Raw genomic sequence first — 288,358 nt, forward strand, 5'->3', positions numbered from 1 at the left:
GGTAGTGGGGCAGATCCTAGGTCTGGGAGCAGCAGCTGTGGAAGTGGGGCAGATCCCAGGTTTGGGAGCAGCAGGTGTGGAAGTGGGGCAGATCCCAGGTCTGGGAGCAGCAGCTGTGGTAGTGGGGCAGATCCCAGGTCTGGGAGCAGCAGCTGTGGAAGTGGGGCAGATCCCAGGTCTGGGAGCAGCAGCTGTGGTAGTGGGGCAGATCCTAGGTCTGGGAGCAGCAGCTGTGGAAGTGGGGCAGATCCCAGGTTTGGGAGCAGCAGGTGTGGAAGTGGGGCAGATCCCAGGTCTGGGAGCAGCAGGTGTGGAAGTGGGGCAGATCCCAGGTCTGGGAGCAGCAGGTGTGGAAGTGGGGCAGATCCCAGGTTTGGGAGCAGCAGCTGTGGTAGTGGGGCAGATCCTAGGTCTGGGAGCAGCAGCTGTGGTAGTGGGGCAGATCCTAGGTCTGGGAGCAGCAGCTGTGGTAGTGGGGCAGATCCTAGGTCTGGGAGCAGCAGCTGTGGAAGTGGGGCAGATCCCAGGTCTGGGAGCAGCAGGTGTGGAAGTGGGGCAGATCCCAGGTCTGGGAGCAGCAGGTGTGGAAGTGGGGCAGATCCCAGGTCTGGGAGCAGCAGCTGTGGTAGTGGGGCAGATCCTAGGTCTGGGAGCAGCAGCTGTGGTAGTGGGGCAGATCCTAGGTCTGGGAGCAGCAGGTGTGGAAGTGGGGCAGATCCCAGTCTGGGAGCAGCAGGTGTGGAAGTGGGGCAGATCCCAGGTCTGGGAGCAGCAGGTGTGGAAGTGGGGCAGATCCCAGGTCTGGGAGCAGCAGCTGTGGTAGTGGGGCAGATCCCAGGTCTGGGAGCAGCAGCTGTGGTAGTGGGGCAGATCCCAGGTCTGGGAGCAGCAGCTGTGGTAGTGGGGCAGGTCCCAGTCGCATGATGGCGGTCAGGTGGGCCCTGGGAGCCGCCCAACGTCTCCCGAGCAGGTGGCGTGGTCCCCGCTCCTGGCGGGCCTGTGTTGGTTGCTGTGAACTGTTGCCTGGTACCTTCCTTAGCAGCTTCCTCTATAACGTTAAATAAACCGTAAACTGTAATGTATTTGGTGTACAAGTAAGAAAGTATAGGGAGAAAATAACAGTTTAAGACGCAAAGAAATCGAGTGTGGGAAGAGTGAACGAAGGGGAGTAAATCACCAGGGAAACTGAACTGTTTTCGTGGGTAAGACATGGCATGACGGAGGAGGGAGACGAGGTTAGCGTTGGGTCAGGTTAGTACCAGAGCGGAGCACTGACAACTGGCAGTGCTGTTTGCCACGCCCGGAGGGCATGACGCTCACGTCTGTCACAAACCCTGGGTATACCCTCCCTCGCCCCTCTCACACTAGGATGATACGAGTGTGTCCGACTCGGGTCCCATGTGAGGGTAAGGAGGTAGCCGTATGCCTTACATGGACGATCGTGTCTTGCATCTCAGCAGGGTGTCTGGCGGGGAGGGAAGGAGACTTAGCTTTGTGAAGATAGGCCCCGGTGAGCCGTGCTAGGGGCGTGCTCGGGGCGTCCTTTGACCCAGCGAGCGGGGCGGGCCGTGCCCCGCCCCCCGCGAGCAGTGCAACGTCCTGACCCGCCTCGCTTGACGAAGGTGGTGGGTGAGGACTCCCGCACTTCCGGTCCCCAGTGCAGCTGGTCGGCAATGCAGCCGCTGTCATCGTCTTTCGAGGACGTGTGTCACCAGCTGAAGTGGAGTTGTAACGCCAGAGAGGAGGCAGAGCCGCTACTCAGCATTGTGCTGGGCGGCTACAGCGTCCTGCTTGTTCTAAAATGGACTGAAAGAGCATTTTGCATGACTCTTCCTTTCCCCATCAGTTCCGTAAGCTGTCCCTGTGTGGGCATACCGTCTGCCTCCGTTCCTACGGGTGTAAACATGGATTGATGTCTCCCTGATACGTCCCTCACACCTCGTGAACTAGTGTGTGTTTTAGTCATCATTAGCAGGCGCGTTACGGCGCATGCCACATTACCTCGACCGCTGTCAGTAGACCGTTAATGTAAGAACGTGACTGGCCTTTCCTTAGCCTACAGGGCAGTGGTCGTGGGTCACGGTGCACTTGGCAGTCCTCCGGCTTGGTAGGGTCATTTAATGTCTTGATGAAGGAGTTGTGGTGCAGCCATGGGTCGTGGGCTCCCATGATACTCATGGCTGATCACCAACGCTTTTAAGTAACTGTTATTGTGTATTGTGTGTGTGTTAGTGCGCGCTCTCTCTCTCTCTCTCTCTCTCTCTCTCTCTCTCTCTCTCTCTCTCTCTCTCTCTCTCTCTCTCTCTCTCTCTCTACACACACACACACACACACACACACACACACACATATATATATATATATATATATATATATATATATATATATATATATATATATATATATATATATATATAAAACATGCAACGAGCGTTCATGAACGCTCGTTGCATGTTTTGGACAATCACATGTTTACCAAATGGCGTCCTAGCTTCGTCTCTTCGATGTTTATCAACTGAATTATATTTCTCTCTTGTGTCTCCCCTGATGATGTGATTGTTACACGAAAGTGCACTTAGGAACTGTGTTTCATTTTCCCCGTGGACTCATAGGAATATTCTTTCTTTCTTTTAAACTATTCGCCATTTCCCGCGTTAGCGAGGTAGCGTTAAGAACAGAGGACTGGGCCTTTTTTGGAATATCCTCACCTGGCCCCCTCTGTTCCTTCTTTTGGGGAAAAAAAAAAAAAACGAGAGGGGGAGGATTTCCAGCCCCTCGCTCCATCCCCTTTTAGTCGCCTTCTACGACACGCAGGGAATACATGTGAAGTATTCTTGATCCCCTATCCCCAGGGATATATATATATATATATATATATATATATATATATATATATATATATATATATATATATATATATATATATATATTTCTTTCTTTCATACTATTCGCCATTTCCCACGTCAGCGAGGTAGCGTTAAGAACAGAGGACTGGGCCTTTGAGGGAATATCCTCATCTGGCCCCCTTCTCTGTTCCTTCTTTGAGAAAAAAAGAGAAAAAAAAAAAGAGGGGAGGATTTCCAGCCCCCCGCTCCCTTCCCTTTTAGTCGCCTTCTACGACACGCAGAGAATACGTGGGAAGTATTCTTTCTCCCCTATCCCCAGGGATAATATATATATATATATATATATATATATATATATATATATATATATATATAAGGGAGCGGGGGGCTGGAAATCCTCCCCTCTCACTTTTTTTTTTTTTTTTTTTTTTTTTTCCAAAAGAGGGAACAGAGAAGGGGCCCAGGTGAGGATATTCCCTCAAGGGCCCAGTCCTCTGTTCTCAACGCTACCTCGCTAATGCGGGAAATGGCGAATAGTATGAAAGAAAGAAAGATATATATATATATATATATTTATATATATATATATATATATATATATATATATATATATATATATATATATATAATAAATGGTGCGTGTGTATGTGTGTGTGTGTGTGTGTGTGTGTGTGTGAGCGCGCGTAATCAAGATGAGAAGAAAGGAGAGATACTATGGGGTATGTCTGAGGGAAGGATCCTGGATGGTCTGATGAAAAACTGGAGAAAGTGAAGTGTTGTAGATATCTGGGAGTGGATTTGGCACCGGATGGAACCATGGAAGCGGAAGTGAGTCACAGGGTGGGGGAGGGGGCCGGAAGCGTTAAAGAATGTGTAGAAGGCGAGAACATTATCTCGGAGAGCAAAAATGGGTATGTTTGAAGGAATAGTGGTTCCAACACTTATATGGTTGCGAGGCGTGAGCTATAGATAGGGTTGTGCGGAGGAGGGTGGATGTGCTGGATATGAGATGTTTGAGGACAATATGTGGTGTGAGGTTGTTTGATCGAGTAAGTAATGAAAGGGTAAGAGAGATTTGTGGTAATAAAAAGAGTGTGGTTGAGAGAGCGGGAGAGGGTGTTTTGAAATGGTTTGATCACATGGAGAGAATGAGTGAGGAAAGACTGACAAAGAGGATATATGTGTCAAAGGTGGAGGGAACGAGAAGTGGTAGACTAAATTGGAGGTGGAAGGATGGAGTGAAAAAGATTTTGAGCGATCGGGGCCAGAACATGCAGGAGGGTGAAAGGCGTACAAGGAGTAGAGTGAATTGGAACGATGTGGTATACCATAGTTGACGTGCTGTCAATGGATTGAACCAGGGCATGTGAAGCGTCTGGGGTAAACCATGGAAAGTTTTGTGGGGCCAAGATATGTATATGTATGTATATGGGCGTTTATGTGTATATATGTGTGTATGGGCCATTCTTCGTGTGTTTCCTGGCGCTACTTTGCTGACGCGGGAAACGGCGATCAAGTAGTATGATATATATATATCATGGAAGCGGATGGAAACATGGAAGCGGAAGTGGATCATAGGGTGGGGGAGGGGGCGAAAATTCTGGAAGCCTTGAAGAATGTGTGGAAGTCGAGAACATTATCTCGGAAAGCAAAAATGGGTATGTTTGAAGGAATAGTGGTTCCAACAATGTTGTATGGTTGCGAGGCGTGGACTATGGATAGAGTTGTGCGCAGGAGGATGGATGTGCTGGAAATGAGATGTTTGAGGACAATGTGTGGTGTGAGGTGGTTTGATCGAGTAAGTAACATAAGGGTAAGAGAGATGTGTGGAAATAAAAAGAGCGTGGTTGAGAGAGCAGAAGAGGGTGTTTTGAAATGGTTTGGTCACATGGAGAGAATGAGTGAGGAAATATTGACCAAGAGGATATATGTGTCGGAGGTGGAGGGAACGAGGAGAAGAGGGAGACCAAATTGGAGGTGGAAAGATGGAGTGAAAAAGATTTTGTGTGATCGGGGCCTGAACATGCAGGAGGGTGAAAGGAGGGCAAGGAATAGAGTGAATTGGAGCGATGTGGTATACCGGGGTTGACGTGCTGTCAGTGGATTGAATCAAGGCATGTGAAGCGTCTGGGGTAAACCATGGAAAGCTGTGTAGGTATGTATATTTGCGTGTGTGGACGTATGTATATACATGTGTATGGGGGTGGGTTGGGCCATTTCTTTCGTCTGTTTCCTTGCGCTACCTCGCAAACGCGGGAGACAGCGACAAAGCAAAAAAAAAAAAAAAAAAACTTTCACTGCTTCTAACAACTTGCCTCCCACACCATATATTCTTAATACCTTCCACAGAGCATCTCTATCAACTCTATCATATGCCTTCTCCAGATCCATAAATGCTACATACAAATCCATTTGCTTTTCTAAGTATTTCTCACATACATTCTTCAAAGCAAACACCTGATCCACACATCCTCTGCCACTTCTGAAACCACACTGCTCTTCCCCAATCTGATGCTCTGTACATGCCTTCACCCTCTCAATCAATACCCTCCCATATAATTTCCCAGGAATACTCAACAAACTTATACCTCTGTAATTTGAGCACTCACTCTTATCCCATTCGCCTTTGTACAATGGCACTATGCACGCATTCCGCCAATCCTCAGGCACCTCACCATGAGTCATATATACATTACATAACCTTACCAACCAGTCAACAATACAGTCACCCCCTTTTTTAATAAATTCCACTGCAATACCATCCAAACCTGCTGCCTTGCCGGCTTTCATCTTCCGCAAAGCTTTCACTACCTCTACTCTGTTTACCAAATCATTTTCCCTAACCCTCTCACTTTGCACACCACCTCGACCAAAACACCCTATATCTGCCACTCTATCATCAAACACATTCAACAAACCTTCAAAATACTCACTCCATCTCCTTCTCACATCACCACTACTTGTTATCACCTCCCCATTTGCGCCCTTCACTGAAGTTCCCATTTGCTCCCTTGTCTTACGCACTTTATTTACCTCCTTCCAGAACATCTTTTTATTCTCCCTAAAACTTAATGATACTCTCTCACCCCAACTCTCATGTGTACGTGTAGGAAGAGAGGAAAGTGATTGGTTCTCAGTGAATGTAGGTTTGCGGCAGGGGTGTATGATGTCTCCATGGTTGTTTAATTTGTTTATGGATGGGGTTGTTAGGGAGGTGAATGCAAGAGTTTTGGAAAGAGGGGCAAGTATGAAGTCTGTTGTGGATGAGAGAGCTTGGGAAGTGAGTCAGTTGTTGTTCGCTGATGATACAGCGCTGGTGGCTGATTCATGTGAGAAACTGCAGAAGCTGGTGACTGAGTTTGGTAAAGTGTGTGAAAGAAGAAAGTTAAGAGTAAATGTGAATAAGAGCAAGGTTATTAGGTACAGTAGGGTTGAGGGTCAAGTCAGTTGGGAGGTAAGTTTGAATGGAGAAAAACTGGAGGAAGTAAAGTGTTTTAGATATCTGGGAGTGGATCTGGCAGCGGATGGAACCATGGAAGCGGAAGTGAATCATAGGGTGGGGGAGGGGACGAAAATCCTGGGAGCCTTGAAGAATGTGTGGAAGTCGAGAACATTATCTCGGAAAGCAAAAATGGGTATGTTTGAAGGAATAGTGGTTCCAACAATGTTGTATGGTTGCGAGGCGTGGGCTATGGATAGAGTTGTGCGCAGGAGGGTGGATGTGCTGGAAATGAGATGTTTGAGGACAATGTGTGGTGTGAGGTGGTTTGATCGAGTAAGTAACTTAAGGGTAAGAGAGATGTGTGGAAATAAAAAGAGCGTGGTTGAGAGAGCAGAAGAGGGTGTTTTGAAATGGTTTGAGCACATGGAGAGAATGAGTGAGGAAAGATTGACCAAGAGGATATATGTGTCGGAGGTGGAGGGAACGAGGAGAAGTGGGAGACCAAATTGGAGGTGGAAAGAAGGAGTGAAAAAGATTTTGTGTGATCGGGGCCTGAACATGCAGGAGGGTGAAAGGAGGGCAAGGAATAGAGTGAATTGGATCGATGTGGTATACCAGGGTTGACGTGCTGTCAGTGGATTGAATCAGGGCATGTGAAGCGTCTGGGGTAAACCATGGAAAGTTGTGTGGGGCCTGGATGTGGAAAGGGAGCTGTGGTTTCGGGCATTATTGCATGACAGCTAGAGACTGAGTGTGAACGAATGGGGCCTTTGTTGTCTTTTCCTAATGCTACCTCGCACACATGAGGGGGGAGGGGGATGGTATTCCATGTGTGGCGAGGTGGCGATGGGAATGAATAAAGGCAGACAGTGTGAATTGTGTGCATGGGTATATATATATGTGTCTGTGTGTGTATATATATGTGTACACTGAGATTTATAGGTATGTATATTTGCGTGTGTGGACGTGTATGTATATACATTGTGTATGGGGGTGGGTTGGGCCATATCTTTCGTCTGTTTCCTTGCGCTACCTCGCAAACGCGGGAGACAGCGACAAAGCAAAATAAGAGTAATATATATATATATATATATACACGACTAAAGTGCATATGAACGTGCGCCTTCATAGAACATACAAACCTCCAACAGCCAGGATCGACCCCGGGACCCCTGTGCCACAGGCGGGAATGCTACTGCTAGGCTATGGGCCTGGCTATTAGGTAATAACTATTCATATACCTCCGCGTTGTACATTTAGGTTCGGTAAAATGTTATCTGCTGGCTATGTGCGCCTGTTAGGAAATAACCGGTGTAAAGCCCGTCGCTCACCAATGTGAGACGAAGGGTGTTCGAGCACATAGTATTCGAATAGTTACATACAATTAACCAGGCCCATAGCCTAGCGGTTAGCATTCCTGCCTCTTGCACGGGAGTCCCGGGTTCGATCCTGGCTGTTGGAGGTTTGTATGTTCTATGATATATATATATATATTAGAGAAAGAAGGTGGAGGCACTACAAAGCGGCCATCACCACACAGCCTGTGACAGTCGTGAACTCTGCTGCCAACATGTTCGTCAGTAAGATGGCAGCCAGCAAGATTAGGACTGTACCATGACTAGGTGACGCAGAGACATTTCATCGCATATCTGTGACATTGTTTATCGTCCAGGCAAAGGACATGTAACTACAGACCTCGTCTGATACGTATGTACCTCGCCCTCTGCCGGCAGTACCCTGTAGATCCCTCACAGTGAACCGTGTCACTCAAAGGTCTCTGGGTCTCCTCCACAGGTGCCCACGCTGTACGTTGGAGAAATCTGCCATGCTCTGTGGACGAAGTCAAGAAATTTATTATTTTCTACCCTACAATCTTAGAGTTGAGGTAGAGAACCTAGTGTCTCCAAGCCTTGTAAACTTGAGAAGTTGAACAATTTAAACATCCAATATCTTTAACGACAGGAAATAATCGTTGCTTGTTCACTGTTTGGATGAGTATTGTACCTTCCTTGTTAAATCTTCACGCCTGTATTTTTTTGTTTTAGTGCTATCGTCTGTATGTACCAAAGGCTCTACACACTTACATTCGGGGGGGTATTTATTTATTTTTATTACACTTTGTCGCTGTCTCCCGCGTTAGCGAGGTAGCGCAAGGAAACAGACGAAATAATGGCTCAACCCCACCCACATACACATGTATATACATACACATTCGGAGAGAGGATCATTATATTCATGTCAGTGGAACTCGGGCACTTCTTTCACAAACAAGTTTTGCCTAGAAACCCTAGGATAACGTGTGAGTAGAGCTATAATATGGGATCGTTTGGAAGGCTGCATTATTGGCAGTGAAGTCAAGATATGGGACATCTTCGGTGTGAGATGTAGTTCTCGCCGACGCTCTTGGCTCAAATTGATCACTTACCCACTGTCATTTATATCCCTGTACATGAAAAGCTCTCTGCTTACCAAGGCAAATGTAAAAATCCTCAGTATGCACATGTTATAAGCTACCAGATGGTAAGCGACACTATGTCCAACTTATCCTAGCCAACACAGCGAAACAAAAGTACTGAGGCACCGGGCGAGCAGCTAGCTTGGTCACACTGATATTGGTGAAGACCTTACTTGTGGGTCGCTAGTGATGGCGTGAACTTATGAAGGTCCCTCCTGCCCATGACGTGTCTAGATGACTAACTAAACATGGCTCGAATTTTGGGCATCATTATCGTGGTGGTGGTTTAAGGCTCCCGCCATCCTATGTGAACGACATAGTTCATGTACAGGTTAGAATAATGATGTCTAAGGATGTAGTACATCCTGTGTTGATTAATTCATTGTGTTAGAATTTGTTTTAGTTCCTCGTGTTAGAATTTGTCATGGTTCATTTTACAAGTTGGAAGACTTAAACGTATTGTGTTATATGCATGTTACGGTGTTATAGGTCGACCTCGTCTTTCTTTTACCTGTTGTGTTGTATTAAGACGCCCACGAGGGTTGTGTTACAATATGAAGGTAATGAATGCAGCATTGAGTGGTGAAGCAATCATGGAAAAGAAATCATTTAAATATTCCGATGCCTTTGTTTTGTCAAAATGAAATGCGTTTTTAATATTGAAAAAAGAAATTAGTTTTACATTTGGACGAAATACTAAGGTCTTCCAAGATTTTGTTTGGATGACTTGAATTATCTATAACGTATTTACACAGAGGTGATCTTTTACTTTATTTTTTTTTTTTATATCCAACTTGGTTTCCAAAATACAAATATTGGTAATTTGACTGAATTTTGGATCGTTTGAATTTGGTCGGATATCCGTTACTTTGACGTATGAGGTCCAGTGATTCGGTGGCAATCCATTGCACAGTTCTTCTTTTCAACCATAACTTCTTAAATGGCAACAAATCATCCAGAGTGGATAAATAATTGGTCTTAAGTTTAAGCCTATTATGCTTCACCACTGTCGTTGCAATCCATGCCTTCAGACCAGTCCCGCTCGCTGGCTGTACAAACCTCTCCATCTTTGTACTGCTTCATAGATCGACCCTGAGCAGTGCTCTGTTTATTGATTTGAAGTTTGGCGACCTTGGTGATGAATAATATCAACTGTCATAAGTTCGCAGAGGAAAATGCCGATAACATCCGACTGACGAACCTCAATGTTCAGGTACAGTTATCAAGATCACAATAGATTCAAATGTAGCACACCCGAGCTGGTTCAAGTTCACAATAATTTCAGATGTGGCACACCCGAGGTGGTTCCACTTTATCAGTTGTTGGAAACCACATACATTCGTTCAGAATTACACAAGCCATACACAAAAGCATTCGCAGTTGACTTCACATTTGTATCAAAACACCAAGCATGATACATTTATTCTCGAAGAAACTACTACCCTTGGTACATAATGGTTCCAGTTGTTCATAGTAATCATCCTGCTGTAGTGGACACTGGCAGAACTCTAGGAACGAGTTTTGGGCAGAAGATGATCAACCCAAAACTGTTTAGGCCGTCCTTGGATAGGTCTGAGCGTGAGTTGAATATCAACCAGTTTGTTAGTTACAGATGAACACACACACACCGTCGCTGTGCCGTATCTCAACTTCGGATTAAATGACTTAAGTCACGCTTCTGTCACATCAGTTACAGAGCTATGATTGTCCTTTGGTAACGATCGGTTTCATCTCAAGTTTGGGGAGTTGGCTACGATCCTTGAGATGGAGAGAGAGAGAGAGAGGGGGGGGGGGAGCCCCGTGCGCTGGAAGCAGTGAAACTGATCCGGATCATCTTCATGGGGTGAGGGGTAACCTTACCTGTGACATGGACCCCATGCGGGTAGGGAAGAGAGACGTGTCTCCCCAGTGTAGTGTTATGGACACATCAGCCAGTGGTCGATTCAAGTCATCCTCATCATCAACACAGCAACAGATTCCAGAGCTTATCTGTTTTAGGGGATGGATTCCCCTGTGATATATGTGACAGCGTCATCACACACAGATGTGGCAGTGTTACGACATCAGATATGTATCCGTTGTTAAGACATGTCACAGCAGATGATTTTGCTACAGTCGACCTTTTGTCACAGATCAGGCAGGGAAGTTTTCTGGCTCCCGCACCAGGACATGCACGAGTCTGCCCCCACCACCGTACCTGATGAATCGTTCAGTGGTGTTCACCTAACGTTTGACCTTTGACACTAGGGTTTATTGTGGTTGTCAAGGTCGCAGCCATCACCTCCCCGTTAGACAGTGGTGGGTAACAGGGTACACAGTGGACATCTGTCCCTCTGGCCGAAACTCATTCTCTGTGGTGCTGATTGCCCAGAAACATAGCCTGACTCTCCTTCAGTATCATGTCTTCCACTCTCAGGGCGGGAACTTTAGCTCTCCCCAGCGACTGAGTTAAACGATCAAGCGTCAGTGTTTCCAAAGAGATATTGACGTTTTCGTAACCTGTTCGAAGAACATTGTGTACGAACTGTTGACATGCGTAAAAAAAAAAAAGAAAAAAAAAACGAGATTTACATTGTCTTTCCCGCTCACTGTGACTTAATCACAGTGCTCCTCTGGCAACAACATTTCTCGTCAAGACCAGTGCTCGTGAGAGCTGAACTTCGTAACCTTTGTAGGTAACACTGACTGTCAGACCTGATATTGTATGCCATCGAGGAGGTCATTATTGTGACTAAGAATGACGTGAGAGAGGAACAATAAATGTTTTTATGATTATTTCCATGAATTACACTTCTAACTGATGAAACGACCTTGTAAGTTAGCGTTACTGACCATTGTGCATGGCCGAGCTGCTGGGGATCAAAGCCGTATAGGATCGAATCCAGCCCACAGTGCACCCAGTCGTCCATCCTTCCCGAGGGGCTGGTCGATCGAATGCATACCTGGCATAGGCTAAGATCCCTTAACCCCAGTTCTCATTTCCATTACTTGTGGTTAGGCACGCCCCTCCTCTATCCCACCCTGGCAACGCCAACTTGTGGTCAGGCACGCCCCTCCTCTATCCCACCCTGGCAACGCCACCTTGTGGTCAGGCACGCCCCTCCTCTATCCCACCCTGGCAACGCCACCTTGTGGTCAGGCACGCCCCTCCTCTATCCCACCCTGGCAACGCCACCTTGTGGTCAGGCACGCCCCTCCTCTATCCCACCCTGGCAACGCCACCTTGTGGTCAGGCACGCCCCTCCTCTATCCCACCCTGGCAACGCCAACTTGTGGTCAGGCACGCCCCTCCTCTATCCCACCCTGGCAACGCCAACTTGTGGTCAGGCACGCCCCTCCTCTATCCCACCCTGGCAACGCCAACTTGTGGTCAGGCACGCCCCTCCTCTATCCCACCCTGGCAACGCCACCTTGTGGTCAGGCACGCCCCTCCTCTATCCCACCCTGGCAACGCCACCTTGTGGTCAGGCACGCCCCTCCTCTATCCCACCCTGGCAACGCCAACTCTGGGACATTGGCCGAGCTCAAGGGTTATCCCTGCTCGGCTTCTGTGTTGACTTTCCCTGGGATGGGTACAGCTTCTATGGTCAGGACGCTTCGTGTTGTCCTGGACGCATAGCAGAGGTTATCTCGGCCTGGATGGAGGCCTACATGCCATCTTCTAAATCTTTTTCTCAGTCGTGGTTTGATGATGGCTGGTGCTCCGATGCCTGTCGCATGAGGGAGGGTGCCTGCCGGACCATGACACTCTTCCCCTCCACACAAACCCACGCGGCTTACATTTCTTCTTGGAATCATTGCAGAGCTGTTTATCCCAAGAGACAAACACACTCAAGTAACATGAAAGTTTGCTGACGTTTTACGGGCAAATCTTTGGGTCCTTAACCAGAAGCATCTCTAACAACAACTGTAGCTCAAACTTTCCTCCTCTCTTCCGACCTGACCAATCTCCTGCTAACTCTCCAACTGATGAAGCCATTCTTTCTGGCCCCTTGTGTTCCCTCTTAACTCATCTTTGGATGATCCACAATGTAATCCTCCGCCCTCATCTCCTCCCTCTGAGCCTCTACCATCTCCTATATTCTCCTGGCGCAGGGTCTTCCAGGTACTGTACCAGCTCCAGGTGGATGAGACGTATGGCTCAGATGGCACACCTCCTCATGTTCGAAGGGAGTGTGCCTCTAAGCCAGCACCAATCCTTGCTCGTCCATTTCGCCTATGTATAAATACTCAGACTTTCCCTCCCGCTTGGAGGCACGCCTTGGTGCAGCCCATCCCTATGAAAGGAGACCTAACCTAACCATCCACTTCTGTTGTCTCCAAAGCCTTGGAAACTCTCCTAAACTCTCACTTTCTCATAGACATAGAATCCCATTCCCTTCTTTCAGATCACCAGTGTGGATTTCGTAGTGCTACGTGTACATGAGGTCTCTCCTGTGTGGGGGTGTTCCTCAGGGTTCTGTCCTATTACCTGCTCTCTTTCTTCTTAGTAAATGATCTAATCCTATTCAGTCTTATGCTGATGATTCCCCTTCCATATTTCAACACATTTTTCCTCCTCTTCTTCCTCTAAAATACGTTTTCTTTCTCCAGCTGATCATATTTCCTTTCTCATTTCGGAGCTGTGCAGTATTTGGGATTTAGGAACCCGTAACTTTGTATATTAATGGTGTTAAAACCCAGTTTCTCACCATATTATCTTTCTAATTATCAATCGTTTCCCTCTTCAGTTTCAAAACAGTACAATTCAACCCCGTAATAATATAAATATCTTGGTTATAACCTCCACTCTAGCTTGGGAACCCCACATAATTAACATCACAACGTCTGCTTCCCAAAAGCTGGCAGTGTTGTACAGGTGTTGTGATTGTTCTTGCGAGCAGCTGTTTCATGTCAGCAGGGGTGTTATTATCCCGAGTATGAAGTACTGTTCTCGCATCTGGCTTGGGTGGATTGCTCATCCTCCACTACCTCTCTAGTTACTAAGAGTGGAATCAAAAGTCTTCCGTCTCATTAATACTCCAGGCATCACCTCACTTCAACCTCTCTCTCTCTCTCTCTCTCTCTCTCTCTCTCTCTCTCTCTCTCTCTCTTACGAGCATTACATTGGTCATTGTTCTCGTAAGTTGTTTGCCTGTGTCTACAGCCACAAGGTTGTGGACCCGCGGCCCGCCTGTGGTTTCTGCTTCCCAATTTGTGTGTGGAGCATCGGCCACTCGAGGACTGGCTCTTACGATGCCTCCTCCTCTGTCCCTCGAGCAGCTAAGCTGTGTCATTCCCTTCCTTTCCTCGTCTCCCTCCTCATCATGTAACCTTTCATACCGTAAAGAGTCAGGTCCACCTGCGGAGCCCTGACGAATTTATACTTTATTTCGCTGTAACTTTTGTCTTTCACATTAGGCCTAGCTGGAGCTTAACCACATCCTGAGTACACGCGACTAATGGACTTGGTAAAATCAGTATTGCTGTATTTGGCTCATCAGAATTGGCATTCCTGTGAATCTCCTTGCTTGAAAAGTTTCTTTGACGAGTCGATCAATCCAGTCATAATGTGGAAATATTGGAAAATAATTCACTCGGTGACATAGTGCTCACTTAACGAAATATTAATTGTGTTGAAAAAATAAGTTGTTTGCTGTCTACTTCGATATCCCGGTGATAAATAACTTAGCCTAGCTTATGCCAACTAAAAATCAGACAGGACACATCCTTCGTGGAGTTTGATAGATTATAAGGGTATGCAGTTGCTTAAATTTGGTTCTATAGAAATATATTTTCAAGCACAAATTCAAGAGTTCTGAACAAGTTCAAATTTATAGTTTAGATAGGTGAGTCATGGCACATAACTTTTTAAAAAAGGTTTGAGCTAATTTTTTCCTATTTTTGTGCCAAATTTTTTATATTGTGGTGGGATATTATACAACTCAAGAACCTGTTAGTATCTTTGGTTTACTTGCGTACGAGAATGATACTTTTGGAATGTTATCCTGCAATACACGACCTTCTCCACGATCATTCTTTGTTTTTCTCTTAGGACTTCATTCACGCTTATTTTTCCTTCAAAATCCTATATTTTGTTGTCCCAATTTTTTCATTCTGTTCATTTTGTTATGCCCATTTACTTTTTTCCCATATTTTGAGATAAATGCAGCTATTTCTTGAATGTCATAAAACTTTGTTGTGTTGGTGTATGGAAGGCCATCTTTCCATTTTTCCTCCTTGAATTCATCAGTCTTGTTCCAGGTTATTTAATGGAAAAGAAAGTTAATAATTTCATTCGTTGACGTCATTCATTGCTTTATTTATCTTCTTTTATGTCAAAAAGTAAAATGACGTTACTTCTAAAATGTGTTAATGTGATAGACCTGTTAAATGGGAGAGAGGTAGAATGAGATAGATAAATAAATTCGATGTATTCGATTTGCACCTTTTAATAGATGTTAGAAAATTAATCTGAAGTCATTCCCTTAAAACATTTTCATTCATTTACAAGGAACAGCCGTTATTGCGCCTTTGAATTCCCTCTTGTATAATTTTCTACAAGAATTAGACAAGGTAGGTGAAATGACTTTATGAACCGCCATTGAAATACAGCCTCTGGATAAAGTGTTCTCGAAACACTTAGAGGCGATACTTGTCCATCCATGTAAACGGGTCTCGTGAATGACCTCTTCTAATACTCCCACTCAAGTCTTGCTATCGTCATCTGCTCTAAGACTATTTTTCTGGAGCTCTAATCATATGGTATTTTTAAGGGATCTGAAACTAATTAAAGGACTATAATTATTTTTTGAAGCTTTTGTTTGGACGTTGAACCCTTCTGCGCCACCTATCGGCCATTTGTTGCATATGTTTTCATGGCAGTTATTGGCTGATATCGAGCCCTCCAACTAACATGGCCGCATGAATTAGTGATAGTGAGGAATTTGTGGACAGAAAGACAGATTTTTACAGTGTGTGACCATTCAAAAGTGACAGTTTTATGTACGCTGGACACTCTGATATGCAGCGAATGAAAGGACAAGGAACCTCAGGTTGGTTTATATGTGATTCTGGCAATGGAAGTGCTCAGCTTTGATGGTTGTGTTTTGAGTTATGTGATTGTTGAGGTTCAAGCTGCTGTTTTTGTGCCTTTTAGTAAAATCTGTGCTTCTTGTGAGGTTCCGAAGAGCAAGAAAGTGAGGTGAAGGGCGATGAAGGGAGCGGTGTAAGAGATGGGGAAAGTGAAACCCGCGTAGGTAATGGAGAATTGGCCAAGGCCGGGAGGAATGAAGGCAGGCCATTCACCTTCTGCCCCAGATGTAGTGTGTATACTGGGGACACCAAACACTGACAACCACCTCACAAGTCCTGGGGTGTCCAACTTTGTCTTGTGTATTACAGGCAGCACACCAGCACCAGACGTTTGTACAAAATTGTACTCAACACCAGTTAGCAAAACTTTTCCTTATGACCTGCACTTGAAGTTTGTTGACAAGTTTTACAATGTTATTTATACATGTCTGTTTATGATTTTACGCCCTACCAAGCTGCTAGGCTAAATATATATGTGTATTTTATGATTACTGAATAGAAACTTTTTATGAGAAGGTATGAGAGATAGAGAACACACATTATTCTGTGTGAAAGAACACACATTAGCCCATGGTACATATTAAAAAGATTATTGAATGTTGCTTTGACTCTCTTTGTTGTCCATGTGAGTGTTGGCCAACACACACAGCAAGTTGTCAAGACGTACTGACTGGGGAGCTGTTGGTTAACAGATCTGCCATATACAAAGAATATTCAGAATAACATGTTTATTAACCTGAATCCATTGGTAGAGACAGAATTTAAGGCTCCCCTTTTCTTAGCTTAGTCATGTTAAGTCGTATGAGTAATTGTACGTCATAAGGAACTACATAAAGTGTTTTATACTAAGTCTTGTTGATGAATTTTGAAATCTTCAAGTATCCAGGGCTTTTAAAGCATCAGGAAATGTACTTAGGTAATGTAAAACGATTAGGAAATATGAAAATCATCCATTAGTGTAACATTCCAGTTTAGGGGCACCACGGAAATAAATTATTTATTAAGAAGTGCACATGAATGGACTTTTTATACTTACTGCAACTGATTTAGACTGGGGAGCATTGTACTTCTGGTGATGATGAATTCAATACAATGGAGAGAACTATTGTGATCAGAGTAAATGTAATGCAGAAGTAAGTGAAACACCACTGGAAGTTAAAGGAACCTATGAAGACCATACATAACTCCATATAGGGGCCAAGATTAACCTTCGTTTTCTGTACCAGTCAAAATATGACAAAAATGTTGTCATCTTCCCTTTTGCCGCAGTGGTTACAATTGATGGGAGAAAGTACATGCTTATAGAAGAAAGTGAAGTAACCAGAAAGTGAAGGCAAACAGTAATACAACATTCATGTATTCTTAAGGTAACGCTAAAAATGAGCTCAGTTTAGCTTGCTACAAGGATGGCTTTAAAGTAAACTTTCTCCCTGGATGCTGCCATGCCATCTAATGGCGTTTGGCGCTGCCAAAAGGGCTTTCCTTGCTAGTAGTGTTTTAGTTACAGTTATCCCATGTTTTCCCTGATAATCTTAACCCTCCGTACTGTCACATTTATTTTTCAGGGTAAAAGCTAATGCTTCAAAGTACACTCCCCAAGTCTACATCACTTTTAGTAAATTTAAGTTTATTGATATCCATTTCCTACATAAATGATTTTTCAGTGCCCTGAAATTGGAATTCGACCCATCTGAACCAATAAAATCTTGTCTATCTTTCTCAAGAGGAAACCATTATTTATTTTTAGTGTCTTTTAGAAATGGTATATATGTACCTGTAACTTAGAGCATTTGAGAAGTAACTTACTGAATTGTAAGAAAAACCTATCTATAGACTTGATATTTGTAAGAAGTGATTTAGTGTGATATATCAAGAAGTTAGCATGACAGTAGATGATTTTGATCAGATTAGATGGTACTTTAGAACCGATAGAAATCATAGGTCAGAGGGCACACAGCACTCATAAACAATGCCTCATAAGGTTGAGTTATATATCATTTTATTTAGAAAATTATATCAAAAGCATTAACAACTTAAAGAAGACATTTTCTGTAATATCTCAAAATTTACCTCTTCATTTTGTGGAAAAATATTGTAGTTACCTCATTAAAGTTTATGTGTAAAAGAAGGTGAAACACTCGGAGAAATCATCAGTTCCTACCTGAGATTTATCTTGATTTTTAATATTATAGTGATAATTTAGAAAATTATATCAAAAGCATTAACAGCTTAAAGAAGACATTTTCTGTAATATCTCAAAATTTACCTCTTCATTTTGTGGAAAAATATTGTAGTTACCTCAAAGTTTATGTGTAAAAGGTGAAACACTCGGAGAAATCATCAGTTCCTTCCTGAGATTTATCTTGATTTTTAATATTGCTTTATGACGAAAGTTTACCAAAATTATTTGCATTAACTGGAATGGCTTTGTTTTGAAGCAGACACACACACAGTACCTAAATCTTCAAGAAAATTGTCATAAACAAACACGACCATAACAATCACTTTTTTAAATGACATTGAAAATATAGTAAATTTTAAATACTGGAGGAAGTTAGCTGTTTTCCTAGGTTTCACTTTATAAAAGTGTTTATTACCTAATCCTCTCATATTCCATGGTCATCATTGCCTTCATTGCTTTTGCTTATTATTATAGGATTATGGTAGGCCTTTCGCTTTGGAAGTCGTAATATCCAAGGGTCACTGTGTACATGACTTGTAAATATTGAAAAAGGAAAATGTCTCATTGAGTTTGTTATGATATGCTGGTGCATAATTTTAGATATGATGATACACACTTCAGAATGATGAGACATTGTGTATGTGAGCTAAGCACACTTTATGTTGCACTTGTGCAAGGCATATGATCTCAGTATTCCAGGTGTATATTCAGACATAGCAGAAAATATGGAATTTTTGTAATTATTTTTCCTCAAACAAATGTGATTTCACATTGTTTTCATAAGTAGTTTGTATTATCTTGTTATTTACAAAGCTTTGGAGATTGTTCACATAATTTAAGGGCACAGATCTATAGGCATCGTTGATGCTACATATTCTGATTTATCAAAAAATTTAGGCTGTAGTGTTTGGAAACGGTGGATGAAATGCTAGTACAAACATTAATGGCTGCATATATGCATCCTAGTAGCAGTGAAGACAAAACATTTTACTGGGGCGTACACATTCAGCTGCAGTTAAAGGGTAAATGACATTACATTTAATCAATTCCTTTCTAAATCTTAGGAGTCTATTAATATGCTTATCTTACACATTCGCTAGTTACTTCTGTGATGCTCTTTAACTGCATATTTACATTAGTGAAATGTCATCATTTTGGTTTCCTTTGCTTATACATTGATTGCAGCCTTATGTGTGAAAAGGAAGACTTTTGATTGTTTGCAGCTGAAAGCTGATGAAATAATGAATTTATTTCCTTGTAAATCATTTTTGGGATGTACAAGGAAGTAATGCCAAAAAATGCTTTGTTTATTAACTCTTATAAGAATAATCAAGTCTCATAATGCACGTAGAATGTTAATGCGAAGTGTTTGTGGAAATAGACCAAAAAAATTAATATTTCTTGAATACAAATGAAAATTAGGTAAATGTGGATATGGTTTTCATAGCATCTGTTGAATTTTACAAATTGTTTTTATTGTTTTACTTTATTTAGTGTGCTCAGTGTGGATACTACACACAGCCTTTTTTTTTTTTTCTTTTTTTTCGTACACTGGTGGTAATGCAAATAGGGATTTCCACTTTCACAATGCCACATAATGTATTGGGATATGAATTGTTGTGTTAACATTGGCCTTTTGCCAGCCACCATGTGTTGCCATGAATGTACATGAGGGCAGTTTTTTATTGCTTATTGAGTCTTTTTAGTGTTATGTTTGGGGAATCTGTGAGTAGAGGTTGCTGAAATGTTTGGGGAATCTGTGAGTAGAGGTTGCTGAAGTGTGAGGCAGGGGTAGATTTTTTGTTTCTGTTAGGGAGTTGGTGATTAATTACAGAGTGGTTTGAATGGGAGGTGTCTTGTGCTTTTGCATAGAATTGAATGCTGATCATGCTGAAGGGGGGCTGTTTTGGGAGGATTTTTGTTTCATCGTGTGGTTGTGGAATGTTAATGGTGGCAGGGAGTCAGTAACTTTTCTGAGTGCTCTGTTTTTTGTGTGGTTTGCAGCTTTGTTAGATTTGCTTTTGAGAGGGTGGAAGAACAGGCAGGTGAAGGATGATTTAGAGTGGAACAGATAAATTGTTTATTGAGGATTCTAAGGGATTCTTTTTCTTCTCCAAATTTGGTGTCAGTTAGTTCTAAGGGCATTTAGTTTGTCTCACCTTTATGAGTATGAAAGACTAGGCAGATGAAAGATAGTGTATGAAAGACTAGGCAGATGAAAGATAGTTTAGAGTGGAGCAGATGAATTGTTTGTAGAGGATGGTGAGGGATTCTTTTTTTTTGCCCATATCTGGTGCTAGATCTTATTTTTAAGGGCATTGACTTTGTGTGTTGCTTTTGTGGTGATCTAATTGGTGTGGAGAGTTAATGTCATGTGTGAGTTTTATGTGATGCTTAGAATGCATGGTGTTTTGTTCAGTTGGAGTGATTGTCCTTTCAAGGCGATTAAAGGATGTGAGCTGGATTTGTATGTGCCTAGGGTTAAAACAGTGATTAAAGACTTTGATTGAACATCTGAGTGGAGATGCAAGCAATCTGTTCTATGTGATCCATTGTTTCAATTGTACAGCGTTTGCTACTGTGGTGTCAAGGTTTTGTGATTGTGAGGTCTGCGTGAGAAGACCTTCATGTTATGGTTTACTTGAGATGATGGCAGGTTATTTTATGAAGAGACTGAAGTGGGCTGGAGGAAACTGCTCCCAGTGGAACTTTATTGTAGAATTTAACAGCTTTGTTGAATAATTGAATTTCAGACTGTTTTCCAGGTGTTCATTATCCACCAAAAATTGAATCATTAGTTTGACTTTTTTGTTACTTTTTCAATATCAGGAGAGGCGTTTTGTAGATCAAGGCACTGAAATTCCACGAAGTCCATACTGGGTAGAGAAAATTGATTTACATAAAAAATTCAGAAACTATGTGAAAGATTGTTCTCCCATAAATGGCACATATTGAGCCAGCTAAGTGAGGAAACCGCTAACATTTTCTGTTATCAGAAGAAAGATTGAATACCAAAATACATTATATGATTAAACCATCTTCATAACAATTGAGGGGTGCTTTTTGAACACATGAAAAATTTCTGAGGAAAGAGAAAAGCTGTTATTGTGGTATGGTTTCCAATTTGTAACTACAGTTTTGGTGTGAATTATGATAATGACAATACAAAATATAGTATTATGTACATTATGTAGTACTTATATGTAAATCTTCATAAGAATTTGGCTAATATCCAAAATCTGAAATCTAACATCCATAGCAACATATCAAATCTTTCACATCATTGAAATGTGTTCTGAATGTATGATGTTATGACCTTAGACATTCTCATTCTTAAGCTATGTGTGTACAAGAACTGTTGTAGCTGACAGCAGTGAGTCAAGTGTTTCCACCTTCTCATCATATACTTGTACTTCTGAAGCATCATAATCATCAGTGTTCTCAAACTCACTCCCACGTTTAGATACTCCTGAGATAGTTTTTAAAGCTGCATCAGTTGAAGTCCCTTCCTTCTTGCCACTCATGATTACTGTAGAATTGAATATAAAGCTAAGTAAGTGCATAGTAGATTTCATGATGTCACATTCAAAACATGAGCAATATCTTTTATATGAGGATGTATGAGGGGATATATTCAAATGTTTTTTGGTGTATATTACCTCTAGCAAGATCTGGAACAGGGGTTATGAGTGATTGAAGTCTTCTTGGTTATGGTTTTTTTTTTTTTTTTTTTTTTTTTTTTTTTTTTTTTTTTAGGTCATTGTGTGGATACTGAAGACAAGTGATATAAGGCTTTACATATGTATATATCCCTGAGGTTGGGAGGAAAGAATTCTATTTCCATATTCCCCATGTGTCATAGAAGGCAACTAAAGGAGACAGGAGCAGGGGCTGGAAATCCTTTCCTTCTTGTATTTCAATTTATAAAAGAGTAAACAGGAGTCAAGCAAGGAGTGCTCAGATTAGAGTGTCTGAATGTGTGGGGATCCAACCAAGCTGAGAAGAAAAGAGAGATAGTATGTTTGAGGGAGAAAAACTGGAAGTTCTGGCTCTAAGTGAAATGAAGCTCAAAGGTAAAGGGAAGAGTGGTTTGAAAATGTCTTGGGAGTAAAGACAGGGGTTGGTGAGAGGACAAGAGCTGAGGAATGAGTAGTTTTACTCCTGAAGTAGGAGTTTATGGAGTATGTGATAGAGTGAAAGGAAGTAAAATCTAGATTGAGGTGGGTAAAAATGAAAGTAGATGGTGATAGATGGGTGATTATTGGTACTTAGGCACCTGGTCATGAGAGGCAAGTGTTTTGGGAGCAGCTGAGTGAGTCTGTCAGCAGTTTTGGTGCACAAGACCAGGTATTAGTGATAGGTGATTTGAATGTGAAGGTGAGTAAGGTGGCAGTCGAGGGCATTATTTGGGGCACATTGGTTATTCAGCATTGTAAATGGAAATGGTGAAGAGCTTGTGGATTTTTTTTGCTGAAAAAGACTTGTGATTGGGAATACCTGGTTTAAAAAGAGAGATGTATGCAAGCATACATATATGAGTAGGAGTGATGGTCAAAGGTGGTCAAAGGGCATTATTAGATTACATATTAATTGATAGGTGTGTAAAAGAGAGACTTTTGGATATTAATGTGCTGAAAAGTGCAGCTGGTGGGATGTCAGATTACTATCTTATGGAGGCATAGGTGAAGATTTGTAGAGGTTTTCAAGAAAAAGGAGATAATGTTGGGGAGAAGAGATTGATGAGAGTAAGTGAGCTTGGAAAGGAGGCTTGGGTGAAGAACTACCGGGAGCGATTGTGTACAAAATGCCAAAAGTTGAGAGCAAAGTTAGGGGAGTGGTTGAGGAATGGGATGTATTTAAGAAAGCAGTAATGGCATGTGCAAGAGATGCATGTGGCATGAGAAAGGTGGGAGGTGGGCAGATTAGAAAGGGTAGTGAATGGTGGAATGAAGAAGTAAAGTTGCTAGTGAACGAGAAAAGAGAGGCGCTTGGACAGTACTTACAAGGGAGGAGCACAAGTGATTGGGAGATGTGTAAAAGAAAGTGGCAGGAGGTCTAGAGGAAGGTACAAGGGTTGAAAAAGAGGGCTAATGAAAGTTGGGGTGAGAGAGTAGCATTAAATTTTAGGGAGAATAAAAAGATGTTTTGGAAGGAGGTAAATAATATGTGAAAGAGCATTGTTGAAGGGGGCAAGAGGGGGAAGTAATAAAAGGTAGTGTGATGAAGTGAGGAGGAGTTGGAGTGAGTATTTTGAAGGATTGTTGAATGTGCTTGATGATAGAGTGGCAGATGTAGGGCGTTTTGGTCAAGGTGCTGTGTACAGTGAGAGAGGCAGGAGAGTGGTTTGTTGAAGAGAGAAGAGGTGGTGAAAGACTTGCAGAAAATGAAATCCGGCAAGGCAGCGGGAGTAGATGGCATTGCAGTTGGATTTATTAAGAAAGGGGGTGATTATGTTGTTGATTAGTTGATAAGGATATTCACTGTATGAATGGATCATGGTGAAGTGCCTGAGGATTGGCAGAGTGCATGTATATTGCCTTTGTATAAAGGCAAAGGAGATAAAGATAAGTTTCAAAGTGACAGAGGGATAAGTTTGTTGAGTATACCTGGAAAATTGTACGGGAGGATTTTGATTGAGAAGGAGAAGGAATGTGTATAGATTCAGATTGGGAGGAGTAGTGTGGTTTCAGAAGTAGTAGAAGATGTGTGGATCAGGTGTTTACTTTGAAGAATGTGTGTGAGAAATACTTCGAAAAATAGATGATTGTGTATGTGGCATTTATGGATCTGGAGAAAAACAGATGGTTGTGTGTATGGCATTTATGGATCTGGAGGAGGCATATGATAAGGTTGATAGAGATGCTCTGTGGAAGATCGTAAGAATATTTGGTGTGGTTGGTAAGCTGCTAGAAGCAGTGACAAGTTTTTATCAATGGTGTAAGGTATGTGTATGAGTAGGAAGAGAGGAGAATGATTGGGTCCCAGTGAAGGTCAGTCTGTGGCATGGGTGTCATGTCACCATGGTTGTTTAATCTGTTTATTGACAGAGTGGTTAGGGAGGTAAATGCAAGTTATAGAGAGAGGGGCAAGTATGCAGTCTGTTGGAGATGAGAGGGTGTGGGAAGTGAGTCAGTTGCTGTTCACCAATGATGCAGCATTGTTGGCTGATTCAAGTGAGAAACTGTAAAAGTTGGTGACTAAGTTTGGAAAATCGTGTGAAAGGAAAAAGTTGAAAGTAAATGTGAATGAGAGCAAGGTTATTAGGTTCAGCAGTGTTGAGGGTAAAGTTGGTTTGGATATAAATTTGAATAGAGAAAAATTGTAGGAAGTCAAGTGTTATAGATATCTGGGAGTGGACTTGGCAGTGAATGGAACCATGGAAGTGGAAGCGAGTCATGGGGTGGGGGAGGGGGAGAAAGTTCTTGGAGTGATGGTAAATGTGTGTTAAAAGAGACTGTTATTTCATAGAGGAAAAATGGGTTTGTTTGAAGGAATAGTAGTTCTATCTCTCTATATATCTATCTATCCGTCTACCTATATCTTTGATGCCTGTTCCAACTGGAACACCCTCGAGTGGGTGGCCATAGCAATAGAGTCTCCATAACTTGTGAACTCCAGTGCTGCTTCTTATCCTTTATTGCCTCACCCTTAACAAGTCACTGGCAGAGGACAACTCTACTGCAGTAGTTCCAGCAATATATGGTTTCAAGGCATGGTCTATAGACAGGGTTGTGTGGGGGAGAGTGGATGTGCTGGAAATGAAATGTTTGAGGACAGTGGTGGTATGAGGTGGTTTGATCTAGTAAGTAATGAAAGGTTAAGAGAGAATTGTGGTGATAAAAAGAGTGTGGTTGAGAGAGCAGAAGAGGTTGTGTTGAAATGTTTTGGACACTAGTCTGTGATAATTATGAAGGTGAAATCGCACTTCAGGAGTTCATAGAATTTTATTTAAGGTAATTTTTCTATACTTGTGGCACAAACATGTTTTATGGAGACTACCTTTCATCAGGTGCCAATAATTGATAAACTTATTTAAATCCCAACATTACAGCAGAAGTGATATCTAGTGTCTACCATCGTAGACAACACATAGGCCTGACTGACAGTAACGGTTAAAGTGAGAGTGTGGATGCCGTTTGGTTAAAGGGGGTTGCATTGCAGGGGTTTGCCTAGGTAGGTAGATGCATCTTGGACAAATTTTCTTATGTTTTCGTCTCTTAATTCTTTCATAATGATTTGGTTGATAATAGGATGGGCTTTAAAGTTGCATGGGGACATATTAAAGTTCTAAGTATTTGCAATTAAGATAGATTCAGTGATGTTACTGGTAGCATAATCAGCAGAAGGGTATGAAATAACTACATTTTTAAGGTCTTAAGGGTGATCATTTTCATGACAGTGTTTTTTTTTTTTTTTTTCTTTTTTTTTATACTTTGTCGCTGTCTCCCGCGTTTGCGAGGTAGCGCAAGGAAACAGTGTTTATAGATTGCATTTTTGTGGTCATCCCTGCGTGCTGAGTGAAAGTGCCAATAACACCTTTCAGTTTCAGTTTTTCTAGTCTGGCCAATATATATATATATATATATATATATATATATATATATATATATATATATATATATATATATGCATCTTTACATGCCTTACATTTGACTTGATGGCATGAACACTCCCAGCTATTGGACTTTTAATTAAGGACTTAGTGATAGTGTTATTGTACTGGAAGGCAACATTAAAAGCAATGTTTTTTTAGTTAACCTTTCTCACATTAGCTAAGTTGTGAGAATATGGCAACACTAAACATTTAGACCCATCATCATTGTCACATTTCCAGTAAACCCTGTTCACAAACTACTTAAAATAACGTAGCTGCCTAAAGATACGTCTTATATGACCACAGGCTCATGGGATCACATATCTGTAGTGCTCTTAAAGACATAGACATAACTACAGACCTTTTTACAGAAGAATCATGTACTGAAAAATAGTTGATATATCTCTGAGAGTTGGTAGGCTTCCTGTAGATCTTAAAGGACAAATAAGGACAGTTAGCCTTCTTTTTCCAATTCAGTCCTGAATTTGATGGTGTGGTGGATGTTGTGTAATTCATTAAAGAAAACATCACTGTCTTGGGAAGATGGCCACAAGGACCACACATCATCAGCATATCTAAACCAGACTTTTGGATGATTATTAATTGAAGTTAGAATTTGTCTCAAAGTATTCCTTGAATAAGTTTCTGAGAATAGGACTAGGTGGATTTCCTGTGGCAAGACCAAATTTATGTCTACAGTCATTACCTTCATCATCTTGGGAAACGTTATTGGACACACAAAGCTCTGCTAAGATGGTGAAAGTTTTTATGGGCAGGGGCACGGCGAGACTGAAATCAAGCAATTTCCTCCTTAGGTATGTGATGGTTTCATCAATGGGAACTTTAGTGAAAAGGGAATTCACATAAAAACTAATGAGTTTATGATTAAGCTAATTAATGTTCCTCACTTTGTTTACAAAATATAAGCTATTAGTAACATGTGATGTAGAGATTTTTCCTTCAACATTGCTAAGGTGTTTTGCTGACCATATAGGTTATTTTTGAATAGAGGAGATAATTGGTCCTTGGGGACATCCATCATTATGAGTTTTTGGAAGACTGCATACATAAGGGGCAAAAGAGTCTTTGTAGCTAGTGATATCTAGTGCCGCTTCTTGGGCTTACATATGTACGTAGACTATAAAAACCTAATAAAATCTGCAGACAGGTACCAGATCACAATACTTTGTGAAACAGGCTATCACCTGTGCCTTCATCGTTAAATGCCTAACCCCTCAAAGAATTGAACTTGCACCCATTTATTGCCTCATTTTGATATCTGACATTGTTGTAAACATGTGACAGTTTCCATAGCTGGTGAAGTCTAGTGCCTCTTCTCAGGGTTACGTACATAGACACCAAAAACCTGATAAAAAATATTGCAGGCGGGTACCAGATCACAACTCGTTGTGAAATAGGCTATCAGCAGTGCCTTTATCATTAGATCCCACCCCCTCAAGGAATTGAACTTGCACCCTTTCATTGCCTCATTTTTATGTCTTACATTGCAGTATAGAAATTAGTCCTTAGGTAATTTTGAATAAAGATATATGGAAGTCGAAGATGTAAGAAGGTGATCAGAGGGGGGCTCAGGACCCAAAGAGGAAGTACATTTGAGGCATCTGTGTGGAACTAATCAACTTTATTGATCAGAGAAAGGAGTTGCATAACTTATGATGGGGTTACATTCCAAGAATCCAATCGTAAGTTGAAAATATTGTGTTGAAAGTACATTTAATTCTGTACATCTAACCTACCAAACATCTTGGTGTATCCTAGCCTGCCTGAAACATTCTTTGAACTCTTGTATTAGCCTACAGTTGGACAAAATCATCTTACACAAAGCCTGTTTTATAATAGAATATTGAATATCTTGTAATTTATTGAATACTGTACTGAAAATATAAACAGTGGTTGTATGGGTACTCATCATTAACATAGACAGCTGAGAGCACACTGGGCCTGAAGAATGTTTGAAGTATATAACACTAAAATTAATTGCTAGATGATGAGGATGCTACAACGACTAGATCATCAATTTCTCTCTTCTGATGAGGCACGAGAATAGCTGGTGGAATACACTGGGGCATTGACACTTTTTGATGGTTTAGATTTCTTCAGGAAGACTGTACAGTTTGTTTCTTCTTTTCATTATATATTTCTCTATAACAAGCAAGAGCATTTTGTATCTGCCTGTCAATTCTTGCAAATCTCTTGCAGTTGACATCCATTTTTTGTAACATCCGTATGCCTCTGCTGATAGTAGCAAACACCTCCGCCAGTTTCTTTGCTGTGAACTTTCTTGGTCTCTCAGGTATAAGTTCATACTGGGCAGTTATCTATAATTTCATCTCACGAGTAATTGCCTTCCTCTTCTCACTAGAGGCAGGAGACACAGATGGGCATTTTCTGAATATGATGGGATGGAAAACACAAAATCCAAATAAGTTGGCAACACAGTACTCTGTAGAGTAACGGTTGTTTTACACTTGTGATTGCGTGGCTGACTGGAAGGTGTGGCTTGCTGCCACAGTGTAGCATCACAAGAGAGTACAATGCTGCACATCACTAGCCCGAGAAAAGATAAATATTCAAAATTTGGAATATGGATTCTACTGAATGCGTATCACTTTCACCCCATAAAGTAATAAAATCATGTCTAACCATTGTAAGTCAGGGAGCATCTATATTCATCACATGTAGGAAGGCCAGTGCCATAGAAGATTATGTAAGATCTGCATTGAAAAACTCAGAACATGGGTACCCTTGATGGCCAGTGGAGGAGGAGGATCAAAAGAGAGCTATAGTTCAACAGGAATTGTCATAAAGCTAAGAGCTCAGGGATGTAACATGGAGGATACAGAAAAGAGACTTCAGTCAGTCTGCATATAATTGGCACATGATAAGGAAAGAGTACTGCAAATTATTGAGGGAGACACAGTGCGTTTGAAAATGAAATGACACTTTGGACTAAGCAAAAGAATCCAAAACTTTTCCGTAAGTTCTTCAGGAACAAACTCAGTCAAAGAGTAGATAATCAGGCTAAGGGACTTGGAGAGAAGAACTCTTGAAGATGTTAAGGAAATATATGAGTGGTTGAGTGATAAATTTGCATGTATTTTCACTGTATAGGACAGTAAAGCTCTAGTATTCCCAAGGTGGGAGAGGGGTGAAGTCTTGGAAGGTATAGTAATTAATTAAAATGACTTCGTTGGGCTATTAAAACAGTTTGACCTCTACAAAGCCCATGGGTGTGACAAAGTCTTCCCTGAGCTATATGCTGAAATAATGTGTTGAGGCATTTGCAAGACCACTGGAAACGTTGTTCAGTAAGTCACTTAAGAAAGTGTAGTTCCAAAGATGTGGCAGAGAAAGTGTAGTTCCAAAGATGTGGCAGAAGGGAATTGTCATGCCTATATTTAGAATTGGTGATATAAAATCATGCTGAACTACATGCTGTTTTTTCTCTAACAAGTGTGGTGTATAAAACTGGAATGGATGACTAGAATCTTCATAACTGTGAGGCAACATGGTTTCAGGGAAAGAAGGTCATGCGAAACTAACTTTCTAGACTTTTGTAACAGGGTGAGGTCCATCTTAGATCAAAGAGAGTGATGGTTAGATTGTGTTTAAGGACTGTCGGAAAACTTTTGAATCTGTTCCACATTGAAGGTTGATTAAAAACCTAGAGCTGGTGGCAGGAATAAGGGATGGGCTTCTTCAGTGTATAGATTGCTGTAGGGTAAGGGAGCAAGGACACCAGTAAGTTGGCTAGGGTCACAAGTGGCATGCTACAGGGCTCACTCTTAAGCCCTTTACTATTCATGTATGTATATGACTTGCCTAAAGGACAATTCACTGTATTCCTTGCATGCCTTTAACCCTCCTGCATGTTCAGACCCTGATTGCTCAAAATCTTTTTCACTCCATCTTTCCTCCTCCAATTTGGTCTCCCACTTCTCGTTCCCTCCACCTCTGACACATATATCCTCTTGGTCAATCTTTCCTCACTCATTCTCTCCATGTGACCAAACCATTTCAAAACACCCTCTTCTGCTTTCTCAACCACACTCTTTTTATTACCACACCTCTCTTACCCTTTCATTACTTACTCGATCAAACCACCTCACACCACATATTGTCCTCAAACATCTCATTTCCAGCACATCCACCCTCCGCACAACTCTATCTATAGCCCATGCCTTGCAACCATATAACATTGTTGGAACCACTATTCCTTCAAACATACCCATTTTTGCTTTCCAAGACAACGTTCTCGACTTCCACACATTTTTCAATGCTCCCAGAACTTTCACCCCCTCCCCCACCCTATGATTCACTTCCACTTCCATAGTTCCATCCGCTGCCAAATCCACTCCCAGATATCTAAAACACTGCTGAAGCTGGTGACTGAGTTTGGTAAAGTTTGTGAAAGAAGAAAGCTGAAAGTAAATGTGAATAAGAGCAAGGTTATTAGGTACAGTAGGGATGAGGGAGAAGTCAATTGGGAGGTAAGTTTGAGTGGAGAAAAACTGGAGGAAGTGAAGTGTTTTAGATATCTGGGAGTAGATTTAAAAGCGGATAGAACAATCAAAGTGGAAATGAGTCATAGGGTTGGGGAGGGGGCAAAAGTTCTGGGAGCATTGAAAAATGTGTGGAAGGCGGGAACATTATCCCGGAAAGCAAAAATGGGTATGTTTGAAGGAATAGTTGATACAATAATGTTTAATGGTTGTGAGGCGTGGGCTATAGATAGAGTCGTGCGAAGGAAGATGGATGTGTTGGAAATGAGATGTTTGAAGACGATATGAGGTGTGAGGTGGGTTGATTGAGTAAGTGATGAAAGGGTAAGAGAGGTGTGGTAATAAAAAGAGTGTGGTTGAGAAAGCAGAAGAGGGTGTTTTGAAATGATTTGGTCACATGGAGAGAATGAGTGAGGAAAGATTGACCAAGAGGATATATGTGTCAGAGGTGGAGGGAACGAGAAGTGGGAGACCAAATTGGAGGTGGAAAGATGGAGTGAAAAAGATTTTGAGCAATCAGGGTCTGAACATGCAGGAGGGTTAAAGGCGTGCAAGGAATAGAGTGGATTGGAATGATGTGGCATACTGGGGTTGACGCTCTGTCAGTGGATTGAACCAGGGCATGTGAAGTGCTGAGGTAAACCATGGAAGGTTTGTGTTACCTGGATGTGGAAAGGGAGCTGTGGTTTCAGTGCATTATACATGACAGCTAGAGACCGAGTGTGAACGAATGTGGCCATTCTTGTCTTTTCCTAGCACTACCTCGCACGCATGCGGTGGGAGGGGGTTGTCATTTCATGTGTGGCGGGGTGGTGACGGGAATGAATAAAGGCAGCAGGTATGAATTACGTACATATGTATATATGTATATGTCTGTGTATGTTTATATATGTATACGTTGAAATGTATAGGTATGTATATGTGCATGTGTGGATGTGTTTATATATATATATATACATGTGTATATGTGTATGTGAATAAGAGCAAGGTTATTAGGTACAGTAGGGTTGAGGGTCAAGTCATTTGGGAGGTGAGTTTGAATGGAGAAAAACTGGAGGAAGTGAAGTGTTTTAGATATCTGGGAGTGGATCTGGCAGCGGATGGAACCATGGAAGCGGAAGTGGATCATAGGGTGGGGGAGGGGGTGAAAATTCTGGGAGCCTTGAAGAATGTGTGGAAGTCGAGAACATTATCTCGGAAAGCAAAAATGGGTATGTTTGAAGGAATAGTGGTTCCAACAATGTTGTATGGTTGCGAGGCGTGGGCTATGGATAGAGTTGTGCGCAGGAGGATGGATGTGCTGGAAATGAGATGTTTGAGGACAATGTGTGGTGTGAGGTGGTTTGATCGAGTGAGTAACGTAAGGGTAAGAGAGATGTGTGGAAATAAAAAGAGCGTGGTTGAGAGAGCAGAAGAGGGTGTTTTGAAGTGGTTTGGGCACATGGAGAGAATGAGTGAGGAAAGATTGACCAAGAGGATATATGTGTCGGAGGTGGAGGGAACGAGGAGAAGAGGGAGACCAAATTGGAGGTGGAAAGATGGAGTGAAAAAGATTTTGTGTGATCGGGGCCTGAACATGCAGGAGGGTGAAAGGAGGGCAAGGAATAGAGTGAATTGGAGCGATGTGGTATACCGGGGTTGACGTGCTGTCAGTGGATTGAATCAAGGCATGTGAAGCGTCTGGGGTAAACCATGGAAAGCTGTGTAGGTATGTATATTTGCGTGTGTGGACGTATGTAATATACATGTGTATGGGGGGGGTTGGGCCATTTCTTTCGTCTGTTTCCTTGCGCTACCTCGCAAACGCGGGAGACAGCGACAAAGTATAATAAAAATAAAAAAAAAATACATGTGTATGTGGGTGGGTTGGGCTATTCTTTCGTCTGTTTCCTTGCGCTACCTCACTATCAAGGGAGACAGCAACACAGTATAATAAAGAAATAATAATGTAATGAAAACTTCTGATAAGGTGCAGAAATATGTGATGATGAGGGTTTAAGTAGCTGCTAGAGTGGGATAGGAAGGATTGAGGGGTCACTGGGAGGTAGAGGGAAGTGCACTGGTCTTGTTTACATTACCCTCTGATTATTTGATTCTGCAGCTGTTGCCATACCTTACATAATGCAAATTAAGTTTAATGGATAGTTTATGACAATCCTTGATACCCTGTCATAAGTTGAAACATCATAAGTCAAGCAGAAGAATCCTTTGTTATAATGGGGTTTACATTTCTAAGAAAGATTCAGAATCTAACCCACATCAGTGAACTAGCTTGAAGTAACTTACCAATCATATGATTTAAATCATATTTTAATGAAAATATGGGGAACTGTACTGGTAAAGGTTATGATAAGGACTTATGTAGCTACCGATGTGGGATAAGGAGTGAGAGTTACAAGGAGGTAGAGGAAGATGGACTAGGCTTGGCTTCATTCTCTCAAGATGATCCACTCCAGCAGATGTTGCCAATTATGCAGATAATGCAGATGAAATTTGATGGATACTAAACAAAATAGGTGATAAGGGCTTGAGGTGCTGATGTATTATGATGGGATAGAGTGAGGGTTACTGGGAAGTTGAGGTAGTTGCACTAAGTTTGCCTTTGTCACCCCATGAATTGTGTGATTCAGCACCTGTTGTCATATCACAGCTAATGCAGACATAATTTGATGTACTTTTGCCAAAGGATTGGTGATGAAGACTTGAGATGCGGCTCGAGCAAGTTCTGGTGGAGTGATTTTATCTTATGCTCTGAATTATCTGATTCAGCAACTTTTGCCAAATTACAGGTAATGCAGGCTGTGCATATCCCTTCCAAACCCTGATATTTTCTGGATGAATCTCTGGCAAGAGCTTGCTTTTCCTTTACTCCCTCAGCATTACTTTACCACCCCAGGTACCCCAAAAATTCCTGGGTATGGAATGCTTCTGTTCACTTAATGCTTGGGTTTCTTTGGGAAAATATATTTGATATACAGTATTGCAATTTCATCTATTACAATTTCTTGTGGAAGACAATCCTTGCAATAAATGAGAATGAAGTTTTATCAGATAAGTAGGAGCCAAGTGGGGCTCAAAATTTGTAACGTAATAATGGAAGCTTTGCAAAAGTCTTAATTTCAGGTAGGTCCCCTGAATGTCTTTAGTACTGTAAAAAATATTGCTGGAACATTAAAGAGAATAAGTGGTGTTTTCAATACAGGGACAAGGTAAGTGCCAGTTGCTTGACAAAGTGGCATTGTATGCATCATAATATCCCTTGAGAGATGTTGAGATATTTGGGTTTCAGAATTTTGCTCGTGGAATTTGTGAAGTATGACCACCAAAACCAAAACGTGATTTTATGAAAATTCAGTCATATAGAAATGGGGTTAGTTTTGAAGGAAAAATATAAAAGTGAAAAATTTTGCCAAAATTTAGAATTTTTTGTCATGTATCTTCACATGCATTTCATTCAGTGTTTGCAAGTGTATATCATATTTGCTCATGCTGATTGTTTGATATCAGCATACAGTTGATGTGCTTTATTTTGAATATTGTGCTGTGATCAAGTTTTTGCTGCTGTCTCATTCAGCACTGTAGTTTTTCACCCGTGTTCAAAATGTCTGGGAAGAAGCCGATACTTGCAGGTGGTAGTAGTAGTGCTAAAAGTGCCCATAAAGGAAATGTTTGGTGTAAAACTTGATATGTTTTGGAGGTTTGATATAGGTGAAATGCAGAAAAAATAGGCTTGCTAAGTCAATAGTGGGTATGTGATGAGAGAAAAAGACGGCAGATGCTCTTGCAGCTACACTACTAACTGTGCATTGTACTATCATAGAAGTGATGTGATGTTGAATATAGAATTAATGTGTGGGTCAAAGATCAAACCCTATGTAATATGGTGATGAATATTGTGATAATTCAGAAGGCAAAATTTTTGTATAGGGATTTGCAAAGTGAGCAAGATTGATGCTTTGAAGCCAAATCTTTTCTATATATTGAAGGCTGGTTTGAAAGATTTATAAGAAGGCATGATTTGCACAGCACTAAGATGTCCTGTGTTAATACAAATCAGCTTTTGAGTATTGTGACAGGCTGAAAAAATTCTTGCTGAAGGTGGTTGTATACCAGAGCTGGTGTTGCACATGAAAGCAGGTGTTCATTTTAGAAGAAATAGCATTGTTTTGGAAGTGTATTCCTGCTAGAATAATTGATTCCTGTGATTTGGATTCATCACAAAGCTTGAAAGCCTCAAAAGATCATATGCTGATTTTGGCAAGCAGTGCTGTATGTTATTTGAAGGTAAAGCCCTTGATAATGTACCATTATTGATATTCAAGGGCTGTAAAGTGCTGTGCAAACCTTCAAGCCTAGCATGCCTGTCATTTCGCAGTCAAGTATGAAGGCATTTTCCAAGACTGGTTCACTTTTTTTCCCCAAATTTTGAATGGTATTCAATTCAGGGCATTGCTCATCATTGGTGATGCACCTAGCCACTTAGTCAGTTTGTATGTCCAATAATGTGAGAATGGAGTACATCCCCCCAAAAACAAACATGACTGCTTTGCTCCAGCCAGTGGCTTAAGGAATGATCACCATCTTCAAGGTTTACTACCAAAGGAAAACTTCACTAGTTCATGGAAACTGTTGATGGGGTGGAGGGATAAACCATCACTTAGGACTTCTGGAAAGGCGATAACATTATAGATACAGTGGACAACATTAACAAGTTATACTAGGAAATCAATCCACCCATATGAAAAGTGTATGGGGAAAATATATAGCCAGAGTGTATTCACTGCTTTAAAAGCTTTTCCAAAACTGAAAATAAAGTCAGTGAGATATTGTCATACTTTCAGTTGAATGATGTAGGATTTGAAGATGTTACACAATACTGATGTTAGATTGCTAGAATTTCATTTCCATGGAGAAGATATGTCAAATAAGGATCTGTTGATGCTGGAACAAGCGAGCTGCTGGAGATGAATAGGAAAGTATAGAAGCTTCACTCATCCTATATCACTTGATTGCACTGGATGTATCTCAAGTCTTTTCTTATATAGACAAAGCTTTGCAAATCTTGGATGATGACCCCAAGCACTGTACTTAGTTGAAGATTTTGAAGAGCATTAATGGTGATACTGTATAAAGCAGACGATATTGGACACATTTTATGTCACCAGACCTTTACCTTTGCTAGTACAGCATAAAGCAGATGGTGATGACTCACAGGCTCTGGCAGATGTTTTGCCCTTCCCTCTCCCCCCCACTTGCCCCAATTCCACCATCTGATGTGTACTACACCTCACACACCGATCAGCGTTGTTTCTGGTAAGTGGAATTCACAACTTTTATATATGAATAATGAAATATGTGGAAATGAAAAGAGTATGGTTGAGAGAACAGAAGAGGGTGTGTGTTGAAATGGTTTGGACATATCGAGAGAATGAGTGAGGAAAGATTGACAAAGAGGGTATATGTGTCAGAGGTAGAGGGAAAAAGAAGCAGGAGACCAAATTGGAGGTGGAATGATGGAGTAAAAAAGGAATAGAGTGATTTGGAACAATGTGGTATACTGGGGTTGACGTGCTGTCAGTGGACTGAACCAGGGCATGTGACGCGTCTTGGGTAAACCTTGGAAAGGTCTGTGGGGCCTGGATGTGGATAGGGAGCCATGGTTTTGGTGCATTACTCATGACAGCTGGACTGAGTGTGAACGAATGGGGCCTTTTTCTCTGTATTCCTGGCACTACCTTGCTGAAGCAGGGGATAAAGATGCTGTTTTTCCTGTGGGACGGGGTAACGACAGGAATGGATGAAGGCAAGCAAGTATGAACATGTACGTGTGTATGTATGAAATGTCTGTATATGTGTATATATATGTTATGTGTATGTGCATATGTGGGCGTTTATGCACTCATATGAGTGGATGGGCCATTCTTCATCTGTTTCCTGGCGCTACCTTGCTGACGTAGGAAACTGATTATGTATGATGAATAAATAAATAATAAAATGTAATGAATTTTCTCTTAAATTTGTGTTTAAAGAAGGTTTATACCATTCATAAGTCTGATTTTATTGTCTTAATAGTGACTTTTTTCCGTGGGAACTTGGGAATAAACCTCCAGTGAAATACAGTGGTCCCTTGTTTACCATGGCATTACCAACCACAGTTTTCAGTGTACACACTTCAAGTGATGTATATTACTTTACCAACCAAGATGTAAAGTCTGGAGTGTCTGGTATTTTTCCTTCCCATCGGATGAATGTTGTGGCAGCTGCAGGCTGCTTCTAGCCCAGCCAGGTGGGATCCAGCCCAGTGATGGTACGACGATGTGCACAGTGATGCACTAGTGAGGTAACCATGTCACTCAGGGCCTCATTGCCTGTATCCTGCCTGCATTTTTCTTCTTAGCGTGGCTCTTGCTGTATAAAGAACTTCAAAAGTGATCTTGATGCTGTACAACTTTTCATAACAATAACTTTTTTGCTGCATTTTGCTTTTCATGGTCTCTTGGTTGTAAAACTAGAGATGTTTTTGAAGTATAAAATGCCCATTGTTCATGATAGGGCAGAAAGTTTGTATACTTGGAGTAGTCTTCTGGAGCTATCTACCCTTACAAGCTGCAGCCTGGTGGCCTATGTAGCTTACACAACTAGGCTGCTTTGGTACACTTTTGAATGCTTGACCAGGGTCCCTTATGGTTGTTAAGGGACCTTTGTACATAGTTACTTTGGATTTTTTTTTTATAGGTAGCTTTCCAAAAATTGCATTCCTTCTGTAATGTAGGGGTGGTTGTGCACTTCTTTATCATCCCTTGGGATAAGGGAGAAAGAATACTTCCTATGTATTTCCTTTGTGTTATATGTGGCCAGTTATTCTCCTTTGCCAGACTCTGCACTCACCTGTAACTTTCCCACCATCATCCTTATAGAACTTTGGTCCAGAATGCATAATCACTTTTCATAATTTCAAGTTCTTCACCATTCAGACTAATATTATCCCATAACACCACTGAGTTTGGTAAAGTGTGTGAAAGAAGAAAGTTAAGAGTAAATGTGAATAAGAGCAAGGTAATTAGGTACAGTAGGGTTGAGGGTCAAGTCTATTGGGAGGTAAGTTTGAATGGAGAAAAACTGGAGGAAGTAAAGTGTTTTAGATATCTGGGAGTGGATCTGGCAGCGGATGGAACCATGGAAGCGGAAGTGGATCATAGGGTGGGGGAGGGGGCGAAAATCCTGGGAGCCTTGAAGAATGTGTGGAAGTCGAGAACATTATCTCGGAAAGCAAAAATGGGTATGTTTGAAGGAATAGTGGTTCCAACAATGTTGTATGGTTGCGAGGCTTGGGCTATGGATAGAGTTGTGCGCAGGAGGATGGACGTGCTGGAAATGAGATGTTTGAGGACAATGTGTAGTGTGAGGTGGTTTGATCGAGTAAGTAACGTAAGGGTAAGAGAGATGTGTGGAAATAAAAAGAGCGTGGTTGAGAGAGCAGAAGAGGGTGTTTTGAAATGGTTTGGGCACATGGAGAGAATGAGTGAGGAAAGATTGACCAAGAGGATATATGTGTCGGAGGTGGAAGGAACGAGGAGAAGTGGGAGACCAAATTGGAGGTGGAAAGATGGAGTGAAAAAGATTTTGTGTGATCGGGGCCTGAACATGCAGGAGGGTGAAAGGAGGGCAAGGAATAGAGTGAATTGGATCGATGTGGTATACCGGGGTTGACGTGCTGTCAGTGGATTGAATCAGGGCATGTGAAGCGTCTGGGGTAAACCATGGAAAGCTGTGTAGGTATGTATATTTGCGTGTGTGGACGTATGTATATACATGTGTATGGGGGTGGGTTGGGCCATTTCTTTCGTCTGTTTCCTTGCGCTACCTCGCAAACGCGAGAGACAGCGACAAAGCAAAAAAAAAAAAAATAAAAATAAAAACCACTGTCAACAACTATTCTAAGTTTTACTTGCATTTACTCTCAGCATCCTATTGCATACACCATCATAGTGGGCCAACATTCTCTCCATCTTGAGTGAATCACCTTAGATGCCATTATTGTCCACATACATCTATGGTAGGCTCCTTTACATTTCACCCTGATCAGGCAGAACTATACACCATTGTAACTATCATTTCACTTCATGCTGTGTATGATTAAGTGAAACACCAGTGTCACTATCATTTTGCATATTGCCCCATGTGCTTAGGCAATACACCACTCAATCAAGTATTACACCATTGTCATTATCATCTCACCTAATACTTTCTACATAAGAATGTTAAACCATGATGACGGTCACACATCCTTGATGGACTTCCACTTTATTTCATACCACCACACACATAGGGCTACATGTACTTCTCTTATAGTAGCTCATAACTAATGCAGAAGTCTTCCATGTACTCCATATAGAATGATAGTTTGCCAAAGTGTTTTCCTGTTCACTGGATCATGTAATTCTCCATTATCGACAAATGCTGCATAAGCTTTTTACTTTTTCTTCAGAACTCTTTCCACTACTTTCCACTACCTTTGAACATGCAAAATGGTAGTCAGCACAACTTTCCCAAAACTCATTCTTCGTCTGTAAGTGATCACTAATACCTTTCAGCATAAGTTACATCTACTATACATCTTGTTAGCTGTACCAAGAAGACTTATTCTCCTGTAAGTCACTTCTGCCATACATCTTTCAAGCTATACTAAGAAGACTTATTCTCCTGTAAGTCACTTCTGCCATACATCTTGCAAGCTGTACTTCTACATCCTTACACTGAAACAGTTATAAACTTATGCATGAAGTGGGGGACACGTACTGCTGCTCCTCTCAGAGGAGTTATAGTGGGTAGCAGGCAACTACCGACCATGGGGTACTACTGCGTAGGTTTCAGGAAGAACAATGATGGTAGCACAGTCTGCTGGCTCTGTTGTGTTTTTTACATTTTCTAAGCCCAGATCACCATTATCCAAATGTGGGTTTTGACATGCAACTCCATTCTCTCACTTTCTTCATCTCATACATAGCATTTGACAACACATAATCCAGTGTCGCTTTATTCTCTTTCCATATTTTTTCTTTGATTACTTACCTGAAAATTAAGATAGCAAAACATCTAGAAAATACTCCAATGCCAAATCAAAATGGCACCACCAGTCAAGAAGGGCTGGGCAGTTCCCAGGGCCCACTTGACTGCCATCCTGTGATTGGGACCCATCCCACTTACATAGCCAGAGCTCAGAGACCAAGCTCTTTAACTATTCATCTCTGTACAATTTGTCATCTGAAATTAAACCCACCTTCCCCAGATCTCTGTCAAACCCAACTGTAGAGTTTGTGCCTGCTATAGCACAAAAACATCTATTGCTTACCTCATTGATCTTAAGTTGCCTAACTTGAAGCCATCAGGCTCAAAATTTCTCTACCTATCATTACCTTCCATTTGTGTTTTGTTAAAACTCCAATTCCCATTGCCTCTTAACTATGGACAACTCTATTATTTGCCTTACTGCCAACCACAATCTGAATCCTCTGTCTCAAGGATTTCAGTGTATACCACAAGGATTGGTTAAGTTTTAACTGGGATATTCCTGGTGCAACTGTCTTTTCCTCCCGTAATGATCTAGAACAAATAATTACATGCCCTACATGAATTCCTGACTGTCACAACCACTCCTCCAGCACACTTAACCTCTTCCTTACCTCTGAATCCTCCCAGTATTCCTGCTTCTTTTTTTGATGTAATTGGGTATATCTGCCCTCTATCCCTTCTAAATGCCAACTCTGGTTTGTTAAGAGAGCTCATAGGTCATTGTTTTTTTTTTTTTTTTTTTTTTTTTTTTTTTTTTTTTTTTTTTTTTTTTTACTGCTTCACTGACTGGGATGCCTGCAGCTGAACTGACCACATAGAAATTATCCTGGCCGGGTTGGAGACTTGCTTCCCTTCCATCCAGTCTTCCTCCCAGAAGTACATGGTATGATCACTCCTGCCTTACTACCTGTTGCATCGGGGACTCAGGGTGTTGGATCATGAAACTTTCTCTTCACCTTAAACTCATTTTGCTTTCAACTCAACTTGGAGTAATTGCAAAATTTTTCTCTAAAGTGACACACACTTTCTTGAAGTGGAAGAGAAATTATTTGACTTTTTTGCTGAAAAGTCTGTTTGGGTATTCATGAAAAGTATTTGTAATAACTTATGTAATTCAGCCTTTCTACTTTTCACCTTAGCTGATTGATGTGTCGCTAATTCTCCAAATGATGAAGTTTCTCATTTAGTACCTGATTTTCCTCTGACTCAGCTTTGGGTGGTTTTGTACCTAGTCCTCCTCCTTTCTCTCCTCCCACTGAACTTATGTCTCTTCCTATGTTTTGCTCTTACTGGTCTTTAGTGTTCTTTTTCAGTTCCAAATAGGCAAGGCTAATGGCTCAGGTGGCATACCATTCTGTATCTTGAGGGAGTATGCTTCCAAGCTAGCTTTGATGCTTTCTTGCTTATTCCTCTTCTTTCTTTTCTCCTGGAAGTCTTCACCTCCACATCCTGGGCTGAGTCCAGGCTGCTGGATTGGGTCATTAGTCACCCAAGGTATTGGAAGCCATAGCATAGCATAGGAGAGTTTACCCCACCACAGCCTATTAGGTCTGGTACATTTTGTAGGTGCTTGTCCATTGCACTCTTAAACTTCTTTGCTGTGCATCTCATGCTATTTCTGATGATAATAGGTAAGGTATTAAAGAGCCCTGGGCCCTGGATATTTAATGTGTTCTCTCTTTATGTGCATATTGCTCCTTTGGATTTCAGGGGTAGTATTTTAGTTTTCCATGCCATATGTGCTGGTAGGATGGTATTTCTTAATGTAAGTTGGTAACCATACCTTCTAGGATTTTTCAGGTATTGATGATGATAAACCTCTCCCATCTGCACTCCCAGGAGTATAACCACATTGATTTCAGTTGTTCCCAGTAATTTAATTTCTCTACCACATTAATGTGGACTGTGAGAGATCCATGGACACTTGCTAAATCTGCAATTTCACCTGCCTTGTAGGATGGTTTTAGATGCAACAATATTCAATTTGTGAAAGAATTAAGTGCCTTGAATGATATCATCGTTGCTCTTTCTTCCCATGTCTTGAAGGTCTGCCAGATCCAGCCTGCCATCCCTCTGCCTGAGACAACTGTTGTAATCTCTTTTATTTGACTTGCCTCTAGGTCTCCTCTCAAGGATTCTGGTGGAAATTGTGTCATGGCTCTCGATATCTTCAAAGCATTTGACAACGCGTGGGACAACAAATTGCTTTCTAAACTTCCATCCTTTGGTTTTCTTGCTTCTCTAGCCATTCTGTTGCTATGGCTGTTGATGGAGCAATTTCTCTTCATATCCTTTCAACACTGATGTTCCACAGGGTTCTGTCCTACCTCCCACTATCTTTCTTCTCTCCATAAATGGTCTCTCATTAACTTCTATTCACTCTTACGCTCTTGATTCCACTTTACTCACACCACTTGTTCTTCCCAACCCAACCCTGTCATTGTGATAACTCAGTCTCTCTCTCACTCTTTACATATTTATCCTCTCATTTCAGACCTGTACATCATCTCAGATTGAGTGAGTCGTAACCTGGATGAATTCAGTTGTGTTAAGATTGAATTTTTCCCTGCATCTCTGAGTATATTTCTTCATCCCTTTAATTTTCAAAACACCACAGTTCAGCTGTTTAACTTAGATATGTTGGAATAGCCATACCCTCCACTCAGTCCTGGACACTCTACATGATCAACATCATGTAGTCTGCATTCTAAAAGCTAGGGTGCTGTATGGGTGTGGTCTTTATATTTTCTATGATACTTACTGGAGCTTTATTTGCTGTATCATAGATTGTTAAGGCATCTTCCGATGGCAAGAGTGGGATTAGAAGCCTTTTTTGTCAATAACTTTTTTAGACATCTCCTCTCTGCAGTCTTCCCTGTCAGTCTCCTGTCATGTTGCTGCCCTCTCTGTGTTCTTCAATTACTATTTAGACCTTAACTGTCTTGAGTTGTCTGCATGTGTCCCTCAAGGCTTTGACTCACAGTACAAGTCTCTTAGCTGCTTCCCATAATTTCTGTGTAAGCTGTGCATGCCCTCGGACTGAGTGAACTTTATGAACTGTTTGTGATAGTGATGAGAAAGTCAAGGAAATTTCCTGAGTGGAACATTAATCATTACTTCTAAGACCTTGTATTCCCAAAGTTCAGTTATTACGGAAAGAATGTTGAGCATATGGATTGATCACCAAACTCTTGAAATTGTTGCTGTCAGTATGTATTGACTTGGCAGCAGAAGGAGAGACAAAGACATTTCAAGCAAGTCTTGGTTGGTATAGGAATTTTAAGAAACATCACAATTACCGTAACATCAAAATGACTGGTGGGGCTGGTTCTGCTGATGTTGTTGGTGCCAAAAATTTTCCAGAAACCCTCAAGACCATAATTGAGAGAGGCATTCTTCTAAGTCTGTTTTTAACGTGAATAAGACCGAATTATTTTGAAATGGAATGTGTACGTTTCCTGTGAAGAGAGGACTGCACCAGGATTCAGAGTTTGTAATTTTATGTTTTTGTTAATAGACATCATTGAACTGTAGTATGTTATAATTGTATAATCTGGTATGTGTATAATATAGTTTTATCAATGGTATATCATTGGTATAATATTCGGTTCTATCTTCAATGTCACAAAACCCCCTAACCTCCATTGCATGAATTATTTGATTTACGTGACCATTTTTAAGAACTTAACTGTTGTTTAGATTGAAAGGTTTCTGTGTTTATGTGTTATGCATAACTGTTGTGTAAATCGAGAGGTCTCTGTATTTCTGTATTTTGCGGAGAGAGTTTTACACTTATGTTCTGTCTCTTAACCTTGTGTATATGTACCATTTCTTTTTAATGCTATGTATGTATACACACACACTCCAGCCTAATCCAGGTACCCTTTTATTGACCGGCCCTAAGGAGTGGATGAACACTTGGGTTGGGTGTTGGCTGACTGCCATACCTAGGGTTCGAACCCATGTGTGTCTGACCCTAGGCTGGCCTTTGATGACTCAGGGTATTGCCAACCATGAAATGGTTGATTATTGGTGCCTATGCACCTGGTCATGAGAAGAAAGATCATGAAAGGTGTTTTGGAAGCAGCTGAGTGAGTGTGTTAGCAGCTTTGATGCATGAGACCAGGTTATAGTGATGGGTGATTTGAATGCAAAGGTGAGTAATGTGGCAGTTAAGGGTATAATTGGTGTACATGGGGTGTTCAGTGTTGTAAATGGAAATGGTGGAGAGCTTTTGAATTTGTGTGCTGAAAAAGGACTGGTGATTGGGAATACCAGTGTTGTAAATGGAAATGGTGGAGAGCTTCTGGATTTGTGTGCTGAAAAAGGACTGGTGACTGGGAATACCAGTGTTGTAAATGGAAATGGTGGAGAGCTTCTGGATTTGTGTGCTGAAAAAGGACTGGTGATTGGGAATACCTGTGAGTAGGAGAGATGGTCAAAAGGCATTATTGGATTACATGTTAATTGATAGGCGTGTAAAAGGGAGACTTTTGGATATTGATGTCCTGAGAGGGGCAGCTGGAGGGATGTCTGATCACTATCTTGTGGAGGTGGTGAAGATTTGTTGAGTTTTCCAGAAGAGAGAATATTGGGAGAAGAGAGTGGTGAGAGTAAGTGGGCTTGGAAAAGAGACATGAATGAAGAAGTACCAGGAGATATTGAGTGTAGACTGGCAAAAGGGGAGAGCAAATGATGTGAGGGGAGTGGATGAGGAATGTAATATATTTAGGGAAGCAGTGATGGCTTGCACAAAAAATGCATATGGCATTAAGGAGGTGGGCAGATTAAAAAGGGTAGTAAGTAGTGGGATGAAGAGGTAAGGTTGTTCGTGAAAGAGAAAAAAGAGGCGTTTGGACAATACTTGCAGGGAAGTAGTACAAATGACTGGGAGATTTATAAAAGAAAGCAGCAGGAGGTCAAGAGAAAGGTGCAAGAGGTGAAAAAGAGGGCAAGAGTTGGGGTGAGAGAGTATCATTTAATTTAAGGGAGAATAAAAAATGTTTTGACAGGAAGTAAATAACGTGCATAGAACAAGAGGACAAATGGGAACATTGGTGAAGAGAGCAAGTGGGGAGGTAGTAAGAGGTAGTGATGAAGTGAGGAGATGGAGTTAGTATTTTGAAGGTTTGTTGAATATGTTTGATGATAGAGTGGCAGATATAGGGTGTTTTGGTCAAGGAGGTGTGCAAAGTGAGAGGGTCTGAGAGAATGTTTTGGTAAGGTGAGTAGAGGCAGTGAAAGCATTACGGAAGATGAAATCCAGAAAGGTGGTGGGTTTAGATTGGTATTGTGGTGGAATTTATTAAAAAAGGGGGTGACTGTATTTTTGATTGGTTGGTAAGGATATTCATTGCATGTATGGATCATGGTGAAGTACCTGAGGAATGGAAGAATGCATGCACAGTGCCATTGTACAGAGGCAAAGGGGATAAAGGTGAGTGTTCAAACTACAGAGGCATAAGTTTGTTGAGTATTCCTGGGAAATTATATGGGTGGGTATTGATTGAGAGGGTGAAGGCATGTACAGAGCATCAGATTGGGGAAGAGCGGTGTGGTTTCAGAAGTGGTAAAGGATGTGTGGATCAGGTGTTTGCATTGAAGAATGTATGTGAGAAATTCTTAGAAAAAAAAAATGGATTTGCATGTATCCTTCATGGATCTGGAGAAGACACATGATAGGGTTGATAGGGATGCGTTGTGGAAAGTATTAAGAATATATGGTGTGGGAGGTAAGTTATTAGAAGCAGTGAAAAGTTTTTACCAAGGATGTAAGGCATATGTGCAAGTAGGAAGAGAGGAAAGTGATTGGTTCCCAGTGAATGTCGGTTTGCAGCAGGGGTTTGTGATATTCCCACGGTTTTTTAATTTCGTTATATGTGGGGAGGTTAGGGATATAAATGCAAGAGTTCTGGAAAGAGGGGTGGGTATGCACTCTGTTGTGGATGAGAGGGCCTGGGAAGCGAGACAATTGTTGTTTGCCAGTGGCACAGCTCTAGTGGCTGATTCGGGTGAGAAACTGCAGAGATTGCTGACTGTGTTTGGAAAAGTGTGTGAAAGGAGAAAGTTGAGAGTAAATGTGAATAAGAGTAAGGTTGTTAGGTTTAGTAGGGTTGAGGAACAAGTGAATTGGACTGTAAGTTTGGACGGAGAAAAACTGAAGGAAGTGAGGTGTTTTAGATATCTAGGAGTGGACTTAGCAGCAGATGGAACCATGGAAGCGGAAGTGAGTCACAGGGTGGGGGAGGGGGCAAAGGTTCTGACTGTGATGAATGTGTGAAAGGAGAGAGCATTATCTTGAGGGCAAAAATGGGTATGTTTGAAGGAATAGTAGTTCCAACAATGTTGTATGGTTGCAGGGCATGCTTTGTAGATAGGGTTATATGGAGGAGGGTGGATGTGTTGGAAATGAAATGTTTAAGGACAATATGTGGTGTGAGGTGGTTTGATCAAGTAAGTATTGAAAGGGTAAGAGAGCTGTGTGGTAATAAGAAGAGTGGGGTTGAGAGAGCAGAAGAGGGTGTATTGAAATGGTTTTGTCACATGGAGAGAATGAGTGAGGAAAGATTGACAAAGAGGGTATATTATCAGAGGTGGAGGGAACGAGGAGAAGTGGGAGACCAAATTGGAGGTGGAAGGGGTGAAAAAGATTCTGAGCGATCGGGGCCTGAACATACAGGAGGGTGAAAGGCGTGCAAGGAATAGATTGAATTGGAACGATGTGGTATACCAGGGTGGACTTGCTGTCAATTGATTGAACCAGGGTATATGAAGTGTCTGGGGTAAACCATGGAAAGTTTTATGGGGCCTGGATATGGAAAGGGAGCTGTGGTTTCAGTGCATTACACATGATAGCTAGAGACTGAGTGTAAACGAATGTGGCCTTCATCCATGGGAAATGGATGAAAGCAGCAAGTATGAATATGTACATGTGTGTATATGTCTGTGTAAGTATATGTATGTATACATTGAAATGTATAGGTTGGTATATGGGTGTGTATGGATATACATGTATATGTGGGTGGGTTGGGCATTCTTTGTATTGTTCCCTTGCGCTACCTCACTAACATGGGAGACAGTGACAAAGTATAATAATAAATGAATATATTCTATTCTATTATACCTAGTCGCTGTGTCCTGCGTTAGTGAGGTAGCACAAGGAAACAGATGAAAGAATGACCCAGCCCACCCACGTACACATGTAAATACATAAATGCCCACATGCACATATGCATACACAGATATATACACATTCATACTTGCTGCCTTCACCCATTCCCATTGCCACCCCGCCACACATGAAATAGCACACCCCTTCCTCCAACACATGTGCAGAATCATGCTTGGAAAAGACAACAGTGGCCACATTCGCTCACATTTAGTCTCTAGCCATTATGTGTAATGCACTGAAACCACAGCTCCCTTTCCACATCCAGGCCCCACAGAACTTTCCACATGCCCTGGTTCAATCCAGTGATAGCACGTCGACCCCGGTATACCACATCGTTCCAATTCACTCTATTCCTTGCATGCTTTTCACCCTCCTGTATGTTTAGGCCCAAATCTCTTAAAATCTATTTTACTCCATCCTTCCACCTCCAATTTGGTCTCCCACTTCTTGCTTCTTCCACCTCTGACACTTATATCTTCTTTGCCAATCGTTTTTCACTCGTTCTCTCCATGTGATCAAACCATTTCAATATCCCCTCTTCTGGTCTCTCAACCACACTCTTTTTATTACCACACATCTCTCTTACTAGAGGGGACGGGAGCGGGGGGCCAGAAATCCTCCCCTCCTTGTATTAACTTTCTAAAATGGGAAACAGAAGAAGGAGTCACGCGGGGAGTGCTCATCCTCCTCGAAGGCTCAGAGTGGGGTGCCTAAATGTGTGTGGATGTAACCAAGATGTGAAAAAAGGAGAGATAGGTAGTATGTTTGAGGAAAGGAACCTGGATGTTTTGGCTCTGAGTGAAACGAAGCTCAAGGGTAAAGGGGAAGAGTGGTTTGGGAATGTCTGGGGAGTAAAGTCAGGGGTTAGTGAGAGGACAAGAGCAAGGGAAGGAGTAGCAATGCTCCTGAAACAGGAGTTGTGGGAGTATGTGATAGAATGTAAGAAAGTAAATTCTTGATTAATATGGGTAAAATTGAAAGTTGATGGAGAGAGGTGGGTGATTATTGGTGCATATGCACCTGGGCATGAGAAGAAAGATCATGAGAGGCAAGTGTTTTGGGAGCAGCTGAATGAGTGTGTTAGTGGTTTTGATGCACGAGACCGGGTTATAGTGATGGGTGATTTGAATGCAAAGGTGAGTAATGTGGCAGTTGAGGGAATAATTGGTATACATGGGGTGTTCAGTGTTGTAAATGGAAATGGTGAAGAGCTTGTAGATTTATGTGCTGAAAAAGGACTGATGATTGGGAATACCTGGTTTAAAAAGCGAGATATACATAAGTATACTTATGTAAGTAGGAGAGATGGCCAGAGAGCGTTATTGGATTACGTGTTAATTGACAGGCGTGCGAAAGAGAGACTTTTGGATGTTAATGTGCTGAGAGGTGCAACTGGAGGGATGTCTGATCATTATCTTGTGGAGGCAAAGGTGAAGATTTGTATGGGTTTTCAGAAAAGAAGAGTGAATGTTGGGGTGAAGAGGGTGGTGAGAGTAAGTGAGCTTGGGAAGGAGACCTGTGTGAGGAAGTACCAGGAGAGACTGAGTACAGAATGGAAAAAGGTGAGAACAGTGGAAGTAAGGGGAGTGGGGGAGGAATGGGATGTATTTAGGGAATCAGTGATGGATTGCGCAAAAGATGCTTGTGGCATGAGAAGAGTGGGAGGTGGGTTGATTAGAAAGGGTAGTGAGTGGTGGGATGAAGAAGTAAGAGTATTAGTGAAAGAGAAGAGAGAGGCATTTGGACAATTTTTGCAGGGAAAAAATGCAATTGAGTGGGAGATGTATAAAAGAAAGAGACAGGAGGTCAAGAGAAAGGTGCAAGAGGTGAAAAAAAGGGCAAATGAGAGTTGGGGTGAGAGAGTATCATTAAATTTTAGGGAGAATAAAAAGATGTTCTGGAAGGGGGTAAATAAAGTGCGTAAGACAAGGGAGCAAATGGGAACTTCAGTGAAGGGCGCAAATGGGGAGGTGATGTGAGAAGGAGATGGAGTGAGTATTTTGAAGGTTTGTTGAATGTGTTTGATGATAGAGTGGCAGATATAGGGTGTTTTGGTCGAGGTGGTGTGCAAAGTGAGAGGGTTAGGGAAAATGATTTGGTAAACAGAGAAGAGGTAGTGAAAGCTTTGCGGAAGATGAAAGCCGGCAAGGCAGCAGGTTTGGATGGTATTGCAGTGGAATTTATTAAAAAAGGGGGTGACTGTATTGTTGACTGGTTGGTAAGGTTATTTAATGTATGTATGACTCATGGTGAGGTGCCTGAGGATTGGCGGAATGCGTGCATAGTGCCATTGTACAAAGGCAAAGGGGATAAGAGTGAGTGCTCAAATTACAGAGGTATAAGTTTGTTGAGTATTCCTGGTAAATTATATGGGAGGGTATTGATTGAGAGGGTGAAGGCATGTACAGAGCATCAGATTGGGGAAGAGCAGTGTGGTTTCAGAAGTGGTAGAGGATGTGTGGATCAGGTGTTGCTTTGAAAAATGTATGTGAGAAATACTTAGAAAAGCAAATGGATTTGTATGTAGCATATATGGATCTGGAGAAGGCATATGATAGAGTTGATAGAGATGCTCTGTGGAAGGTATTAAGAATATATGGTGTGGGAGGCAAGTTGTTAGAAGCAGTGAAAAGTTTTTATCGAGGATGTAAGGCATGTGTACGTGTAGGAAGAGAGGAAAGTGATTGGTTCTCAGTGAATGTAGGTTTGCGGCAGGGGTGTGTGATGTCTCCATGGTTGTTTAATTTGTTTATGGATGGGGTTGTTAGGGAGGTAAATGCAAGAGTTTTGGAAAGAGGGGCAAGTATGAAGTCTGTTGGGGATGAGAGAGCTTGGGAAGTGAGTCAGTTGTTGTTTGCTGATGATACAGTGCTGGTGGCTGATTCATGTGAGAAACTGCAGAAGCTGGTGACTGAGTTTGGTAAAGTGTGTGGAAGAAGAAAGTTAAGAGTAAATGTGAATAAGAGCAAGGTTATTAGGTACAGTAGGGGTGAGGGTCAAGTCAATTGGGAGGTGAGTTTGAATGGAGAAAAACTGGAGGAAGTGAAGTGTTTTAGATATCTGGGAGTGGATCTGGCAGCGGATGGAACCATGGAAGCGGAAGTGGATCATAGGGTGGGGGAGGGGGCGAAAATTCTGGGGGCCTTGAAGAATGTGTGGAAGTCGAGAACATTATCTCGGAAAGCAAAAATGGGTATGTTTGAAGGAATAGTGGTTCCAACAATGTTGTATGGTTGCGAGGCGTGGACTATGGATAGAGTTGTGCGCAGGAGGATGGATGTGCTGGAAATGAGATGTTTGAGGACAATGTGTGGTGTGAGGTGGTTTGATCGAGTGAGTAACGTAAGGGTAAGAGAGATGTGTGGAAATAAAAAGAGCGTGGTTGAGAGAGCAGAAGAGGGTGTTTTGAAGTGGTTTGGGCACATGGAGAGAATGAGTGAGGAAAGATTGACCAAGAGGATATATGTGTCGGAGGTGGAGGGAACGAGGAGAAGAGGGAGACCAAATTGGAGGTGGAAAGATGGAGTGAAAAAGATTTTGTGTGATCGGGGCCTGGACATGCAGGAGGGTGAAAGGAGGGCAAGGAAGAGTGAATTGGAGCGATGTGGTATACCGGGGTTGACGTGCTGTCAGTGGATTGAATCAGGGCATGTGAAGCGTCTGGGGTAAACCATGGAAAGCTGTGTAGGTGTGTATATTTGCGTGTGTGGACGTATGTATATACATGTGTATGGGGGGGGTTGGGCCATTTCTTTCGTCTGTTTCCTTGCGCTACCTCGCAAACGCGGGAGACAGCGACAAAGTATAATAAAAAATAAAAAAAATATATTTCTCTTACCCTTTTATTACTTAATCAAACCACCTCTCACTACATATTGTCCTTAAAACATTTCATTTTCAACACATCCACCCTCCTTTGCACAACCCTATATACAGCCCATGCCTCGCAACCATATAACATTGTTGGAACCACTATTCCTTCAAACATGCCATTTTTGCTCTCCGAGATAATGTTCTGACCTTCCACACATTCTTCAAAGCTCCCAGAACCTTTGCCCCCACCCCCCACCCTGTGACTCACTTCTGCTTCCATGGTTCCATCCGCTGCTGAATCCATTCCCTGATATCTAAAACGCTTCACTTCCTACAGTTTTTCTCCATTCAAACTTACCTCCCAATTGACTTGTCCCTCAACCTTACTGTACATAATAACCTTGCTCTATCCACATTTACTCTCAGCCTTCTTCTTTCACCCACTTTACCAAACTCAGTCACCAGCTTCTGCAGTTTCTCACCCGAATCAGCCACTAGCGCTGTATCATCAGCAAACAACTACTGACTCACTTCCCAAGCCCTCTCATCCACAACAGACTGCATACTCGCCCCTTTCTCCAAAACTTTTGCATTCACCTCCCTAACAACCCCATCCATAAACGCACCCCTGCTGCAAACCGACATTCACTGAGAACCAATCACTTTCCTCTCTTCCTACTCATACACATGCCTTACATCCTTGATAAAAACTTTTCACTGCTTCTAACAACTTACCTCCCACACCATATACTTTTAATACCTTCCAAAGAGAATCTCTATCAACTCTTTCATATGCCTTCTCCAGATCCATAAATGCTACATACAAATCAATTTGTTTTTCTAAGTACTTCTCACATACATTCTTCAAAGCAAACACCTGATCCACACATCCTCTACCACTTTTGAAATCACACTGCTTTTCCCCAATCTGATGCTCTGTACATGCCTTCACCCTCTCAATCACTATCCTCCCATATAATTACCCAGGAATACTCAACAAACTTATACCTCTGTAATTTGAACACTTGTCTTTATCCCCTTTGCCTTTGTACAATGGCACTATGCATGCATTCTGCCAATCCTCAGGCACTTCACCAAGATTCATACATACATTCAATATCCTCACCAACCAGTCTACAACACGGTCACCCTCTATTTTAGTAAATTCCACTGCAATACCATCCAAACCTCCCGCCTTGCCGGCTTTCATCTTCTGCAAAGCTTTAACTACCTCTTCTCTGTTTACCAAATCATTCTCCCTGACCCTCTCATTTTGCACACCACCTTGACCAAAACGCCCTATATCTGCCATTCTATCATCAAACACATTCAACACACCTTCAAAATACTCACTCCATCTCCTTCTCTCATCACCACTACTTGTTGTTACCTCTCCATTATCCCCCTTCTCCAACGTTCCCATTTGTTCTCTTCACTTACACACTTTATTTACCTCCTTCCAAAACACCTTTTTATTCTCCCTAATATTTAATGACACACTCTCACCCCAACTCTCATTTGCCCTCTTTTTCACCTCTTGCAGCTTTCTCTTGACATCCTCCCTCTTTCTTTTATGCATCTCTTAGTCATTTGCACTATATCCCTGCAAAAATTGACCAAATGCCTCTCTCTTCACTTTCACTAACAATCTTACTTCTTCATCCCAACATTCACAACCCTTTCTAATTTGCCCACCTCCCACCTTTCTCATGCCTCAAGCATCTTTTGCACAAGCCATCACTGCTTTCCTATTCCTCCCCCACTCCCTTTATGTCCTTTGCTTTTCCCAAGCTCACTTACTCTCACCACTCTTTTCACCCCAACCTTCTTCTTTTTTGAAAAGCTCTACAAATCTTCACCTTTGCCTCCTCAAGATAATGATCAGACATCCCTCTAGTTGCATCTCTCAGTGCATTAACATCCAAAAGTCTCTCTCACGGTCCTATCAATTAACATGTAAATCCAATAACACTCTCTGGCTGTCTCTCCTACTTACATTCGTATACTTATGTATATAATTCTTTTTAAACCAGGTATTCCTAATCACCATGTCCTTTTTCAGCACACAAATCTACATGCTCTTCACCATTTCCATTTACAACACTAAACACCCATGTACACCAATTATACCCTCAACTGCTACATTACTTACCTTTGCATTCAAATCACCCATTACTATAACATGGTCTTGTGCATCAAAACTGCTAACACACTCACTCAGCTGCTCCCAAAACACTTGCCTCTCATGATCTTTCTTCTCATGCCCAGGTGCATAGGCACCAATAATCACACTTTTCTCTCCATCGACTTTCAGTTTTACTCATATCAATCTAGAGTTTACTTTCTTACAATCGATCACATACTCCCACAACTCCTGTTTCAGGAGTAGTGCTTCTCCTTCTTTTGCTCTTGTCCTCTCACCCACCCCTGACTTTACTCCCAAAACATTCCAAAACCACTTTTCCCCTTTTTCCTTGAGCTTCATTTCACTCAGAGCCAAGACATCCAGGTTCCTGTCCTCAAACATACTCTCCTTTTCTCTCATCTTGGTTACATCCACACACATTTAGACACCCCAATCTGAGCCTTCAAGGAGGATGAGCAACTAAAAGGGAAGGGAGCAGGGGAGCTGGAAATCCTTCCCTCTCGTTTTTTAATTTCCAAAAGAAGGAACAACAAAGGGGGCCAAGTGAGGATGTTCCCTCAAAGTCTCAGTCTTCTGTTTTTAACGCTACCTCACTAATGCGGGAAATGGCGAATAGTATGAAAAAAAGAATATGTGTACATATATTTATTTTATTTTTATTGTACTTTGTTGCTGTCTCCTGCATTAGCGAGGTAGCGCAAGGAAACAGACGAGAGAATGGCCTAACCCACCCACATACACATGTATATACACCGACTTCCACACACGCACATATACATACCTATACATCTCAACGTATACATATATATACACACACAGACATCTACATATATACACGTGTACATAATTCACACTGTCTGCCCTAATTCATTCCTGCTGCCACCTCACCACACATGAAATGAAAACCCCTTCCCCCCCACATGTTGCGTGAGGTAGCGCTAGGAAAAGACAACAAAGGCCACATTCATTCACACTCAGTCTCAAGCTGTCATGTATAATGCACGGAAACCACAGCTCCCTTTCCATATCCAGGCCCCACAAAACTTTCCAGATGCTTCACATGCCCTGGTTCAATCCATTGACAGCATGTCGACTCTGGTATACCACATCGTTCCAATTCACTCTATTCCTTGCATGCCTTTCACCCTCCTGTATGTTCAGGCCCTGATCACAAAATCTTTTTCACTCCATCTTTCCACCTCCAATTTGGTCTCCCACTTCTCCTTTTTCCCTCCACCTCTGACACATATATCCTCTTTGTCAATCTCTCTTTACTCATTCTCTCCATGTGACCAAACCCTTTCAAAGCACCCTCTTCTGCTCTCACAACCACACTGTTTTTATTACCACACATCTCTTTTACCCTTTCATTACTTACTCGATCGAACCACCTCGCACCACATATTATCCTCAAACATCTCATTTTCAGCACATCCACCCTCCTCCGCAGAACTCTATCTATAGCCCATGCGTTGCAACCATATAACATTGTTGGAACCACTATTCCTTCAGACATACCCATTTTTGCTTTTCCACTCATTTTTCAATGCTCCCAGAACTTTCGCCCCCTCCCCCTTCCTATGACTCACTTCGGCTTCCATGGTTCCATCCGCTGCGAAATCCACTCCCAGATATCTAAAACACTTCACTTCCTCCAGTTTTTCTCCATTCAAACTTACCTCCCAGTTGACTTGTCCCTCAACCCTGCTGTACCTAATATCCTTGCTCTTATTCACATTTACTCTCAGCTTTCTTCTTTCACACACTTTACCAAACTCCGTCACCAACTTCTGCAGTTTCTCACCTGAATCAGCCACCAGCGCTGTATCATCAGCGAACAGCAACTGACTCACTTCCCAAGCTCTCTCATCCACAAGAGACTGCATACTTGCCTGTCTTTCCAAAACTCTTGCATTCACCTCCCTAACAACCCCATCCATAAACAAATTAAACAACCATGGAGGCATCACGCACCCCTGCCGCAAACCAACATTTACTGAGAACCAATCACTTTCTTCCTACATGTACACATGCCTTACATCCTTGATAAAAACTTTTCATTGCTTCTAACAACTTACCTCCCACACCTTCCACAGAGCATCTCTATCAGCTCTATCATATGCCTTCTCCAGATCCATAAATGCTACATAAAAATCCATTTGCTTTTCTAAGTATTTCTCGCATACATTTTTCACAGCAAACACCTGATCCACACATCCTCTACCACTTCTGAAACCACACTGCTCTTTCCCAATCAGATGCTCTGTACATGCCTTCACCCTCTCAATCAATACCCTCCTATATAATTTCGCAGGAATACTCAATAAACTTATACCTCTGTGATTTGAGCACTCATCTTTATCCCCTTTGCCTTTTTCTTCCTATTCCATGATTTTTATTTTCTAATTTATATTTCTTTAACAGTCGTATGTACGGATGGTCATAAGTCACATAGGTCATGAGTAGGGGATCAATTGTATACATTTTCTTTAGAATGCACCTATTTTCAGTTCTTTCTTCAGCTATATTGTATAGATTTTTCTTTAGAATTCACCCATCAATCAGTTTCACCTGGCTAAAGTATTGGCCATATTAGGGGTTCATTATGCATTGTATGATGGCGTTTTGTTAGATTTTTTCAAGATCTGCATTGTGGTCAGAATTGATATAGTTCTCATAATTTTCACATCATGTTAACCTCATCATATAAGGAAATTGTTGTTTCCCTATTGTAGTATAATTTCAAATGATTTGCTACATAATAAACATGTTGCAGTTTCAATTTCTGTGCCCTCTTCTGTGTACATTTATTCTGATTCCACTTTTAAGGAGGAGTCATATATATTGTACATGTGTTTTGAGAGGTCTTGAGTGGGATGTTGTGTGTAGTTCAAATTGTTCATCATATGAGAGTGAAATTATTCCAAAAACATCCTTTGTTGTTAGAATATCAGAATCCCCATTGCTTTTTAAACTGTAAATAAACCTTTGTGTTTTGATTTGCTGTTTTAGAATCAAACTTTGATGCAGATACTTTATATGTGTTGACTTCAATAAAGACCAGTGATTGAAAAGTTTATTCGTAGATTAATTTGTCATTATCTTCTGGCAAATAATGCAAATTTCAGGCTCAAACTATACTGAAGATTATGACGATATCTGTCTTCAGTTGTTTTGACAATTAGTTTTACATGATTTTTGAAATTTTGCATGGAATACTTTTAATTTTCTTAATTGAAAATCTGCTGAACACAAAGTGATTATATTCACTGTTTGGATAGGGTTAATTCTGAGAATTTGCAGTTCAGTATCCGATCTTGAGTAGTAATGTTCAGAATTGTAGTTTGATGGGCCACATCTTTTTACAGTTGTCATGGTACTGTACACATGCCTTTGGAAGTTCACTCCAGTGCACTAACATCCTTAGTAATGATAAGATTATGAAGAACTTTGTACGGATGTGGATGCTCATTTTTAAAAAGGCTGATATGAGGTATTGCCATCCATATATTATTTGTTGTGAAACATTTGGTAGATGTGGTTGGTAGGAACATTAGGTGGTAGTAGTAGTCGTCAGTAGGAACACTGCACTAGAGTTTTCCTCTGCCAGTGGCCTGTTAAGGGTGAGGCACTAAAGGCTAAGAAGTGACACTGGAGTTCTCTAGTTGTGGAGATTCTATTGCTGTGGCCACCTGAGTTTGGAAGAGGCATTAGAGATACAGGAAGATAGATAGATACATCCATCCCCTGCTTTATGTGGGATCACTGTTTGCGATGTCACTATTCTAGGAGGTACCTACTCATCAATCCCTCATCTTATGTGGTCAAAGTTCACTACTATGCAGGTGTGTTTGGTAGAAAGTGTGCCAAAACTTCAATGAGGGTTTTTAAGTGAAGTAAGGATGGGTCCTGGGTGGAGCAATGAGGGTTTTTAAGTGAAGTAAGGATGGGTCCTGGGTGGAGGATGCTAAGTTCCTGCCAGCAGGTCAGTGTCACAGTTACCACTTTTGTGTGCAGATCTATTCTACTTTTGCGATTTGGATATACCTGCTATTATGATTTTGCTGCAGCCTGCTACATCTTTATTTGTTAATTTGATATCCAAATATCCAGCAACATCATATTTTACCCCAGAAAAGATCAAATCCCATCAGGCTCATATCAGGCTTTGTAAAATGCTATCTGCCAGTTCTGTGAGCCTGATGGGATTTGACTGGTTTACACCCAATTGCCCACTGTTGTGAGACAAAGGTTAGTTGATTACTCCGTATTTGAATGGTCATTACCCTATTAGGGGTGACCATGGCCTAGCTGTAGTGCTCCCACCTACCATGCATAAGGTCCCGGGTTTGAGCCTGGCTGTTGGAGGAAGTGAAGTGTTTTAGATATCTGGGAGTGGACTTAGCAGTAAATGGAACAATGGAAGTGATTCACACAGTGAGGAGGAGACAAAGGTTCTGGAATGATGAAGAAAGTGTGGAAAGGGAGAACATTATCTCGGAGAGCAAAAATGGGTATGTTTAAAGGAATAGTAGTTCCAAAAATATTATATGGTTGCGAGGCATGGGCTATAGATAGGGCTGTATGGAGAAGGGTGGATGTTATGGAAATGGAATGTTTGAGGACAATATATGGTGTGAGGTGGTTTGATCAAGTAAGTAATGAAAGGGTTAGTGAGATGTGTAGAAGTAAGAAGAATGTGGTTGAGAGAGCAGAAGAGGATGTGTTGAAATGGTTTGGACATATGGAGAGAATGAGTGAGGAAAGGTTGATGGTTTGGACATATGGAGAGAATGAGTGAGGAAAGGTTGATGAAGAGGTAAGAGGTGGAGGGTACAAGGAGAAGTGGGAGACTAAATTGGAGGGGAAAGGATGGAGTGATAAAGATTTTGAGTGATGAGGGCCTGAACAGAAAGTGGGTGAAAGGCGTGCAAGGAATAGGGTGAATTCGAATGATGTGGTATACTGGGGTCGACATACTGTCAGTGGGCTGAACCAGGGTGTGTGAAGTGTCTGGTGTAAACCATGGAAAGGTCTGTGATTCCTGAATGTGGATTGGGAGCTGTGTTTTCAGTTCATTACACATGACAGCTAGAGACTGAGTGTGGATGAATGTGGCCATTCTTCATCTGTTTCCTGGTGCTACCCCGCTGAAGGAGGGAAGGATGCTATTTCCTGCTTGGCGGGGTAGCGACAGGAATGGATGAAGGTAAGCAAGTATGGATATGCACATGTGTATATATGTGTATGTCTGTGTATGTATATGTATGTATATGTTGATATGTATATGTATATATGTATATGTCTGTGTATATGAGTGGATGGGCCATTCTTCATCTGTTTCCTGGTGCTACCTAGCTGACGCGGGAAACAGTGATAAAGAATAATCAATAAATGTTTATTTATATTATTTATTTATTATTCTTAATCACTGTTTCCCTGAGGTAGCACCAGGAAACAGACGAAGAAAGGCCCATCCACTCATGTACACATATATGTGCATAAACCCCCTTAAATGCACATATACATATCAACATATACATACATATACATACACATACACAGACATATATATATACACATGTACATATTCATACTTGCTTGCCTTCATCCATTCCTATCGCTACCCCACCCCGTGGGAAGCAGCATCGTATTCCCTGTGTGTTGTAGAAGGTGACTAAAAGTGGAAGGAGAGGGGGCTGGAAATTCTCCCCTCCTATTTTTAATTTTCCAAAAGAAGGAACAGAGAAAGGGGGCGAAGTGAGGATATTCCCTTTAAGGCTCAGTCCTCTGTTCTTAATGCTGCCTTGCTAATGCGAGAAATGGTGAGTATGTATGAAATTTTTTTTTTCTTTTAAAGGCTCTAGTCAAGGACAAAGGTCCACATCAAGGCCAGGCCTTACTTAAAACATAAAGGGAATTATGGAAGGGAAAAAGAAAAGACAGAAAAATACTTATGAATTTTGGAGGAAGTGAAAAAACCTGTCTTTTAAAATGTGCCTGGTAGTGTAGTGTTCTCCATCATTCTTGGTTCTCATCTCACAAAGTCCCAGTATGGCTTAGTTTTTTCTTTCATAATTTCTATTAATTCTTCTTTTCCACACATTGTTGACATATTGATTAGATCTACCTTAATAGCATTTCTTTATCATAATTCAGATCCTTGTCTATATCTGCCAATTCATCATCTGATCAATCATCCTGTTTTGAGGTTCAGTGTGCATTTCATGAGTGTGGCGTATCCTCTGTTGGATTACTGGGCTTAACATAGTTTGTTGGGAATTCTAATTATTGCTCTTTAGTTGTTTATTGTCCCCTTGTAATCCCCAGGCAGACAATCAAGTCGGATTAAGCAGCTACACCTCTGCAGTGTTACATTGCCCCCTTTCTTGGTAGGCAAAAATTTGATATTTACATGGTAGTTGATAGATAGTAGACTGATAGATCATTAACATCATAAGAAACACAGACAGCATGAATAGGTTTAAAGTTTGTATGATAATACAGAATGTTCAAGAGATAGAGCCCCCACAAGAGGAAAAAAAGTACTGATAGGTAATTACACACATAAAGAATTTTTTTCGTCTTTCATTCATCCTGATCTGTTGTTTCCCATGTTAGTGAGGTAGTGCCAGGAAGAGATGAAGACCAGCCACATTTGCTTATCCAGAACTAGGCCCCACAAACCTATTCGTGGTTTCCCATCCAATTTACATTTACTAGCATAGACCAGTGATAGCATGTCACTCCCTGTATACCATATCGTTCCAGTTAACTTAATCCTGTACACACCTTTCGGCATCCTGCGTTTTTAGGTCTGACTAAAGATATTTTTCACTTCATTCTTCCTTCTCCAATTTCATCACCCCCACCCCACCCTCTCCTTTTCCCCATCACTTCTGACACAAGTATCCTCTTTGTCAACTTCTTGCTCATTCTTTCCCTATGTCCAAACCATTTCAGCACCCTCTTCAGCACTCTCACCCTGACTGTTCTTATTACCACACCTCTGTCTTACCCTTTCATTACTCAGTCAAATCACCTCACACCACCACATATTGTTCCCAAACATTTTATTTTCAACACCTTTACCCTAATCCGCTTATCTCTATCTATAACCCTTGCCTCACATCTGTACGACATCATTGGGACTATTTTGCTCCATGTATGTCCATTTTCACACTCCCAGATAGTGATTTTTATCTCCACACTTTCCTCAGCTTTACAAGAACTGTCCCCTCATCTTATCACCGTATGTCTTACTTTTGCTTCCATGGTTCCATTCACTAACAAGTAAATTGGAATGATGTGGTAAACGGATTGATTGTATTTTCAGTGGACTGAACTAGGGCATGTGAAGCAGCCAGGGAAAACCATGGAAATGTCTGTAGGGCCTGGTTGTGGATAGGGATCAATGGTTTCATTGCATTCCACATGACAGCTAGGGATGGATGTGAGTGATTGTGGCCTTCGTCAGTTCCTGGAACAAGCTTGTTAAGAAACACAAAGACAAATAATGGTGATTTTTTTAGTTTTTTGTTTTTGAGTTTTTCATATTGTACTGCATTCTGGTGTGGACTCGAATTAGAGAATGTACAAACACCATTCATGCATAATAAGATCCACAAGGAGGAGAGAAGATGGGGAAATGAAAGAGGAACCACCAGAGAACAAATATATGATGTTATAGGAGATTGTTAATAAGCAAGATCAGAGGTGAACACAACTAGATGAGGAGTTAAAGAAACTGAATAATCAGTTCAAGAATCATGGAGGATCTGGTGTGACTCAAATAAGAGAATGTACCAACACCAGTCATGCATAATAAGATCCACAAGGAGGAGACAAGAGGGAGAAACTAGAGAGGAACCACCAGAGAACAAATATATGATGTTATAGGAGATTGTTAATAAGCAAGATCAGCAGTGAACACAACTAGGTGAGGAGTTAAACTGAATAATCAATTCTAGAATCATGGAGGATGTCTTTACATCAGAGAGCAACTTAAGATCTTGAGAAATTTTGTCATTGGGTATGAAGAAAAATTCACTTTCGTGGAGGGGATTCAGGAGGTACATAGTTATGATCAGAGGAAGAAGGTTTATTCATTGAAAAGCAAATAAGATCTGATAGACAGTTCATTCTAAGGCTAAGACAAAAACAAAACAGACTTTCTTGACAATAGTAGGCTGAAATGTGCAGATGGAACAGTCTGAGCTGTTGTTAAGTTAGAGGAAAGGAGAGAAACACATACAGAAAATGTTGACAGTAGTAGGCAGAGGGGCACTGTGGGAGCAATATCAGCAGCTGATCAACAGACAGAGCACGAAGATGAATGTACAGAAGATTGGTGTTGTGGAATGTGTAGAAGATTGGTGTTGTGAAACATGAATTAATGGTTAAAGGTAAAGTAGCAGGAATCCATGGACTGTGTAAGGAAAAGTGCACCTGGCATCTTTGGAGTTGTGGTAACAAAGCTTACTATAGAGAGAAAGTTTCATTTGTTCTTCCCAGAAGGATACATGATGAGAAGGAAGGAAAGAGAAGGCAAAGGAGGGGGAGTATTGGAAGAAGTGAGGGAATTTAAGTATCTGGGTGCTGTCTTGGGTAAGTGTGAAAGTAAGGAAGGAGAGATAAGGGAGAGAGCAGTATAGGGTAGAAGAGTAATTGGGTCCCTCAATAGAATGATGAAAGGTAGAGTTGCAAGTATGAAAGTGAAGAAAGGATATTAAGGGCTATCATAGTCCTCCCAACTCTGACCTGTGCAGCCAAAACATGGACGTGGAATGAGGCACAGAGGTCAAGAATCCAGGCCGTGGAAATGAGCTTTTTGAGAAGAGCATGTGGTGTGACTAGATGGCATGAAGAAAAATGGAAGGGTGTATGAGAAAAGTGGTATGGCACGGAATGCAAAGGGAATGAATTGTGGGGTGGTAGAATGGGTGAAACATAAATCTTTGAGGTGGTTTGGGCATATGGAAAGAAAGCAAAATTGGGAGTTTACAAAGAGTGTATGATAGTACAATTAATGGTGATGGTGTGAGTGGAAGACCACCTGTGATATGGGCAAATAGGATGGAGGAATGCTGGAGGGAGAGAAACAGGAAGAATGCATGGAATGGTGTATGCGAGGGAGGCACGTAAGGACAGGGATAAATGAGACTCTTCTGTCATGGTTACCCCTGGATAGGAGCTCCCAGAGGGAATGGGCATCAGATGTATAGATAGATAGATGATCAAAGGAGCATTTTTCAAGAAACATTGGAGGATGGGCCATGCATAATGTCAAGAGTTAGTTTAGGGGAGTGCATACTTGTGTTAACAGTATATAATCCATTAAAGAATTTTAACAATCTAGAACAATCATATGATGAGAATAATGACAGGGCAGTCAGGATGGTACATGAAGCAGTAGAACATTCACTTTCCAGATATGTAAAGAACTGACAAAGAGAGATTTCAGTGATAAAGGAATAAACTTGGGAAATTTATATTCTCTTGGGGACAGAAAGTAATAAAGTTTTTAATGATTATAGGTAAATTTCCTTTAAAGGTTGAACCTTTTTAATCTGGCAGCCTTTGGACCTGGTCATCACCGGAACCACAGAAAATGCTGGAAAACAGAAATTGACCCCCTAAGGGAACCCCTTATATAAACATATTCCCAACTCCTAGTCTTACCCCTCAATCCACATACATATTGCTGTGTTATCAGAGGTAGAGCAAAGCTTGAAATAGGAAATAACATTTATTTATTTATTATACTTTGTCGCTGTCTCCCGTGTTAGCGAGGTAGTGCAAGGAAACAGACGAAAGAATGGCCCAACCCACCCACATACACATGTATATACATACGCGTCCACACATACACATATACATACCTATACATCTCAACGTATACATATATATACACACACAGACATATACATATATACACATATACATAATTCATACTGTCTGCCCTTATTTATTCCCGTCGCCACCCCACCACACATGAAATGACAGCCCCCGCATGTGCGGGAGGTAGCACTAGGAAAAGACACCAAAGGCCACATTCGTTCACACTCAGTCTCTAGCTGTCATGCATAATGCACCGAAACCACAGCTCCCTTTCCACATCCAGGCCCCACAGAACTTTCCATGGTTTACCCTAGACGCTTCACATGCCCTGGTTCAATCCATTGACAGCACATCGCCCCGGTATAACACATCGTTCCAATTCACTCTATTCCTTGCACGCCTTTCACCCTCCTGCACGTTCAGGCCCCAGTCAGTCAAAATCTTTTTCACTCCATCTTTCCACCTCCAATTTGGTCTCCCACTTCTCGTTCCCTCCACCTCTGACACATATATCCTTTTTGTCAATCTTTCCTCACTCATTTTCTCCATGCCACCAAACCATTTCAAAACACCCTCTTCTGCTCTCTCAACCACACTCATTTTATTACCACACATCTCTCTTACCCTTTCATTACTTACTCGATCAAACCACCTCACACCACATATTGTCCTCAAACATCTCATTTCCAACACATCCACCCTCCTCCGCACAACTCTATCAATAGCCCACGCCTTGCAACCATATAACATTGTTGGAACCACTATTCCTTCAAACATACCCATTTTTGCTTTCCAAGATAATGTTCTCGCCTTCCACACATTTTTCAATGCTCCCAGAACTTTCACTCCCTCCCCCACCCTATGACTCACTTCCGCTTCCATGGTTCCATCCGCTGCCAAATCCACTCCCAGATATCTAAAACACTTCACTTCCTCCAGTTTTTCTCCATTCAAATGTACTTCCCTATTGACTTCTCCCTCAACTCTACTGTACATAATAATCTTGCTCTTATTCACATTTACTCTTAGCTTTCTTCTTTCACACACTTTACCAAACTCAGTCACCAGTTTCTGGAGTTTCTCACCCGAATCAGCCACTAGCGCTGTATCATCAGCGAACAACAACTGACTCACTTTCCAAGCTCTCTCATCCACAAGAGACTGCATACTTGCCCCTCTCTCCAAAACTCTTGCATTCACCTCCCTAACACCCCCATCCATAAACAAGTTAAACAACCATGGAGACATCAAGCACCCCTGCCACTGACCGACATTCACTGAGAACCAATGACTTTCCTCTCTTTCTGCTCATACACATGCCTTGCGTCCTCAATAAAAACTTTTCACTGCTTCTGACAACTTGCCTCCCACACCGTATATTCTTAATACCTTCCATAGAGCATCTCTATCAAGAAATAATACAATAATACAACCATCAAATCTTTCAAACTAGGGTTTTATTGTTACATCAATTTACATCAGAAGTATCCCCAGATGGAGACTCCTCAGCATCTTGGGTAAAAGTTTTTTTGTGGCACACAGTGCCAATACGGGGCAGATTCCTTAGCATCATCCACTTGTTCTGGGGCTAAATTTTCTACTGCCACTAAAAGCAAATTCATCCCCATACTTTGTTCCAGCTCAGCGACGAGTATTTAATGTAACACATGACCATAGGTAGGTAGTTGGCTTTGGTTGACTCTTGTTACTATTGTTGTTTTATTGTTATTGTCAAGGCATTCAGCCCATGCTGCGTCAGTTCCAGCTAGGCAGCTGGCTTGTCCGCTCTCTCTTGCCCTGTACATGTTGCTTTGGTTGTTTGGTAGAGAATTGGAGTTTTTATTGATTCTTTTAATGTGACCTTACACTACTAGCTTCCGTGTCTATACTGCGTTTTTCTCCGCACACACTATGTACTGAAAATCCATGTCTCCACTTGGCCTGTAAACATTCTCGCGAATATTCACAGGCATAGTCTAGCTTTAGTTCTCAATGAGAAACTTTGGCCTGCTCGATAAGCATCTCCCCAGAAATGCTTACACCTTCATTACATTGGAGCTTAAACCACTTTATAAGTGTACTGTCTAGTTCTCTACTCTTGGCACCTTTCAAAGTTTTCTGAAACTTTAAACTTTTCTGGCTTTCATTTTTAGCGAAAAAAATGAACAAGAAATTAACAGGACTGTTAATTAGCTCAGCTGCCTTGTAAACAGATTGTAGCGCTTTAGTGCTACTAATAGAACCACCCAGGTGGCAGATCCACAGACTAATGACAGCAGATTCAAAACATGCTGGACCATGGGAGTTACCGGACTACAGAGTGCTGGATCAGAAAGGTACAACCTGTAACATGTCAATGAGCACACTAGGATGAGAGAGACTGATCCCCCATCATTGCTAAATCTTATATTCACTTATACTAGCATGGGTATTGAGAATACTGTACATGATTGACCAAATGGAAAAAGTGATCATGTGATGCTCAAGTTTGACAATATGGTCAACAAGGACATTAAAAGAGTAGAGGTTAGGCAAGACATAAAGAGGAGATATAGTTGTGGAAACTAAACAGACTTAAACTTTTTTTATGGTAACATAGATTGAGAAATAGAAATCAAAATCATCAGCCAGGAACCAGGACTTTGTGCTGAGAGGCTGAGAAAGCTTACAGTGATGAAGTAGGTGCATGGGTATCTCAGCCTCAAATATAGAGGGAATGGTAAGAAAGAGGAAATAACGATGTATTAGAAAAAAATCACATGATGCAAAGGTGCTTTGAGGACTTTAGCCTGCCAACATTTACAGGGTACAAGAGGGCAAGGAATGAGTATACCAGGATAAAGAAGGAAGGATAAAGAAACTTTGAAAATAACATTATGGACTAAGCAGGAGAAAATTCAGAACTTTTCCATAATTTCAGCTGTTAAAGAGCAGCTAATCAGGCTAAGGGATTGAGAGGGAAGAATCATTTAAGATGATGTAAGGAACTGAATAACAGATTCAAAGTTGTTTTCACAGTGGATGACTCAATAGCCCCAATTGCAGTGAGATAGAATGGTGAGGAGGTTTTAGAAAATATTAACAGAATACTAAAAGGTCTTGACCCACACAAGGCCCTTTTTCTTGTGGAAATTTCACCGTATGTGCTCATGATATGTGCTGATATGCTAGGTGAATCTCTTGAGACACTTCAGGTTGTCAGTGGAGAGAGTCAAAGTCCCAAAGGAATGGAAAAGGGCAGCATCATATATATCAGTAAGAAAGGAGACCTAGAACAGATACTGAACTACAGATTGGTATCTTTGACAAATGTGCTGAGTAAGGTTCTAAAAAAAGATAAGAACAAAGCAAATGGATAAGTTCTTTCAGAGGAGAAATTACAGAAGTGGGAGACAGTTTGGTATTAGGGAATGGGGGGCATGTGTAACAAACCTCTTACAGTCCTACAAGGGAGTGAGCTCAAAGACAAAAGGGAAGGTTGGATGGATGGTTTGTATCTGGACAGCCAGAAAGCATTTGACAATGTGGAGATGTGTGCTGAAAAGTTACTGGTGATTGGGAATACCGTATTTGGATAGAGGGACAGTCAAAAGTAGGAATGGGTAGGGGGGTTAATGATAAGCAGGCTTTTTTGGATTATGTAGTTATTGATGAACCTGCTGGAGAGAGAGTTTTGGATGAGACTGAGCTGAGGTGGATAGCTGGCGGGATATGTGACCACTCCTGGTGCAGGCGAGGGTGAAAAGTCGTAGAGGCCATAGGAAAAGAGGAAATGGTATGGGTAGGAAAGGAGTTGTGAAAGTGAGTGAGCTAAGAAGAGAGGCTTGTGTGAGGGGATACCAGGAGAGATTGGGTAAAAAATTGCAAAAGGTGAAAGTAAACATATGTAGGGTATGGGTGAGGATTGGGAAGTATTTAGGGAAGCTGTGCTTACATATGAGAGATTCGTGTGGCATGAGGTAAGTGAGTTGTGGGCTTGTGAGAAACAGTAATGGATTGGAGGAAGAGAATGAGAAGCTGTTTCTGAAAGAAAAAAATAGTTGATTGGTCATTATATGCAGGAAAGGAGTGCAAGCACTTGGGAGATGTACAAGAGAAAAGTGGTAGGAGGTCAAGAGGAAGGCACAGGGAACGTATTTAGGGTATGGGTAAGGAATAGGAAACATTTAGGGAAGCAGTCCTTGCATGTAGTGAGTTTCATGTGGCATGAGGTTAATAGGTTGTGGGCTTGTGAGAAACAGAAATGGATGGTGGGATGAGGAAGTTAAGCTGTTTGTGAAAGAAAAGAAAAAAAGTTGAATGGGCATTATATACAGGAAAGGAGTGCAAGTGACTGGGAGATGTGCTTTAGAAAAGTGGTAGCAGGTCAAGAAGATGATGCAGGGAATGAAAAAGAGGGCAAATGAGAGTTAAGGTGAGAGGCTATCAGCAAATTTCAAGGAGAATAAGAAAATATTTTGAAAGGAGGTATATAGTCAAAGGAGAACAAGTGAACAAATGGGAGCATTGGTGATGGGAACAGATGGGGAAATAGTATCTGACAGAGGTGAAGAAGAGATGGATCGAATATTTTGAAGTGCTGTTAAATGTGTTTGATGTTAAGGCGGTAGATGTGGGTTGTTTGGGACATGGAGCTATTGAAACTAAGAGAGTCATAGCAAGTGGTTTGGTAAAAAGAGCAGGGGATGTGAATGCCTTGTGTAAGATGAAGTGTGGTAAAATGGTTGGAATGAATGGAAGTGCAGTTGCAGCACTCAAGGAAGTGGGTGACAATGTTATTTATTTGTTAGTTTGGATATTCAGTGCATGTATGACTCAGGTCTAGGTGCCTGAGGATTGGTAGAATGATAATAATAGATAGAAAAAAAAAAAGAACTACCCAAGCAAGGCAACTTGCTCTCCCATGGTTAAGGTGAATAAAGTTGCTCTACTTGTATGACTAATACCAGAAAATGTGGTGACTAGGGCTTGAGGTGGTGATGGGGTTGGATGTGAAGGAGCAAGGATTACTGGGAGAGAGGGGGACGAGGGTTGCCTGCATCACCCCTCTGAATTATCTGAGTTAGTAGCTATTGCCTGATCTCAGGCTATACAGACTTTACATAACCCTTTTTATCCCTGGTATTTTCTGGAGAAACACTAGTAAAGGCTAAAGCTTAAAATGTACTTCAGCATCCCCACCCAGTATGAAGCATCATCAAATCTCAAGAAACCTTCAGTAGAGTAGTCTGTTCTTCTTTGATAATGAAAATGCTGGCTTGCATTTCTTTTCCAGAATAAGCTAGTTTCATCCTATTTAGGTGTGTAACTTTATTCCAATTATGTCAGAATATGCAAGAAACTTTTTACTGGAGATAAATGTGGGGAGAAAGAGTGTTTGATCACAATAGGTTTCAATTTCAAGCTGAGTGATGAAATACATTGTTTGGTAGGTAGGATATGAATCAAATACTCTTTTGCCAGGACATCGATATAAAAGGACTCATGAATACAAAAATACCTGAAATCATCAGAACATGATTTCATTATTATGGGGAAAGTGGAAAGATTTTTTTTGTTTTACATTAAAAGATATGAAGGTAAAGATTATTCTTTTTCAAATGTGTCACAAGCACAAACCCTTTTGCATTATTATTAGAACCTCTACCTTAATTCTTAACTGTCTCGAGTGCATAACAGCAAATCAAACCATTGCATATTTGTGATAGTGGTTTTGTATTTATTTATTGTCCCACATCACCCCACAGTTGCACAAAGAAAAATTATGTGCAGTTGTTGTCAAATTTCTTCCACAAGTATGAGTTCATGTGTGGGCCTTCCCTTTCCTGTTTAAACTCCTTAAATTCACTTTTTAAGTCACATTTCTTAACTTCTCGTGCAATTGTTCTTCAGTTTGCTAGCAGACTGATATTTATCTTTAGTCTTCCGCCTCATTATGTAGGTCATTTAACATCCTGTGTATTTTCTGCAGGGTCAACACGAATAAATGACCTTCAGTCAACAGCTTGTGCTTATGATGGTGGTTTTAGGGATACTGAGGCAAGCAGAATTTTTTTTTGTCCCTTCTTGTGACTGATGAGACCCCTATGGGGTGCTGATAGTTTGATGTCAGCCAAAGATTTAAACAAAAGCAGAAAGATTTAACACATCAGTTGGTGTAAGCTGCTGCTCTCCAACAATACATTAGTTAATATGGACAGACATTTAAGGGCTATGACATTTCATTTGAAAAATTATTACATTTAAAGGTTGTATGGTTAAGCATTCATGGAGAATGAAAAGGCACTGAAAATTTTTGGACTTATGAATGTTTCCTATGATTCTGACTAGTACTCACTGATCAGTAGTTAGAACAAAATACAAATTTATATAATTCAGATCCTTTGCATCCCTTTCACTGAGAGAGGGTTTATCATTCTTTTTACCTGATGACATTGGGATATGACTACCTGCTGTCACCAACTGTCAGTGTTGATATTAACATTCAAACATTCTTTATTGCTGAATGCCTGCTTCCCATATTTATGACTTTTACTTCATCACTTCCATCCAGAAAGTTTTGATGTACTGTAGTGGAAAAAAAGAAAAATGAATAATCTCACGTAGATGGAAGCCTAATCTTAGGTATAAGCCTAATGGATGTTATTACTACATGTTGAATGCTGACGTGTTTGTGCATTGAACAGTCAAGAGTTGTTTCTTCAGCTTGACATATATATCTGGATAGTCAGTGACTTGCTTTCCCATATACAGTATACATAACATGGACATACCTAGTCCTTTGTCACTCGTCAGTTTATGTTTTTGAGTTAGTGCTAAGAGATGTGTACGTATAGTTCTCTTGTGGAAGCTTTTTTGAACAGATTTATGGCTTCATAAAAGTAACTTTATGATTATTCTTAAACGTAGATATTGACCGTCTTTTTTTTTTTCCCTTTTCAGTGCCAAATGGGCCCAAAGATCAGGTAACTTGAATGACATGCTTTGAGGTGAATCATCAACTTCATCAGGGTAATGTACATGATGCCTTCTTGGCAAGATAGTTACTTTAGAATTGATTTTTCATGTTATTCATCATTGTTTGTTTAACACTACATTAGATATGAAATATGTAGTGCATAGTTTTGATATTTTTTAGACTTGAAATAATTGTTTGGTTATAGCTGTTGGTACTTAATTTGCTTTTAATATTAATTCCTTTTAAATGTTCACTTTTGTAAGTCAAAAACGTAAAATATCAAACCATGCATTTCCATAATGAACAGCCTAACTTTGGCGCAGAATTACTCGTCATTCCAGAGCTACACAAGTCCCATGACATCATCGATGGCCGCGGCTGCAGCTGCCTCTGACCCATATATGTCCTCTTACTACATGACCTCTACCCCATATCAGGTGGGTTTCTTTTCAATGTTCAGCCTTTCTTTCTTTTGATATTTGCATAGTAAATGCAAAAGCTGAGGGTTTAGACGGAGTGACAGGTGGCATGGTGAAGAGTTCAAATGAAACTTGCAACTGTAGTTGGAAAGTGTGTATGGCAGCATGAAAAATTATCTGATCACTTGTTTGTTCAATATGGCTAGGAAGTTCTACACTCATAGTCCAATCTGTTGAATTTTCTGTTGTGTCATACAAGCTTTTAAACTTGTTTTTACTGTTAGTATTTACAGTTTTGTCAGTACAGCCCATACATTGATACCAAAATAGTACTTCACACCTTCTTAACAATCTTCCTGTTGAGCTTCTTGTTCCCCTGTCTCTAAATCTCATTGAAAATTAAATGTTTGCTTTGGTATTGGTTTAGAAACTTGAAGGTTGTGATCAAATCTCACTTCATTCTTCTGAGCTCGTATGCTCCCTTGCCCTAGTTGAAAGTGAATATATTTCTGGTGCATTCCTAGGTTAGGCCATCACTAATCAATGGATATGGTGCCTATACTTTGCTTCAGCTGTCCCACATGCCAAAGATACTTGAAGGATGTCCTCCAAAAAGAGGAAGATGGGTAAATTTTTTTTTTTCCATGAGTTAATAGTAGAATTTAGGAATGATTGTGAAGCATCAGCACCTGTAAACAGTAGGGTGAAGGTTTTGAAGAGTGAGGCAGGCTTGATTATTACAATGACGGTAGTTATTTAAGGGGGGGAAGCAGTAATAACTGGTAGAGTAGACAACTTAAAAATATTGGTGGTGACTGGAGACTAAAGTAGAGGGTAGAGATTTCCCTTAGTATGCAAGGAAAGCATGTCAGCCTAAACTAAGCTTACAAGCTAGAGAGGTACCAACCTGAATGAGTTAAGTGTACACAGTGATGAAGTACAGGATGACCCTTGTATCCTTTGGGCTGAAGGTTCTCTTGTAAGTCATCAAGATCAAGAGTACTGTACTTAAGGTAGTAGGTGGAAGAATTTATGCTTTTCTGGTGCCAAAATAGGAGATATTCTTGGGAAGTCTGATGACATTGTTTTGAACAATTTTAGGGAAACACCATTCATTGCTGAGGTAAGAAAACAGTGTTGTGAGGGTAGATCATGGGAAATTATTGGCAGGGACCTGTATTTCATTAAGCACAGAGAGAGCCTTAGGGAACCAGATATATCAGAAGTTTTTCCTAGATACTACATAGATTTATATGATCTTGGCAGACTATTGGGTGTAAACAGTCAAGTCTCTTTGTAGGGAGGATGAAAGTGTGTTTTGTATCAATTTGATAAGAATATTAGGATTTGTTGGATAAGGATAGACTATGTAGAATCCCTGCTCAGGAGAAGACTGCTGTAGGGAATTAGGGGAGAAGAGGATCTGACAACATTGTCTTGCTTAGCAGGGTCTGATTGGGTCAGACAGATCATTGACTAGGTTCAGGTAAATGTTATGTTCCATCCCTCTGCACTCAGGTCAATTGGTGGGGGTCAGGAAACATAACCAAGATTCCTCACCCCACTGCACACACACACACACACACACACACACACACACACACACACTTGTAAACTGGGCACAGACAGTTGATTCCATAGGCCCAGATAAATTGTAAAGTTAGTATAATGCCATTGTCGACATTCATTAGATTATTTTTTGCTTAGATACACACATAAGGGAAGAAAGAATTCTACTATTGTGTTCCCTGTATGTCATAGAAGGGGGTGGGAGCTGGGGCGTAGGACCTTAACTTCTTGTATTTTCGTTTCTAAAAGACAGAACAGAGGAAGGAGCCAAGCAGAAAGTGCTCATCTTCCTCGAAAGCTCCTTAAGCTAGGGTGTCTAAATGTGTGTGGATGTAACCAAGATGAAAAGAGAAGAGAGATAGGTACTGTGTTTGAGGAAATAAACTTGGTTGTTTTGCCCATGAGTGAAACAGCTCAAGGGTAAAGGGGATGAATGGTTAGGAGTAAAAGGCACGGGTTGATGAGAGGATAAGAGAGCAGGAGCACAAGTCCTGAAGCAGGAGTTGTGGAAGTGTGTGAAAGAGTGTCAGGACTGAAGTGGGTAAAAATGAAAGTGGATGGTGAGAGATGAGTGATTATTAGTGCTTTTGCACCTGATCATGAGAAGAAAGATCCTGAGAAGCAAGTGTTTTGAGAGTAGCTGAGTTAGTGTATCAACAGTTTTGATGTAATAGACCAAGTATTAGTGATGGATGATTTGAATGGGTAGATAGTAGTGTGAGAGTTGATGGTGTAATTGGGGGCATTGGGTATTCATTGATACGAATGGATATGGTGAACAGCTAGTGGAGTTGTGTGCTAAAAAAGAAAGGGTGATTGGGAATACCTGTTTTAAAAAGAGGGATGAACACAAGTATATGTCTTTGAGCAAGAGGGATGGTCACAGGACATTATTGGAGTGCATATTCATTGATAGACATGTTTAAGAGAGACTTTTGGATGTAGATGTTCTGAGAGGGGTACTGGTGGAATGTCTGATCACTATCTTGTTGAAGCAAGGATGAAGATTTTTAGAGGTTTTTGGGAAAGAGGAAACAGTGTTGGGGAGAAGAGAATGGTGAGAGTGAGTGAGCTTGGAAAAGAGGCTTGTATGAAGAAATACCAAGAGAGATTGAAAATAGAATGGCAAAAGGTGAGAGCAAGTGAAGCATTGGGAGTGGGTGAGGAACAGGAAGTATTTAGAGATGCAAGAGATGCATATAGCTTGCATAAGATGGGGTGGGGAGAGTATAAGGGGTTGTGAACAGTTGGATGAAGTAAAGTTACTAGTGAAAGAGAGACGTTTGGGCGATACTTTCAGGAAAGGAGTGCAAATGATTGGGGAATGTATAAGAAGAAGCAGCAGGAGGTGAAGAATGTGCAGGGGTTGAAAAAGAAGGCTATTGAGAGTTGGGGTGAGTAATTTTAAACTTCAAGAAAATTAAGAACATCTTTTGGTAGGAGAATAAGAAAAAATTAAAATGTTTTGGAAGGAAGTTAATACATGAAAAACAAGAGAACAAATAGGAACATTGGTGAAGGGGAAAAAAGGGGAAGTGGTAGTAGGCTGTGATAAAGTGAGGAGATAGCAGGAGTATTTTGAAAGACTGTTGAATGTGTTTGATGTTAGGGTTGCGGATGTAAGGTGTTTGGGCCAGGATGGTATGCAAAATGACAGTGTCCTGGAGAGTGGTTCGGTGAAGAGAGAGAAGATGGTAAAAGCCATATGTAAGATGAAATGTGGTAAGGAGGCTAGATTGGATGGTATTACAGTTGAATCTGTGAAGAAAGAGGGTTACTTTGTTGTTGATTGGTTGCTATAGATTTTCAAAGTATGTATGTGTCATGGTGAGGTGCCAGAGGATTGGCAGATTTTTTTTTTTCCCCAGTCAAAGACTAAAGTCCACATCAAGGCCAGGCCTTAATTGAAATATAGAAAGAATTATGAAACAAAAAGAAAAGACAAGTGAAAGTATTTAAAATTTTTGGAGGAAGTGAAAGACCTGTCTTTTGAAATGTGCCAGGTCATAGTTATTGGGAAAGACTTCAACTTGTAAGGAAAGAAGCAGGTATCTAAATGGCCCACCCTTGAGTTGCTGATGTGGTGGGATAGTTTGACTTGAAACCAAAGAACAGTCAAGTAGTGTCCATTATGATGGATCGATTTGTGGTCAAGAAAAAGCATGGTACTGATGAGCATTCATCCCAGATCCAGTCAGTAGAAAGTGAGGATGGAGGAAATAGGAGTAGTCAACAGGCAGACTGTTTTAAGGAACAGGTCATCAAAAGGGGAAAGGTATGGGCGATACAAATGAGCATTGAAAATTTCAGGAAATGTGAATGGAGGAATTTTTCTTTGTATCTCGAGGTACAAATTCTTTCTTTGATTTGTCAGAAGGTGTTGTGCTCTAGTTTCAAATGTGGAAATTTAGAACATTTCAGAGCTACACATCCCAACTTTGATAAGATGTACCTGCCTGGGAGTAACTTGAGGAAGAATAGAATTGAGCAACTTACTGTACAGATAGTAAGACAGAAAAACTAATTCACAGATTGTCCTTTGCTTCTGAAAATTTGACAGAGGCATCATTAGAAATTGTATGGATCTTGGCTAAGCATAAAAAGGCCTTTATTGATGCAGAGGTAGTTAAAGAGTGTTCTTTGGCCAATTTCAAGCCTGGATTAATGGGAAGGGTAGACATCAGGAAATGGTATCCAGTCTAAAAATTCTGCCCACTCATAATGACAAATCATGAAAAGTGTATGATGGATGTGTGTATGACTCTCAAAGCAGTGGGTTCCTTGATAGAGTAAGGAAGGGCAGAGGTGTAAATATGAAGGTAAAGAAAGGATTAAGGGACAGCATAGTCCTGATCCTAAACTGTGCAACCAGAACATCAACATGGGATGAGTCACAGAGGTCAAGAATCCAGGCTGTGGAAATGAGTTATTTGAGAGGAGCATGTGGTGTGACCAGATGAATAAAGTATTGATGGGGTGTATGAGAGATCTGATGTGGCAGGGAATGAATTGTGGAATGATAGAGTGGGTGAAATGTAATACTTCAAGTTTGTTTGGGCATGTGGAAAGAATTCAAGGCCAGGAGTTTACAAGGAGAGTGTATGATAGTACAATTAAAGGGGTTAATGTCTGAGGAAGACTGCCTGTGACATGGGGAAATAGGGTGGAAAAGTACTGGAGGAAGAGAATTAGGGGAAGAATGCATGGAATGATGTATTCAAGGGAGGCTTATAAGGTCAGGGATAAGTGGAAACTCTTTTGCTGTGGTCGTCTTCTCGATGGGAATTTCCAGAGGTAATGGGCATCAGAAATATAGATAGATAGATAGGTAGACAGAGCTAGATTTTCACACATACTAGCATGGCTATTGTGAATATTATATATGATACACTGCTTGCAAAATATGATCATACTCTGCCTAAGTTTGAGTATATGATAAATGATAGAAGTTAAAAGAGCAGAGATAAGACAAGACCAAAAGATGAATTAAAATTGTGGAAACAATTCAACACTCAACATATCCATGGTAGTATAAGTTGAGAAATTGATTTCAATAGCCAGGAGCCTGGACATTGGGGTAAAAAATATCTGAAATTAACAATGTAGGGGTAGGCACATGGGTACTTGTAGTCTAAATACAGGGGAAAGTTTCAGAAAGTACCACATGCTTTGATAATATTTCAGGTGTTCATCGAAGACTTAGAAGCAAGGAAAGTTATCATTGTTCCCCTCTAGCTTACTTGATTCAGACAGTACATAACATTTTAATTTATTAGCTTCTTTGTGCTTATACTCTCTCCCATGTAATTTGGGCACTGGAAGAAAGTTATTATCATGTTTTTCCATATCAAAGAAACTTGTTTGGTTCTATTTTTCATCCTCTCTTCAAGAAAACATTATGCTATGTGCCCATTCAAATATCTTCTAAATCTTTTGGACTTCCCAAAGGATTTCTAAATCTTTTGGGATTCTGTAGGGATTTCCTTGGAAATTATTTTTACCCTTCTTGGAGGAGAAACTAGTTGTGGTGTATGCTAGAGCTCCTTATGTTTAGGAGTTAGCATCTTCTTTAGCCTTCCTCAAAAATGCCTATGGTCCTGAAGTTTTCTCCTCCAAAAGAGTTGTTTTCAGTACACCTTTAATTGCTAAAAAAGGTATTCTGGGAGATCCCAACTTATGAACATCTGACTGAAAAACACCCGAACTTACAAACATGCTCCAAAGAGTACATCTGAATTCCTAGTCCAGCATACAAATGATCATCCATACTTACAAACCGCAGAATTTGAATGTGATTTTTATTACATTAATTGTTGCCATATATGACATTTTGTTAACAATACTTATTTCATCAGGAATGGGTGAAGGCGAGCAAGTATGAACAGTTACATGTGTACATATGTATATGTATATATATGTATGTATGTTTATGTGCATATATATGTGTATGTGAGTGATCTCTTTTTCTTTGTCTGTTTTGTGGTGCTACCACACTAACATGGGAAATGGCAATCAGTTGTGAAAAAATTCATAAGTATATATAGAGTAGGGAAGACAGTTGGGGGCATTATTGAATTATATTCGATCGTAATAGATAGGCATGCAAAAGGAAGACTTGAGTGTGAATGTGCTGAGAAGGGCAGCTGTTGGGATATCTGATCATTACTTGTTGGAAACAAGTATGTAGACTTGTAGAGGTTTTGGAAAACAGGAAACAGTATGGGTGAGAAGAAGGTGGTGAAAGTAGGTGAGCTTGGGAAAAAGTGACTTGTGTGAAGCAGTACCAGGAGAGAGTGGCAAAAGATGAGAATAAATGAAACAAGGAGTGGAGTGATGTTGTTTACGGGGGGTGAAGTGCTGTCAGCGTACAGAACCAGGGCGTATAAAGCAGCTGTAGTAAACCATGAAAGGATCTGTGGGGCATGGTTTTTAGATATGGGGTTGTAGTTAGCTAGAGGAAGGATGTGAGCAAATAAGGCCTGATTTTGACTGTTCTTGGCACCATATTGCCAATGCAGGAAGTGGCAAACAAGTATGGAAGAAAAAATTCAGAATGCAGCAGTATTACAGTGTTGCTTGCAGGTGTAGGTATTTACTTTTATTATGATTAATAGCAAATCATCATTTCTCAATATTATCCGACTTACAGGGTCCATTTGTAAGCTGGGGACTCCCAGTTTATACCTTTGTTTTTGTCATGTGCACTGAATTTTTTTAGCCATCTGCTTTCATATGGATATGCTCTCAGTGCTTGCAGATTATTGCAGAAGAGAAAAAATTTTCTTTTTATGATGATGCATGCTATTAGTTTTTCCTACCCTCCTTTAAGAACCATTTCCATTTTCATTTTGGTAGTTTCCATGAATTGGTGATATGGTCAATGAAATATAAGGGCTTTAACATAAGGGAGCCAAATTGAAGGTGTTACTGGCTAGGGTGTGGTTACTGATTGGCATAGTGCAAAACCTGTCGTTGATTAGAGGCTTTGGCAACAAATTGGTTTAGAAGTGTGGCAAAGCTGTGATTGATCACCAAGTTATTGAGGTCAGGAAGGAAACCTAACCCAGTATTCCCAAGAAATATCTCAGTGCTTGCAGGGCACTGCTGTGGAGAGAATACAATTTCTTCCTTCAAAACCTACTTTATCAGTATCACTCATCTTATGGTAATGATATTATGAGTCTCCTTTTCATAGTAGGCCAATGGAACTTTTGATCATCAGTTTAAATTTTTCATAGAAATAAAAGTACTGTATTTTGTTTTTTCCTGTCCCACTGATGGCTCTCTCTTTTTCCTGGGTTCCATATCACTTTTGAGTTTAAGGTTAAAGTCTGCTTATTCATTGGACTGGTTTCCTTTTCTTTGATGAACGAGTTAGGGCTTTTTTTTAGAGTATCTGTAAGTTGTTTTCTCCTCCCCCTGAGGGAGCATCTTGCTCATTCCAGTCTGGGTCTCTTGTGTTTTTTCTTATTGGTTGTGTCTGTTTCATGTATGTTTTGACATTCAGATGGAATTCCTATTGTATCAAACACATTTCTTCAATTAGGTCTTCCATTTTATCCTCTTGCTGTTAAAACTGAAATGTTTATTTGTATTTATTTATTACACTTAACCGCTGTCTCCCGTGTTAGTAAGATAGAGCAAGGAAACAGATGAGAATAACCCAACCCACCCACATACACATGTATATACATAAATGCCCACACATGCACATATACATACATATACATTTCAACATATACATACACAGACATATACATTTATACACATGCATATATCCATACTTGCTGCCTTCATCCATTTCCGTTGCCACCTCGAGGCAGCGGCAGGAACAGAGAAAAAAAAAGGCCACTTTCATTCACACTCAATCTCTAGCTGTCATATGTAATGCCCTGAAAACACAGCTCCCTTTCCACATGCAGGCCCTACAGACCTTTCCATAGTTTACCCCAGACTTTTCATATTCCCTGGTTCAATCCATTGACTGCACGTCCACCCCAGTATACCAAATCGTTCCAATTCAATCTGTTCCTTGCACACCTTTCACCCTCCTTTATGCTCAGGCCCCAATCTCTCAAAATCTTTTTCACTCCATCCTCCCACTTCCAGTTTGGTCTCCCGCTTCTCCTTCCCTTCACCTCTGACACATATATCCTCTTTGTCAATCTTTCCTCTCTCATTCTCTCCAGGTGTCCAAACCATTTCAACACACCCTCTTCTGCTCTCTCAGCCACACTTTTTATTGCCACACATATCTCTTACCCTGTCATTACTTAATCAAACCACCTCACACCACATTTTGTCCTCAAACATTTCATTTCCAACACATCCACCCTCCTCCACACAACCCTATCTATAGCCCATGACTCGCAACCACCGTATGACGTTGGAACCACTAATCCTTCAAACATACCCATTTTTGCTCCGAGATAATGTTCTCACCTTCCACACATTCTTCAATGCTCCCAGAACATTCACTTCCTCCCCCACCCTGTGACTCTCTTCTGCTTCCATGGTTCCATCCGCTGCTAAATCCAATCTTAGATATCTAAAACACTTCACTTCCTCCAGTTTTTCTCCATTCAAACTCTCCTCCAATTGATGTGTCCTTCAACTCTACTGAACCTATTGACCTTACTCACCTCCCAAGTGACTTGTCCTTCAACTCTACTAAACCTAATGGCCTTACTCTTATTCACATCTACTCTCAACTTTCTGCTTTCACACTTTTTACCAAACTCAGTCACCAACTTCTGCAGTTTCTCACCCGAATCAGCCACCAGCGCTGCATCATCAGCGAACAACAACTGACTCACTTCCTAAGCCCTCTCATCCATAACAGACTGCATACTTGTCTCTGTCTCCAAAACTCTTGCATTCACTTCCCTAACCACCCCATCCTTAAACAAATTAATCAGCCATGGAGACATCATGCACCCCTTCCCTAAATCAGCATTCACTGGGAACCAATCACTTTCCTCTCTTCCTACTCATACACATGCCTTACATCCTCGATAAAAACTTTCCACTGCTACTAGCAACTTACCACCTCCCACACCATATACTCTTACAACTTTCCACAAAGCATCTCTATCCACCCTGTCATATGCCTTCCCCAGATCCATAAATTCTACATACAAATCCATCTGTTTTTCTAAGTATTTCTCATACATTTTCCAAAGCAAACACCTGATCCACACATTCTCTACCGCTTGTGAAACCATACTGCTCTTCCCTAATCTGATGCTCTGTACATGCCTTTATCCTTTCAGTTGTTACCCTCCCATACAATTTCCCAGGAATACTCAACAAACTTATGCCTCTGTGATTTGAGCACTCACATTTATCCCCTTTGCCTTTGTACAATGGCATTATGCATGCATTCTGCCAATCTTCAGGCACTTTACCATGATCCATACATACAGGAATATCCTTACCAACCAATCAACAACACAGTCACTGCCTTTTTTAATGAATTCCACTGCAATACCATCCAAACCTGCCGCCTTGCTGGCTTTAATCTTCTGCAAAGCTTTCACTACCTCTTCTCTGTTCACCAAGCCATTCTCCCTAACCCTCTCATTTCACACACCACCCCGACCAAAACACCCTATATCTACCGCTCTATCATCAAACACATTCAACAAACCTTCAAAATACTCACTCCATCTCCTTTTCACTTCATCACTACTTGTTATTACCTCCCCATTTGCCCCCTTCGCCGATGTTCCCATTTGTCCTGTTGTCTTACACACTTTGTTTCCCTCCTTCCAAAGCTTCTTTTTATTCTCCCTAAAATTTAATGACACTCTCTCACCCCAACTCTCATTTGCCCTCTTTTTCACCTCTTGCACCTTTCTCTTGACCTCCTGTCATTTACTCTTATATATCTCCCAGTCATTTGCACTACTTCCTTGCAAAAATCGACCAAATGCTTCTCTCTTCTCTTTCACTAACTATTGTGCTTCTTTATCCCACCATTCACTACCCTTTCTAATCTGCCCACCTCCCACCTTTCTCATGCCACATGCATCTTTTTCGCAAGCCATCACTGCTTCCCTAAATGCATCCCATTCCTCCCCCACTCCCCTTATGTCATTTGCTCTCACCTTTTTCCATTCTGCACTCAATCCCTCCGGGTACTTCCTCACACAAGTATCCTTACCAAGCTCACTTACTCTCACCACTTTCTTCACCCCAACATTCTCTCTTCTTTTCTGAAAACCTCTGCAAATCTTCACCTTTGCCTCCACAAGATAGTGATCAGACATCCCTCCAGCTGCCCCTCTCAGCACATTAACATCCAAAAGTCTCTCTTTCACACGCCTATCAATTAACACGTAATCCAGTAACACCCTCTGGCCGTCTCTCCTACTCACATGTGTACACTTGTGTATATATCTCTTTTTAAACCAAGTATTCCCAATCACCAGTACTTTTTTTCAGAACACAAATCCACAAGCTCTTCACCATTTCCACTTACAACACTGAACATTCTATGTACACCAATTATACCCTCAACTGCCACATTACTCACCTTTGCATTCAAATCACCCATCACTATAATCTGGTCTCGTGCATCAAAGCTGTTAACACACTCACTCAGCTGCTTCCAAAACACTTGCCTCTACTGATCTTTCTTCTCATGACTAGGTGCATAGGAACCAATAATCACTCATCTCTCTCCATCCACTTTCAGTTTTACCCATATCAATCTAGAGTTTACTTTCTTACACTCTAACACATGTTCCCACAGCTCTTGCTTCAGGAGGAGTGCCACTCCTTCCTTTGCTCTTGTCCTCTCAGTAACCCCTGACTTTACTCCCAAGACATTTCCAAACCATTCCTCCCCTTTACCCTTGAGCTTCATTTCACTCAGAGCCAAAACATCTAGGTTCCTTTCCTCAACATACTACCTATCTCCTTTTTTCTAATCTTGGTTACACCCACACGCATTTAGACATCCCAGTCTGAGCCTTTGAGGAGGATGAGCTCTCCCTGCATGACTCCTGTTTCCCTTTTTAGAATTTTGAATACAGGGAGGGGGTTCTAGCCCCTGCTCCTGCCCCCTTAAGTTGCCTTTTATGACACATGGGGAATACGTGGGAAGTATTGTTTCTTTGGGGGAAACTGAAATGTACTTTGCGTTAATGATTTAGCATCCATGCTTGTTTTTATTTCTAGTAAGTTAAGATCCGTTGGACCAGAGACATCAAACAGGTTTTGTGGGTCTGGTTTTATGGGAACACATAACCACATTTACATTTTTTCAAGCATATGTTGCATGTATGGTTTGGAATGTTTATGCATCATAATTAAGTCTCTTGATGGGAAAATTTATTTTGTGAAAATTTTTCTACTTGTGTATCTTTATTATTGTACAAAATTGATAGTCTTAGACTGTTTGATTTTTTTATTTTCTTTCGTTTAAATATTACAGTACCTTGATTTTTCATTTTGATATTTCTATATGATTCTAGTTTTGGTGGTTTAGTTACATCTTAAATTAGATTTAATGAAATACTAATTAAAGTAGTGATAGATATGGTTTTGATGGGCACTAGAAACCACACCATAGGCATATTTCTTCTTCCAGCATTGGCTGCTTTTTATTTCATGTTCTTACTAGAATTGATACGGGACATACTGTTCATATTGGAACTGGAACTAGTGTAACCCTTAACCTCAGATTCTACTTTTGGGAGAGAGAGAGAGAGAGTGATATTAGTATTATCTTTGATTTTTTTTTGTCATTTCTCTCCATTTTCCATTCTCATTTTAATCATAACTTTTTCCCCCCATGTTCACTGTATATTTGGTGAGACTGTTCTCATTTCTCCTTTTCACAGAGCGACATTGCCTAATGTAAATATGTATTACCTACTTTACTTACTGATCCTTCAGGAAATGCTTTGAGTGTGATGTATAGTGTGAGTGGTAACTAGCCTTTTGTTAGATGACTGAAAATGCATGATTTTTTTAGCTGTTATTTTTAGATTTTCATGTAGATACTTAAAGGTATGAAAATGGATGGTAGCTGAAATATTTGTAGAAGATTATGCATGTTTCATCCTGATTTGAATGTGGGAACACTGCTGGCAATTTAGAATGAATAAGACATGAAAATTAAACCAGTTTTTGCTGTTGTTCTTGTATTATATTTTATTTCGTCTGAAATTGCACTGTATAATGTGACATTTTTTTCAGGCATTCGGAGTTGGTGACGGAACTTGGAGCAATGGGGGTGACCACATGCAAACTTTTCTTGGAGGCTATGGGGGACAGATGGGATATGACTCACACAGTGCCATTGATGGCATGTTTGGTAGTGGCAGTTTCGGTGGATTCAACCCTCCAGGCTTCAACTACGGTTTCCACGGAAATGGTGACTACAATGCATGGGGAGGTTCAGATGTTCGGGGAGGAAATAAGCCATATGATGACTACTATCAGCGGGATAACTTGTACACTGATGATCGTGTAAAGGCTCTAGATCAGGGTGTACAAGGACTTACTATAACTGATCCTAAGACTGGTCAAGACTTACCCAGAGAAGGTGGATCAGGAATTGGTAAAAATGCAGCAACAAATGGAAGTAGTGGAGTTGAAGTTAAGCCCAATGGGGGAAGCAGCCCAGGAGGGGAGACATCTGTTGGTCTGGGTCAGACCAAAAAAGGTATGTCATGGGCCAGCATTGCATCTCAGCCAGCCAAGCCTCAGCCAAAGGGGCGACGTGACAAAACCACCATGTCTTCAATTGTGCCTGGTCGCCATATGGATATTGGGACATGGGAGGGTAAAAATGGTGGTGGACCGAAACCTGTGGCTCCTCCCCCAGTACCACGTCCAGCATGGGAGGCTCCACGGGGAGGGTCACGCTCCACTTCCTCCACTTCATACTCTACACCACCACCACGTACCCCACCCCAGGTGCCTCCTCCGCAGCAAGTGCAGCAATCAGGACAGCAGCAGCAGAGTGGACAGCAACAAGAGCAGCCACAGCTGCAGCCTTTACAAACATCCCCACCTCAGCACCAGCAGAGCCCGCACCAGCAGCATGCACATCAGCAGAATGTGCACCAGCAGCACCTCCATCAGCAGCATCAACATCAGCAGCAACAGCAACACCAGCATCAGCATCAGCAGCTCCAGCAACAACTGCCACCATCACCTCAACAGCAACAGCAGACTTCTCCACAGCCCTTGCTTCCAAGTGGGGTCATGCATGCAACCATGGAACTGCCCCCTTCCTCCCAGAGTGGACCCCCTATGTCAGTATCTCAACGTGCTCCCTTGCCTCATGTTCCGGGGCAGCTACCTGCTGAGTTGCAACCAGATGACCCAATCCTTGAAGGTCTTCGTATGCGTAATGATTACAACCCAAAGGACTTTGACCTTAATCCGAAAAATGCACGTTTTTTTGTGATTAAATCTTACTCAGAGGATGATATTCACCGTTCTATCAAGTATGAGATATGGTGCTCCACTGAACATGGTAACAAGCGTCTAGACTCTGCTTTTCGTGAGCGAGAGGGGAAGGGACCTGTATACCTTTTCTTCTCAGTGAATGGATCTGGTCATTTTTGTGGTTTAGCTCAGATGATCTCCATAGTGGACTACAATTCATCTTCTTCTGTGTGGGCTCAAGATAAGTGGAAAGGACAGTTTCGCGTCAAGTGGATTTATGTCAAGGATGTTCCAAATAACCAACTTCGCCATATTCGGTTGGAAAACAACGAGAACAAACCTGTGACAAATTCTCGCGACACACAGGAAGTTCCCTATGAGAAAGGCAAACAGGTAAGTAGCAAAGATTTATTTTCATTATTGGCTCAGTATACATTTAATTGTTTATGGTATCCTTGCTTGATCTTGTATCAGATTGTTGCCTTTTTGGGTAATACTGAAATTACTTTGCAGCACAACAGGAATTTTTAAAGTGATTTTGGTTAATTTTTTATGCTTAAAAGTATTTTGTCATAAAATTTTGCTTTTGGTGGACACAGTTGAGTTCCCATCTCTTAGAGGACATGTATTTTTGTACACTTAGTAATCAAATGATGTGATAGTGATTGTTGTATGAGTAATTAACTCCCAGATATATTTCATACATGCTGTATTTTAAAAGAGGACTTAGTAGGTTGAAAGTAAGGCATTTTATTTACTACATTTATAAGATCTAGGTTAAATCTCAGGGCTAGGCAGAGTTAGAAGGATGTCAATTACCTGATATAGGTGGCATCTTAGATTACTCATTTTTGGGTCCCAGGTTAGCTAACCCTTTACAGTGAGGAGTGATGCTACTGTGTGATAGTGCTAGAGGTTGTAAACTAATGTCAGCAAAGTTTACTTTTGTTAGATTTAATTGTTAACTTCTATGAATTTGAAAGCTCTTTTAGAGTGGAAAGAAATTTGAAAATTTGAGTGGTGCCATGTTATGGTAGAAGGTTATGACATATCAGAAGTTTTAGAAATAGTAGGGTCATAGCATTTTGTGATATGAGGACCGAGGTACTTGTGTATTATTTATTTATTGTACTTAGTCGCTGTCTCCCACATTAGCAAGGTAGCGCAAGAAAACACATGAAAGAATGGCCCAACCTACCCACATGCACATTTATATACATAAACGCCCACACATGCATATATACGTACCTATACAAATCAACTTATACATACATATACATACACAGACATAAACATATATACACATGTACATCTTCATACTTGCTGCTTTCATCCATTCCCATTGCCACCCCACCACACATGAAAAACAGCACACACACACACACACACACACACACACACACACACACACACACACACACACACACACACACACACACACACACACACACACACACACACACACACACACACTCACACACACACACACACACACACACACACACACACACACACACACACACACACACACACACACACATACACACACACACACCCAGACCCGAGTGCACGTGTGAGATAGCACTAGGAAAAGACAAGAAAGGCCACGTTTGTTAACACTTAGTCTCTAGCTGTCATGTGTAATGCACTGAAACAACAGCTCTCTTTCACATCCAGGCCCCCACAAAACTTTCTATGGTTCATCCCAGATGCTTCACATGCCTTGGTTCAATCCATTGACAGCACGACCCCCCTGGTATACCACATCATTCCAATTCACTCTATTCCTTGCATGCCTTTCACCCTTCTGTATGTTCAGGCCCTGATCACTCAAAATCTTTTTCACTCCATCCTTCCACCTGCACTTTGGTCTCCCACTTCTCCTTCTTCCAGCCACCTCTGAACATATATCCTCTTTGTCAATCTTTCCTTTCTTTCCTCTCCATGTGACCAAATCATTTCAATTCACCCCCTTCTCCCCTCTCAACCACACTCTTTTTATTACCACACATCTCTCTTACCCTTTCATTACTTACTCAGTCAAACCACCTCGCACCACATATTGTCCTCAAGCATTTCATTTCCAACACATCCACCCTCCTCTGCACAATGCTGTCTATAGCCCATGCCTCACAACCATATGACATTGTTGGAACCACTATTCCTTCAAACATACCCATTTTTGCTCCAAGATAATGTTCTCGCATTCCACACATTCTTTAATGCTCCTAGAACCTTCGCCCCCTCCCCCACCCTGTGACTCTCTTCCGCTTCTATGGTTCCATCCGCTGCTAAATCCACTCCCAGGTATCTATAACACTTCACTTCCTCCAGTTTTTTCCATTCAAACTTACCTCCCAATTGATTTTTCCCTCAACCCTACTGCACCTAATTACCTTGCTCTTATTCACGACTCTCTGCTTTCTTCTTTCACACACTTAACCAAACTCAGTCACCAAGTTTTGCAGTTTCTCACTTAATCAGCCACCAGTGCTGGATCATCAGCTAACAATACTCGATACTTCCCAAGCCCTCTCATCCACAACAGACTGCATACTTGCCCCTCTCTCCAAAACTCTTGCATTCACCTCCCTAACAACCCCATCTATAAACAAATTAAACATTCATGGAGACATCACGCATCCCTGCCACAAACCAACATTCATTGGGAACCAATCACTTTCCTCTCTTCCTACTCGTATACATGCCTTACATCCTCGATAAAAAAAATTTTCTACATCTAGCAACTTACTCCCACACCATATAATCTTGATACTTTCCACAAAATATCTCTATCTACTCTATCATATGCATTCCCCAGATCCATAAGTGCTATATACAGATCCATCTGTTTTTGTAAGTATTTTTCACACATTCTTCAAAGCAAACACCTGATCCACACATCCTCTACCACTGCTGAAACCACACTGCTCCTCCCCAATCTGATGCTCCATACATGCCTTTACCCTCTCATACTGCCAATGCACCTGGTCATGAGAAGAAAGATCATGAGAGGCAAGTGTTTTGGGAGCAGCTGAGTGAGTGTGTTAGCAGCTTTGATGCATGAGACCGGGTTATAGTGATGGGTGATTTCAATACAAAGGTGAGTGATGTTGCAGTTGAGGGTATAATTGGTGTACATGGCGTGTTCAGTGTTGTAAATGGAAATGGTGAAGAGCTTGTAGATTTGTGCGCTGAAAAAGGACTGGTGATTGGGAATATGTGGTTTTAAAAGAGATATATATATAAGTATACTTATGTAAGTAGGAGAGATAGCCAGAGAGTGTTATTGGATTACTTGTTAATTGATAGGCGCGTGAAAGAGGGACTTTTGAATGTTAATGTGCTGAAAGGGTTAACTGGAGGGATATGTCTGATCATTATGTTGTGGAAGCAAAGGTGAAGATTTGTAGAGTTTTTCAGAAAAGAAGAGAGAATGTTGGGATGAAGAGGGGTGAGAGTAGGTGAGCTTGGACAGGAGACTTGTGTGAGGAAGTACCAGGAGAGATTGATTGCAGAGTGGCAAAAGGTGAGAGCAAATGGTGTCAGGGGAGTGGGTGAGGAATAGGATGTATTTAGGAAAGCAGTGATGGCTTGTGCAAAAGATGCTTGTGGCATGAGAAAGTGGGAGATGGGCAGATTAGAAAGGGTTGTGAGTGGTGGGATGAAGAAGCAAGATTGTTAGTGAAAGAGAAGAGAGAGGCATTTGGACAGTTTTTGCAGGGAAAGAGTGCAAATGACTGGGAGATGTATAAAAGAGAGGCAAGAGGTCAAGAGAAAGATGCAAGAGGTGAAAAAGAGGCCAAATGAGAGTTAGGGTGAGAGAGTATCATTAAATTTTAGGAAGAATAAAAAGATATTTTGGAAGAAGTTAAATGAAATGTATAAGACAAGAGAACAAATGGGAACATTGGTGAAGGGGGCTAATGGGGAGGTAATAACAAGTAGTGGTGAAGTGAGGAGATGGAGTGAGTATTTTGAAGGTTTGTTGAATGTGTTTGATGATGGAGTGGGAGATATAGGGTGTATTTGTCGAGTTAGCGTGCGAAGTGAGAGGGTAAGGGAGAATTGTTTTGTAAGCAGAGAAGAGGTAGTGAAAGCTTTGCGGAAGATGAAAGCCGGCAAGGCAGCGGGTTTGGATGGTATTACAGTGGAATTTATAAAAAAAAAAAAAAAAAAAGTGGTGACTGTGTTGTTGCCTGGTTAGTGAGAATATTCAATGTAAGTGGGTGACTGTGTTGTTACCTGGTTAGTGAGAATATTCAATGTATTTATGGTTCATGGTGAAGTGACTAAGGGTTGGCAGATTGCATGCATAGTGCCATTGCATAAAGGCAAAGGGGATAAAGGTGAGTGTTCAAATTACTGAGGTATGTTTGTTGAGTATTCCTGGGAAATTATGTGGGAGGGTATTGATTGAGAGGGTGAAAGCTTGGACAGAGCATCAGATTGGGGAGAGCAGCGTGGTTTCAGCAGCGGAGAATGTGTGGATCAGGTGTATGCTTTGAAGAATGTATGTGAGAAATACGTAGAAAAACAGATGGATTTGTATGTAGCATTTATGGATCTGGAGAAGGCATATGATAGAGTTGGTACAGATGCTGTGTGGAACATAATAAGAGTATATGGTGTGAGAGGTAAGTTGCTAGAAGTATTCAAAAGATTTTATCAAGGATGTAACGTATGTGTACGAGTAGGAGGAGAGGAAAGTCATTGGTTCCCAGTGGATGTTGGTTTGCGGCAGGGGTGCGTGATGTCTCCATCATTGTTTAATTTGTTTATGGATGGGGTTGTTAGGGAGGTGAATGCAAGAGTTTTGGAGAGAAGGGCAAGTATGCAGTCTGTTGTGATGGAGAGAGCTTGGGAAGTGAGTCAGTTGTTGCTCACTGATGATACAGCGCTGGTGGCTGATTCAGGTGAGAAACTGCATAAGTTGGTGACTGAGTTTGGTAAAGTATGTGAAAGAAGAAAGCTGAGAGGAAATGTGAATAAGAGCAAGGTAATTAGGTTCTGTAGGGTTGAGGAAAAAGTCAGGTGGGAGGTAAGTTTGAATGGGGAAAAACTGGAGGAGGTGAAGTGTTTTATATATCTGGGAGTGGATTTAACAGCAGATGGAACCATGGAAGCGGAAGTGAGTCACAGGGTGGGGGAGCGGGCGAAGGTTCTGGGAGTGTTGAAGAATGTATGGAAGGCGAGAACATTATCTCGGAGAACAAAAATGGGTATGTTTGAAGGAATAGTGGTTCCACCAACGTTATATGGTTGCAAGGCGTGGGCTCTAGATACGGTTGTGCGGAGGAGGGTGGATGTGTTGGAAATGAGATGTTTGAGGACAATATGTGGTGTGAGATGTTTTGATCAAGTAATGAAAGGGTAAGAGAGATGTGTGGTGATGGTAATGAAAAGAGTGTGGTTGAGAGAGCAGAAGAGGGTGTATTGAAATGGTTTGGTGACAAAGAGAGAATGAGTGAGGAAAGATTGACTAAAAGGATATAGTATCAAAGGTGGAGGGAATGAGAAGTGGGAGACCAATTTAGAGTTGGAAAGATGGAGTGAAAAAGATTTTGAGCGATCAGGGCCTGAACATACAGGAGGGTGAAAGACGTGCAAGGAGTAGAGTGAATTGGAACAGTGTGATATACCGGGGTTGATGTGTTGTCAGTGGATTGAACCAGGGCATGTGAAGTAACTGGGGTAAACCATGGAAAGTTTTGTGGGGCCTGGATGTGGAAAGGGAGCTGTGGTTTCGGTGCATTGCACATGACAGCTAGAGACTGAGTGTGAACGGATGTGGCTTTTTTTGTCTTTTTCTAGAGCTACTTCGCTCGCACGTGGGGGAAGCGGGTGCCATTTCATGTGTGGGAGGGTGGTGATGGGAATGGATGAAGGCAGCAAGTATGAATATGTACATGTGTATATATGTATATGTCTGTGTATGTATATGTATGTATACGTTGAAATGTATAGGTATGTATATGTGCGTATGTGGACGTGTATGTATATACATGTGTATATGGGTGGGTTGGGCTATCCTTTCATCTGTTTCCTTGCGCTACCTTGCAAACGCAGGAGACAGCAACAAAGTATGATGAATATGAATAATAATAATAATATGTTTTGGAAGGAGGTGAGTAAAGTGCTTAAGATGAGAACAAATGGGAACTTCGGAGAAGGGCACAAACGGAGAGGTAGTGACTAGCACTGGTGAAGTGAGAAGGAGATGGAGTGAAGGCCTTGAAAGTTTGTTGAATGTGTTTCATGATAGATTGGTAGATATAGGGTGTTTTGGTTGGGGTGGTGTGTGAAGTGAGAGGGTTATGGAGAATGGTTTGGTGAACAGAGAAGAGGTAGTGAACGCTTTGTGGAAGATGAAAGCCAGCAAGGCGGTGGGTTTGGATGGTATTGCAGTTGAATTTATAAAAAAAAAAAGGGGGTGACTGTGTTGTTGACTGGTTGGTAAGGATATTCAATGTATGTATGGATCATGATAAAGTGCCTTAAGATTGGCGGAATGCATGCATAGGGCCATTCAAAGGCAAAGGGGATAAAGGTGAGTGTTCGAATTACAGAGGCATAAATTTGAGTATTCCTGGGAAATTATATGGGATTGTATTGATTGAGAGGGTGAAGGCATGGACAGAGCATCAAATTGGGGAAGAGCTGTGTGGTTTCAGAAGTGGTAGAGGATGTGTGGATCAAGTGTTTGCTTTGAAGAATGTATGTGAGAAATACTTAGAAAAACAGATGGATTTGTATGTAGCATTTATGGATCTGGAGAAGGCATATGATAGAATTGATAGAGATGCTCTGTGGAAGGTATTAAGAATGTATGATGTGGGAGGCAAGTTGTTAGAAGCAGTGAAAAGTTTTTATCGAGGACACATGAAGAGAGTGAGTGAGAAAGGTTGACAAAGGATATATGTGGAGGTGGAGGGAAGAAGGAAAAGTGGGAGACCAAATTGGAGGTGGAAGGATGGAATGAAAAAGATTTTGAGTGATCAGGGCCTGAACATACAGGAGGGTGAAAAGCGTACAAGGAATGGAGTTGATTATTGTAAAAATGTGGTATACCGTGGTTGACGTGCTGTCAGTGGATTGAACCAGGGCATGTGAAGCATCTTGGGTACACCATGGAAAGGTCTGTAGGGCATGGATGTGGAAAGGGAGCTGTGGTTTTGATGCCTTACACATGACAGCTAGAGAGTGAGTGTGAACGAATGTGGCCTTTTTTGTATGTTCTTGGTGCTGCCTTGCAGGAGTGGGGGGGATGCTATTTTGTGTGTGGCGGGGTGGTGACGGGAATGGATGAAGGCAGCAAGTATGAATATGTACATGTGTATGTATGTATATATCTGTGTATATATATGTATATGTGGAAATGTATATGTATGTATATGTGCGTTTGTGGTCGTTTATGTATATACATGTGTATGTGGGTGGGTTTGGCCATTCATCATCCATTTCCTTGTGCTATCTCATTAATGCGGTCGACAGTGGTTATGTATAACAAGTAAATGAAAAATATATATATTCAGGGAAGCAGTGATGGCTTGTGCAAAAGATGCTTGCGGCATGAGAAGCGAGGGAGGTGGGTTGATTAGAAAGGGTAGAGTGGTGGGATGAAGAAGTAAGATTATTAGTGAAAGAGAAGAGAGAGGCATTTGGAAGATTTTTGCAAGGAAAAAATGCAAATGACTGGGAGATGTATAAAAGAAAGAGGCAGGAGGTCAAGAGAAAGGTGCAAGAGGTGAAAAAGAGGGCAAATGAGAGTTGGGGTGAGAGAGTATCATTAAATTTTAGGGAGAATAAAAAGATGTTTTGGAAGGAGGTAAATAAAGTGCGTAAGACAAGGGAGCAAATGGGAACTTCAGTGAAGGGGGCTAATGGGGAGGTGATAACAAGTAGTGGTGATGTGAGGAGGAGATGGAGTGAGTATTTTGAAGGTTTGTTGAATGTGTTTGATGATAGAGTGGCAGATATTGGGTGTTTTGGTCGAGGTGGTGTGCAGGGTGAGAGGGTTAGGGAGAATGATTTGGTAAACAGAGAATAGGTAGTAAAAGCTTTGTGGAAGATGAAAGCCAGCAAGGCGGAGTGTTTGGATGGTATTGCAGTGGAATTTATTAAAAAAGGGGGTGACTGTACTGTTGACTCGTTGGTAAGGTTATTTAATGTATGTATCAAGAGAGGCAAGTGTTTTGGGAGCAGCTGAATGAGTGTGTTAGTGGTTTTGATGCACGAGACCGGGTCATAGTGATGGGTGATTTGAATGCAAAGGTGAGTAATGTGGCAGTTGAGGGAATAATTGGTATACATGGGGTGTTCAGTGTTGTAAATGGAAATGGTGAAGAGCTTGTAGATTTATGTGCTGAAAAAGGACTGATGATTGGGAATACCTGGTTTAAAAAGCGAGATATACATAAGTATACTTATGTAAGTAGGAGAGATGGCCAGAGAGTGTTATTGGATTACGTGTTAATTGACAGGTGTGCGAAAGAGAGACTTTTGGATGTTAATGTGCTGAGAGGTGCAACTGGAGGGATGTCTGATCATTATCTTGTGGAGGCTAAGGTGAAGATTTGTATGGGTTTTCAGAAAAGAAGAGTGAATGTTGGGGTGAAGAGGGTGGTGAGAGTAAGTGAGCTTGAGAAGGAGACCTGTGTGAGGAAGTACCAAGAGAGACTGAGTACAGAATGGAAAAAGGTGAGAACAATGGAAGTAAGGGGAGTGGGGGAGGAATGGGATGTATTTAGGGAATCAGTGATGGATTGCGCAAAAGATGCTTGTGGCATGAGAAGAGTGGGAGGTGGGTTGATTAGAAAGGGTAGTGAGTGGTGGGATGAAGAAGTAAGAGTATTAGTGAAAGAGAAGAGAGAGGCATTTGGACGATTTTTGCAGGGAAAAAATGAAATTGAGTGGGAGATGTATAAAAGAAAGAGACAGGAGGTCAAGAGAAAGGTGCAAGAGGTGAGAAAAAGGGCAAATGAGAGTTGGGGTGAGAGAGTATCATTAAATTTTAGGGAGAATAAAAAGATGTTCTCGAAGGAGGTAAATAAAGTGCGTAAGACAAGGGAGCAAATGGGAACTTCAGTGAAGGGCGCAAATGGGGAGGTGATGTGAGAAGGAGATGGAGTGAGTATTTTGAAGGTTTGTTGAATGTGTTTGATGATAGAGTGGCAGATATAGGGTGTTTTGGTCGAGGTGGTGTGCAAAGTGAGAGGGTTAGGGAAAATGATTTGGTAAACAGAGAGGAGGTAGTGAAAGCTTTGCGGAAGATGAAAGCCGGCAAGGCAGCAGGTTTGGATGGTATTGCAGTGGAATTTATTAAAAAAGGGGGTGACTGTATTGTTGACTGGTTGGTAAGGTTATTTAATGTATGTTTGACTCATGGTGAGGTGCCTGAGGATTGGCGGAATGCGTGCATAGTGCCATTGTACAAAGGCAAAGGGGATAAGAGTGAGTGCTCAAATTACAGAGGTATAAGTTTGTTGAGTATTCCTGGTAAATTATATGGGAGGGTATTGATTGAGAGGGTGAAGGCATGTACAGAGCATCAGATTGGGGAAGAGCAGTGTGGTTTCAGAAGTGGTAGAGGATGTGTGGATCAGGTGTTTGCTTTGAAGAATGTATGTGAGAAATACTTAGAAAAGCAAATGGATTTGTATGTAACATTTATGGATCTGGAGAATGCATATGATAGAGTTGATAGAGATGCCCTGTGGCAGGGCAGGGGTGTGTGATGTCTCCATGGTTGTTTAATTTGTTTATGGATGGGGTTGTTAGGGAGGTGAATGCAAGAGTTTTGAAAAGAGGGGCAAGTATGAAGTCTGTTGGGGATGAGAGAGCTTGGGAAGTGAGTCAGTTGTTGTTCGCTGATGATACAGCGCTGGTGGCTGATTCATGTGAGAAACTGCAGAAGCTGGTGACTGAGTTTGGAAAAGTGTGTGGAAGAAGAAAGTTAAGAGTAAATGTGAATAAGAGCAAGGTTATTAGGTACAGTAGGGTTGAGGGTCAAGTCAATTGGGAGGTGAGTTTGAATGGAGAGAAACTGGAGGAAGTGAAGTGTTTTAGATATCTGGGAGTGGATCTGGCAGCGGATGGAACCATGGAAGCGGAAGTGGATCATAGGGTGGGGGAGGGTGCGAAAATCCTGGGGGCCTTGAAAAATGTGTGGAAGTCGAGAACATTATCTCGGAAAGCAAAAATGGGTATGTTTGAAGGAATAGTGGTTCCAACAATGTTGTATGGTTGCGAGGTGTGGGCTATGGATAGAGTTGTGCGCAGGAGGATGGATGTGCTGGAAATGAGATGTTTGAGGACAGTGTGTGGTGTGAGGTGGTTTGATCGAGTGAGTAACGTAAGGGTAAGAGAGATGTGTGGAAATAAAAAGTGCGAGTTTGAGAGAGCAGAAGAGGGTGTTTTGAAGTGGTTTGGGCACATGGAGAGGATGAGTGAGGAAAGATTGACCAAGAGGATATATGTGTCGGAGGTGGAGGGAACAAGGAGAAGAGGGAGACCAAATTGGAGGTGGAAAGATGGAGTGAAAAAGATTTTGTGTGATCGGGGCCTGAACATGCAGGAGGGTGAAAGGAGGGCAAGGAATAGAGTGAATTGGAGCAATGTGGTATACCGGGGTTGACGTGCTGTCAGTGGATTGAATCAAGGCATGTGAAGCGTCTGGGGTAAACCATGGAAAGCTGTGTAGGTATGTATATTTGCGTGTGTGGACGTATGTATATACATGTGTATGGGGGGGGGGTTGGGCCATTTCTTTCGTCTGTTTCCTTGCGCTACCTCGCAAACACGGGAGACAGCGACAAAGTATAATAAAAAAAGAATGACTCATGGTGAGGTGCCTGAGGATTGGCGGAATGATTGCTTAGTGCCATTGTACAAAGGCAAAGGGGATAAAAGTAAGTTCTCAAATTACAGAGGTATAAGTTTGTTTAGTATTCCTGGTAAATTATATGGGAGGGTATTGATTGAGAGGGTGAAGGCATGTACAGAGCATCAGATTGGGGAAGAGTAGTGTGGTTTCAGAAGTGGTAGAGGATGTGTGGATCAGGTGTTTGCTTTGAAGAATGTATGTGAGAAATAATTAGAAAAGCAAATGGATTTGTATGTAACATTTATGGATCTGGAGAATGCATATGATAGAGTTGATAGAGATGCCCTGTGGAAGGTATTAAGAATATATGGTGTGGGAGGCAAGTTGTTAGAAGCGTGAAAAGTTTTTATCGAGGATGTAAGGCGTGTGTACGTGTAGGAAGAGAGGAAAGTGATTGGTTCTCAGTGAATGTAGGTTTGCGGCAGGCGTGTGTGATGTCTCCATGGTTGTTTAATTTGTTTATGGATGGGGTTGTTAGGGAGGTAAATGCAAGAGTTTTGGAAAGAGGGGCAATTATGCAGTCTTTTGTGGATGAGAGAGCTTGGGAAGCGAGTCAGTTATTGTTTGCTGATGATACAGCGCTGGTGGCTGATTCATGTAAGAAACTGCCGAAGCTGGTGACTGAGTTTGGTAAAGTGTGTGTAAGAAGAAAGTTGAGAGTAAATGTGAATAAGAGCAAGGTTATTAGGTACAGTAGGGTTGAGGGTCAAGTCAATTGGGAGGTAAGTTTGAATGGAGAAAAACTGGTGGAAGTAAAGTGTTTTAGATATCTGGGAGTGGATCTGGCAGCGTATGGAACCATGGAAGCGGAAGTGAGTCATAGTGTGGGGGAGGGGGCGAAAATTCTAGGAACCTTGAAGAAAGTTTGGAAGTCGAGAACATTATCTCGGAAAGCAAAAATGGGTATGTTTGAAGGAATAGTGGTTCCAACAATGTTGTATGGTTGCGAGGCGTAGGCAATGGATAGAGTTGTGCGCAGGAGGGTGGATGTGCTGGAAATGAGATGTTTGAGGACAATATGTGGTGTGAGGTGGTTTGATCGATTAAGTAATGTAAGGGTAAGAGAGATGTGTGGTAATAAAAGGAGTTGTGGTTGAGAGAGCAGAAGAGGGTGTTTTGAAATGGTTTGGTCATATGGAGAGAATGATTAAGGAAAGATTAACCAAGAGGATATATGTGTCAGAGGTGGAGGGAACGAGAAGTGGGAGACCAAATTGGAGGTGGAAAGATGGAGTGAAAAAGATTTTGAGTGATTGGGGCCTGAACTTGCAGGAGGGTGAAAGGCGTGCAAGGAATAGAGTTAATTGGAACGATGTGGTATACCGGGGTCGACGTGCTGTCAATGGATTGAACCAGGGCATGTGAAGCGTCTGGGGTAAACCATGGAAAGTTCTGTGGGGCCTGGATGTGGAAAGGGAGCTGTGGTTTCGGTGCATTATTACATGACAGCTAGAGACTGAGTGTGAACGAATGTGGCCTTTGTTGTCTTTCCCTAGCGCTATCTCGCACACATGGGGGTGAGGGGGTTGTTATTACATGTGTGGCGAGGTGAATAAATAAAGGCAGACAGTATGAATTATGTACATGTGTATATATGTATATGTCTGTGTGTGTATATATATATGTATACATTGAGATGTATAGGTATGTATATTTGTGTGTGTGGACGTATATGTATATACATGTGTATGTGTTGGGCCATTCTTACGTCTGTTTTCTTGCGCTACTTCGCTAACACGGGAGACAGCGACAAAGCAAAAATAAATACGATAATAATGTATGACATGGTGAGGTGCCTGAGGATTGGCAGGATGATTGCATAGTGCCATTGTACAAAGGCAAAGGGGATAAAAGTGAGTGCTCAAATTACCGAGGTATAAGTTTGTTGAGTATTCCTGGGAAGTTAATGGGATGGTATTGATTGAGAGGGTGAAGGCATGTACAGAGCATCAGATTGGGGAAGAGGAGTGAGGTTTCAGAAGTGGTAGAGGAAGTGTGGATCACGTGTTTTGCTTTGAAGAATGTATGTGAGAAATACTTAGAGAAGCAAATGGATTTGCAAGTAGCATTTATGGATCTGGATCTGGAGAAGGCATATGATAGAGTTGATAGAGATGCTCTGTGGAAGGTATTAAGAATATATGGTGTGGGAGGGAAGTTATTAGAAGCAGTGAAAAGTTTTTATCAAGGACCAGAAAAAGTGGTGAAAAAGGGTTTGAAAAGGATAATGTGGAGGGGGAGGGAAAAGGAAAAAAGGGGGGGAGACCAAATTGGAGGTAAAAAGGATGGGGGGAAAAAATTTTGGGGAAACGGGGCCCTGAACATACAGGAGGGTAAAAAGCTTTAAAAGGAATGGAGTTGATTATTGAAAAAAAGGGGTATACCGGGGTTGACTCTGTCAGTGGATTGAACCCAGGGCATGTGAAGCATTTTGGGGTACCCCAGGGAAAAAGGTTTCGTGGGGCAGGGTTTGGGGAAAGGGACTGTGGTTTTGATGCCTTACACATGACACTAAGAGTGGGTGTGAACAAATTGGCCTTTTTTGTATTTCTTGGGTGCTGCCTTGCAGAGTGGGGGGGATGCTATTTTGTGTGGGGGCGGGGGTGAGGGGAAATGGAGGGAAAGGCAGAAAATATGAAATGTACATGTGTAGGGATGTATATATCGGTGTAAAATATATGTATATTGGAAATGTATATTTATTATATGTGCTTTGTGGCGTTTTATGTATATACATGTGTATGTGGGGGGGTTTTGGCCCCATTCATCATCCATTTCCTTGTGCTATCTCATTAATGGGGTCGACAGTGGTTATGTATAAAAAGAAAATGAAAAAAAATATAAAATTCGGGGAAGGTGATGGCTTGTGCAAAAGATGCTTGCGGCATGAAAGCGGGGGGGTGGGTTGATTAAAAGGGTAGAGTGGGGGGATGAAGAATAAATTTTTTAGTGAAAGAGAAGAGAGAGGCATTTGGAAGATTTTTGAAAGGGAAAAAAAATGCAAATGACGGGGAGATGAAATAAAAGAAAGGGGCAGGAGGTCAAGAGAAAGGTGCAAGAGGTGAAAAAAAAGGGCAAATGAGATTTTGGGGTTTGGAGAGAGTATCTTTAAAATTTTTTAGGGAGAATAAAAAGATGTTTTGGAAGGAGGAAAAATAAAGTGCGTAAGACAAGGGAGCAAATGGGAACTTCAGTAAGGGGGGCTAATGGGGGGGTGATAACAAGTATTGGTGATGTGAGGAGGGATGGAGGAGAAATTTTAAAAGGTTTGTTGAATTTTGTTTTTTTTTTTGGGGAAAAAAAAGGGGGAAAAAAGGGGGAAAGATTTGGGTTTTTTTGGTCGAGGTGGTGTGCGGGGTGAGGGGGTTGGGGGAGAATGTTTTGGGTAAACAAAAATTTGGTGGGTAAAAGCTTTGTGGAAGATGAAAGCCAGCAAGGCGGAGTTTTTTGGATGGTATTGCAGGGGAAAAATTTATTAAAAAAGGGGGTGACTGAAACTGTTGTGGGTTGGGAAAGGGTTATTTAATGTATGTATCAAAAAGGGGCAAGTTTTTTTGGGGAGCAGTTTAATGAGTGTGTTAGTGGTTTTGATTCCACGGCCCGGGTCAAGGATGGGGGGATTTAAATTTCAAATTGAGTAATGTGGCAGTTGAGGGAAAAATTTTTGGTATACATGGGGTTTTTCATGTTGTAAATGGAAATGGTGAAGGCTTGTAGATTTATGTGCTAAAAAGGCGAATGATTGGGAAAATTGGGGGGGGGTTTTTTTTTTCCTTTTTTTAAAAAAACAGAATACTTTAAAATAAATTGTAAGTAGGAAAATGCCAGGAGTTTTTTATTGGATTACGTGTTAAAATTTACAGGGGTGCGAAAAAGAGACTTTTGGATGTTAATGTGGGTGAAGGGGCAAATGGAGGGGTGTTGATCATTATCTTTTTGGAGGCTAAGGTGAAGATTTGAAAAAGGGTTTTTAGAAAAGAAAAAGTGGGAAAGTTGGGGTGAAAGGGTGGGGAAGAAATGACTTGAAAGGAGACCTGTGTGAGGGAAATTAAACCCGGGGAGACTGAGTACAGAATGGAAAAAGGGGAGAACAATGGAAGTAAGGGGAGTTTGGGGGGGGAATGGGGTGAATTTTGGGAAACCCGTGATGGTTGCGCAAAAGATTTCTTGTGGCATGAGAAGGTGGGAGGTGGGTTGATTTGAAAGGGGGAGTGGGGTGGTGGGATGAAAAAAGTAAGAAATTAAATGAAAGAGAAGAGAAGGCATTTGGACGAAATTTTTTCAGGAAAAAATGAAATTGGGGTTTGGGGGTGGGTTTAAAAAAAAAGAGACAGGGGGTCAAGGAAAGGTGCAAGAGGTGAAAAAAAGGGCAAATGAGAGTTGGGGTGAAGAGTATCATTAAATTTTAGGGAGAATAAAAAGATGTTCTCGAAGGAGGTAAATAAAGTGCGTAAGACAAGGGAGCAAATGGGAACTTCAGTGAAGGGGCCAAAAGGGGAGGTGATGTGAGAAGGGATGGGGTGAGTATTTTTAAGTTTGTTAATGTGTTTGGATAGGGGAGATATTGGGTGTTTTGGTCGGGTGGTGTGCAAAATGAGAGGGTTGGGAAAAAAGATTTGGTAAAAAGGAGGGGTATGAAAACTTTGCGGAAGAGAAAGCCGGCAAGGGAGCGGTTTGGATGGTATTCAGTGGAATTTATTAAAAAGGGGGGACTGTTTGTTGACTGGTTTGGGAAGGTTTTTTTAAAAGTTGTTGACTCATGGGGAGGTGCCTGAGGATTGGCGGAATGCGTGCATAGTGCCCTTGTACAAAAGGGAAAAGGGGAAAAATGATGCTCAAAATTTCGAGGTATAAAATTTTTTGAGTTTCCTGGTAAATTTATGGGAGGGGTTGTTGAGAGGGTGAAGGCATGTACAGAGCATCAATTTGGGGGAAAAGAGGTTTGGGTTTTTGAAGTGGTAGAGGATGTGTGGTCATGTTTGCTTTGAAGAATGTAAGTGAGAAAAAATTGAAAAGCAAATGGATTTTTATGTAACATTTATGGATCTGGAGAAGCATATGATAGAGTTGATAGAGATCCTGTGGCAGGGAGGGGTGTTTGTGTGTTCCAGGTTTTTTTTAATTTGTTTATGGATGGGGGTTGTTGGGAGGTAATCAAAAGTTTTGGAAAAAAGGGCAAAAAATGAATCGTGGGGTGAAGAGCTTGGGAGTGAGTCTTGTTGTTCGCTGATGATACAGCCGGGGGCTGATTCATGTGAGAAACTGCGAAGTGGGGACTGATTTGGAAAAAAAATTTTGGAAAAGAAAGTTAAAAGAAATGTGAATAAGAGCAAGGTTATTAGGTCGTAGGGGTTTAGGGGCAATCAATTGGGAGGTGAGTTTGAATGGAGAGAAACTGGAGGAAGTGAAGTGTTTTTGATATCTGGAGTGGACTGGAGCGGGTGGAACCCTGGAAGCGGAAGTGGATCATAGGGTGGGGGAGGGGCGAAAATCTGGGGGCCTTTAAAAATGTGTGGAAGTCGAGCATTTCTCGGGAAAAAAAAAATGGGTATGTTTGAAGGAATATGGTTCCCAATGTTTTATGGTTGCAGGGGTGGCATGGAAGAGTTGTGGGGAGGTGGGTTCTGGAAAGAGTGTTTGAGGAAATTGTGGTGTGAGGGGGTTTTTATCGAGTGAGTAAGTAAGGGTAAGGAGATGTGTGGAAATAAAAAGGGGTTTGAGAGAGCAGAAGAGGTGTTTTGAAGTGGTTTTGGGCACAGGAGGGGGTGAGTGAGGAAAGATTGACCAAAAGGATATATGGTCGGGGGGTGGAGGAACAAGGAGAAGAGGGGGACCAAAATTTGGGGGTGGAAAGAGGAGTGAAAAAAATTTTGGGTGTTGGGGCCCAACTGCAGGAGGGTGAAAGGAGGGCAAGGAAAAGGGGAAATTTGGGGTGTTTGGATACGGGGTTTACGTGCTGTCAGTGGGTTGAATCAAGGATGTGAAGCGTCTGGGGTAAACCCTGGAAAAGCTGTGAGGAGTAATTTGCGTTGTGGACGTTGTATATACATGTGTTGGGGGGGGGGTTGGGGCCCTTTCTTTTGTCTGTTTCCTGCCTACCTCGCAAAAACCCGGGGGACAGCGACAAAGTATAAAAAAAAAAAATGATCATGGTGAGGTGCCTGAGGGTTTGGGGGAATGGTGCTAGTGCCCCTTGACAAAGGAAAAAGGGATAAAAGTAAATTTCTCAAATTACAGAGGTATAAATTTGTTTAGTATTCCTGGGAAGTTAATGGGATGGTATTGATTGAGAGGGTTTGAAGGCATGTACAGAGCATCAGATTGGGGAAGAGGAGTGAGGTTTCAGAAGTGGTAGAGGAAGTGTGGATCACGTGTTTTGCTTTGAAGAATGTATGTGAGAAATACTTGAGAAAGCAAATGGATTTGCAAGTAGCATTTATGGATCTGGATCTGGAGAAGGCATATGATAGAGTTGATAGAGATGCTCTGTGGAAGGTATTAAGAATATATGGTGTGGGAGGGAAGTTATTAGAAGCAGTGAAAAGTTTTTATCAAGGATGTAAGGCATGTGTGTGATTAGGAAGAGAGGAAAGTGATGGTTCTCAATGAATGTCGGTTTGCGGCAGCAGTGCATGATGTCTCCATGGTTGTTTAATTTGTTTATGGATGGGGTTGTTAGGGAGGTGAATGCAAGAGTTTTAGAGAGAAGGGCACATATGCAGTCTGTTGTGGATGAGAGGGCTTGTGAAGGGAGTCAGTTGTTGTTCGCTGATGATACAGTGCTGTTGGCTGATTCGTGTGAGAAACTGCAGAAGCTGGTGACTGAGTTTGGTAAAGTGTGTGAAAGAAGAAGGCTGAGAGTAAATGTGAATAAGAGTAAGGTACAGTAGGGTTGAGGGACATGTCAATTGGGAGGTAAGTTTGAGTGGAGAAAACTGGAGGAAGTGAAGTGTTTTAGATATCTGGGAAGTGGATTTGGCAGCTGATGGAACTATTGAAGCGGAAGTGTGTCATAGGGTGGGGGAGGGGGCAAAAGTTCTGGGAGCGTTGAAAAATGTTTGGAAGGTGAGAATTTTATCTCTGAAGGCAAAAATGGGTATGTTTGAAGGGATGTTGGTTCCAACAATGTTATGTGGTTGTTAGGCATGGGCTATAGATAGAGTTGTGTGGAGGAGGGTGGATGTGCTGGAAATGAGATGTTTGAGGACAATATGTGGTGTGAGGTGGTTTGATCAAGTAAGTGATGAAAGGTTAAGAGAGATGTGTGGTGATAAAAAGAGTGTGGTTTAAAGAGCAGAAGAGTGTATTTTGAAATGGTTTGGTCACATGGAGAGAATGAGTGAGGAAAGATTGACCAAGAGGATATATGTGTCAGAGGTAGAGGGAACGAGAAGAAGTGGGAGACCCAATTGGAGGTGGAAAGATGGAGTGAAAAAGATTTTGAGTGATCGGGGCCTGAACATGCAGGAGGGTAAAAGGCGTGCAATTAACAGATTGAATTGGAATGATGTGATATACCGGGGTCAACGTGCTGTCAATGGATTGAACCAGGGCATGTGAAGCGTCTGGGGTAAACCATGTAAAGTTTTGTGTTGCCTGGATGTGGAAAGGGAGCTGTGGTTTCTGTGCATTATACATGACAGCTAGAGATTGAGCATGAATGAATATGGCCTTTGTTGTCTTTTTCTAGTGCTACCTCGCACACACGTGGGGGAAGGGGGGTTGTCATTTCTTGTGTGGCGGGGTAACGACGGGAATGAATAAGGGCAGACAGTATGAATTATGTACACATGTATATATGTATATGTCTGTGTATTTATATATATGTATACGTTGAGATGTATATGTGCTTGTGTGGACGTCTATGTATATACATGTGTATGTGGGTGGGTTTTGCCATTCTTTTGTCTGTTTCCTTGTGCTACCTTGCTAACGCGGGAAACAGACTCAAAGTATAATGAAAATAATACTTAGTCACTGTCTCCTGTGTTAGAGCGGTAGCACAAGGAAACAGATGTAAGAATGACCCAATCTACCCACATGCACATGGATATACATAAACGCACATATACATACCTATACATTTCAACATATACACACACAGACATATACATATATACACATGTACAAATTTTAACTTGCTGACTTCATCCATTCTCGTCGTCACCCCGCCACACATGAAACAGAACCCCCTCCCCCACTTGTGTGCGAGTTAGCCCTAGGAAAAGACAAAAAAAGCCACATAAGTTCACACTCAGTCTCTATCTGTCATGTGTAATGCACCGAAACCACAGCTCCTTTCCACATCTAGGCCCCACAAAACTTTCCATGGTTTACCCTATATGCTTTACATACCCTGGTTCAATCCATCAACAGCACGTCGACTGCTGTATACCTCATCTTTCCAATTCACTATTCCTTGAACACCTTTCACCCTCCTGTATGGTCAGGTCCCGATTTCTCAAAATCTTTTTCACTCCATCCTTCCACCTCCAATTTCGTCTCCCACTTCTCCTCGTTCCTTCCACCTCTGACACATATATCCTTTGTCACTCTTTCCTCTCTCATTCTCTCCATGTTACCAAAGCATCTCAATACACCCTCTTCTGCTCTCTCAACCACACTTTTAATAACCACACATCTCTCTTGCCCTTTCATTATTTACTTGATCATACCACCTTTTTTTTTTTTTTTTTTTTTTTTTTTTTTTTTTTTTTATACTTTGTCGCTGTCTCCCGCGTTTGCGAGGTAGCGCAAGGAAACAGACGAAAGAAATGGCCCAACCCCCCCCCCATACACATGTACATACACACGTCCACACACGCAAATATACATACCTACACAGCTTTCCATGGTTTACCCCAGACGCTTCACATGCCTTGATTCAATCCACTGACAGCACGTCAACCCCTGTATACCACATCACTCCAATTCACTCTATTCCTTGCCCTCCTTTCACCCTCCTGCATGTTCAGGCCCCGATCACACAAAATCTTTTTCACTCCATCTTTCCACCTCCAATTTGGTCTCCCTCTTCTCCTCGTTCCCTCCACCTCCGACACATATATCCTCTTGGTCAATCTTTCCTCACTCATTCTCTCCATGTGCCCAAACCATTTCAAAACACCCTCTTCTGCTCTCTCAACCATGCTCTTTTTATTTCCACACATCTCTCTTACCCTTACGTTACTTACTCGATCAAACCACCTCACACCACACATTGTCCTCAAACATCTCATTTCCAGCACATCCATCCTCCTGCGCACAACTCTATCCATAGCCCACGCCTCGCAACCATACAACATTGTTGGAACCACTATTCCTTCAAACATACCCATTTTTGCTTTCCGAGATAATGTTCTCGACTTCCACACATTTTTCAAGGCTCCCAAAATTTTCGCCCCCTCCCCCACCCTATGATCCACTTCCGCTTCCATGGTTCCATCCGCTGACAGATCCACTCCCAGATATCTAAAACACTTCACTTCCTCCAGTTTTTCTCCATTCAAACTCACCTCCCAATTGACTTGACCCTCAACCCTACTGTACCTAATAACCTTGCTCTTATTCACATTTACTCTTAACTTTCTTCTTCCACACACTTTACCAAACTCAGTCACCAGCTTCTGCAGTTTCTCACATGAATCAGCCACCAGCGCTGTATCATCAGCGAACAACAACTGACTCACTTCCCAAGCTCTCTCATCCCCAACAGACTTCATACTTGCCCCTCTTTCCAGGACTCTTGCATTTACCTCCCTAACAACCCCATCCATAAACAAATTAAACAACCATGGAGACATCACACACCCCTGCCGCAAACCGACATTCACTGAGAACCAATCACTTTCCTCTCTTCCTACACGTACACATGCCTTACATCCTCGATAAAAACTTTTCACTGCTTCTAACAACTTGCCTCCCACACCATATATTCTTAATACCTTCCACAGAGCATCTCTATCAACTCTATCATATGCCTTCTCCAGATCCATAAATGCTACATACAAATCCATTTGCTTTTCTAAGTATTTCTCACATACATTCTTCAAAGCAAACACCTGATCCACACATCCTCTACCACTTCTGAAACCGCACTGCTCTTCCCCAATCTGATGCTCTGTACATGCCTTCACCCTCTCAATCAATACCCTCCCATATAATTTACCAGGAATACTCAACAAACTTATACCTCTGTAATTTGAGCACTCACTCTTATCCCCTGACTCCACATATTGTCCTCAAATATTTAATTTCCAACACATCCACCCTCCTCCACACAACCTTATCTATATAGCTCATGTCTCACAACCACATAACATTGTTAGAACCACTATTCCTTCAAACATATCCATTTTTATTCTCTGAGGTAATGTTCTTGCCTTCCACACATTCTTCAATGCTCCCAAAACCTTTGCCCCCTCCCCCACCCTGTGACTCACTTCTGCTTCCATGGTTCTATCTGCTGCTAAATTCACTCCCAGATATCTAAAACACTTCACTTCCAGTTTTTCTCCATTAAAACTTACTTCCCAATTAACTTTTCCCTCAACCCCACTGAACCTATTAACCTTGCACTTATTCACATTTACTCTCAGCTTTCTTCTTTCACATGCTTTTCCAAACTCAGTCACCAACCTCTGCAGTTTCTCACCCAAAGCAGCGAACAGCAACTGACTCACTTCCCAGGCCCTCTCATCCACAACAGACTGCATACTTGCCCCTCTCTCCAAAACTCTTGCATTCATCTCCCTAACAAACCCATCCATAAACAAATTAAACAACCATGGAGACATCACGCACCCTTGCCGCAAACCTACATTCACTGGAAGCCAATCACTTTCTCTCTTCCTACTCGCACACATGCTTGATAAAAACTTTTCACTGCTTCTAGCAACTTACCTCTCACACCATATACTCTTAATACCCTCTGCAAAGCATCTCTGTCAACTCTATCATATTCCTTCTCCAGATCCATAAATGCTTCATAGAAATCCATCTGTTTTTCAAAGTATTTCTCACATACATTCTTCAAAGCAAACACCTGATCCTCACATCCTCTACCACTTCTGAAACCACACTGCTCTTCCCCAGTTTGGTATGATATGATATATGCAGGTAAATTTTGTGAGACTTTTTTTATGGACCCCATGGCCTTTACCTTATGCTACTCTGCTGCAGGCATATAAGGTGATCCAGAGGTTGTTTTGAGGCTTACAAATTAGGTTGTGTCTTCTTTTTAGAAGTATTTTTGTCAGAAACATTTGTGATTTCTCAGGGTTTTCATCATTTAGATATGTTATCTTGTATGATGGACAGAGCTCCACAAAATTATTACATAATGTAAGGTCATAGATCTTATACAGGCATCCTTGGCTTATATATACCAATCAGTATATGAAAAGATTAAGGTTGTAGTGTCTAGAAACAATACATGGGATGCAGCCTGCTGCAGGCATTAATGTCATTTCCTTGATAATGAAGGAAATTGCAAACACATATGAAAGAACAGATGTATGTGATTGTATCCTGTGTATTCCCTGAGTGTTGTAGATGCAACTGAAGAGGATAGGAGCTGGGGGGCTGGAGACCCCCCCTCTTATTGTATTTGTAATTTATAAAAGAACAGAAGAAGGAGCTAAGCAAGGAGTGCTCACCCTACTTGAAAAAGAACTTTAGCTTGTCTGAATGTGTGTGGAAGTAACCGTTATGAGAAGGGAGAAATAGTATGTTTGAGAAGAGGAACCTGAATGTTCTAGCTTTGAGTGAAAGAAAGCTAATGGGAGAAGGGGAAGAATGGCACCATACTCACTAACACTCGTTAGTAAGACCAGTCTGTAGTTCAGTGCTTGTTACCTGCCTCCTTTCATATATATGGGTTTAACGTTTGCCCTTTTCAATTCCCTTAGAACTTTGCCTTTCTTTTGTGCCCTCTTGAACAGTGATCCAGGTAGTTTATCTGTGGTATCTTTTATCAATGGTACCTTTAGCACATGTGGTGAAATTTCATCAGGATTATGAGAGCTGTATAGGCCAAGTCCTTTTGTTGATATCTATTATAGTTTCTCTGATTTCCAAAATCTCCTCCCCATTTCATGTCAGTGTTGTTGGGGTTATATAGTCTTCCACTGTGAAAATACATTTGAACTTTTGAACGCATGTATCCTTACCTCATTCTCTACAATTTTCCCTTTGTATTTTTAAGTCTGATTAGCTGCTCCTTAACTGACAACTGATGCTTTATGAATTTATGGAATAATTTTGGACTTTCACCTGCCTGTCTACAGTATTCTTTTCAGAGTTTCTTATTCCTTTTTACTTATCCTACTATACTCATTCTATGCTCACTTATACCTTCCAAATCCTAGCAGGCTGGAATGATATCTTTATCTTCACCACTGCTCCTTTACCGTATGATACTTTATTAAATTTTGCCTCTTCCTGTCATACTGTTCCCTCAGTAATTAAGGCTTAAGGTACCCATGCCTCTACTCCTTCATTGTGAATTTCAGAAAGCCTCTCATCACAAAGCCTCCTGGCTGCTGAACTCCATTTTCCAGTGTACTTTACTATAGAAATAATTGAGGTTTGTGTAGCTTCCACATTCATATCTCATCTCTATGACCTGTCTCACATGAGCTCTTTTTTAATGGCCTCCTTTACCACATATCTTGAGGGTTACTTGATTACTTCTTCCAGCTCATGTATTACATAAACAAAGGCAGACGTGTTTGTGCTAGGGAACATTATGCAAACCCATGACTTATATATATTTATTTTTTTGTTTTGCTTTGTCGCTGTCTCCCGCGTTAGCAAGGTAGCGCAAGGAAACAGACAAAAGAATGGCCCAACCCACCCACGTACACATGTATATACATACACGTCCACACACGCAAATATACATACCTATACATCTCAATGTATACATATATATACACACACAGACATATACATATATACACATGTACATAATTCATACTGTCTGCCTTTATTCATTCCCATCGCCACCTCACCACACATGTAATAACAACCCCATCCCCCCTCATGTGTGCGAGGTAGCGCTAGAAAAAGACAACAAAGGCCCCATTCGTTCACACTCAGTCTCTAGCTGTCATGTAATAATGCACTGAAGCCACAGCTCCCTTTCCACATCCAGGCCCCACAGAACTTTCCATGGTTTACCCCAGACGCTTCACATGCCCTGGTTCAATCCATTGACAGCACGTCGACCCCGGTATACCACATCGTTCCAATTCACTCTATTCCTTGCACGCCTTTCACCCTCCTGCATGTTCAGGCCCCAATCACTCAAAATCTTTTTCACGCCATCTTTCCACCTCCAATTTGGTCTCCCACTTCTCCTCATTCCCTCCACCTCTGACACATATATCCTCTTGGTCAATCTGTCCTCACCCATTCTCTCCATGTGACCAAACCATTTCAAAACACCCTCTTCTGCTCTCTCAACCACACTCTTTTTATTCCCACACATCTCTCTTACCCTTACATTACTTATTCGATCAAACCACCTCACACCACATATTGTCCTCAAACATCTCATTTCCAGCACATCCACCCTCCTGCGCACAACTCTATCCATAGCCCACGCCTCGCAACCATACAACATTGTGGGAACCACTATTCCTTCAAACATACCCATTTTGCTTTCCGAGATAATGTTCTCGACTTCCAAACATTCTTCAAGGCTCCCAGAATTTTTGCCCCCTCCCCCACCCTATGATTCACTTCCACTTCCATGGTTCCATCCGCTGCCAGATCCACTCCCAGATATCTAAAACACTTTACTTCCTCCAGTTTTTCTCCATTCAAACTTACCTCCCAATAGACTTGACCCTCAACCCTACTGTACCTAATAACCTTGCTCTTATTCACATTTACTCTTAACTTTCTTCTTTCACACACTTTACCAAACTCAGTCACCAGCTTCTGCAGTTTCTCACATGAATCAGCCACCAGCACTGTATCATCAGTGAACAACAACTGACTCACTTCCCAAACTCTCTCATCCACAAAAGACTGCATACTTGCCCCTCTTTCCAAAACTCTTGCATTCACCTCCCTAACAACCCCATCCATAAACAAATTAAACAACCATGGAGACATCACACACCCCTGCCGCAAACCTACATTCACTGAGAACCAATCACTTTCCTCTCTTCCTACACGTACACACGCCTTACATCCTCAATAAAAACTTTTCACTGCTTCTAACAACTTGCCTCCCACACCATATATTCTTAATACCTTCCACAGAGCATCTCTATCAACTCTTATCATATGCCTTCTCCAGATCCATAAATGTTACATACAAATCCATTTGCTTTTCTAAGTATTTCTCACATACTTTCTTCAAAGAAAACACCTGATCCACACATCCTCTACCACTTCTGAAACCACACTGCTCTTCCCCAGTCTGATGCTCTGTACATTCCTTAACCCTCTCAATCAATACCCTCCCATACAATTTACCAGGAATACTCAACAAACTTATACCTCTGTAATTTGAGCACTCACTCTTATCCCCTTTGCCTTTGTACAAAGTTTATTCAAGGAAAAAGAGTGGACACTTTTCTTGTATTTGACATAATATGTCACTGAATTTTGTTAGAGAAGAGAAAGTAGCTAAACAACCAATAAGGGTAAGATAGGAAGATGAATCCTAGTGTTTCTCATAACAGATTGTTCAAAGTGATAGCAAATAGAGCTATGTCTGAGGAGGATGTTTTCTGTCTGGGGTACCACAGAGAGTGGTGTTATCCTCCATACTCTTTGAAATATTGAAATCAAACATTGACAGTGAAGTAAAGGAAAGCATAATAAAGAACTTTGCTGATGACACCTGAGCAAGCAAAGTGATTGGATGAGAAGCTGATCAGATGGGGATGCAATTAGACTTAGACAGTTAACAAATGGGCAGAAATAAACTTAATGGAATTCAATGAAGATAAATCTGAGCAAAAAGATATGGGTCAATGAAAGGTTTATTAGTTGTACCATACAAAGGCCTGACGGAAATTGATAGAAAGTGGGTGAAATGTAAAAGCTTTGGTTGTCATCATAAATGAGAAAAGATTTCAGAGAGCATATTAAGTTACATAGATGCACAGACCACATACACCCAAAGTCCAAGGAAGATGGCCAGACCTTAACACAACTGGAAAAGATGCAATCCTCTTAAAAGTGGCAAAAGAAAAGGATAGCAAAGCAGAAGCTCTTTTCCCAATATCTGGCAATCTGCTGGATGGGAAACAAGTAGAAAAAATACTAATATGCCTAAAGGGAATTTTTGTAGGAAAGACAGTGGGTAGAATGAAGGTGAATATGTCATACATCCCATCACCAGACATATGCATCCCTTCACTTTTTGTTTTAAAGCCAATAGTGAGGATAAACTATGAGCTCCAGCCTTGAGACTTACCATGTCTATATTGCTTCTGATTTGGAAGGATGATACAGTAATTCCTGTCTCATTTCTTTAAAGCAGGCAACACAGGTTAAACAATATTGGTAGGTTACTGCAGCATAGCTAAAGTGAGATCAGGGGTTGAAAAGGTAGCATGATATACTGGTGTGTTATGGTGATTGGTTAAAAGAATTATTCAGTATCGAAGTGACAGGTGATGATCAAGCATGATTTTGAACATAATAAGTGTTGCAATGAGCAATATGTTATGGGAGCTTATTTCATGCCTCTCATGGAGTCCAGATTAACTGGGCGACCTCTGAGTTTTGGTCCATTTTCTCTTGTTGGCAGTACTGGTGCACCTATAAAGAAGTTTTTAATATTGATGTTGAATCCTTTTGAGTATTTTGTTACATTCAGTTAATTTGCCTTGGAGCTGCATCTTGCTTCAAGAGAACAGATTCAGTTCTTGCAGTCTTTCCTTATATGGTTTGTTACGTAAGGAAGGATTCAGTTCAGTTGCTCTCCAATTCTCTATTTCCAAGAATTTCCATACTTTGGTATGGTGATGGGTAACCCTCTCTCCAGTATTAAGTAATCTCTATGTTGAATTCTTTGAAACAAAATTACTAAAGGATATCTTACCCTCTAAGGCAGTTTGGTTGAGGTGTGTAGACTATGTTCTCTGTGTTTGGCCAACATGCAAAAATTTACAAAATTGTTTCCCTTTACTTAACAATTTAGTACCTTCTATCAACTTTACTGTAGAAGTAGAGAGTAAATGTATGTTACCATTTTTAGATTACATGATCCATAGAGATAGAAATATGTTTAAGTTTATCATATACAGAAAACCCACCAACATTTTTCCTTATATTCATTATGACTCGGCTCCTCATAGACTTAAATTATCATCATTCCATTTAATATTTCTTAGGGCATTATGTATATGCAGTCCAGGATTTATTGGTAATGAGTTTGAGAAGATATATTCTATTGGATCCAAGTTAAAGTATCCTAGGTCTTTCATTGATAAATCCCTTAAGTTGGCAAAATGATTTATAGAGTTAAACCCAAAACTCCCCTTGATATCAAGAATCTTTTAGTTCTCCCTTTTAGTGATAATTTTACATTACTTCCCAGGTTGCTTAAATCCTTTAATGTAAGTGTAGCTTTCACCAATAGCAGTATTATAAAGAATACCTTAATCAAAATCTCGCCAGAAAATTCTGCCGGCTGTGTTTATAGAATCCCTTATAAAAGCTGTGATATGTTCATATGTTGGGCAGACTGGTAAGGATCTTTATGTTATTCTTAAGCAACATAAATATAGTATAAGAACAGAACAAGAATTAAATGCTTTGTTTAATCATATTAGGAATTATGACCTTTGTATCCACTGGAGTAATGCCAGTTCAGTTATTAACTGTAACTGAGGAGAAAGTGTGATAGAGTGGATGCATCTTATACGTGATTTAGCATGGAAGCAGAAGACTGTACCTGAGGATTGGATGAACAGTGATTAAGTATAATAATAATAATTATAATAATAATAATAATGATAATGATAATATTAATAATAATAATAATAGAAATAATAGTAATGATAAAAATGGGGTGTTCAGCGCTGTGTTGTAAATGGAAATGGTGAAGAGCTTGTAGATTTGTGTGCTGGAAAAGGACTGGTGATTAGGAATACTTGGTTTAAAAAGAGAGATATACATAAGTGTACATATGTAAGTAAGAGAGACTGCAAGTGTTATTGGATTACGTGGCAATTGATAGGCGCATGAGAGAGATTTTTGGAGGTTAATGTGCTGAAAGGTGCAGCTGGAGGGATGTCTGATCATTATCTTCTGGAGGCGAAGGTGAAGATTTGCAGAGGTTTTCAGAAAAGAAGAGAGAATGTTGGGGTGAAGAGAGTCGTGAGAGTAAGTGAGCTTGGGAAGGAGACAGTGTGAGGAAGTACCAGGAGAGACTGAGTGCAGAATGGAAAAAGGTGAGAGCAAAGGATGTGGGGGAGCAATAGGATGTATTTAGGGAAGCAGTGATGGCTTGTGCAAAAGATGCTTGTGGCATGAGAAGCGTGGGAAGTGGGCAGATTAGAAAGGGTAGTGAGTGGTGGGATGAAGAAGTAAGATTGTTAGTGAAAGAGAAGAGAGAGGCATCTGGATGATTTTTGCTGGGAAATAGTCCAAATAACTGAGAGATGTATAAAAGAAAGAGGCAGGAGGTCAAGGGAAAGGTGAAAGAGGTAAAAAAGAGGGCAAATGAGAGTTGGGGTGAGAGAGCATCATTAAATTTTAGGGAGAGTAAAAAGCTGTTTTGGAAGGAGGTAAATAAAGTGCGTAAGACAAGAGAACAAATGGGAACATCGGTGAAGGGGGCTAATGGGGAGATAATAACAAGTAGTGGTGATGTGGGAAGGAGATGGAGTGAATCTTTTGAAGATTTGTTGAATGTGTTAGACGATAGAGTGGCAGATATAGGGTGTTTTGGTCGAGGTGGTGTGCAAAGTGAGAGGGTTAGGAAGAATGATTTGGTAAACTGAGAAGAGGTAGTGAAAGCTTTGCGGAAGATGAAAGCCGGCAAGGCGGCGGGTTTGGATGGTATTGCAGTGGAATGTATTAAAAATGGAGGTGACTGTGTCATTGACTGGTTGGTAAGGATATTTAATGTATGTATGGTTCATGTTGAAGTGCCTGAGGATTGGTGGAATGCTTGCATAGTGCCACTACAAAGGCAAAGGGGATAAAGGTGAGTGCTCAAATTACAGAGGTATAAGTTTGTTGAGTATTCCTGGGAAAATATATGGGAGGGTATTGATTGAGAGGGTGAAGGCATGGACAGAGCATCAAATTGGGGAAGAGCTGTATGATTTCAGAAGTGGTAGAGGAAGTGTGGATCAGCTGTTTGCTTTTAAGAATGTATGTGAGAAATACTTAGAAAAACAGATGGATTTGTATGTAGCATTTATGGATCTAGAGAAGGCATATGATAGAGTTGATAGAGATGCTCTGTGGAAGGTATTAAGAGTATATGGTGTGGGAGGCAAGTTGTTAGAAGCAGTGAAAAGTTTTTATCGAGGATGTAAGGCATGTGTACGAGTAGGAAGAGAGGAAAGTGATTGGTTCTCAGTGAATGTTGGTTTGTGGCAGGGGTGTGTGATGTCTCCATGGTTGTTTAATTTGTTTATGGATGGGGTTGTTAGGGAGGTGAATGCAAGAGTTATGGAAAGAGGGGCAAGTATGCAGTCTGTTGTGGATGAGAGAGCTTGGGAAGTGAGTCAGTTGTTGTTCGCTGATGATACAGCGCTGGTGGCTGATTCATGTGAGAAACTGCAGAAGCTGGTGACTGAGTTTGGTAAAGTGTGTGAAAGAAGAAAGTTGAGAGTAAATGTGAATAAGAGTAAGGTTATTAGGTACAGTAGGGTTGAGGGTCAAGTAAATTGGGAGGTAAGTTTGAATGGAGAAAAACTGGAGGAAGTGAAGTGTTTTAGATATCTGTGAGTAGATTTGGAAGCGGAAGTGAATCATAGGGTGGGGGAGGGGGCGAAAATTCTGGGAGCTTTGAAGAATGTGTGGAAGTCGAGAACATTATCTCGGAAAGCAAAAATGGGTATGTTTGAAGGAATAGTGGTTCCCACAATGTTGTATGGTTGCGAGGCGTGGGCTATGGATAGAGTTGTGCGCAGGAGGGTGGATGTGCTGGAAATGAGATGTTTGAGGAAAATATGTGGTGTGAGGTGGTTTGATCGAGTAAGTAATGTAAGGGGTAAGAGAGATGTGTGGGAATAAAAAGAGTGTGGTTGAGAGAGCAAAAGAGGGTGTTTTGAAATGGTTTGGTCACATGGAGAGAATGAGTGAGGAAAGATTGACCAAGAGGATATATGTGTCAGAGGTGGAGGGAACGAGGAGAAGTGGGAGACCAAATTGGAGGTGGAAAGATGGAGTGAAAAAGATTTTGAGTGATCGGGGCCTGAACATGCAGGAGGGTGAAAGGCGTGCAAGGAATAGAGTGAATTGGAACGATGTGGCATACCGGGATCGACGTGCTGTCAGTGGATTGAACCAGGGCATGTGAAGCGTCTGGGGTAAACCATGGAAAGTTCTGTGGGGCCTGGATGTGGAAAGGGAGCTGTGGTTTCAATGCATTATTACATGACAGCTAGAGAGTGAGTGTGAATGAATGGGGCCTTTGTTGTCTTTTCCTAGCGCTACCTTGCTCACATGAGGGGAGAGGGGTTGTTATTCCATGTGTGGCAAGGTGGCGATGGGAATGAATAAAGGCAGACAGTATGAATTATATTTATTTTTATTTATTTTGCTTTGTCGCTGTCTCCCGCGTTTGCGAGGTAGCGCAAGGAAACAGACGAAAGAAATGGCCCAACCCACCCCCATACACGTGTATATACATACACGTCCACACACGCAAATATACATACCTATACATCTCAATGTACACATATATATACACACAGACATATACATATATACACATGTACATAATTCATACTGTCTGCCTTTATTTATTCCCATCGCCACCTCACCACACATGGAATAACATGTGTATATATGTATATGTCTGAGTGTGTATATATATGTATACATTGAGTTGTATAGGTATGTATATATCTGGCAGCGGATGGAACCATGGAAGTGGAAGTGAGTCATAGGGTGGGGGAGGGGCGAAAATCCTGAGAGCCTTGAAGAATGTGTGGAAGTTGAGAACATTATCTCGGAAAGCAAAAATGGGTATGTTTGAAGGAATAGTGGTTCCAACAATGTTGTATGGTTGCTAGGCGTGGACTATGGATAGAGTTGTGCGCAGGAGGATGGATGTGCTGGAAATGAGATGTTTGAGGACAATATGTGGTGTGAGGTGGTTTGATCGAGTAAGTAATGTAAGGGTAAGAGAGATGTGTGGAAATAAAAAGAGCGTGGTTGAGAGAGCAGAAGAGGGTGTTTTGAAATGGTTTGGGCACATGGAGAGAATGAGTGAGGAAAGATTGACCAAGAGGATATATGTGTCGGAGGTGGAGGGAATGAGAAGTGGGAGACCAAATTGGAGGTGGAAAGATGGAGTGAAAAAGATTTTGTGTGATCGGGGCCTGAACATACAGGAGGGTGAAAGGCGTGCAAGGAATAGAGTGAATTGGATCGATGTGGTATACCGGGGTCGACGTGCTGTAAATGGATTGAATCAGGGCATGTGAAGCGTCTGGGGTAAACCGTGGAAAGTTGTGTGGGGCCTGGATGTGGAAAGGGAGCTGTGATTTTGGGCATTATTACATGACAGCTAGAGACTGAGTGTGAACGAATGTGGCCTTTGTTGTCTTTTCCTATCACTACCTTGCACACATGAGGGGGGAGGGGGATGTTATTCCATGTGTGGCGAGGTGGCGATGGGAATAAATAAAGGCAGACAGTATGAATTATGTACATGTGTATATATGTATATGTCTAGCGATGGGAATAAATAAAGGCAGACAGTATGAATTATGTACATGTGTATATATGTATATGTCTGAGTGTGTATATATGTGTACATTGAGATGTATAGGTATGTACATTTGCGTGTGTGGACGTGTATGTATATACATGTGTATGGGGGTGGGTTGGGCCATTTCTTTCGTCTGTTACCTTGTGCTACCTCGCAAACACGGGAGACAGCGACAAAGCAAAATAAATATATAAAAGATAATATAATATATATATATATATATATATATATATATATATATATATATATATATATATATATATATATATATATTGTGTGGGAGGAAAGTTGTTAGAAGCAGTGAAAAGTTTTTATCGAGGATGTAAGGCATGTGTACGTGTAGGAAGAGAGGAAAGTGATTGGTTCTCAGTGAATGTAGGTTTGCGGCAGGGGTGTGTGATGTCTCCATGGTTGTTTAATTTGTTTATGGATGGGGTTGTTAGGGAGGTAAATGCAAGAGTTTTGGAAAGAGGGGCAGGTATGAAGTCAGTTGGGGATGAGAGAGCTTGGGAAGTGAGTCAGTTGTTGTTCGCTGATGATACAGTGCTGGTGGCTGATTCATGTGAGAAACTGCAGAAGCTGGTGACTGAGTTTGGTAAAGTGTGTGGAAGAAGAAAGTTAAGAGTAAATGTGAATAAGAGCAAGGTTATTAGGTACAGTAGGGTTGAGGGTCAAGTCAATTGGGAGGTGAGTTTGAATGGAGAAAAACTGGAGGAAGTGAAGTGTTTTAGATATCTGGGAGTGGATCTGGCAGCGGATGGAGCCATGGAAGCGGAAGTGGATCATAGGGTGGGGGAGGGGGCGAAAATTCTGGGGGCCTTGAAGAATGTTTGGAAGTCGAGAACATTATCTCGGAAAGCAAAAATGGGTATGTTTGAAGGAATAGTGGTTCCAACAATGTTGTATGGTTGCGAGGCGTGGGCTATGGATAGAGTTGTGCGCAGGAGGATGGATGTGCTGGAAATGAGATGTTTGAGGACAATGTGTGGTGTGAGGTGGTTTGATCGAGTGAGTAACGTAAGGGTAAGAGAGATGTGTGGAAATAAAAAGAGCGTGGTTGAGAGAGCAGAAGAGGGTGTTTTGAAGTGGTTTGGGCACATGGAGAGAATGAGTGAGGAAAGATTGACCAAGAGGATATATGTGTCGGAGGTGGAGGGAACGAGGAGAAGAGGGAGACCAAATTGGAGGTGGAAAGATGGAGTGAAAAAGATTTTGTGTGATCGGGGCCTGAACATGCAGGAGGGTGAAAGGAGGGCAAAGAATAGAGTGAATTGGAGCGATGTGGTATACCGGGGTTGACGTGCTGTCAGTGGATTGAATCAAGGCATGTGAAGCGTCTGGGGTAAACCATGGAAAGCTGTGTAGGTATGTATATTTGCGTGTGTGGACGTATGTATATACATGTGTATGGGGGGGGGTTGGGCCATTTCTTTTGTCTGTTTCCTTGCGCTACCTCGCAAACGCGGGAGACAGCGACAAAGTATAATAATAATAATAATAATATATATATATATATGTATATATATATATATATATATATATATATATATATATATATTTTTTTTTTTTTTTTTTTTTTTTTATACTTTGTCGCTGTCTCCCGCGTTTGCGAGGTAGCGCAAGGAAACAGACGAAAGAAATGGCCCAACCCCCCCCCCCCCATACACATGTACATACACACGTCCACACACGCAAATATACATACCTACACAGCTTTCCATGATTTACCCCAGACGCTTCACATGCCCTGATTCAATCCACTGACAGCACGTCAACCCCTGTATACCACATGACTCCAATTCACTCTATTTCTTGCCCTCCTTTCACCCTCCTGCATGTTCAGGCCCCGATCACACAAAATCTTTTTCACTCCATCTTTCCACTTCCAATTTGGTCTCCCTCTTCTCCTCGTTCCCTCCACCTCCGACACATATATCCTCTTGGTCAATCTCTCCTCACTCATTCTCTCCATGTGCCCAAACCATTTCAAAACACCCTCTTCTGCTCTCTCAACCACGCTCTTTTTATTTCCACACATCTCTCTTACCCTTACTTTACTCACTCGATCAAACCACCTCACACCACACATTGTCCTCAAACATCTCATTTCCAGCACATCCATCCTCCTGCGCACATCTCTATCCATAGCCCACGCCTCGCAACCATACAACATTGTTGGAACCGCTATTCCCTCAAACATACCCATTTTTGCTTTCCGAGATAATGTTCTCGACTTCCACACATTTTTCAAGGCTCCCAAAATTTTCGCCCCCTCCCCCACCCTATGATCCACTTCCGCTTCCATGGTTCCATCCGCTGACAGATCCACTCCCAGATATCTAAAACACTTCACTTCCTCCAGTTTTTCTCCATTCAAACTCACCTCCCAATTGACTTGACCCTCACCCCTACTGTACCTAATAACCTTGCTCTTATTCACATTTACTCTCAACTTTCTTCTTCCACACACTTTACCAAACTCAGTCACCAGCTTCTGCAGTTTCTCACATGAATCAGCCACCAGCGCTGTATCATCAGCGAACAACAACTGACTCACTTCCCAAGCTCTCTCATCCCCAACAGACTTCATACTTGCCCCTCTTTCCAGGACTCTTGCATTTACCTCCCTTACAACCCCATCCATAAACAAATTAAACAACCATGGAGACATCACACACCCCTGCCGCAAACCTACATTCACTGAGAACCAATCACTTTCCTCTCTTCCTACACGTACACATGCCTTACATCCTCGATAAAAACTTTTCACTGCTTCTAACAACTTTCCTCCCACACCATATATTCTTAATACCTTCCACAGAGCATCTCTATCAACTCTATCATATGCCTTCTCCAGATCCATAAATGCTACATACAAATCCATTTGCTTTTCTAAGTATTTCTCACATACATTCTTCAAAGCAAACACCTGATCCACACATCCTCTACCACTTCTGAAACCACACTGCTCTTCCCCAATCTGATGCTCTGTACATGCCCTCACCCTCTCAATCAATACCCTCCCATATAATTTACCAGGAATACTCAACAAACTTATACCTCTGTAATTTGAGCACTCACTCTTATCCCCTTTGCCTTTGTACAATGGCACTATGCACGCATTCCGCCAATCCTCAGGCACCTCACCATGAGTCATACATACATTAAATAACCTTACCAACCAGTCAACAATACAGTCACCCCCTTTTTTAATAAATTCCACTGCAATACCATCTAAACCTGCTACCTTGCCGGCTTTCATCTTCCGCAAAGCTTTTACTACCTCTTCTCTGTTTACCAAATCATTTTCCCTAACCCTCTCACTTTGCACACCACCTCGACCAAAACACCCTATATCTGCCACTCTATCATCAAACACATTCAACAAACCTTCAAAATACTCACTCCATCTCCTTCTCACATCACCACTACTTGTTATCACCTCCCCATTTGCGCCCTTCACTGAAGTTCCCATTTGCTCCCTTGTCTTACGCACTTTATTTACCTCCTTCCAGAACATCTTTTTATTCTCCCTAAAATTTAATGATACTCTCTCACCCCAACTCTCATTTGCCCTTTTTTTCACCTCTTTCACCTTTCTCTTGACCTCCTGTCTCTTTTCTTTTATACATCTCCCACTCAATTGCATTTTTTCCCTGCAAAAATCGTCCAAATGCCTCTCTCTTCTCTTTCACTAATACTCTTACTTCTTCATCCCACCACTCACTACCCTTTCTAATCAACCCACCTCCCACTCTTCTCATGCCACAAGCATCTTTTGCGCAATCCATCACTGATTCCCTAAGGTATTAAGAATATATGGTGTGGGAGTTAAGTTGTTAGAAGCAGTGAAAAGTTTTTATCGAGGATGTAAGGCATGTGTACGTGTAGGAAGAGAGGAAAGTGATTGGTTCTCAGTGAATGTAGGTTTGTGGCAGGGGTGTGTGATGTCTCCATGGTTGTTTAATTTGTTTATGGATGGGGTTGTTAGGGAGGTGAATGCAAGAGTTTTGGAAAGAGGGGCAAGTATGAAGTCTGTTGGGGATGAGAGAGCTTGGGAAGTGAGTCAGTTGTTGTTCGCTGATGATACAGCGCTGGTGGCTGATTCATGTGAGAAACTGCAGAAGCTGGTGACTGAGTTTGGTAAAGGGTGTGAAAGAAGAAAGTTAAGAGTAAATGTGAATAAGAGCAAGGTTATTAGGTACAGTAGGGTTGAGGGTCAAGTCAATTGGGAGGTGAGTTTGAATGGAGAAAAACTGGAGGAAGTGAAGTGGTTTAGATATCTGGGAGTGGATCTGGCAGCGGATGGAACCATGGAAGCGGAAGTGGATCATAGGGTGGGGGAGGGGGCGAAAATTCTGGGAGCCTTGAAGAATGTGTGGAAGTCGAGAACATTATCTCGGAAAGCAAAAATGGGTATGTTTGAAGGAATAGTGGTTCCAACAATGTTGTATGGTTGCGAAGCGTGGGCTATGAATAGAGTTGTGCTCAGGAGGATGGATGTGCTGGAAATGAGATGTTTGAGTACAATGTGTGGTGTGAGGTGGTTTGATCAAGTAAGTAACGTAAGGGTAAGAGAGATATGTGGAAATAAAAAGAGCGTGGTTGAGAGAGCAGAAGAGGGTGTTTTGAAGTGGTTTGGGCACATGGAGAGAATGAGTGAGGAAAGATTGACCAAGAGGATATATGTGTCGGAGGTGGAGGGAACGAGGAGAAGAGGGAGACCAAATTGGAGGTGGAAAGATGGAGTGAAAAAGATTTTGTGTGATCGGGGCCTGAACAGGCAGGAGGGTGAAAGGAGGGCAAGGAATAGAGTGAATTGGAGCGATGTGGTATACCGGGGTTGACGTGCTGTCAGTGGATTGAATCAAGGCATGTGAAGCGTCTGGGGTAAACCATGGAAAGCTGTGTAGGTATGTATATTTGCGTGTGTGGACGTATGTATATACATGTGTATGGGGGTGGGTTGGGCCATTTCTTTCATCTGTTTCCTTGCGCTACCTCGCAAACGCGGGAGACAGCGACAAAGCAAAAACAAAATATATATATATATATATATATATATATATATATATATTTTTTTTTTTTTTTTTTTTTTCATACTATTCGCCATTTCCCGCGATAGCGAGGTAGCGTTAAGAACAGAGGACTGGGCCTTTGAGGGAGTATCCTCACCTGACCCCCTTCTCTGTTCCTTCTTTTGGGAAAAAAAAAAAATATATATATATTTCCCTAACCCTCGCACTTTGCACACCACCTCGACCAAAACACCCTATATCTGCCACTCTATCATGAAACACATTCAACAAACCTTCAAAATACTCACTCCATCTCCTTCTCACATCACCACTACTTGTTATCACCTCCCCATTTGCGCCCTTCACTGAAGTTCCCATTTGCTCCCTTGTCTTACGCACTTTATTTACCTCCTTCCAGAACATCTTTTTATATATATATATATATATATATATATATATATATATATATATATATATATCCCTGGGGATAGGGGAGAAAGAATACTTCCCACTTTATTTACCTCCTTCCAGAACATCTTTTTATATATATATATATATATATATATATATATATATATATATATATATATATATATATATATCCCTGGGGATAGGGGAGAAAGAATACTTCCCACGTATTCCCTGCGTGTTGTAGAAGGCGACTAAAAGGGGAGGGAGCGGGGGGCTGGAAATCCTCCCCTCTCGTTTTTTTTTTTTTTTTTTTCCAAAAGAAGGAACAGAGAACGAGGCCAGGTGAGGATATTCCCTCAGAGGCCCAGTCCTCTGTTCTTAACGCTACCTTGCTAACGCGGGAAGTGGCGAATAGTATGAAAGAAAGAAAGAAATATATATATATATATATATATATATGGTGGCTGATTCATGTGAGAAACTGCAGAAGCTGGTGACTGAGTTTGGTAAAGTGTGTGGAAGAAGAAAGTTAAGAGTAAATGTGAATAAGAGCAAGGTTATTAGGTACAGTAGGGTTGAGGGTCAAGTCAGTTGGGAGGTGAGTTTGAATGGAGAAAAACTGGAGGAAGTGAAGTGTTTTAGATATCTGGGAGTGGATCTGGCAGCGGATGGAACCATGGAAGCAGAAGTGGATCATAGGGTGGGGGAGGGGGCGAAAATTCTGGGGGCCTTGAATAATGTGTGGAAGTCGAGAACATTATCTCGGAAAGCAAAAATGGGTATGTTTGAAGGAATAGTGGTTCCAACAATGTTGTATGGTTGCGAGGCGTGGGCTATGGATAGAGTTGTGCGCAGGAGGATGGATGTGCTGGAAATGAGATGTTTGAGGACAATGTGTGGTGTGAGGTGGTTTGATCGAGTGAGTAACGTAAGGGTAAGAGAGATGTGTGGAAATAAAAAGAGCATGGTTGAGAGAGCAGAAGAGGGTGTTTTGAAGTGGGCACATGGAGAGAATGAGTGAGGAAAGATTGACCAAGAGGATATATGTGTCGGAGGTGGAGGGAACAAGGAGAAGAGGGAGACCAAATTGGAGGTGGAAAGATGGAGTGAAAAAGATTTTGTGTGATCGGGGCCTGAACATGCAGGAGGGTGAAAGGAGGGCAAGGAATAGAGTGAATTGGAGCGATGTGGTATACCGGGGTTGACGTGCTGTCAGTGGATTGAATCAAGGCATGTGAAGCGTCTGGGGTAAACCATGGAAAGCTGTGTAGGTATGTATATTTGCGTGTGTGGACGTATGTATATACATGTGTATGGGGGGGGGGTTGGGCCATTTCTTTCGTCTCTTTCTTTGCGCTACCTCGCAAACGCGGGAGACAGCGACAAAGTATAATAAAAAAAAAGTAATAATATATATATATATATATACACATATATATTGGGAGGTAAGTTTGAATGGAAAAGCCTGAGGAATTGAAATGTTTTAGATATCTGGGAGTGGACTTAGCAGCAGATGGAACCATGGAAGCGGAAATGAGTCACCCTCCTCCGCACAACCACATCCATAGCCCGTGCCACGCAACCATATAACATCATTGGAACTACTATTCCTTCAAACATACCCATTTTTGCTCACAGAGATAATGTTTTCTCCTTCCACACATTCTTCATCACTCCCAGAACCTTTGGTCCCTCCCCTACCCTCTGACTCACTTCTGCTTCTATGGTTCCATTCACTGCTAAGTCCACTTCCAGGTATCTAAAACAGTTCATTTCCTCCAATTTTTCTACATTCAAACTTACATCCTAATTTGCTAGTCCCTCAACTCTACTAAACCTAATAACCTTGCTCTTATTAACATTTACTCTCAACTTTCTCCTTTCACTCACTTTTCCAAACTCAGTCACCAACTTCTGCAGTTTTGTACTCGAATCAGCGAACAGCCACAGATCAATCCTTGGAATAAATGGTGCAACTGTTCAGGAAAAAGAAATTATGACAACAGGACTCCCAGTTTCTTAGAGGCAAATTTAACTATTTCCATAGTGTTGGGTTTCAAAGATAGAGTGGATGTTGCTGTAATACCAAGTATGTTCAGTGAGTCAAGTGGTGGAATTACAAAACTGTCAAAGGAGAGTGGAAAGTTGTGAGGAATTTTCAATAGAGAGATGGGTAGCAACTGGGTCTTGCAGACATTCACCTTACCAGATTGCATCAAGTCCCACCGAGATATCCTCTCCAAGTTGAAGTTTATTGACGAAGTTGTATCAAGACAAGATACAGATAGAATGAAAGAGGAAGGAGGCATATTTGGAGGATGTGGGGGAATGCAGTGATATGTTTTCAGCATATGAGTGCATTTGGTTGGTTGTGAAAAAAAAGAAATTGTTGATAAAAAGGAGGGAAAAGTGTAAGACACAGAACAGAACCTTAAGGGACACTGCTGTCGATGGAGAGATGGGGAGAGACTGCTCCATCAATAACCACAGAGATATATAAGCTAGAGAGGAAGCTAGATGTAAGGTGTGAGGTTAATTTGTATAGTGTCTCATGAGTATGTTTGTGTGTTCTTCAGGAGAAAGGATTTCATTGGATGAGTTAGGAGCACTTCATGAGTTGAGACTGGGTTGGTGCAATAAGAGTGGATCTTCTTTAATATTCACTAGGGTTGATTGCTGTGGGTCTTGTAGTTCATTATGTTGAGGAAGGAGTGCCAGTTTTCAGTTTTTGTTTTCGTGATTAGGTTAGTGGTGGTATTATTTAGAGTTTGAATGTTCATTAATTTCTGTTAATGGTGTGTGCTTTTGTCTGAGCTAGCTTTTTTGCTTATGGGATGTGTAACTTGGGAGAAATTTGGGTTGTATTTCTTTCTCTGCTGGCATGGTTGGAGATGTTGATGAAACATAACACTGCACATTCAGGAATGGGAAATCATCTATATTTAAGTTTTGGAGCTCTGTTTCCATATGTTGTGTGAAAGCTGGCCAGTCTGGTCTTCTGTGATTTGTGTGAGATTTTTCGAAGGTTTTGATTAGATGGGTCAGATGGAGTGTTAGCAGGATGGGTAAGTTGTCAGAGGATAGTTTTTTGTAGCATGCTCCAGTTTGTCCTTGTGTGTGAGTCTTGTAAGTGGTGATCCTTTAATCTTGTCCCGACTTTTGTTATCTGTAAATTTGTTAACTTTAGACTCCAGACTAATGGGTTGATAGTTTTTAAGATTATTGTTACATGAGCAAACTTCTAGTTCTCTTGAAACTTTCCCTGGAAAATGACTTGCAGAAAAGATCAGATTGGGGATGAACTTTTTTTTCACTGAAAACTTCCCAGGTCCTGCTACTTTCTCTGTTTTCCTTATGCTTCATGTTGACAGTATATCATGATTGTGTATGATTGTGTATACTAGTTTTTGCAAAGCTTTATCCACCTTTATGAATGGGACAAGATTTGGAATACAAAGAATTTCTTCTATGGTAAATATGGATGAAAGAATTTATTAAAGACCATTACCTTGGCTTTACTGTTTATTTTCTGTAATTGATTGACCAGTTAACTGGGTAATGACTCTTTTAGATATAATATTCTTTATAGTTAATCATGTATGAAAGCAAGATGTAACATGGCATTAACGGGACTGATTATAGAGAGTGCCAACACTGAAGTTGGACTTTTTCAAAAAATAGGAAAAAAGTTAGGGTTAGGCAGCTAATGACCATGGAGGTATATTACCAGTACTTCCCACTTGGGTGTCAGAAAGGTTAGTGACATCTGCTTAGTGAGCCAAGTTGTCAAGTTGCACTCCTCTGACCCAGTTAGCTGTGTCCTCTTTCTGCCTCACTAACATGTGAACTACTGGCATTCTGTCCACAAACATAATCTATCCCTTCCATATGTAACGCCTTGGCAAAACCTATGCAGCTCATTCTTCATAACTAGATTTTCCTGTGTTGAGCACTATGTGCTATCCCTCCCTTTGTGAGAATTATAGCAGTAGATAGAAGGTAGGGACATTTGGGCTGGAGCATTAGGTAGAAGTAGTGGGTAGGAGCATTAGATAGAAGTGGTCAGTTGGAACATTAAGTAGGAGCCACTGCAAACACTGCACTAGACTTGCCCTTTGCTTGTGGCCTGTTAAGGGTGAGGCACTAAAGGCAAAGAAGCAGCACTAGAGTTCTTTAGTTTTTAAGACTCTGTTGCTGTGGCCACCCCTTTAAGGGAGTTCCAATTGGAACAGGCATTAGGGATGTAGATAGATTAGGCTTAGAAAGCATTAGGAAGATGCAAGATAGTGAACCAAATAATGGATATACTGAAATATGGAAAGGCAGAAGCTGTAAGTGCATGAAGGGATGATAGATGTGAGGATAACCATGAAGTAAGTTGAGTAAATTGAAAGCTTTTAAGGTTGAATTTAGATTAGAATGGCTGGAGAGAATAATAGGGTGTGTCTGCAAGAGGGGTATATGCATGCATAGATTAGCTGTTTTTCTTTCTTTTTCATACCCACATTATTCATATAAAATTATGCTTGGAGCACATGGCTTTAATCAGAAAAGTGCTGTGTTGATGTGAGTAGGTCAAATTGTTTTTTACCAGTAAACCTTTTATAGAAACGAACTGTAATGGATGATGTGTTTTTACCAGGTGCTGAAGATAATCAACCAGTATCGCCACACTACTTCCATATTTGATGACTTTTCTCACTATGAGAAGCGCCAGGAAGAGTCTGAAACTCGTAGGAATCCAGGAAACCCATACAAGGTATGTATGACTTTAAAAAGTAGATATGGCCTTATCTTGGCATCAGAATGCGGGAGTGAAGGTAGATATTGTTGAAGGTTTTTCTATTAAGTATTTACTTTAATTCATTAAATGCTGAATATTAAGATCTAATTTTTTGTTGATTAGGATGTGAGTATTAACATGATAAAGAGAATAGTGTTTATAAAGGAGCAACAAGATAGAGAAGGCAGTGGTTGACAAAGTTTAACAGGGCTGTTCAATTGATGGTTTGCAGGCTACCTGCAGCCCATAAGTGGTTAAGATACTGCTCATGGATGAGTTCTTGTATTATGAAAAAAGGTAATAAAAAAGTTGAACATGCTCATTTTTTGCCATAAAATTGGTATTAAGCGTGTGTGCAGTCATTACTTGAATTTCGTAGTTATGACAGCCTTTATGTTACCTTGTTATTAGTGTTTATTCTTTTCAAGAATTTGTTGTTGTTGTTGTTGAACAGATATTAATAAAAATGTTGGCTCTAAGTTGATCAGAAGTTGGACTGATCTTCAGTATATGATAAGAGTGCTGAGGTGATGCGATTTTTGTGGAAATAGTTTCGGGCTCGGGTATACATTTGATTTAAGGAAAAGGTAGTGTGTTTGCTTGAGATGTTGTACTGAAGGGTATGTGCATCATTGTGTGTTGAGGAAGTTTTGCTTGAGCCATCACTTTTTGTAATGGTAGAGGCATATTGGATATTTTTTTTTAATATTTGTTTGCTTTCTGCTGCATTTGTGAGGAACATATGAAGAAAAGCTGCCTTTGCTCATATCCCTTCTCCCTAGATGTCATATGTAGTACTCTGAAACCACAGGCCCTTATCCACAACCAGGTCCCACTGACATTTCTGTGGCTGCTTCATATGCTTTAACTTGATCTGTTTGATAGCTGATTGCCCACTGTTTATGACATTGCTCCAGTTTACTCTATTCCTTGCATGCCTTTTGCCTTCTTGCATGTTCAGGTCCTGAGCGCTGAAAATCGTTTTCACTCCATCCTTCCATCCCCCTTATACTTGTCCTCTTTGTGAGCCTCTCCTTACTCATTTTCTCCATGTGTCCACACTATTTCAGCCACTGTTTCAGCACACCCTCTGCTTGTCTCACAACCACACTCTTTTTACCACATATCTTTCTTACCCTTTCAGTACTTAATCAATCAAACCACCTCACACCACATATTGTCCTCAAAAATTTCATTTCCAGTGCATCCACCCTCTTCCATTCAACCATATATTAATGTTGGAACAACTGTTCCTTCAAACATACCCATTTTTGCTCTCTGAGATAATGTTCTCTCTTTTCACACATTCTTCATTGCTCTTAGACTAAACCTATGCCTCCTCCCCCACGCTATGACTCACTTCCACTTCCATGGTTCCATTCGCTGCTAAGTCCACTCCCAGTTATCTAAAACACTTGATTTCCTTCAATTTTTCTCCATTCAAGCTTACGTCCCAACTTGCTGTTCCCTCAACCTTGCTGAACCTAATCACTTTCCAGTTATTTATATTTACTCTCAACTTTCTCCTATCACACACTTTTCCAGACTCAGTCACCAACTACTGCAGTTTCTCGCTTAAATCATCCACCCGTGCTCTATCATCAGCAAACAGTTGACTCACTTCCCATGCCCCCTCATCCCCAACAGACTGCATATTCGCCCCTCTCTCCAAAATTCTCGCATTTACCTTCCTAACCACCCCATCCATAAACAAATTAAACACCCATGGGGACATCACACACACACACACACACACACACACACACACACACACACACACGCGCAGACTGACCTTTACTGGGAACCAATCACTCTCCTCTCTTCCTACTCATTCACATGCCTTACAACCTTGATAAAAACTTTTCACTGCTTCTAGCAGTTTACCAACCATGATGCCATGTACTCTTAAAACCTTTCCACAAAGCATCTCTATCAACCCTATCATATGCCTTCTTCAGATCCATAAATGCTACATACAAATCGATCTGTTTTTTTAAGTATTTCTCAAATATACTCTTCAAAGTAAACACCTGATCCACACATCCTCTACCACTTCTAAAACCACATTGCTCCTCCCAAATCTAATACTCTGTACATGCCTTCACCCTCTCCATCAATACCCTCCCATAGAATTTTCCAGGCATACTCAACGAAGTTGTGCCTCTGTATTAGGCACTCACCTTTATCCCCCTTGCCTTTTTACAGTGGCATTATACATGCATTCTGCCAATCCTCAGGCACTTCACCATGATCCATACATACACATTTATACTTCTTTGCCTCCATCCATTTCCAGCACCACCCCACCCACCCCACAGGAAACAGCGTCACCATCCTGTGTCAGCAAGGCAGTGCCAGAAAAACAAACAAAGAAGACCACATTCGTTCACACTCAGTCTCTACCTGTCATGTGTAATGCACTGAATCCACAGCTCTCTATCCACATTCAGGTCCCGCAGAGCTTACCATGGTTTACCCCAGACATTTCACATACCCTGGTTCAATCCATTGACAGCACTCAACCCTGGTATACCACATCATTCCAATTCACTCTATTCCTTGCATGCCTCTCACCCTCCTGCATGTTCAGGCCCCATTTGCTCAAAATCTTTTTCACTAAATTCTTCCCCATCCAATTTGGTCTCCTTCTTGTTCCCTCTTTGTCTACCTTTCCTCACTCATTCTCACCACATGTCCAAACCATTTCAACATATTCTCTTTTGTTCTCTCAACAACACTCTTTTGATTACCACACACCTCTCTTACCCTTTCATTACTTAATTGATCGAACCTCCTCGCATCACATGTTGTCCTCAAACATTTCATTTCCAACACATCCACCCTCCTTTGTACAACTCTGTCTATAGCCCATGCCTTGCAACCATATTATATTGTTGGAACTACGATTCCTTCAAACATACCCATTTTTGCTTTTTGAGATAATGTTCTCTCTCTCTCCACACATTCTTCATCACTCCCAGAACTTTTGCCCCCTCCCCTACCTTATGACTCACTTCAATTTCCATGGTTCCCCTCGCTGCTAAGTCCACTCCCAGATATCCAAAACTCTTCACTTCCCCCAGTTTTTCTCCATTCAGACTCATCCCAACTAACTTGTCCCTCAACCCTGCTGAAGCTAATAATCATGCTCTTATTCACATGTACTCTCAACTTTCTCCTTTCACACACTTTTCCAACAGTCACCAACTTCTGCAGTTTCTCACTCAAATCTGCCACCAGTGCTTTATCATCAGCAAACATCAACTGACTCACTTTCCAGGCCCTCTCATCCCCAACAGATTGCATATTCGCCCCTCTCTCTAAAAGTCTTGCATTTACTTCCCTAACTACCCATCCATAAACAAATTAAACAGCACCCCTGGTGCAGACTGACATACCCTATCATTTTTCTTCTCCAGATCCACATATGCCACATACAAATCCATCATTTTCTCTAAGTATTTCACACCCATTCTTCAAAGCAAACACCTGATCCACACATCCTCTACCACTTCTTAAACCACACTGCTCCTCCCCTGTCTGATGCTCTGTACATGACTTTACCCTCTCAATCAATACCCTCCCATACAGTTTTCCAGGAATACACAACAAACTTATGCCTCCTGTAGTTTGAACACTCACCTTTATCACCTTTAACTTTGTAAAATGGTACTTTACATGCATTCTGCCAATCCTCAGGCACTTCACCATGATCTAAACATACACTGAATATCCTCACCAACCAGTCTACAACACAGTCACCCCCTTTCTTAATAAATTCAACTGCAGTAACATCCAAACCCACCACCTTTCCAGATTTCATCTTCTGCAAAGCTTTCACCACTTCTCTCTTCACCAAGCTACTCTTCCTGACTCTCTCATTTAGCACACCACCCTGACCAAAACACTCTACATCTGCCACTCTATCATCAAACACATTCTACAAACCTTCAAAATACTCACTCCATGTCCTCCTCACTTCATTACTACCTGTTATCACTTTTTGCCCCCTTTCCCCCTTCAATGTTCCCATTTGTTCTTTTGCCTTATGCATGTTAGTTACCTCCTTCCAAAACATATTTTTATTCTCCCTAAAGTGTAATAATATTCTTTCATCCCAACTCTCATTTGATCTCTTTTTTAACTCTTATACCTTCCTTTTGACTCCTGCTGCTTTCTCTTATACATCTCCTGGTCATTTGCACACCTTCCTTGCAAGTATTGCCCAAATGCCTCACTTTTCTCCTTCACAAACAGCTTTACTTCTTCATCCGGCCACTCACTACCCTTTCTAATCTGTGCACCTCCCACTTTTCTCATGCCACATGCATCTGTTGCATATGCCATCTCTGCTTCCCTAAATACATCCCATTCCTCACCCTTTCCCCTCACATCATTTACTCTCAACCTTTTGCCATTTTACACTCAATCTCTCCTAGTCCTTCCTTACACAAGTCTTCTCTACAAGCTTGCTTACTTGCACCACTCTCTTCTCCCTGACATTCTCATTTTTTGAAAACCTCTGCAAATCTTCACCTTTGCCTCCACAAGATTGTGATCATATATCTCACCAGCTGCCCCTCTCATCACATTAACATCCAAAATTTTGTATACACCCCTATCAATTAATATGTAATATGATAATGCCTTTATAATGCCCTTTGACCATCTCTCCTCTTCACATATTTATACTTATTTATATATCTCTTTTTAAAGCCATGTATTCCCAATCACCAGTCTTTTTTCAACACACAAATCCACAAGCTCTTCGCCATTTCCATTCACAACACTGAATACCCCATGTGCATCAATTGCATCCTCAACTGGTAGAGGATGTGTGGATCAGGTATTTGCTTTGAAGAATTTATGTGAGAAATACTTACAAAAAACAGATGGATTTGTATGTCGCATTTGTGGATCTGGAATAGGCATGTGATAGGGTTGATAGAGATGCTTTGTGGAAGGTTTTAAGAGTATATGGTGTAGGAGGTAAGTTGCTAGAAGCAGTGAAAACTTTTCTCAAGGATGTAAGGCATGTGTATGAGTAGGAAGAGAAGAGAGTGATTGGTTCCCAGTGAATGCTGGTTTGTGGCAGGGGTGCGTGATGTCTCCATGGTTGCTTAATTTGTTTGGATGGGGTGGTCAGGGAAGTGAATGCAAGAGTTTTGGAGAGATTGGCAAGTATGCAGTCTGTTGTGGATAAGAGGGCTTGGGAAGTGAGTCACTTGTTCGCTGATGATACAGCACTGGTGGCTGATTCGGGTGAGAAACTGCAGAGGTTGGTGACTGAGTTTGGTAAAGTGTGTGAAAGGAGAAAGTTAAGAGTAAATTGGTAAAGTGTGTGAAAGGAGAAAGTTAAGAGTAAATGTGAATAAGAGCAAGATTATTAGGTTCAGTAGGGTTGAGGGGCGAGTTAACTGGGAGGTAAGTTTGAATGGAGAAAAACTGGAGGAAGTGAAGTGTTTTAGATATCTGGGAATGGACTTAGCAGCGGATGGAACCATGAAAGCAGAAGTGAGTCACAGGGTGGGGGAGAGAGCAAGGGTTCTGGAAGTATTGAAAAATGTGTGGAAGGCGAGAACGTTATCTCGAAGAGCAAAAATGGGTATGTTTGAAGGAATAGTGGATCCAACAATGTTATATGGTTGCAAGGCATGGGCTATACTTAGAGTTGTGTGGAGGTGGATGGATGTGCTGGAAATGAAATGTTTAAGGACAATATGTGGTGTGAGGTGGTTTGATCGAGTAAGTAATGAAGGGTATAAAGGATAGGGCAGAAAAAATACTTCCTACGCATGCCCTGTGTGTCGTAGAAAGCAACTAAAGGGGATGGAAGCAGGGGGGGGGGGCTAGAAACCCTCCCCTCTTTGTATTTTAACTTTTTAAAAGGGGAAACAGAAGGAGTCATACAGGGAGTGCTCATCCTCTTTGAAGGCTCAGATTGGGGTGTCTAAGTGTGTGTGGACATAACGAAGATGAGAAAAAAAGGAGAGATAGTATGTTTGAGGAAAGGAACTTGGATGTTTTGGCTCTGAGTGAAACAAAACTCAAGGGTAAAAGGGAAGAGTGGTTTGGGAATGTCTTGGGAGTAAAGTCAGGGGTTGGTGAGAGGACAAGAGCAAAGGAAGGAGTAGCACTACGCCTGAAGCAGTTGTGGAAGTATGTGATAAAGGTAAGAAAGTAAACTCTAGATTGATATGAGTAAAACTGAAAGTGGATGGAGAGAGATGGGTGATTACTGGTACCTATGCACCTGGTCATAAGAAGAAAGATCATAAGAGGCAAGTGTTTTGGGAGCGGCTGAGAGAGTGTGTTAGCAGCTTTGATGCACGAGACCAGGTTATAGTGATGGGTGATTTGGATACAAAGGTGAGTAATGTGGCAGTTGAGGGTATAATTGGTGTACATGGGGTGTTCAGTGTTGGAAATGGTGAAGAGCTTGTAGAATTATGTGCTGAAAAAGGTCTGATGATTGGGAATACCTAGTTTAAAAAGAGAGATATATATAAGTATATGTATGTAAGTTTGAGAGATGTCCAGAGAGCGGTATTGGATTACGTGTTAATTGTTAGGCACATGAAAGAGAATTTTGGGTGTTAATATGCTGAGATGGGCTGATCGTTATCTTGTGGAGGCAAAGGTGAAGATTTGTAGAGGTTTTAAGAAAAGAAGAGAGAATGTTGGGGTGAAGAGAATGGTGAGAGTAAGTTAGCTTAGAAAGGAGACTTTTGTGAGGAAGTACCAAAAGATATTGAGTGCAGAATGAAAAAAGGTAGGGGAACAAATGATGTAATGGGATTGGGGGAGGAATGGGAAGCAGTGATGGCTTGAGCAAAAGATGCTTGTGGCATGGAAAAGGTGGGAGGTGGGCAGATTAGAAAGGGTAGTGAGAGGTGGGATGAAGTAAGATTGCTTGTTAAAGAGAGGAGAGAGGCATTTGGACGATTTTTGTAGGGAAGTAGTGCGAATGACTGGGAGATGTATAAAAGAAAGAGTCAGGAGGTCAAGAGAAAGATGCAAGAGGTGAAAAAAAGGGCAAATGAGAGTTGGGATGAGAGAGTATCATTATATTTTAGGGAGAATAAAAAGATGTTTTGAAGGAGGTACATAAAGTTTATAAGACAAGAGAACAAATGGGAACATCAGTAAAGGGGGCTAATGGGGAGGTAATAACAAATAGTGGTAAAGTAAGGAGATGGAGTAAGTATTTTGAAGATTTGTTGAATGTGTTTGATGATAGAGTGGCAGATATAGGGTGTTTTGGTCAAGGTGATGTGCAGAGTGAGAGGGTCAGGGAGAATGGTTTGGTAAAGTCAAGGTGATGTGCAAAGTGAGAGGATCAGGGAGAATGGTTTGATAAATAGAGAAGAGGTAGTGAAAGCATTGCGGAAGATTAAAGCCGGCAGGTTGGCGGGTTTGGATGGTATTGCAGTGGAATATATTTAAAAAGGGGGGTGACTTTGTTGTTGACTGGTTGATAAGGATATTCAGTGTATGCATGGTTCATGGTGAAGTGCTTGAAAATTGATGGAATGCATGCATAGTGCCATTGTACAAAGGTAAAGGGGATAAAGGTGAATGTTCAAATTACAGAGGTATAAGTTTGTTGAGTATTTATGGGAAATTATATGGAAGGTTATTAATTTAGAGGGTAAAGGCATGTACAGAGCATCAGATTAGGGAAGAGCAGTGTGGTTTCAGAAGTGGTAGAGGATATATGGATCAGGTGTTTGCTTTGAAGAATGTATGTGAGAAATACTTAGAAAAACAGATGAATTTGTATGTATGTGAGAAATACTTAGAAAAACAGATGGATTTGTAAGTAGCATATGTGGATCTGGAGAAGGCATATGATAGAGTTGATAGAGATGCTCTGTGGAAGGTATTAAGAATATATAGTGTGGGAGGTAAGTTGCTAGAAGCAGTGAAAAGTTTTTATCAAGGATGTAAGGCATGTGTACGAGGAGGAAGAGAGGAAAGTGATTGGTTCCCAGTGAATGTCAGTTTGTGGCAGGGGTGTGTGATATCTCTATGGCTGTTTAATATGTTTATGGATGGGGTTGTTAGGGAGGTGAATGCAAGAGTTTTGGAGAGAGGGGCAATTATGCAGTCTGTTGTGGATGAGTGGGCTTGGGAAGTGTGTCAGTTGTTCACTAATGATACATCGCTGGTGGCTGATTTGGATGAGAAACTGCAGGGGTTGGTGACTGAGTTTGGTAAAGTGTGTGAGAGAAGAAAGCTGAGAATAAATGTGAATAAGAGCAAGATTATTAGATACAGTAGGGTTGAGGAACAAGTAAATTGGGAGTTAAGTTTGAATGGAGAAAAACTGGAGGAAGTGAAGTATTTTAGATATCTGGGAGTGGAATTGGCAGCGGATGGTACCATGGAAACGGAAGTGAGACACAGGGTGGGGGAGGGGGCGAAGGTTATGGGAGCATTGTAGAATGTGCGGAATGCGAGAACATTATCTTGGTGAGCAAAAATGGGTATGTTTGAAGGAATAGTGGTTCCAACAATGCGCGTTCATATGCACTTTATTCGTATTCATATACCTCTGCATTGTACAGTTAGGTTAGGTAAAATGCTGTCTGCTGGCTATGTGCGCCTGTTGGGAAATAACCGGTGTAGACCCCGTTGCTCACCAGCGTGAGACGAAGGGTATTCAAGTACATAGTATTTGAATAGTTATACATACACGTCCACACACAGCACATATACATACCTATACATCTCAATGTATATATATATATATATATATATATATATATATATATATATATATATATATATATATATATATATACATATATATACATGCACAGACATATACATATATACACATGTACATAATTCATACTGTCTGCCCTTATTCATTCCTGTCGCCATCCCGCCACACATGAAATGACAACCCCCTCCCCCTGCATATGCACGAGGTAGCGCTAGGAAAAGACAAAGGCCACATTCATTCCCACTCAGTCTCTAGCTGTCATATATAATGCACCGGAACCACAGCTCCCTTTCCATGTCCAGGCCCCACAAAACTTTCCATGGTTTACCCTAGACACTTCACATACCCTGGTTCTATCCATTGATAGCACGTCGAACCTGGTATACAACGTCATTCCAATTCACTCTATTCCTTGCATGCCTTTCACCCTCCTGCATGTTGAGGCCCTGATCACTCAAAATCTTTTACACTCCATCTTTCCACCTCCAATTTGATCTTCCACTTCTACTCGTTCCTTCCACCTCTGACACATATATCCTCTTTGTCAATCTTTCTTCATTCATTTTCCTCATGTGACCAAACCATTTCAAAACACCCTCTTCTGCTCTCTCAACCACACTCTTTTTTATTTCCATACATCTCTCTTACCCTTTCATTACTTACTCGATCAACCCACCTCACACCACAAAGTGTCCTCAGACATCTCATTTCCAGCACATCCACCCTCCTCCACACAACTCTATCTATAGCCCATGCCTTGTAACCATATAACATTTTTTGGAACCACTATTCCTTCAGACATACCCATTTTTGCTTCCTAAGATAACGTTCTCGACTTCCACACATTTTTCAACGCTCCCAGAACTTTCGCCCCTACCCCACCCTATGATTCACTTCCGTTTCCATGGTTCCATCTGCTGTCAAATCCACTCCCAGATATCTAAAACACTTCACTTCCTCCAGTTTTTCTCCATTCAAACTTACCTCCCAATTGACTTGTCCGTCAACCCTACTGTATCTAATAACCTTGCTTTTTTTCACATTTACTTTCAGCTTCTGCAGTTTCTCACACAAATCAGCCACCAGTGTTGTATCATCAGCGAACAACAACTGGCTCACTTCCAAAGCTCTCTCATGCCCCTCTTTCCAAAACTCTTGCATTCACCTCCCTAACAACCCCATTCAGAAACAAATTAAACAACCATGGAGACATCATGCACCCCTGCCGCAAACCAACAATCACTGAGAACCAATCACTTTCCTCTCTTCCTACATGTACACATGCCTTACATTCTCGATAAAAACTTTTCACTGCTTCTAACAACTTGCCTTCCACACCATATATTCTTAATACCTTCCACAGAGCATCTCTATTAACTCCATCATATGCCTTCTCCTGGTCCATAAATGCTACATACATATCCATTTGCTTTTCTAAGTATTTCTGACATACATTCTTCAAAGCAAACACCTGATCCACACATCCTCTACCACTTCTGAAACCACACTGCTCTTCCCCAATCTGATGCTTTGTACATGCCTTCACCCTCTCAGTCAATACCCTCCCATATAATTTCCTAGGAATATTCAACAAACTTATACCTCTGTAATTTGAGCTCTCACTTTTATCCCCTTTGCTTTTGTACAATGGCACTATGCAAGCATTCCGCTAATCCTCAGGCACCTCACCATGAGTCATACATACATTTGATAACCTTACCAACCAGTCAACAATACAGTCACCCCTTTTTGTAATAAATTCCACTGCAGTATCTTCCAAACCTGCTGCCTTGCCAGCTCTCATTTTCTGCAAAGCTTTTACTACCTCTTCTCTGTTTACCAAATCATTCTCCTTAACCCTCTCACTTTGCACACCACTTTGACCAAAACACCCTATATCTGCCACGCTTATCATCAAACACATTCAACAAATCTTCAAAATACTCACTCCATCTCCTTCTCATCACCACTACTTGTTATCACCTCCCCATTATCCCCCTTCACTGATGTTCCCATTCGTTCCCTTGTCTTACACACTTTATTTACCTCCTTCCAAAAGATCTTTGTATTCTCCCTAAAATTTAATGATACTCTCTCACCCCAACTCTCATTTGCCCTCTTTTTTTTTTTCCCCTCTTGCACCTTTCTCTAGACCTCCTGCCTCTTTCTTTTATACATCTTTCAGTCATTTGCATTATTTCCCTGCAAAAATTGTCCAAATGCCTCTCTCTTCTCTTTCACTAATAATCTTACTTCTTCATCCCATCACTCACTACCCTTTCTAATCAACCCACCTCCCATGCATCTCATGCCACAAGCATCTTTTGCGCAAGCCATCACTGCTTCCCTAAGTACATCCCATTCCTCCCCCACTCCCCTTACATCCTTTGTTCTCAGCTTTTTCCATTCTGTACTCAGTCTGTCCTGGTACTTCCTCACACAAGTCTCCCACCCAAGCTCACTCTCACGACTCTTCACCCCAACATTCTCTTTTCTTTTCTGAAAACCCCTACAAATCTTCACCTTCGCCTCCACCAGATAATGATCCGACATCCCTCCAGTTGCACTTCTCAGCACATTAACATCCAAAAGTCTCTCTTTCGTGTGCACCTATTAATTAACACATAATCCAGTAACACTTTCTGGGCATCTATTCTACTTACGTAAGTATACTTATGTATATCTCTCTTTTTAAACCAGGTATTCCCAATCACCAGTCCTTTTTCAGGACATAAATCTACAAGCTGTTCACCATTTCCATTTACAACACTGAACATCCAATGTACACCAATTATTCACTCAATTGCCACATTACTCACCTTTGCATTCAAATCACCCATCACTATAACCCAGTCTCGTGCATCAAAACTACTAACACACTCACCCAGCTGCTCCCAAAACACTTGCCTCTCATGATCTTCTCATGCCCAGGTGCATATGCACCAATAATCACCCATCTCTCTACATCCACTTTCAGTTTTACCAATATCAATCTAGAGTACTTTCTTACACAGAGTCTATCACATACTCCCACCACTCCTGTTTCAGGAGTATTGCTACTCCTTCCCTTGCTCTTGTGCTCTCACTAATCCCTGACTTTACTCCCAAGGCATTCCCAAACCGCTCTTCCCCTTTACCCTTGAGCTTCGTTTCAGTCAGAGCCAAAACATCCAGGTTCCTGTCCTCAAACATACTACCTATCTCTCCTTTTTTCTCATGTTGGTTACATCCACACACATTTAGACACCCCAATCTGAGCCTTCGAGGAGGATGAGCACTCCTTGTGTGACTCCTTCTGTTTTTTCCTTTTAGAAAGTTAAAAATATAAGGAGGGGAGGGTTTCTAGCCCCCCCCCCCTTTTAATCGCCTTGTACGACTAGAATGTATATATATATCCCTGGGGATGGGGAGAAAAAATATTTCCCACGTAGAAGGCGACTAAAGGGATAGGGATGGAGGGGATGGAAATGCCTCCCTCCTTGTATTTGAATTTCTAAAAAGGGAAACAGAAGAAGGAGTCAAGCAGGGAGTGCTTATCCTCCTGAAAGGCTCAGACTAGATTGTCTGAATGTGTGTGGATGTAAAAAAGATAAGAAAAACAGGAGAGACTAGGTAGTATGTTTGAGGAAAGAACCTGGATGTTCTGGCTTTTGAGTGGAATGAAGCTCAAGGGTAAGGGGAAAGAGTGGTTTGAGAAAGTCTTGGGTGTAAAGTCAGGGGTTGGTGGGAGGACAAGAGCTAAGAAGTAAGGAAGTAAATACTAGATTGTTGTTGGTAAAACTGAAAGTGAATGAAGAGAGATGGGTGATTATTGATGCCTGTGCACCTGGTCATGAGAAGAAAGATCATGAGAGGCAAGTGTTTTGGGAGCAGGTTATAGCAATGGGTGATTTAAATGCGAAGGTGAGTGATGTGGCAGTTGAGTATAATTGGTGTACATGGGGTGTTTAGTGTTGTGAATGGAAATGGTTGAAGAGCTTGTGGATTTTTGTGCTGAAAAAGGACTGGTGATTGGGAACACCTGGTTTAAAAAGAGAGATATACATAAGTATATGTATGTGAGTAGGAGAGATGTCCAGAGAGCGGTATTGGATTACTGTTAATTGTTAGGCACATGAAAGAGAATTTTGGGTGTTATATGCTGAGATGGGCTGATCGTTATCTTGTGGAGGCAAAGGTGAAGATTTGTAGAGGGTTTTAAGAAAAGAAGAGAGAATGTTGGGTGAAGAGAATGGTGAGAGTAAGTTAGCTTAGAAAGGAGACTTTTGTGAGGAAGTACCAAAAGATATTGAGTGCAGAATGAAAAAAAGGTAGGGGAACAAATGATGTAATGGGATTGGGGGAGGAATGGGAAGCAGTGATGGCTTGAGCAAAAGATGCTTGTGGCATGGAAAAGGTGGGAGGTGGGCAGATTAGAAAGGGTAGTGAGAGGTGGGATGAAGTAAGATTGCTTGTTAAAGAGAGGAGAGAGGCATTTGGACGATTTTTGTAGGGAAGTAGTGCGAATGACTGGAGATGTATAAAAGAAAGAGTCAGGAGGTCAAGAGAAAGATGCAAGAGGTGAAAAAAAGGGCAAATGAGAGTTGGGATGAGAGAGTATCATTATATTTTAGGGAGAATAAAAGATGTTTTGAAGGAGGTAAATAAAGTTTATAAGACAAGAGAACAAATGGGAACATCAGTAAAGGGGGCTAATGGGGAGGTAATAACAAATAGTGGTAAAGTAAGGAGATGGAGTAAGTATTTTGAAGATTTGTTGAATGTGTTTGATGATAGAGTGGCAGATATAGGGTGTTTTGGTCAAGGTGATGTGCAGAGTGAGAGGGTCAGGGAGAATGGTTTGGTAAAGTCAAGGTGATGTGCAAAGTGAGAGGATCAGGGAGAATGGTTTGATAAATAGAGAAGAGGTAGTGAAAGCATGCGGAAGATTAAAGCCGGCAGGTTGGCGGGTTTGGATGGTATTGCAGTGGAATATATTTAAAAAGGGGGGTGACTTTGTTGTTGACTGGTTGATAAGGATATTCAGTGTATGCATGGTTCATGGTGAAGTGCTTGAAAATTGATGGAATGCATGCATAGTGCCATTGTACAAAGGTAAAGGGGATAAAGGTGAATGTTCAAATTACAGAGGTATAAGTTTGTTGAGTATTTATGGGAAATTATATGGAAGGTTATTAATTTAGAGGGTAAAGGCATGTACAGAGCATCAGATTAGGGAAGAGCAGTGTGGTTTCAGAAGTGGTAGAGGATATGTGGATCAGGTGTTTTGCTTTGAAGAATGTATGTGAGAAATACTTAGAAAAACAGATGAATTTGTATGTATGTGAGAAATACTTAGAAAAACAGATGGATTTGTAAGTAGCATATGTGGATCTGGAGAAGGCATATGATAGAGTTGATAGAGATGCTCTGTGGAAGGTATTAAGAATATATAGTGTGGGAGGTAAGTTGCTAGAAGCAGTGAAAAGTTTTTATCAAGGATGTAAGGCATGTGTACGAGGAGGAAGAGAGGAAAGTGATTGGTTCCCAGTGAATGTCAGTTTGTGGCAGGGGTGTGTGATATCTCTATGGCTGTTTAATATGTTTATGGATGGGGTTGTTAGGGAGGTGAATGCAAGAGTTTTGGAGAGAGGGGCAATTATGCAGTCTGTTGTGGATGAGTGGGCTTGGGAAGTGTGTCAGTTGTTCACTAATGATACATCGCTGGTGGCTGATTTGGATGAGAAACTGCAGGGGTTGGTGACTGAGTTTGGTAAAGTGTGTGAGAGAAGAAAGCTGAGAATAAATGTGAATAAGAGCAAGATTATTAGATACAGTAGGGTTGAGGAACAAGTAAATTGGGAGTTAAGTTTGAATGGAGAAAAACTGGAGGAAGTGAAGTATTTTAGATATCTGGGAGTGGAATTGGCAGCGGATGGTACCATGGAAACGGAAGTGAGACACAGGGTGGGGGAGGGGGCGAAGGTTATGGGAGCATTGTAGAATGTGCGGAATGCGAGAACATTATCTTGGTGAGCAAAAATGGGTATGTTTGAAGGAATAGTGGTTCCAACAATGCGCGTTCATATGCACTTTATTCGTATTCATATACCTCTGCATTGTACAGTTAGGTTAGGTAAAATGCTGTCTGCTGGCTATGTGCGCCTGTTGGGAAATAACCGGTGTAGACCCCGTTGCTCACCAGCGTGAGACGAAGGGTATTCAAGTACATAGTATTTGAATAGTTATACATACACGTCCACACACAGCACATATACATACCTATACATCTCAATGTATATATATATATATATATATATATATATACATATATATACATGCACAGACATATACATATATACACATGTACATAATTCATAGTCTGCCCTTATTCATTCCTGTCGCCATCCCGCCACACATGAAATGACAACCCCCTCCCCCTGCATATGCACGAGGTAGCGCTAGGAAAAGACAAAGGCCACATTCATTCCCACTCAGTCTCTAGCTGTCATATATAATGCACCGGAACCACAGCTCCCTTTCCATGTCCAGGCCCCACAAAACTTTCCATGGTTTACCCTAGACACTTCACATACCCTGGTTCTATCCATTGATAGCACGTCGAACCTGGTATACAACGTCATTCCAATTCACTCTATTCCTTGCATGCCTTTCACCCTCCTGCATGTTGAGGCCCTGATCACTCAAAATCTTTTACACTCCATCTTTCCACCTCCAATTTGATCTTCCACTTCTACTCGTTCCTTCCACCTCTGACACATATATCCTCTTTGTCAATCTTTCTTCATTCATTTTCCTCATGTGACCAAACCATTTCAAAACACCCTCTTCTGCTCTCTCAACCACACTCTTTTTTATTTCCATACATCTCTCTTACCCTTTCATTACTTACTCGATCAACCCACCTCACACCACAAAGTGTCCTCAGACATCTCATTTCCAGCACATCCACCCTCCTCCACACAACTCTATCTATAGCCCATGCCTTGTAACCATATAACATTTTTTGGAACCACTATTCCTTCAGACATACCCATTTTTGCTTCCTAAGATAACGTTCTCGACTTCCACACATTTTTCAACGCTCCCAGAACTTTCGCCCCTACCCCACCCTATGATTCACTTCCGTTTCCATGGTTCCATCTGCTGTCAAATCCACTCCCAGATATCTAAAACACTTCACTTCCTCCAGTTTTTCTCCATTCAAACTTACCTCCCAATTGACTTGTCCGTCAACCCTACTGTATCTAATAACCTTGCTTTTTTTCACATTTACTTTCAGCTTCTGCAGTTTCTCACACAAATCAGCCACCAGTGTTGTATCATCAGCGAACAACAACTGGCTCACTTCCAAAGCTCTCTCATGCCCCTCTTTCCAAAACTCTTGCATTCACCTCCCTAACAACCCCATTCAGAAACAAATTAAACAACCATGGAGACATCATGCACCCCTGCCGCAAACCAACAATCACTGAGAACCAATCACTTTCCTCTCTTCCTACATGTACACATGCCTTACATTCTCGATAAAAACTTTTCACTGCTTCTAACAACTTGCCTTCCACACCATATATTCTTAATACCTTCCACAGAGCATCTCTATTAACTCCATCATATGCCTTCTCCTGGTCCATAAATGCTACATACATATCCATTTGCTTTTCTAAGTATTTCTGACATACATTCTTCAAAGCAAACACCTGATCCACACATCCTCTACCACTTCTGAAACCACACTGCTCTTCCCCAATCTGATGCTTTGTACATGCCTTCACCCTCTCAGTCAATACCCTCCCATATAATTTCCTAGGAATATTCAACAAACTTATACCTCTGTAATTTGAGCTCTCACTTTTATCCCCTTTGCCTTTGTACAATGGCACTATGCAAGCATTCTGCTAATCCTCAGGCACCTCACCATGAGTCATACATACATTTGATAACCTTACCAACCAGTCAACAATACAGTCACCCCTTTTTTTAATAAATTCCACTGCAGTATCTTCCAAACCTGCTGCCTTGCCAGCTCTCATTTTCTGCAAAGCTTTTACTACCTCTTCTCTGTTTACCAAATCATTCTCCTTAACCCTCTCACTTTGCACACCACTTTGACCAAAACACCCTATATCTGCCACGCTTATCATCAAACACATTCAACAAATCTTCAAAATACTCACTCCATCTCCTTCTCATCACCACTACTTGTTATCACCTCCCCATTATCCCCCTTCACTGATGTTCCCATTTGTTCCCTTGTCTTACACACTTTATTTACCTCCTTCCAAAAGATCTTTGTATTCTCCCTAAAATTTAATGATACTCTCTCACCCCAACTCTCATTTGCCCTCTTTTTTTTTTTCCCCTCTTGCACCTTTCTCTAGACCTCCTGCCTCTTTCTTTTATACATCTTTCAGTCATTTGCATTATTTCCCTGCAAAAATTGTCCAAATGCCTCTCTCTTCTCTTTCACTAATAATCTTACTTCTTCATCCCATCACTCACTACCCTTTCTAATCAACCCACCTCCCATGCATCTCATGCCACAAGCATCTTTTGCGCAAGCCATCACTGCTTCCCTAAGTACATCCCATTCCTCCCCCACTCCCCTTACATCCTTTGTTCTCAGCTTTTTCCATTCTGTACTCAGTCTGTCCTGGTACTTCCTCACACAAGTCTCCCACCCAAGCTCACTCTCACGACTCTTCACCCCAACATTCTCTTTTCTTTTCTGAAAACCCCTACAAATCTTCACCTTCGCCTCCACCAGATAATGATCCGACATCCCTCCAGTTGCACTTCTCAGCACATTAACATCCAAAAGTCTCTCTTTCGTGTGCACCTATTAATTAACACATAATCCAGTAACACTTTCTGGGCATCTATTCTACTTACGTAAGTATACTTATGTATATCTCTCTTTTTAAACCAGGTATTCCCAACCACCAGTCCTTTTTCAGGACATAAATCTACAAGCTGTTCACCATTTCCATTTACAACACTGAACATCCAATGTACACCAATTATTCACTCAATTGCCACATTACTCACCTTTGCATTCAAATCACCCATCACTATAACCCAGTCTCGTGCATCAAAACTACTAACACACTCACCCAGCTGCTCCCAAAACACTTGCCTCTCATGATCTTCTCATGCCCAGGTGCATATGCACCAATAATCACCCATCTCTCTACATCCACTTTCAGTTTTACCAATATCAATCTAGAGTACTTTCTTACACAGAGTCTATCACATACTCCCACCACTCCTGTTTCAGGAGTATTGCTACTCCTTCCCTTGCTCTTGTGCTCTCACTAATCCCTGACTTTACTCCCAAGGCATTCCCAAACCGCTCTTCCCCTTTACCCTTGAGCTTCGTTTCAGTCAGAGCCAAAACATCCAGGTTCCTGTCCTCAAACATACTACCTATCTCTCCTTTTTTCTCATGTTGGTTACATCCACACACATTTAGACACCCCAATCTGAGCCTTCGAGGAGGATGAGCACTCCTTGTGTGACTCCTTCTGTTTTTTCCTTTTAGAAAGTTAAAAATATAAGGAGGGGAGGGTTTCTAGCCCCCCCCCCCTTTTAATCGCCTTGTACGACTAGAATGTATATATATATCCCTGGGGATGGGGAGAAAAAATATTTCCCACGTAGAAGGCGACTAAAGGGATAGGGATGGAGGGGATGGAAATGCCTCCCTCCTTGTATTTGAATTTCTAAAAAGGGAAACAGAAGAAGGAGTCAAGCAGGGAGTGCTTATCCTCCTGAAAGGCTCAGACTAGATTGTCTGAATGTGTGTGGATGTAAAAAAGATAAGAAAAACAGGAGAGACTAGGTAGTATGTTTGAGGAAAGAACCTGGATGTTCTGGCTTTTGAGTGGAATGAAGCTCAAGGGTAAGGGGAAAGAGTGGTTTGAGAAAGTCTTGGGTGTAAAGTCAGGGGTTGGTGGGAGGACAAGAGCTAAGAAGTAAGGAAGTAAATACTAGATTGTTGTTGGTAAAACTGAAAGTGAATGAAGAGAGATGGGTGATTATTGATGCCTGTGCACCTGGTCATGAGAAGAAAGATCATGAGAGGCAAGTGTTTTGGGAGCAGGTTATAGCAATGGGTGATTTAAATGCGAAGGTGAGTGATGTGGCAGTTGAGTATAATTGGTGTACATGGGGTGTTTAGTGTTGTGAATGGAAATGGTTGAAGAGCTTGTGGATTTTTGTGCTGAAAAAGGACTGGTGATTGGGAACACCTGGTTTAAAAAGAGAGATATACATAAGTATATGTATGTGAGTAGGAGAGATGGTCAAAGGGCATTATTGGACTATGTGTTAATTGATAGGGGTGTAAAAGAGAGACTTTTGGGTGTTATGTGCTGAGAGGGGCAGCTGGAAGGATATCTGATCACTATCTTGTAGAGGCGAAGGTCAAGATTTGTAGAGGATTTCAGAAGAGAAGAGAGAATGTTGGAGAGAAGAGAGAGGTGAAAGTAAGTGAGCTTGGAAAAGAAACTTGTGTGAGGAAGTATCCGGAGATATTGAGTGTAGAATGGCAAAAGGTGACAACAAATGACATGAGGGAAGTGGATGAAGAATGGGATGTATTTAGGGAAGCTGTGGTGGCTTGTGTGAAAGATGCATGTGGTATGAAAATGGTGGAATAAAGAAGTAAGATTGTTAGTGAAAGAAAAGAGAGGCATTTGGATGATATTTGCAGGGAAGTAGTACAGATGACTGGGAGATTTATTAAAGAATGCAGCAAGAGGTCAAAAGAAAAGTGCAAGAGTTGAAAAAGGGCAAATCAGAGTTGGGATTTGGGAGTATCATTAAATTTTAGGAGGAATAAAGAGATGTTTTAGAAGGAGGTAAATAATGTGTGTAAGACGAGAACAAATGGGAGCATCATTGAAGGGAGCAAGTGGGGAAGTGATAACAGATAGTGATGGAGTGAGAAGGAGATGGAATGAGTATTTTGAAGGTTTGTTGAATGTGTTTGATGATAGAGTGGCAGATATAGGGTGTTTTGGTTGGGTTGGTGTACGAAGTGAGAGGGTCAGGGAGAATGATTTGGTGAAGAGAAAAAGAGGTAGTGAAAGCTTTGGATGGTATTGCAGTGGAATTTATTAAAAAAGGGGGTGACTTGTGTTGTTGATTGGTTGGTAAGGATATTCGATGTATGTATGGATCATTGTGAACTGCCTAAGGATTAGCAGAACTGCATGCATAGTGCCATTGTATAGAGGCAAAGGGGATAAAGGTGACTCTTCAAACTACTGTTGAGTATTCCTGGGAAATTTTATGGGAGGGTATTGATTGAGAGGGTGAAGGCTTGTACTGAGCATCAGATTGGGAAAGAGCAGTGGGTTTCAGAAGGGGTATAGGTTGTGTGGATCAGGTGTTTGCTTTGAAGAATGTATTGGGAAATATTTAGAAAAACTGATGGATTTGTATGTAGCATTTATGTATCAGAAGAAGGTATATGATAGGGTTTATAGAGATGCTTTGTGGAAGGTCTTAAGTGTATGTTGTGGGAGATAAGTTGCTAGAAGCAGTGAAAAGTTTTTACAAAGGATGTAAGGCATGTGTATGAGTAGGAAGAGAGGAGAGTGATTGGTTCCAAGTGAATGTCGGGTCTCTGGCAGGGGTGTGTGATGTCCCCATGGTTGTTTAATTTGTTTATGGATAGGGGTGTTTAGGGAGTTAATTGCAAGAGTTTTGGAGAGAAGGGCAAGTATGCAGTCTATTGTGGATGTGAGAGCCTGGGAAGTCAGTTGTTGTTGGCCGATGATACAATTTTAGTCGCTGATTTGTGTGAGGAACTGCAGAGGTTGGTGACTGAGTTTGGAAAAGTGTGGGAAAGGGGAAAGTTGAGAGTAAATGTGAATAAGAGCAAGGAAATTAGGTTCGGTAGGGTTGAGGGACAAGTTAATTGGGATGTAAGTTTGAATAGACTAAAATTGGAGGAAGTGAAGTGTTTTAGATATTTGGGAGTAGACTTAGCAGCAGGTGAATCCATGGAAGCGGAAGTCATAGGGTGGGGAGGAGGCGAAGGTTCTGGGAGTGGTGAAGAATGTGTGGAAGGATAGAACATTATCTCAGAGAGTAAAAATGGGTATGTTTGAAGGAATATTGATTCCAACAATGTTTTATGGTTGTGAGGTATGGGCTATAGATAGGGTTGTGCTGAGGAGGGTGGATGTCTTGTAAATGAAATGTTTGAGGACATTATGTTGTGTGAGGTGGTTTGATTGAGTTAGTAATGTAAGGGTAAGAGAGATGTCTGGAAATAAAAAGAGTGTGGTTAAGAGAGCAGAAGAGGGTGTGTTGAAATGGTTTGGACATATGGAGAGAATGAGTGAGGAAAGATTGACAAAGAGGATATATGTTTCAGAAGTTGAAGGAACAAGGAGAAGCGGGAGACCAAATTGGAGGTGGAAGGATGGAGTGAAAAAGATTTTGAGTGATTAGGACCTGATCTTACAGGAGGGTAAGTGGCGTGCAAGAAATAGAGTGAATTGGAACGTTGTGGTATACTGGGGTCGATGTGCTATCAGTGGACTGTACCAGGGCATGTGAAATGTCTAGGATTAACCATGGAAAAATATGTGAGGCCTGGATGTGGATAGGGAGCTGTGGTTTTGGTGCATTACACATGACAGCTGGAGACAACAAATGTGGCCTTTTTTGTCTGTTTCCTGGTGCTACCTTGCTGAAGTGGGGTTGGGTAGTGATGCTGTTTCCAGTGGGGCTGGGTAGCAACTGGAATGGATGAAGGTAAGCAGGTATGAATATGTACATGTGTATGTATATGTCTGTGTGTCTGTATGTATATGTATGTATATGTTGATATGTATATGTGTGTATATGGGCTGTGGTTTTGGTGCATTATTACATGACAGCTAGAGACTGAGTGTGAATGAATGGGGCCTTTGTTGTCTTTTCCTGGCACTACCTTGCACACATGAGGGGGGAGGGGGTTGTTATTTCATGTGTGGCGGGGTGGCGATGGGAATGAATAAAGGCAGACAGTATGAATTATGTACATGTGTACATATGTATATGTCTGTGTGTGTATATATATGTATACGTTGAGATGTATAGGTATGTATATTTGCGTGTGTGGACGTGTATGTATATACATGTGCATGTGGGTGGGTTGGGCCATTCTTTCGTCTGTTTCCTTGCGCTACCTCGCTAACGCGGGAGACAGTGACAAAGCAAAATAAAAATAAAAAAATATGGGCTTACTAGATACTTATGACACTGTATATGAGTGGATGGGCCATTCTTCATCTATTTCCTGGTGCTACCTTGCTGACGTAGGAAACAGCGATTATATATAATATGATATAATAATGATTATTATTATTATTATTCATTTATTTATTTATCTATTTATTTATTGTACTTAATCACGCTCTCCCGTGTTAGCAAGGTAGCACAGGGAAACAGATGAGGAATGGCCCAACCTACCCACATTCACATGTATATACATAAACGCCAACACACACACACATATATACACCTGTACATATTCATACCTGCTGCCTTCATCCAACCCACCCACATACACATGTATATACATAAACGCCAACAAACACATATACAATTCAACGTATGCATACACAGACATATACATATATATACACATGTACATATATATACCTGCTACCTTCCTTCATCCATTTCTGTTGCCTCCCCACCAGACATGAAATAGCACACACACACACTCACACATGTCCGTCCCTAGCCAAATGCACAGAAACCATAGCTCCCTTTCCACATCTAGGCCTCACAGACCTTTCCGTGGTTTACCCCCGACGCTTCACATGCCCTGGTTCAATCCATTGACAGCACGTCAGCCCCGGTACACCACATCGTTCCAGTTCATTCTTTTACTTGCATGCCTTTCACCCTCCTGCATGTTGAGGCCCCAATTGCTCAAAATCTTTTTCACTCCATCCTTCCACCTCCAATTTGGTCTCTCGTTTCAACTTCTTCCCTCCACCTCTGATACATATATCCTCTTTGTCAGTCTTTTAATATCCTCTTTGTCAATCTTTCCTCACTCATTCTCTACATGTGTCCAAACCATTTCAACACACCCTCTTCTGCTCTCTCAACCACATTCTTCTTATTACAACACATCTCTCTTACCCTTTCATTACTTAATCAAACCACCTCACGCCACATATTGTCCTCAAACATTTCATTTCCAAGACATTCACCCACCTTCACACAACCCTATCTATAGCCCATGCCTTGCAACCATAAAACATTGTTGGATCCACTATTCCTTCAAATATACCCATTTATGCTCTCCGAAATAATGTTCTTGCCTTCCACACATTCTCTAACGCTCCCAGAACCTTCGCCCCCTCTCCCACCTTGTGACTCACTTCTGCTTTCATGGTTCCCTCTGCTGCTAAGTCCACTCCCAGATATCTATAACACTTCACTTCCACCAATTTTTCTCCATTCAAACTTACCTGCCAGTTAACTTGCCCCTCAACCCTACTGAACCTAATAACCTTGCTCTTATTCACATATACTCTTAACTTTCTCCTTTCACACACTTTACCAAACTCATTCACTAACCTGTGCATTTTCTCACCCTAATCATCCACCAGTGCTGTATCATCAGCGAACAACAACTGACTCACTTCCCAAGCCCTCTCATCCACAATAGACAGCATACTTGCCAGTCTCTCGAAGACTCTTGCATTCACTTCCCTAACCACCCTATCCATAGACAAATTAAACAACCCTGGAGATATCACGCACCCCTGCTGCAAACCGACGTTCACTGGGAACCAGTCACTTTCCTCCCTTCCTACTAGTACACATGCCTTACATCCTTGGTAAAAACTTTTAACTGCTTATAGCAACTTTCCTCCCACACCATATACTCTTAAAACCTTCCACAAAGCATCTTTATCAACCCTTTCATATGCCCTCTCCAGATCCATAAATGCTACATACAAATCCATCAGTTTTTCCAAGTATTTCTCACATACATTCCTCAAAGCAAATGCCTGATCTACACATCCTCTACCACTTCTGAAACCACATTGCTCTTCCCCAGTCTGATGCTCTGTACATGCCTTTACCCTCTCAATCAGTATAATTTGCCATATAATTTTTCAGGAACATTCACCCTTTATCCCCTTTGCCGTTGTACAATGGCCCTATGCATGCATTCTGCCAATGCTCAGGCACTTCATCATGATCCATACTTACATTGAATATCCTTACCAATCAGTCAGCAACAGTCATCCCCTTTTTTTGATAAATTCCACTGTTGTACCACCCAATCCCGCCTCCTTGCCAGCTATCATATTCTGCAAAGCTTTCACTACCTTTGCACACCACTCCAACCAAAACTCCCTATATCTGCCACTTTATCATCAAACACATTCAACAAACCTTCAAAATACTCACTCCATTTCCTTCTCACTTCATCACTACTTGTTATTACCTCCCCATTTGTCCCCTTCACCAATGTTACCATGTGTTCTCTTGTCTTATGCATCTTTTTATTCTCCCTAGAATTTAATGATACTCTCTCATTTGCCCTCTTTTTCACCTCATGCACCTTTCCCCCTGACTACCTGCTGCTTTCTTTTATACATCTCCCAGTCATTTGCACTACTTCACTGCAGAAATTGTCCAAATGCCTCTTTCGTCTCATTCACTAACAACCTCCTTCTGCATCCGACCTCTCACTGCCCTTTTAATCTGCCCACCTCCCACTTTTCTCAAGCCACATGCAACTTTTGCGCTAGCTATCACTGCATCCCTAAATACATCCCATTCCTTCCCCACTCCCCTTACGTTATTCTGCACTCAATCTCTCCTAGTACTTCCTCATACAAGTCTCCTTTCCAACCTCACTTACTCTCACCATTCTCTTCTCCCCAACATTCTCTCTTCTTCTCTGAAAACCTCTACACATCTTCACCTTTGCCTCCACAAGGTAATAATTGGACATTACTCCAGCTGCCCCTCTTAGAACATTAACATCCAAAAGTCTCTCTTTTACATGCCTATCAATTAACACGTAATCCAATAACGCCCTCTGGCTATCTCTCCTACTCACTTATGTATATCTCTCTTTTTAAACGAGGTATTACCAGTCACCAGTCCTTTTTCAGCACAGAACTCTACAAGCTCTTCACCATTTCCATTTACAACACTGAACACCTCATGTACACCAATTATACCCTCAACTGCCACATTACTCACCTTCGCTTTCAAATCACCCATCATTATAACCTGGTCTCGTGCATCAATGCTGCTAACACACTCACTCGGTTGCTCCCAAAAAACTTGCCTCTCATGATCTTTCTTCTCATGACCAAGTGCATAGGCTCCAATAATCACCCATCTCTATCCTAACAGTTTCAGTTTTACCCACATCAATCTAGAATTTACTTTCTTACACTGTCACGTACTTCCACAACTCCTGCTTCAGGAGTAGTGCTACTCCTTCCTTTGCTCTTGTCCTCTCACCAACCTGACTTTACTCCCAAGACATTCCCAAGCCACTCATCCCCCTTACCCTTGAGCTTCGTTTCACTCAGAGCCAAAACATCCAGGTTCCTTTCCTCAAACATACTACCTATCTCTCCTTTCTTCTCATCTTGGTTATATCCACACACATTTAGACACCCAAATTTGAGCCTTTGAGGAGGATGAGCACTACCCACCTGACTCCTTCTTCTGTTTCCCCTTTTAGAAATAAATACAAGGAGGAGGGGTTTCCAGCCCCCTGCACCCTCCCCATTTAGTCGCCTTCTATGACATGTGGGGAATATGTGGGAATTATTCTTTCTCCCCATCCCCCATTATTATTATTAGTAGTAGTAGAAGTAGTAGTAGCATTGGTGTTAGTAGTAGCAGTTGTGGGAGTACTCTGAGTACATTCTTTTTCTAATTATTTTTTTTTCTTTATTATACTTTGTCGCTGTCTCCCGCGTTTGCAAGGTAGCGCAAGGAAACAGACGAAAGAAATGGCCCAACCCCCCCCCATACACATGTATATACATACGTCCACACACGCAAATATACATACCTACACAGCTTTCCATGTTTTACCCCAGACGCTTCACATGCCTTGATTCAATCCACTGACAGCACGTCAACCCCGGTATACCACATCGCTCCAATTCACTCTATTCCTTGCCCTCCTTTCACCCTCCTGCATGTTCAGGCCCCGATCACACAAAATCTTTTTCACTCCATCTTTCCACCTCCAATTTGGTCTCCCTCTTCTCCTCGTTCCCTCCACCTCCGACACATATATCCTCTTGGTCAATCTTTCCTCACTCATTCTCTCCATGTGCCCAAACCACTTCAAAACACCCTCTTCTGCTCTCTCAACCACGCTCTTTTTATTTCCACACATCTCTCTTACCCTTACGTTACTCACTCGATCAAACCACCTCACACCACACATTGTCCTCAAACATCTCATTTCCAGCACATCCATCCTCCTGCGCACAACTCTATCCATAGCCCACGCCTCGCAACCATACAACATTGTTGGAACCACTATTCCTTCAAACATACCCATTTTTGCTTTCCGAGATAATGTTCTCGACTTCCACACATTCTTCAAGGCCCCCAGAATTTTCGCCCCCTCCCCCACCCTATGATCCACTTCCGCTTCCATGGTTCCATTCGCTGCCAGATCCACTCCCAGATATCTAAAACACTTCACTTCCTCCAGTTTTTCTCCATTCAAACTCACCTCCCAATTGACTTGACCCTCAACCCTACTGTACCTAATAACCTTGCTCTTATTCACATTTACTCTTAACTTTCTTCTTCCACACACTTTACCAAACTCAGTCACCAGCTTCTGCAGTTTCTCACATGAATCAGCCACCAGCGCTGTATCATCAGCGAACAACAACTGACTCACTTCCCAAGCTCTCTCATCCCCAACAGACTTCATACTTGCCCCTCTTTCCAAAACTCTTGCATTTACCTCCCTAACAACCCCATCCATAAACAAATTAAACAACCATGGAGACATCACACACCCCTGCCACAAACCTACATTCACTGAGAACCAATCACTTTCCTCTCTTCCTACACGTACACATGCCTTACATCCTCGATAAAAACTTTTCACTGCTTCTAACAACTTTCCTCCCACACCATATATTCTTAATACCTTCCACAGAGCATCTCTATCAACTCTATCATATGCCTTCTCCAGATCCATAAATGCTACATACAAATCCATTTGCTTTTCTAAGTATTTCTCACATACATTCTTCAAAGCAAACACCTGATCCACACATCCTCTACCACTTCTGAAACCACACTGCTCTTCCCCAATCTGATGCTCTGTACATGCCTTCACCCTCTCAATCAATACCCTTTTTCTAATGCCTGAATAAATTTTCTGAATACCTTAACCTCGTGGTCTGTTTTTAAGTTAAATAAATAGGTTCTACGTCTTGAAAGTGAATGCAAGAATTGAATTAGCTCCTTCTGTATGCTACTGACAGCATGTACACATCTTTTTACTATATGGTGATTGCAAACTGATTTTATTTAATGGTAGTGATGGAGGATACTATGATTAGTTGTACAGAAATTTTTCTGTCAGATCTTTCAAAGGAATTGGTGTGGTCAGGAGGCTATAAAGGAAATGCAACCATGGTTCATCAGTCAGACTGAATTCAAAAAATTTTCTTATGACTCATTTTCTCTGTCTCTTTATCATCATTTGCCATATCTGTCTGATCTAAGGCCAACAAATCTTTTCTCTTAACATGCCTGACTTTAGACATTTTTGCTGTACAGTGATTTCACAATGATAATTTCATCAGGATATGGATAGAGATGATCGCCGCAACGACCGCATGGACCATCGAGATCATCGAGACCATCGCGACCATGCAAGAGACCACCGAGACCATCGAGATAACCGTGATCATTATCATCGAGATCACCGGGATCAGCGTGACCATCGTGATCACCGTGAACACCATCGGGGTGGAATGGGTGGTGGGCGAGGACGAGGTGGACATCATCCGCACCACCGTGGTGCACGTAACTAATTTTGAATTGAACCACAGTGTATGTTGACTCCCTCTTGGAATGAAAACTGAGGGACTTTATTCTGTGACATACTAAAAAACTTTCTATAGAACAAATCTTGTTTGCTATTGTAGACTTGGCCTGAAGGATAATGTACTTTGAAAAATTATAAGTATCTTATGGACCATTGGCTCTTTCATGAATGTGAAATGGAATAAAAACATTGCGGGACAATCTGACCTGAAAGTTTTGCAGTCAAGATACTCCAAGCTGACAAGTGTTTTTTTTTTTCTTTTTTTTTTTTTTCTTTTTTTTTTTTTAGCAGTGAAGGTACTGATATCCTCGATCCTAGGAACTTTGTGACCATGTGTAGTTGATGGACCCAAGGAGGCTCGCTAGTGCCCACTTGGAGCCTCTGAGTGTCTGCCGACTTGAAACCTAGTGATGGGGAAGCTGTCAATAAGACTAGGGAACTGAAAATGCTGCACTGCACTTTACACAATGTCATAAAATGTCCAGCCTGGAATACTGCTCCATAATTGTGAGAAGTGTAGCAGTGCACTGAAACACTGTTTTCGTCCACTGTTCAAGTTTAGACAGGCACCCATTAGCACCAAACTACACCAGCCTGTTTGTCAGCTTAAGTGATATCACAGAGTAAAGATAACTGTCACGAATGATTTGTCACTTTCTTGAAGAACACATGGCATTAAGAACTACAAAGAATATGCCATTGTCATTGTTATCCTTTTGTTTCTTTCACTGTTGTGGTTAGGGGAATGGAACACAATATATATATTTAATCTAATCCTCCTATAATCGTACAATTGCGGCATGTATTGGAAAGCCGGATGACTGACAGAACCCACACGGGGGACCTGAGAGCTGCCAAGCAAAACATAAAGAGTTGGGGCCACCAGCTGCCTTGCTCATTTTGTTCAATGAATAAACAACAAAAAAATTTGCCTGTGATTGGATCCATGAATATAGAGAGTGAGCATTTTTGGTTCTTTTGGTTATCTTAAGTAGAAGCTGGAAACTGAAAAACGAAATTAACCAGTGTGATCATGTTATGTAAGCAGTGATTCTAGAAAAAGCTTTGGTGAAGAGGACAGGCTGTTGATTACCAGTGAAGATTTATATTGTAAGCCCAGAGCTGTGGTGAGAGTGATAAAGCAAGGGAAGGTTGGAATGTACTTTGGTGTTTATTTCTTAGTGCCTGAGAGTTTGCTATTGTGTAGTTTAAAGTGATATTGTAAATGCTCTTGAACATAAAAAACCTTGAAGAACCTCAGACTCAACTTGGTTTGTCTCAGCAGTGCCTCATTTAACTGAAATAACTGTAGTTGTTAGTGTTACCATTTACTATCATCTAATTATTGATATTATAAAAGACTTACAGGTTCAGTGGAATCACCTTTTCAAAAACACTTACTTCAAAATGGTATCAAAAAACAGACTAAAGATGTAAATTATGAAAAGCAACTCTTGTGACCGTGTATTATGGATGTGCTAGGTATCTAGTGGTGATGATAGAAAACGAACTGATGACAGGCCAATGAAATCGATATGGAAAACACTGGGAATGAAGTTCAAAGTTGGCAATTGCTTGGTGCTGTTGTGAAGGTCACTTGTGCTTGTTGGAATGCTGCCATGTATCAAGACCACCTACCGTTGTGTCCTGCTACCTTGACCTTTGCTGTGCCCTTGTCACAGAAGCTGCATGGGCCACTTCAGCTACGGTCTAGCTCTGATATGCTGCCTCTTGTTTGTCAGGGATGTGTCAGGGATTTAGCTTTAGAGGGAACAGCTTGCAGAGCAAATGAACCGTTATCATCATTTTCTGTATCTTGGAGCATAAGCAGTTTGTGTGGTTTGGGTACAGTTGCCTTCCCCTCCCCCACATGAGGTCTTTTTTCTTTTTCTTTTTTTTTTGTTACGGTATTTAGACTTTTTGATCATATCCAATGAAACTTTTACAGAATGTAGTTTGAGTGCCTGGAGGAAGTCAAAATGATCTAACACTTTTTTTAAGAGTACTTTTATGCATAGATGTTTGTTGGACTTTGCCATGGACTTCCCTGGTATTTCTTTCTTATTGTCTTGGAAAAGGAACCGTTGCATTGTACTTGATTTATGGATATGTATAATCAAGATTTCTGATCATCAAATCATCTTGAAAGTTTTGCCAGATTTTTTTGGGGAAGATGCATTATTTAGCAAGCAGACTTCTACTATCATTTGGGGAACTTGGCTGTGCCACAGAGTTTTTTATTACCATGTATGAGTATGCATTGTTATATTATCCAAATTCCAAAGACAAGTGGATGCATGTAAATGTTTGTGGTATGGGGCAAGTTTTAGGATGGTAGTAGATGACCACTGCCAGTGTTTGGTGTTCTCCCCTTCTCTGTCCCTATAACCAGTAGCGTAGTTGTGGGTGTCTGTGCCTGGGTTTCATTGGTATTTTATGTATTAATGTCAAGTTTTCTGTATTGAATATTGAGTATTGCTCTGTAACCTATGTATATTTTTTCTGTATGCAGATGTTCAGTTAACTAGATACCCATATTATAGTTTATGTATTGTCTTTATAGCTTCATTTATAACATGTCAGCATTAGTAACTGCCTATAATTTTACAAGTGGCACTGTCTGCTCTGCCCCTCAATAGTATTTGAAGGTTTGTTGAGTGATAATTGTTACAGTGTCATGAGGTCAAAAAAAAAAAGACATGTTCTCTTGGGGTGATGCTGTCTGGGAAAGGTGTAAAAGTGAGTGCTTGTTGGAATGATGGTGTTGAAGAAGTAAATAATAATATGCTTGACTTAATAGTTCCAACAAAGTCATGTCTGTGTGTGGGTGTATGTTTGGATGACTGTTGTTACATTACCTCAAAATGATTATATAAATGGTTAAAAATTCCGTTCCAGGTAATGGATGAATGCCATACTGTCCAGAATTGGTGACCTAAGATAATACAATTTGTACTGACAGAAATTTGCTTTACTTCAGTGAGATTTAATTGTTATCCATAATGCTCAACTTGGAATTATGATCATCTACAATAGGGTAAGGAATCTTATTGAGAAACATACTACTTTTGTGGGAAAACTACCCTCTGTAGAAAGTAATTAATCAAACTTACAGTCCACAGTTTTAAAGCTAATAAATTCACGCAGCTTAGAAATAAAGTGATTTATTCTCACTACAGCCCATATAGTTTTGTTGAAGGTAATAATCATATTTTCAGTTATAATTATAATATTTTACTACTAAATAATATGCTGAATATGCCAATTCTTGTGCTGAAAGCCACCAGTTCGATTACTGTATACAGTACTGATGGCTGAGCTTTTATCCTACAAAAATGTTCCTTTGAACAAAATAAACACTAATTGCAACAAGGTGGAGCATATCTACGGATCTATAGGTCTTATTGAATATTATGTGCTTGCTAGAAAATGAACAAATACCATTTCAAAAATGTTATTTTATGATTATTGGCAGTGGTTATGCATTGCATATTATCATATGGACATTGAAAGTTGTTTGCATTTGGCACCAATGCATTGTTTAATAATACTATTAAGAAATATACTGCTATGTTATGGATATTGACATTATATTGAGAATTTTTAATTGAAAAGGGCCTTTGAATTTAGTGGAGGACCTCAGGTATTTCAGTAACTCATGGAAAATATTTTAGTATTTTAATATAGGGTGATCATGTGTGAAATTTTGATAATGACTGTGAATTTCAAATGTTTATAGTTTATGAATACATAAACAGAAAGGGAAAGATAGAGATTTTATAAGAAAAATGGAAGAAAGCCAGGAATTAAGGAAATTATTTGCATTGTGTGGTAGAATAAAATCTAAACATATTTGGTGGAATTAGGAGGGCAGACTTTGTGGGGGCAGAGCGGTGCGGTTATGTGGTCTTGGCAGGTCCCGCTTGTGGGAATAAAATGTTCATCAATAAAACAAAATGTACACAGGAACTTGCGAGTCTCCTTGGTGCCTTCCTTGACAGTGCCTGGTACTTTAGGTGATGGTTGACACTAATGACTGTTCGTTATGAGTTGTGACAAGAATTGAGTAGAATTTGTTGAAAGAGAACAAATAGATTTATTTTAAACAACATGCATTTCGCTGAATATCATGGAAGAAAAATGAATGAGTACATATTCAAGAAAAAAATTATATTTATGAACACTAAATGATAAGATATATAGGGAGACTGAGTGAACGTAGTGTAGTTCATAGGTTTTCATGTATATTTTGGCAAAGGTTATCACAGTTTTTCCTGTTTTTTTTTTTTTTTTTTTTTTTTTTTTTTAGCTGAATCCTAGAAGTATTTAGACTAGTTCTAGACATGTTCAGTCCTAGCATTCAAGCTCTGTGATTTACCTTAGCTTAATGTATATGCACAGACACACCTGGTGTTTGTAATGTGCATTTCTTACAGAGTTGGTCTACATTGGTCCCCATTGAATTAATAGATCTTATAAACAAAAGATTACTACTCATCAGTAGTAAGGGGTTGAAGATGTTTAAAGTTAGTAGAATTTTTGCCATAGATGTATTTATGGATCTCATAAATATTTGTAAAATTATAATAAAAATATTATAGTGTTTAGATCTGCATTTTGTTAATGAGAGGCTGAGGTATTTTTGCTTAAATATCAGGTCATAAACATCTAAATTTGTAAGTGAATTTTGATATTATAGTCATCTTAGCTGAGTTAGGACAGATCAATCACTTAAAAAGACTTCACATTGATATGCTTGGACTGTTCTTCATTATTGAAAGGAAGGAAGAAACATAGTTTTAAGTAAAGTGGTGGGACAGTTCGCTCAACCCTTTTTTTAGATTTGCTCTAAAGCCCCCCGATAACCACAAACATGCACGATAACAATATTCACTCATTGTAAAAGTACACACATACATGATCAAATATGAACAGCACAAAATAAGACTCTCAAAAGTGGACACTTCAATGTAAATGCGCGTTTGCAAACATAAGGGCAATCCCCCTTACACCCACAGGTACACACTGAGGATTGCATCTCCTTACAAAGGAATGTTGACAGACTGATACATGCGTGATGGAGGAAATGTTTTTCAGCTACCAGAAAACAAGCTGCAGGAATCTGTGTATGAGAAAGGCTTGGAAGTTGACATTGACCCTAACCTGAAGTCATCATTCAACTTAGGAGAATTTTTAAGGAAACCAACTTCATCATAATAAATGTTATCTTAGCATTCATGTTTATGAATAAGGAATTATTCAGCAAGTTCATACGTAAAGCCAGAACTAGAATGCAGTTCTCAAGTATTGAAAGCTCATTGTCTATAGAAGAGGAGAGGGACAAAGATGGTATCAGAATTAAGAGATCAAATTTTTACAGAAAGAGGCTTTTAATTTGAGGGGTGACCAGATCACAGTCCTTAGGATTTTTAAAACATTGATAAACAGGTGAACAGTTCTTCGAGAGATATAGGGATTGAACAAAAAGGACATAGAATTAAGAAAGAAGCTCATTCTGAAAGATGTAAAGGAAGTCTTTTTATATCATAAGATGGTGGTTGAATGGAATAAAATGACTGAAGACATGGTTAATGCAGACAGCATACATAAATTTAAGATGAAGTGTGACTGACAGTGTTCAAGAAATGGGGCCCACGAAAGTAGAACTACCTCCCCATACAATACAAATCGGTAATTACATAAGGCTTAAACTGCATGTGAATGTGTTGGCATATAATGTTTAAATTATTAGAAAGGAAGGAAAGAAGGCTTGTTCAGGATGGTCAGTCTACAAAAAGACTGGCTCCAGCATTGGGCATGTAATGTTAGATGAAATTCAGTGCAACCAAATGCACACTGATGAAGATAGGCAAATTGAAATGAATCTTCCCAAGATGGTCGTGAGGGTTGATGATGTAAATGATATAAGAGGAATTCTTATGGAAAGAGATACATTTGTGAATGACATATTTGATTTTCTGTACATGGACATAGAAGTGTTCAGTATTTGCTGCACTATCAGAAGACTGAAGTGGACAAATTGTCATGGAAGTATATCATATTGTAGTAAATGTCAGAATTCCCTTTAACTCGTGGACCAAGAGGTGTGTGGAAAAATATATACAAAATTTACTAAACCCAAGAGTAATTGAGACCAATTCAAGCCCCTGACTTAATCCCTGGGTCTAAAATTTGGCTTTATTTCAGTGAAGCTTCTTGATAGATTCAGGAAGTAACTATCCTATAGCCATAGAAGAAAAAGTCCCACTTGGCTCTAACATTAGACAACTGTCGCACGTCAATTGTTCATATGAATATTGAAAATAGGTTTCTTTCGATCTGGTAATTTCCTTTGTGGCCACCCAAAAGGCAAGGAACTCCATGAAGGAGTAATTGTACTGTGATAATGTAATATAAGATGACTAGCAAAATTGGAGCTTTTTACAACCAAATACGCCTTTTTTAAGCTCAAAATAAAAGTATGTGTATGTGTTCCCCATTTTTTAGTTTTCTTCCATATATCCACTATTTGGAAGCATCATATATATGTATACCATAAGCCTGGGGCCCTAATGAACTTGGTGAAACAGGGTTGTACATTTACACACTTTCACATACCGGCAGATTTTAAAAGGATGATGTCTAAGTTAATTCATGAAATTTAATTATGATCCCAAAGGATTAAAGAGAGTTTTGCTGGAGAGGGTCCAGAGGAGGGCAACAAAAATTTTCACCAGTTTAGTTGGGAAGTTACTGGGAAAGGTCAACAGTCTTAGATTTGCTCATGTTGGAAGAAGGATAGACTTGAGTCAAGGAGCCATTCAACTAGGATCATATCACAAAGCATTTGGAAAGTCAAAAAAAAGTAATTACTTACACTTAAAAGAGTTTTGGACAAGGGCAATCAGGACAAGTTAAAGAAATGAATGTAGAAAAAAAATTCCAATAACTATGATAAAAAAAAAAGCTTGAGATATGGGATCCCTTATATACGCTAACAGCAAAGGAATCAAAGCCCTGCAAAAGAAAGGAACTCAAGAGCTAAACATATCTAGGGACAGAATTCTACTTTTTGAGTATGGACCTGTTCCAAAAGGTTTGTAAAGTCTGTAGTGATGGAGTCAGTAGATTAATGACTCGGGTAAAATACAGAAAGGTTTTTAGAGAAATGATTCAACGTGACAAAATGGTACTAAAAGCAGAAATGAGCAATGAAGATATGAACAGTACAGAAATCAGACAGTATTTGCAAGGTGAGAGAAAAAATGAAATGGAGCTTAGCAAACTAACTTTCATGAATTGGAGCAAATATCCATTACCAAGTAATCAAACTCAAGGACTGAGGAGTAAAGGGTTCGTCAAACACAAGGAAATGTTTGAAACTAAGTGTAGTGTTAAAAACAAAAGGAAATGTTCGGAACCAAATGCAGTGTTCCAGAGTGTATGCACATAGGAAGAGACATTACTAACAAAACTAATGATATAGAAAAGGAAGAGAACATGGAAAGAAATGTACTTGTAGGCAAGATACAAGTAGGCTCATAAAGGAACTTGATCCATAGAACGTGCATGGCCCTGATGATACCAGGCCATTTAGCTCTTGATCTACACTAACAGCATATGATTTTCAGTACAGTACTAAAGTAAGTACACTGTAGGTACTGAAAATTTTTTTTGCCCACATCTGAAAAGACCAACTGTTCCTTTATTCACTAGAGGCTTTCACAGGTGCCACACGTCACTTGCACTCTAACTAGCCCACAAGTCCATAACAATTGTGCTTCAATTAGCTAGGGCAAACCATGGTGGGAACCTTAACCCATGTGGGCCACCCCCTAACCCTGATGTACAGTGTAAAGAAATGTCTCATAATAAAAGCCAACTATCATATTTCAATATGACAGGAGACCAGAAGGAGTGATTTTAAATACAATACAGTTTTAGTGGAAAGATCATTTTCCATGCCCAGCAGAGGAAAATGAGTAAAGATTATTGAGTATTTGGTGGTTTTAAATGGCAGTGATGCTAAGAGTTAGATACCTAAACAGCATGCCATAGTTTAGATGTCAGACAAACCAGGTTTAAATGGCTCTTGCTGTTTATGTAACTCATGAATCATATTTCAAAATTTACTAAAATTCATCTGACAGGAAATTTTTTTTTTCAATGTGATATAGCTAGGACTGAAAGGATTAAAATGAACAATTGATGGAAGGATGACTGGTTGTAAGGAAAAGAAGAGAGCTTACTGTCATGCTTGTTTATGGTGAGGAAATGGGGAAAATGCAGTAAACTACATATGTAACTGATATCAATAACAAGCATGTTGTGTATGATAATGGAAAATGTGATAAAACAGCAAATATATGATTCACTTGAAATGGAAAAATTATGGGTCAGAAGTGCAGAAGCAAACTTTTGCCCTGATAGGCTGAGAGACAGATAGGTAAGTGAATCTTGTCTTCTTAGATTACAAGAAGGTATATATATTTTTTATTATACTTTGTCGCTGTCTCCCGCGTTTGCGAGGTAGCGCAAGGAAACAGACGAAAGAAATGGCCCAACCCCCCCCCCCATACACATGTATATACATACGTCCACACACGCAAATATACATACCTACACAGCTTTCCATGGTTTACCCCAGACGCTTCACATGCCCTGGTATTAAACAGTTATTCACATTATTTGGAGGTCAAAATGCTGATATGGACCAAGGAGTATTCTTGTCAGGGAAAACAAAGAGTGCTAGTATTAATAAGATATGTTCATGGTATTGGGGAAAATAAGTTTTCTATTGGGTGGAGGTTGGTAGAAAGTGAGCAAGGATAATTCTAAAAGAACATAAGAAAATAACTATGGTGGATTGAAAATTACAAAAGAGCTGTTGTAATGAAACGAGGATGCATCAGAGGTGTCTCCTCAGAATGGGTCAAAGTAGTTGTTGACTTCATACCCTGGGTTATAGCTGTTTCTGATTTATGTAAATGACTTGCCAGGACTACAAATCGTATAGAAATGTATCTATGAATGTTGATGGTTAATGAAATAAAACTTGCCTAAATGCGAGGTGATAATGCGTAATCATGGGAAATAGGCAGAAGCCAGTTGATTGAATAATAGAATTGGATTTGTTAAAAGAAAAATTAAGAAAAGATATAAATTGTATTTAGATTTGGTAAAAGAAAATTTAGAAAAAATATGAATTGTATTTCTGTAGTAACAGAGAGCTGGGCATATAGAAATAGTGATAGAACAGAGATTGCTACAAGTGTTAAAACGTTTTATAAATTGTATGACAGAAATGAGAGGCCAACAGAAGGGACTTTAAGAATGTAGAAGTCCCACCATGTACCCATAAACTGACAACTAGAAGTAGGTAATCACACATACACATACACTTTAGCCATTTACTGGCTGGCACCAAAATTAAAGTTTAATAAACCAGGCTATTGGTGTCATTTCCCAGGGAGAATGTTACAGAAATGTGTGGGGGAGATTTGGAGGTATACACAATACCCAGCTTATCAACAGAAAACCACACTGGGAGCTATACAGGAGGTGAACTTTATAGTATTCAGCTAATCAATGTTAAAATTACCTTTTGTACAAGAGAGGATGTTGAAAAAAATATGTATATCAGGCCCAACTTACAGGATGAATGACCAATTTGGTCAAACTCAAGAAGGTATATCTGCTGGAGAAGTTTCTACAGCAGGAAGTAGTACTGGTTGTACCTGAAAGGAAATGAACTACCTATAGAGGATTGCAGGCATAAATGAGACTTACCTAATTTGGAAAGAAGGGAAGACAAGATTACAACCTTCAAGTTTATGAATAAGTCTGACTGTCAGTATTGAGGAGCCAATTGATTAATTCATAAAATTAGACAAAATATGAGAAAAGTCATAAGACATATGAATTATATTTCCTTAGCAACAAAGTGCAGGAGAGATTAAACAATCTTTTTGAAAGAAGAGAGGATGTTATGTGTTAAGAAGTTAAATAAATTGATAGGAAGGAGAGGTCAACAGAAGGGACTTTAAGAATGTAGAGGTCCAATCATGTATACATAAGTAGTCAACTACACGTAGGTAATCACATACACACTTCCACAGAGGAAGTCAGTGTGCTTTCACTGAAGAAGGCACTAGCCCCAGTACAAGTGAGATGGAATTGGGTGAAGGCTTTAAAAATCTTTGAGATATCTAGAGGAGATATTAACAGAATGCTAAAAGGTCATGAACTATTCAGTGTTCATAATCCTGATGAAATTTCACCAGTGGTGCTGAGCAAGTGTTAAGTTATGAAAGATAAACCACTTCAAATATTGTACAGGGAGTCAAGAGAGAGACTTAGTGCTAAGGAAGGAGACTGGGAACAGGTGCTGAACTACAGACTAATCTCACTAATGAGTGCAGTGTTTAAGGTTCTGTTAAAGATAACAAAAAGCAGATGACTTTCTGTGGAGGAAAAATTATATTGAGACCACAGGTTTAGGGAAAAGAGATCACTTGTAATAAATCTCATAAAGTTTTACATGAGAGTGAGCTCAAACTAAAGGGAAGCCTGGGTAGATTGTTTATCTGGACTGCCAGAAAGCGTAAGACACTGTCCCTCATGAGAAGCTGATTACAAGGCTGGACCTCCAGGCAGGAATAAGGATGAAACAACTTTATTAGATAGGTAATTCTAATGGAAGGAAAAAGGATGCATATCAGAGAAGGCTTCTCCAAATGGTTCAAGGTAAGCAGTGGAGTTCCACAGGGTTCTGCACTATTATTATTCTTAATTTATGTAAACGACCTGCCTGAAGGTATGGACTCCTTCTTGAATATGTTAGCAGAGGTCGTGAGAGGAGTGAATGGAGATGAAAATTGCATCAACTTGACAAGGGACCGAAACAGACCCCAAAGTTGGTCTGGTAATTGGCTGATGAAATTCAACCCAAGCATATGCACAGTAATAATGATGGACAGAGTGACACAAGGTCTCAATATGATTATTATCTAGCACAAAATTCGCTTCAGGATTCTGTGTATAAGGAGTTGGGAGTCAAAATTGTCCCTAACTTGTCACCATATTGGAAAATAGTTAAGGAAACAAACTGCATGCTGGCAAAATTAGACTAGCTTTCAAGTATATAATCAAGAAATATTTGGCAAGCTGTTATTATTCTACAAAAGGGCAAAACTAGAATATGCTTCTTAAGCTTAGTCACCACACCTAAAGAAGCACAAAGAGCTCATACAGAGTACCTGCCAGAGGAATTGGGTACCCATCTACCTACGATGAGATTTTGCCGTGGCGGCAAGGCTAGTGCATTGGTGCTTACCAATTGACTTTTATGTTGACAAACGATGTTTCAACAACCTTGCCTCATCCCCAAACTTTTCTTGCTTGTTATATGATGCTATTTTTTTCTACAGCTACTCCTGTGCATAGCTGTCGATTCTAAGCCTCAAGTTCAATCTTCTGAATGTTTCTGTAGTCACTTCATTAGAAATTTCTTGGATCACCCAGTATTGCATTAAAGAATCATTCCAACTTCCTTGCTAGACATTCATGTATCTTCATTTTATGTATTTTTAGTGTGATTCCAGGAATTACTCTTGACAAAAGTATTATATACCATCCTTGTCTAGTTTCTGTATTTGTTGCCTGGCACATGTTATCATATGTCTCTTCCTCTTACGTTCAAGACTTATTACAAAGCTTCTTACTTGTGAAATGTTTCTGTATTTTCCGTTTTTTTGTTTAATTCAGTCTGTCCCACTGGTAACCATATAACACCTCAGTATACAATATATACCAACTATTTTTCATGAAGTGTCTTTTTCATGTTACAGAGGTTCTCAATATTCTTCCACTCATTATTTCGCTTAAAAGCACTTATCTTTTTAATACGTAACAAATTCAAGTTTATCACTGATAATTACTTCACGTGCTTGAGTTTCACTGCCAGAGGAATGTCACCTTTGGCATGGCTGTATCATTGGGAATACAAACTCCCAAGCCTCTTTATTAAATATTGGTCCTGGACATTTATATATGAAATATGAATTACTCTCAAATCTCTTGATGTTTACTTTACTCTAATTCTTTTCCTGTAGGGCTTTTGTGTCTTTGTATGTGGGCATTGCAGTAGTGTTAGCTGTTACCTTGACTAATATAGGCACATCACCGATTTTCTGGCACTCTTGCTTCCAAAGCCATGCCGGATTAACCATTTTGCCGGATCAACCGTGGTCACATGAAAATAATTCATCAACACACCTCTAACCCACTAATTAAATAAGATTTATTAATTATTGAGTTATTAATTTCTTTACCTACAAAGAATGCTGTAGCACTGCTGCTCTCAAAGTGGCACGTTTTAGACTTTTACTGGAACTGTATAGCTAATCACAAAGGTCTGGAAGTTGAGGACAGTCAGATTTACTCTGTTTCGTAGTTGATTGTTTCATCTTGGATTTCTGATGTTGTAGGTGAGACATCTGGGGTACTTGAAGCCACAGGATTTACAGATGTACTGGTAGGCTTACTGCTGTGAGACACACTTCTTTGCTATCTTCTTAAGCATTTCATCAAAGAGAAGTTGCTTCATGTGTCTAGATTCTTCCTTGTGTAATTTTTCATGGATCAAATGAAAATTCATTAGTTCTTGTTTCGCAACAAAGGTGTGTTCCTCAAGCCCTTTGATTAATTTACTCATCAACTCAACTTTTCAATGGAAAGTCTTTCAGCTACATCTGTTTCATCTTCGTCACTTCCTGTTTTTTATCAGCATTCAGAAGTGTCTATAATTTCTGAGTCTGTAAGATGATACACAACCAGTGTTTCGTCGTTGACATTCATCCACTTGCTTAGATGTTCTTCATTAAGATTACTTGCCATATCCTTGGCAACAGGTTCTGTAACACCTTTAGCATACTCAAGCAACTCATGAACAACTTCTTTTTCCTTTGATATGTGAAATCCTGTGAAATCATTGTCATCATTTTTCACCAGATGAAGTTTCAAACATCAAGGCAGGCCATAAATTATGCCAACCTTTCTTTAGTGTGATGCTTCTACTTTCTCCCATTGATGAGCAATGAACCAGAGAACATCTTTCATGTTAAATTCTTTAAAAAATGCCTGTAAAGATTTGCTGGCATTCACCACATCTAATGAAAAGTGAACAATACTTAGCCTTTAGGGAGCGCAAAATCCCAGAGAACTGCGGAATCACAAAGTGCAGTGTAAAGAAAGTAAATAAGCATGCCCTACACGCACCGCCATCTGTGGCTGCCCAGTAAACATCATTTTGTCCAGACTAAAGGAGGTGCTGAACCATCAGTTGCCAGAAATTCGTTGGTGTACCTGTATGTTCAAATTTCTCCTCATTATTTACAATTAAGATCTTGTCTGCCTCTTTATTGTTATTATCCAAGTCTGAATTTTTTCTTTAATTGTTTCCCTTTACTTACTCTCATGTCATCTGTGAAATATCTGACTACACTGTCTCTTACTTCCTTATCTATGTCCTAGAAAATGATTGGTAAAAGTACTGTAGCTAGGACTGTTATATGCAGTACCCCTGATAGTACATCTTCCTCATATGTTTCCATTTGCAACTTATCTAAATTTTCTGTTGGTTAAAAATCCTTTGATCCAATCTCCTACTTTTCCTTTTACATTTTGACTTGCTGCTTTCTGTAGTAACATTCCATCATTTACATAATCAAATGCTCTAGCAAAATAGAAAAATAAAACATCCAGTCTTTTCCCGTCCATCAGACTTTCATATACATCATTATAATGGGCTACTAGTTGTCTTTGCATGCTTTTACCAGGGACAAAACCATGTTGGCCTTCATCAATGAATCTGTATAAAATGAGGTGTCATTAAATATTTCTTTTCACTTTCTCAAATACTCTGAACATGTGTGAAGTAAGGCTAACTGGTCTGTACTGCCTTATCAGTATTTTGTATCTTTCTTTGCATATTGGCCTTTGTACACCATTATTTGTAAATCTACTGTGCTTTGTCTTAGCAGCATTGTAAGAGACGGGAATATTTTTCTGATCTTCTTCTAAAAGACTGCTGGAATCCCATTTGACCTTGGAGCTGAGTTTTAAAGTTGATGAGTTGTTTTGATTATTATATCACTTTCTTATTAGTTTATATTTGTGTGTGCATGCTTATTGTAACAAAGATAGTGCCAAAATGAAGGAAGCTGAGTTACAGGAAAAGGCTAAAGGTTTTAAATTTGTCAACTTTGGAAGGGGAAAAAAATAAATAAAGGTTTGACCTGATGACAGACTAAGCTTTTAAAACAGATTCATGATATGGTCAGTATACAGTTCATTGAGAGATGTAAGGACAGACCAACCAAAGGACGTAACATGAGTTCAACAAGAGGCTTGCTAAAAAAGATGGAAAGAAGTACTGTACTTTTATAGTATAAGAGTTTACATGAGAAAGACAGACTAAAGGAGGCATGATTGGCCCATGCCTGGGTTTTCTGGAAAAAAAAAAGTAATGACAAGAACATAATTCTGCTCAGCAGCTTTTTAAGCTATCACTGACTCTCCACTGCTGCACATTAGCCTTCTACTATCCCTATTACCACTGGTGCTTATATGGTTTATTTCTGGCACTTTTCTCAGACTATACTTAAATTTATTTGCCTAAATGAATTTTGAAGGTATTTAAAGTCTTAGCATTCACTACATCTGACGATGACTTATTCTGGTGCTCAACACACCTATAGGAAAAGAAGCTTTTTCCCACATCTGTACAGCTTTCAGTTTTATTCCATTTGTCCTGGTTACCGAATTTTGTTGTATTTCAAAAAGATATTTGTGATTTACGTTATCAAACGTTCAGAATTTTGAACACTTGGATTAAGTTGACACGAAGTCTACATTTTTTAAGGGAGAAGAGAGCCAATCATATGCCAGATTTCTAAGTGATGGGATCAATTTTGTCATGCACATTGGGGTGAAGAGAGTGGTCAGAGTAATTGAGCTCGGGAAGGAGACTTGTGTGAGGAAGTACCAGGAGAGACTGAGTACAGAATGGAAAAAGGTGAGAACAAAGGATGTAAGGGGAGTGGGGGAGGAATGGGATGTATTTAGCGAAGTAGTGATGGCTTGCTCAAAAGATGCTTGTGGCATGAGAAGCGTGGGAGGTGGGCAGATTAGAAAGGGTAGTGAATGGTGGGATGAAGAAGTTAAGATTATTAGTGAAAGAGAAGAGAGAGGCCTTTGGATGGTTTTTGCAGGGAAATCATGCAAATGACTGGAAGATGTATAAAAGAAAGAGGCAGGAGGTCAAGAGAAAGGTGCAAGAGGCAAAAAAGAGGGCAAATGAGAATTGGGGTGAGAGAGTATCATTACAATTTAGGGAGAATAAAAAGATGTTTTGGAAGGAGGTAAATGAAGTGCATAAGACAAGGGAACAAATGGGAACATCAGTGAAGGGGCTAATGGGAACAACAACTGACTCGCTTCCCAAGCTCTCTCATCCACAACAGACTCCATACTTGCCCCTCTTTCCAAAACTTTTGCGTTCACCTCCCTAACAACCCCATCCATAAACAAATTAAACAACCATGGTGACATCACATACCCCTGCCACAAAACATTCACTGAGAACCAATCACTTTCCTCTCTTCCTACACATACACATGCCTTACATCCTCGATAAAAACTTTTCACTGCCTCTAACTTGCCTCTCACACCATATATCCTTAATACCTTCCACAAAGCATCTCTATCAACTCTATCATATGCCTTCTCCAGATCCATAAATGCTACATACAAATCCATTTGCTCTTCTAAGTATTTCTCACATTTTTCAAAGCAAACACCTGATCCACACATCCTCTACCACTTCTGGAACCACACTACTCTTCCCCAGTCTGATGCTCTGTACATGCCTTCACCCTCTCAATCAATACCCTCCCATGTAATTTCCCAGGAATACTCAATAAACTTATACCTCTGTAATTTGAGCACTCACTTTTATCCCCTTTGCCTTTGTACAGTGGCACTATGCAAGCATTTCTCCAATCCTCAGGCACCTCACCATGAGTCATACATACATTAAACAATCTTACCAACCAGTTAACAATATAGTCACCCCCTTTTTTAATAAATTCCACTGTGATACCATCCAAACCCGCTGCCTTGCCGGCTTTCATCTTCTGCGAAGCTTTAACTACCTCTTCTCTGTTTACCAAATCGTTCTCCCTAACCCTCTCACTTTGGACACCACCTCGACCAAAACACCCTATATCTGCCACTCTATCATCAAACACACTCAACAAACCTTCAAAATACTCTCACTCCATCTCCTTCTCACATCACCACTACTTGTTATCACATTCCCATTAGCCCCCTTCAAAGAAGTTCCCATTTGTTCCCTTGTCTTATGCACTTTATTTACCCCCTTCCAAAGCATCTTTTTATTTTCCCTAAAATTTAATGATACTCTCTCACCCCAACTCTCATTCGCCCTCTTTTTCACCTTTTACACCTTTCTCTTGACCTCCTGTCTCTTTCCTTTATACATCTCCCACTCATTTGCATTATTTCCCTGCAAAAATTGTCCAAATGCCTCCCTCTTGGTCACATGGAGAGAATGAGTGAGGAAAGATTGACAAAGAGGATATATTCCGTCAGAGGTGGAGGGAACGAGGAGAAGTGGGAGACCAAATTGGAGGTGGAAAGATGGAGTGAAAAAGATTTTGAGTGATCGGGGCCTGAACATGCGGGAGGGTGAAAAGCGTGCAAGGAATAGAGCGAATTGGAACAATGTCGTATACTGGGATTGACATGCTGTCAATGGATTGAACCAAGGCATGTGAAGCATCTGGGGTAAACCATGGAAAGATGTGTGGGGCCTAGATGTGGAAAGGGAGCTGTAGTTTTGGTGCATTATACATGACAGCTAGAAACTGAGTGTAAACAAATGTGGCCTTTGTTGTCTTTTCCTGGTGCTGCCTCGCACATATGTGGGGGGAGGTGGTTGTTGTTTTCATATGTGGCGGGGTGGCGACGTGAATGAATAAGGGCAGACAGTATGAATTATGTACATGTGTATATATGTATATGTCTGTGTGTGTATATATATGTATACAGTGAGATGTATAGGTATGTATATGTGCGTGTGGATTTTTTTTTTTTTTTTTTTTGCTTTGTCGCTGTCTCCCGCGTTTGCGAGGTAGCGCAAGGAAACAGACGAAAGAAATGGCCCAACCCACCCCCATACACATGTATATACATACGTCCACACACGCAAATATACATACCTACACAGCTTTCCATGGTTTACCCCAGACGCTTCACATGCCTTGATTCGATCCACTGACAGCACGTCAACCCCGGTATACCACATCGCTCCAATTCACTCTATTCCTTGCCCTCCTTTCACCCTCCTGCATGTTCAGGCCCCGATCACACAAAATCTTTTTCACTCCATCTTTCCACCTCCAATTTGGTCTCCCTCTTCTCCTCGTTCCCTCCACCTCCGACACATATATCCTCTTGGTCAATCTTTCCTCACTCATTCTCTCCATGTGACCAAACCATTTCAAAACACCGTCTTCTGCTCTCTCAACCACGCTCTTTTTATTTCCACACATCTCTCTTACCCTTACGTTACTTACTCGATCAAACCACCTCACACCACACATTGTCCTCAAACATCTCATTTCCAGCACATCCATCCTCCTGCGCACAACTCTATCCATAGTCCACGCCTCGCAACCATACAACATTGTTGGAACCACCATTCCTTCAAACATACCCATTTTTGCTTTCCAAGATAATGTTCTCGACTTCCACACATTCTTCAAGGCTCCCAGAATTTTCGCCCCCTCCCCCACCCTATGATCCACTTCCGCTTCCATGGTTCCATCCGCTGCCAGATCCACTCCCAGATATCTAAAACACTTCACTTCCTCCAGTTTTTCTCCATTCAAACTCACCTCCCAATTGACTTGACCCTCAACCCTACTGTACCTAATAACCTTGCTCTTATTCACATTTACTCTTAACTTTCTTCTTCCACACACTTTACCAAACTCAGTCACCAGCTTCTGCAGTTTCTCACATGAATCAGCCACCAGCGCTGTATCATCAGCGAACAACAACTGACTCACTTCCCAAGCTCTCTCATCCCCAACAGACTTCATACTTGCCCCTCTTTCCAAAACTCTTGCATTTACCTCCCTAACAACCCCATCCATAAACAAATTAAACAACCATGGAGACATCACACACCCCTGCCGCAAACCTACATTCACTGAGAACCAATCACTTTCCTCTCTTCCTACACGTACACATGCCTTACATCCTCGATAAAAACTTTTCACTGCTTCTAACAACTTTCCTCCCACACCATATATTCTTAATACCTTCCACAGAGCATCTCTATCAACTCTATCATATGCCTTCTCCAGATCCATAAATGCTACATACAAATCCATTTGCTTTTCTAAGTATTTCTCACATACATTCTTCAAAGCAAACACCTGATCCACACATCCTCTACCACTTCTGAAACCACACTGCTCTTCCCCAATCTGATGCTCTGTACATGCCTTCACCCTCTCAATCAATACCCTCCCATATAATTTGCCAGGAATACTCAACAAACTTATACCTCTGTAATTTGAGCACTCACTCTTATCCCCATTGCCTTTGTACAATGGCACTATGCACGCATTCCGCCAATCCTCAGGCACCTCACCATGAGTCATACATACATTAAATAACCTTACCAACCAGTCAACAATACAGTCACCCCCTTTTTTAATAAATTCCACTGCAATACCATCCAAACCTGCTGCCTTGCCGGCTTTCATCTTCCGCAAAGCTTTTACTACCTCTTCTCTGTTTACCAAATCATTTTCCCTAACCCTTGCACTTTGCACACCACCTCGACCAAAACACCCTATATCTGCCACTCTATCATCAAACACATTCAACAAACCTTCAAAATACTCACTCCATCTCCTTCTCACATCACCACTACTTGTTATCACCTCCCCATTTGCGCCCTTCACTGAAGTTCCCATTTGCTCCCTTGTCTTACGCACTTTATTTACCTCCTTCCAGAACATGCGTATGTGGGTTGGTTGGGCCATTCTTTCATCTGTTTCCTTGCGCTACCTCGCTAACGCTGGAGACAGCGACAAAGTATAATAATATATATATATATATATATATATATATATATATATATATATATATATATATATTCTTTCATACTATTCGCCATTTCCCGCATTAGCGAGGTAGCGTTAAGAACAGAGGACTGGGCCTTAGAGGGAATATCCTCACCTAGCCCCCTTCTCTGTTCCTTCTTTTGGAAAATTAAAAAAAAAACGAGAGGGGAGGATTTCGAGCCACCCGCTCCCTCCCGTTTAGTTGCCTTCTACGACACGCAGGGAATACGTGGGAAGTATTCTTTCTCCCCTATCCCCAGGGATAATATATATATATATATATATATATATATATATATATATATATATATATATATATATATATATATATATATATATAAATTTTTTCTTCGTCTGTTACCTTGTGCTACCTTGCTAACACGGGAGACAGCGATAAAGTATAATATATGGCTGTGGAAAGGGAGCTGTGGTTTCAGTGCATTATACATGACAGCTAGAGACTGAGTGCGAACGAATGTGGCTTTTGTTGTCTTTTCCTAGCGATATCTCGCGCACATGCAGGTGGAGGGGGTTGGTATTTCATCATGTGGTGGGGTGGTGATGGGAATGAATAAGGGCAGACAGTATGAATTATGTGCATGTGTATATATGTATATGTCTGTGTGTGTATATATATGTATATGTTGAGATGTATAGGTATGTATATGTGTGTGTGTGGACTTGTATGTATATACGTGTATGTGGGTGGGTTGGGCCATTCTTTCATCTGTTTCCTTGCACTATCTCGCTAATGCGGGAGACAGCAACAAAGTATAATAAATAAATAAATGAAATATATATATATATATATATATATATATATATATATATATATATATATATATTTTTTTTCTTTTTTCAAACTATTCGCCATTTCCCGTGTTAGCGAGGTAGCGTTAAGAACAGAGAACTGGGCCACTGAGGGAATATCCTCACCTGGCCCCCTTCTCTGTTCCTTCTTTTGGAAAATTAAAAAAAATATATATATTATATTATATATTATTATATATATTATACTTTGTCGCTGTCTCCCGCGTTTGCGAGGTAGCACAAGGAAACAGACGAAAGAAATGGCCTAACCCCCCCCCCCATACACATGTATATACATACGTCCACACACGCATATATACATACCTACACAGCTTTCCATGGTTTACCCCAGACGCTTCACATGCCTTGATTCAATCCACTGACAGCACGTCAACCCCGGTATACCACATCGCTCCAATTCACTCTATTCCTTGCCCTCCTTTCACCCTCCTGCATGTTCAGGCCCCGATCACACAAAATCTTTTTCACTCCATCTTTCCACCTCCAATTTGGTCTCCCTCTTCTCCTCGTTCCCTCCACCTCCGACACATATATCCTCTTGGTCAATCTTTCCTCACTCATTCTCTCCATGTGCCCAAACCACTTCAAAACACCCTCTTCTGCTCTCTCAACCACGCTCTTTTTATTTCCACACATCTCTCTTACCCTTACGTTACTCACTCGATCAAACCACCTCACAACACACATTGTCCTCAAATATCTCATTTCCAGCACATCCATCCTCCTGCGCACAACTCTATCCATAGCACACGCCTCGCAACCATACAACATTGTTGGAACCACTATTCCTTCAAACATACCCATTTTTGCTTTCCGAGATAATGTTCTCGACTTCCACACATTCTTCAAGGCCCCCAGAATTTTCGCCCCCTCCCCCACCCCATGATCCACTTCCGCTTCCATGGTTCCATCCGCTGCCAGATCCACTCCCAGATATCTAAAACACTTCACTTCCTCCAGTTTTTCTCCATTCAAACTCACCTCCCAATTGACTTGACCCTCAACCCTACTGTACCTAATAACCTTGCTCTTATTCACATTTACTCTTAACTTTCTTCTTCCACACATATATATATATATATATATATATATATATATATATATATATAATCTTTCTTTCAAACTATTCGCCATTTCCCGCTTCAGCAAGGTAGCGTTAAGAACAGAGGACTGGGCCTCTGAGGGAGTATCCTCACCTGGCCTCGTTCTCTGTTCCCTCTTTTGGAAATTTAAAAAAAAACGAGAGGGGAGGATTTCCAGCTCCCCGCTCCCTCCCCTTTTAGTCGCCTTCTACGACACGCAGGGAATACGTGGGAAGTATTCTTTCTCCCCTATCCCCAGGGATAATATATATATATATATATATATATATATATATATATATATATATATATATATTTTTTTTTTTTTTTTTTTTTCATACGATTCGCCATTTCCCGCATTTGCGAGGTAGCGTTAAGAACAGAGGACTGGGCCTTAGAGGGAAAATCCTCCCTGGCCCCCTTCTCTGTTCCTTCTTTTGGAAAAAAAAAAAAAAAAAAAAAAAAAAAAAAAAAAGAGAGGGGAGGATTTCCAGCCACCCGCTCCCTCCCCTTTTAGTCGCCTTCTACGACACGCAGGGAATACGTGGGAAGTATTCTTTCTCCCCTATCCCCAGGGATAATATATATATATATATATATATATATATATCTTTTCTTTCTTTTAAACTATTCGCCATTTCCCGCGTTAGCGAGGTAGCGTTAACAACAGAGGACTGGGCCTTTGTGGGATATCCTCACCTGGCCCGCCTCTGTTCCTCCTTTTGAAAAAAAAAAAAAAAAAAAAAAAAAAAAAAAAAAAAAAAAAAAAACTATTCGCCATTTCCCGCGTTAGCGAGGTAGCGTTAACAACAGAGGACTGGGCCTTTGTGGGATATCCTCACCTGGCCCGCCTCTGTTCCTCCTTTTGGAAAATGAAAAAAAAAAAAAAACCAAGAGGGGAGGATTTCCAGCTCCCCGCTCCCTCCCCTTTTAGTCGCCTTCTACGACACGCAGGGAATACGTGGGAAGTATTCATAATCCCCTATCCCCAGGGATATATATATATACATACATATATATATATATATATATATATATATATATATATATATATATATATATATATATATAGTGAAATTGGAAAAAATGTAGCTTAGACATTGAAGCTTATTGAAACAGTGGTTAAATTGATGAGAACTACTATTGACGTTTGTGTAAATGAATTATACATTTCTCTTTTCCATAGCCAGAGGTTTAACCATTATGTGACATTCATTTTTTCATTTAATTTCAAGCTAGAAGTTTCAGTTTTCTAAATTATTTCTTACATTTTTCATATGTATATATATGTATATGTTATATTTATTTATTATACTTTGTCGCTGTCTCCCGCGTTTGCGAGGTAGCGCAAGGAAACAGACAAAAGAAATGGCCCAACCCCCCCCATACACATGTATATACATACGTCCACACACGCAAATATACATACCTACACAGCTTTCCATGGTTTACCCCAGACGCTTCACATGCCTTGATTCAATCCACTGACAGCACGTCAACCCCGGTATACCACATCGCTCTAATTCACTCTATTCCTTGCCCTCCTTTCACCCTCCTGCATGTTCAGGCCCCGATCACACAAAATCTTTTTCACTCCATCTTTCCACCTCCAATTTGGTCTCCCTCTTCTCCTCGTTCCCTCCACCTCCGACACATATATCCTCTTGGTCAATCTTTCCTCACTCATTATCTCCATGTGCCCAAACCACTTCAAAACACCCTCTTCTGCTCTCTCAACCACGCTCTTTTTATTTCCACACATCTCTCTTACCCTTACGTTACTCACTCGCTCAAACCACCTCACACCACACATTGTCCTCAAACATCTCATTTCCAGCACATCCATCCTCCTGCGCACAACTCTATCCATAGCCCACGCCTCGCAACCATACAACATTGTTGGAACCACTATTCCTTCAAACATACCCATTTTTGCTTTCCGAGATAATATTCTCGACTTCCACACATTCTTCAAGGCCCCCAGAATTTTCGCCCCCTCCCCCACCCTATGATCCACTTCCGCTTCCATGGTTCCATCCGCTGCCAGATCCACTCCCAGATATCTAAAACACTTCACTTCCTCCAGTTTTTCTCCATTCAAACTCACCTCCCAATTGACTTGACCCTCAACCCTACTGTACCTAATAACCTTGCTCTTATTCACATTTATATACATTTATATACATTCACATATATATACATGTATATGTATATATATGTATATTTAGGGAGAATAAAAAGATGTTCTGGAAGGAGGTAAATAAAGTGCGTAAGACAAGGGAGCAAATGGGAACTTCAGTGAAGGGCGCAAATGGGGAGGTGATAACAAGTAGTGGTGATGAGAGAAGGAGATGGAGTGAGTATTTTCAAGGTTTGTTGAATGTGTTTGATGATAGAGTGGCAGATATAGGGTGTTTTGGTCAAGGTGGTGTGCAAAGTGCGAGGGTTAGGGAAAATGAGTTGGTAAACAGAGAAGAGGTAGTAAAAGCTTTGTGGAAGATGAAAGCCGGCAAGGCAGCAGGTTTGGATGGTATTGCAGTGGAATTTATTAAAAAAGGGGGTGACTGTATTGTTGACTGGTTGGTAAGGTTATTTAATGTATGTATGACTCATGGTGAGGTGCCTGAGGATTGGCGGAATGCGTGCATAGTGCCATTGTACAAAGGCAAAGGGGATAAGAGTGAGTGCTCAAATTACAGAGGTATAAGTTTGTTGAGTATTCCTGGCAAAATATATGGGAGGGTATTGATTGAGAAGGTGAAGGCATGTACAGAGCATCAGATTGGGGAAGAGCAGTGTGGTTTCAGAAGTGGTAGAGGATGTGTGGATCAGGAGTTTGCTTTGAAGAATGTATGTGAGAAATACTTAGATAAGCAAATGGATTTGTATGTAGCATTTATGGATCTGGAGAAGGCATATGATAGAGTTGATAGAGATGCTCTGTGGAAGGTATTAAGAATATATGGTGTGGGAGGCAAGTTGTTAGAAGCAGTGAAAAGTTTTTATCGAGGATGTAAGGCATGTGTACGTGTAGGAAGAGAGGAAAGTGATTGGTTCTCAGTGAATGTAGGTTTGCGGCAGGGGTGTGTGATGTCTCCATGGTTGTTTAATTTGTTTATGGATGGGGTTGTTAGGGAGGTGAATGCAAGAGTTTTGGAAAGAGGGGCAAGTATGAAGTCTGTTGGGGATGAGAGAGCTTGGGAAGTGAGTCAGTTGTTGTTCGCTGATGATACAGCGCTGGTGGCCGATTCATGTGAGAAACTGCAGAAGCTGGTGACTGAGTTTGGTAAAGTGTGTGAAAGAAGAAAGTTAAGAGTAAATGTGAATAAGAGCAAGGTTATTAGGTACAGTAGGGTTGAGGGTCAATTCAATTGGGAGGTGAGTTTGAATGGAGAAAAACTGGAGGAAGTGAAGTGTTTTAGATATCTGGGAGTGGATCTGGCAGCGGATGGAACCATGGAAGCGGAAGTGGATCATAGGGTGGGGGAGGGGGCGAAAATTCTGGGAGCCTTGAAGAATGTGTGGAAGTTGAGAACATTATCTCGGAAAGCAAAAATGGGTATGTTTGAAGGAATAGTGGTTCCAACAATGTTGTATGGTTGCGAGGCGTGGACTATGGATAGAGTTGTGCGCAGGAGGATGGATGTGCTGCAAATGAGATGTTTGAGGACAATGTGTGGTGTGAGGTGGTTTGATCGAGTAAGTAACGTAAGGGTAAGAGAGATGTGTGGAAATAAAAAGAGCGTGGTTGAGAGAGCAGAAGAGGGTGTTTTGAAATGGTTTGGTCACATGGAGAGAATGAGTGAGGAAAGATTGACCAAGAGGATATATGTGTCGGAGGTGGAGGGAACGAGGAGAAGAGGGAGACCAAATTGGAGGTGGAAAGATGGAGTGAAAAAGATTTTGTGTGATCGGGGCCTGAACATGCAGGAGGGTGAAAGGAGGGCAAAGAATAGAGTGAATTGGAGCGATGTGGTATACCGAGGTTGACGTGCTGTCAGTGGATTGAATCAAGGCATGTGTATGGGGGTGGGTTGGGCCATTTCTTTCGTCTGTTTCCTTGCGCTACCTCGCAAACGCGGGAGACAGCGACAAAGCAAAAAAAAAAATATATATATATATATATATTATAGGATGGAACCATGGAATCGGAAGTGGATCATAGGGTGGGGGAGGGGGTGAAAATCCTGGGAGCCTTGAAGAATGTGTGGAAGTCGAGAACATTATCTCGGAAAGCAAAAATGGGTATGTTTGAAGGAATAGTGGTTCCAACAATGTTGTATGGTTGCGAGGCGTGGGCTATGGATAGAGTTGTGCGCAGGAGGATGGATGTGCTGGAAATGAGATGTTTGAGGACAATGTGTGGTGTGAGGTGGTTTGATCGAGTAAGTAACGTAAGGGTAAGAGAGATGTGTGGAAATAAAAAGAGCGTGGTTGAGAGAGCAGAAGAGGGTGTTTTGAAATGGTTTGGGCACATGGAGAGAATGAGTGAGGAAAGATTGACCAAGAGGATATATGTGTCGGAGGTGGAGGGAACGTGGAGAAGTGGGAGACCAAATTGGAGGTGGAAAGATGGAGTGAAAAAGATTTTGTGTGATCGGGGCCTGAACATGCAGGAGGGTGAAAGGAGGGAAAGGAATAGAGTGAATTGGATCGATGTGGTATACCGGGGTTGACGTGCTGTCAGTGGCTTGAATCAGGGCATGTGAAACGTCTGGGGTAAACCATGGAAAGCTGTGTAGGTATGTATATTTGTGTGTGGACGTATGTATATACATGTGTATGGGGGTGGGTTGGGCCATTTCTTTCGTCTGTTTCTTTGTGCTACCTCACAAATGCGGGAGACAGCGGGAAAAAAAAAAAAATATATATATATATATAAATATATATATATATATATATATATATATATATATATATATATATATATATATATATATATAATATATTTCTCCCCTATCCCTGGGGATAGGGGAGAAAGAATACTTCCCACGTATTCCCTGCGTGTCGTAGAAGGCGACTAAAAGGGGAGGGAGCGGGTGGCTGGAAATCCTCCCCTCTCGTTTTTTTCAATTTTCCAAAAGAAGGAACAGAGAAGGGGGCCAGGTGAGGATGTTCCCTCAAAGGCCCATTCCTCTGTTCTTAACGCTACCTCGCTGACGTGGGAAATGGCGAATAGTACGAAAGAAAAAAGATATATATATATATATATATATACATACACATACATACCCACATATACACACACATATACATATATAAACATATGAAAAATGTAAGAAACAATTTAGAAAACTGAAACTTCTAGCTTGAAATGAAATGAAAAAATGAATGTCACATAATGGTTCAACCTCTGGCTATGGAAAAGGGAAATGTATAATTTATTTACACAAACGTCAATAGCAGTTCTCATCAATTTAACCACTGTATCAATAAGCTTCAATGTCTAAGCTACATTTTTTCCAATTTCACTCAGTGAATGTAGGTTTGCGGCAGGGGTGTGTGATGTCTCCATGGTTGTTTAATTTGTTTATGGATGGGGTTGTTAGGGAGGTAAATGCAAGAGTTTTGGAAAGAGGGGCAAGTATGAAGTCTGTTGGGGATGAGAGAGCTTGGGAAGTGAGTCAGTTGTTGTTCGCTGATGATACAGCGCTGGTGGCTGATTCATGTGAGAAACTGCAGAAGCTGGTGACTGAGTTTGGTAAAGTGTGTGAAAGAAGAAAGTTAAGAGTAAATGTGAATAAGAGCAAGGTTATTAGGTACAGTAGGGTTGAGGGTCAAGTCAATTGGGAGGTAAGTTTGAATGGAGCAAAACTGGAGGAAGTAAAGTGTTTTAGATATCTGGGAGTGGATCTGGCAGCGGATGGAACCATGGAAGCGGAAGTGGATCATAGGGTGGGGGAGGGGGCGAAAATCCTGGGAGCCTTGAAGAATGTGTGGAAGTCGAGAACATTATCTCGGAAAGCAAAAATGTGTATGTTTGAAGGAATAGTGGTTCCAACAATGTTGTATGGTTGCGAGGTGTGGGCTATGGATAGAGTTGTGCGCAGGAGGATGGATGTGCTGGAAATGAGATGTTTGAGGACAATGTGTATTGTGAGGTGGTTTGATCGCGTGAGTAACGTAAGGGTAAGAGAGATGTGTGGAAATAAAAAGAGCGTGGTTAAGAGAGCAGAAGAGGGTGTTTTGAAATGGTTTGGGCACATGGAGAGAATGAGTGAGGAAAGATTGACCAAGAGGATATATGTGTCGGAGGTGGAGGGAATGAGGAGAAGTGGGAGACCAAATTGGAGGTGGAAAGATGGAGTGAAAAAGATTTTGTGTGATCGGGGCCTGAACATGCAGGAGGGTGAAAGGGTGGCAAGGAATAGAGTGAACTGGATCGATGTGGTATACCGGGGTTGACATGCTGTCAGTGGATTGAATCAGGGCATGTGCATCGTCTGGGGTAAACCATGGAAAGCTGTGTAGGTATGTATATTTGCATGTGTGGACGTATGTATATACATGTGTATGGGGGTGGGTTGGGCCATTTCTTTCGTCTGTTTCCTTGCGCTAACTCGCAAACGCGGGAGACAGCGACAAAGCAAAAAAAGAAAGGAAAAAAAAAATATATATATATATATATATATATTCCCATTTTAGAAAGTTAAAAAATACAAAGAGGGGAGGATTTCTGGCCCCCCGCTCCCATCCCCTCTAGTCGCCTTCTACAACACGCGAGGAATGCGTGGGAAGTATTCTTTCACCCCTATCCCCAGGGATAATATATATATATACATATATATATATATATATATACATATATATATATACATACACATACATACGCACATATACACACACATATACATATATTAACATATGAAAAATGTAAGAAACAATTTAGAAAACTGAAACTTCTAGCTTGAAATGAAATGAAAAAATGAATGTCACATAATGGTTCAACCTCTGGCTATGGAAAAGGGAAATGTATGATTTATTTACACAAACGTCAATAGCAGTTCTCATCAATCTAACCACTGTATCAATAAGCTTCAATGTCTAAGCTACATTTTTTCCAATTGCACTCAGTGAATGTAGGTTTGCGGCAGGGGTGTGTGATGTCTCCATGGTTGTTTAATTTGTTTATGGATGGGGTTGTTAGGGAGGTAAATGCAAGAGTTTTGGAAAGAGGGGCAAGTATGAAGTCTGTTGGGGATGAGAGAGCTTGGGAAGTGAGTCAGTTGTTGTTCGCTGATGATACAGCGCTGGTGGCTGATTCATGTGAGAAACTGCAGAAGCTGGTGACTGAGTTTGGTAAAGTGTGTGAAAGAAGAAAGTTAAGAGTAAATGTGAATAAGAGCAAGGTTATTAGGTACAGTAGGGTTGAGGGTCAAGTCAACTGGGAGGTAAGTTTGAATGGAGCAAAACTGGAGGAAGTAAAGTGTTTTAGATATCTGGGAGTGGATCTGGCAGCGGAAGGAACCATGGAAGCGGAAGTGGATCATAGGGTGGGGGAGGGGGCGAAAATCCTGGGAGCCTTGAAGAATGTGTGGAAGTCGAGAACATTATCTCAGAAAGCAAAAATGTGTATGTTTGAAGGAACAGTGATTCCAACAATGTTGTATGGTTGCGAGGCGTGGGCTAGGATAGAGTTTTGCGCAGGAGGATGGATGTGCTGGAAATGAGATGTTTGAGGACAATGTGTGGTGTTAGGTGGTTTGATCGAGTAAGTAACGTAAGGGTAAGAGAGATGTGTGGAAATAAAAAGAGCGTGGTTGAGAGAGCAGAAGAGGGTGTTTTGAAATGGTATGGGCACATGGAGAGAATGAGTGAGGAAAGATTGACCAAGAGGATATATGTGTCGGAGGTGGAGGGAACGATGAGAAGTGGGAGACCAAATTGGAGGTGGAAAGATGGAGTGAAAAAGATTTTGTGTGATCAGGGCCTGAACATGCAGGAGGGTGAAAGGAGGGCAAGGAATAGAGTGAATTGGATCGATGTGGTATACTGGGGTTGACGTGCTGTCAGTGGATTGAATCAGGGCATGTGGAGCTTCTGGGGTAAACCATGGAAAGATGTGTAGGTATGTATATTTGCGTGTGTGGACGTATGCATATACATGTGTATGGGGGTGGGTTGGGCCATTTCTTTTGTCTGTTTCGTTGCGCTACCTCGCAAACGCGGGAGACAGCGACAAAGCAAAAAAAAAAAATATATATATATATATATATATATATATATATATATATATATGTTGGAAAGGATCACAATTTTGCGCATGATCAAGATATTCCTATGAGTCCACGGGGAAAATGAAACACGAAAAGTTCCCAAGTGCACTTTCGTGTAATAATCACATCATCAGGGGAGACACAAGAGAGGAATATAACAGTCAGTTGATATACATCGAAGAGACGAAGCTAGGACGCCATTTTTACCAAATGGCATCCTAGCTTCGTCTCTTCGATGTATATCAACTGACTGTTATATTCCTCTCTTGTGTCTCCCCTGATGATGTGATTATTACACGAAAGTGCACTTGGGAACTTTTCGTGTTTCATTTTCCCCGTGGACTCATAGGAATGTGTATATATGTATATATATATATATATATATATATTATCCCTGGGGATAGGGGAGAAAGAATACTTCCCACGTATTCCCTGCGTGTCATAGAAAGCGATTAAAAGGGGAGGGAGCAGGGGCCTGGAAATCCTCCCCTCTTTTTTTTTTTTTTATTTTTATTTTTTTTTCTTTCCAAAAGGAGGAACAGATAACGAGGCCAGGTGAGGATATTCCCTCAGAGGCCCAGTCCTCTGTTCTTAACGCTACCTTGCTAACGCAGGAAATGGCGAATAGTATGAAAGAAAGAAAGATATATATATATATATATATATATATATATATATATATATATATATATATATATATATATATATATATATATATATATATATACATACATATATATATATATATATATATATATTTTATATTTATTTTGCTTTGTTGCAAAATATATATATCTTTCTTTCTTTCATACTATTTGCCATTTCCCGCGTTAGCAAGGTAGCGTTAAGAACAGAGGACTGGGCCTCTGAGGGAATATCCTAACCTGGCCTCGTTCTCTGTTCCTTCTTTTGGAAAATTAAAAAAAAAAAAAATGAGAGGGGAGGATTTCCAGCCCCCCGCTCCCTCCCCTTTTAGTCGCCTTCTACGACACGCAGGGAATACCTGGGAAGTATTCTTTCTCCCTTATCCCCAAGGATAAAAAAAATATATATATATTTTTATTATTATTTATTTTGCTTTGTTGCTGTCTCCCGCATTAGCGAGGTAACGCAAGGAGACAGACGAAAGAATGGCCTAACCCACCCACATACACATGTATACACATACACGTCCACACACGCAAATATACATACCTATACATCTCAATGTGTACATATATATACACACTGACATATACATATATACACATGTACATAATTGATACTGTCTGCTCTTATTCATTCCCATTGCCACCCTGCCACACATGAAAAGAACAACCCCCTCCCCCCTCATGTGCATGAGGAAGTGCTAGGAAAAGACAACAAAGGCCACATTCGTTCACACTCAGTCTCTAGCTGTCATGTATAATGCACTGAAACCACAGCTCCCTTTCCACATCCAGGCCCCACAGAACTTTCCATGGTTTACCCCAGACGCTTCACACGCCCTGGTTCAATCCATTGACAGCACGTCAACCACGGTATACCACATTGTTCCAATACACTCTATTCCTTGCACGCCTTTCACCCTCCTGCATGTTCTGGCCCCAATCATTCAAAATCTTTTACACTCCATCTTTCCACCTCCAATTTGGTCTCCCACTTCTCCTCGTTCCCTCCACCTCTGACACATATATCCTCGGTCAAAACATTCTCTTCTGCTCTCTCAACCACACTCTTTTTATTACCTCACATCTCTCTTACCCTATTATTACTTACTCGATCAAACCACCTCACACCACATATTGTCCTCAAACACCTCATTTCCAGTTCACCCTCCTGCACACAACTCTATCTATAGCCCATGCCTCGCAACCATATAACATTGTTGGAACCACTATTCCTTCAAACATACCCATTTTTGCTTTCCGAGATAATGTTCTTGACTTCCACACTTTCTTCAACTCCCCCAGAACTTTCGCCCCCCTCCCCCATCTATGATATACTTCTGCTTCCATGGTTCCATCCGCTGCCAAATCCACTCCCAGATACTTAAAACACTTCACTTCCTCCAGTTTTTCTCCATTCAAACTTACCTCCCAATTGACCTGTCCCTCAACTCTACTGTACCTAATAACCTTGCTCTTATTCAAGGTGAGAGGGTGAGGGAGAATGATTTGGTAAACAGAGAAGAGGTAGCAAAAGCTTTGCAGAATATGAAAGCCGGCAAGGCAGCGGGTTTTGATGGTATTGCAGTGGAATTTATTAAAAAACGGGGTTGACTGTATTGTTGACTCGTTGGTGAGGATTGGCGGAATGCTTGCATAGTGCCACTGTACAAAGGCAAAGGGGATAAAAGCAAGTGCTCAAATTACAGAGGTATAAGTCTGTTGAGTATTCCTGGGAAATTATATGGGTGGGTATTGATTGAGAGGGTGAAGGCATGCACAGAGCATCAGATTGGGAAAGAGCAGTATGGTTTCAGAAGTGGGAGAGGATGTGTGGATCAGGTGTTTGCTTTGAAGAATGTATGTGAGAAATACTTAGAAAAACAAATGGATTTGTATGTAGCATTTATGGAGAAGGCATATGATAGAGTTGATAGAGATGCTCTGTGGAAGGTATTAAGAATATATGGTGTGGGAGGCAAGTTGTTAGAGACAGTAAAAAGTTTTTATCGAGGATGTATGGCATGTGTACGTGTAGCAAGAGAGGAAAGTGATTGGTTCTCAGTGAATGTTGGTTTGCAGCACAGGTGCGTGATGTCTCCATGGCTGTTTAATTTGTTTATGGATGGGGTTGTTAGGGAGGTGAATGCAAGACTTTTGGAAAGAGGGGCAAGTATGCAGTCTGTTGTGGATGAAAGAGCTTGGGAAGTGAGTCAGATGTTGTTCGCTGATGATACAGCGCTGGTGGCTGATTCAGGTGAGAAACTGCAGAATTTGGTGACTGAGTTTGGTAAAGTGTGAGAAAGAAGAAAGCTGAGAGTAAATGTGATTAAGAGCAAGGTTATTAGGTACAGTAGAGTTGAGGGACAAGTCAATTGGGAGGTAAGATTGAATGGAGAAAAACTGGAGGAAGTGAAGTGTTTTAGATATCTGGGAGTGGATTGAGCAGTGGATGGAACCATGAATTCGGAAGTGAGTTACAGTATGGAGGAGGGGGTGAAGGTTCTGGAAGTGTTGAAGAATGTGTGGAAGGTGAGAACATTATCTTGGGGAGCAAAAATGGGCATGTCTGAAGGAATAGTGGTTCCAACAATGTTATATGGTTGCGAGGCGTGGGCTATAGATAGGGTTGTGCGAAGGAGGGAGGATGTGTTGGAAATGAGATGTTTGAGGACAATATGTGGTGTGCGGTGGTTTGATCGAGTAAGTAATGAAAGGGTAAGAGAGATGTGTGGTAATAAAAAGAGAGCAGAAGAGGGTGTTTTGAAATGGTTTGGTGACATGGAGAGAATGAGTGAGGAAAGATTGACCAAGAGGATATATGTGTCAGAGGTGGAGGGAACGAGGAGAAGTGGGAGACCAAATTAGAGGTGGAAAGATGGAGTGAAAAATATTTTGAGCAATCGGGGCCTGAACATGTAGGAGGGTGAAAGGTGTGCAAGGAATAGAGTGAATTGGAACGATGTTGTATACTGGGATTGACGTGCTGTCAATGGATTGAACCAGGGCATGTGAAGCATCTGGGGTAAACCATGGAAAATTTTGTGGGGCCTGGATGTGGAAAGGGAGCTGTGGTTTCGGTGCATTATACATGACAGCTAGAGACTGAGTGTGAACGAATGTGACCTTTGTTGTCTTTCAGTGTGCTATCTCGGGTGCATGCGGGGGGAAGGGGTTGTCATTTCATGTGTGGCGGGGTGGCGATGGGAATGAATAAAGGCAGCAAGCATGAATTATGCACATGTGTATATATGTATATGCCTGTGGATGTATATATATGTATACGTTGAAATGTATAAGTATGTATATGTGCATGTGTGGACGTGTATGTGGGTGGGTTGAGCCAATCTTTCGTCTGTTTTCTTGCGCTACCTCGCTAACGTGGGAGACAAAGTATAATAATAAATATATATTTATATATATATATTTTTTCATTATAATTTGACACTTTCCCGCATTAGTGAGGTAGCGCAAGGAAACAGACGAAAGAATGGCCTGGCCCACCCACAAACTAATGTATATACATAAATGCCCACACATGCACATATATACCTATACATTTCAATGTATACATACATATACATACGCATGATATATACATATATACACATGTACATATTCATACATGCTGCCTTCATCCATTCCTGCTGCCACCCCACCACTCCTGAAAGAACACCCCCGTCCACCAGCGTATGAGCGAGGTAGCGCCATGAAATGACGACAAAGGCCACATTCATTCACACTCAGTCTCTAGTGTCATGTGTAATGCACTGAAAACACAGCCTCCTTTCCACATCCAGGCCCTACAAAACTTTCCATGGTTTAGCCCAGATGCTTCACATGCCCTAATTCAATCCACTAACAGCACGTCGACCCCAGTATACCACATCGTTCCAATTCACTCTATTCTTTACACGCCTTTCACCCTCCTGTACATTCAAGCCCTGATCGCTCAAAATCTTTTCACTCCATCCTTCCACCTCCAATTTGGTCTCCCTCTTCTCCTTGTTCCCTCCTCCTCTGACATATATATCTTCTTTGTCAATCTTTCCTCACTCATTATCTCCATGTGACCAAACCATTTCAATACACCTTTTCTGCTCTCTCAACCTCACTCCTCTTATTACCACACATTTCTCTTACCCTTTCATTAATTACTTGATCAAACCACTTCACACCACATATTTCCTCAAACATCTCATTTTCAACACATCCACCCTCCTCTGCACATGCCCATGCCTCAACCATATAACACTGTTGGCACCACTATTCCTTTAAACACCCATTTTTGCTCTCTGAGATAACGTTCTCGCCTTCCACACATCCTCTTTGTCATGAACCAAAACCACAGCTCCCAATCCACATCCAGGTCCCACAGACCTTTCCATAGTTTGCCCTAGATGTTTTACGTGCCCTGGTTCAGTCAACTGACTGCACGTCAATCCCGATATCCCTCATCATTCCAATTCACTCTATTCCCCTCACCCTCCTGCATGTTCAGGCTGCAATCGCTCGAAATCTTTTTCACTCCATCCTTCCACCTCCAATTTGGTCTCCTGCTTCTCCTTGTTCCCTCCACTTCTGACACATATATTCTCTTTGTCTACCTTTCCTCACTCATTCTCACTACTGCTGTCCCAGGAATTCTTTCCATCTTTATTAGGCTCTTGAGGAAGCTGGTGACATCCACCTAGCAGGGACCACAGGTCATAAAATATATTAATGTTGTATGTATATCTATGTGTGGAAAGTTGAAAGCACCTGAACAGTAAGTAATTGATGTCTTCATTGTGATAGTTGCATCTTGGGCATGAAGGGTCTTGGGCTATGCTGAAACAGCTTTTGTAGTGTTGTAGGGATAGGTGATGCCCTGAGCATAGATGATCAAGTTAGAGAACTGTGAGAAGAGGTTGTCCACAGTCCACATGCAACACAAGGTTAAGCTTTTCGTTCCTACTTGGGGACTGGAAGTTATTTGATTCTCATTTCTAATTGGGGATTGGAAGTTAGTTTTAAGAGTGGTTTGAGTACTTATTGCCTATTTGTACAGTACAAGAAGAGAGCTCTACACTTGTGGGATAGAGTCTAGCGCTGTTGCATAGAATTTAGTGCCAAGCATGTTGAGACATTTTATTTTGAAGATGTTTGTTTCTCTGTGTAAGTTTGGAATGTATATGGTTGCTAGGCAGTCAGTGATTGTTCTGATTGCTCTATTTTGTGTTGTTTACTGTATAATTATATTTGCTTTTGGGTGGGTGGAAGGTCAGGAGGGTGAAGCATAATTTACAGTGAAGCAGGTGAAGTGTTTCTAAAGAATGCTAAGGGACTCTTTTTTTTCTTGTCCAAATCTGTTGCCAGTTAGTGTTCTTAGGGCATTTGAATATTGCTTTGGCACTAAAGTTTTTGTTGTGGGGAGTGAAAGTCACATGTGATGCCTACATTGGTTGAGTTTTTGTTCAGTGGTTACCACCCACCCGTTTGAGATTGCAATGCAATGAACTTATCACTTCAAAGGAGTCGAGTCCATCCTATCCTTGGTAGTGAGTGTAGCATAGCTTTGACGTTGCTGGAACCCCTGGAGAAGGGGTCCTTAGGTTGTATTAAAATAATATTAATTCTTTCTTCCTTCCTTACATGTTCACTTTTTCTCACATTTATGATACCGTGCCAGGAAATGGCCTCATTTTCTCACATCCACTCTCTAGCTGTCATGAATAATGCACCAAAACCAGAGCCCTCTATTCACAACCAGCTTCCACAGACTTTTCTATGGTTTCCCCTAGCCACTTAATAGCCCCTGATTTAGTCCACTAACAGAAAGTTACCCCTTATGTACCCCTGTTATCCCACAACACTCCAATTCACTCTATCCCATGCATGCCTGACAATCTCATTCAAATCCAGGCCACAAACATCCATAGTATCTTTCACTCCATTCTCCCGCTTCATGATTTTCCCCTTTTCCTTGTACCCTCTATTTCTGATATGTATAAACTCCTAGCCATCTTTTCCATTATATTCAAACTATCGCAGCATATCCTCTTAAGCTCTCTTATGCATACTACTCTTGCCACCACACCTCTCTCTTACCCTATTATTTGTTATTCAACCAACCTTCCTCACCCAACATACTGTCCTCAAACATTTTATATAGAACACATTCACTCTCTTCCTTATTTGTTTATTTAGGGTTTATGCCTCACATCCATACAATACTGATGGAACTACTATAACATCAGACCTATCTCTCCCCTTACCTTTCCTTCCATACACTTCTCATTGTGTCCAGGATCTTAGCCTTCTCAACCACTCTATGGCTCACTTCAGCTCCCTTCCATAGTTCCATTTACTGCCATGTCCACTCCCAGGTATCTAAAACATTCCACTTCTCCCCAACCTCTCCATTCAAACACACATCAACTAGCTTGTCTCTCTCCACTACTAAACCTAATAACCTTACTTCTATTCACATATACTCTCACATCTCTCCTTTTATACAGTCTTCCAAACTCAGTCACCAACTGCAGTTTCTCACTTCAGTCTACCACACACTGTAGACCTGCTCCTATATCCAAGACCCTTGAATTCATCTCCCTCAACACCCCAACCATAAACTGATTAAAGAACCATGGTGACATCACACACCCCTGTCACAGACTTACTTTCACCAGGAACCACTCACAATCCTCTCTTCTTACTTGTACACATGTCTTACTCTCTTGATAAAAGATCTTCACTGCTTGTAGATTTCCTCCCACCCTATGTATTCATAAGACTTTCCACAAAGCATCTCTATCAACCTGTAAACATTTTTCTCCACATCCATAGATGTCACATACAAATCTACATGTATATCCCATGCACATTCTTAAAAACAAACACCTGATCCAAACATTCTCCACCACTCCTAAAACCACAGTTCCTCCCACTCTGATGTTCTGTGCATGCCTTCACCCTCTCAATAACCACTCTTGTACACAGCTTACCAAGTACATTAGACTCATATGGCACCTCTATAATTTGAACATTCACTTTTGTCACCCTTGCCTTTATACAATGGCCCTATATAGGCATTTGGCTAATCCTCAGGCACCTCAACATGAGCTACACATACATTAAATTTCATATCTAAACAGTCAACAACACAGTCACCTCCCTTCTTGGGAAATTCAGCTGCAACCTAATCCATTCTAGCTGCCTTGCCAAGCAAAGTTTTCACAACCTGTTTTCATTACACCACCTGACATGACTCTCACTTTGCATACCTTCCCAACCCAAACACCCCATATATGCCACATCATTGAACAGATTCAACAACCCTTCCAAATACTTCACCTCTTCACCATGCTATCTCCGCCTGTTACTACTTCCCCATTCACCATTGCTCCCATTTATATTCTTGTTTTCTTACACTGTTAACTTCCTTATTCTCCCTGAAATTTGTTGGTACTATCTCACCTTAACTCATTGCCCCCTTTTGCAGTCCCTGCACCTTCCTCTTGACCTCCTGCCACTTCTTGTACACATCCTAATAAAATCACGCTCCTTCCCTGTAAGAAGAGCCCATACACCTCTCTTTTCTCTTTCACTAGCAACTTAATATCATCATCCCACCACTCATCCCCAACTCCTTTGAAGTGAGAAGTTCCTCAGGAAGACTGCTCCTTTTCGTCCACTGAAAACAATACAGCCTTACTAAAAGGTTACTTTCACTCATCATTTAACCAAAGGCTGTTGAGTCCTGTAACACCATGTGCTTTACACATATCCCTCACTTTTAAGTGGTATAATTATATATTCTACATGGAACCTACTTCTACCAATCCCTCTTTTCATGCAGTCAAAATTCACTAATATGCCAGTGTGTGTAGTGGAATGCACCAAATTATTGGTTCATTATGTGTGATTTCTCTTCATGCAAGGTTTTCACTGAGGGATGGATATATTCATTTATAATTCATTTATTCATAACCATCTTAGGACCCTTTTCTGAAAGGGTCCTGCACCTGTATGTATACACACTCTTAACATGACTAATGCAACCACACATACAGGGTTTGTCTCTTCATACCCTCAACTGAATTCAGAATAATTGTGCTTTTTCAGTTCGCAGAGCTGCATTAAATCACTGGCTATTGTAATTTGCACTGGGAAAACTCCTACTATGTCAGTTACCCTCTTAACACAGAGGAGGAAGGTCTCTCCCAAGCATGTTTGCTTCCTACTTTCTGAAACGTTGCTGTAAAGCTGTGTGTACTTGGCTGAGGATATCAGTGATTGTCTTGGGCTATTAATAATAGTGACATTGATGTGGTGGATGTTGAATGTGACTTTGATCATAATAGAGAAGTGATCTTGATTATGATATATAAGGGATAAGAGTGGAATATTCTAAAACAAGTTAAAAGGAAGCATATATATAGATAGCTCAGGTTATTTTGCAGTGAAAAATAAAGCTGTGAGTAAAGTAAATGGTTTTGAACATTAAGCATAAAACATAATGAATTAGTAATTCATGGGAAAATTATATAAATAAGCCATATGTAAAGACCCAATGGTAAGTAGTGTAATGTTTTTGTAATCATCATCTATTGTTCATTTGGTAGCATGTTAATGTCTCTATAAGTGTGAAGCATATTATCATTATAAATCGAAAAAAAAAAATAATGTGTATATTACATAAACCAAATGTGTAAGTGGTCAGATGCTGGGGAGAAGATATAATTTAGTCACATGAGCAATGACAATGGGGCCAGAGCATAACTTTTTGGTGCTCAAACTTTATACATCTCTGCTACACCAAATAAAGTAGGTTTGCTTGATTTTTTCTGCTTTTCTTCATTTATAATATCATCAGATAAGACTACATATTTTTTTAATCTATTTTCAATACACCTCTGTACTGATGCAAACCTAAATTTTCAGGGTGCACTCATTACCCTTGTTTCATTTCCTCATACATTTTGCCATTGCCAAGTAATGATCAAACTTCCTACTGGCTTCCCTTCTTTTTAGCACACTCACATCCAAGAGTCTCTCATTTGCATGCCTATTAATCAGTACATAATCACATCAATTTCTCTATTTACCCATACATACTTATGTCCCTCTTCCTGAAAAGATATTCCCAATCACTGTTCCTTTTCCAGCACACAGTTCCTTGGTCTGTTCAATGTTTTCATTCATATCACTGGTTTCCCTGTGCACTCCAAACATACCCTGAAATGCCATGTTACCCTCTCTCTCTCTCTATCTCTTGTGTTCAAATCACCCATCCCCAGTACTTGATCCTCTGCTTAAAAATTGCTGACATATTCAGCTCCTCCCAGAACACTTGCCTCTCTTCATTACTCTTCTAGTTTCTAAGTGTATATCCACTAATAAATCGTAATCCGCTTTCGTTTTTGCCTGCATCAATATGTGACTTATCCCCATACTTTTGCACACACACACAAGCATATATAAATATATTCATACTTAATCGCTGTCTCCCGTGTCAGTAAACAGACAAAGAATGGCCCATCCACTCATATACCCATATGTTTATACATAAATGCTCATACACACACATATACATATCAACATATATACATATACATACACAGACACACACATTTATACAATGCTTCAGCAAGGTAGCACCAGGAAAACAGACAAAAATGGCCACATTCATTCACACTGTCTCTAGCTGTCATGTGTAATGCACAGAAACCACAGCTCCCTTTCCACATCCAGGCCCCACAAACCTTTCCATGGTTTACTCCAAAAGTTTCATATGCCCTGGTTCAGTCCAGTGACAGCACATCTTCGACCCCAATATACCACATTGTTCCAATTCACTCTATTCCTTGCATGCCTCACACCATCCTGTCTGTTCTGGCTCTGATTGCTCAAAATCTTTTTCACTTCATCCTTCCACCTCCGATTTGGTCTCCCACTTCTCCTTGTTCCCTTCACCTCTGACACATATATCCTCTTTGTCATCCTTTCCTCACTCATTCTCTCCATATGTCCAAACCATTTCAACGCACCCTCTGCTATTCTCTCAACCACACTAAATTTATTACCACACATCTCTCTTACCCTTTAATTACTTTCTGAATCAAACCACCTCACACCACATACTGTCCTCAAACATTCAATTCCCAACACATCCACCTTCCTCCATACAGCCCTATCTATAGCCCATGCCTCGCAACCACATAATATTGTTGGAACTACTAATCCTTCAAACATACCCATTTTCTCTGAGATAAAGTTCTCTTCTTCCACACCACACATTCTTCATCACTCCCAGAATCACTGAATTTATTTTCTTATGAAGAATTTACATTAAGCTGTTTATCACCAAAAAGTATAGCCAAAGCTGTTTACTATTATCAATGTATAAAAAAGTTTCATTGCTACAAGGATATAACTCCACCTGAGCAATTTACTTCTAACATGTCAGTTTCTCATGGCTACCATTCTGGTGATATTACGCTTAAGACATTATATTGTACAACTGAACATTATGTGGAATTTCTTTACAACTATGTTTCTGAGTGCTGTGAACGACTTAAATAAAGCCATCACAGATTCTACTTATAAAGCATGGATTGACAAAATGTTAAGTTTAAACCAACACAAAATACTGTTCAAATTCATATGAAAGCACAGCCATCTATCATGGAGGTATAGGCACTGTTTAATGTGATACTATTAACGATACCCAAAGCCTCTTTTAGTTGTATTTCTCAGTAAGGGACTGAGTCAACTTTTACTTACCTAATAACAGCTTCCGACAAGCTCACTCTAGCACATGTATAAAACATAGATACACTGCAAATAACCTTTATTTTACTCACCTATTAACAGCTTCCCACAAGCTCACTCTAGCACATGTAAAAAACACAGATACACTGCAAGTAATCTAAAGATTAGTGCAAGAATGGAATGTAAATATAAGAACAAGGAAATGGGGTTCATCAAAACAGCCCACAAAAATTTGCGTAAGTGGATGTCACTCTTTAATTTGGACTTACGTGAAATATTTTACAAAGTAACTGTGGTGATAAGGAAGTCATGTTTATCACTTCCTTGTCCATTAATTGTCAACCAACATAACTGCATCTTAATTACATATAAAAATGATAAAAGGAGAAAACTACAACTTATGCATACATACTAACATTTATCACTTTAAGAATTTTCTTCATCATAATAGAAAATGAGTATAATATCATGTTGAGTAATAAATTCTCAGCAACAAATGTAGTCACAAGAAATGTTTCCAATTAAATCCTAGACAACCAATGTAGATCATGAAAAAATACAGTTATATATATGACATTACTGATATTTTCTTATACAAAAATTTATATACTATGTGTTTCCTTAAATGTACAGAATAGCTTAAGCCTATCATAAATACATTCATCCATCTAACTATATATCTTTGGCGCTTAATAGACTCAGTCCTAATGGGGAGGAGAAAAAATGTCATATTTAGGTTATGTATTATTAATGTAACTAAGTAACCCTATGACCCCTTTGACAGGGTTGCTTCAGCCTCAAACTGAATCTGATCAAACACAGGGAAACGGTGGATGCCTGTGAGTTGAGAAGTTCCTCACGGAGACTACTCACATTGCCCACTGAAAATGATAGCCTCACTGAATTAGATTTTCAATCATGGTTTAACCAAAGGCAGGAGGAGTCTTGTTCAAACATATGCACTATGTATATATTTTCTTCTATAATTGTCCCATGACACTTTTATGAAAGGGTACTGGTCTTACCTGGAACCCCCTTTTCCTGGGGCTCCTTGGAGCCTAGGGTTGTGCTATCCTCAATACCAGAGACAGGAAGGACTCCTCTGAAACAACAAATGCTTTAACGAGACAGTAGTTTGTTTCAACAAGTGACAATGATGCAGCCTAAGAAAAATTGACTTTTTCACAGGTAGAATAACCCAAAGCAGGTACAGTGTGGTAACACTGCATTATATCATTATTATTATTATACTTGATCACTGTTTCCTGCAGTATCGAGAGAGTACTAAGAATCAGACGAAGAAAGACCCATCCACTCGTATATACATACACGCAAATACACGTACATATACATATCAACATATACATACAGCCACATACATATATATACATATATACATATATATATATGTCTCCATGGTTGTTTAATTTGTTTATGGATGGGGTTGTTAGGGAGGTGAATGCAAGAGTTTTGGAAAGAGGGGCAAGTATGAAGTCTGTTGGGGATGAGAGAGCTTGGGAAGTGAGTCAGTTGTTGTTCGCTGATGATACAGCGCTGGTGGCTGATTCATGTGAGAAACTGCAGAAGCTGGTGACTGAGTTTCGTAAAGTGTGTGAAAGAAGAAAGTTAAGAGTAAATGTGAATAAGAGCAAGGTTATTAGGTACAGTAGGGTTGAGGGTCAAGTCAATTGGGAGGTAAGTTTGAATGGGGAAAAACTGGAGGAAGTAAAGTGTTTTAGATATCTGGGAGTGGATCTGGCAGCGGATGGAACCATGGAAGCGGAAGTGGATCATAGGGTGGGGGAGGGGGCGAAAATTCTGGGAGCCTTGAAGAATGTGTGGAAGTCGAGAACATTATCTCGGAAAGCAAAAATGGGTATGTTTGAAGGAATAGTGGTTCCAACAATGTTGTATGGTTGCGAGGCGTGGGCTATGGATAGAGTTGTGTGCAGGAGGATGGATGTGCTGGAAATCAGATGTTTGAGGACAATGTGTGGTGTGAGGTGGTTTGATCGAGTAAGTAACGTAAGGGTAAGAGAGATATGTGGAAATAAAAAGAGCGTGGTTGAGAGAGCAGAAGAGGGTGTTTTGAAATGGTTTGGGCACATGGAGAGAATGAGTGAGGAAAGATTGACCAAGAGGATATATGTGTCGTAGGTGGAGGGAACGAGGAGAAGTGGGAGACCAAATTGGAGATGGAAAGATGGAGTGAAAAAGATACTGTGTGATCGGGGCCTGAACATGCAGGAGGGTGAAAGGAGGGCAAGGAATAGAGTGAATTGGATCGATGTGGTATACCGGGGTTGACGTGCTGTCAGTGGATTGAATCAGGGCATGTGAAGCGTCTGGGGTAACCCATGGAAAGCTGTGTAGGTATGTATATTTGCGTGTGTGGACGTATGTATATACATGTGTATGGGGGTGGGTTGGGCCATTTCTTTCATCTGTTTCCTTGTGCTATCTCGCAAACGCGGGAGACAGTGACAAAGCAAAAAAAAAAAAAAAAAAATATATATACACATGTCCACATTTATACTTGCTCGCCTTCATCCATTCCTGGCGCCACTCCACCCCATGGCAAACAGCATCATCAGCCCCTGCATCTGCAAGGTAGCGCCAGGAAACAGACAAATGCCACATCCACTCACACTCAGTCTCTAGCTGTAATGTGTAATGCACTGCAATCACAACCCCCTATCCGCATCCAGGTCCCACAAACCTTTCCATGGTTTACCAAGGATGTTTCACATGCCCTGGTTCAGTCCATTATCAGCAAATCGACCCTTGTATATTACATCATTCCAATTCACTTTATTCCTTGCACACCTTTCACCCTCCTGTATGTTTAAGCCTCAATTGCTCAAAATCTTTTTCACTCCATCCTTCCACCTCCAATTTGGCCTTCCACTTCTCCTTGTTCCCTTCACCTCTGACACATATATCTTCTTTGTCAATCTTTCCTCACTCATTTTCTCCATATGTCCAAACTGTTTCAACACACCCTCTTCTACTCTCTCAAACACACGGATGGGGCCTTTGTTGTCTCTTCCTAGCGCTACCTTGCACACATGAGGGGGGAGGGGGTTGTTATTCCATGTGTGGCGAGGTGGTAATGGGAATGAATAAAGGCAGACAGTATGAATTATGTACATGTGTATATATGTATATGTCTGTGTGTATATATATGTATACATTGAGATGTATAGGTATGTATATTTGCATGTGTGACGTGTATGTATATACATGTGTATGTGGGTGGGTTGGGCCATTCTTTTGTCTGTTTCCTTGCGCTACCTCGCTAATGTGGGAGACAGCGACAAAGCAAAATAAATAATTATTTTATTTATTTATTTTGCTTTATCGCTGTCTCCTGCGTTAGCGAGGTAGCGCAAAGGAAACAGATGAAAGAATGGGCCAACCCACCCACATACACATGTATATACATACACGTCCACACACACAAATATACATACCTATACATCTCAATGTACACATATATAGACACACACAGACATATACATATATACACATGTACATAATTCATACTGTGTGCCTTTTTTTAGTCCCATCGCCACCTCGCCACACATGGAATAACAACCCCCTCTCCCCTCATGTGTGCGAGGTAGCGCTAGGAAAAGACAACAAAGGCCCCATTCGTTCACATTCAGTCTCTAGCTGTCATGTAAAAATGCAGCGAAACCACAGCTCCCTTTCCACATCCAGGCCCCACACAACTTTCCATGGTTTACCCCAGACGCTTCACATGCCCTGGTTCAATCCATTGACAGCACGTCGACCCCAGTATACCACATCGTTCCAATTCACTCTATTCCTTGCACGCCTTTCACCCTCCTGCATGTTCAGGCCCCAATCACTCAAAATCTTTTTCACTCCATCTTTCCACCTCCAATTTGGTCTCCCACTTCTCGTTCCCTCCACCTCTGACACATATATCCTTTTTGTCAATCTTTCCTCACTCATTCTCTCCATGTGACCAAACCATTTTTGCCATTTCCCACGTTAGCAAGGTAGCATTATTAACAGAGGAATATCCTCACTTGTCCCCCTTCTCTGTTCCTTCTTTTGAAATATATATATATATATATATATATATATATATATATATATATATATATATATATATATATATATATATCCAGATCCATAAATGCTACATACAAATCCCTTTGCTTTTCTAAGTATTTCTCACATACATTCTTCAAAGCAAACACCTGATCCACACATCCTCTACCACTTCTGAAACCGCACTGCTCTTCCCCAATCTGATGCTCTGTACATGCCTTCACCCTCTCAATCAATACCCTCCCATATAATTTACCAGGAATACTCAACAAACTTATACCTCTGTAATTTGAGCACTCACTCTTATCCCCTTTGCCTTTGTACAATGGCACTATGCACGCATTCCGCCAATCCTCAGGCACCTCACCATGAGTCATACATACATTAAATAACCTTACCAACCAGTCAACAATACAGTCACCCCCTTTCTTAATATGATAGAGTTGATAGAGATGCTCTGTGGAAGGTATTAAGAATATATGGTGTGGGAGGCAAGTTGTTAGAAGCAGTGAAAAGTTTTTATCGAGGATGTAAGGCATGTGTACGTGTAGGAAGAGAGGAAAGTGATTGGTTCTCAGTGAATGTAGGTTTGCGGCAGGGGTGTGTGATGTCTCCATGGTTGTTTAATTTGTTTATGGATGGGGTTGTAAAGGAGGTAAATGCAAGAGTCCTGGAAAGAGGGGCAAGTATGAAGTCTGTTGGGGATGAGAGAGCTTGGGAAGTGAGTCAATTGTTGTTCGCTGATGATACAGCGCTGGTGGCTGATTCATGTGAGAAACTGCAGAAGCTGGTGACTGAGTTTGGTAAAGTGTGTGGAAGAAGAAAGTTGAGAGTAAATGTGAATAAGAGCAAGGTTATTAGGTACAGTAGGGGTGAGGGTCAAGTCAATTGGGAGGTGAGTTTGAATGGAGAAAAACTGGAGGAAGTGAAGTGTTTTAGATATCTGGGAGTGGATCTGTCAGCGGATGGAACCATGGAAGCGGAAGTGGATCATAGGGTGGGGGAGGGGGCGAAAATTTTGGGAGCCTTGAAAAATGTGTGGAAGTCGAGAACATTATCTCGGAAAGCAAAAATGGGTATGTTTGAGGGAATAGTGGTACCAACAATGCTGTATGGTTGCGAGGCGTGGGCTATGGATAGAGATGTGCGCAGGAGGATGGATGTGCTGGAAATGAGATGTTTGAGGACAATGTGTGGTGTGAGGTGGTTTGAGCGAGTAAGTAACGTAAGGGTAAGAGAGATGTGTGGAAATAAAAAGAGCGTGGTTGAGAGAGCAGAAGAGGGTGTTTTGAAATGGTTTGGGCACATGGAGAGAATGAGTGAGGAGAGATTGACCAAGAGGATATATGTGTCGGAGGTGGAGGGAACGAGGAGAAGAGGGAGACCAAATTGGAGGTGGAAAGATGGAGTGAAAAAGATTTTGTGTGATCGGGGCCTGAACATGCAGGAGGGTGAAAGGAGGGCAAGAAATAGAGTGAATTGGAGTCATGTGGTATACAGGGGTTGACGTGCTGTCAGTGGATTGAAGCAAGGCATGTGAAGCGTCTGGGGTAAACCATGGAAAGCTGTGTAGGTATGTATATTTGCGTGTGTGGACGTGTGTATGTACATGTGTATGGGGGGGGGGGCCATTTCTTTCGTCTGTTTCCTTGCGCTACCTCGCAAACGCGGGAGACAGCGACAAAGTATAAAAAAAAAAAAAAAAAAAAAAAAAAAAAAAAAAAAAAAATATATATATATATTATATATATATATATATATATATATATATATATATATATATTATATATATTTTTTTTTTGCTTTGTCACTGTCTCCCGCATTTGCGAGGTAGCGCATGGAAACAGACGAAAGAAATGGCCCAACTCACCCCCATACACATGTATATACATACGTCCACACACGCAAATATACATACCTACACAGTTTTCCATGGTTTACCTCAGACGCTTCACATGCCCTGATTCAATCCACTGACAGCACGTCAACCCCGGTATACCACATCGATCCAATTCACTCTATTCCTTGCCCGCCTTTCACCCTCCTGCATGTTCAGGCCCCGATCACTCAAAAACTTTTTCACTCCATCTTTCCACCTCCAATTTGGTCTCCCACTTCTCCTCGTTCCCTCCACCTCCGACACATATATCCTCTTGGTCAATCTTTCCTCACTCATTCTCTCCATGTGCCCAAACCATTTCAAAACACCCTCTTCTGCTCTCTCAACCACACTCTTTTTATTTCCACACATCTCTCTTACCCTTACATTACTTACTCGATCAAACCACCTCACACCACACATTGTCCTTAAACATCTTATTTCCAGCACATCCACCCTCCTGCGCACAACTCTAACCATAGCCCATGCCTCGCAACCATACAACATTGTTGGAACCACTATTCCTTCAAACATACCCATTTTTGCTTTCCGAGATAATGTTCTCGACTTCCACACATTCTTCAAGGCTCCCAGGATTTTCACCCCCTCCCCCACCCTATGATTCACTTCCGCTTCCATGGTTCCATCCGCTGCCAGATCCACTCCCAGATATCTAAAACACTTTACTTCCTCCAGTTTTTCTCCATTCAAACTTACCTCCCAATTGACTTGACCCTCAACCCTACTGTACCTAATAACCTTGCCTTTATTCACATTTACTCTTAACTTTCTTCTTTCACACACTTTACCATACTCAGTCACCAGCTTCTGCAGTTTCTCACATGAATCAGCCACCAGTGCTGTATCATCAGCGAACAACAACTGACTCACTTCCCAAGCTCTCTCATCCACAATAGACTTCATACTTGCCCCTCTTTCCAAAACTCTTGCATTCACCTCCCTAGCAACCCCATCCATAAACAAATTAAACAACCATGGAGACATCACACACCCCTGCCGCAAACCTACATTCACTTAGAACCAATCACTTTCCTCTCTTCTTACACGTACACATGCCTTACATCCTCGATAAAAACTTTTCACTGCTTCTAACAACTTGCCTCCCACACCATATATTCTTAATACCTTCCACAGAGCATCTCTATCAACTCTATCATATGCCTTCTCCAGATCCATAAATTCTACATACAAATCCATTTGCTTTTCTAAGTATTTCTCACATACATTCAGCTTTTATCACTGCCTATAATTACTGCAAGCATGTTATTTGTGAGGTGAAGCATTTCATTATTCAAAGGAAGTGCGATAACCTCGCCTCATCATCCACTGTTAGGTCTTTCAGGTCTTTAGCTAAGGGCATCTCTAACAACTGTCACTCTACCTTTCCTTCACTCTTCTGTTCTGATGGTACTATAACTCTCTCTCTCCCATACACAAAGCAACTCTTTGGTTTCCATTTCTCTTCTAACTCCACTTTGGATGACTAACATTCCTTCACCCCCTGATGCTCTTACTAATCCCATGCCCCTTCTCATAATATCTTTCCGGACTGTCCAAAAAAGCACTTCTTTTTCTGGACACAAGCGAGGCTTATGTTCCTGATGACATCCATCCCTCTATACTGAAAGACTGTGCCTCTGAACTTGTATCTGTGCTTGCTCATCTGTACCATTTCCACTTAAAAACCAAAACTCTTATTTCACCTTGCAAACACACATTGACACATTCTATCCCTAAGAAAGGTGACCATTCTGATCCCTCTTAACATTTCATTGCTCTGACATCTACCATTTCCAAAGGCTTTGAATCCATCCTCAACTCCAATATCCTTAAGCATCTCCAAAATCACAGTCTTCTCTCTGATCACCAGTATGGCTTCCGTAAGGTGAGATCCAGTGGTGATATTCTTTCCTACCTTAATAATGTTTGGTCATCATCCCTGAGAGGTTTTGGGAAGTCATGTGTAGTTGCCCTTGGTATATCTAAGGCTTTTGACAAGGTGCAGCATCAATGTCTCATCTCTATTCTTCCCTCTTTTGGTTTACCTCCCACACTTTGCTCCTTCATATCTAGCTTCCTCTCCAGCCGATCTATCTCTGTGATTGTTGATGGATCAGCCTACCCTATTTCCTCCATCAACAGTGGTGTCCCTCAAGGACCTGTCCTGTCCCCTACACTTTTTTTCTCTAATGATTTCCTTTCCTCCATAATTAATCTAATGCACTCATAGGTAGATGACTCAACACTGCATCTATCCACATCCTTCAATTCTGCTCCCTCTTCTCACTTGAATTGCATCTCATCTTGACACATCTTTCTCATTAAACTTGGACTTGGACAGGATATCTCTGTGGGGTAGACAAAATATTGTTAAGTTTAATGCCTCCAAGACCCAATTTCTACCTATCTCTCAGTCAAAAACTCCTCACAACTCTCATCTCTCCTTTGATGGTTCTGTAATTCCACCTCGACTCAGTGAACATACATGATATTACTGTAAAGTCCACTCTTTCATGGAATAGCCAAGTCTGCCTCTGAGAAACTGGGTGTCCTGTTTAAATGTTGAAGCTTCTTCTCATCTGAACAGTTGCTCCATTTATACAAGGGATTGATTCATCCTTGTATGGAGTACTGCTCTCACATCTGGGGTGGTTCTAGCTCTGTATCCTTACTTGACAGAATCAAGTCAAAGCGGTCCGATGTATAAACTGTCCCCAGCTAACAAAGTTGGTTCACTTTCCCTCTTCTATAGGTACTACTTTGGATTTTGCTCCCAAGAGCTGGCTTCTTGTGTGCCCCAACACTAGCTAGACCACACAATACACAGCAAGCTGCTGCATCACATGAATCTTGTGTGGCCATTGGTAACTCAAGGGTGGGCCATTTTGATACCTATTTCTTTCCCTACATGCCGAAGCTTTGCAACTCTCTACCTTCTCACGTCTTTCCTATTACCTATGACCTGGCACTTTTCAAGACAGGTCTTTCACTTCCTCAAAATTTCATAAATACTTTTCCTTGTCTTTTCTTTTTCCATTCCATAATTCTCTATTTCAATGAAGGCCTGGCCTTGATGTGGACTTTTGTCCATGACTTGAGCCTTTAAAAAAAAAAAAAAAAAAAAAAAACTGCTCCCTTATGAATCTTTTCTTAGGACCAGTTTACTTAGATATAAATATCTTTATCAGTTTTAACAGGGTTTCATGAAATTGTTGCTGACCAGCAGACCATGATGAGTCCTTGAAACACTCCCTAAGACTGTAGCTTCATCAAAATATCCGACCTGATTCATGGATTAGCATTATTCTTTATTTTCATACTTAATTGAACTCTTGGTAAGGCTGTTGTGTTGTCTCAATACTTTGCAAAGGCTGCAGATACAGCATCAAAACATCTATCTTTACTTATAGATCAACAATTTTCTGACTTTTGTATACACATAGGTACGATAAAAACAATGCCCTTTTTCATATTTACATTTATTTCTCGTTTTCTTTATTTACTAATTCAGTCATATATATGGTAAATGACTGCCCCACTTCCTATGTTATACCACCATATCAAATCAGTCTGCAAATGGTTGAGTTTTACTGCTTAATCCTTCTAGTCTTTTCCATGATTTAGTTTTAATAAGCCATTTAAGTTTTGTTTATTAGTATGATATATAGCATAAATAACTGTACAGGTAGGTAATAATGTTATTACTGGTAAGTACTGGGAAATAAATAGATGAAACCAACAAACAGTAATTCACTCGAGGATTTCATCGACTAGGGTTTTCGTATTTACATTGATCCACTTCTTAAATCAATTATTCATAAACATATATATACATTTCATTTTAGGGTCATCTGGTGACCAAGGTGTCAAACTAGGAGGTTTAGGCTTTAGTTTAATACTGGTGACCATACCCCCCTAGGCCAAACCATATGCATATACAAGGTGAAGGGTGACCTCAGAAGCCATTTTTTTTAAGAAAAAAGTGTGTCTTACATACCATGAAATACAGAACAAATATCTAGATATAAATTCTAAAAATCTAAAATTTGCATATGAAAGTCTTGGTATTAACCATGACCTTTTGAAAATCTCCTGCTCAAGTAGAGTGGACGTGGAGAAAGGGGAGATCAAATTGAAAAAGCAAGGCTAGAATGAACAAGATTGATTATTTGGGGCCTAACCACGCAGGAGGGTAAAAGTAATGGAGGGGCTAGAGTGAACTGGTGTGATATGGTAAATAAGAGATGATGTGCTGTCAACAAACTGAATCAGGGAATATGAAGCAGCCAGGGAAAACCAGGTAAAGGTCTGCAAGGCCTGGTTGTAGATGGGGCTGTTTTCAATGCAATACACATGACAGCTAGAGAATCAATGTGGGCAAATGAGGCCTTTTCTTTGTCTGTTCCTAAAGCTACCTCATTATGTATATTAAATCGTATGAAAGAAAGATAGACAAATGTGTTACAAATATATGGTGTGGGAAAAGGGCTATCAGAGAAAGTGAATAGCTTTTATCCAAGTATGGGGTATGTGTGTGAGTGGGAAGATAGGAGGGAGAATTGTTCCAGATGAAGGTGGGTCTGTGGCAAGTGTCACCAGGGCTGTTTACCCTGCTTATGTTACATAAAATGGGGTGGTGAGAGGGGTAAATGCAAAGGTCTTGGAGAAAGCAGCAGGTATTCAGTGTATTGGGGGTGAGAGTGCCTGGGAAGCAGGTTAATTGTTGTTTGCTAATGACATTGCCTGATGGCAAATTCAAACGAGAAACAACAAAAAGTTAGTGCCTGAGTCGGACAGTGTGTGTGAAAGGAGAAACCTGAGAGTAAATGTGAAAAGCATGGTTGTTAGGTTTAGCTGTAAAAAGGGATAGGATATTTAGTGTGCATCTGAATGGAGAGAGTGGAGTGTTATAGGCACATGGAAGTGGATATGGCAATGAATGTAACTATGGGAACCAAAATGAGCTATAGGATGAGCGAGGAAGCAAAGTTACTGGGAACAATGATTGTGTGTACAGAAAGGTCACTATTTTTATGGGCAAAGATAGGTATGTTTGATGGTGTACTAGTCTTGTCAGTACTGCATAGATGTGAGGCATGGGCTTTAGGCAAAAATATAAAGAGGTAACTGTGCTGGAAATGAAATGTTGATGAAATCATTGGTATGATGTGGTTTGATCAAGTTATAAAAGAGTAGGAGAGAGATGTAGTAATAAGAAGAGTGTATGCTGAAATGATTTGGACAATAGAGAGAGAGTGAGGAGTGGTTAACAAAGAGGATGCATCAGAAGTGGAGGGAATAAGGAGGGAAAGACTAAAAAGACTTCACTTCCTCCAAATTTTCTCCATTCAAAATCACACCCCAACTAACTTGTCCCTCCACCCTGCTGAACCGAAAAAGCTTATTCACATTTACTCTCAACTTCCTTCTTTCTGACACTTCCAAACTCAGTCACCAACTTCTGCAGTTTCTCACTTAAACCTGCCATAATTGCTGTCATCAGCAAACAACAAATGAGCACACTCTCCCTCTCTCTCTCTTGGAATGGCCATCCCCTTGAGGGAGTTCCCAGAGAGAAAAGGCATCAAAGATACAGATAGATAAACAGATGCACACATCCTTCACTTCTGAAACCACATTGTTCCTCCCCAATCTGTTATTCTAAACATGTCTTTACCCTCTCAAATAACTACTCTCACATACAAATTACAAAGTACACTCAACAAAGTTATACCTAAGTGGTTCGAATATTCGCCATCATCCCCCTTGCCTTTATATAATGGCACTATATGTGCATTCTGTCAATCCTTAGGCAGTTCACCATCATCCACACTTACACTAAAAATCCTAACTAACCAATCAACAGCACAGTCGCCCTCTTTCTCCATAAATTCAACTGCAATACCGTCACTCAAGCAGCTTTGCCACATTTCAGCTTGCAAGGCTTTCAACAACTCTTTTCTCTTCAATAAATCACTCTCCATGACTCTCTCGCATCACATACCATTCCCACCCAAACACCTTACAACTGCCACCCTATCATCGAATGCATTCAACAGTCCTTCAAAATACTCCCTCTTCTCCTCACTTTGCCATTTGCCCCCTTCAAAAATGTTCCCATTTTCTTTCACAATTAACCTCCTTCTAAAACATCTTATTCTACCTAAAGTTTTCTGATAATTACTCACCCCTGCTCTTATTTGCACTCTTTTTCAGACCCTGCACCTTCCTCTTGACCTCCTGCCACTTTCTCATAAACATATCCAAAACACGTGCACTCCTTCCCTATAAATGCTACCCATACACCTCTCAATCTGTTGTTATAGTGGAATGTTGTTTTGGGAGTAATCTATACCCATGTTAAAAGAAGAGGGGGTTACATTCTAGACTAAAAATTTGCCCCATCTAATTCTCATGCATGGATTATAATATACCCATAACATCTTAGCTTACCATCTACATACACACACGGTCATGAAGTAAATTAAGACTGATTCAGCAAATGTCACCAATACATTGGTAAATCAAATGACATATACAAACTTGAGAAACTGATGACCTCAAGTAACTGTTGACCCAAGATTCTTAGGCAAAATATTCTTAATTTAAAATACATCTCATGTAACAGGTGACCTCAGTTTTTCAGAGGCCCAAGAAAGATGAAATATCTAAAAGTTGCTTACTAACCAAAAGAGAAAACTCAAGACAAGAATAACCTACTTACAATTGTAAGCAAATCAAATCGGTTGAAATGCTTATTATATGGTATGGTATATCCAGGACTTATCATGGAATGGGCTGAAGGGTATCAATCAGAACTCACTGCCTAGCACGGTTAAGATGAAAAACATATCTGTATTATGGATATGAATGAAACAGTGATGATATCTTACCTGTTTTACGGTGAAAATGCAACAATATCCTCAACTGCATGGGTAATTGTGATTGGTAAACAAAATGTTACATCATCTGCTGGTGGACCCACTGGTGCCAAGTCATCAAGCTTCAAAAATTTTATTCTAGGCACTTCTGGGGTGCCAACTGCATCACAGAGCGACTTACTTGAGATCAAAAAAATATTTTAGATATTGTACCAAAACTAAAATACAGTTGAACTTTGGCAGAACTTGCTATCTGTGGTGTGGTACACACCAACTTTGCTTTCCACCTAGGAACAATGCTTCCCCAAAGAAATAATGCCTCCTCCCAAGCTATAGGCCTGTTATTATTCTCATGTACAGTTTTCTGTTAATATTTCAATCAAGCAATGTTTCAATAACAAAAATATAAACCCTTGATTTAACGGACCCCAATACAACAAATTTCAGATTTAATTGACAAATAATCAATAATAATTTAGAAAACTGGAAAAAAAGAATCTCAAACACCACACCATGTGCATTTCATATCACACTTGTTTTTGGTAGTGCGGGGTAGCCTTGCTTTGTTTCATTCTCAGTCTGCCTCAAGCTAATGTGCAGTCAGGTTGTACACAGACTGTTTCTGTTATTTCTGAATTGTGACTTCATTTATTAAATGATTTTGTAATCATTACAATTCAAAATGGCATCAAGTGATTGTAAGTAAGAAGTATCCTTTCAAAGGAGAGGGTTGGCATCACCTCTAAGTATCCTTTCAAAGGAGAGGGTTAACATCACCTCTAAGTATCCTTGCAAAGGAGAGGGTTGGCATCATCTCTATCTCAGTCTGATTCCTGCCATCAACTACCCAGTGGGCCCCGCTGCCCAACTATCACACCATGCACTAAACTCTACACCCCCTAACGAGATTTTGGTAACAAAATGTGACATTTCATTACAAACAAAAACAAAACTAAAAACATGAAAACAACAAAATAAAGAATGAAATCAAAATTCGACAAGGCATAAGACAAATATACACAAATCACTGCTCAGCAACAATACACTTCCTTTGCATGTGAGCAGAACTAAAATGAAAAATTAGTGTGTTCACTCTTTATAGGAGCCACCACAAACATAATCTTGCAAGTGCACGGGGCGGTCTCACACAGCGAGGGTGCCACCTGAGGCTGGGTATTGCCAAAACTGGAGGCGAAGCCGCTGTTGGTGGGTATGCCCCTTGACCCAAGGGTGTCATTGGGAATGGCAAAAACCAGGTGTGTAGGTGATGTTGTTTCGCGAAGACAGGTAGCTACTGCCATCCAGCTTCACTGAGCATGTCTATGTGGCTTCACCTCCACTACCATGCCCGATCTGTCCCATGCCTTTGAAGCGATGTCCTGCAAGCAGCCAGGGGTGCCCATGGACAGCTGGGGCAGCGTAGTGGCGTCACCTGCTGGGCTGCCCTGCACACAAGCCTGGCTCTCTGTTATGGCCCATTTTGTTTTGCAGAGCAGTTCTCCATTGCCAGTTTATCAGATAACATTGCCAGAGTGCCGGGACACCATCTAGCAACTGTCTTCCTGTTGCCAGCTGCGCGGGTGACTTATCACCCTCTTACAGGGGTGTTGAATTATTTGAGGACAGCCTGAGTGGCTTTGTTGTTGTGCATGCTACCTCCAACACCCATGTTGCTCCTTAACACCCATTTTGCTGCCTTTACTGCTGCTTCGGCGCATTCATTGGACTGGGGCAAGTGGGCAGAGAAGATGTGGGTCATGATTCCCCATTTTATGTAAAAAGCTTCCGTCTCCTCACTGTCTAGATTGGTTCCCTTGTCTGACGCAATTTCCTTGGGTGTAATGTATCCCATCTCCTGAAAAAGGCGAGCAGCCTTATGATAACAAGGGGTTTTTCCCGTTTAGGTTTGAATTCTATTCACTGTGCCATGTGAGGGGTGCAATGAAAGCAGATAGTCCGTCCTCACTTTATTATAAAGGAGTATCCTTTCACAGGAGAGGGGTGGCATCATCTCAGTCTGACTCCTGCCTCCAACTGCCCAGCGAGTGTTCCAAAACTGCTGGGTGCCTGTCCCCCCCAACTATCATACCACACACAAAACCCTAGAGTGATAGAGGAATTAAAAGAAAGCATGTGAACTTAAATGTGACACTGAAATAGGTTACATTCGATTTCAAGGACTTTCAGCAGTAATGGACACCCCTTCAACCCAATTAGTCCATTAAATCAAGGGCTTACTGTACAATAAAATCATCAATAAGCTTTTGAAGATACACATAAGCTATGTTTTGTCAACACTACTGTAACAATTTCACTCACCACATTACTCAAACATTACAGAACATCTTCACATCTCACCACGGCCCACACTGAATTCACATGAGGTTAGGTTGGGCACCACATTCCTCAGGTGTAACTTTGTTCCTTAGGTAGTTGTGGGTCAGGCAAGGGGCCCTGTTCTCTTAGAATTGTTCAAACACATGAAGATGTCTTGGAAAACAAAAGAAACCTTGGAAATATGTTCTTTTATTTTTCCTCTGTTATGAAAATTTTGCTTACCCCAAGATAAAATTGTGGATCAGCATTACCACAGTACTTGTTAACAAATGCATCAGTCATATCACACTCACTGTCTGCAGAGTAGTGTGTGCCACCTATGCTTCATGCTAGGAACACTGCTTCCTTCAAGGAACACTTCTTTCCCCAAAGGAACACTGCTTCTTCCCTGGATAAGGGTCTGTTGTTTTCCTGAAGCTCAGTTCTCAGTTAATAACTCACGTAAGCAAAGTTTCAATAACAGTAAAATCATCCTTAGGCTTTCGAAGATAAACATAAGGTGTGGTTTGTCAACATTACACTAACCACTTCACTTACCACATTACTCTTAAATATAGTACAGCTTCATAACTCACAGTAGTCTAAACTGAATTCACATGAGTCTGGGTTGGGCATCATGTTCCTTAGGTACCGGTGAGTCAGACTAAGAGCCCTATTCCATTTTTTCGTGCTTGATTGCTGTTTCCTGCATTAGCATGGTAACACCAGGAAATATATATTATATTCATTATACTTTGTTGCTGTCTCCCGCGTTAGCGAGGTAGCGCAAGGAAACAGATGAAAGAATGGCCCAACCCACCCACATACACATGTATATACACACAAGTCCACACATGCACACCTATACATCTCAACATATACATATATATACACATACAGACACATACATATATACACATGTACATAATTCATACCGTCTGCCCCCATTCACCCCCATCGCCACCCAGCCACACACGAAATGCCCCCCCCAACCATGTGCACGAGGTAGCGCTAGGAAAAGACAACAAAGGCCACATTCACTCACACTTAGTCTCTAGCTGTCATGTATAATGCACCGAAACCACAGCTCCCTTTCCACATCCAGGCCCCACAAAACTTTCCATGGTTTACCCCAGACGCTTCACATGCCCTGGTTCAATCCACTGACAGTACGTCCATCCCGGTATACCACATCGTTCCAATTCACTCTATGCCTTGCATGCCCTTCACCCTTCTGTATGTTCAGGCCCCGATCGCTCAAAATCTTTTTCACTCCATCCTTCCGCCTCCAATTAGGTCTCCCACTTCTTGTTCCCTCCACCTCTGACAAATATATTCTCTTTGTCAATCTTTCCTCACCCATTCTCTCCATGTGACCAAACCATTTTAATACATCCTTTTCTGCTCTCTCAACCACACTCTTTTTATTACCACACATCTCTCTTACCCTTTCATTACTTACTCGATCAAACCACCTCACACCACATATTGTCCTCAAGCATCTCATTTCCAACACATCCGCCCTCCTTTGCACAACCCTATCTATAGCACATGCCTCGCAACCATATAACATAGCTGGAACTACTATTCCTTCAAACAAAATAATAGATGAATATAATATTCTTTTGTAATTATCCCTGAAGGCCTTGGAAAACAGACAAAAGCTTGGAAAGATGTTCTTCAATTTTTCCTGTGAGTTATGAAGATTCCACCTAACCTATGGTAACGTGAATCAATATCATCACAGTACGTGTTATCTAATGCAAGTCATTACACACGCTGTCTGTTGAGTGGTGTACCAGTAAAGTGCACCACCTTCACATTTCACTAAGGAACACTGCTTCTCACAAAGAATAGTGCTTCCCTTAAAGGAATGCAGCTTCTTCCCTAGCTATGGGTCTATTGTTTTTCTAAAGTGTAGCTTTCTTTTTAAAACTTAAATAATCATCCTTAACAAGAATGCAGGTGATGAGAGATTGAGGTAGGTGGTGATGGAGTGGAATGGGGGTGGAGTGAATGTTTGTCAAACCTTCCAAATTAAGTTTACCCATGTCTGTATTGATATTTATGTGTTTAGCCATTATAGTACCCATTTCAATGTTTTCAAGTTATGTAGATCTAAGTTTTATGACACAATAAGTATATGAAAATGATTTATTTTTTAATTGGATGACCATCAGTGGCTGGAGTGGGATGTACTTCTAATGTTATTTTGTTTTCATATCATTATAAAAGGCATTATAATTGCAAAACCTTACAGTTCATTTAAATATTTCATTATCAATTGAAAAGAATGTCAAAATATAATACAAATTTTCTTCAAATCTGTTCTGTGGGGACCCCTATATATAAGTACACATGTGAAAATAAATATGTGCAGTGGCCTGTGGAAACCATGAAAAAATCTGTAGGGCCTGGTTGTGGATAGTGGGGCTGTGAGTTTGGTGCGTTGCACATGACAGCTAGATAATGGATGTGAGTGAATGTGACCTTTTTTTGTCCATTTCTGACACTTGCTCTATTGCAAAAAATAGCAGAGAAGATTAATAAGGTATACTTATCTATAAATCTATATCTCTGATGCACATTCCCTCTGAAAACTCCCATCAAATGGGTGGCCACAGCAAAGTTTCTCTAATCATCCCTGTCCTTACATACCTCCCTCACTTACACCGTTCTAAACATTCTTCTCCCATTTCTTTCCCTCTAGTACTCTTCCACTCTATTTCCTCATTACAAGTCTTTCTCTCACACCAACCCCTTTAATTGTAATATCACATACTCTCCATCTTACATTCTTTCCACACACTTAAACCACTTCACTGTATTCTGTTTCACTCACTCTACCATTCACCCTCTGCATTCTCTGCCATACTAAATCTCTCATATACCCCCTAATTACTTTACTCATTCCATCTAGTCATACCACATGCTACTCTCAAATAACATTTTTTCATACTTTTCCACCATTTCCTGTATCAATGACACTAGTGCCGGGAACAGACAAATAAATATCCTAATTCACTCACATTCATACTCTGTCATGTATATTGCATTGAAATCACAGCCTCCTACCTACACAAGGCCCTATAAATCTTTCTGTGATTTAATCAACCATTTCATATGCCCTGGTTCCGCCCACTGACAACAGAGTCTCCTATGTATACCAACTCACTCCAGTTCTAACTATCACTACCATGCCTCACACCCTCCTGCAAGTTCAGGCCTTGAATCTTAAAAGCATTTTTCACTCCATCATTCTACCTCCTAGGCTCCCCCATTATCCTTGTTCCCTCCACTTCTGACATGTATACCTTCTTTTCATCCTCTCCATATGTCCAGACCATATCAGCATACCTAATTCAGCTCTCTTGTACATATTTCTCTAACTACCATATCTCTTTCCTACCTTACCATTTCATATTCAATCAACCCACACCACATAATGTCCTCCAGCAATTTTGCTCCAAAAAATTCAACATTTTCAAATTTTTGCCTGAAGCCCATACCTTGCATCCATACAGTACTGATAGGACTAATATACTAGCCTACATACCCATTTTTGCCCTTGAAGACAAAGCCTCTCTTTTCACATATTCAATGTGCCTAAGACCTTTGCCCCTCACCTATCCAATATCTCACTTTTGCTCCCATGGTTCCCTCCACTGCAATATCCATTCCCAGGTATCTAAAGCACTTCACTTCCTTCAAGTACAATTCAAATGCACACTCCAAATATCTTGTCCCTTTTCACTGCTAAACCTAATAACCTTGCTTTTAATCACAATCACTCTCAACTTTCTCCTTTCACACAACCTCCCAAATTCAGAAACCAACTTCTGCAATCTTACTCGAATCTGCCATCAGCAAACAGGAACTGATTCACCTCCCTGCCCCTAAAGTACTGCACACCTATTGCTCTCCAGGACCCATACAATTACCTCCCTTACTATTCCATCCAGTCATATTAATCCCTTAAAGTCTATAGACGTACATACACATAGGCTGTATGATGCCTCAAGTTTTGTGCCTCTACTTCAAGGCCACACAATGTGCCTAGGTGGTGGCTGAGGTGGCACCGCATCAAATTTCTTGTATTCATTCATCTTCAAACAATGCCATTTTTGTGAGTTATAATATTCTAGTGAAGAAATAGATGGCTTTCAACAAGATTTAGAGGGCTAGGCAGATGATGATCTATGTTTACATCCCATGTGCATCTAACTCTTTCAGCATTAAAAGTTGACCAAAATGAGGAAGATTTTCTGACAAAAGTAGAGGCAGTGTTGCCAGCCCTTGCCACACCTCAGATGGTAATTTTGAAATCATTATGGTTTTGCTATCATTATAGAATTAGCAATGATTAACATTCATAATAATGTGAAAAGATTTATTATAAACAAAACATAATAATAATCAGTAAGGATTTTTCAGTGTAAGTAAAATAAACGATAAAATGGATACCGTGGCTACTTGACACTCGGGCATTACTCCCACACTTTTTGGCATATTGTGCAGAAATATCTATAGAACTTTTACACATTATCACAGTGAAGGTAATAGATAAAACATCTTTCTGCAGGGGTTTTCATCTCTGTTATATGAACATCTAGAAATTGTAAGATAAAATGCATTTCCTAAACAAGTTAAAAAGGTTAATTTTGAGGTTATAAAAGAAAACTTAGAATAACATTATAGGGTTAAACAGCCATGGGAAACATCTTGCATCCTTTCTGCAGATTCACTTTCACCAAGAACCACTCACCCTTTTCCTCATGAGAACAACTCCAAACCAAACAACACCCTCACTAACCTAATCATTGAAAGGCAAATTGCCACTCTTCCTCAACACAATAAACCAACTCTGACAAATGTTAACTTCTAACCCATTTCAATAACATCCCTTTTCCCAAAGAATACACAGAAATACTCATAGGACATTACTCAAAAATCAGCCATAAAACAACCTTACTCATAACAGGAATTATGAAAAACCTACCCAAAATCCATCTGGAATCACCTGCTCACTCATCCTTCACTCCCACTGTGCAAGCAATGCAATTGAACAATGCTCCTGCAACAGCCCTTTTACAACATATTAAACTCTCGCATAAAACACATTAGCCCAATTGTATAATCAAAGAACTTACAGATATCTTTAACCATTCCTGCTTACACAAGAAAATCCCTTACATCTGAAAACTTGCCAACATAAAACCAATCTTAAAACCCTCCAAACCAACCAACTCCCCCTCCTCCTTCCATGAAAATCCAGCAAGTAAGTTGGAACAATTATTTAATGCAATACTGGGTAATCTCCTTCCATGAAAATCCAGCAAGTAAGTTGGAACAATTATTTAATGCAATACTGGGTAATCTTATTCATTTCATTTCATTTATCATCAATCAGAACCAATATCTATGGACGAGTTCGGGTGTTACCCAGTACCTTTCTAAAGTCTCCTGAAGCCTCAGGTTGTACTACTTCCAGTAACAGGGAAATGTAGGTTCCTTTGGAGTGAAAAGTTCTCTATTGAGACAGTACTCCTAATAATACAGCCCAACAAAGGCGACTTTTCACCTGCAGTGTAATCTCAAGCAAAAAGAGTCCACTAATGCCTACCTACTGATCTGAGAAAGTTAAACAAAGTAACCACAGAAACATTCACAAGATTAGACTGATGGTTGAAGACAATACCAAAGAAAACCTAGAAGAGATAACCATACAAGAGAAGTAACAGCTCAAGAAAACAAAAATGTGCAACAAGCAGGACAAATGAGGGGATGAGTGGAGGCAGTCAAGAAAAATGCTGTTCGTCAATATACAAGTCAAATAGTGAACACAATGCACTAAACCTGCTACCATGGCAAAATCTCATCATAGTTATTCGTAGATAGGTACCCTTTAGCACTTCTGTCTCCAGTATGCAAACTCTGAGAAAAACTTATCAACATCAGAATGAAGTAAAATATCCCACTCTCACCTGCACAACATTTCTTAAAACCCAACCACTTCACCACAACACTAAACACTGACATCACACAACACATTCTAGATAGTTTCATCCAAGATCAACCTCAGTCCCATACAACATCAGTGGAAATAAATGACGACAAAGCATTCAACACATCTCAATACAAATTACAACACATCACCCACCGCAAGAATAACAAAAAGTGTTCAGACAACTTCATTGCTGACTGCCATGCCACACTCACTCACAATAGCTTTGCCTCTAAAATACTTAAAACTCCACACTGGGGTTCCCAAGAAGTAGTTCTTTCTCCAAACCTCTTAAATCTCTTCTTACAAGACCTCCTATTACCTCCAGCAAACCACATGAAAGTCCTCTCATATGTAAATGACCTCCCAAATACATCATAACATCTGACAAAACAGTGGCAACAACAAACATGCAGCACTACATTACACAACCGGAATGATGGTTTAACCAGATCAGAATGTCTGCATCTCTAAAGGAGTCTTCAATTACTCTTTAAACCTTGGACAAACATGAATCCTGCTTACAGCCTCCAGTCACCTTGAATGGACAATCACTCCAATTCAACAAAACACCATCCATTCTGGGCATCAAGGACAATAAATACAACATTCACTCACCACATCACTAACATTAACACAAAAGCAACGTACAAAGTAAATATACTCAAACATATTGGCACATGTTTTGGACAAGAAAAAGAGTCCCTTTGCTTCTTCTAAAACAATTTCATTTGTTCTGCCCTAAATTACACTGCATCTGCATGGTCTTCCATCCTTTCAAAAGCAAATATAATAAAGCTACAAACCACACACAACAAAGCACTCAAAACAATTACTGGCTGCCTTGCAACCACACAAACTCACTACCTACACTATAAAACAATGATTTTACTAATACAATCCAACCTTAACATGCTCAGCACTCAATTCTATGCAACAGCACTAGATCCCTCCCACCTAACCAATCCATAACTAGCCACCAACCTTTTAGAAATAAAAACATTAACTCTGCCTCACTTTTCAGCAATTTCTACTCACAGATCCTCTCATCCCCAGCACACGATTGAAATCATCCACAATAAAATAACTTATCAAGCACTAAACAACCACCCTCCCAACTCAGTCTTAAATACCACACTCCCAAGACAAATATGAGTCACACTTTCCGGTCTAGGCTCCAGATATCACCTTCATCTGCATTAATACGAACACCCATTAGCATGTCCCAAGACCCTATGTGTCCATAATTCCAGTACCACAGTGAGGAAACCAAACACTTACTGCTACACTACCCCTTACTCTCCCAACATACACAAGCCATAACTATACTTTATGACCTATGGTCCTGCCCATTGAAAGCAGTCAGCCTTCTGAGTACTGCAGGAATTTCAAAAAGATAAAAAAGAACTCTGGGGCAAGTAAGTGAGCGAGTAAGTACAGTATATATATTTCTAATACAGGGCCATTCTTCGTCCGTTTCCTTGCGCTACCTTGATGACGCGGGAAATAGCGATTAAGCATAATATAAAAAAAATAATATTCATATATATATATATATATATATATATATATATATATATATATATATATATATATATATATATATATATATTATCCCTGGGGTTAGGGGATTAAGAATACTTCCCACATATTCCCAACTCTTCAACAACTATCTTTTTACAAAAAGATGGCAGAGAATCTAAAGCTAATACTGCTATTTATTCTTCCTTTATATATGATCTTGTCCTGCATTCAGCAATATTTTTCCAAGCCTTGGCACGCTCACAAAACAACAATCCTACGGCATATCATTGCAATAGTACTAGTAAATGTTTTAGATAAAATCACAGAACTTTAGCACAAATACATGAACATCTATAGAAGATAAAAATGTTTAGTGGATATGCTGAAGACTTCCACAAATTTCCTTCTAAGCAGTGCTGAAAACATTCTCACCTTTAAAACCAAAGAATATATGGTATGTTCTAAACTCTGAAAAATACATAATCCTGTGGGTACAAATAACAAAATCAATCTTTTTTTACATGAAACAATTTCTTTTAAAACCTTTCAATTTGTTCCTGTAATGTATCAAATACCAAGGTAATTCTACTTTACTCTCTTAGTTTGTTGTGAAATACATCTCAATTATTTTTTTTGTCCCTACGGTAAAACAAGCTTTTTACATAGAATTTCGTCATTGTCCTTGTATGACAATTATAAACTTAAGTGAGTTTACAAGTGATGATACTATTGTCCACTAAAGACATCTTCCATATTCCTATGATAGCACCTCCCAAGCAAGAAGGGTTACTTTATTTCACTTTCATGAACTACTTTCTAAACTGCACCAACTTAGCTGCTATACAGATGGACAAGCTTGATCAGTGACACTAATCCTGAACACTAATAGAATCTAGATAACATAAACATGTATTATTCAACAAACAGTATTTTTAACAAAATTTACATCAGTTTTCTTTTTTATCTGTTTAAATTGCATTTAACAGGTTACACATAAAATGACAGCTTTTCATTTATATGAAAAAAAAAGTTAGTAGCTTTAAAGAAATTATATAAAAATGTTTCAACCGATTATCATACACTCATACTACCATATCTGTCATCAGCAGTACTTTACAGAGGAGAGAAGAGTTGATTCTTGAAATGAGAATCATGTGGGTGCCTGTATCCTCTACAAAGATTTACTATGGGGTAAGTATTGTTAAAATTCATTGTCTCAAGTGAAACAGTATATATGAACAATATAATAACTTTAGAATATTCTACTTCAGTATGTACTGTGCATGTCAAGTCTAGTAAAATTTTTGTTAATGAAAGAGTATGGAACTGAAATGAAAAGGCCCTTTTTGTAATCCTACTAAATTCAAGTAAGCACAACATTCAGCTTCTTAATCAATGACCTGGAAAAAGTTTCACTAAAAAATGACTATCAAAACCTTGATTACAGATGTAAATAGCATCTACTTTATGGCAGTGTCATTATCAATGACTGAAAATAGCAATGACAAACTAATATATGAGGGCATGGCTGAATCCTTTAGCTTATGGGATGATCTAGGGTATCACTGTAATGCAGAGTCTCTGCTATCTAACTCGATGCTTCCTCATTCTGGCGGACTCTGTTGTGGCCCTGATTAACCATCTTCTCTTGGAAGTCCCGTAAGAAATCTGTGAGCATGTTGTTATCTTCTCCATCACGGTCTATGTGCTCACTTAGGCTGGCTACACGTAATCTGTAGAAAAAAAAAGATATTGCAATCTAATATGCAGACGAGATGGCCTAATTATGGCCATGATATATACACTATAAACCCACAAACATACCTGAAGGTATGATTTCTATCTGAATATGTATGCAGATTATGCAAAGGTCATGAGGGAAGTGAGATCAAGGAAAATTACATCAACTTACAAGGAGTTAAACAGACCCCATAATGGGTCTGATACATGATTGATGAAAATATACATACACATTACCCCATGCTGAAGCAGGGAGTAGCAATGCCATTCCCTGTTGGCAAGGTGGCACCAGGAATGGATGAAGGCAAGCAAGTATGAATATGTACAAGTGTATATATGTGTATGTGTATGTGTATATATCATGTATCTATTTTATTTTATATTATACTTTGTCACTGTCTCCCATGTCAGCGAGGTAGCACAAGGAAACAGATGAAAGAATGGCCCAACCCACCCACATACACATGTATATACATACACGCCCACATACGCACATATACATACATATTATGCATATGTAAATATATGTATCATCCCTGGGGATAGGGGAGAAAGAAGACTTCCCATTTATTCCCTGTCTGTCGTAGAAGGCAACTAAAAGGGGAGGGAGCAGGGGGGCTGGAAATCCTCCCCTCCCGTTTTACTTTTTGCAAAAGAAGGAACAGAGAAGGGGCCAAGTGGGGATATTCCCTCTAAGGCTCAGTCCTTTGTTCTTAACGCTACCTCACTAAAGCAGAAAATGGTGAATATGAAAAAATAAATATATATGTATATGTGTGTGTCTTAAATAAAGGGCGTAAGACAAGGGAGCAAATGGGAACTTCAGTGAAGGGCGCAAATGGGGAGGTGATAACAAGTAGTGGTGATGTGAGAAGGAGATGGAGTGAGTATTTTGAAGGTTTGTTGAATGTGTTTGATGATAGAGTGGCAGATATAGGGTGTTTTGGTCGAGGTGGTGTGCAAAGTGAGAGGGTTAAGGAAAATGATTTGGTAAACAGAGAAGAGGTAGTGAAAGCTATGCGGAAGATGAAAGCCGGCAAGGCAGCAGGTTTGGATGGTATTGCAGTGGAATTTATTAAAAAAGGGGGTGACTGTATTGCTGACTGGTTGGTAAGGTTATTTAATGTATGTATGAGAGGGTGAAGGCATGTACAGAGCATCAGATTGGGGAAGAGCAGTGCGGTTTCAGAAGTGGTAGAGGATGTGTGGATCAGGTGTTTGCTTTGAAGAATGTATGTGAGAAATACTTAGAAAAGCAAATGGATTTGTATGTAGCATTTATGGATCTGGAGAAGGCATATGATAGAGTTGATAGAGATGCTCTGTGGAAGGTATTAAGAATATATGGTGTGGGAGGCAAGTTGTTAGAAGCAGTGAAAAGTTTTTATCGAGGATGTAAGGCATGTGTACGTGTAGGAAGAGAGGAAAGTGATTGGTTCTCAGTGAATGTAGGTTTGCGGCAGGGGTGTGTGATGTCTCCATGGTTGTTTAATTTGTTTATGGATGGGGTTGTTAGGGAGGTAAATGCAAGAGTCCTGGAAAGAGGGGCAAGTATGAAGTCTGTTGGGGATGAGAGAGCTTGGGAAGTGAGTCAGTTGTTGTTCGCTGATGATACAGCGCTGGTGGCTGATTCATGTGAGAAACTGCAGAAGCTGGTGACTGAGTTTGGTAAAGTGTGTGGAAGAAGAAAGTTAAGAGTAAATGTGAATAAGAGCAAGGTTATTAGGTACAGTAGGGTTGAGGGTCAAGTCAATTGGGAGGTGAGTTTGAATGGAGAAAAACTGGAGGAAGTGAAGTGTTTTAGATATCTGGGAGTGGATCTGTCAGCGGATGGAACCATGGAAGCGGAAGTGGATCATAGGGTGGGGGAGGGGGCGAAAATTTTGGGAGCCTTGAAAAATGTGTGGAAGTCGAGAACATTATCTCGGAAAGCAAAAATGGGTATGTTTGAAGGAATAGTGGTTCCAACAATGTTGTATGGTTGCGAGGCGTGGGCTATGGATAGAGTTGTGCGCAGGAGGATGGATGTGCTGGAAATGAGATGTTTGAGGACAATGTGTGGTGTGAGGTGGTTTGATCGAGTAAGTAACGTAAGGGTAAGAGAGATGTGTGGAAATAAAAAGAGCGTGGTTGAGAGAGCAGAAGAGGGTGTTTTGAAATGGTTTGGGCACATGGAGAGAATGAGTGAGGAAAGATTGACCAAGAGGATATATGTGTCGGAGGTGGAGGGAACGAGGAGAAGAGGGAGACCAAATTGGAGGTGGAAAGATGGAGTGAAAAAGATTTTGTGTGATCGGGGCCTGAACATGCAGGAGGGTGAAAGGAGGGCAAGGAATAGAGTGAATTGGAGCGATGTGGTATACAGGGTTTGACGTGCTGTCAGTGGATTGAATCAAGGCATGTGAAGCGTCTGGGGTAAACCATGGAAAGCTGTGTAAGTATGTATATTTGCGTGTGTGGACATGTGTATGTACATGTGTATGGGGGGGGGTTGGGCCATTTCTTTCGTCTGTTTCCTTGCGCTACCTCGCAAACGCGGGAGACAGCGACAAAGTATAAAAAAAAAAAAAAAAAAAAAAAATGACTCATGGTGAGGTGCCTGAGGATTGGCGGAATGCGTGCATAGTGCCATTGTACAAAGGCAAAGGGGATAAGAGTGAGTGCTCAAATTACAGAGGTATAAGTTTGTTGAGTATTCCTGGTAAATTATATGGGAGGGTATTGATTGAGAGGGTGAAGGCATGTACAGAGCATCAGATTGGGGAAGAGCAGTGTGGTTTCAGAAGTGGTAGAGGATGTGTGGATCAGGTGTTTGCTTTGAAGAATGTATGTGAGAAATACTTAGAAAAGCAAATGGATTTGTATGTAGCATTTATGGATCTGGAGAAGGCATATGATAGAGTTGATAGAGATGCTCTGTGGAAGGTATTAAGAATATATGGTGTGGGAGGAAAGTTGTTAGAAGCAGTGAAAAGTTTTTATCGAGGATGTAAGGCATGTGTACGTGTAGGAAGAGAGGAAAGTGATTGGTTCTCAGTGAATGTAGGTTTGCGGCAGGGGTGTGTGATGTCTCCATGGTTGTTTAATTTGTTTATGGATGGGGTTGTTAGGGAGGTAAATGCAAGAGTTTTGGAGAGAGGGGCAAGTATGAAGTCTGTTGGGGATGAGAGAGCTTGGGAAGTAAGTCAGTTGTTGTTCGCTGATGACACAGCGCTGGTGGCTGATTCATGTGTGAAACTGCAGAAGCTGGTGACTGAGTTTGGTAAAGTGTGTGGAAGAAGAAAGTTAAGAGTAAATGTGAATAAGAGCAAGGTTATTAGGTACAGTAGGGTTGAGGGTCAAGTCAATTGGGAGGTGAGTTTGAATGGAGAAAAACTGGAGGAAGTGAAGTGTTTTAGATATCTGGGAGTGGATCTGGCAGCGGATGGAACCATGGAAGCGGAAGTGGATCATAGGGTGGGGGAGGGGGCGAAAATTCTGGGGGCCTTGAAGAATGTGTGGAAGTCGAGAACATTATCTCGGAAAGCAAAAATGGGTATGTTTGAAGGAATAGTGGTTCCAACAATGTTGTATGGTTGCGAGGCGTGGGCTATGGATAGAGTTGTGCGCAGGAGGATGGATGTGCTGGAAATGAGATGTTTGAGGACAATGTGTGGTGTGAGGTGGTTTGATCGAGTGAGTAAAGTAAGGGTAAGAGAGATGTGTGGAAATAAAAAGAGCGTGGTTGAGAGAGCAGAAGAGGGTGTTTTGAAGTGGTTTGGGCACATGGAGAGGATGAGTGAGGAAAGATTGACCAAGAGGATATATGTGTCGGAGGTGGAGGGAACAAGGAGAAGAGGGAGACCAAATTGGAGGTGGAAAGATGGAGTGAAAAAGATTTTGTGTGATCGGGGCCTGAACATGCAGGAGGGTGAAAGGAGGGCAAGGAATAGAGTGAATTGGAGCGATGTGGTATACCGGGGTTGACGTGCTGTCAGTGGATTGAATCAAGGCATGGAAAGCTGTGTAGGTATGTATATTTGCGTGTGTGGACGTATGTATATACATGTGTATGGGGGGGGTTGGGCCATTTCTTTCGTCTGTTTCTTTGCGCTACCTCGCAAACGCGGGAGACAGCGACAAAGTATAAAAAAAAAAAAAAAAAAAAATGTGTGTGTATGGGCATTTATGTATATGGGTATATGAGTGGATGGACCATTCTTCATCTGTTCCCTGGTGCTACCTCACTGAAACAGGAAACAGATTAAGTATAATAGAAAAAAACATACATATATGCACATGTACATGTATTCATAAGTGCTCAACTTTATCCATTCCCAACACCACCCCGTCCCACAGTAAACAGCACAAATGCATGAAAGAAAAGAAAAATGATGTTTATATTTTCATCTCCTCCCCCACACCTGATCGCCATCCCATGTCAGTGAGGTAGAGCTAGGAAATAGATGAAGAAAGGCCACATCCGCTCACACTCATTTTCTAGCTGTCATGTGTAATTCACTGAAACCACAGCTCTCTATCCGCATTCAGGCCCCACAGACCTTTCCATGGTTTACACCGGAGAAATTACATGCTCAGGTTCAGTCCACTGACTCTATAGGTAATACATTGAGGATGGGACAGTGAACTATCACTATACAGAAAAAGCTATAGGAATCCAAGTGTGAAAGATATTGGGGTTGACAGTGAGCATAACATGTTGCCAAACCCGCACATCAAGAAGCATACTGTCTGTTAGTGAATACTGGAATCACATTCTAGCACATGGATATCAAAATATCTGGTAAGCTAATCATAACCTTTAGTAGACCAAAACTGGATCATGCATCTCAAATTTAATGATCGTAACTAAAGAAGCACAAAGATCTAAGTGAAAGGGTACTTAGATGAGAAACTTTGCGAGCACCTGAATCAAGAGAGCCGAGATACAATGAGAGGTTACAAGCCTGTTCACATTGGTGATGAGAAGAGAGTGAAGTGAATCTGATAAGCCTCAAGTTTTAAAATCAATTCTATAATTTTAAAAGAGGTGTAAAAGGCCACTTGACAATATAAAAAGTTCAAAAGATGGGTTGTGATGAATGAAGAAAGCTCTTCCTATATCTAAAAATCTGTAAATTGAAAAACTGCACCAGCTAGGTAAATACAAACCAATTTGTGAGATCAATAACAATACTTAACTACTTACCCTAAGATAACTTATTATCCAGCCTAAGTTTACACTCCTGGCACAGTGTTGGTCTCTTCTATCTTTCATCTGCAGGATCACTTACTCATTTGCACTGTGTATGTGAGTCAACTGATAAGCTATATAAATGTGATATACCTGATGTAAAATTTATTTATTCATTTATATATTTTGCTTTGTCGCTGTCTCCCGCGTTACCGAGGTAGCACAAGGAAACAGACGAAAGAATGGCTCAGCCCACCCACATACACATGTATATACATACACGTCCACACACGCACATATACATACCTATACATCTCAATGTATACATATATATACACACACAGACATACATATATACACATGTACATAATTCATACTGTCTGCCTTTATTCATTCCCATCGCCACCCCGCCACACATGAAATAACAACTCCCTCCCCCCCTCATGTGCATGAGGTAGTGCTAGGAAAAGACAACAAAGGCCACATTTGTTCACACTCAGTCTCTAGCTGTCATGCAATAATGCACCGAAACCACAGCTCCCTTTCCACATCAAGGCCCCACAGAGCTTTACAAAAAGCTATGACTGGCACTTTATACACAAAACAAGGATTCCTGACTTTTGATTCACCCATTTGACTATAATAGACAATAATTTCATTAGGGGTCAAACTACACCATGTAAAAAAGTAACTTTTTGTGTAGACAGCAATTAGTGAACACACAACAAAAAGCCAAAATAACAAACACAGATATACTCACAGTGTTACCACATCTGGTTCACTACTTTCAAGTGCCAAATCAATGGCTTTATGACCATCTTTGTCAGTTAAGTTCAGGTCAACCCGATGCTTCAGAAATAGGCACACCTGAAACGAAAAGGTTCATTTTAAAAATATGCATTGTACAAGAATAAACCATATCCAGTTTCAAGAATTACTTTATTTATCTATTCATTTTGCTTTGTCGCTGTTTCCTGCATTAGCGAGGTAGCGCAAGGAAACAGACGAAAGAATGGCCCAACCCACCCACGTACACATGTATATACATACACGTCCACACACGCAAATATACATACCTATACGTCTCAACATATACATACATATATATGGAAGGAACGAGGAGAAGTGGGAGACCAAATTGGAGGTGGAAAGATGGAGTGAAAAAGATTTTGAGTGATTGGGGCCTGAGCATGCAGGAGGGTGAAAGGCGTGCAAGGAATAGAGTGAATTGGAACGATGTGGTATACCGGGATTGACGTGCTGTCAATGGATTGAACCAGGGCATGTGAAGCGTCTGGGGTAAACCATGGAAAGTTCTGTGGGGCCTGGATGTGGAAAGGGAGCTGTGGTTTCGGTGCATTATTACATTCAAAATCTTTTTCACTCCATCTTTCCACCTCCAATTTGGTCTTCCACTTCTCCTCGTTCCCTCCACCTCTGACACACATATCCTCTTGGTCAATCTTTGCTCACTCATTCTCTCCATGTCACCAAACCATTTCAAAACACCCTCTTCTCCTCTCTCAACCACACTCTTTTTATTACCACGCATCTCTCTTACCCTTTCATTACTTACTCGATCAAACCACCTCACACCACATATTGTCCTCAAACATCTCATTTCCAGCACATCTACCCTCCTCTGCACAACTCTATCCATAGCCCACGTCTCGCAACCATATAACATTGTTGGAACCACTATTCCTTCAAACATACCCATTTTTGCTTTCCAAGATAATGTTCTCGACTTCCACACATTCTTTAACGCTCCCAGAACTTTCACCCCCTCCCCCACCCCATGATTCACTTCCACGGTTCCATCCGCTGCCAAATCCACTCCCAGATATCTAAAACACTTCACTTCCTCCAGCTTTTCTCCATTCAAACTTACCTCCCAACTGACTTGACCCTCACCCCTACTGTTCCCCCCCAAAGTCACACTCAGTCTCTAGCTGTCATGTGTAATGCACCAAAACCACAGCTCCCTTTCCATGCCCAGACCCCACAAAACTTTCCATGGTTTACCTGAGACGCTTCACATGCCCTGGTTCAGTCCATTGACACCATGTCGACCCTGGTATACCACTGTTCCAAATCACTCTACTCCTTGCACACCTTTCACCCCGATTGCTCAAAATCTTTTTCACTTCATCTTTCCACCTCCAATTTGGTCTCCCACTTCTCATTCCCTCCACCTTTGACACATATATCCTCTTTGTCAATCTTTCCTTACTCATTTTATGCATGTGACCAAACCATTTCAATACACCCTCTTCTGTTCTCTCAACCACACACTTTATATCAACACACATCTCTCTTACCCTTTCATTACATACTCAATCAAACCACCTCATACCACATATTGTCCTCAAACATCTCATTTCCAGCACATCCACCCTCCTCTGCACACCCTATCTATAGCCCATGCCTCACAACCATATAACACTGTTGGAACTACTATTTCTTCAACATACCCATTTTTTGTTCTTCAAGATAATATTCTCGCTTTCCACACATTCTTCAACGCTACCAGAACCTTCGCCCCCTCCACTGCTAAGTCCACTCCCAGATATCTAAAACACTTCACTTCCTCCAGATTTTCTCCATTCAAACTTACCTCCCAATTAACTTGTCCCTTAACCCAATTGAACCTAATAACCTTGCTCTTATTCACATTTACTCTTAGCTTTCTTCTTTCACAAACTTTACCAAACCCTGTCACCAACCTCAGCAGTTTCTCACATGAATCAGCCACCAGCGCTGTATCATCAGTGAACAACAACTGACTCACTTCCCAAGCCCTCTGATCCACAAAAGACTGCACACTTGCCCCTCTTTCCAAAACTCTTGCATTCACCTCCTAACAACCCCATCCATAAACAAATTAAACAACCATGGAGACATCACGTACCCCTGCCGCAAACCGACATTCACTGGGAACCATTCACTTTCCTCTCTTCCTACTTGTACACATGCCTTACATCCTCGATAAAAACTTTTCACGGCTTCTAGCAACTTATCTCCCACACCATAAACTCTTAATACCTTCCACAGAGTGGCTCTATCAACCCTATCATATGCCTTCTCCAGATCCATAATAGCTACATACAAATCCATCTGTTTTTCTATGTATTTCTTACACACATTCTTCAAAGCAAACATCTGATCCACACATCCTCTACCACTTCTGAAAGCACACTGCTCTTCCCCAATCTGATGCTCTGTATATGCCTTTACCCCTCTCAACCAATAACCTCCCATATATTGACAGCTTTATCAGAAACATCCTTACTGATGTTCTGATTTGATTATGCTGGATATACCGTAAGAATATGTTATCCCTTGTAATTTAAGCCACTGATCTTGAGTATGATTCCTTAACAGCTCCTTACCCAGCCAATAGTTGATTCTAATACAAAGCTGAATGTAAAGCTAAGGTTTTAACAGTACTGGTTACACTGGAAAGATATCTTGTTATATGAAACCTAAGCCACTAATCTTGAAATGATTCTTCAAAAGGAATTTACCTGGCCAATATTTGACTTTAATGAAGCCAAATGTAACGGTGAGCGTCCCTCGCAGTCTTGCTCATTGGAACGGGCTCCATTTATCAAAAGGTGTTGCACAGCCATCACAGAGCCCTAGAAAAAAACTGATGTAAAATGGTTTGATGCCACACATTCACAATATAAATATGATCTTTGGTTATCCAATATCAAAGGTATTTCCTGGATTCAAACCATAAGTGTCCCTATCAAAATACTTCCTGCATGGCTAACTTTATCGCATATCAAGAGTAGTTTTAAGGGTGTATGAATAAGCAGATGCATTATATTGCACAATGAGATACTTATTCAAAAGAAAATATATGAACAGCTCTGAAAAGAGACTACTATGAATGACTGACTTAACTGCAATTTATATGGAAGGATAACTGAACCATTTTTTTCCTCATAAAAAAAAAGGTTCTAAGAATGTTAAAGTGTAAAAAATATAATGTCTAACTACTTTATTTTGTCATTTCCAGCTTTAGTGAGACTGTGCCAAGAGCAAACAAAATAAAGAACTCATTTGCTCACATCTAGTCTTTAATTGTTATCTATGATACATCAAAACAGGAGTGCATCATCCACAACCAAACCCCACAGGCTAGTTTAATGGTTTCCCAGTCCACTTTAATCCATTTCAGTACACCTTGGTCACCTTTCTCAATTGGCCTGCACTTACCACCACTACTTGCTCTTACAATGTCATTCCTTACATGAATAAACCTCCTCAAACCACATTTTGTCCTCAGGTATTTCATTTCCAACACACTCATCCTCGCATGTTCTTTTGCATTCAGTGCCCAAGACTCACACCCATAAACATTGTCAGGACTACTATACTTTCAAATATACCAATCTTTCCCAAAAGACACAAACCCCTTTTTGGTAATATTTATAAAGCTGCTGAGTTTGAAAAAAAGTAACACTATTACTAAAAGCAGCAAGGTATGCTGTCAAAGATGGCCAAGGCAACAACGATAAATTCTTCAGTGTAACAATAATGACTGATTATACAAACACTTAAAACTGCTTCATGCATTGGAGTCCTTCCACCTTCATCCGGATTATGCCAGTTCTTATTGGCACCTAATGCTAAGCTGTGGCTCATCATCGCTAGGTTATGAGCTTCACAGGCTCGGAACAATACCAAATCTGGAGTCAAGCTTGAAACTGGCTCTTCAGCAACTGTTAAGAGATAGACCTTTGTTCACAAATTCATAATTTTAAGTAAATGACATTCAAAGCAAATATCACACTTAACAATACTTCAACATTATTTCATAAGTGTCCAAGTAGCAATATAAGAAGAAAAAACACATATAAAATTTAATCTAATTCACAGTAGTTTAAGAAATTACCATGGCCACTAGGCTCATCTCCATCAGTAGAGTTGTCATCACTCACACCAGAAAGGTCTTCTGATGTCTGATTAGTTGCTGAAGGAATGTCAAGAAGCAGCAAATCACAGGAACCAGAATTACTTGCTGTTGGGCTGTCAGATCTGTAAATTGAATCTTTCTTATTATCCTCACAATGAAGTTGATGCATGACACACACCAACTTTGTTCTGTTGCAAACATCAAATATACATAAGTAGGTAAAACATTATTACTTCAGATAAATGTGGGAAAAGCTGGATAAGTTAGGTACAGCAATGAAAATGGAGCATTAACTTTTTATTACAAGTTTCTGCACTCAAATACAGACTCAAATACAGCAAGCTCAAACCACTCCTACACAGTTTCTACCTCTTAAAGTTCTCATTGTTTTTTTCATATGCCATCACCAGTTCCTGTGTTAGCGAGGTAACACCAAGAACATAAGAAAAAAGGTGACATCCACTCAATGGCAAGTGTAATGCAACAAAGCCATAGCTCCCTATCCATAACTACCAACCAGAACTTTCCATGGTTTACCCTGAACGCTTCATCGACCCAGGTATACATCCTTCCAATTCACTCTATTCCATGCAATCCTTTCACCTCCTGCATATTCAGGCCCCAATAGTTCAAACTCTTTTTCACCCATCCTTCTATCTCCCATTTGGTCTCCCCAATCTCTTTGTTCTGTCCATTTCTGACACATATATCTTCTATGTTAATCTTCCATCACTCAATTTCTTCAAATGTTATCCATAATACCTTTCCTCACTCATTCTATCCATATGTTATCCAAAATACCTTTCCAATCCTAACAAACCTCAATTCAAGCCTTAGGGCCACCTAGTCACCAGAGTATTAATCCTTTTTTTGTTTCTTCCAGGTGCTACCTAGCTAAATTGGGAAATGGAGAACAAATATGAGAGATAGAAACAAAATAACCTAAATGAACATAATCACTATCCACAGTGGATGTGTAGGCCACAGTGCAAAATCTGATTTCTTAAATGAAATGAAAACATGAATATACACTAACAGCTAAAGATTGGATGTGTGCAAATGAAACCATCACTTGTTTCTCATGCTCGAAAAACAAACTTTCAGAGTTATTTCAAGAATCTTTCCAAATGGGATGACGTTACAAAAAACCTGATCTGCAAATAATACTACAGAAATAAGTCATGTAGATGATATGAACAACAAATTACAGCATGCTTAATGTTAAAAAGGCCAAATGCTGTAAGAGTGAACTCAAAGTATAAAATATCGCAGCCTGAATTAGAATATTGTTCAAATGCGAATAAGGAAATAACCCAAAGTGAGAGGCACAGTGAAAAAGTAACTGTAAAGTGACACATGCATAATCCAAATGAAAATATTAAGATTCTAATTTCTTTTACATACTTGACTGCCATTTCATACATGAGCAAAGTAGTGCCAGGAACAGATGAAGCAAGGCCACATCCTCTCACATAATTCTCTAACCTTCATGTTGTGTAATGCACCAAAACCACACCTCCCTATCCATGTCCAGGCCCCACAAACCTTTTCAAGTACAATATGTGGTGTAAGGTGGTTTGATCAAGTAAGTACTGAAAGGTTAAGAGAGATGTGTGAAAATAAAGTGTGGTTGAGAGAGCAGAAGAGGGTGTGTTAAAATGGTTTGAACATATGAAGAGAATGAGTGAGGAATGATTGACAAAGAGGATATATGTGGAGGGAACAAGGAGAAGCAGGAGAACAAATTGGGGTGGAAGGATGGAGTGAAAAAGATTTTGAGCAATTGGAGCTTGAACTTAGGGAAGGTGAGAGGCATGCAAGGAATAGAGTGAACTGGAATGATGTGGTATACTGGGGTCTGCGTGATGTTAACAGACTGAACCAGGGAATGTGAAACATCTGGGGTAAACCATGGACAGGTCTATGGGGCCTGGATGTGGATAGGGAGCTGTGGTTTCGGTGCATTACACATGAAAGCTAGAGACTGCGATCAAGTATAAAAAAAAAAGTATCTGTCAGGCAGTGGTAGCAATCCTAAGTGGGATCTTTGTTTTCTCTTCACACCATAAGATGACAAAAGGCATATGCTGTGAACCTTCTGACCATGCTATGAGAAGCCTGACAAATATGACAACAAATATGGGGGCCTAACTTTTATCCTGGTCACCTACTTTACAATCAAAGTAGTGCTCATAGCATTTTTTGATGAGGGGTTGAAAGAATGTTTCTGCTATATGAATGTCAATTCACCACAGATGTAGCAGAAAGAATTTAGACTATTTACACAGTTTCTCAGCATTATAATGGTGGATGGGATATCAGCACAACACTTGACTACACAAAAGCACATTCTGTCAACAGAGTTGAAAAGACTGTTTACAAATTGAATTCTAGCCTGCAACTGACAGAGAACTGCTACTCAGAAGTGGGCACTGTTTGAATGTCCCAAAATTTCCAGTCTTGTTCCTGCAGGCCCCTGGTGATTCATTTCTAGGATTGTGCCTTCAGAAAGATGCTATTGCACTTCACAAACAAAGTAGCTATTTGTTAAATCACTGGTACATATACATACTGCATGTAATGATATGCAAATATGCTGGGATAAAAAGCTACCAGTGATAGAGAAATTCTGAAAACATATTTGGATTCAGCATCCAAAAATACACGAAACAAATATTTTTTTTCAAAGGGACAAAATCTTTGTTGACCAGTGTAATGACAATCTCTAGTTATTTTGCATTTATTTGGGTTGAATCTAATCAACTATGTATCTAACTAACTTTAGAGTTTATCTAGATGCCCTTGTAAATTGATGCAGTCCTCAATGTTCTTTACTTCTCTCATGATCTTGGCAGTAAGTCTTATATAGATGAAGAAGGTCCATGGTCCCAAGACTGAGCACTGCATGTGTAATGGCAATGATGATCCCTAAACCACTGCAACACCTACATCCTTAATCTCACCCACAAAATTTTTCCCATCCCTGGGAGTAGTTACCACTTTATCCTGTCTGAAGAACCAGCTACTGTCATTCCAGGAAGACAATCCATCCACCTAACCATTTCTTCTACCTAAAATAGAGCTCACTCTCTCATGGATGTGTATGAGATTTTGTTGTATGTGACCTTCTTTTCCTAAGGCCATTCTGTCTCTTACTTCAGCAGTTTTTCTTTGGAAGTAGTCATCCACAGCTCACTAAAATTTCCTGATTTCCTTTAATGAAGACTGGCAGAAATTTCCTCCCTTTCACTTCCATGGCACATCACTCTTCAACAATATGTCACACAATATTTGAAGAAGCCTGTTCAGAGTACCTGCACACTCCTTCAGTAAGTATGAAGAGATTAGATAGGGAACAGGAGCCTTAAGTGGGTCAAATCCCTTTAAAGTGTGGTTATGTCTTTTCCAGCAATTTCAATGCTTTTCAAAGCCTCTTCCCCATCCTATCTCTGATGAAGCCATGTTGTTTTGTAAAAAAAAAGAAAAAAAAGAAAAAACTTTTGAACATGTCATTTAGCCCCTAATAGATCTTTTCAATGTCCTTGATAGCTCTTACCCTCAAATCCCTCACCCTGACCAGTAGCTTTTTAAAAACAATTCATTCCTGATGAATTACTGGAAAAGTTTTCAGTTACTCCCTTTTCATCGACAAATTCTCTTAAGAATTACTCTGCTCCTCATCCTTCACTTGCAGTACCGTACCTGTCCCTTGGAAGTGCCCTTCTGATGGTGGCACTGTAAATGGACTTGTTCAACCTTCTTTCTGTTCTGTATGTGATGTTGTGCAGGTATGCTGTCTTAAAGTGCCTGCCTGTCTAATCCTTCATTATTTCCAATATTTCACCAAGAAGAAGAAGAAGAAGAAGAAGAAGAAGAAGAAGAAGAAGAAGAAGAAGAAAAGAAACTGAATCAAATAACTAAATTTGTATCACTTACTTTTGTTTCCTATCTTTCACTGCTTCTCTGCCTTAACCGACCTATCAGTCCGATTACGTAAGTTATCTCAAAAATACAGTCTCCAAAGAATGCATGCTATATATGGAAATACTGTCATATGTTACATGATAAAACATGCACAAACATTAAACTAAAAATAAAGTACACTTTATGCCCAAAGATTCTAAATACTTCTGGAACTTACACACTCTGGGTTTCAGCTTGAGATTCTTCATCATTACTATGAACTTCCTCCTTACTAAAGGGCTCTTTGGCATCTGCTTGACTTCCTTGTATAGCTTTCTTGCGATGAAGGTGTCGCCTCCTGCGAGGGATGCTCCAGGTTTTTCCTGAACCGAGCTAAAGGAACCAACAGTTACACTTTGTTTCCAAAAATAATGTGAAAATTGTAAATAACCCAAGCAAAATATGCATTATCATGCAGTTTCAAAAAGAGAGACTTCTTTCCATATTGTGGCAAAAGTTAAGGAAAAGAGCCATTTCAAAATCAAAAGAGGAAACACTGGATACCAATGAGTCAACAGATCTTAAACATTCTATAAAATGATTTATCAAACTTGTATCATTTTACTTTTGTTTTGAGTAGGAATGGATATGGCTGTCTAGGACTAGATGGCTGGATGTCAACTGGGTCAAATAAGTGGCTTAGCTATAAATTCCTACTTTGGGTTTTTGAAAATCAATTATCCTGGTTCTACATGGCTTCATTTTGCTCCCCTAGCTTTTCTCAGTAGTTGCCACTTTACTTCTAAAGCTCTAATTACTTTAGTATTATATTTCCACCTCCTCCAAAATACCTCATTACCAGACTGCTATTTGGTCAATTCTATTCCTTTTACTACAAAATCAATTGTCAGTTTGCATTAATCAATTCAAATTTTCATTTAATTTTTCTCACATTGTGCTTAATCATGCTATTAGGTATTGGCCATTCCTAGTGCCTGTGGGCCAATGGCTTTATAATGCTTCCCATATTCCAGGAACGATAGCTGATTTCTTTAAGGCCCATTCTTTTATGATACTTACATGCTTTTTCCCGCACTAGTGATGTAACCCCAACAATGAACAAAGAAAGGCCACATTCACTCATATCCATTCTCTAGCTGTGTGTAACGTATCGACACAATAGCTCCATATCCACAGATGTGATGGTTTTCCCTGGCTGTTTCATATGCTTAGGTCAGTTCACTGACAGAATATTACCCCACTACTCAAACGTATTCTATCCTGTGCACATCTTTCAACCTCCAAACACTCAAAATATTGTTCACTCATATATTGTTCACTCTATACTTTCAGAGAGAGAGAGAGAGAGAGAGAGAGAGAGAGATGGGGGTCTTAAAAGAACATTGTAAATTACCTAAAACTCCAGTACTCTGTATATGACAAAATACTTGAGAAATATTTCACTGAAAGCAATGTGAAAAAAATGTTTGCCTTAGAGCTAATCATGTAATAGTAAGCATGATTCATTAACAGACCATCAGACAGTAAGAACTACGTTACATGAGCAATGTGCTTAGGATGTTAATCTCTGACTGGCTCAACCCTGGGGCCAGTCACATGTTGGCCGAAAAATACTTTTCAAAATATTCAAGGTCTACTGATATGCTGTTATCTAATGTGACCTCCTGGGTCTGAAAGGCATAAAATTCCTTAAATAATAAAGTCAATGTTAAAAAATAAGAATAAATGTAACACAATAAAGGGATTACTTGAAGTCAGAATATTATTCATCTCTGATTATAACATCATTAAGTTTATATAATAATCAAAACTTTCTTTTTCTTTCATACTATTTGCCATCTCCCGCATTAGCGAGGTAGCATTAAGAACAGAGGACTGGACCTTTGAAGGAATATCCTCACCTGGCCCCCTTCTCTGTTCCTTCTTTTGGAAAAAAAAAAAAAAGAAAAATTGAAAGGGGAGGATTTCTAGCTCCCCACTCCCTTCCCTTTTAGTCGCCTTCTACGACACGCAGGGAATACGTGGGAAGTATTCTTTCTCCCCTATCCCCAGGGATAAATAATCAAAACTACAGGATCTTATTTTCTTAAGAAATATACTGCAATTATGAGTCTTACTATTTCAGTTAAGATTTCCTGTTTTAAAGAATAAGAAATGATAATAGAGCACCTACTTTCTCCTCAGAAGTAGAGGCTGACAAGGATGACTTGGACAATGTTTGCGAAAATGGTAATGGTTTCACAAAACGTCGCTCAACATACTTGGCCTTAATCCATTCTTCTCGAACTGACCTAAACAGTGAGAGGTACATTGTACAATACACAAAATTTAACAGTAATATCTACCTATAACCAGACAACATTCTTCTAAGTTAATGAAGGAAGACCATGTACATTGATGAGTGAGAAATATTCAAGTATCTGTTCACAAAGGTCCCACATAAGTCATTTCATGATGTTTCACTTAATTGTTCTTAATCAAATAGGGGACAGAGTTACACTAAGTTGAGATGCTACACTCCTAAGTTGCTAAAGTTGTCAGGCTGCAATGTCAAAAGTCATGATTTAGGACTGTAATTCCCCAAAGTCATAACTTCCCATTAACAAAATTAAGCCTTGTACTAATATGAAATTTGGAAAAATATACACTTAAAGAATTAAGAGAAAACTAATACCCAGGAAAGAAACATCATGGACAACTTCATTTACTCACAATCAACTTGTTCTTATGTACAATATACTGAAACCAGAGCTCCTTATCCACGAGACCCACAGACCTTTTTTGTGGTTCCCTTTACTGCTTCAACGCCCTGGTTCAGCTAATGACACCAAGTTGCTCTGTGTACAAAATATTACTCCTATTTGCTTTATCATGTGCACACTTCACACCTTCCTGTGAATTCAGGTTCTGAACCCTTTAAGCATCTTTCACTCCATCCATCCATCTTGAACTCAATCTCCCTCTGCTCCTTGTTCTCTCAACTTTTAACACGTATACCCTGTTGGTCAGCCTCTCCTTACTCATCCTCCCTATTTGACAAAACCATCTCTTCACACTCAATCACTCCTCTCTCTCTCTCTCTCTCTCTCTCTCTCTCTCTCTCTCTCTCTCTCTCTCTCTCTCTCTCTCTTATCTGATCATTCTTACTCAAACAACCCTCCTCCCACTACTTATTGTTCTCAAATATTTCATTTCCAACACATTAACCCTCTTGTATACATGCTTAACTATGGACATTCCTCAAATCCATCAAGACTACAACAAACATACCGATCTTTGCCCTTACAAACAGTTACCTTTATTTCCACACAATCCTCAATACAACCTAAACCTTAGCCCCCCCTCACCCATCATATGGCTTCCATCAGCTTCCATGGTTCCATCTTTTGCCATGTTCACTTCCAGGTATCTAAAACACTCCATTTCTTCCAGGTTCTCTCCACTCAAACTCACACCACAAGCAACTTCACTATCTCTCCCCTGCTAACCTTTATAAACTTACTTTTATTTACAATCACTCTTATATATTTCTCCTTTCACACACTCTCCCAAACTCAGGCACCCATTCCTGCTGTTTCTCACCTGAGTGAAAGTGAATGGTGAGAGTTGGGCGATTATTGGTGACTATGCACCTGGTCATGAGAAGAAAGGTCATGAGAGGCAAGTGTTTTGGGAACAGCTGAGTGAGTGTGTTAGCAGTTTTGATGCACGAGACCGGGTTATAGTGATGTATGATTCGAATGCAAAGGTGAGTAATGTGGCAGTTGAGGGAATGATTGGTGTACATGGGGTGTTCAGTGTTGTAAATGGAAATGGTGAAGAGCTTGTAGATTTGTGTGCTGAAGAAGGACTGGTGATTGGGAAAACCTGGCTTAAAAAGAGATATACATAAGAATACGTATGTAAGTAGGAGATATGGCCAGAGAGTGTTATTGGATTACGTGTTAAATGATAGGCACATGAAAGAGAAACTTTTGGGTGTTAATGTGCTGAGAGGTGCAACTGGAGGGATGTTTGGGATCATTATCTTGTGGAGGTGAAGGTGAAGATTTGTAGAGGTTTTCAAAAAAAGAAGAGAGAATGTTGGGGTGAAGAGAGTGGTCAGAGTAAGTGAGCCTGAGAAGGAGACTTGTGTGAAGAAGTACCACGAGAGGCTGAGTGCAGAATGGAAAAAGGTGAGAACAAAGGACATTAGGGGAGTGGGGGAGGAATGGGATGTATTTAGGGAAGCAGTAATGGCTTGCGCAAAAAATGCTTGTGGCATGAGAAGCATGGGAGGTGGGCAGATTAGAAATGGTAGAGTGGTGGGATGAAAAAGTAAGATTATTAGTGAAAGAGAAAAAAGAAGCATTTTTGCAGGGAAATAGTGCAAATGACTGGGAGATGTATAAAACGAAGAGGCAGGAGGTCAAGAAAAAGGTGCAAGAGGTGAAAAAGAGGGCAAATGAGAGTTGGGATGAGACATTATCATTCAATTCTAGGGAGAATAAAAAGATGTTTTGGAAGGAGGTAAATAAAGTGCGTAAGACAAGAGAACAAATGGGGACATCGGTGAAGGGGGTTAATGGGGAGGTAATAACTAGTAGTGATGATGTGAGAAGGAGGCAGAGTGAGTATTTTGAAGGTTTTTGAATGTGTCAGATGATAGAGTGGCAGATATAGGGTGTTTTGGTTGAAGTGGTGTACAAAGTGAGAGAGTTAGGGAAAATGGTTTGATAAACAGAGAAGAGGTAGTGAAAGCTTTGCGGAAGATGAAAGCCGGCAAGGCGGCAAGTTTGGATAGTACTGCAGTGGAATTTATTGAAAAAAAAAAAAAGGGGGGTGACTGTGTTGTTGACTGGTTGGTAAGGATATTCAATGTATGCATGGACCATGGTGAAGTGCCTGAGGATTGGCAGAATGCATGCAAAGTGCCATTGTACAAAGGCAAAGAGGATAAAGTTGAGTGTTCAAATTACAGAGGTATAAGTTTGTTGAGTATTCCGGGGAAATTATATGGGAGGGTATTGATTGAGAGGGTGAATGCGAGGGTATTGATTGAGAGGGTGAACGCATGTACAGAGCATCAGATTGGGGAAGAACAGTGTGGTTTCAGAAGTGGTAGAGGATGTGTGGATCAGGTGTTTGCTTTGAAGAATGTATGTGAGAAATACTTAGAAAAACAAATGGATTTGTATGTAGCATTTATGGATCTGGAGAAGGCATATGATAGAGTTGATAGAAATGCTCTGTGGAAGGTATTAAGAGTATATGGTGAGGGAGGCAAGTTACTAGAAGCAGTGGGAAGTTTTTATTGAGGATGTTAGGCATGTGTACGAGTAGGAAGAGAGGAAAGTGATTGGTTCTCAGAGAATGTTGATTTGCGTCAGGGGAACGTGATGTCTCCATGGTTGTTTAATCTGTTTATGGATGGGGTTGTTAATGAGGTGAATGCAAGAGTTTTGGAGAGAGGGACAAGTATGCAGTCTATTGTGGATGAGAGGGCTTGGGAAGTGAGTCAGTTGTTGTTCTCTGATGATACAGCGTTGATGGCTGATTCAGGTGAGAAACTGCAGAAGCTGGTGACTGAGTTTGGTAAAGTGTGTGAAAGAAGAAAGCTGAGAGTAAATATGAATAAGAGCAAGGTTATTAGGTACAGTAGGGTTGAGGGACAAGTCAATTGGGAGGTAAGTTTGAATGGAGAAAAACTGGAGGAAGTGAAGTGTTTTAGATATCTGGGAATGGATTTGGCAGCAGATGGAACCATGGAAGCGGAAGTGAGTCACAGGGTGGGGGAGGGGGCGGAAGTTCTGGGAGCATTGAAAAATAAGTGGAAGGCGAGAACATTATCTCAGAAAGCAAAGATGGGTATGTTTGAGGGAACAGTGGTTCCAACAATGTTATATGGTTGTGAGGCGTGGGCTATAGATAGGGTTGTGCGGAAGAGGGTGGATGTGCTGGAAATGAGATGTTCGAGGACAATATGTGGTGTGAGGTGATTTGATTGAGTAAGTAATGAAAGAGTAAGAGAGATGTGTGGTAATAAAAAAAGTGTGGTTGAGAGAGCAGAAGAGGGTGTTTTGAAATGGTTTGGTTACATGGAGAGAATGAGTGAGGAAAGATTGACAAAGAGGATATTTTTGTCAGAGGTGGGGGGAACGAGGAGAAGTGGGAGACCAAATTGTAGGTGGAAGGATGGAGTGAAAAAGATTTTGAGCAATTGGTGCCTGAACATGCAGGAGGGTGAAAGGCGTGCAAGGAATAGAGTGAATTGGAACGATGTGGTTTACCAGGGTTGACATGCTGCCAATGAATTGAACCAGGGCATGTGAAGCATCTGGGTTAAACCATGGGAAGTTTTGTGGGGCCTGGATGTGGAAAGAGAGCTGTGGTTTTGACACATTATACATGACAGCTAAAGACTGAGTGTGAACAAATGTGGCATTTGTTGTCTTTTCCTAGTGCTACCTCTCAGGTGTACAAGGGGGAGGGAGTTGTCATTTTATGTGTGCCAGGGTGGCGACGGGAATGAATAAGGGCAGCAAGTATGAATTATGTACATGCATATATATGTACATGTCTGTGTGTTTTCTTATAATTATACTTTTCGCTGGCTCCCACATTAGCGAAGTAGTGCAAGGAAACAGACGAAAGGATGGCCCAACCCACCCACATACACATGTATATACATACATGTCCACACATGCACATATACATACCTATACATCTCAACGTATACTTTTACATACACGACATATACATGTATACATATGTACATAATTCATAGTCTGCCCTTATTCATTCCCATCGCCACCCGCCACACATGAAATGACAACTCCCTCCCCCCCCCCGTGCATGTGCACGAGGTAGCGCTTGGAAAAGACAACAAAGGCCACATTCGTTCACACTCAGTCTCTAGCTGTCATGTATAATGCACTGAAACCACAGCTCCCTTTCCACATCCAGGCCCCACAGAACTTTCCATGGTTTACCCCAGACGCTTCACATGCCCTGTTTCAATCCATTGACAGCACGTCGACCCCAGTATACCAAATCGTTCCAATTCACTCTATTCCTTGCACGCCTTTCACCCTCCTGCATGTTCAGGCCCCAATCAATCAAAATCTTTTTCACTTCATCTTTCCACCTCCAATTTGGTCTCCCACTTCTCGTTCCCTCCACCTCTGACACATATATCCTCTTGGTCAATCTTTCCTCACTCATTCTCTCCATGTGACCAAACCATTTCAAAACACCCTCTTCTGCTCTCTCAACCACACTCTTTCTATTACCACACATCTCTCTTACCCTTTCATTTCTTACTCGATCAAACCACCTCACACCACATATTGTCCTCAAACATCTCACTTCCAGCACATCCACCCTCTTCCACACAACCCTATCTATAGCCCATGCCTCGCAACCATATAACATTGTTGGAACTACCATTCCTTCAAACAAACCCATTTTTTGCTTTCCGAGATAATGTTCTCGACTTCTACACATTTTTCAATGCTCCCAGAAGTTTCACCCCCTCCCCCACCCTGTGATTCACTTCCACTTCCATGGTTCCATCCGCTGCCAAATCCACTCCCAGATATCTAAAACACTTCACTTCCTTTAGTTTTTCTCCATTCAAACTTACCTCCCAATTGACTTGTCCCTCAACCCTACTGTACCTAATAACCTTACTCTTATCACATTTACTCTCAGCTTTCTTGTTTCACACACTATACTAAACTCAGTCACCAATGTCTGCAGTTTCTCACCCGAATCAGCCACCAGCGCTGTATCATCAGCAAATGACAACTGACTCACTTCCCAAGCTCTCTCATCCTTAACAGACTGAATACTTGCCCCTCTTTCCAAAACTCTTGCATTCACCACCCTAACAACCCCATCCATAAACAAATCAAACAACCATGGAGATATCACGCACCCCTGCCGCAAACCAACATTCACTGAGAATGTATAGGTATATATATGTATTTTTTTTTTTTGCTGTCTCCCGCGTTTGTGAGGTAGCGCAAGGAAACAGACGAGAGAAATGGCCCAACCCACCCCCATACACATGTATATACATACGTCCACACACGCAAATATACATACCTACACAGCTTTCCATGGTTTACCCCAGACGCTTCACATACCCTGATTCAATCCACTGACAGCACGTCAACCCCGGTATACCACATCGATCCAATTCACTCTATTCCTTGCCCTCCTTTCACCCTCCTGCATGTTCAGGCCCCGATCACACAAAATCTTTTTCACTCCATCTTTCCACCTCCAATTTGGTCTCCCACTTCTCCTCATTCCCTCCACCTCCGACACATATATCCTCTTGGTCAATCTTTCCTCACTCATTCTCTCCATGTGCCCAAACCATTTCAAAACACCCTCTTCTGCTCTCTCAACCACGCTCTTTTTATTTCCACACGTCTCTCTTACCCTTACGTTACTTAATCGATCGAACCACCTCACACCACACATTGTCCTCAAACATCTCATTTCCAGCACATCCATCCTCCTGTGCACAACTCTATCCATAGCCCACGCCTCGCAACCATACGACATTGTTGGAACCACTATTCCTTCAAACATACCCATTTTTGCTTTCCGAGATAATGTTCTCGACTTCCACACATTCTTCAAGGCTCCCAGGATTTTTGACCCCTCCCCCACCCTATGATCCACTTCCGCTTCCATGGTTCCATCCGCTGCCAGATCCACTCCCAGATATCTAAAACACTTTACTTCCTCCAGTTTTTCTCCATTCAAACTTACCTCCCAATTGACTTGACCCTCAACCCTACTGTACCTAATAACCTTGCTCTTATTCACTTTCACTCTTAACTTTCTTCTTTCACACACTTTACCAAACTCAGTCACCAGCTTCTGCAGTTTCTCACATGAATCAGCCACCAGCGCTGTATCATCAGCGAACAACAACTGATTCACTTCCCAAGCTCTCTCATCTACAACAGACTTCATACTTGCCCCTCTTTCCAAAACTCTTGCATTTACCTCCCTAACAACCCCATCCATAAACAAATTAAACAACCATGGAGACATCACACACCCCTGCCGCAAACCTACATTCACTGAGAACCAATCACTCTCCTCTCTTCCTACACGTACACATGCCTTACATCCTCGATAAAAACTTTTCACTGCTTCTAACAACTTGCCTCCCACACCATATATTCTTAATACCTTCCACAGAGCATCTCTATCAACTCTATCATATGCCTTCTCCAGATCCATAAATGCTACATACAAATCCATTTGCTTTTCTAAGTATTTCTCACATACATTCTTCAAAGCAAACACCTGATCCACACATCCTCTACCACTTCTGAAACCACACCGCTCTTCCCCAATATGATGCTCTGTACATGCCTTCACCCTCTCAATCAATACCCTCCCATATAATTTACCAGGAATACTCAACAAACTTAAACCTCTGTAATTTGAACACTCACTCTTATCCCCTTTGCCTTTGTACAATGGCACTATGCACGCATTCCGCCAATCCTCAGGCACCTCACCGTGAGTCATACATACATTAAATAACCTTACCAACCAGTCAATAATACAGTCACCCCCTCTTTTAATAAATTCCACTGCAATACCATCCAAACCTGCTGCCTTGCCGGCTTTCATCTTCCGCAAAGCTTTTACTACCTCTTCTCTGTTTGCCAAATCATTTTCCCTAACCCTCTCACTTTGCACACCACCTCGACCATATATATGTATATATACATATATCTATATATTTTTTTATTTATTTTTATTTTGCTTTGTCGCTATCTCCCGCGTTAGCGAGGTAGCACAAGGAGACAGACGAAAGAATGGCCCAACCCACCCATATACACATATATATATACATACACGTCCACACACGCAAAATATACATACCTATACATCTCAACGTATACATATATATACACACACAGACATATACATATATACACTTGTACATAATCCATACACTCTGCCTTTATTCATTCCCATTCCCACCCCGCCACACCTGAAATAACAACCCCCTCCCCCCTCATGTGTGCGAGGTAGCGCCAGGAAATGACAACAAAGGCCCCATTTGTTCACACTCAGTCTCTAGCTGTCATGTAATAATGCACCGAAACCACAGCTCCCTTTCCACATCCAGGCCCCACAGAACTTTCCATGGTTTACCCCAGACGCTTCACATGCCCTAGTTCAATCCATTGACAGCACGTCGACCCCAGTATACCACATCATTCCAATTCACTCTATTCCTTGCACGCCTTTCACCCTCCTGCATGTTCAGGCCCCGATCACTCAAAATCTTTTTCACTCCATCTTTCCAATTCCAATTTGGTCTCCCACTTCTCCTCGTTCCCTCCACCTCTGACACATATATCCTCTTTGTCAGTCTTTCCTCTCTCATTCTCTCCATGTGACCAAACCATTTCAAAACACCCTCTTCTGCTCTCTCAACCACGCTCTTTTTATCACCACACATCTCTCTTACCCTATTATTACTTACTCGACCAAACCACCTCACACCACATATTGTCCTCAAATATCTCATTTCCAGTACATCCACCCTCCTGCGCACAGCTCTTTCCATAGCCCAATCCTCGCAACCATACAACATTGTTGGAACCACTATGCCTTCAAACATACACATTTTTGCTTTCCGAGATAATGTTCTCGACTTCCACACATTCTTCATGGCTCCCTGAATTTTCACCCCTTCCCCACCCTATGATTCACTTCCGCTTCCATGGTTCCATCATCTGCCAAATCCACTCCCAGATATCTAAAACCCTTCACTTCCACTAGTTTTTCTCCATTCAACCTTACCTCCCAATTGACTTGAACCTCAACCCTCCTGTACCTCATAACCTTGCTCTTATTCACATTTACTCTCAACTTTCTTCTTTCACACACTTTACCAAACTCAGTTACCAACTTCTGTAGTTTCTCACATGAATCAGCCACCAGCACTGTATCATCAGCGAACAACAACTGACTCACTTCCCAAGCTCTCTCATCCACAACAGACTGCATACTTGCCCCTATTTCCAAAACTCTTGCATTCACCTCCCTAACAACCCCATCCATAAACAAATTAAACAACCATGGAGACATCACTCACCCCTATCGCAAACCTACATTCACTGAGAACCAATCACTTTCCTCTCTTCCCACACGTACACATGCCCTACATCCTCGATAAAAACTTTTCACTGCTTCTAACAACTTGCCTCCCACACCATATATTCTTAATACCTTCCACAGAGCATCTCTATCAACTCTGTCATATGCCTTCTCCAGATCCATAAATGCTACATACAAATCCATTTGCTTTTCTAAGTATTTCTCACATACATTCTTCAAAGCAAACACCTGATCCACACATCCTCTACCACTTCTGAAACCACACCGCTCTTCCCCAATCTGATGCTCTGTACATGCCTTCACCCTCTCAATCAATACCCTCCCATATAATTTGCCAGGAATACTCAACAAACTTATACCTCTGTAATTTGAGCACTCACCTTTGTCCCATTTGCCTTTGTACAATGGCACTATGCAAGTGGAAGTGAATCACACTGTGGGGGAGGGGGTGAAACTTCTGGGAGCATTGGAAAATGTGTGGAAGTCGAGAACATTATCTCGGAAAGCAAAAATGGGTATGTTTGAAGGAATGGTAGTTCCAACAATGTTATATAGTTGCGAGGCGTGGGCTATAGATAGGGTTGTGCGGAAGAGGGTGGATGTGCTGGAAATGAGATTTTTGAGGACAATATGTGGTGTGAGGTGGTTTGATTGAGTAAGAAATGAAAGGGTAAGAGAAATGTGTGGTAATAGAAAGAGTGTGGTTGAGAGAGCAGAAGAGGGTGTTTTGAAATGGTTTGGTGACATGGAGAGAATGACTGAGGAAAAATTGACCAAGAGAAGAGGATATATGTGTTAGAGGTGGAGTGAACAAGGAGAAGTGGGAGACCAAATTGGAGGTGGAAAGATGGAGTGAAGAAGATTTTGATTGATCGGGGCCTGAACATGCAGGAGGGTGAAAGGCATGCAAGGAATAGAGTGAATTGGAACGATGTGGTATACCAGGGTTGACGTGCTGTCAATGGATTGAACTAGGGCATGTGAAGCATCTGGGGTAAACCATGGAAAGTTCTGTGGGGCCTGGATGTGGAAAGGGAGCTGTGGTTTCGGTGCATTATCACATGACAGCTAGAGACTGAGTGTGAACAAATGGGGCCTTTGTTGTCTTTTCCTAGCGCTACCTCGCACACATGAGGGGGAAGGGGGTTGTTATTCCATGTGTGGTGAGGTGGCGATGGGAATGAATAAAGGCAGACAGTATGAATTATGTACATGTGTATATATGTATATGTCTGTGTGTATATATATGTATACATTGAGATGTATAGGTATGTATATTTGCGTGTGTGGACGTGTATATTTATACATGTGTATGTGGGTGGGTTGAGCCATTCTTTTGTCTGTTTCCTTGTGCTACCTCGCTAACGCGGGAGACAGCAACAAAGCAAAATAAATAAATATAAATATGTATATATATGTATACGTTGAAATGTATAGGTATGTATATGTGTGTGTGTGGACGTGTATGTATATGCGTTTGTGTGTGGATGGGTTGGGCCATTCTGTTTCCTTGCGCTACCTCGCTAATGTGGGAGACAGCGACAAAGTATAATAAGAATAAATAGAATTACAAAAAGAATACTATACACTGGATCTTACCTCTGACTCTCTGGTTTAGCTATAGGAGGACCTGTGCCTCCACCAGGTACATACATTGCCAAGTATATACTGTTGATAGTTGTATTACCTAGTTCTCCCATCACCTTCAACACCTCAGGCTCCCATGCATCTAATGTCAAAGATCGCACTTTGGAATAATGTACACCAAGACTTCGATGGATTCCAGAGCATTCTGTAAGGATTGATAAAAGAGTCAACTAAAACAGGTGACAAATACAGAGTGCAACAAAATTTGAATATAAAAGCATACAGATACTATTTAAGACAAAAATGTAGGTTTTGAAAATTGTAAAACCAATTCTCTCTCTCTGAGGTGTTCCACAGGCATGAGCGATTTCTCTACTATATTTCCATGAATACTGGGGTTAAGACCTTCAAACCCACAGTCTTTCCAGTAGGAAACAACCTGCCCATCCTTCATTAATCCCTCAACTATGGTAATGCCAGAAATGATGTCACTGACCCACTCACTCCTGGCCACTAACGGTCAGAATTCACAGACTGTGGGAGTCAACCAAAACAAAAAAAAAAAAAAAAAAAAAAAAAAAAAAAAAAAAAAGAGGATTGGTGAAGGCAAGGCAGGATAAGAAAACAAGGAAAAAATGCGTGCAGGTTACTCGGAGAGAGTCTTTTTCAATTTTTAAAAACAAGAATTTTCTCCTCTGCTGTCTGTCCTGCAAACATGGAGATGGGTTCAGTAAATACTTCATATATGTAAAGTAAACCTAAAAGCTAAAATAAACACCTTCAATGGTGATTCACGGGAATGCTGGAACATGTATCTCCTGAAGGAGGAATCCCTAGAGCCACATTGGGTAGATGCACAACATCTAAACTAAGGAACCATCTGACACTGGCAGTAGGTGAGTGCCAGAAGACTCCTTTTCTTTATATCCTCTAATGAAAGGCTTCTCAAGGAGGTTTGGAAATGGATCACATTCCATACATCAATGCACCCTCATCTGTACATCATCTTCTATGGCCCAAACCTCACATCTGTACATCATCATCTACATCCCAAGCCTCAGACCTGTGCATCATCTTCTACAGTTCAAGCGTCATATCAGTACATCACTGAGGCTCCTATACCTTCAAACAAAGCCATTTTTGACCTCCCAAATAGTGACCTCTCTTTCCACACATTCCTTAATGCTATAAGAATCTTCAACCCTTCACCCACTGAATGACTCACATCCACTTCCATGGTTCCATTCGCCGCTATGTCGACTCCCAAACATCTTAAACACCACATTTCCTCTAAATTTTCTCTATTTAAACCCACACCTCAACTAACCTGTCTCTGGACTGATAATTTTGATTATTATCATACCTGATCATTATTTCCTGGGTTTATGAGATAACGACAGGAAACAGATGAAGAAAGACCCATCCACTCTAATACACATATATACACATATGCAAAAAAAGAAAAAAACTACAAATGCATATAAATAGAGAAGAGGTTGTAAAAGCTTTGCAAAAGATGAAAGCCGGAAAGGCAGTGGGTTTGGAGGGTATTGCAGTGGAATTTATAAAAAAAGGGGGTGGCTGTATTGTTGACTGGTTGGTAAGGTTATTTATGTATGTATGATTCATGGTGAGGTGCCTGAGGATTGGTGGAATGCTTGCATAGTGCCTTTGTACAAAGGCAAAGGGGACAAAGGTGAGTGCTCAAATTACAGAGGTATAAGTTTGCTGAGTATTCCTGGGAAATTATATGGGAGGGTATTGATTGAGGGTGAAGGCATGTACAGAGCATCAGATTGGGGAAGAGCAGTGTGGTTTCAGAAGTGGTAGAGGATGTGTGGATCAGGTGTTTGCTTTGAAGAATGTATGTGAGAAATACTTAGAGAAGCAAATGGATTTGTAGCATTTATGGATCTGGAGAAGGCATATGATAGAGTTGATAGAGATGCTCTGTGGAAGGTATTAAGAATATATGGTGTGGGGGGGAAAGTTGTTAGAAGCAGTGAAAAGTTTTTATTGAGGATGTAAGGCATGTGTACGAGTAGGAAGAGAGGAAAGTGATTGGTTCTCAGTGAATGTAGGTTTGTGGCAGGGGTGTGTGATGTCTCCATGGTTATTTAATTTGTTTATGGATGGGGTTATTAGGGAGGTGAATGTAAGAGATTTGGAAAGAGGGGCAAGTATTCAGTCTGTTGTGGATGAGGGAGCTTGGGTAGTGAGTCAGTTGTTGTTCGCTGATGATACAGCGCTGGTGACTGATTTGGGTGAGAAACTGCAGAAGCTGGTGACTGAGTTTGGTAAAGTGTGTGAAAGAAGAAAGCTGAGAGTAAATGTGAATAAGAGCAAGGTTATTAGATACAGTAGGGTTGAGGGACAAGTCAATTGGGAGGTAAGTTTGAATGGAGAAAAACTGGAGGAAGTGGTGTTTTAGATATCTGGGAGTGGATCTGGCAGCGGATGGAACCATGGAAGAGGAAGTGAATCATAGGGTGGGGGAGGGGGCGAAAATTCTGGGAGCCTTGAAGAATGTGTGGAAGTCGAGAGCATTATCTCGGAAAGCAAAAATGGGTATGTTTGAAGGAATAGTGGTTCCAACAATGTTGTATGGTTGCGAGGATTGGGCTATGGATAGAGTTGTGTGGAGGAGGGTGGATGTACTGGAAATGAGATGTTTGAGGACAATATGTGGTGTAAGGTGGTTTGATCAAGTAAGTAATGTAAGGGTAAGAGATGTGTGGTAACAGAAAGTGTGTGGTTGAGAGAGCAGAAAAGGGTGTTTTGAAATGGTTTGGTCACATGGAGAGAATGAGTGAGGAAAGATTGACCAAGAGGATACATGTGTCAGAGGTGGAGGGAACAAGGAGAAGTGGGAGACCAAATTGGAAGTGGAAAGATGAAGTGAAAAAGATAAATAAATATATTCATTTATTTATCTATTTTGTTTTGTCGCTGTCTCCCGCGTTAGCAAGGTAGTGCAAGGAAATAGACGAAAGAATGGCCCAACCCACCCACATACACATATATATACATACACGTCCACACACACAAATATACATACCTATACATCTCAACGTATACATATATATACACACACTGACATATACATATATACATATGTATATAATTCATACTGTCTGCCTTTATTCGTTCCCATCGCCACCTCACCACACATGAAATAATAACCCCCTCCCCCCTCATGTGCGCGAGGTAGTGCTAGGAAAGGACAACAAAGGCCACATTCGTTCACACTCAGTCTCTAGCTGTCACGTAATAATGCACCGAAACCACAGCTCCCTTTCCACATCCAGGCCCCACACAACTTTCCATGGTTTACCCCAGATGCTTCACATGCCCTGGTTCAATCCAATGACAGCACATCGACCCCAGTATACCACATCGTTCTAACTCACTCTATTCCTTGCACACCTTTCACCCTCCTGCATGTTCAGGACCCGATCACTCAAAATCTTTTTCACTCCATCTTTCCACCTCCAATTTGGTCTCCCACTTCTCGTTCACTTCACCTCTGACACATATATCCTCTTTGTCAATCTTTCCTCACTCATTCCCTCCATGTGACCAAACCATTTCAAAACACCCTCTTCTGCTCTCTCAACCACACTCTTTTTATTACCAAACATCTCTCTTACCCTTTCATTACTTACTCAGTCAAACCACCTCACACCACATACTGTACTCAAACATCTCATTTTCAGCACATCCACCCTCCTCCGCACAACTCTATCTACAGCCCACGCCTCGCAACCATATACCATTGTCAGAACCACTATTCCCCCAAACATACCCATTCTTGCTTTCTGAAATAATGTTCTCACCTTCCACACATTTTTCAACGCTCCTAGAACTTTTGCCCCTTCCCCCACCCTATGACTCTCTTCAGCTTCCATCTGCTGCCAAATCCACTCACAGATATCTAAAACACTTCACTTCCTCCAGTTTTTTTCCATTCAAACTTACCTCCCAATTGACTTGTCCCTCAACCCTACTATACCTAATAACCTTGCTCTTATTCACATTTACTCTCAACTTTCTTCTTTCACACACTTTACCAAACTCAGTCACCAGCTTCTACAGTTTCTCACCCGAATCAGCCACCAGCGCTGTATCATCATTGAACAATAACTGACTCACTTCCCAAGCTCTCTCATCCACAACAGACTGCATACTTACTCCTCTCTCGAAAACCCTTGCATTCACCTCCCTAACAACCCCATCCATAAACAAATTAAACAACCATGGAGACACCATGCACCCCTGCTGCATACTGACATTCACTGAGAAACAATCACTTTCCTCTCTTCCTACGTGTACACATGCCTTACATCCTCGAAAAAAATTATTCACTGCTTCTATCAACTTGCCTTCCACATCATATATTCTTAATACCTTCCACAGAGCATCTCTATCAACTCTATCAGCACAAAGGTAATAACATAGCTTTTGATGTATTTTCTGTTACTTCTGATCTCTCATTTTAAATGGGATTCTCTTTTTCACTGCATAATGGGATTTCCAGGTTGAGTTACCACTAATACTTTAAAAATGAAAGAAAAAGGATACTATGCCATGAAATGAAAAAAGCTAGCCCGATATCTCGGCTTGAAAACCCACGACCAAGAGAAACTGAGTGGTTTGCAAAGGATGGGAATGATAGTGGTTCCTCAACAGGAATACAAAGGGTTATTAGGTCTTAACCCTGATTTTTCTGGAGATATCCAGGAGAAATATGTCATCCTGGTGGGGCGTATAGGAAAGGAGAGAAACTGTTTTACAAGTGCAAAATATGGTACAACAACAACAAAAGAGAATCACTAATTACCAATACATAATGTAATTCCTAGATTTATGGAAGCCCATCGAGGATTGCTGGCACTACAGTCACAGCAAACATCGTTCCCTGGAATGCTCATTATCTCCTGCCATAACCTGAAAGACACACATTAATTATTACCATCAATTCTTTCATTACAGACACTGAACAAAAAGTAAAACCATGGGGTAGCAACAGGTAACAGTCAGTCTACTTGGAGCTATTGTGGTGGGTCGATGTTTTTTCTGATGTCTCCTTGACATCCGCTTTTTTACCCTACCTATGTGTGCTTTGCCTGGCCCTAAGGAATTGTCTAAAGGGGATATTGCTGCTATTGTACCCTTATACAAGGAAGGGAAGAGTAATAAAGAAATAGCTGAAACTATGAAGGGCGCAAAGATGGATGAACTGCTTCTTTGACAGTGGTGGCACTGACATTACTACCCTACTACCCAGAAGAAATGATATGGACAACCTTGTATCCTTTCACAACACACTCTGAAGATTATCCAATGTCAAGCAGACAAGAATTCATGTATTTCAGCATGACAGTGAAAAGAAGACAACCCTAGTTTACTTGTTCATGTGTCTATACGTACAATTGGAAGCCGGCTACATAATGGCTTGAAATTCAAGAGATGTATGCCTCGCAAGAAACCACTTTTGACAGACAGCTACCACCTGCTTCAGGAAGATAGTGCCAAGAAAACAGACAAAAAAGGCCACATTCGTTCACACTCATTCTCTAGCTGTCATGTGTAAAGCACCAAAACCACAGCTCCCTATCCGCATCCAGACCCCACAGACCTTTCCATGGTTTACCCAAGATGTTTCACATGCCCTGGTTCAGTCCACTGACAGCACGCAACCCTGGTATACAACTTCATTCCAGTTCACTCTATTCCTTGCATGCCTCTCACCCTCCTCTATGTTCAGGCCCTGATTGCTCAAAATCTTTTTCACTCCATCCTTTCACCTCCAATTTGGTCTCCTGCTTCTTCTTCCCTCCACCTCTGAAACATATATCCTCTTTGTCAATCTTTTCTTGCTCATTCTCTCCATATGTCCAAACCTTTTCAACACACCCTCTTCTACTCTCATAACCACACACTTTTTATTTCCACACATCACTCTTACCCTTTCGTTACTTATTTGGTTAAACCACCTCACACCATATATTGTCCTCAAACATTTCATTCCAGCACATCCATCCTCCTATGGACAACCCTACCTACAGCCCATGCCTTGCACTCATATAAAACTGTTGGAACTACTATTCCTTCAAACATGCCCATTTTTGCCATTTGAGATAACTTTCTCTTCTTCTACACATTCTTCATCGCTCCTAGAACCTTCACCCCTTCCCCCAACCTGTGACTCACTTCCGCTTCCATGGTTCATTTGCTGCAAAGCACACTCCCAGATACCTAAAACACTTCACTTCCTTCAATTTTTCTCCATTTAAACTTGCATCCCAATTAACTTGTCCCTTAACTCTACTAAACCTAATAACCTTGCTCTTATTCACATTCACTCTCAACTTTCCCCTTTCACACAATTTTCCATCTCAGTTACCAACCTCTACAGTTTCTCACTCGAATCAGCCACTAGGGCTGTATCACTGGCGAACAATAACTGACTCACTTCCCTGGCCCTCTCATCCCCAACAGACTGCATACTCGCAGTAGCACCAGGAAACAGACAAAGAATGGCCTATCCACACACACACACACATATATATATATATATTTTTTTTTTTGCTTTGTCGCTGTCTCCCGCGTTTGCGAGGTAGCGCAAGGAAACAGACGAAAGAAATGGTCCAACCCACCCCCATACACATGTATATACATACGTCCACACACGAAAATATACATACCTACACAGCTTTCCATGGTCTACCCCAGACGCTTCACATGCCCTGATTCAATCCACTGACAGCACGTCAACCCCGGTATACCACATCGATCCAATTCACTCTATTCCTTGCCCTCCTTTCACCCTCCTGCATGTTCAGGCCCCGATCACACAAAATCTTTTTCACTCCATCTTTCCACCTCCAATTTGGTCTCCCTCTTCTCCTCGTTCCCTCCACCTCCGACACATATATCCTCTTGGTCAATCTCTCCTCACTCATTCTCTCCATGTGCCCAAACCATTTCAAAACACCCTCTTCTGCTCTCTCAACCACGCTCTTTTTATTTCCACACATCTCTCTTGCCCTTACGTTACTTACTCGATCAAACCACCTCACACCACACATTGTCCTCAAACATCTCATTTCCAGCACGTCCATCCTCCTGCGCACATCTCTATCCATAGCCCACGCCTCGCAACCATACAGCATTGTTGGAACCACTATTCCCTCAAACATACCCATTTTTGCTTTCCGAGATAATGTTCTCGACTTCCACACATTCTTCAAGGCTCCCAGGATTTTCGCCCCCTCCCCCACCCTATGATCCACTTCCGCTTCCATGGTTCCATCCGCTGACAGATCCACTCCCAGATATCTAAAACACTTCACTTCCTCCAGTTTTTCTCCATTCAAACTTACCTCCCAATTGACTTGACCCTCAACCCTACTGTACCTAATAACCTTGCTCTTATTCACATTTACTCTTAACTTCCTTCTTTCACACACTTTACCAAACTCAGTCACCAGCTTCTGCAGTTTCTCACATGAATCAGCCACCAGCGCTGTATCATCAGCGAACAACAACTGACTCACTTCCCAAGCTCTCTCATCCCCAACAGACTTCATACTTGCCCCTCTTTCCAAGACTCTTGCATTTCACCTCCCTTACAACCCCATCCATAAACAAATTAAACAACCATGGAGACATCACACACCCCTGCCGCAAACCTACATTCACTGAGAACCAATCACTTTCCTCTCTTCCCTACACGTACACATGCCTTACATCCTCGATAAAAACTTTTCACTGCTTCTAACAACTTGCCTCCCACACCATATATTCTTAATACCTTCCACAGAGCAACTCTATCAACTCTATCATATGCCTTCTCCAGATCCATAAATGCTACATACAAATCCATTTGCTTTTCTAAGTATATCTCACATACATTCTTCAAAGCAAACACCTGATCCACACATCCTCTACCACTTCTGAAACCGCACTGCTCTTCCCCAATCTGATGCTCTGTACATGCCTTCACCCTCTCAATCAATACCCTCCCATATAATTTACCAGGAATACTCAACAAACTTATACCTCTGTAATTTGAGCACTCACTCTTATCCCCTTTGCCTTTGTACAATGGCACTATGCACGCATTCCGCCAATCCTCAGGCACCTCACCATGAGTCATACATACATTAAATAACCTTACCAACCAGTCAACAATACAGTCACCCCCTTTCTTAATAAATTCCACTGCAATACCATCCAAACCTGCTGCCTTGCCGGCTTTCATCTTCCGCAAAGCTTTTACTACCTCTTCTCTGTTTACCAAATCATTTTCCCTAACCCTCTCACTTTGCACACCACCTCGACCAAAACACCCTATATCTGCCACTCTGTCATCAGACACATTCAACAAACCTTCAAAATACTCATTCCATCTCCTTCTCACATCACCGCTACTTGTTATCACCTCCCCATTTACGCCCTTCACTGAAGTTCCCATTTGCTCCCTTGTCTTACGCACCCTATTTACCTCCTTCCAGAACATCTTTTTATTCTCCCTAAAATTTACTGATAGTCTCTCACCCCAACTCTCATTTGCCCTTTTTTTCACCTCTTGCACCTTTCTCTTGACCTCCTGTCTCTTTCTTTTATACATTTTTTCATACTATTTGCCATTTCCCACGTTAGCGAGGTAGCGTTAAGAACAGAGAACTGGGCCTTAGAGGGAATATCCTCACCTGACCCCCTTCTCTGTTCCTTCTTTTGGAAAAAAAAAAAACAAGAAAAGGGAGGATTTCCAGCCACCCGCTCCCTCCCCTTTTAGTCGCCTTCTACGACACGCAGGGAATACGTGGGAAGCATTCTTTCTCCCCTATCCCCAGGGATAATATATATATATATATATATATATATATATATATATATATATATATATATATATATATATTTTCTTTGAAACTATCCGCCGTTTCCCGCATTAGCGAGGTAGCATTAAGAACAGAGGACTGGGCCTTTGTGGAATATCCTCACCTGGCCCCCTTCTCTGTTTCTTCTTTTGGGGAAAAAAAAAAAAAAAAAAAAAAAAAAAAAAAAAAAAAAAAAAAAAACGAGAGGGGAGGATTTCCAGCCTCCCGCTCCCTTCCCTTTTAGTCGCCTTCTACGACACGCAGGGAATACGTGGGAAGTATTCTTCATCCCCTATCCCCAGGGATAGATATATATATATACATATATGTATATATATATATATGTATATATATATGTATATATATATATATATGTATATATATATATATATGTATATATATATATATGTATATATATATATATATATATATATATATATATATATATATATATATATATATATATATATATATATATATTAGGGAGGTTAATGCAAGAGTTTTGGAAAGAGAGGCAAGTATGCAGTCTGTTGTGGATGAGAGAGCTTGGGAAGTGATTCAGTTGTTGTTCGCTGATGATACAGCGCTGGTGGCTGATTTCGGTGAGAAACTGCAGAAGCTGGTGACTGAGTTTGGTAAAGTGTGTGAAAGAAAGCCGAGAGTAAATGTGAATAAGAGCAAGGTTATTAGGTACAATAGGGTTGAGGGACAAGTCAATTGGGAGGTAAGTTTGAATGGATGGAGGAAGTGAAGTGTTTTAGATATCTGGGAATGGATTTTGCATCTGATGGAACCATGGAAGTGGAAGTGAATCATTGGGTGGGGGAGGGGGCGAAAGTTCTGGGAGCGTTGAAGAATGTGTGGAAGTCGAAAATGTTATCTTGGAAGGCAAAAATGGGTATGTTTGAAGGAATAGTGGTTCCAACAATGTTATATGGTTGTGAGGCATGGACTATAGACAGAATTTTGTGAAGGAGTGTGGATGTGCTGGAAGTGAGATGTTTGAGGACAATATGTGGTGTGAGGTGGTTTGATCAAGTAAGTAATGAAAGGGTAAGAGAGATGTGTGGTAATAACAAGAGTGTGGTTGAGAGAACAGAAGAGGGTGTTTTGAAATGGTTTGGTCACATGGAGAGAATGAGTGAGGAAAAATTGACCAAGAGGATATATGTGTCGAGGTGGAGGGAACGAGGAGAAGTGGGAGATCAAATTGGAGGTGGAAAGATGGAGTGAAAAAGACTTTGAGTGATCGGAGCCTGAACATGCAGGGGGTGAAAGGCGTGCGAGGAATAGAGTGAATTGGAATGATGTGGTATACCGGGGACGACGTGCTGTCAATGGATTGAACTAGGGCACGTGAAGCATCTGGGGTAAACCATGGAAAGTTCTGTGGGACCTGGATGTGGAAAGGGAGCTGTGGTTTCATCGCATTATACATGACAGATAGAGACTGAGTGTGAACGAATGTGGCCTTTGTTGTCTTTTCCTAGTGCTATCTCTTGCACATGCGGGGGGAGGGGGTTGTTATTTCCTGTGTGGTGGGGTGGCGACAGGAATGAATAAGGGCAGACAGTATGAATCATGAACATGTGTATATGTGTATATGTCTGTGTGTGTATATATATGTATACATTGCGATGTATAAGTATGTATATATGCGTGTGTGGAAGTGTATGTATATACTTGTGTATGTGGGTGGGTTGGGCCATTTTTTCGTCTGTTTCCTTGCGCTACCTCGCTAACGCAGGAGACAGTGACAAAGTATAATAAATAGAAAATTTTGCTTTGTCGCTGTCTCCCGCATTAGCGAGGTAACACAAGGAAACAGACAAAAAAATGGCCCAACCCACCCACATACACATGTATATACATACACGTCCACACACGCAAACATACATACCTATACATCTCAACGTATACATATATATATATATATATATATATATATACACACTCAGACATATACATATATACACAAGTACATAATTCATACTGTCTGCCTTTATTCATTCCCATCGCCACCCTGTCACACATGAAATAACAACCCCCTCCCCCCTCATGTGCGCGAGGTAGCGCTAGAAAGAACAAAGGCCACATTTGTTCACACTCAGTCTCTAGCTGTCATGTAATAATGCACCGAAACCACAGCTCCCTTTCCACATGCAGGCCCCACAGAACTTTCCATGGTTTACCCCAGACACCTCACATGCCCTGGTTCAATCCATTGACAGCACGTCAACCCTGGTATACCACATCATTCCAATTCACTCTATTCCTTGCACGCCTTTCACCCTCCTGCATGAAAATCTTTTTTCACTCCATCTTTCCACCTCCAATTTAGTCTCCCTCTTCTCCTCGTTCCCTCCACCTCTGACACATATATCCTCTTGGTCATTCTTTCCTCACTCATTCTCTCCATGTGACCAAACCATTTCAAAACACCCTCTTCTGCTCTCTCAACCACACTCTTTTTATCACCACACATCTCTCTTACCTTATCATTGCTTACTCGATCAAACCACCTCACACCACATATTGTCCTCAAACATCTCATTTCCAGCACATCCACCCTCCTCCGCACAACTCTATCTACAGCCCACGCCTCGCAACCATACAACATTGTTGGAACCACTATTCCTTCAAACATACCCATTTTTGCTTTCCGAGATAATGTTCTCGACTTCCACCCATTCTTCAACACTCCCAAAATTTTCGCCCCCCCTCCCCCACCCTATGATTCACTTCTGCTTCTATGGTTCCATCCGCTGCCAAATCCACTCCCAGATATCTAAAACACTTCACTTCCTCCAGTTTTTCTCCATTCAAACTTACCTCCCAATTGGCTTGACCCCTCAACCCTACTGTAACTAATAATCTTGCTCTTATTCACATTTACTCTCAACTTTCTTCTTTCACATACTTTACCAAACTCAGTCACCAGCTTCTGCAGTTTCTCACATGAATCAGCTACCAGCGCTGTATCATCAGCGAACAACAACTGACTCACTTCCCAAGCTCTCTCATCCACAACAGACTGCATACTTGCCCCTCTTTCCAAAACCCTTGCATTCACCTCCCTAAAAACCCCATCCATCAACAAATTAAACAACCATGGAGACATCACACACCCCTGCTGCAAACCTATATTCACTGAGAACCAATCACTTTCCTCTCTTCCTACACGTACACATGCCTTACATCCTCGATAAAAACTTTTCACTGCTTCTAACAACTTGCCTCCCACACCATATATTCTTAATACCTTCCACAGAGCATCTCTATCAACTCTGTCATATGCCTTCTCCAGATCCATGAATGCTACAAACAAATTCATTTGCTTTTCTAAGTATTTCTCACATACATTCTTCGAAGCAAACACCTGATCCACACATCCTCTACCACTTCTGAAACCACACTGCTCTTCCCCAATCTGGTGCTCTGTACATGCCTTCACGCTTTCAATCAATACCCTCAATAAATGCCCATAAATGGTTCAGTGAGGTAGTGCCAGGAAAACAGACAAAAAAGGCCACACTTGTTTTCACACTCAGTCTCTAGCTGTTATGTGTAATGCACCAAAACCTCAGCTCCCTATCCACATCCATGTACCCATTTCATCAACCAAGTCCTTAGGAAGGATGAACACAGTTGGATTGACTGTGGGCAGACTGCTACAACTAGGATTCGAACCTATGCGCTCAACAGGGGGGGCATTACAGTTACCCATGCTAACTACTACACCACTGAGGTCCATGAACCAACCACTGTAAATGAAGTTACTCGGACAGAAATGATCCATCAGTGAAAAACAGATCAAAAGGATGAAAAGCAATCTGTTCATATATCATTAACTAATCTTTCAACAAAACAAAAAGAAAAGATCTTACTGAGCCTTTTGTGCAGTAGGTGCCTGTGGTGTGGTTGCTGGTGATGAGCTGTCAGAGGAGTCTCCTGGTGTGGCAGGAGCCAAGGGTCCCTTCTGTGGATATGGTGAAGATCCAGGAGTTTCTTGTCGGATATCTTGGCAGTTTTCATGAGAGCCTAACTGAAGGGCTTGACCTATTCCCCGCTGAAGAGCACTCACCCAAGAGCCATAACTTTCTTCACTTTCAGCTTGAAGCATGTGACATCTGAAGTTACAAGAATTAAACATGTCTAAAAAAAAACCCTCAATAGTTAAAAACAAACAAGCCAGTATATGAATGAAATCACTTTAAACAATACTGAGCAAGGAAGAAAAGCAAGAAATATCTATAAAACATGCCTATGCATCTGGTTTAGCATTTATCTATTAAATGTCACCTTATGATATCAGGTTTGGTTAATCTCTTCTTCCTAGTCTTAAGATATTGTGTAAACATGAATTCAGCAACATTTAATTCCAAATAAAAAATGAATATGCAGACCATTGAATGTATTATCTGTGGTAAAAATCTGGTCAATATCCATTCACCTACTCATGCACTACTGTGCCTACAATAATTTAGCAGCAGCCATGCAACCTTGATTTCTGACTGCAAATATCCAAATAAAACTCAGTCTTGTATCCTTGGTACACGACTAGTAAAAATCAATTTCTTAAGTTATCAGATATAGTGTGTCAACCAATTTGTCACACTGTAGCACATATGATCTTTACCTTTGATCCTCCCAGTACCCAAAACTTTATCAGATGTAAAGCTCTCTGAGGGTTTTCTTTGGTATGAGTTTGGACTCAGTTTGCAGATGCTGTATACTCAGTACACATGACTTTTTGCCCCTACCTTTGAAAAATATAATCAGGTTTACAGTATCATACGCATCATATAATGCATATCATTATATATTTTTTCTTATTATGATACTTAATCGCTTTTTCCCATGTCAGCAAGGTAGTGCCGGGAAGCAGAGGAAGAATGACCCACCCACTCATATACACATTTTTTTTTTTTCTTTTTAATACTTTGTTGCTGTCTCCCGCGTTTGCGAGGTAGCGCAAGGAAACAGACGAAAGAAATGGCCCAACCCCCCCATACACATGTATATACATACGTCCACACACGCAAATATACATACCTACACTGCTTTCCATGGTTTACCCCAGACGCTTCACATGCCTTGATTCAATCCACTGACAGCACGTCAACCCCGGTATACCACATCGCTCCAATTCACTCTATTCCTTGCCCTCCTTTCACCCTCCTGCATGTTCAGGCCCCGATCACTCAAAATCTTTTTCACTCCATCTTTCCACCTCCAATTTGGTCTCCCTCTTCTCCTCGTTCCCTCCACCTCCGACACATATATCCTCTTGGTCAATCTTTCCTCACTCATTCTCTCCATGTGCCCAAACCACTTCAAAACACCCTCTTCTGCTCTCTCAACCACGCTCTTTTTATTTCCACACATCTCTCTTACCCTTACGTTACTCACTCGATCAAACCACCTCACACCACACATTGTCCTCAAACATCTCATTTCCAGCACATCCATCCTCCTGCGCACAACTCTATCCATAGCCCACGCCTCGCAACCATACAACATTGTTGGAACCACTATTCCTTCAAACATACCCATTTTTGCTTTCCGAGATAATGTTCTCGACTTCCACACATTCTTCAAGGCCCCCAGAATTTTCGCCCCCTCCCCCACCCTATGATCCACTTCCGCTTCCATGGTTCCATCCGCTGCCAGATCCACTCCCAGATATCTAAAACACTTCACTTCCTCCAGTTTTTCTCCATTCAAACTCACCTCCCAATTGACTTGACCCTCAACCCTACTGTACCTAATAACCTTGCTCTTATTCACATTTACTCTTAACTTTCTTCTTCCACACACTTTACCAAACTCAGTCACCAGCTTCTGCAGTTTCTCACATGAATCAGCCACCAGCGCTGTATCATCAGCGAACAACAACTGACTCACTTCCCAAGCTCTCTCATCCCCAACAGACTTCATACTTGCCCCTCTTTCCAAGACTCTTGCATTTACCTCCCTAACAACCCCATCCATAAACAAATTAAACAACCATGGAGACATCACACACCCCTGCTGCAAACCTACATTCACTGAGAACCAATCACTTTCCTCTCTTCCTACACGTACACATGCCTTACATCCTCGATAAAAACTTTTCACTGCTTCTAACAACTTTCCTCCCACACCATATATTCTTAATACCTTCCACAGAGCATCTCTATCAACTCTATCATATGCCTTCTCCAGATCCATAAATGCTACATACAAATCCATTTGCTTTTCTAAGTATTTCTCACATACATTCTTCAAAGCAAACACCTGATCCACACATCCTCTACCACATCTGAAACCACACTGCTCTTCCCCAATCTGGTGCTCTGTACATGCCTTCACCCTCTCAATCAATACCCTCCCATATAATTTACCTGGAATACTCAACAAACTTATACCTCTGTAATTTGAGCACTCACTCTTATCCCCTTTGCCTTTGTACAATGGCACTATGCACGCATTCCGCCAATCCTCAGGCACCTCACCATGAGTCATACATACATTAAATAACCTTACCAACCAGTCAACAATACAGTCACCCCCTTTTTTAATAAATTCCACTGCAATACTATCCAAACCTGCTGCCTTGCCGGCTTTCATCTTCCGCAAAGCTTTCACTACCTCTTCTCTGTTTACCAAATCATTTTCCCTAACCCTCTCACTTTGCACACCACCTCGACCAAAACACCCTATATCTGCCACTCTATCATCAAACACATTCAATAAACCTTCAAAATACTCACTCCATCTCCTTCTCACATCACCACTACTTGTTATCACCTCCCCATTTGCGCCCTTCACTGAAGTTCCCATTTGCTCCCTTGTCTTACGCACTTTATTTACCTCCTTCCAGAACATCTTTTTATTCTCCCTAAAATTTAATGATACTCTCTCACCCCAACTCTCATTTGCCCTTTTTTTCACCTCTTGCACCTTTCTCTTGACCTCCTGTCTCTTTCTTTTATACATCTCCCACTCAATTGCATTTTTTCCCTGCAAAAATCGTCCAAATGCCTCTCTCTTCTCTTTCACTAATACTCTTACTTCTTCATCCCACCACTCACTACCCTTTCTAATCAACCCACCTCCCACTCTTCTCATGCCACAAGCATCTTTTGCGCAATCCATCACTGATTCCCTAAATACATCCCATTCCTCCCCCACTCCCCTTGCTTCCATTGTTCATATACACATATTTTATACATAAATGCCCATACACACACATATCAACATATACACATACAAAGACATATACACATGTACATATTTATACTTGCTTGCCTTCAAGCATCACTACCTCTAGCTTCAGCGAGGTAAAGCCAGGAAAACAGACAAAAAGGCCACATTTGTTCACAATCGGTCTCTAGCTGTCATGTGTAAGGCACCGAAACCACAACTTTCTATCCACATCCAGGCTCCCTCAGACCTTTCCATGGTTATCCCAGATGTTTCACATGTCTCGGTTCAGTCCACGGACAGCAGACCCGGTAAACCACATCATTCTAATTCACTCTATTCCTTGCACGTTTCTCACCCACCCATATGTTTAGGCCCTAATCACTCAAAATCTTTTTCACTCCATCCTTCCACCCCCAATCTGATCTGCCACTTCTCCTTCTTCCCCCCACCTCTGACACATTCATTCCACATTCATTCTCTCCATATGTCCAAACCATTTCAACATACCCTCTTCTGCTCTCTCAAACACACTCTTCTTATTTCCACACATCTCTCTTACACTTTCATTACTTACTAGGTCAAACCACCTCACACCACATACTGTCCTCAAACATTTAATTTCCAACACATCCACCCTTCTCTGTACCACCCTATCTATAGCCAATGCCTTGCAACTATATGACATTGTAGGAACTACTATTCCTTCAAATATACCCATTTTTGCTTTCCGGGATAATGTTCTCTTCCTCCACACATTCTTCATCGCTCCCAGAACCTTCACCCCCTCGCCCACCCTGTGCCTTACTTCTGCTTCCATGGTTCCAATCCCCATGTCAAGAGATTTTGTGTATACAAAGGACCACAAAGGAATTCAAATTGCAAAAGACCACAGTGTCCCTTTGAAAATGTGATGGTGCCAGAGATATGAAAATCATAGATCAGTGTGATAAGAGTAAAAATACATACATACTGAAAGTCACAAACATTATAAACTTTCCATGTACCTAAGGAGGTGGAAATACTGTCAGTCATGGATTTGAAGTGAAATTCTTTTCAAGTCTATTCTTAAACATATCTATGGTGTTACTTTCAACAACTCTAATTGGTAAATCAGTACATATATTAGCAATCCTGTTGAACAAAAAGTATTTTGCCTTATTCGAGGTAAAGCATTTGCCCACAATTTTATCACCATTGCCATGAATGATATCGGATAAATCTATGCATACGCAAGTCATTACATTGAGATCATCATAGCTTTTGATAATTTTGAATATCCATATCAAATCACCCCTAAACCTTTCCTTTTCAAAACTGAATAGAATTAAGTCATTCGATTGGCTTTCAATTATACTTACTCCATTCCCTCTACATCTTTCCTCAAGTATGGTGATCAAAATGTAGCACAATATTCAAGATGGGGACACATAAGTGACTTGTAAAGAGTAAGGATAATTTCCTTGGACTTAAATTCTATAGCCCTACCTATAAATCCAAGAATTCTGTTCACCTTTTCAACTGCTTCTCTGTTCATTCACTTGGCTTTAGATTACCAGAGATTATTACATCCAAGTCTTTTCCCCCATTTACCTTTTGCAGTTCAAAAGAATTCATATTGTAGGTAAAACTTTGCACTTATCAATGTCAATTTTAATTTGCCACTTATGAGCCCAGTCCATCAGTCTCTGAGTGTCTGTTCAAAGCTGCAGACAATCAATTTATGCTGGAGATTTATTCTGACATCTTCCAATGCAGCCCATTATCAATATCTTTATTACATACTATAAAGAGAACTGGTCCCAAGACTCATCCTAATGGTAAACTACTTGCTATATTCAACCATTCTGAGGTGTGACCATTAACCACAACAATTTTTTTAAGGCCAGTTAATCAGTTTCCTAACCAATGAATTCAGTACAACCCTATCTCTACCATGTGACTTTAGTTAGTTACCTTTGATGTGAAACTTTATCAAATGCATTTTGAAAACCTAGATAGATCATCATATGTTAGTTTTATCATTAACAAAATCAGGCAGATTTGTCAGACATGAACAATTTTGTCAAAAACCACGCTGAGCTGTGAGTTACTAATTGAGTGCTGGTCCTCTAAATGGTTCACAATCTTATCCTAAATGATGATTTCCATTAGTTTACCAACTACAGATATTAGTATGATGGACAACAATTTTTGGGCAGTGATTTATTAACTTTTTGAAAATGGATGTTACATTAGGAAGCTTCCATTCCTCTAGGGCTTTTCCTAAAGCAGGTGACTTTTTTCAAGAGAATAGTCAAGGGTTTTAACTATCTTATTTTCTGCCACTTTCACTGTCCTTGGATAAAACTTATCTGGGCCTACAGTTTTATATTTCTGTTTCATTTAATGCTGATACTATATCTTTAACTCTTATATCCACCTGTCACAATATGTTTTCCTCAGGACATAAGCTGTATCTTCAATTGCAAATACAAACATGAAGTAATTCAAAATCACTACCATGTCTTAACTGTCATGAAAGAAAACATTTTCAGTTATCAAAGGACCATCTGAATGGGTAATGACTCTCTTGTTTCTATCATAACCATACAACTCTCTTGGGTTTCTTTTGCTATTTTCTGCAATATATGCTTCATACTGATGTTTACTTTCTCTAAACAAACTTACATAATTTGCTTATCAAGCTAGTTACTGGTCTCTTTAAGGTTCTTATGTGCTGCTTTCTTGAACAACAGACATTTCTTTATGTCATCGTTCCACCATTTTGGCTTCATATTGGAATAAGACTACCCACTACATGTTGGCACAAATCTTCCCTCTAATGCTTTGAAGGTTTTACAAAAACTCTTCCAAGTTATGTCAACAGTGCTTTCATTTATCATATCAGCCTAAGTTTGCCTGTCAAGAGCAATGCGAAGATCTTTAAAATTTGCACGTCTTAAATTTGGCATCTTTTGCGACATACTGACGAGCATTAAGAGGCAATGTTGAAACTTATCTTAAAAGTAATTTGCTGAGGAGCACCTGTACCAAACTTTTCTTCAACTTCAATGTTGTTAACACGATCCTATCTGTAGCAAGACCTTAATCTAATATAATCTAGTCAGATGTAGGTTTATCTACTAATTGTATTATGGCACTATCAAGCAGATTTAGGTAAAGACAACTCCCTGAGCTACTGGTAAGGGGTTCTCCCCACTTGATAATGGCATGGTAAAATCTACTATGATCAAATCACTTTCATTTCTAATTTCTATGATCAGATCATACAAACTTTCTTCTACCTCAGGTGCTGGGGGTCTATGTACTAATCCTATTGTTATTTTCCTTCAAAACTTATCTTTGATTTGTACAATAATGAAGTCAATTCTGTAAGCAGCAACAACATTTTTCAACACACGATTTAGAGAATCTTTAACAAAAAGCAAAACACCACTGCCTACTTTACTTCCCAAATCACCATTATATATAGTGTACCCAGAAATGGCATATTCAACAGGGAAATCTCTCTTTCCTAATATCTAGCCAAGATTCCCAAATACCAATTATATCATAATCTTCCAATAGTGTTGTCCCTAACTCCCAAAATTTGTTATGAATACTCCGAGTGTTAACATAAAATATCCCAATAAAGGGATAAGACTTTTTTCACTGGTAGGTATATGTGCAGCAGTAGCAGTAGGAGTCTGCCTGTGAAAACAAAATCCATAACCTTGACTTGAACTGTCCAATTCTATTCGTTACCTGCCTTGTTCCCTGCTTCCACTTGGGAAAAGATCTCATGCTGCCACAGTCTGCCCTTTCCCCAAACCTGCCTCATTCCCAAATGGCAGTGCCAGCTGACCCATTCCTTCATGCACCTCCAGCAGCCTGTCCTCTGCCACTACCTGCAAAATTACTTCTACTACCTGAGAATTAACCACTAAGTGTTCTATTTTGTAGTGTTCCCTTCTTTCCTTGTTCCTATCCTGTGCCAGGGCTCTGACCTCTAGGTTTACTAATGTGCAATGTTTCCTCTTATCCTGAATCCCTCTTTTAGTTTTCATATGTTCTGAGTACCTAACTAGTTTATTTCTATAGAAAAAATAAGTGCCTGACATTCTCGTCTAACACTACCAACAGAGGCTTTTCCTATTCAAGAAGAGTCTATTCATGACAAAGAGGCTTCTATCTCAGTTAAAATGATCCCACGTATCTACAGACATTTTCCTCCTTCCTACAAAAAGCCTCAACTCTACTGTTTATCCCAAGCATTTGCATCATATGTGGTCAGCACTCCTAGTGTGACTAATTTTTACAGCTCTCTTCCAACTTACAAATGAGATTCCTGTACTTTGTTAAAATTTCTTTTGACTTCCCATTGACTATATTGTTTGTCATCACCTGAAAAATAATGAATCCATGGAAGTGTTTGAGACAATGACACCAAACTTCCCCAGAGCATTTCACAAATTTCTTCTCCTCTTCCCCTAAACACAGAATACATGAACCTAATCCCTAACTAAGGAATCCCAATCAAGAATTATGTTCCGATCATCCTATACTTTATCTTACAGTAAACTTAAAATATTCCAAGTCAGAATCTTCCTTTCCTGAACTCCTGCTAGCTGACAAGTCTTCCTAACTTAATCTTGTAAGTTCCCTATCATGTTTGTCACCAATGATATGCACCCTGCACATTGACTGTTTTTGCAGTAATATGGACCACATCACTTTCTCACTGATTCATCCTAACATATAGTTTTTCTAATGCCTCACTATCTTTTTATTATTATACTTGATCACAGTTTCCCACGTCAGTGAGGTAACAACACAAAACATATGAACTATACTTTATCATACTTTGTTGCTGTCTCCCACGTTAGCGAGGTAGTGTAAGAAAACAGACGAAAGAATGGCCTAACCCACCCACATACACATGTATATACATACACGTCCACACACGCACATATACATACCTATACATTTCAATGCATACATGTATATACATACACAGACATATACATATATACACATGTATATACTTCATACTTGCTGCCTTTATTCATTCCCATCGCCACCCTGCCACACAGGATATGACACCCCCCTCCCCCCCACACATGCGCAAGGTAGCACTAGGAAAGGACAACAAAGGCCACATTTGTTTACACTCAGTCCCTAGCTGCCATGTATAATGCACCGAAACCACAGCTCCCTTTCCACATCCAGGCCCCACAAAACTTTCCATGGTATACCCCAGACACTTCACATGCCCTGGTTCAATCCACTGACAGCATGTCAACCCCGGTATACCACATCGTTCCAATTCACTCTTATTTCTTGCACGCCTGTCACCCTCCTGTATCTTCAGGCCCTGATCGCTTAAAATCTTTTTCACTCCTTCCTTCCACCTCCAATTTGGTCTTCCACTTCTCCTCATTCCCTCCACCTCAGACACATATATCCTCTTTGTCTATCTTTCCGCACTCCTTCTCTCCATGTGACCAAACCATTTCAATACACCCTCTTCTCCTCTCTCAACTACACCCTCTTCATTAACACACATCTCTCTTACCCTTTCATTACTTACTCTATCAAACCACCTCACACCACATATTGTCCTCAAACATCTCATTTCCAATACATCCATCCTCCTCCACACAGCCCTATCTATAGCCCACGCCTTGCAACCATATAACATCGTTGGAACCACAGTTTCTGCAAACATACCCATTTTTGCTTTCCGAGATAATGTTCTCGCCTTCCACACATTCTTCAATGCTCCCAGAACCTTTGCCCCTTCCCCCACACTGTGACTCACTTCAGCTTCCATGGTTCAATCCACTGCCAAATCCACTCCTAGATATCTAAAACACTTCACTTCCTCTGTTTTTCTCCATTCAAACTTACCTCCCAATTGACTTGTCCCTCAACCCTACTGTACCTAATAGCCTTGCTCTTATTCACATTTACTCTCAGCTTTCTTCTTTCACACACCTTACCAAACTCAGTCACCAGCTTCTGCAGTTTCTCACCCGAATCAGCTGTATCATCAGCGAACAAAAACTGACTCACTTCCCAAGCCCTCTCATCCACAACAGACTGCATACTTGCCCCTCTCTCCAAAACTCTTGCATTCACCTCCCTAACAACCACATCCATAAACAAATTAAACAACCATGGAGACATCACACACCCCTGCCGCAAACCTACATTCACTGAGAACCAATCACTTTCCTCTCTTCCTACACATACACATGCCTTACATCCTCGATAAAAACCTTTCACCGCTTCTAACAACTTGCCTCCCACACCATATATTCTTAATACCTTCCACAGTGCATCTCTATCAACTCTATCATATGCCTTCTCCAGATCCATAAATGCTGCATACAAATCCATTTGCTTTTCTAAGCATTTCTCACATACATTCTTCAAAGCAGTCACCTGATCCACACATCCTCTACCACTTCTGAAACCACACTGCTCTTCCCCAATCTGATGCTCTGTACATGCCTTCACCCTCTCAATCAATTTTTTTTTTTTGCTTTGTCGCTGTCTCCTGCGTTTGCGAGGTAGCGCAAGGAAACAGACGAAAGAAATGGCCCAACCCACCCCCATACACATGTATATACATACACGTCCACACACGCAAATGTACATACCTACACAGCTTTCCATGGTTTACCCCAGACGCTTCACATGCCCTGATTCAATCCACTGACAGCACGTCAACCCCGGTATACCACATCGATTCAATTCACTCTAATCCTTGCCCTCCTTTCACCCTCCTGCATGTTCAGGCCCCAATCACACAAAATCTTTTTCACTCCATCTTTCCACCTCCAATTTGGTCTCCCACTTCTCCTCGTTCCCTCCACCTCCGACACATATATCCTCTTGGTCAATCTTTCCTCACTCATTCTCTACATGTGCCCAGACCATTTCAAAACACCCTCTTCTGCTCTCTCAACCACGCTCTTTTTATTTCCACACATCTCTCTTACCCTTACGTTACTTACTCGATCAAACCACCTCACACCACACATTGTCCTCAAACATCTCATTTCCAGCACATCCATCCTCCTGCGCATAACTCTATCCATAGCCCACGCCTCGCAACCATACAACATTGTTGGAACCACTATTCCTTCAAACATACCCATTTTTGCTTTCCGAGATAATGTTCTCGACTTCCACACATTCTTCAAGGCTCCCAGGATCACCCATCCCCCCTCCCCCACCCTATGATCCACTTCCGCTTCCATGGTTCCATCCGCTGCCAGATCCACTCCCAGATATCTAAAACACTTTACTTCCTCCAGTTTTTCTCCATTCAAACTTACTTCCTAATTGACTTGACCCTCAACCCTACTGTACCTAATAACCTTGCTCTTATTCACATTTACTCTTAACTTTCTTCTTTCACACACTTTACCAAACTCAGTCACCAGCTTCTGCAGTTTCTCACATGAATCAGCCACCAGCGCTGTATCATCAGCGAACAACAACTGACTCACTTCCCAAGCTCTCTCATCCACAACAGACTTCATACTTGCCCCTCTCTCCAAAACTCTTGCATTCACCTCCCTAACAACCCCATCCATAAACAAATTAAACAACCATGGAGACATCACACACCCCTGCCACAAACCTACATTCACTGAGAACCAATCACTTTCCTCTCTTCCTACACGTACACATGCCTTACATCCTTGATAAAAACTTTTCACTGCTTCTAACAACTAGCCTCCCACACCATATATTCTTAATACATTCCACAGAGCATCTCTATCAACTCTATCATATGCCTTCTCCAGATACATAAATGCTACATACAAATCCATTTGCTTTTCTAAGTATTTCTCACATACATTCTTCAAAGCAAACACCTGATCCACACATCCTCTACCACTTCTGAAACCACACTGCTCTTCCCCAATCTGATGCTCTGTACATGCCTTCACCCCTCAATCAATTTTTTTTTTTTGCTTTGTCGCTGTCTCCTGCGTTTGCGAGGTAGCGCAAGGAAACAGACGAAAGAAATGGCCCAACCCACCCCCATACACATGTATATACATACACGTCCACACACGCAAATGTACATACCTACACAGCTTTCCATGGTTTACCCCAGACGCTTCACATGCCCTGATTCAATCCACTGACAGCACGTCAACCCCGGTATACCACATCGATTCAATTCACTCTAATCCTTGCCCTCCTTTCACCCTCCTGCATGTTCAGGCCCCAATCACACAAAATCTTTTTCACTCCATCTTTCCACCTCCAATTTGGTCTCCCACTTCTCCTCGTTCCCTCCACCTCCGACACATATATCCTCTTGGTCAATCTTTCCTCACTCATTCTCTACATGTGCCCAACCATTTCAAAACACCCTCTTCTGCTCTCTCAACCACGCTCTTTTTATTTCCACACATCTCTCTTACCCTTACGTTACTTACTCGATCAAACCACCTCACACCACACATTGTCCTCAAACATCTCATTTCCAGCACATCCATCCTCCTGCGCATAACTCTATCCATAGCCCACGCCTCGCAACCATACAACATTGTTGGAACCACTATTCCTTCAAACATACCCATTTTTGCTTTCCGAGATAATGTTCTCGACTTCCACACATTCTTCAAGGCTCCCAGGATCACCCATCCCCCCTCCCCCACCCTATGATCCACTTCCGCTTCCATGGTTCCATCCGCTGCCAGATCCACTCCCAGATATCTAAAACACTTTACTTCCTCCAGTTTTTCTCCATTCAAACTTACTTCCTAATTGACTTGACCCTCAACCCTACTGTACCTAATAACCTTGCTCTTATTCACATTTACTCTTAACTTTCTTCTTTCACACACTTTACCAAACTCAGTCACCAGCTTCTGCAGTTTCTCACATGAATCAGCCACCAGCGCTGTATCATCAGCGAACAACAACTGACTCACTTCCCAAGCTCTCTCATCCACAACAGACTTCATACTTGCCCCTCTCTCCAAAACTCTTGCATTCACCTCCCTAACAACCCCATCCATAAACAAATTAAACAACCATGGAGACATCACACACCCCTGCCACAAACCTACATTCACTGAGAACCAATCACTTTCCTCTCTTCCTACACGTACACATGCCTTACATCCTTGATAAAAACTTTTCACTGCTTCTAACAACTAGCCTCCCACACCATATATTCTTAATACATTCCACAGAGCATCTCTATCAACTCTATCATATGCCTTCTCCAGATACATAAATGCTACATACAAATCCATTTGCTTTTCTAAGTATTTCTCACATACATTCTTCAAAGCAAACACCTGATCCACACATCCTCTACCACTTCTGAAACCACACTGCTCTTCCCCAATCTGATGCTCTGTACATGCCTTCACCCTCTCAATCAATACCCTCCCATATAATTTACCAGGAATACTCAACAAACTTATACCTCTGTAATTTGAGCACTCACTTTTATCCCCTGTGCCTTTGTACAATGGCACTATGCAAGCATTCCGCCAGTCCTCAGGCACCTCACCATGAGTCATACATACATTAAATAACCTTACCAACCAGTCAACAATACAGTTACCCCCTTTTTTGATAAATTCCACTGCAGTACCAACCAAACCCGCTGCCTTGCCGGCTTTCATCTTCCGCAAAGCTTTTACTACCTCTTCTCTGTTTACCAAATCATTTTCCCTAACCCTCTCACTTTGCACACCACCTCGACCAAAACACCCTATATCTGCCACTCTATCATCAAACACATTCAACAAACCTTCAAAATACTCACTCCATCTCCTTCTCACATCACCACTACTTGTTATCACCTCCCCATTTGCCCCCTTCACTGAAGTTCCCATTTGTTCCCTCGTCTTACGCACTTTATTAACCTCTTTCAAAACATCTTTTTATTCTCCCTAAAATTTACTGATACTCTCTCACCCCAACTCTCATTTGCCCTCCTTTTCACCTCTTGCACCTCTCTCTTGACCTCCTGCCTCTTTCTTTTATACATCTCCCACTCATTTGCATTATTTCCCTGCAAAAATCGTCCAAATGCCTCTCTCTTCTCTTTCACTAATAATTTTACTTCTTCATCCCACTACTCACTACCATTTCTAATCTGCCCACCTCCCACGCTTCTCATGCCACAAGCATCTTTTGCGCAAGCCATCACTGCTTCCCTAAATACATCCCATTCCTCCCCCACCCCCCTTACGTCCTGTGTTCTCAACTTTTTTCATTCTATACACAGACATATACATATATACATTCCTACAAGTCCACGGGGAAAATGAAACACGAAAACTTTTTGTGTTTCATTTTCCCCGAGGACTCGTAGGAATATCTTGATCACGCGCAAAATTGTGATTCTTTCCAACATATATACATATGCACATAGTTCACACATGCTGCCTCTACTCATTCCCGGCACCACCCCGCCACAAATGGAATGACAACCCCTCCCCCGCAAGCACGCAAGGTAGCGCTAGGAAAAGACAACAAAGGCCACATTCGTTCATGCTCAGTCTCTAGCTGTCATGTATAATGCACCAAAACCACAGCTACCTTTCCACATCCAAGCCCCACACAACTTTCCATGGTTTAACCCAGACGCTTCACATGCCCTGATTCAATCCACTGACAGCAAGTCAACCCCAGTATACCACAGCGTTCCAATTCACTCTATTCCTTGCACGCCTTTCACCCTCCTGCATGTTCAGGCCCCAATCGCTCAAAATTTATCTAACTCCATCTTTCCACCTCCACTTTGGTCTCCCACTTCTCCTCGTTCCCTCCACCTCTGACGTATACCCTCTTTTTCAATCTTTCCTCACTCATTCTCTCCATGTGACCAAACCATTTCAGTACATCCTCTCCTGCTCTCTCAACCACACTCTTCCCTTTACCACACATCTCTCTTACCCTTTCATTACTTACTCAATCAAACCACCTCACACCACATATTGTCCTCAAACATCTCATTTTCAACGTATCCACCCTCCTTTGCACAACCCTGTATATAGCCCACGCCTCGCAACCATATAACATTGTTGGAATCACTATTCCTTCAAACATACCAATTTTTGCTTTCCAAGATAACGTTCTTGCCTTTCACACATTTTTCAACGCTCCCAGAACTTTCACCCCCTTCCCCACCCTGTGACCACTTCCGCTTCCATGGTTCCATCCGCTGACAAATCCACTCCCAGATATCTAAAACACTTCACTTCCTCCAGTTTTTCTCCATTCAAACTTATCTCCCAATTCACTTGTCCCTAAACCCTACTGTACCTTATAACCTTACTCTAATTCACATTTACTCTCAGCTTTCTTTTTTCACACACTTTACCAAACTCAGTCACCAGCTTCTGCAGTTTCTCACCTGAATCAGCGACCAGCATTGTATCATCAGCAAACAACACCTGACTCACTTCCCAAGCTCTCTCATCCACAACAGACTGCATACTTGCCCCTCTCTCCAAAACTCTGGCATTCATCTCCCTAACAACCCCACCCATAAACAAATTAAACAACCATGGAGACATCATGCACCCGTCACAAACCGACATATACCGAGAACCAATCACTTTCCTCTCTTCCTACACGTACACATGCCTTACATCTTCCATAAACACATTTCACTGCTTCTAGCAACTTACCTCCCACATCATATACACTTAATACCTTCCACAAAGCATCTCTATCAACTCTATCTTGTGCCTTCTCCAGATCAATAAATCCTACATAGAAATCCATTTGCTTTTCTAAGTATTTCTCGCATACATTCTTCTAAGCAAACAACCTGATCCACACATCCTCTACCACTTCTGAAATCACACTACTTTTCCCCAATCTGATGCTCTGTACATGCATTCACCCTCTCAATCAATACCCTCCCATACAATTTACCAGGAATACTCAACAAACTTATACCTCTGTAATTTGAACACTCACCTTTATCCCCTTTGCCTTTGTACAATGGCACTATGCATGCATTTCGCCAATCCTCAGGCACTTCACCACGAGCCATACATACATTGAATATCCTCACCAACCAGTAAACAACACAGTCACCCCCTTGTTTAATATATTCCACTGCAATACCATCCAAACCTGCCACCATGTCGGCTTTCATTTTCCGCAAAGCTTTCACTACCTCTTCTCTGTTTACCAAATCATTCTCCCTGACCCTCTCACTTTGCACACCACTTCTACCAAAACACCCTATATCTACCACTCTATCATCTAACACATTCAACAAACCTTCAAAATACTCACTCCATCTTCTCACATCACCAGTACTTGTTATCACCTCCCCATTAGCCCCCTTCACCGATGTTCCCATTTGTTCTTTTGTCTTACGCACTTTATTTACCTCCTTCCAAAACATCTTTTTATTCTCCCTAAAATTTAATGATACTCTCTCACCCTAACTCTCATTTGCCCTCTTTTTCACCTATTGCACCTTTCTCTTGACCTCCTGCCTCTTTCTTTTATACATCTCCCAGTCATTTGCACTACATCCCTGCAAAAATCATCCAAATGCCTCTCTTCTTTCACTAATAATCTTACTTCTTCATTCCACTACTCACTACCCTTTCTAATCTGCCCACCTCCCATACGTACCCTGCTCTCACCTTTTTCCATTCTGCACTCAGTCTCTCCTGGTACTTCCTCACACAAGTCTTCCCAAGCTCACTTACTCTCACCACTCTCTTCACCCCAACATTCTCTCTTCCTTTCTGAAAACCCATACAAATCTTCACCTTCGCCTCCACAAGATAATGATCAGACATCCCTCCAGTTGCACCTCTCAGCACATCAATATCCAAAAGTCTCTTTCATGCGCCTATCAATTAACAAATAATCCAATAATGCTCACTGGCCATCTCTCCTACTTACATAGGTATACTTATGTATATCTCTCTTTTTAAACCAGGGATTCCCAATCACTGGTCCTCTTTCAGCACACAAATCTTCAAGCTCTTCACCATTTCCATTTACAACACTGAACACCCCACGTACACCAATTATTCCCTCAACTGCCACATTACTCACCTTTGCATTTAAATCACCCATCACTATAACCCGGTCTCATGCATCAAAGCTGCTAACACACTCACTCAGCTGCTCCCAAAACACTTGCCTTTCATTATCTTTCTTCTCATGACCAGGTGCATAGGCACCAATAATCACCCATCTCTCTCCATCAACTTTCAGTTTTACCCGTATTAATCTAGAGTTTACTTTCTTACACTCTATCACATGCTCCCACAACTCCTGTTCCAGGAGTAGCACTACTCCTTCCTTTGCTCTTGTCCTCTCACTATATTACTACACATCATATATGTTAAATGGAGCGTTAGGGACCAGAAACCATTAAAATACACTGAAAAATCATCACTGATTGCATGACTGTAAAAAATAATCTGTACAATGCTTTATAAGATGGTTGATATGGCATGTGCTTTCAGGATCTTGGCTACAATAGCTGTCTTCATGTGTATGGAGTTCTTTAATGCCATGGCATATGAGGGTCATAGCACCAACAATGCAATCCCAATTATTCACAATTTTGACCTTTTCTTTCAAGGTGAAGCTTTCCTCGTGCTGGAAGGCTTCAACAAATTGTAAACTTTGGAACAGACCATAATATTCAAGCTGTAAAAACATTACTGTGTTGCTACACACATTAACTCAAATTTTGGATGAAGTCTAGGGTACCATGCTAAAAAAGAAAAAAGTTATGGTAAAATGCATTAAGGTGCAACCCTGCTGAATGCACAGTACTGACTCAACACACATTAAACAAATGCCCTTGAACACCAGCCCTAACCCTTTAAACAGACCTCACATATATTAAAACTGACTGTTAAAGGTGACCTCGATCTCATACAGACCTACAATCCATGCTTTCCTGCCTATAAAATTTCAGCTGATTGATTCTTATGGCACAAGATACCTAACTCCTTCATATACAAAGGTTACAAATGATTTTTGCAGCAGATTGATACATACTGATAAAACATCAAGCAGTATTTGTTCAATACAGTAGTGATAAGGAGTCTAGCACTCCAAAAGCATCCAAAAGCTATATAAACAAGGTAATGGCTATCTCAGCAATGTGCTCCCACCACTGTGTAGCACTTGTCTCAGAGGCTGTGTAGCACTTAAAGCTATCTCAGCACAGTGCTCCCACCACTGCAGCACTTAGGGCTATCTCAGTAATGTGCTCCCACCACTCTGTAGCACTTAAGAGCTATCTCAGGAATGTGCTCTCACCACTGTGTAACAGAAGTATCTCAGCAATGTGCTCCACCACTGGAAAGCATTATCTCAGCAATGTGCTTCACTGTGTAGTATTTACAAGCCATCTCAGCAATGTGTTCCCACCAGTGGTAGCATTTAGAGCTATTTCAGCAATGTACTCCCACTACAAGTCTCTATTTCTCCAGAGGAGGTTGAGCCTATTTTGCTTCTTTCCCTAATGTTTTTCTATTCTTATAATATGTTCCTTCATTTCATATGAGAGAAACTACTTTTCCATCCACCAAAAAACATCCATTTTTCAGAAGTGCCTGGAAATTTAAAAACCTTCACCACAAATGATGTACATCGACCTGAAACTACATTCCCCAAGCATGAATGAGTTAAATTTCCCAGTCAACATTCTGAACACCATCCATCTGTCCAATATTACAAACCCTGATGCAACATGTTAAAAGAGCCTTCATACCCACAATGTAACTTCCACAGCGAAGACAATGGATGCTTCTCAAATGTCCTACAATCATCTCACACAGACGAACACGTAACATAACCACACTCCTTGATGTGTGATCCCACTTAGTGAATGTGGCTGGCATCCTAGAAGCTGCAGGAGCCCTATACAAAAGAATTCTTGGGCAGGGAAAAATTCAGGAGCTCAACAACCTATCTATCTATCAATATTTTTGATGCCCACTCCCTTTGGGAACTCCCTCAAGGGGGTGACCACAACAAAAGAGACTTTGTAACTGTTGAACTCCAGTGTCCCTTCTTAGCTTTTAGTGCCCCACCCTTAATATGCCACTAGCATGGAGCAACCCCAGGGCAATGTTTTCAGTGGCTCCTACCTAATATTCCAAACATCAATCCAAAATCTGGAAATTTCATAATTTCTCTCTTCTAAGATTTTTAGAGCAGACACTCTTTCTCTTTAAACACTTACTTCATGGGAGAAACAACCTCAAAGCAGAAACGACGATCCACCTCTGCTGCAGGTTTAACGGTACACAATCGCAGGTCCTCTTCCATCACTGTTACTTCCTCTCCTGTAATAACAATCTATTATTAAAAATTTTTAAAACTATACTTACACAAGTCAATTTCTTTTCACACTTATTCAGTGTTTCTCTACCTTTGCAAGATACCACCTGAAACAGACAAACTATGGCTGCATGTCATGTCAGTCTCCATATGCCACAACACTAATTCTTTCTATACCATGCATGACTCTCACCTTCCTGATTGTTCAGGCCACAATACCTGTTTCTTCAACTACAGCTATCCATCTCCTTACAAGTCTCCCTATCCCCATCTGTTCCCTCATCTTTTAAAATATATTTCCTCAAAGTCAGTCTCTCTTTACTCATTCTCTTAATGCACCCAACTGTTTCAGCTTACCATCTTCAGCTCTCACTCTCATGCTCAGCTTAAAACCACACTTTTCTCTTACTTTATCATTCCTTCCATGATCAAACCTCTGAAAACCATTTATTGTCCATATCCATTTCATATTCAACACAAATCCTCTTCTTTTCTTTTGTATTTAGGGTCCACAACAGTGACTATGGATGGATGGATGGGTGGATGGATGGATGTGATTACTATTTCTGTGGTACAGGGAGAGTTATACACCACTGGTGCCCTGACTCATATCCCTGTATATATGTCCCATGTCTTCACTCTGTGTAAGTATGCACACACACACACACACACACACCAACCTAAAGCAGGTACCCATTTACCAACTAGCCCTAAGGGGAGGATGAATATCTGGGTTGGGTGTAGGCTGACAACCACACCAGGGATTTTGATCCATTGTGATGGGGTCCCAGACCAGCCCAGGCTAACTCATGGTCAGTGAGGCTAACCACAACACCATGGAGGCCTGTACAAATATAATGACAAAACATACATATTCAAATAACCTGCCAAGCACTAAACAACTGACCTTCCAAATCAGTCAAAATCTAACCTATCAAACATGCACCAATCAGGAACCACATTCCCCAAACAAAAATGAGTCACAATCTCCCGATTATGCTGTGGATATCATCCATCACTACAACACAAAAAATAATATTTCAACATATCCCAAGACTGTTCATGCCCACGATACTACTACAGTAAAGAAGTCAAAGAGCACTTCTTACTCAAGTGCCATGCACTTCCTGAATACAGATGCACATAAATTACTACACTTTATGACCTGTGGTCCTGACCAGTGGATGAGGCCAGCTTCCTATGGATGGAAGGGATTTCTGGGGCATGAAGTAACTAAGCATATATGAAAAGTCTGGAGGTAAACCATGGAAAGGTCTGTGGGGCCTGGATGTGCACAGGGAGCTGTGATTTCGATGCATTATACATGAAAGCTCAAGTACGGATGTGAGTGAACATGGCCTTTCTTCCCGTTTCCTGGTGCGGGAGGAGGCAATCAGGTGTGGGGGAGAAGAAAGGAGCATATATGTTATCATTTTTTCTTTCTTTTCTTTCATGCATTAATGCTATTTCCTGCAGGGTGGGATGGTGTTAGATATAGATGATGGCGAACAAGTATGAATATGTACATGTGTATACATGTGTATTTGCTAAAAACCATTAGGGAAAATTAAACATACGTTCCTAAGCACACTTTCATGTAATTATCACATCGTGAGGGGAGATACAAGAATGAGATAGAAGACTTAGAACTAACTGTTGATATACAAGGAAGAGATGAAACTTAGACGCCATTGGTAAACAAGTGTTCCTGGATGGTGATGTTCAGGTCTGGCACCATGACTGTCATAAAATTTTATCATATGGACAGGAAAGGGAATTGTTTAAAAATTCTGCCAACAACAAAGCTATCCATTTTGTATAGATATTCACTAATATTCATGTTACAATTCTTTGTGTATTTGATACTGGAAGATTCAATGATATTTCTAATGGTAAAGGAGTTATAGTTACTAAATGAATTTAACATGATTAAACAAAGCATTTGATTTTTGTCCTGTTCTTAAACTATATTCATGTTGCTTTAATTCAACATAATGATCCCTACCAGTCTGCCCAATATAAAACATTAAAGCTTTTACAAGGGATTCTGTAAAAACAGCTCGCAGAATTTTCTAGTGAGCTTTTGATTAAGGTATTCTTTATAGTATTGTTATTGCTGAAGACTACATTTACATTAAAGGAATCAAATAATCTGGGTAGTAACATAAAATCATCATTAAAAGGGAGAACTAAAAGATTCTTGGTATGATTCAAGGGGAGGCTTTGGGGCTAACTCTATAAAATGATTTCTTTGCCAACTTAAGAGATTTATCAAGTGAAGATCTTGGATACTTTAACTTGGATTCAATAGAATATATCATCTCAAACTCATCAGTAAATTCCAGACAGCATATATGTAATGCCCTAAGAAACATCAACCGAAATGATGATAGTTTAACACTGTCATGTTGAGCTGAGTAATAATGAATATACAAACGTACAGTGGTGGGTTTTCTGTATATGCTAAACTTAGACATTTCTATCCCTATTGGAAAATTAGAGAATCATCCAACGATAAGGTGAACATATGTAAAGGTGTACTCTGCTTTTCCAAATTACAAAACAATCTTGTAACATCACCAATGAAGTGAACATTTGTAAAGGTGTAATGAATGCCAGTTTGGCAAAACTATTCCAAATTGTCTAAAAAGATTCATCAGTGCTATTAACAGTCTGAAGAAAGATAATGAACTACATATGACTAAAGCAAATATGGCAAACACAGTTGCAATTATGGAAAAAGTTAATTGTCAAAAATCAATTATCTTTTATGTGATGATACAACATATTTCAAACTCAGTAGAAATCAGTTAATTCTCACTTTAATAAAGAATTTAAGATATTGCTGAAAGGGAATGATTCTCTCATCAAAAGATTTTCATCATTGTTCCCTTCACTGCCATGTATGTATGGACTTATCAAAACACATAAGCCAAACTACTCAGCAAGATCCATAGTGAGTTCAGCAGGCTAAATCACATATAAATTATCAAAATGGATAGTTTCTTTATTAAGCCCACTAGTTGGTAATATATTAAATTCTAATATCATGAACAATGTATATTTAGTCAAAAAGCTTAACAATATCCAAGCTGATTTTGATTTCAAACTGGTAGGTTCTGATGTGTCATCCTTGTTCACAAAAGTTCCAGTTGAGACCAATTAGAATATCTGGTTGATGCCTTGGTTAATCTTGATTTACTTGTTTCAAATCTGTTTGTTTGTAGATTCATTATTATTCAGCTCAACATGACAGAGTTATATTATCATCATTCCAGTCTATGTTCTTTAGGGAATTATGTATGTGCAGTCCAAAATTTATTGATGGTGAGTATGAAATTATATATTCTATTGGATCCATGTTAAAGTATCCAAGATCTTACATTGATAAATCTGTTAAGTTGGCAAAGAAATCATTTTATAGAGTTAACCCCAAACATCTCCTTGATACCAAGAATCTTTTAGTTCTCCCTTTTATTGATAATTGTACATTACTTCCCAGGTTGCTTAAATCCTTTAATGTAAATGTAGCCTTCAGCAATAACAATACAATAAAGAATATCTTCATCAATAACTTGCCTGAAAATTCTGTGGGTTATGTTCACAGAATACCTTGTAAAAGCTGTAAAATGGGCAGACTGGTAAGGACCTTTGCTAGACTTAAGCAACAAAAATTTTTTTTTTTTTTTTTTTATACTTTGTCGCTGTCTCCCGCGTTTGCGAGGTAGCGCAACAAAAATGCTTTGTTTAATCATGTTAAAAATTATGACCACTGTATTGACTGGAGTAACACTAATTCAGTCAACTGCAACTCCTTTACCATGAGATACATAACTGAATCTTCTATTATCAAATATACAAAGAACTGTAACATGAATATCAATGAAGGTCTATACAAACTGGATAGCTTTGCTATAGGTAAAATTTCTAAACAGTTCCCTTTCCTGTCCACAATTAAATTTTATGACAGGCATGGTGCCAGGCCTGAACACCACCATCTAGGTATACTTGTTTACCAATGGCATCTTAGTATCATCTCTTCTTTGTATATCAAATGACTGTTCTAAGTCTTTATCTCATTCTTGTATCTCCCCTGACAATAAGATCATTACACAAAAGTGCACTCGGGAACTTATCATGTTTCATTTTCCTCATGGTTATCAGCAAATACTAAATAAAGTGCACCACTCTGTACCACTGCAATGTGTATGTGCATGTACATATACATGTATGAGAGCAAATATGCCTTTCTTTGTCTGTTTCCTGGTGCTACGTTGATAACGTAGGAAATAGCAACCAAGTATGAATATATATAGTTGACTAAAGGGGGTGAAGCAGATGGCTGAAAACCCTCCTTCTTGTATTTCAAATTTCAAAAGGAGGAAACAGAAGTAATCAAGTGGGGATTGCTCATCCTCCTTGAAGGCTCAGATTAGGGTGTCTGAATGTGTGTGGATGTAATCAAGATGAGAAGTGAGGAGAGATAGGAAGTAAGTCTAAGGAAAGAAACCTGAAGGTTCTGGCTCTAAGTGAAATGAAGCTCAAGGGTAAAGGGGAAGAATGGTCTGGAAATGTCTTGGAAGTAGAGTAAGGGGTTGGTGAAAGGACAATAGCTAAGGAAGGAGTGGCATTACTCCTGAAGCAAGAGTTGTGGGAGTATGTGACAAAGAGTAAGAAAGTAAATTTTAGATTAATACAAGTAAAACTGAAAGTGGATGGCAAGAGACTGATGAGTATTGACGCCAATGCACCTAGTCATGAGAGGCAAGTGTTTTGAGAACAGTCGAGTGAGTGTGTCAGCAGTTTTGGTGCACATGACTGGGAATTAGTGATATATGATTTAAATGTGAAGGTAAGTAATGAGGCAGTTGAGTGTATAATTGGTGCAAATGGGGTATACAGGATTGTAAATGGAAATGGTAGAAGAAACTGTGGAGTTGCGTGCTGAAAAAAGACCAGTGCCTGAGAATACCTTGTTTAAAAAGAGACATGCACAAGTATATGTATGCGAGTAGGAGAAATGGTTAAGGGGCTTTATAAGATTACGTATTGATTAACAGGGGTGTAAAAAAGAGACTTTTAGGTATAAATGGGCTGAGAGGGGCAGCTGGTGGGATATCTGATCACTATCTTGTGGCGGCGAGGGTGAAGATTTGAAGTTTTAGTAAAAAAGGAAAATGTGTCAGTGAGAAGAGAGTTGTGCGAATAAATGAGCTTGGAAAAGAGACTTATGAGAAGAAATAATAGGAGACATTCAGAGTAGAACTACAAAGGGTGAGAGTAAATGAAGCAAGGGGAGTAGGTGAGGAATGGGAGGTATTTAGAGAAGTGCTGATGTGTGCAAGAGATGTATGTGGAATGCAAAAGCTAAGTGGTGAGCAGATTAGAAAGGGTAATGAGAGTTGGGATTAAAAAGTTAAGTTGCCGGTGAAACACCAGTAAAACAGAAAAGACGAGGCATTTAGGGGCTTTTTACATGGGAAGGAGTGAAAATGATGAGGAGGTACATCAAAGAAGGCACCAAGAGGTGAAGAGGAAGGTGCTGGGGTTGAAAAAAAGGGCAAATGAGAGTTGGGGAGAGCGAGTATAAGGAAACTTTAGGGAAAATAAGATGTTTTGGAAGGAGGTTAATAATGTGTGAAAAACAAGAGAACAAATGGGAACACTGGTGAAGGGGGCAAAAGGGGAAGCGGATAGTGATGAAGTGAGAAGGAGTGAGAATTTTGAAGGACTGATGTGTTCGATGATAATGTGGCAGATGTAGGGTGTTTCGGTTCAGGTGGTTCGTGAAGTGAGAGTCATGGAGAGTGGTTTCGTGAAGAAAGAATTATAGAGTGGTCTCATGAAGAAATAATCACGGAGAGTGGTTTTGCGAAGAAAGAGAAGGTGGTGAAATCCTTATATAAGATGAAATAAGTCAAGGTGGCTATAGTGCATGGCACCGCAGTTAAATTTATCAAGAAACAGGTCGACTCTGTTGTTGACTGGTTGGTAAAGATTTTCAATGTTTGTATAGACCATGGTGAGGTGCCTCAGGATTGTTGGAGTGCATGTATAGTGCCACAGTATGAAGGCAAGGGGAAACATGTAAGTGTTCAGACTACAAAGATACAAGTTTGTTGAGTATACCTTGTAAGTTGTATGGTAGGGTATTGAATGGGAGTGTGAAAACATGTACAGAAAATCAGACTGGAGAGAAGCAGTGTGGTTTCAGAAGTGGTGGAGAATGTGTAGATCAGATGTTTGCTTTAACAAATGTGTGTAAGGAATATTGAGAAAAGCTGATGGATTTGTATGTGAATCATGGACTTGTAGAAAACATGTGATAAGGCTGACAGAGATGCCTTGTTGAAGGTCTCAAGAAAATACAGTGCAGATGGAAAGCTGCAAGAAGCAGTGAGAAGTTTTCATCAAGGGTGTAAGGCATGTGTGTATGAGTAGGTAGAAAGGAGAGTGAATAGTTCCAAGTGAAGATTGGTCTGTGGCAGGGGTGTGTCATGTCACCAATGTTTAATCTGTTTGTGGATGGGGTGGTGAGAGAAGTAAATTCTGGAGTTCTAGAGAAAAGACTGAGTATGCATTCACTTGGGGATGGGGGTTTGGGAAGTGCGTAAGTTGTTGTCTGCTGATGACACAGCACGGATGGTTGATTTGAAAGGGAAATTGTAGAAGTCGGTGACTGAGTTTGGAAGAGCGTACAAGAGGAGGAAGTTGAGAGTAAATGTGAATAAAAGCATAAAAGCAAAGTTAATTGTGAGTAAAAGCATAAAAGCAAAGTTAATTGTGAGTAAAAGCATAAAAGCAAAGTTAATTGTGAGTGAAAGCATAAAAGCACATTTAATTGTGAGTAAAAGCATTAAAGCAAAGTTAATTGTGAGTAAAAGCATAAAGGCAAAGTTAACTGTGAGTAAAAGCATAAAAGCAAAGTTATTAGGTTTAGCAAGGTTGAGGGGCTGGTTATATGGGGGTGTGTTTGAATGGAAAGGAACTGGAGGAGGAGGAGGAGGTAAAGTGTTTTAGATATCTCAGAGAGAGGATGTGGTGGCAAATGTAACTGTGGAAGCAGAAGTGTGTCATAGGGTGGCTTACGCGATGAAGGTTCTAGGAGTACTGAAGAATGTGTGAAATGAGAGATGGCTATCTAGAAGGTCAAAAATGGTTACGTTTGAAGATGCATAAACTGGTTTAACAATATCATAAGGATGCAAGGCATGGGCTGTATATAAGGATATGCTGAGGACAGTGGATGTGTGGGAAATATAATGTTTGAGAACAATATGTTAGGTGGTTAGATTGAGTAAGTATTATAAGGGTAAGAAAGAGATGTGGTAATAAAAAGAGATGTGTGGTTGAGAGAGCTGAGAAGAGTGTGATGAAATGGTATGGATACAAGGAGAAAATGAATGAGAAAGGGTTGACAAAGAGGATATATGTATGTGTCAGAAGTGGAGGAAACAAAGAGAAGATGGAGAACAAACTAAAGATGGAAGGATGAAATGAAAATGATTTTGAGCGATTGGGGCCTATAGACACAGCAAGATAGGCTGAAATGGAACAATGTGGTATATAGGAGTCACTGTGCTGTCACTGGACTGAACGAGGGCATGTGAATTGGCTGGGGGAAACCATGGAAAGGTCTGTAAGGCCAGGCTGCAAATCGGGAGCTATGGTTTCGATGCATTACACATGATAGCTAGATAATGAATGTGAGCAAATACAGTCTTTCTTTGTGTGTTCCTGGTGCTACCTATCAAACATGAGATACATCAATTATGAATATATAATACATATTATATAATCATTTCTATAATTGGTTGCAATTTCCCACATCAGCGAGATAGTGCCAGGAAGCAGACAAAGAAAGATCCATCTACACATCTACATACATACAAATATATACATATCAACATGGACTCCCAAGGTGTAGCAGTTAGCGTTCCTGTCCATGACACATTCAAGGGCCACCCAGAGTTGAGTGCATAGGAATGAATCCTAGTTGCAGTAGTCGGTCTACAGTCAACCCAGCTGTTCATCCACCTCTAGGGTTTGGTTGATAAGCTGGGTACCTGGCTCAGGATAGGGTGAGTCATAGGGTGGGGGAGGGGGCAAAGCTTCTGGGAGCGATGAAGAATGTGTGGAGAGAACATAATCTCAAAGAGTAAATATGGGCATGTTTGGAAGAATAGTAGTTCCAACAATATTACACGGTTGCTTGACATGGGATATAGGATAGGCTTTTATGGAGTAGGGTGGATGTGTTGGAAATAAAATATTTGAGGACAATATGTGGTGTGAGATGATTTGATTGAGTAAGTAATAAAAGGGTAAGAGAGATGTAAGGTAATGAAAAAAGTGTGTTTGCAAGAGCAGAAGGTGTGTTGAAATGGTTAGGACATATGGAGAGGATATATGTGTCAGAGGTGGAGGGATCAAGAGGAAGAAGACCAAATTGGGGGTACAAGAATGAAGTTAAGAAGATTTCAAGTGAGAGGGTGAGAGGAGTGCAGGGAATAGAGTGAGTTGGAACGATGTGGTATACTAGGGTCGGCATGCTGTCACTGGACTGAACCAGGGCATGTGAAATGTCTGGGGTAAACCAGAGAAAGGTCTGTGGGTCCTGGATGTGGATAGGGAGCTGTGGTTTTGGTGTATTACACACGACAGCTAGAGACTGAGTGCAAACGAATGTGGCTTTTTTTATCTGTTTTACTGGCTCTACCTTGTTGACGCAGTGGGTGGCGATGCTGTTTCCTGTGGGGCTGGGTGGCACTGGAAATGGATGGGGGGGTTTTTTTTTTTTTTGCTTTTTCACGTGTGGCAGGGTGGCAACAGGATTGGATAAAGGCAAGAAGTATGAATATGTACATGTGTATATATGTATACGTCTGTGTATGCACGTATACGTTGAAATGTATTTTTCTTTTTTTTTTTGCTTTGTCGCTGTCTCCCGCGTTTGCGAGGTAGCGCAAGGAAACAGACGAAAGAAATGGCCCAACCCAAACCCCATACACATGTATATACATACGTCCACACACACAAATATACATACCTACACAGCTTTCCATGGTTTATCCCAGTCGCTTCACATGCCTTGATTCACTCCACTGACAGCACGTCAACCCCGGTATACCACATCGCTCCAATTCACTCTATTCCTTGCCCTCCTTTCACCCTCCTGCATGTTCAGGCCCCGATCACACAAAATCTTTTTCACTCCATCTTTCCACCTCCAATTTGGTCTCCCTCTTCTCCTCGTTCCCTCCACCTCCGACACATATATTCTCTTGGTCAATCTTTCCTCACTCATTCTCTCCACGTGCCCGAACCATTTCAAAACACCCTCTTCTGCTCTCTCAACCACGCTCTTTTTATTTCCACACATCTCTCTTACCCTTACGTTACTTACTCGATCAAACCACCTCACACCACACATTGTCCTCAAACATCTCATTTCCAGCACATCCATCCTCCTGCGCACAACTCTATCCATAGCCCACGCCTCGCAACCATACAACATTGTTGGAACCACTATTCCTTCAAACATACCCAGTTTTGCTTTCCGAGATAATGTTCTCGACTTCCACACATTCTTCAAGGCTCCCAGAATTTTTGCCCCCTCCCCCACCCTATGATCCACTTCCGCTTCCATGGTTCCATCCGCTGCCAGATCCACTCCCAGATATCTGAAACACTTCACTTCCTCCAGTTTTTCTCCATTCAAACTCACCTCCCAATTGACTTGACCCTCAACCCTACTGTACCTAATAACCTTGCTCTTATTCACATTTACTCTTAACTTTCTTCCTTCACACACTTTACCAAACTCAGTCACCAGCTTCTGCAGTTTCTCACATGAATCAGCCACCAGCGCTGTATCATCAGCGAACAACAACTGACTCACTTCCCAAGCTCTCTCATCCCCAACAGACTTTATACTTGCCCCTCTTTCCAAAACTCTTGCATTCACCTCCCTAACAACCCCATCCATAAACAAATTAAACAACCATGGAGACATCACACACCCCTGCCGCAAACCTACATTCACTGAGAACCAATCACTTTCCTCTCTTCCTACACGTACACATGCCTTACATCCTCGATAAAAACTTTTCACTGCTTCTAACAACTTGCCTCCCACACCATATATTCTTAATACCTTCCACAGAGCATCTCTATCAACTCTATCATATGCCTTCTCCAGATCCATAAATGCTACATACAAATCCATTTGCTTTTCTAAGTATTTCTCACATACATTCTTCAAAGCAAACACCTGATCCACACATCCTCTACCACTTCTGAAACCACACTGCTCTTCCCCAATCTGATGCTCTGTACATGCCTTCACCCTCTCAATCAATACCCTCCCATATAATTTACCAGGAATACTCAACAAACTTATACCTCTGTAATTTGAGCACTCACTCTTATCCCCTTTGCCTTTGTACAATGGCACTATGCACGCATTCCGCCAATCCTCAGGCACCTCACCATGAGTCATACATATATTAAATAACCTTACCAACCAGTCAACAATACAGTCACCCCCTTTTTTAATAAATTCCACTGCAATACCATCCAAACCTGCTGCCTTCCCAGCTTTCATCTTCCGCAAAGCTTTTACTACCTCTTCTCTGTTTACCAAATCATTTTCCCTAACCCTCTCACTTTGCACACCACCTCGACCAAAACACCCTATATCTGCCACTCTATCATCAAACACATTCAACAAACCTTCAAAATACTCACTCCATCTCCTTCTCACATCACCACTACTTTTTATCACCTCCCCATTTGCGCCCTTCACTGAAGTTCCCATTTGCTCCCTTGTCTTACGCACTTTATTTACCTCCTTCCAGAACATCTTTTTATTCTCCCTAAAATCTAATGATACTCTCTCACCCCAACTCTCATTTGCAATGTATATGTATTTATATATACATGTATGGGCATTTACATAAATACATGTGTACGTGGGTGCATTGGGTAATTTCTCACTTGTTTCCTTGTGCTTCCTTGCTGATGTGGAAGACATCAATAAAGTATAACAAAATACTAATATTATCATTATATCATCATACTTAACTGCTGTTTCCCACATCAGCAAGGTAGCGCAAGGAAACAGACGAAGGATGGCCCAACCACTCATATATTATTTTGCTTTGTCGCTGTCTCCTGCGTTAGCGAGGTAGCACAAGGAAACAGATGAAAGAATGGCCCCCCACCCACATACACATGTATATACATACACGTCCACACACAAATATACATACCTATTCATCTCAAAGTATACATATATATACACACACAGACTTTTTCTTTTTTCTTTCATACTATTCGCCATTTCCCGCATGAGCAAGGTAGCATTAAGAACAGAGGAGTGGGCCTTTGAAGAAATATCCTCACCAGGCCCCTTCTCTGTTCCTTCCTTTGAAAAAAAAAAAAAAAAAAAAGCCCCCTCCCCTGCATATGCGCGAGGTAGCGCAAGGAAAAGACAACAAAGGCCACATTCGTTCACACTCAGTCTCCAGCTGTCATGTATAATGCACTGAAACCACAGCTCTCTTTCCATATCCAGGTCCCACAGAACCTTCTATGGTTTATCCCAGACGCTTCACACGCCCTGGTTCAATCCATTGACAGCACGTCAACCCCGGTATACCAAATTGTTCCAATTCACTCTATTCCTTGCACGCCTTTCACCCTCCTGCATGTTCAGACCCCGATCACTCAAAATCTTTTTCACTCCATCTTTCCACCTCCAATTTGGTCTCCCACTTCTCCTCGTTCCCTCCATCTCCGACACATATATCCTCTTGGTCAATTCTCTCACTCATTCTCTCCATGTGACCAAACCATTTCAAAACACCCTCTTCTGCTCTCTCAGCCACACTCTTTTTATTACCGCACATCTCTCTTACCCTATTATCACTTACTTGATCAAACCACCTCACACCACATATTGTCCTCAAACATCTCATTTCCAGCACATCCACCCTCCTCCGCACAACTCTATCTACAGCCCACGCCTCGCAATCATATAACATTGTTGGAACCACTATTCCTTCAAACATACCCATTTTTGCTTTTCGAGATAATGTTCTCGACTTCCACACATTCTTCAACGCTCCCAGAACTTTTGACCCCTTCCCCATCC

The 288,358-nt window shown here is 40.9% G+C and overlaps 2 protein-coding genes across 4 annotated transcripts in view; one reads left to right on the forward strand and one right to left on the reverse strand.

Moving 5' to 3' along the window:
- Positions 1–15,622: 15,622 nt before the first annotated feature.
- On the forward strand, positions 15,623–156,821 carry LOC139747087 (YTH domain-containing family protein 2-like). Of its 2 annotated transcripts, none has more exons than XM_071658894.1 (6): positions 15,623–15,777; positions 69,101–69,123; positions 69,440–69,553; positions 81,812–83,404; positions 124,894–125,010; positions 152,608–156,821. In XM_071658894.1, exons 1-6 carry the CDS (start codon positions 15,726–15,728, stop codon positions 152,836–152,838), a joined length of 2,130 nt encoding a protein of 709 aa, XP_071514995.1. In that variant the 5' UTR covers positions 15,623–15,725; the 3' UTR covers positions 152,839–156,821. The 2 variants fall into 2 exon arrangements, with proteins under 2 accessions (XP_071514995.1, XP_071514996.1); XM_071658895.1 differs by lacking the exon at positions 15,623–15,777 and adding an exon at positions 34,915–35,429.
- Positions 156,822–199,791: 42,970 nt separating this feature from the next.
- Positions 199,792–288,358, reverse strand: part of CenB1A (Centaurin beta 1A) — a 243,769-nt gene continuing 155,202 nt past the window's right edge. For both annotated transcript variants that reach the window (XM_071658690.1, XM_071658691.1), the window contains 11 exons: positions 276,104–276,206; positions 257,586–257,828; positions 249,654–249,760; positions 244,826–245,018; positions 234,252–234,369; positions 232,296–232,450; positions 228,134–228,276; positions 227,794–227,960; positions 226,755–226,868; positions 223,988–224,094; positions 199,792–218,047 (listed from right to left, as the gene is read on the reverse strand). In XM_071658690.1, coding sequence (XP_071514791.1) covers positions 217,903–218,047; positions 223,988–224,094; positions 226,755–226,868; positions 227,794–227,960; positions 228,134–228,276; positions 232,296–232,450; positions 234,252–234,369; positions 244,826–245,018; positions 249,654–249,760; positions 257,586–257,828; positions 276,104–276,206 — 1,595 coding nt within the window. In that variant the 3' untranslated portion in view covers positions 199,792–217,902. The remainder of the gene's footprint in view (positions 218,048–223,987; positions 224,095–226,754; positions 226,869–227,793; positions 227,961–228,133; positions 228,277–232,295; positions 232,451–234,251; positions 234,370–244,825; positions 245,019–249,653; positions 249,761–257,585; positions 257,829–276,103; positions 276,207–288,358) is intronic.

Source organism: Panulirus ornatus, chromosome 67, assembly GCF_036320965.1.
Source record: "Panulirus ornatus isolate Po-2019 chromosome 67, ASM3632096v1, whole genome shotgun sequence".
Lineage (NCBI taxonomy): Eukaryota > Metazoa > Arthropoda > Malacostraca > Decapoda > Palinuridae > Panulirus > Panulirus ornatus.

What these genes read in the sequence shown, in the direction of transcription:
- LOC139747087 (XM_071658894.1), top strand. Translation starts at nt 15,726, where the DNA reads ATGTACGCTGGACACTCTGATATGCAGCGAATGAAAGGACAAGGAACC. An exon ending in TGACCTCTACCCCATATCAG is followed by an intron (nt 69,554 to 81,811) that starts GTGGGTTTCTTT and finishes CATTTTTTTCAG; the next exon opens with GCATTCGGAGTTGGTGACGG. An exon ending in ATCCAGGAAACCCATACAAG is followed by an intron (nt 125,011 to 152,607) that starts GTATGTATGACT and finishes TAATTTCATCAG; the next exon opens with GATATGGATAGAGATGATCG.